Source organism: Danio rerio, chromosome 14 (assembly GCF_052040795.2).
Source record: "Danio rerio strain M-AB ecotype USA chromosome 14, GRCz13ab, whole genome shotgun sequence".
Lineage (NCBI taxonomy): Eukaryota > Metazoa > Chordata > Actinopteri > Cypriniformes > Danionidae > Danio > Danio rerio.
The window spans coordinates 28973215-29217007 of record NC_141034.1 but is presented as its reverse complement, the minus strand read 5'-3'; the positions used below and the strand labels follow the sequence as shown (position 1 = coordinate 29217007).

Here is a 243793-nt window from a genome sequence, read left to right as displayed (position 1 = left end):
TAAATGTATAATGATGGTTTGTTCAGTAGACTATCGAAAAAAATTTTGCTTAAAGGGGCTAATATTTTTGTTGAATAATTTTGTTGAAAGACACAAAATTTTAAAAATGATGTTTAAAAAAAATAAAAACTGCTTTTATTCTAGCCAAAATTAATTTTGTTTTATTTCTGCTGGTTGCCATGTCTCACACCTGCATCACTTAAACCATGACGTTTATTTCACATCAGCTTGTACTTCGTACTGTCTAGTATTGTGACAACTTACTTGTCCTCACTGTTAGGTCAATATTGAAAAAAGGTCAACAGAGCACAAAGCTCAACGAAAAGTAAAATGTCAGTGTTTAAATAAAAAGGTTAATCCAATAAATTACATGCAGGAAAAAGTTCAAGGAACATTACAAAAAGAAAGGCTCCGATTAATGCTGTGCTGTCTATGCCTTTAATACAATTTATGATGTTTAAAGTTAGTAAATGTTTGAAGTGCATATGAAGTTGGTTATATGATCAATAAAAGAGAACCATATGGGCTATTAATGCAATCTGCTTAGCTTTTAGATTTTCTTTTTTAAAAACGTTCTAAATTAAGTGCAGTGAAATTGTATTAACATCACTGTTCCCGTAAGTGCATCTTTGTACGTTTCATATACATAGCCCAGATTGTTCAAATGGTGCAGTTAATCCCGTTGAGTTTCACTATAAAATGTCAAGGCCAATTGATTCTGCATGGCCTTTCCACCCTCTAAATGTAAATAACATTTTATTTTATAACCCGCCTTTAGCCTGTTTTACAGCAACTGCAGAAACCCAGAGATAGCATTTCAAGATTAAGGGCGTTAAGAGAGACGTCCGGAAAAGTGGGACATAAGGTAAAGTGGGTCAACTACATATATTTCTTGATTATTCTTAAAGTATCAGGAGCCAATCATATTGTAGCACTCATGAATAATTAACACAATGTGGCCGATTTGACGTGACATCATTGGTTTGCTTCTACACAACAACCACATGGTAAGTTCATTGATAAATACTCTGCATAGAAGCTTTTATTAATGTATTTTTCGGTGTACTTTTATTTTAAATATATTAATTGGCATTTTCTGAAAGACACATTCGATTATTTGAAAGAAGGTTTATTATTGTGACCCACTTAGCTTAGCTTAGCACGTTAGCATGTTAAGGTAAAGTGGGACAGCTGCTGCCCGTTATTGTGGGACGATTCAAAGCTCTTCTGATTAAAAATGAACATTCGCCGTCATACACGGATCTAATCAAAAGCTCGCTGCTTTCTAATATTCTACAGGAAACTGGATACTAATGTAATGTCCAATGTTTCTTCTTCTGTTGTTTAAAGGTTTGAGTAGTTTGAATCAGATCAGTTTTATCTGTAGGATGGGTAAAAGATAACAAAATGACAAAAAATAGCACTAGCTACCTAGCTTTTATACGAGGCTATTATATGATAACATTTTTATGACATCATGCTGATAAATACATTTATTCCTAATAGAAAATAAAAAAGTAAAATTTAGAGCATTTTGAATTTAAAAATAGCAAAGGTGCCATGTTTACAGATATTTAAATTCATTGTGAGAAAATATTAACGTTTTAAGAGTGTTGTTAACCATGATTTTACACCTGAGGGTCTTTATTGTGGCTGAAAGAACTAAAGTCAGGGTGTCCACTGAGTCTTAAAAAGTCTTAAAGTGTCTTCAATTTCAAAAACTACATTTTACGCCTTAAAAAGTCTTAAATTAGCTGAAATATTGTGTTGTAGGTCTTAAATCGTTTTAACCAGTTCTTAATTTTGCAATGTCCAAATAAAGCTACTTCATCGGGCTGAGATCTGTCCAATAACCAACAATACATCTCAATAAAATCTTATTCTTTATATTTAAGATTCAATTCACTACACCCTATAGACATTTTTACAGCAAATTCCCCATTAAATTCCCTAAGCGGGCAAAAAATAAATAAATAAAAAATAAAAACAATTATATGATTCATCTTATTGGGTCATAAGAAAAAAAAAATCCTTAGTGTTTAACCTTGTATAAGTTGAAAACTTTATTCTTGGTGGTCTTAAGGGGGTCTTAAAAAGTCTGAAATTTGACTTGATGAAACCTGCAGAAACCCTGTAAAGTGCTGATATGAACTGGATTGATGTTATTGCATTGGCCTGAATTGCTGTTTAACTGTCTAATTTATTATCTTTAAATTGTTCACATCAATTATTTAAATTATGATTTTTATAAGGGAGGTATTTATATCAATATGTTTGACAACACTAAAATGTGTGTGCGTACACACATGGTCAGTATATAATAAAAGTTGCATAGATTTGGTTATTTAATTGTAGATGAGTGCAAAGTATACTTGTAAAACAATATATTTAGTGGAGTGTAGACCTAATTCAAAAACATTATTTTTTATAGAAAAAATGGCACCTATTCGGAAGCAGTCAGAAAAACTGCAAGATGAAAGACAGCTCAAAGGAAGAAAAGGGCTGAAGATGAATCAGTGGAAGGAGAACCAAATGAAAGCTGCGATAGAGGAGTATAAAGTGCAGGTTGAATCAGGGAAGAAACCTGTGGTAAGATTGCTTGCAAGGAAGTGGAACTTGCCGAAAACAACATTTCAAAGACGTTTGAAAGGACTTCTTGCGAGATCTGGGTGTGAATCTGGAAGAACAACATTCATTCCTGTTAAATCTGAATTAGGGTGAGTGAACCTTCTTATTTTGCTATATACATACTTATATCTACAGTGGCTACCTAAAATATTAGCATGGCTCAATGTTAAGGATTTTTACCACTTGTGAAGTCAGGCCGGTTGTTTAGATTTTCACTTCATCCCAGTTTATTACTGGTTTAAAAAAGATCATCTTAGATATTCTAGCTTATTCATTGTTTTGAATCATGTATGATTCTAATAAATAATGCCATTTAGCAATCTAGTAAATTTCACAAATCTTAATTTCATTTCAATATAAAAGAAGAAACTGCTAGCCTTACTTAATAAAGATAAAACATTTTTGAATTTGAGTGAACAGTCAGTAATAAAAATAGGCAAATTAGAACCAATAATGGGAATAAATTCATTGGAACAAATACAAATGAAATCACTGCTTAGAGAGAGAGAGAGAGAGAGAGAGAGAGATGCACAAACAGTGTCCAAGTAATGAGTTCTTTATTTTGTCGAGCATTACATATCAAACAAACAGGGGTTGGACAATGAAACTGAAACAGTGGTCAATTTAGTGTTGGAGGTTTCATGAGTACATTTGTTCTTCATTGATTGCACTTTCCACCAGTATGTGCAGAGTATGAAGGTTCCGTTAGCAAAGTAATGTCACAATTTTGCTTAAAATATTGTAATGCACACAACATTATGGGTGACATATCATAGTTCAGAAGAAAACTAATTGTTGGTGTGTATCTTGCTTGCCTATCTGTGACCAAGATAGCAAGTTCTTGTGATGTTTTAAGAGCCACGGTATCCAGAGTAATGTCAGCATAACACCAAAAGGATGAACCACATCCACCGTCGGCACAAGAGGAAGTTTTCTGAAAGATATGCCTGGGTGCTAACCCCGATTGTTTTCAAAAAACATAAAACCACAGCTGCCCAACTCAATGCAGAATTAAACATGTTCCTTAACCCTAGTCTTTTCACTAAAAACCCCTGGGTCAGTGTACATGACCAGGCTGCAATTGCCAAACTTTTGGTCACTTCTTCCAATGCCAAACGTTTTCAATGGTGCCAGCAGCGTAAATCTTGGATCTTTCTCGTGTGTTGCTGTATATATTTAAAGTTTTGTACAGAAGTGATAGATTAACTGTAGCCGAGGATGACATATGTGCGAAACGTAATTTTATTAGTGGAGTAGACCCAATTCAACATTGTTTTGTCTTTTTATAGAGAACTGGCACCTGACCGAGAACAGCGAGATGAAAGCCATCTCGAAGGAAGAAAAGGACTGAAGATGAATCTGTGGAAAGAAGACCAAATGAAAGGTGCGCTAGAGGAGTATAAACTGCAGGTTGAATCAGGGGAGAAACCTGTGGTACGTTTGCTTGCAAGGAAGTGGGACTTGCCGAAAACAACTCTTCAAAGACGTTTGAAAGGACTAGTTGAGGGATCTGAACATGCATCTGGAAGAAAACCATTCATTCCTGTTGAATCTGAACGGGAGTTAGCAAACCTTCTCACCTCGCTTGTAGAGAGAGGCTTCCTGTTGAGGAAGACTGATGTTCAGTCTCTTGCTTTTGAGTTTGCCAAAATAAATGGCATACAAGGATTTTCAGAAAACAAGCAAAAGGCTGGCTGTTGCTGGTTTGAGGGCTTTATGAAGCGAAACCCTGGGCTGCAAATAAAGAAACCAGAAGCCATATCACCAGCTACAACAATGAATGAAAAGGAACTGAGTAGCTGGTTCAGAATGTACAAAGATATCCTTGATGCATTGGGAATTAAGGACATACCTTCACATATTTGGAAGTGTGATTTATCAGAACTACAAGACATTTTTTTGTCTGAGCAATATGTCAATGAAGGAGAAGACCCTTGCTTTCAGATCAACACTGAAGGGGAAACTGAAGAGGTTTCTGCTGTATTAGCAGCATTCAATGCCTGTGGAACATTTGCTCCACTTATCATTTTTAAAGGAAGCATGGTGAGAAATGAGTGGTTGAGCGCGTCTCTTGAAAACATGTGCATGAGAGCATCAGAAAGCGGCTGGATAACTGCAGACATGTTTAATGACTGGGGTGAAACGTTTGTGGCACAGCTCCCGAAAGACGACACCAGACCCCACCTTCTGCTTCTCGATGACCAGAGCCGCCATGTCTTTAATCTCAGCTTTCTCAGTATCATGAACCAGAACAATGTGGAAGTCATATGCTATCCTGCATTGCAACAATCAAGCCAAGCTCTGTTTCAAAGTCTTAAACACAACTGGTGTGAAGCGATCACCGATCAGTGGCATCCTCAACATGAAGACATGAAGTTGCCCAAAGGTCATTATTGTTCTGTTTTTATGGAAACATGGAGTAGAACTGCCACTGTGGAAAGAGCTCGAGATGGGTTCAGGACAATGGGGATGTTCCCAATTAATGAGTTTGCCTCCATTGAGCTTGAAATTTCTCCTTCCACCCTGGAGGGTTTCACAGCGTCTGTTGAAGATGAAGCAAATTGCAGCATTGAAAGTGGCCTGGATGAACCTCCAGCTGCTGAAGTAGCTTCATTCAAAGAGTTTGTCAGAGTTCAAATAAGCAGCAGGTGAGTAAAGACACCCTATGCCATGTTTGTAAAAAAATAAATAAAAAAACTCAGAGCACCTTCTTTATAATGGTCATTTAAAACAAAAATACACCCCACCTTATACAGTTAAAGTGGCTGTCTGATAGAACATGGCACAGATTATGATCCAGAAGCTTGTTTTAATATAAATATGCCATCATTTCTAAGTTGAATTAATCCTTAGACATATTTCAACCATTCAGTTTCAAAATGTTTCAATGATTCTAAAATTATTCACTGAAAAATACTAAAAACTTTTTTGAAGGATTCCAAATTCTTAAAAAAAAAACGCACAGTTTTCAGTATTAACTAGTGACTTATTACCTGCCTATTATTGAGATATTGGCTGTTTATTAGCATGTATAAAGTATTTTGCAGCATCATATCGAATTTGGCAAACATATTGTTGTGTCTTTCTAGGGCCTTTATAGTCACGTAGCATGACAACATGTTGGTTTTGCTTATAATGTCCAGAACATCCAGGGCACTTTCTGAATTCAAAGAGCTACGAGATCATACCTAAAAGACTTGTTATATCCTCTATTTCCGCACACTTACACAGTATAGACACAGATGAATGGGAGGAACATTTCATTTAACTCTCATTCTGTCACATCAGTGTTCAGATTATTTTTTAATTAATGCCTTATAGTGAATCAGAGCTGCTCTGTTTGGACTTTTCTTATGCGTGACCCCAGTGTTCAGTAGGGCATAATATATTGCAAATATTTCAATGTGTCTGGACTGCTGCACTTACTTAATATGCATTGGTGTGCCAAAAAATGTTTAAAAAAATGAATTAATATTAAACTTTCAGAGTCTCTAAGGCATGACCTGCATCATGGTAATGTTCAGAGCGCATACACCGCATAAAAAAATAAACTTATGACAGAGTAATTGGGGATTCATTCTGCTGTGGTGTGACCCCAGATAAATCAGGGACTAAACTGAAGGAAATTGCATGAGCGAGTGATGTTATTGTTTTTATTAGCAGAGAAAAGGGTAAACCTAATTTAACTGAATTGTTTTATCTTTTTGAATAGACACATGACACCGAACCTAACCGAAATGTCAGAAATACAACAAGATGAAATACAGCTCAAAGGAAGAAAAGGATTGAAGATGAATCTGTGGAAAGAAGACCAAATGAAAGGTGCGCTAGAGGAGTATAAACTGCAGGTTGAATCAGGGAAGAAACCTGTGGTACGATTGCTTGCAAGGAAGTGGAAACTACCGAAAACAACCCTCCAAAGACGTGTGAAAGGACTTATTAAGGGATCTGAACATGCATCTGGAAGAAAACCATTCATTCCTGTTGAATCTGAACGGGAGTTATCAAACCTTCTCACCTCGCTTGTAGAGAGAGGCTTCCTGTTGACGAAGACTGATGTTCAGTCTCTTGCTTTTGAGTTTGCTAAAATAAATGGCATACAAGGATTTTCAGAAGACAAGCAAAAGGCTGGCTATTACTGGTTTGAGGGCTTTATGAAGCGAAACCCTGGGCTGCAAATAAAGAAACCAGAAGCCATATCACCAGCTACAACAATGAATGAAAAGGAACTGAGTAGCTGGTTTAGAATGTACAAAGCCACTCTTGATGCATTGGGAATCAAGGACATACCTTCACATATTTGGAAGTGTGATTTATCAGAACTACAAGACATTTTTTTGTCTGAGCAATATGTCAATGAAGGAGAAGATCCTTGCTTTCAGATTAACACTGAAGGGGAAACTGAAGAGGTTTCTGCTGTATTAGCAGCATTCAATGCCTGTGGAACATTTGCTCCACTTATCATTTTTAAGGGAAGCATGGTGAGAAATGAGTGGTTGAGCGCGTCTCTTGAAAACATGTGCATGAGAGCATCAGAAAGCGGCTGGATAACTGCAGACATGTTTAATGACTGGGGTGAAACGTTTGTGGCACAGCTCCCGAAAGACGACACCAGACCCCACCTTCTGCTTCTCGATGACCAGAGCCGCCATGTCTTTAATCTCAGCTTTCTCAGTATCATGAACCAGAACAATGTGGAAGTCATATGCTATCCTGCATTGCAACAATCAAGCCAAGCTCTGTTTCAAAGTCTTAAACACAACTGGTGTGAAGCGATCACCGATTGGTGGAGTAATCAATGTGTAGACATGAAGTTGCCCAAAGGCCATTATTGTTCTGTTTTTATGGAAACATGGAAGAAAACTGCCACTTTGGAGACAGCTCAGGATGGGTTCAGGACAATGGGGATGTTCCCAATAAATGAGTTTGCCTCCATTGAGCATGAACTTCCCTCTTCCACCCTGGAGAGTTTCACAGCGCCTGTTAAAGATGAAGCACATTGCAGCACTGAAAGTGGTTTGGATGAAACTCCAGCTGCTGAAATGGCTTCATTCAAAGACTCTGTCAATGTTCAAACAACCAGCAAGTGAGTAAAGACACCCTATGCCATGTTTGCAAAAAAATAGTAATTTCAGAGCACCTAATTTATAATGAACATTTAAAACAAAAAAGACACCCCACCTTCTACATTTGAAGTGGCTGTCTAAAAGAACATTCGATTCCAGTTTTTTTGTATAGCACTTTTTACAATAATAATTATTTCAAAGCAACTTTACAGAAGATGAACATTATTACATTACAATCAAAATCTGATAAATTAAGGTTATTAGTTACTGTACCTTTATTAGTTACTAATACCTTTAATTAATAGTGACTAATTACTAATAACTTTTAACAGTTAAAGTTATTACAGATCAACATAGTTAACCTGCAGTTATATAGGATATACGTGATGTCTGTGTACATGTTCAATGAAGAGTATTAAGTGTATGTGTCGTCTTCGAAATCCTTGGATGGTTGGCATCATCTCTTCACAGGCCTTGAATCTCATCAAGTGGCGCTGCGCAATCTCTAGAGGCCTTGGACACCCCCAGGTGGAAATAGAGAGCAAAAAAAATAATTAGCGTAGCTGCTGTTCATAATATACTTAAAAACAAGAGATGTATTTGTCAGTTTGAAATGAAGTGCTATAAATGAAAATAGGTGCTATCTTAACAATCATAGAAACAAACTTATAAAACATTGAATTATTTCTAAAAACATATCCTGGTGTATAAAGACAGGAAGAGTGTGTCCTTCTGGTGGATTGTCAAGCCCACTCACCTGCATGGAGCAAACTCACGTATTCAACCGTCATGTGATGCATTGTGTGTTTGCTTTACCAAAAATATAGGGCTTCAATCTAGGTTTAAACTGAGAGTGTGTCTAAGCCTCGGACAATATCAGGAAGGCTATTCCAGAGCTTAGGAGCCATATATGAAAACGTTCTCCCTCCTTTAAAGGACTTTGCTATTCTGGGTACTACCAGAAGCCCTGAGGTTTGAGATCTTAAAAAGTTGGTTGGATTGTAGCTAGACAGAAGGTTGGTTAGATAAACAGGAGCTAGACTATTTTAAGCTTTATAGGTAAGAAGCAAACATTTATAAACATTACAGCACTTAACATGCAGCCAGTGTAAGGAAGATGAAATTGGGGTGACATGATCATATTTACTTGACTTGGTAAGAACTCTAGCTGTTGCATTTTTGCACTAACAGAAGTTTATTATAGAGGATGCCAGTCAACCAGCAAACAGAGCATTACAGCAGTTAAAATCAAGTGGCCATAAAAGCATGAACTAGCTTTCCTGCATCTGAGATAGATAGCTTGCTTCTCAGCGTAGCAACATTTGTCAGATGAAAGAAGGCTATTTTTGTGACATGGGAGAGATGGTTTTTAAAAGTTAAGTTGCTGCTAAAATACTATATAAACCTCTAATTACAGGTCATGTTGAGAGATCTGTTGTATACAGGATTTCGGCTTATAAGTAATACATCTGTTTTGTCTGAATTTAATGGAAGGAAATTGTTGGTCATCCAGTCTTTTACATCTTTAATGCATGCATTCAGCTTAGACAGTTCAGATGTCTCATCAGGTTTTGTTAAAATATATTATTGATTATCATCTGCAAAGCACTTAAAGCTAATCCAGTGCCTTCTAATGAAGTCTCCCAGGCACAGCATGGATAATGTAAATATTAAAGGGCCTTAAACTGATTCTTTAGGCACCCAATTCTTTTCTGGCCTCACTTGTAAAAGCTGTCCATTTATATTTACAAACTGGTACCTGTCAGTTAATTATGACTTAAACCCTCTTAGAGAGTCGAGTAGCAGAGCTGGTGCAGATATATCCGCACATGTATGATCGCTCACGGAGAGATTTTAAATACTTATAGGGGGTCACATACTGAATGAGAAGTCCATAATTGTTATGCCACATAAATTCTATGAAAGTACACACACCAGTGGTACCATTTGGTGTTTGTCCGTGGCAAATGGAAAACAAAGATGTAGTAGTGCTTCTTGTAGAAAGAGTGTTTGCCAGTATATGAAACTCTTTAAATGATGAATGAAAAAGGTCCTCATTTAAATATACAGCGCCCTGGAGCATATGTATAATCACTGAATGCTAATTAGGGATCCTAACAGTGTGGGCTGCTTACCCTAAAGCTGTTTTACCCACAGCAGTGCTCTTTTAGTATTATTTTATGTATTCATGAATAAAATTAAATATTTTTGGTTTCCAATTTAATCAAGTGAATTTAGTTTTTTATGCATTGTTAGATTTAATTTACATTTATTTCAGTTTTATTAGTGGAAGAAAGGGTAGAAATAATTTAATTGCATTGTTTTATCTTTTTTTTATAGACACATGACACCTAACCTAACCGAAATGTCAGAAATACAACAAGATGAAATACAGCTCAAAGGAAGAAAAGGACTGAGGATGAATCTGTGGAAAGAAGACCAAATGAAAGGTGCGCTAGAGGAGTATAAACTGCAGGTTGAATCAGGCAAGAAACCTGTGGTACGTTTGCTTGCAAGGAAGTGGAACTTGCCGAAAACAACTCTTCAAAGACGTTTGAAAGGACTAGTTGAGGGATCTGAACATGCACCTGGAAGAAAACCATTCATTCCTGTTGAATCTGAACGCGAGTTAGCAAACCTTCTCACCTCGCTTGTAGAGAGAGGCTTCCTGTTGAGGAAGACTGATGTTCAGTCTCTTGCTTTTGAGTTTGCCAAAATAAATGGCATACAAGGATTTTCAGAAGACAAACAAAAGGCTGGCTATTACTGGTTTGAGGGCTTTATGAAGCGAAACCCTGGGCTGCAAATAAAGAAACCAGAAGCCATATCACCAGCTACAACAATGAATGAAAAGGAACTGAGTAGCTGGTTCAGAATGTACAAAGTCACTCTTGATGCATTGGGAATTAAGGACATACCTTCACATATTTGGAAGTGTGATTTATCAGAACTACAAGACATTTTTTTGTCTGAGCAATATGTCAATGAAGGAGAAGACCCTTGCTTTCAGATCAACACTGAAGGGGAAACTGAAGAGATTTCTGCTTTATTAGCAGCATTCAATGCCTGTGGAACATTTGCTCCACTTATCATTTTTAAAGGAAGCATGGTGAGAAATGAGTGGTTGAGCGCGTCTCTTGAAAACATGTGCATGAGAGCATCAGAAAGCGGCTGGATAACTGCAGACATGTTTAATGAGTGGGGTGAAATGTTTGTGGCACAGCTCCCGAAAGACGACACCAGACCCCACCTTCTGCTTCTCGATGACCAGAGCCGCCATGTCTTTAATCTCAGCTTCCTCAGTCTCATGAACCAGAACAATGTGGAAGTCATATGCTATCCTGCATTGCAACAATCAAGCCAAGCTCTGTTTCAAAGTCTTAAACACAACTGGTGTGAAGCGATCACCAATCAGTGGCATCCTCAACATGAAGACATGAAGTTGCCCAAAGGTCATTATTGTTCTGTTTTTATGGAAACATGGAAGAAAACTGCCACTGTGGAAAGAGCTCAGAGTGGGTTCAGGACAATGGGGATGTTCCCAATAAATGAGTTTGCCTCCATTGAGTATGAACTTTCTCTCTCCAGCCTGCAAGGTTTTACAGCACCTGCTGAAGATGAAGCACATTGCAGCACTGGCTTGAATCAACCTGCAGCTGCTGAAGTGGCTTCATTCAAAGACTTTGTTGTTGTACAAAATAGTAGGTGGGTAAAGACACCCAAAGGCAACACTGTGCCATATTTGCAAGAAAACTTACAGGACCTTTTTTACAATGAGCATTTAAAACAAATACGAAAGACCACCTCCTACAATTGCGGTGGCTGTCTAATAAAACATGGCACAGATAATGATCCGAAAGCTTCTGAAGCGTGGATCAGATGCACCAACTGTAAGGCCTGCTATCACGAGTCTTGTGCAGAAGAGGATGGAATATATGAATGGGTTTCTGTTGTTGATCACTAAAGCAAAGACGAAAAAATAATAGAAAACAAGTGTTTAAATGTATATTCACTGACAAAAATTGATTTTTGATCATATATTTGGTCAAAGCAGGCTTTTGGAAAATCTGAAAAAAATTTGATTTAAGCTTTTTATATAGTATACACAGTTCAGTGAATGGAGTGTCACCCACAGCAACTTTTTTATTTGTTTTTAATTAATTATGATGTTTTTAATTGTTTTAAATTAATTATGCCATCTCTTCAAAGTTTTATTAATCCATGGACTGAGATACTGTTTTGTGTACTTATTTAAAAACTGTTCATTGAAAATGGTAAATGAATGTTCAATGCTGGTCTGTTTTTCTGCATGTACATGCAGAATAAATTGGTGCAATATTGCATGCACCTCTTTATGGTCACCTAATGGTGCAGATCTTTCACAAGCAATGATCCTTGTTCTCAACTATTATTCTCACATGAAGACTGAAAGCCCTTTTGACTCAGACTATTTTTTCTTCACACAAAATTCACAATGACATCACATATCAGAGTTGGACTTTTTTAACAACATGGTTAAAATTAGGTTTTGATTTTAGCTAATGAACGTGTAGCAAGTAAAAAAAAGTTACACCATGTCATTACACATCAATCATTCTTTCTCGATCTTCAGTCGATTTGTAAATAATGAGGACTTTATAGTGAAGTTGCGTTTGTCGTTGTTCTCATGGTTAGTAGTGGGACTTTTATTTTGACTTACATCGGAAGTGGATATGTTTCACGTTCGCGGTTGTTTCCGCTTTCACGCTGTGCGCATTTGCCCCACTGTTTGATCGTGTTTCGCTTCGTGAGACGTAAAGGATTTTTAACTCGAGGGTTGGAAGTAAGAAAAAAATGTAAGTAACAACACATTGCGTTCGAATAACAGATACAATATTAAGTCGTTTATGTTTTAATGAAGGTCTATTTAAACCTGAGCTACAGAAATCACGTTAACAACGGTTCCAAGGTTGCGGCGTAATTTAGGCCTCATCGTGCACGATTACTCTCGTGCTTTCAATTCATCCTCACGTTTCGTCCATAGATGTTTTAATCGATTTTAGTTTATTTTTGGTAAATATTTGTCCACATCAAATGTTACTACATTATGCAGTTAGCGTTGATTGCTTTGACTCGCGTTCACGCGCAGCGGACATTTTCTTTCAATATTGAAAGCGTTGTGCTGATTTGCTGTGAGCCATTAACTTCAGTAACGTTACTCAGTGGGTTTCTGTTTATTCTCTTTTCTTCGTCTGCACTGAAACCGATAGTGCCAGTTTCATATCTTCTCTTTTTATGGTGCCTCAAATTCATATTTGTCCACAAGGTTTAATACCCCATTTAATTTGGCAGCTCTTACTTGCCCTGTAACGAAATTTTCGCTTTACTAATGCAAAATTTCCAACTAAATCAATCTTCATACATCATCATGGAATTCTGCAAATTATGCTAAAAAAATCTTCAAATCGTAATCATCTGAAGCTGCTTAAATTCTTTGCATCATGGTGTTCTTTATACCTCTCCACCATCCTTTTTGCTCTTGCTAATGGTTTGCATTTCATTGCAGTTCAAATAAGGATGCATGTAAGCAGACCCACTTGTACAATGGACTTCCACTTATTCCTGTTTCTAATGCAAGAACGCTAATGCTTTCCACTTTTTTAAGTGGCCTTTATTCAGGAAGTTTAACCAACCTTCCAAACCAACCAGCTATGAGGAGAATGACAACGTTGCACACTTCATTCGAAGCAAAAGTGTTTGAAAACCAGTAAAAATGCCCAAAATTCTTTAGAGAATTAAACTACGATCCCATTGAGCATTGCAACGAGGAGGCAATTTAAAATAATAGATTAAATGTTTTTAGTATTGCTATTATGTTGCTTGTAAATAAACATTTCATTTTTCGTTTTTATATTTTGGGAGAACTTTGCCACATTTTGACTACACATAAACAAAACAAAGCTGTTCAACACTACCTTTACACAGCACAATTCAATGATTTACAGTGGTTCACTAAAGACCTAACTGCAGCAGAAATTTCTCAATGAAATATAAAGATGACAATTTTCTCATTAAATTTATTACACATTTTGCTTCTTACTCATTTAATATTAAAAGAGGTCATTTGTTTTGAAGAATTGTGGGTGACGTTTAAAAACCCCTAATTCAGGCAGTAGGTCACAGTGTGTCTTTATTGCTTTATGCATTATCAAACAATTCAACCGTCAATTTTTGGTGAGAACATATCGGCTTTTTGTTTACTGAGCCTAAAAGTTGCCCTCTATAGAGGTAAGGTGTAGGTTGTTTTCAATCAGGATCACAAAATTCAGAAAGAGGGCAGGAAGTAAAAAAAAAAAAAAAACTGAATGGGAGACATAGAGGAAAGTCTGCATTTTTGCGATTTATTTATACCAGATTTTAAAGGATGTATAAAGAGACCACGCATGTTGGGCATGATCCTAATATGAAGAAGGCCGTGTTTTCCACTGAACTTAAATATCATCGAGGTGGTGGATACTGTAGTAATGTACTGTTACTATATACTATAGATGATTACTTGAATTAAACTGTTGTAGTAATTATGTTGTTTCTGTGGTACGACACTACTATAGTAATAAACAAATTATTCAATAGGCTTTAGTTTCTATAATTATGCACCATCACAATACAGCACAGTTTACACTGTTACAAAATTACAGTTAATCAGTTTAGTTATGCAGTATTCTGTAGCACTCATTAACAAAGAGTTGTAAACATTATACACTTTACTATATGGTTCAAAAACAGGTTTATTATAAATTACTATAGTTTTTTGTCTATATTTGCAGGCATCTTCCAGACATCACAAAATAACAGATGAAAGCATACCAAATCGTGGATGCATAGTCTACATAATTATTTAATAATTTTTTTAGGGGGGGAAAGTGCTCCACAATAATAACCATGTAGTTTTGTCGCAACTCGCAAAGGTTGCATTTTTTTCTTTTTTCGGTCGATTAACTTAACATCAACAAACATTCACTGCTGCTGCACATCTCAATGTTCAGGTTCTGACGAAACGCCAGTAAAGACTTGCATTATTGCAAAACAAGACTGATATTTCATTACAGTGATGATAACATGGCAGGGTACATTATTTATATTCTCCTGGATATAAAAGTGTGGTGGTGTTTGTATCTGATTTTTAATCAAAACATTAACATATTTAAACACATAGCTAGGCCTGTATAATATTTATTGGTGCTGTGAAATGAATTATAAAAAAAGTTATACGAAAAGATTTATACACTGATGTATTTGAATGTTTATGAATTATGAATGTTCGTTACTTTTCGTCTTTTCTACCTTTTTTCAGCCAAATTCTTGAAGTTTCCCTCCTTTATTAGCAAAAACATTTGGGAGTTTTTAAAAGCTGTTGATTTCATTCATTTCTTATTTTGATTTAAACAACTATAAACAAAATAAAACAGAAACATTTTGATGTTCTGATAGTGATTCCTATGAACAAGAATCACATCCTGTCCTCCATCTGAATTTCACTTGTCATCAATGACCCCATGTGAAAACAACCTATACAGTAGTCAACATCTGAAGTTGATTCAAATCGTTAATCAAAATTGTTCTCACAGCCATTGAGCAACACGCATTCTTGTCTTTGAACAATTTTGAAAAATATTTTTGATCCACTTCAAACGTTGACTACTATAGATCAAGGCTAATATTACTCCAGTTATCTATTTGCTCCAACAAGAAGAAGAACAAAAATCATATAAAAATACTTTAAGAAATTCATAAAAGTTTGTCAGTCTTCGATGGCTTCTACCAGTGATGCATGACTGGAACTTTCTTCAGTCACATAGGCCTGCACCTAGTTCATTTAGCTGGTCCTGTCAAAGTGAAGCTTATTCTTTCGTTCATTTACAAAAAAACCTCTTCCCTGCATGGTAAGTTTGATAATCAGCTGATTTTTCTCTGGTTTCTTTCTGAAAAGTGTCTTAAAACGTGGACACTTTCACCATGTCAATTCAACTTTCTGAAAACAACACCATTGAGAAACAGAGCTGACCCACCTTTGTGTCATTTGTTTTATGTTCAATAAAACTTTAAAGATAATGAGCTTTTCAGATTTGAACCCATGATGTCCCTGTTTTTTTTTTCTTATTTTCAATTGTATCGATTTACTTTTCTATGACCTTCAATTTCAAGTGGTAAGAATACACTTTTCTTTGGATGAAGAGACAAAACTTGTTCTGATAACTTTGTGCTCTCTTTGCACTCTTTATTTTACTTGAGCCAAAAGATTGATGGCTTGTATATTGTCAAGACCCTTTGATATCAAATTCTGTTTGTGGTTAAGTACTAAATTGATTGGCCTTGTTTCTCCAAAATTAGTTCATGGATTTCTGATTTGTAGTTTTAGGTCAACTCAGAGGCATGAACACAATCTCTCCTTTTTCTCTTCTGATCAACTTTCCCTTTCTTTCCCATCCACATTTAAGGACCTAAATTATGACTCCAATATTTTCTTCCTTCAAAGCCCTGTTGTAAGTTCCAGTTAAATATTAAATATGCTCCTTGTGGTACTTGTAAATCACGTTTTGCTCTATATGGCCAGTGTTCCAAGCTGTCCATTTGTACCTTTGTCATTGTAAGTAAGGCTTTTTTTTTCTTTTACCTTTGTTATGTACATTGTATGGATTTGTGGAGCTCATTGTCTTGCTTTCCTATGCCACTGCTAATCATTTCGTGAGCATGCTAGAAATCATTGCTCCATTGTGTTTCTGCAGACGTGTTTCATTCTGGAGGAGCTCTTTTCTCGATCCAGGCTTAAATCCACGGATTGTCCTTTTGGGGACTTTTTGATTCGCTTTATTCCTCTCTTTTTCCACTCATCTGGAGCACCGTCATTTCAAGGCCATGTCTCAGAAATTGACCAGCGATGATCTTCAAAAAGGCTTTGCTGTTGGCCGCGGGCTTTTGGCTGCTGCTGAGACTTTGAACTTTAGCATGGGTGAGACGCACTCTGACCACTTTGGCTCGTCTTCACAGTCACGTGGTGGCATGTCTGGCTTGGGTGGAGTGGATGGCAAAGACCATGAATCTCAGCTTTCCCGCCGAGCAGGCAGCCACATTAGCAATACTATGAAACTGTTTGCCAGCCTAGGTCTGTCACCAAGTGATCTGGATGCACTGGCACAGGTTCCAGAGGAGAACATCAGTGTGGAGACTTTGCCCCATCTTATTATGCAACTTAAAAATCGCAAGATGGAAGCTGGCCGCCGAATGTCTGGTGATATCTCTACCCATTCTTCCGAGACTTCATACAGAGGTGGCCGAGATACCTGGGGTGAAGGGCAGGGTGGACGATTGGACCGTTCCAGTGGCCAGTCACAAAGTCGTTCCCAAGGCAACTTCAGTTATTCTTCCATGCAAGACACTTCCAGTCGTGGATACGACATATTAGATTACGGCAGCGGTAGTGGAAAAGACCGCCAATATTCTGAGCTTTCCCATGACTCCTACCGCAGCCTTGGTATGTCTTCATCATCAACATCTGACGATATGTTCATGCAAAGAAGAATGGGCGCCCCGTCTCAGGGAAAAGTGCAGGATTTCTTGGGAGTCAGGCCGCTCATGTTTCCTCATATGTGCACCCTTTGTGATTTTGATGTGCACTCTGTCATGGTAAGTCGCTTGACTCCTGCACACACATTTTCCACTTCTTGAATCCTGCTTGTTGAAGGCCCTCTTTAAACATCATTTGTTGCATTTAAATCTTCACCTCTAAGTTTAACTTAGCATCAAATTTGTGTAAGATAAATAACCTTACATCTCATTGGACATCTATAGTATATATATATATTTTTTATTTATCTTTATGCTTGGCTCCAGTTAAGACAGTGAATATCAAGAATTCATTTCAGATCCATTTCAGTGCTCATTTATTGCACACACACACACATGCAGAAAGACGAGCTTCTCAAGTTATTTCTGAGCCAGTATGTCAAGGCTTTGAATCGCTTTAGTTCTCACACTTATTTTGTTGTTTTTAATATGTCAAGTTTTTTTTTTTTTTTTTTTTCTAATTCTTTGCTGTTTGTGTGAAGGAATGGACTCAGCACACAGCTGGGATTCGCCACTCTGAAAACCGGCGACTGCTCCTGCAAATGTAAGTGGAATGTTTTTGGAAAATTGTGAAAACTGCTCGACAATAAGAACTTCCCAGGGCCAGTGTGAGAAGCACTCTGGGAAGTAGAGAGAATATTCAGTGGTCAGAACGTTAAGGAAGGAGTTTAGAATTTGCCTTTGAAGAATTTTCAAAAATGCATGCAAATGTAATCTTAAAATGAAACAGCATGGCTAGCAACATTTTTTTAAACAAGATAAAGCAAGCAGGTAAAAAATATAAAGCACAAGTAAAGTTTTGCTGCATGTTTGTTTTAAAAAGAGTTTCTTTTGATTATTTAGTCTTTTTTGATTAGTGGCAGCAGTAGCCATGTTCACTTTAACAAATATGTTCACATTGAACAAACTATTAATCTTGCTTGAAAAACTGTTAGTCTTGCTTGAAAGGGGAACTTTATAAAATTTCTTCTGTAAATGCTTACAACGTTTAGCTTTTTAAAAGGCCTTTATTTTTGTCTTTTAAAGGTGCACCTGACAAGCAAACATGAATTTGAATAATATAATTTGATGTAACTTCATGGATGAGAACCTGAAATCTTAGGGTTTTAAAAAAGTTGCCATGTAGAATCTTCACACAATTACATGTTTTGCTTTTGCAGTCCTTGAAACTGAATGTCATGTTTTCTGTTATTTTTAGGTACCCCGACTGGGATCCTCAAATGCCTTCTAGCCGCATGTATGTTATCAGTTGTTTTTGTAAATACTGTATGAACCCACAAGGTGCATATATGATTAGAAAAGAGTTTTAAAAATGATTTCTTCTTAGGTCATCATCACTTTCCTTGGACACAAAGAGTCGTTCAGATGGATTGCTGGGCGCTGCTCCTATCGGTAGTCTACAGAGAACAGGGATGAGCTCCAGCTGGGGTAAAAAAAAATTCTTAAAGAATGTAGTTGGTGTTTTACTGGAAATCCTTTTGGTATTTTACTACAGATTTGTCTATATTTTAATCAACAGTTCACTTTCTTAATACTCCTAAACTCTTTCAGAGTATTCAGCAATTTATTTTCTGTGGTTTTCATTAGTTACTTAGTGAGCTAAAACTTTGGTTAAATGTGCACAAGTAACATTAATCACAATTATAACTAAACCTTTTAAATCTATATATTTTTTTATTTATTAGAGGCTGAACTCATTTTTTCAGTTGAATTATGTTATTAAAGGTGTCAGTTGCTAGTGATATTGCTAGAGCGGAAATTTATACACATGCTTTAACATAACATAAAAAAAGCAGAGGATAACAGCCAATAACATTGCTTTTTTTAATGTTGTGTAAACGGGATCATCTCATTTTATTAATTTATTTCTATGTTTTACAGCTAAAATTAAATGACAATTTTTAAATTGCTCTATTTAGGGCCTGATGCCAGTATGGGAATGACAAGAAAACAAACTTCATATTCTTCAGCACCCAAGGTAATAATGTTTTGATGTTAAATTGGTCCAAGGGTTCAAATGAAATTATACTGAAAGTCCAATTCTGGTATACTTTTTTAATGTAAAACATGGACTTTATTTTCATTATGTGGGCTTTTGAGTAGATTGGTGCTGGTATACTCATGCATATTTTTATTTTAGATAAGAAGTAGGGTGGTTGTTGCAAAATATGAAAGGAAACCGTTGTCAACAAACAGCCTGCTTGCCTTGGCAAAACCATTTGGCACCATCTGTGAGCATCTCATCCTGAATAACAAGGTAATGGCTGTATATGTTTTAGGCATCATTCAAGACCAGAGTCTATGTCATTATCCTCAATCTGAAATATAATGACCATTTCTAGTTTATATTGAAAATATTTTAATAGTGCTGGACAATATATCGTTTCAGCATTGGTCACAATGTGATAATTCGCAATAGACACAGCGCAGGATATATGTCATAGTTGAGTTTGTTGGATTTATTTTTGATGCCTGGATTTGTATAAAGATTTTAAAAGCATTCAGACATGAGATTGTACCATTTGTGACTTAAACAACTATTCATTTTGTTGAATTATTTCTATTTTATCATTCAGTTACTGTACTTGAATTCTGTTACCCTCGGTAAATGATTAAGCACTTTATTTTTGTTGTATCTTGTTCTTGATAGTATTTATAGATTATGCATGCAAATACTCAATACAACAGACCACAACGAAAATGTGTCTGGGTAATTTATAGATTGCTTATTAGATTTTATGGAGGTGCTCTCCCATTGCAGAATCATCCCAATTGATCTAACATTATTCATTCTTTCCAAATAGAGATATAAAGTCATTGTTAAAATTGCATTCATATTGCAGTATATACATCGCAAAATATAGAAAAAATTTGCAACGCTAGATTTTTCTAATATCGTGCAGCCCTAAATTTTACCATAAAATCTGTTGTTTGTTTTCATCTTGAAAGGCTTTCTTGGAGCTCACGACTCACGAGGAGGCTTTGGCCATGGCTAATTATTATCAGCGTAAACCAGCCATTTTGCATGGGAAAGAAATAAAAATTTATTTGTCAAAGGAGCTGATGGCAATTAGGGTATGTTATATTAACTTATTTTTTTTTCTCATGAAAAAAATCAACCAATCAGCACAATTAAGCTTGTTTGCATTGTCAATACAGAAAAGTGGACGGCCAGCCACAGACACCAGACCCACAAAGAGAATTGTCAGCCAGGTTGTGTTTTTCTCCAATTTACCACGAGGCAATGAAAAGAAACCGGAGCTCCTGACAATAGCTCGTCGATTTGGTACTGTTGAGAAACAGCTCTTTCTAAATGATAAGGTAAGGTACATATTTTGTGTTTTGTGGAACATGAAATATTTTTATTTATTCTTTAATTTTCTAATCTTTAGATTTTTTGTTTGTTCAGGCATTTATTCAAATGGCCAATCCTGATGATGCAGAAATGTTGGTGAAATACTACACTGTTAATCCTTTGACTATCAGTAAAAGATTAATCCGAATGAACCTCTGCACAAAGTATAAGACTCTAACGTAAGTGTTACTTTAACTACAAAACCACTAATACCTTTAGAGAGAACATAAATCTCATGATGCCACGTGTGCTTTAGGATCCCACCAGGCCATGAAGATGATGGAGAAGAATTGAACCGTAAGAGCACCAGCAGAACTGCTGACAAACCTGCAGACAAATCCTCATTGAAGGGCCGGAAGGTCTCAAGCTCCAAAGCCAAAGAGAGCTCTGATGAGAAGGAAGAGGAACCAAAGCCTGAGGAAGCAGAAGCCAAGGGCAACGGAGATGAAGAAGCTGATGTCATGGAAGCACGTGATGGAGATGAAGAGGGTTTTGATGAAGACGTCACTATAGAAGATATCGATTCCTTTGAAACTGAACAAACCGGTGAACAAGTACCAGATACTGATGATGCCAATGTGGAGGAAGAGGAGGACCCTGAAGCGCAGCAAACCACAGATGCCTCTTATGATGAAGAGACCAGAGAGAAACAACAACAAGAAGAAGATGATGATGATGATGGTAATGAAAAAGACACACAGAGTAAGCTGGAGGAGTCAGCAGCATCTGAGACCAATCAGGAGGAGAACGCAGAACAGCTTTCTAAAGACCCTGAGGAACAGAATGAGGAGCAACCTGAAGATGAAGGTGCTGAAGAGGAGGACTGTGCAGATCAGGTGGGAGAAGGGCTGGTCAATATGGCACTAATACAATCTTGATACTTATTTTCCATATTGAACGATAACAATATAGATTTCGATATAAGTTGTTAATGCTTCTAGATTTAAAAGAGCATCCCAACAATAACTGAAGCCAAAAAAATTAGAGGGTCCATTAAATGGCATAACATATTCAGCTGTTTAACTGTCGGTGGATGAAAATTGAGTGCATCTCACAGCACATTTCTGCTGTGTGATTGGCTCTTAGATCAATATAGAGTAAAATATTCCAGAGCTTATTGTTATTGACATAAATTTTATCTCGATTCGCTATAATATCGTTTATCGGCCCATCTCTAGGTGGGAGATTAATTTGAAATGCCATCTTAGCCCCCTTTTACACCTAGGATTACACCATGTTTTTTCAGTCTGAACACAAGTGGATGAGGCTAAATATAGTTTTGAAATGAAATAAAAGGGAAAGGTTTTTATTTAAATCTGCATGTTTTGTTCTGAACAAAAACTCATTTTGGGTTAATGCTTGTTTAAGTCGATGAAATATTCACATTTATCGCTAGGTGAAAACTGGACCTTAAAGACATATTTCTAAAAACTATATTTCTCTCTTAAATAGTTCATCCTTGTAAAAAGTGAAAATACATGCATACATGCAAGTCCTATCTTATAAATGTATGTTAACATTAGTGTTTTAATGTTTATGCACCAATTTTTTTTAACTATCACAATCTGCTTTTTAATGAATGGTGTCTTTGTTTTCTTCTAGGAAGGTCAAATTGAAATTGACTTTCCAGAGAACTTGGATGAGTTTGTTACTCTTGATGAGCTTGCAGAGGATGAGGAGTCTGAGAGACAAGAATCCAATGCCAAAGAAACAAGCACTACAGGTACTGCACTTGAGGAATATCAGTGGCTTTAACAATTATCCATAACTGAGCGTTCACACCGAAGGCAGTAAGAACGTCAAAGTTTACTCTGGCAACAACGCTGTCGAAAGCATTAAAGTTCGTTACATTTGATTTCGTATTTGAAGGAGCCATTGCAGCATTGTCAGCAAATCACTTACATTCCCGCATAAATTCGTGCTTTCTAGTGTAAAAATGTTTAACAATTGTTATCAAATTCATTTAACAATGGAAGAACAAGTTGCGTGTGGTGTGGCTTTGCTCCTTTTATCTAATATCTGTCCAAATGTTTGAATTATGCTGAAGCAGCAAAACTGTTTTGTATTGTTAAAGAAAAATTTAAATTAAGTTAATGCTCATCGCTGTAAGGCTTGAAGCTTACGCTGCTATTCTGAACCAATAATCGGAAACAGAAATCAGTTGAAGGATGGCGTGTTTAAATCCATTATTTATCTGACTCCATTGTAATTAATCTGACTCCATCAAAGTTGTTATCATCATTGATAAAGAGAATCTCAACGCATTAAAGCAGGCAAAGTTGTTTAAGTTACATGTTTAAATATGCAGACAGTATAATGAAACAAACTAACATATTGTATAAAGAAATTAGCTGTAAAATATGCACTGCTGAGCAACAAAGACAGTGAAACTACCTTTGTCAGCATATGAGGCTACGCACCGTAGTAAAAGCCATTCTCCCAGAGTTTCCTTTCCTTATTATACCCTGAGCAATGCATTGTCAAACATAAGTAAAAACCACCCCCCAAAACCAGCTGAACATGAGAGCAAAGTTGAGGAGATAAAGTAGAGGAGAAGTACATTAACATACTCTCCTCAGGTCATGACTCAACTATAGTAAACATATTGTATATTGAAATACAATCAATCAATGTCTCTGTTGATTTCATCACTACAACACTGAAGTCATAAACTGTCAAATGACACCAAACATGACAGTTATATGAAGGAAGGTAATGAGCAGATTAATTGTGTATGGTGAAAAGCACATGGTTACTGTAAGCAAATGGCAGAGATGTGTATTGGAGCTGTGAGGAACTCTGCCACACCAGGAAAAACCATCCCATGCTTGGAATGTCTCAGTAGTCCTTCATTAGCATAGAAAAAATAGTATATAATATTTCCTCAGCTAACATCGCTAACTAGCTTGTAACTTTTTTTTCAACATATGTTTTTTTTTTCATTGCACATAACTGGAAATCCGGCAACCGCAGTTATCAAACCCTTGGTAAGAACTGTGGTCAGAACCATAGTTCAAAGGACTGTGTTGTCTGGACTCCTCAAACGGGGGACATCTACATTCCAATTTCTTGTCGCTGAAGTGCATTGTAGCTCATTACCATAAAGTTGACTTGATTTCAACTATCCTTTGAAATATCCACACTGGCGAATACGCTCCGCGCTGCTCTTCGCTGCTGGCTACAATTGAAAATAAATGGCTTACGGCTACTGACGCTCTCACCGCTTTTGGTGTAAACGCACAGACAAGGGTGTCTTTATTTGGCTGCTTTACAAAGTTAAATAAGGTAAAGTTTTATTAATAACTTCAAAATAGATTTTTTTTTTATTTTACTACTAAAAAAAAGAAAATGAAACCTCAATTTATATTTGATGTTTACCTTACCAAATGTCATGCTTCCAGTGAAGAGTTGAGGTCAAAATTACATATTTTTAAAACAAATACTTTAATCGAGCGAGGACACAATATTTTTTTAAAATTGCATTAAAGTGCAATGTGCAAGAGAAAACATTACATTTATTGAACAACAAGCCTGCTCATTTTTAAAGGGTTATGTGCTGTTGTAGCTTGGAGTAATGACCATAACAGGGGTGTTTGGTTTTATATATAGTGGAATTTTATTTATTTATTATTATGTTTTAATTAAGTAATTTCATTTTAATAATGCCTTTTTATCTTGTGTTTTTCAGGAACCCCCAGGCAAAGCGGAGTAAGTTACGTTTTATATAATATTAATTTGCTAATAGTGGATGCACATTAATTCATTGTTAAATGTTAATTGGTGGTTTCTGTTTGTAGGGATTAAGAGTTGTGAATGTTGTTGGGTTTAAACGTGGCTACGGTTATCTTGAGGAAATCCTTTCTCTTGCAAAGCCATTCGGTACAGTGGTGCGGCACCTAGTCTTGGATGTGAGGCCTGAGGTAAGCGCAGTAAGATTTTATGTGTCTTGGTAGTTCAAGATTTGTCTCTTAACAGCTTTATTATCGCTATCTACTCATACATTTCATGCTAGATTTACAAATGTATTTGCAAATACTAATATATGACTAATTATGTTAAATCTATTGTCAAGCTGCATCTATATGTCATTTGGTTAGCAGGGACTAGTTTTCATGTCAAGTTGTAAATGATATAATTAAGGAGTTAATTTTAGACAAGTGGCCTAAAGATTGTTTTGTTGTTTTGCTCTGTAATAGGCCTTTCTGGAGCTTGCCAATGAGCAAGAAGCAAAAGCAATGGTTAATTTCTACAGTGGAAATGTCTTGCCATCTGTGTGTGGGAAACCTGTGAGGGTTTATCATTCACACACCTATGCAACCATCCAGGTAAGACTCAGTTTTGAACTTCCAAATCCTGATTCAAGTAGCTTATAAAAAATGTGTCTCTAGTTAGTGGAAAACCAATTTGGTCAGATTTTATCCTGTGGATGTATTTAAGTAGCAACAAAAGTCACAGTTTGGATCACATTATGTTTTTTTTTTAGCCACGGATTGGACCATTTTTCGGATCAGCCAAAAAGGAGGAGACAAATGTAATTTGCTTTCCATTTATTACAAAAACATTACTGCAAGATACCTTCGGTTTTAACTAACAGAACTTAGAACCTGTAATTTAAAAATAAAATGAAGAACAGTGTTTTCTCTAGGATTTTTTCCAGCTGTGGCAGCAGGCCTTTTACACAAATTTACACAAAACTACCTATTGACTACTCAATGACAAATGGAAAAAAAGTTGTGACTGCAGTATTTACAAGTTGAGATCGCATTTATGTAATACAAGCATGCGAATTTCTTTGCTTGCACGCCAATTTCCTCTGCTCCTGCACAAATCTTCTTGCACGCCTCTTCAAATGTACGCTGCTGAAAGTGTGATTTTAGTGCGTTTGTGTAATGAGTATGTGCAACATTTATTAGATTTGCTAGGAATATTTTTGAATGTCTCATTACACCTAAAGAACGGCATTATTGCATCCTGATGTAAAGTGAAATGGCTATAAACTTCAGCAAGATAAAGTCATTAGATGCAGAACCATAGACCTTTATCTATAAATTAATTATAGAAACAGTGTTCATCTTAACTGAAAGCTATCTCGTGTTTGCTGGCCTCAAGCTTCATGCACCTGTCAGTCAGTCAGCATGTCACCTTAAAGGGTTAAACAAATAACGCACAGCACTACTACGATTACAGAAAAGTTTGCGCAGTTATAATTCACTTACCTTTTAATATTTTTTGGTGCGATTATAACCCACTATAACAAAACAAACTACAACAACAATGACGGAATGTTTTGAATGAAAAGCTGTAATGTAGCCGTGGTGGGATGAATTTTGGTGTGGCACCCCGCCATAGACAAATTAATGTAGTTGAAACCATGAAGAAATAATAAGGTGAATAAAAATAAATGGTAAAATATTCAGTACTGTGAGATATTCACTTACTACTAATGTTGCAGATGACGCTAAGTATATAAATCTAACATTATAATTTGTACAACACGTATTTATTTTTGTCTCATTTTCAATAAATGATTCAATTATTCACTTATAAAACTTTGCAAGATGTATAATTTTTAAAGAATTAATCAGTGGCGTATTTTGATGGGCGGATGTCACCATTGGTTAAATAATGAAACTGTTGCTTAATTTTAATCTTTAAAAATAAATATGAGAGGTTACATCTAAACTATAAACTGTTTTCCCAGTATGTCTGTGTTATTTGACTGTTTGTATTTTCCACTTTTTACATAATTTCTGTCAAACATCAAAGTAGTACTTTCAGTTTCCAGCCTTGATATTAAAATATGGATTTCATGTCTGCAAAACATTTTAGATAAAATCTTAATGATGATTCGATATCAAATTTAAATCAGATTGTATTGTAATACCTAGCCCTGGCCTATTGTATACAGTGTGCATTCAAGTCCTCTCTGTTTTTTGTGTATGTCTGTGGGAAAATTACAGCCCCACATACTGGTCTGGCATTTATACTAAATCTTATTAAGTTGGTTTTAATGCAGCGGTCACCAAACTTGTTCCTGGAGGGTTGGTGTCCAGCGGATTTTAGCTCCAACCCTAATCAAACACACCTGAATAAGCTAATCAAGATCTTACCAGGTATACTCGAAACACCCAGACAGGTGTGTTGAGGCAAGTCGGAGCAAAACCTTGCAGGGACACCGGCCCTCCAGGAGCAAGATTGGTAATGTGTGGAGCTCTGGATGTAGCCTGAGAAATCTAATGTATTTTGTTTTGTCTACAGAGCGGCAGAGTCATCTACATTGGAAATGTTCCAGCCTTCAAAGGCCCTGATTCACAACTTCTGAAACTCGCAGAGCCATATGGAAAAATTAGGAGATACTATCTGAACCGAATGCGAAATGAGGTAATATTCAAATAAAGGCTTCCAGATTCAGTGGGGCAAAATAAATCAGAAATTCATGAAATTTGTTTGTTTGGCCCAGTGTTTCATTGAGATGGAAAGAGGAGAGGATGCAGAGCAAATGGCAGAGGCCTACAAGCTAAACCGCCCTAAATTTGTAGGCAAACGACTTCTCATCTATGTGAGCAGGAAATACAAGCAGCTCAAACATGGGTCGGTTGAACTTTCAGTTGCTTGTTTTTTTGGGAAATGGGTTTCCAAATGATCTTACACTAGATCTATTTCAATGTTCTAAACTTTTGACAGGCACAGACCTCCTGCTTCAGACTCTGAGGAGAAACGGCCTCAAAAGAGAGAGCGCTCTGTAGAGAGTGATGCCCAGAGCAGCTCTTCTGGCAAGAGTAAAGAAAAGAAAGATGAAGAACCTTCTGTCAAGAGGATAAAAGAGGACGAACCTGTTACTGATGACACTCAGGAGGGAGAGAGCCAGGAAGATGAGGAAAGCCAAAATGTTCCAACTGAAACGGCTTCTAATGAAGAGAAAGAACTAGAGGAGGATCAAAGCAAAGATACATCAGAGATCCAGACTATGGAGACTGAACCTGTGAGTGAACTTTTTATTTGTTGGTTGTATGAATTTTGAATTATGAATGAAGTTACTGCATTAACTTAAAGAACACCTATGGTGAAAACTCTGGACAGAAGTCTGTTTGGACAGACATATGTGTATGTGTAGTGTATAGACCATCATATTGGGGTGATATAAACACACCCAGTCCTTTTTTCCCAATTTAACAACATGAAAACAGTGGACCAATCAGAGCGGTTTTGAGATCGACTGCAACTTGATCTAGGAGTGCGGTTCCACCAATATTAATTGGCAGGCGCACATTACCATATCTCCTCAGTTTGTTGTTTCACATTTGCCATTTTCAGCGTGTGAGTCAAAGCGATTTCACCAAAGGAACACCCTTGCTCTATTTTTTGGATGTAAGGCTCATTGGGCTCAACACTAGAACCTTTATCGTCTTGCTGCGAATGAACAACTGAGATTTTACATTTAGCGGCCATTTGCACGGATCACGCTGTGAATGCAATGTATAGAGATTCAAGCCATTAAAAACAGCTGATCTGCCGAGTCTTTCAGCACTCTCGGAAAACACTCAATTGAACACTCTGTTGGCAGATCATCATGCACCACATGATCACTCTCATCTGCCCCTTGTTTGTAACTTTAGGTGGGTTTGCAAACGTGTACTTTTCATTTTGTCTTCCTAAAACTTTTAACAGCTGTCTGCATTTCACAGAAGCTCCCTGTTATCTCAACTAGGTGCGGCTGTTTGTTCTGTGCAGAAACACAGTATTGAGAAGCCTTTATAATTAATTAACCATGATGAGTTAAAGCGCAGTTAAAAGTGTGACCAGTTAATCATTACATCCCTATACGGATGACGCATGCATCCTTACATAGCAGCTGTAAAACTTTACAAAGACTAGGGGTGTCAAAATTAATTGTTTCTTCGGTGCACCGCGATGCAGACACAGAGAATTCCGTATCAGTTCAGTAATAATAATAACCGGTTATTATGCACTAACATCATTTACCTCATAAGCGCTATGTCGCGAGGGAGGTGAGCGTGGGTATTTACAACACTCCAGGGGCCAACTACTTAAAAACATAGAAACTGCAGAATTTCACTGCATGTGTAAGTTTTCTGGACAGACTTACACTGACACTTCCAGCAGAAGCCCCTATTTCTCTTTGATTTGAGGGAATGAAAGTGAACTCCATTACTCTCTCTCTTACTGTGGCCCATTTCACCTGCTGGCGTGACTTTTCCTGCCCTCTTTTTCTTTTGGCAGTATGCATTCCCACGGCTGTACTTGTGCATTGTTGCAGGACCTCACCTGATTTTAAGTGGCGCGGGAATAAATTTCCAAATAAAGCACGGGAGCAGTTGGTAACTCTGGTGTAATTTTAATAGGAGTGGGTGGTCTCACAATATCGCTCCCAAGCAAGCGTGTGTGTGTGTGTGTGTGTGTGTGTGTGTGTGTGTGTGTGTGTGTGTGTGTGTGTGTGTGTGTGTGTGTGTGTGTGTGTGTGTGTGTGTGTGTGTGTGTGTGTGTGTGTGTGTGTACGTACATACAGACAGCTTGTTATAGCCACCCCCCAAAATACAACACTGTGTATGGAAAGCATCGTCAATGCATCAAGATATCGAATTGAACCAATCGATGGCATGATAATCGTACCCGAACCGTGAGACCAGTATAGGTGCACACCTCTAAAAAAATACACAAATGATTTTGTAACTACCACTGGCACATTAGGAATAGTGATTCTTCAACAGTAGTCTCTGCTTGGTCTGTGTCCGAGTCGTACATGTACAGATGAATGCTGGTCCTCTCACTCATGTGCTTCTCTCTGTCTGCCTATCTGTTGCCTTACACAAAGCGGGGGAGCTCTTGGCTCCGCCCCCTTGTTAAGTTGGGTGGGAAGTCGAAACAAATTTTCATGTGAAGCAACACACACCTAAAACAGCGAGCTGTGTACACAATGTTTTTAAAACATTATAATAAAAAAATCTGAATTGTGTTTTGAACTGAACTTACTCTGGCACAGTAAAAAAAACCATAATATTAATATTAAATTCTAAAAAATGGGTAAACTAGGTGCCCTTTAATCAAATGCAGTATTTTTGTAAAAAGAAAATATGCTGTTGTATATCATGCTGTTTAATATTCTGTAAGAGAAAAACTGTCTAGTTCTCATAATTTCTTCTAGCTCCCAAAACAAAATTGTATTAATATTTCTTAGAATTACTCAAACCAATTTAGAAAAAGAGGGAAATGGGCTTTGAAAAGTAAAACCCCTCTTTTACATCGATGTAAAATTTTTTTTATGTTTTCTTGTTTCGTTATTTTAACATTAATATGGTATTTAATAATAAAAAAATATACATACCATAATCATACCATATTAGAAACTAAATCTAAATGTTTTCTTTGATTATCTAGTATAGTTAGTAGGACTTACGGGAGAATACAGATAAAGGTGCAATATGAAATGAAATGTGATCAAAAAGTTACTATATAGCAGCGTTTAGATGGGTAAAAATGTACTTGCTTGTTTTTTGCCATTCACTAAATGACAAAAAGTGATCGAGTGAACTTTAGCTCCTGAATTGTAAATCATGGATGGGAGGAATGAGATTGGAGATACAAAATGACCAATTAGTTTTATATCTAGAAACTACAAGGTGTACATTGTGATTAAAGAACAGCATTTTTGCCTTTTTGTTATGTATTTGCAACTCAAGATCATCTGATATGAAATGTATGATTGCATCATGTCAGAAGAATCATAGACTGTAAAAGAGATGGATGTAGTATCCGTGACATCATCCATAGGTTTCTGAAGAGCACAAATGAAGCTACAAGTAGGCGTGGCCATTTTGTTTGTGTGTCATCGGATTGACTTGGGGTAACCAAACAAGAAAAGAGGCGGAGTGTCAGTGAAGCTACAGACACTTGCTAGCATTTTGCTTAGGCAGGCTTTTCCTTGGGAGAAACGCTTAATACTTAATTACCCACGACTCGTTTGTGTTCTGACCACATGTGCTTGGTTGTGAACCATATCAATAAAGTGTTTAGTCTTTTAAAAAACACTGTTGTTTCACATTGAACCACTAAACATTGTTCTTATGACGTTAATTTACAGGAGGAAAAGGCTAATTACTCCCAAACACTTCAAATATAGTGTTTGTTAGTAAACGCAAGGCTAGTGATGAATTCCAGGCATAACACTATGACTGATGACACAGATGACTGTTTTATAGCCTACGACTAATCTATCTGTCAGATTCTGGAGTGCTTTACAGTTCTACAGAAAAATATAAATGATAAATAATCTTAAATAAAGCAAATACATTTATAGATATGATATAAGTATGTAAGAATTGCACTTACCTGAGAAATGTAGGCAACTTGAATGGCTTGTGGGCATAATTAAGTGCATACAGCATGCCATGTTATCTAATAATTGTAAGAAATAATTTCAAAAACCAATTGACTGTGCAAATCCACATAAAACAACACAAAAATACGATGTATATGTCCAGTTCAGCTGCTAATCAGCTAAAATCATCAGAGGTGATGCGACTGCAACCAGCAAGACCTAGCTGTCACTTAAGTGGCCCACCCGTAATTATGCAGACTTAATTTGACTTGACTCAATAAAAACTGAACGGATGAGTCATAAGAACATTCACTCCCCTCACAGTTGTCATGAAGGGTAATATTAGCTATAATATTAGCCAAAACCATCTTTTGTACCAGGCTGTAAACGTTTTTATCAGCTGTAAAATTGGCCAGTTTTGCAGTCAGTGAACATCTGAAATTAAAGACGAGTCGATGAAGTTTCAGTTACTTCCGTATTGGCTTCACAAGGGAGAGCGGGATGTTGCTGCTTGGTCAGAAGGCACGATGGGCTGTTTTAAGAGTGATCTAAGCTCAGATCCAAACAGCTGAAACTGCTTTTTTGAACTGCTTTTTGCACCACCAGCAGAATCAAATTATTTGTAAATAGTTTTACCCATGTCTTTTCCCAGACACCTGAGGATGAAGATGAGGAAAAAAAGACTGATGCTGCTCCCCCTGCTGAATCAGAGAAAAGTGTGAAGTCAGAGGAAAAACACATTCCAATAGCACCATCCGAAATCAAGCTTGAACCTAGCACTGCTACTCTTGAGTCATATGACCCTAATGTCCCAGTGGGTAAGATGCCTTTGTTTTTTGATTTGATATAAGTCTAGAACTAGTCTGTTTCACAGTTTACTCAGAGAAAGTATAAAACATCTTCAAAGAAATGTGAGATTAAAAATCATTGGAAATTTGGAGAACTATTAAAAATAAAATGGGCTGTTTTTGTCCACAGTGAGATTGTTTTTGTTGTGTTATAAATGTGCAAGCTGGGGTTATCCTAAGAAAAAAACAAAGCACAGAAATATGGAGACATGCGGTAATATTGGCTTCTTCTGCTCTGGTTTCAGGTGTGGAGTTTGTGAAGATGGGATATTATTGCAGAGTCTGCTTCCTGTTTTACTCCAATGAGGACACTGCTAAGAAGATTCACTGCAGTAGCCAAGCACACTACGATAAACTTAAGGTGACTTCTTTTTTGTTTTTTTGTCATAACCATTTTTTATTCAGTGTTTTTCAAAACAAAAATTTAACTTTTTTTTTCTTTCTTCAACAGAAATATTTGGAAAAAGAAAAGGCCAAAGCACAGACTAACGGAGTGAAGAAATGAACTGTTGACTACGAGACATTGCTTCCCATGTTCATTATGCCATGCTTGTGTTTTCGTGCATTCAGTTGTTTTGTTTTTTTAGGTTTTTTTCTTAAAAAAAAGTTTAGACTGAGGGATTGCTCTTTTTAATGTAGCAATAAAAGCTGAGGCCTAAGCAGTTTCTATCTGTTCTGTTTAGCGATTTAGATGTGAGGACATTTTACACATTTAATTGCTACTATTACTGTGTTTTTGTTTTTCAGTTCTTTTATTAAACTTCCAGCATTCCTCTGAGTTTGTCTCATTGTTTTTAATCATTTTTTAGAGGTTTTGTATTGTATTTTGTGAAAGAACAACATGTGCATGCCACAAGTGTTAATTAATCAGTGCTACCTAAAAATGCTTTGGAGTAAATTTGCATGAATAATAGTTTTCTCAAGGCATTGTAAACTTTCAAGTCAATGTCAGTGGTCTGTATTATTAGACCAAATAAATATCTATAGGTCATTTCTAGGGCCCCGTCTCATTTTAAGGTTGTTTCTGATGAATTTGACTATTGCAATTTCTTATGGTGAATGAATGTCAGCTAGGCTTGATTGCTACACTATGTGAGCTATTTTTGGCATCTAAGTATGATTACTTTTTCTAATTGTTCACAAAGACAGAAGTTTGAGATGGTATAAAGAACACAGGAAAACAAATGGGTTCATTTAAACAAAGTGCATTTTCTTTTATAAGGAGTGAACCTGCCAGTCACTTCAGTTTAGTATGAACTGTGCTCCTCCAACATCTTTACATAATAAAGAAATTATTTAGAAATTACAAAGCACAATGATTATTTTGGTAATTTGGAGATTGGCAAACAGCTATTTTTGCTTTTTGATAAGCATTTTTTAATCAACAATTATCCTTGCTTGTTTTAATAAAAAATAATAGGTTCAGAAAGTCAGGTAAAGCATATTATTTGAGTAATGTTTTACAAATGTATAGCCCCGAGTTTTCAGTTAAGCAAAAAGATAAATGATAACGAAAGCAAAAGTATTAAAAACGTGATAAGACATTTATTTGGCTGGGTAGTTTTTAATCGCACTAACGGTAACCCTTAAAGAGACTTTTAAGATACGTTTGTGCGGATAAAAACAGCTTTGTCGACTATTTTTTGTCATGGTGAGAATTATCCTAGCTGTTCTACGTTGATAAGTATAAAGGAGTAACACAATTGTTTTATATGAGCTGGACTGAACTGACAACTATACATTTATTATATATATAAGGTTTAGCTTTACATTTTGTAAGTATTTATGTCAAGCTAAAATGATAATCGTACACCCAATGTTTTGTAGGGTGTATGTTTTATACTGGTCGCAGTAAAAAAAAAAAAACGGACGCTGATGAATGTGTATTATGCAACTGTACCGTGAACTTGATTTCTCATGTTATGTAAATCTGTCTGCCATGGGTAATACTTTGACTTTTATTTTGAAGGCTCTAACCCAGCTTCCGGTTGAAAAGCAGGACAAGGAGAACGGTCTTCGCCAGAACCGCTGCTTTACCGATCTTCGTTGATTAATTCTTTATTCTGTCTTGCGTTGGTGAGTTATGTTTAGCAATACCAAAATATTAAATTTAGTCATTACGTTATATCTGTATTTTAACAATGCGTCAGATCAAGTCGATAAATGATCGGGAAAATGGCAGCTAACGTTAGGTCCAAGGCCAAACACAATAGATTCCCCATTTCTGCACAACATCCTCTTTACATCCACCTTTTAATCAAATTTCACTCTTACTGAAATATGTTTTATGAAATGTTATTAGATTATAACCTTACATAAAATATCCAGTTTCATTTATTTGTTATGTTTTTGTATGCATGTTAAACGAAAGTAAAAGCGAAGCACGAAAGGTAAATATTTAATTAAAGCTTATTTTGTGTAAATTGTGGCTTTAAATAAAAAAAAGTAAATCTATCGAAAATTACTTAACCAGTTTATCAACGAACTAATTATATTGATTTTGCTGGCTGTGATGTTACGGACTTGATTCAGCTAGTTTTATATGACAAATCGTGAAACATCCACAAAGTGAATTATATGATTTTTCATCTCAAGGTAAGGCTGATACAGGTGATACACCTCAACGGATTCATCCGCAGATCTTCCACCTTAAGCTGATCACTTCAACATTTTACAATACATTTATGAAGATCAAATTCTCTTCAACATCTTTTTAACAGGTTAACAACAAAGACTGCTAATTTTGGCAGGACCTAAAAGGTCCAACACGACTGTGCACAATGTCTTATAATCCACCATACCGAAACCCTCAAGGGGACAAAGATGCACGAATCTATACCCGGGACTCGAGCGCTTACAGGTCAGGAATTAGGAGCACAACTCCGCACCGGACATCTTCATCCTCATCAGAACAGCCCGTATTCCCGCCGAATAAGGCATTGTCCTTTCTGCATAGCTGCGGACTGGATGCTGAAGATCTTCAAACTCTGGCCAAGCTTCCCGAGCATCTCATCACAACCGATACCCTTCCTGACCTTCTCACAGAAATCAAAAAGAAGAAATTGTCCCACACTTCTTCACCCAGGTCCAGTGTGCTCCCAGCCGCGTCGTCAGCTCGCTCCTGGGACGATAGGAGCCACGCTCAGTCGGTTGAGTATCCTTTAGATTTGCCTGCCCGTCAGTCGTATTCCCTTAATCGAGAGCAAGCCCAAACCTGGGATGACAACTGGGGAGATGTCCAGCAAACAAGCTCTCCAGCAGCATCAAGCTACGTTGTTGAGTATAACCATCTGAAAGAGAAAAAGTCATACTATGATGAACCGTCTTATCCCCCAGAACCATCAAGAGAAATGTCTTACTCTAACTATGGCAAAGAAGTTGGTCACTCGTCGCATTTTTCCAGCAGAGACGCCAGTCATTCCTCACATCTGTCCAGTAGGGACAGTCAATCCTCACGTCGGTCAAGCAGAGACCTCGGTCAGACCTCACAGCACTCCAGCAGATACATCAGTCAGTCCTCAGTACGGTCGAGTAGAGACGTCGCTCCATCCTCACACCTGTCTAGCAGAGATGTCGGAGTACATTCACACATCGCCCAACCTTCGCCCATGTCCAACAGAAACGTTGGTATACCCTCACTCCTCTCCATAAGAGACCTCGCTCCAGCCTCACATCTGTCCAGCAGAGCTGTCAGGCAGCCCTCTTGGAAGAAAGGCTCGGCTCCTAGAGTACCTACCAGGAAAGAGGCATCCGATTTCCACGGGAGGACTCCACCGGTGTTTCCCTACGCATGCGTACTCTGTGAAATCACGGTCCTCTCTGACAAGGTAAGTAGCTTTTCGCTCTCACAGATTCTACATTACCAGCTATTTACCAGACAGTTTCAGGCATAATACACATGAGCGCACTGTGGCTTATGAGGTAAGTCTATGTATCATGTTTATTAACAGTGGAATTTGTGCGGTAAAGGGAGAGTTCAACCCAAAATGAAAATCCATCATCATGATGTACCAACACAAAAAGTTACACGAAAGTAGCCCACTTAAGTTAAACATATCCTCATCCTTCTGCAATAACCCTCAAATCTCTTTCTGGTAAATTTGCTGCATCATGATTGGTCATGAAATACGCAAGAATCAACAGAGACACCAATGGCAGACTGGCTTTGATGCTTCATGACACAGCTTTTTTGAATATATACCTCAATAAATGAGATTTTAGAGTTATAGTTTAAGGGAAGATTATGGCAATTATTTTTTGATATGAAGTTTGTCTTTATTTGTCCAATTCCAAGAGAACACTCAAAATTCACATTTGGTTGAATATGCAGTTGAAAGTATTAAGATTTATTTATTTTTTTCTCCACTGGTGGAAAAACTGTTCATCTTAACCATATATATGACTATTTGTTAAGACTCCCATTTTTAAAAGTCACTCTACAATATGGACACACTATTGCTGTAAATGTTGTCAAATAAATTTCACATATATATATATATATATATATATATATATATATAAATATATATAAATAAAATAAGTTATCTAGGATGAGTTCTGAATAGATGGTGAGAGATGTTATTTGTGTTTTAGGACTGGTCTGTGCATATAAATGGACCCCAACACGCTAATAGTCAACTCAGTCTTGTGGAAAAGTAAGTTTTGTTTTATTTTTTATTTCTGTTCATGCTTGTGCAACCATGATGCTAAACATGTATAGGGGACGAGCCAGAAGTTCAATCATTTTAGGTTATGTGTCAGGGGTTCACTTCCACTCACATATTGATATAATGCGGATCTACTGTACTGAAACATGTAGATTAAAGCAACTGCCAAAATGAGCAAATCAAAATGAATATTTTAATCTTTTAGATATCCAGCGTGGGATCAGACAATCCATTCTGCACGGAGGTAGAGTCATTCCTAATCCTATTTATACGTTTCATAAATTGTACATTTTCATAAATGTTTGGAACGTGCTATTTGTATTTATCTTTTACAGGAATGAGCCTGAATCCGAGAGACCAAAGCATGGAACAATCCAGGCAAGAGGTGAAGTGAAGTCTTTACCCCCTCCTTAGTCATGTAATCATTTTCTAGATATGCACTCTAAATAAGACAGGGTTGTGCTTTTTACAGATAGAATCTCAAGCCAAAAAATTGGACCATCAGGCAGCAGAAGTGGAGCTTCGACCAGTAGAAGTGCACCAACAAGCCGTAGAAAACAAAATAAAATTGAACCTCCATCAAAGGTGGTTTGCGTTTTTGAAGTTTGAAGTTTTAAATATCACTGTAAATGCTTGATTAACGAGACATTATTTGATTGTATTTCAATGCAGTGCAAAGTGGTGTGTGTAAAGTTTGAAAACAATGAAGTGGATGAAACCTACCTGAAACATTTGCTTGGCCAGTTTGGGGCGATTGTCAAAATTATTATGTTTCCTAATCTGGTATGGAAGTTAATTTATTATTATTATTATTATAACTAAGTAACTCCTTTTTAAAAATTCTGTTATTTTGTGCCTATATTTTCATAGTTTTGCACTTGCACTTGCACTTTTTTTGTTTTTGGTTAAATTTGTAATTTTTGTAGGCTTTGGCAGAGATGGGAACGATGGGTCAAGCAGAGGATATTGTAAAATATTTCTCACAAAACCCCTTGAGGTTCAAAGGGAAAAAGCTGGAATTTTCTCTGTCTGCAGCCTTCAGTTTTCTACAGGTCAGTTATATTCTATAAACATTGAATGTAATGTAAGCCAGGACTTTTTGATGCCAAATGTCAATATAAACCTGCCATTTCCAGTGCGTGCGTGCGTGCATATCAGTCAGAAGTCAGAACTATTAGCCTCCCTGAATTATTAGCACCCCTGTTTATTTTTTTCACTAATCTCTGTTTAATGGAGGGAAGATTGTTTTAGCACATTTCTAACCATAATAGTTTTGACAAACCATTTCTAATTACTGATTTATTTTATCTTTGCCATGATGACAGTAAATAATATTTTACTTGATATTTTTCAAGACACTTCAATACAGCTTAAAGGGATATTTAAAGGCTTAACTAGGTTAATAAGGTGAACTAGGCAGGTTTGGGTAATTAGGCAAGTTATAGTATAATGATGGTTTGTTCTGTAGACAATTGAAAAAAGAATTAGCTTAAAGGGGCTAATAATTTTGTCCCAAAATGTTTTTTAAAAGATTAAAAACTACTTTTATTCTAGCTGAAATAAAACAAATAAGATTTTCTCCAGAAGAAAAAATATTATCAGACATATATATATATAATGTCTATTGACAACATGATGCTGAGTCTGATTCTCCGTTCCGCCCCCGTTTACACTTGTCTTAGTATTAAAATGGCCTTTTAGAACAAAAATGATTCACATCCACACTGTGTTTTACCTCGCATTTCTGAACAACCCTTCGTCTGCTGAAAAATCACATCACATGACCACACACACAGCCACACACACTGTCAGGCGCTCGTCTGAGCTCCAGAGAGCAGTACACATCGGACAGTTTATCAAGAATGCACCGCTGGATCGTGTCTCACTATAGTTGTTAAACATGATGTTTAATTAATTTTGTTTCTATCTAATGACTTTTTGGTCTTTTGAATCTATCTGTTAACGTGTCACAGCATTAGGGTTAGGGTTTATCAAATGATGTTAAACAGAACAAGGAAAATTTAACGGTATGTCTGATAATATTTTTCGTCTGGAGAAAGTCTTATTTGTTTAATTTCAGCTAGAATAAAAGCCATTTTAAAGTCAAAACTATTAACCCCTTAAAGCTCTTTTTTTTTTTGCGGTAGTCTACAGAATAAACCATCGTTATACAATAACTTGCCTTGTTATATATGTCCTAATTAGCTATTGCATTGTGTGCTCACTTTCCAAAAAACTTTCCTAATGCCACTACTTGGCAGCTCCTTCAGAAGTCATTAGTTTCATCTTAGATATATGTGATATCCTAATAATATTTGAATATTGTTTGACTCTAATGATATTTGAATATTATCCTTCATGTTTCAGGGCTCTCGTGTGGTGAGCTTTTCACCAATACCATCTGGAGAAGGCGTAAGCTCTGAGTTGATGGCCATTGCCAAGCGATTCGGATCAGTAATACAATCACAGTTTCTGCCACACCGGGTAACCAAATTCATTATAGAAATATTTCTGTTTATTTGCTTTTTATATCTTTTATTTTTCTTTTTGGTCACCAATGAAAGTAAAAGATTTTTTTTCTTTTGTTTTTTACAGGGTTATGTGGAGATGGCTCTTGTGGAAGAGGCCAGCAAATTAGTGGACCACTATTCAACTAATTCACTGAAGTTAAAAGGAAAAACCATTACTGTAGCATTTTCAACTGAATACCAGACGCTTAGGTAGATTTGTTATGTTAGTTTTCTGAACTTTTTGAGACACTATTTTGTTTAGCTTTGTTAGTGACATTTCACACTTTTTACTAGTTTAATGGACACAGTTTCCATTCTTTTTTCTAAACACTAACATGTTTAATATCTTTCTTAATGGTCTAGTGATCTGGAAACTGACAAATATAAATTACCAGCTCATCAAAGCAGCAACAGGAGGAGAGAGAGGAGAAGTTACAGCCCCAGAAGGAGGTCCTCCCAAAGAGACTCTCCCAGCCCCAAACGAAGGGCCTCTGAGGAGGGCTCCCATCCTAGCCAGGGTCACGATGCCAAGAAACGAGTAGAAAGTCGACGCTCTAGAGAGGATAGCTCATCCAAATCACATTCCAAAAATGGCTCTCCTTCAAGAGACCTGGTCGTGAAAACCGAAGAAGAGGAGGGTGAGGGGGAGATGGTTGAAGAAGACAACCAGTCTGACAACATGGATGAAGGTAGTGATCTTGAAGGGCTTGCAGTTATAGCAGATGATGGTGAAGAACTAAATACAGAGGATGAATACACGGTAGATGAAGACCTTGATGACGAGGCACTTGATACCTCAGATGCTCTGATCGATGCACCTGAAGATATGCAAACAGTGAGCGAGTCAAGCCAGACTGTACCTTCAGACATGAACACATCGGACATACAGCCAGAGACCACAGAGGGTGAACCTAGTGCTATAATTTCAGAAAGATTAAATGAAGAAGGGAATGAGGAAGCCCAGGAGCCTCAACAAGGTGAGCAAAAAGAGCTTCAAGAGGAAAAGGAGCCCCCACGAGAAGAACAAAAAGGAGAGCAGAAAGAAGAGCTTAATCAAGAAGAGCAAATAGAAGAACTTAAACAAGACGAACAGAAAGAAGACCTTCAACCAGAAGATAAAAAAGAAGAGCTGCAAGAAGTGGAGCACAAAGAGAGTCAAGATAAAGAAAATGAGCAAAACAATGAAACCATGACAGTGGAAGAGGTAAACAAGAGTTACTCATGCCAGCATCTAAAAAAAACTTTTGATTTGCTTGTGAGACACTGGCTGGGATTCAATCTGTGTTATCAATCTGTGTTAATTGACCATTTAAAGCAGGGGTCATCAAACTTGTTCATGGAGGTCCCTAATAAAACACACCTGAACAAGCTGATCAAGGTATTACTAGGTATACTTAAAACATTAAGCCAGGTGTGTTGAGACAAGTTGCAGGGACACCGACCCACCAGGACCGAGATTGGTAACCCCTGATTTAAAGCATCATAGTGGGAAAGATTGATAAAAACACCAAATTTTAAATAGAAAATTCACAACTTGTTCCCTTGAGGTGATTTTAGGCCTAGGTGGTCTAAACCCTGAAATAGTTACCATTACACCCTCATGACTGTTATGCTTGTGTTGTTTGTTATTGATTACTAGGTTACCAATACTACAGCTAATTGCTCTAGTGAGTTGGTGGAAACTTGGTTGGCACTTTAGGGCCAATTTACACAACACAGATACACAACATCAAACAAGTTTGTTTATTATTTGAATGTTTTGAAGAAAAAAAAAACTATCACTGTCATGTTCACACTGCCCCAATTGCTACACACAATGATTAAATGTAAATTAAACGATCCTTCTAAAAAGACGTTTACATGAAGCCTATCTGGTCTGTGGTCAGATTAAACAATTTTGTCAGATAATCATTTCACACTGCTCAGACGATCCACAAGTCGACATATAGTGAAACATTTCAGCTGATTGTGAGAAAAAAATTACATTAAATTGTACCTGTTCTATTTGTAGGAGGCGGCAGATTCCTCAGAGAATCTAGAAAACGCACTGACAGAGCAAGGTAATTATTTTATTGTTAAGTAATTTAAGCATAAAATCAATCAAGTTCTGATGTTTGTTTGTTTTTTATAAAATGGTTTTACTGGTTGGAGATTTCAGAGAAAATTGAACAATATGTCCATTTTGTTTTAGGTGATGAAAATAAGATTTCCGCCCTAGAAACAGAGGTTGGTTGGTTTTTTTTACCCTCAAAAATAAAAGCAAATTCTATAATTTATTATTATTATTATTATTATTATTACCTAAAGTAATTTTTATTTATTAATGTTTTTGCTTTATTAGGAACAGTATGGCAGAGTTCTTGAGGTGGCAGGTTTTCCAGTTGCTAAAAAGTACAGTGAAGCAGATTTGCTGAAAATTGGGGAAAAATATGGAGATGTGGCAGGCTGTTGTTTGGTTCGTAGCAATCGAAAGGTAAAGTGTTCAATATTCATAATTTTAATGTTAAATAAAAGACAAGAAGTGTATGCAAATGTCAAACTTTGATATACAAACAAATCTAATCTAATTTAGCAGAATAAATTATGCCTAAAACAGATTCTTCGCATGTACATTACATTTTTAGTGCTTCTTAAGTGAAGTTTATTTCTAAAGTAATTTCGAGAGGATCACATGCTTATGATTGCTAGCGGCTGGAACTGCATTATCCAATTCTCAATGCACCAATCAGACGACTCCTTAGCTACTACAAATACCCTGGGTTACGCATCACCCCTATCTTCCTTTTGAAAAATCCCTCCTTCCACCCCTACTCTTCCTACATGGGTGACATGGTGGCCCAGTGCTTAGCACTGTTCCCTCATAGCAAGAATGTCTCTGGTTCCAGGCTTTACCAAACCAGCAGACGTTTCTGTGCGGAGTTTGCACGTTCTCTGCTTGCTCACATGGGTTTCCCAGGGTTTCCCGGTTTCCTCCCACCGATCAAAAACATGCAACCTAGGTTTTATTGACTAATCCAAATCAAAACCATAGTCTTGCCCCTACCTAGTATCTCTTTAAGAGCAACTACTATCTGCTCTTTAGCCATCATGACAGGGGAGTTCTTGAGATCTACCTGAGCTCAAACTCCCCTCTTGCCTTGCAAACGAGTGGAAGCCCCGGACTCAAGGATCTTACAAGCTCAGGGCTCTCTCCCGGGACAGCATGCCAAAGTAGCTTATAATCAATCATAAGCTAAGTGTGAACTCTTGAAAACAAGGTAGTTTGGATTTGATTAAGTGGCAAAATTATTTTAGCCATTTCATCAATTTGAACATTTAAGAATAAATTACTTAATTTCCACAATAATATGTAGTTTCACAAGTTCTACATAATTTATGTAAAATGTTTTATTAGAATAATCTTAATGAATTGTTGAATAGGCTTTTACTCATAACAATGATGAACTGATAAACCTAATTTAATTTAAGACATTATCAGATTATTATGCTTCAATGTAATCATACTGGCCAAAAAAGGGCTCCCATCATAGGCCTCAAACTCGATTCCTGCATGGCCACAGCTCTGCACAGTTTTGCTCCAACCCTAATCAAACACAGCTGATCCAACTAATCAATGGCTGTTTCTCAATTCCAAGAACGCAGAGAACGGACTTGTTCTTGTGGAGACCGGTCTTGCCAGGTGTCCTCGGAAGAACGAACTCAGGAGAACGCGAGGGCAGAGAACGCGTCCTTTGAGAAATGGGATGCTTCGTTCTTCCTGATGGTCACATGACTTTCACGTGTTTTAAATAAAAATTATTTAAACATTACAGCACTCATACAACGATTTATTGTTTTTCCCCTTTTCAAAATATATACTTTGCATAAAAACATTATAAATCTATATTGCACAATATAAATAAAACATTTTAATACGAATTTCAGCAAATAAACACCCTTAATGTGTTTATTCCTTTATTAAGATGTTTATGGTTATATTTATATTCACCTTTTCATTTAGGGAAACTCCTGAGATAAATAAGTCATATCTCTGAACTTTAATAATATATCTAAATAAAATGCAGCGCTTCCCACCTCCAGTCGCAATGACTTCTGGGACTTCCAGAGCGAGTTCGGTGCTCAAGTCTGCATCGTTGCGTCCTCTATCAAAATCACATCCGGGAAGTTCTCTGCGTCCTCTGTACTTGCGGTCTTGAGTATTGGAACTGAACTTAGGCAGCTGATGATGACGTTGCATGAGAACACGAGGACGCAAGACAGCTGAAGAACGCATATTGAGAAACAGCCAATGTGTTTAAGACTACTAGAGACTGTAAAGCAGGTGGCTGGTGTCTGCCAGGTGTGGCTCTCCACACAATGGTTTACAATGGTTATTCCTATTCATTGGCTGTTTCTCAATACGCATCCTTCAGCGGTCTTGCGTCCTCGTGTTCTCGTTTAACGTCATTATCAGCTGCCAAAGTTCAGTTCCAATACTCAAGACTGCAAAAACAGAGGATGTGTGAAATTTCCCGGATATGATCTTGATATCGAGGATGCACCGATGCAGACTTAAGCACCAAACTCGTGCTAGAAGTCCCAGAAGTCATTGCGACTAGAGGTGGGAAGGTGGGCATTTTATTTAGAGATATTATTAAAGTTGAATATAAATATAACCATAAACATCTTAATAAAGGAATAAACACATTACGGGTGTTTATTTGCTGAAATTCGTATTAAAATGTTTTATTTATATTGTGCAACGTATCTTTATATTGTTTTTATGCATTGTGTATATTTTGAAAAGGGGAAAAAAAATAAATCCCTGTATGAATGCTGTAATGTTTAAATAATTTTTCATTAAAATCGTGTGAAGGTCTTGTGACCATCAGGAAGAACACAGCATCTCATTACTCACAGCACGCGTTCTCTGTTCTCGCGGTCTCTCGAGTTTGTTCTTCCGAGGACACCTGGCAAGACCGGTCTCCACAAGAACGCAAGTCCGTTTTCTGCATTCTTGGAATTGAGAAACAGGCATTGTCACCCAGCCCTACTCCTTAATTTTATGATATGTTTTACATGAGTTGTTTACATGACATGTGCAGAAATTTTTTTAAATATTTTTTTTTATTTAATGTTGTTGTTTTTTTCCAGGTGGAAAAGGCATTAATTGAAATGGTGAATGCTGATGATGCTGCAAAACTTGAAGCTGATTGTAAGAAGCAGCATATTAAACTAGGTGGCAAAATCTTGAGGATAAAAGTGTCTCAGAAATACAGCCAAGTGAATGAAGGGTAACTTGCATTTAAATGACTACAGCATTATTTTTCTAACACCTTTCTTTATTGTATAATATTGCATTCTGTTTCTCAGGAACGATGTTGACCCCGAGCCTGCGAAAGTGGAAGGCAATGACTTAGTGAATGTTGAAGATGCAACTCTGAATTTTGAAGATAAAAATACTGAGCCCACATGTTCAGTGGCACCCATTGAAGAGAGTACAGTCCTGATGTCAGAGACCGAAACCACTGAAGAACCTGATACTCCAATGGAAACCAACACAGACTCAATTACGCAAACATCTAGTGATGAGGAGGTAAAATCAACTCTCACGGGCCCCAAAATAAAATAAAAAAAGAGTCTCTCAGATCATCTTTTTGATTTACACCTCAGCTAACACAGTGGTTTTTATTTTTCAGGAAGGGTATGGCAGAGTGATCCGGGTTCGACATCTTCCAGTGTCTGATGAATACACTGATGCAGATTTTCTGAACATCGCAAAACCATACGGGACAGTAATACGTCACTGGATGTTTCGCCTCCATCGAACAGTAAAGTGTTTCAAATAAATTTAGTGTACTATTCAATCGGATTGAATCTTTCACTAATTTTAATAACACAATTCCTACCCCCCAAACCAGGGACTAATTGAGATGGAGACTGCATCCGATGCTGAGAAGGTTTTGTCTGCAGCCAAAATGAAAAAAATTACAGTTGCTGGAAAACATCCCAAGATTGCAGTGTCCACCAAACATGCCAATTTAAATAAAAGGTATCACATAGTAATGTATCATTGTATGTAGAAGCTTGTTTTTTTAATGTAAAGCCTTTAGTTCTGCATATTAACGTAAAATCCATCGGTTTTATCTAGTGCTGTAAATGATTAATGGTAACTAATTACAAACAAACAAAAAGTTATTTTGTCCATACTGTATACAGTGCTCAGCATGTTTAAGTACACCCCTCACAAATCTCTCTTTAATTCATATTTTAATAGGAAGCTATACAATATTATTTTTTTGCATATGCATTAGATTAGTCAGTACTGAAGCCAAATCTGGAGGAAAAAAACTTATAATAAAAAAAAACTTTATTTAACATATAAATTATGCTGAGCACTGTATATTGAGTATATATAAATACACTCGTCCATGTATAATTCTATATACAAATAATAGATACATGTCAATATTTTGAGCATGTGTATATACATAATTGATCTACATAGTACATTTGCATATATTATGTAAATGTCAAATTTAATTTAGTGATTTAGTTGTTAAACAGCTATTATCAATGATAAAATGAATCCGTCATTGCTTTCTTAAACTGAATTGAAAATATTTGCTTGTTTATTTTGTTTGCTAGGTACTTTCTATACCAATCTGAGTTGGAGAAGACAAAAGATGAATCCAGCACACAGAATGATGAGGTTAATCATTATTGCCGTTATTATAGAATTTAAATGTCTGGTTTTACACATACAGTTAAAGTCAGAATTATCAGCCCCCCTGAATTATTAACCCCCCTGACTATTTTTTCCCTAATTTCTGTTTAACAGAGAGAATAATTTTTTTCCACACATTTCTAAAGATAATAGTTTTAATAACTCATTTTTAATAACTGATTTATTTTATCATTGCCATGATGACAGTACATAATATTTTACTACATATTTTTAAGACACTTCTATACAGCTTAAAGTGACATTTAAAGACTTAACTAGGTTAATTTGGTTAACTAGGCAGGTTAGGGTAATTAGGCAAGTTATTGTATAGTGATGGTTTGTTCTGTAGAGCCATAGCTTAAAGGGGCTAATCATTTTGACCTTAAAATGAGTAAAAAAAATATTCAAAACTACTTTTATTCTAGCCGAAATAAAACAAAAGACTTTCTCCAGAAGAAAAAATATTATCAGACATACAGTGAAAATGTCTATGCTCTGGTAAATACCATTTGGGAAATATTTAAAAAAAAATATATATATATATTTTTTAATTCTGACTTCAACTGTATATAAATATACGTGTTTTGTATGGAAAGCTTTCAGTTGCTGCCGTGTAGAACACTTACTGATGCAGTTTTTTGAATGTTGAATTACAAGAAGCAGGTTACTGAAGCGGACAATGGAACTGGAACACAAGCGGAAACACAAACACTCCTGATGGATCCAGTGGGTAAGAGTCCAGATTTCACAATCCACGATCTTAGACTACAAGATTACACACACAACCCTGCAAAGAGCTCTGCATGGTACAACCGCTCATGGAAAACCACCAAATTACCATTTCCAAACCTCGAGCAATTATGAAAAAACAGCGGTGAAATAATTTGTTTGCAATCACGTTGTTCTGGTGAAATTCAGATGGATAGATATTTGCCTGTTATCAAGGCAGTATATACTGTAAGTATACTATAGTAAATACTAGTGTTTTAAAGCAAACTATAGATAATTACTTGCATTAAACTCTCATACTAATTACATTGTTGCTGTGGTACATTAGTTATAAACAAATTATCCTATAGGCTTCAGTTTTATATGCTATAATCATCACAATGCACCACAGTTTACACTAATGTAAAGTATTTATTACAGTTTATCAGTTTACCAATATTCTGTACCCCTCTTTAACAAAGAGTTGTGCACATTATACACTTTACTATGTGGTTCAAAGACATGTTTATTATAAATAACTAGTTTTCCCCGTACAGACAAGGTTATATGTTCCAGACATCACAAAATAACATGAAAGCATACAAAAGCTCTACATTATTATTGATTTTTTTTCTAAGGGGTGAAAAGTGCTTTACAATATTAACGGTCTAGTTTAGTCACAAGGGTTGCATTTCTTTTTTGTTCTGTCGATGAATTTTACCGTCAACAAACATTCACCACTGCTGCACATACAGCCTCCTGAGACATTTTTTTCTGTGATTTCCTACATCCATTTTGGGACCACTGTAGTGGACCACAGGACCATTTTAGTTCAAAACAACAGCCAAACTCGGACAACAAAACAGTACAGGATATGGCTGTAAAGGGATATTAATCCAATATTAATGTAACAAAAACTAAATAAAAGCCGTTTTTTCCTATTGTATTGAAATTCCTGAAACAGTTTAGTCTGAAAGAGAGCCGAACTCCAAAAAATTGTTGTTAATCCAACCAATTTAACAAATTTAACATAATAGCGATTTAAAACTGATTGTCATTCTCTATCTGTCTCTAATTCTCTAATTGTCTGATTGTCAGACTCTAAATCAGAGTCTCCCTCAACTATCTCATAAAGAATCCTCTCTGCTTCAGTTCTGCCCCCTACAACATCCAGTCATTAATTACATTAAGATGGTCCTGGAGTCCATTATAGTGGACATTAAAAAAAAAAAAAAAAGTGTTTCCTGACACTTTAATAAACAAATAAATATGTAATAATTATAGTAAAAAAAAAACATTTAAATAGCTAAATTTTACATGCCTCTCTCCTTCCCATAAAATGTGCTTGTTTGTATGTCGGCCATTTTGGATGCAGTGTAAGAAGTAGTTCCTAGCATGCCAGCCAATCAAATGACATCACTAGAAAGCCTTGGCTGTCCACTACAGAGGACACAGGTCAATGGGTGGGGTCTCAGGGGGATAGACATTAAGGTTACGGTTGTTTATTCTGCTGAAACGCCAGTAAAGACTTGGATTAGAGCAAAGCAAAATGGAAATTTCATTACAGCGAATACATGGCAGGGTTCGATAATTATATAGTGTGCCGGTGTTTTTATCTGAATTCTATATAACATTAACATATTTAAACAGATAGCTAAGCCCGTATTTAATCTTTATTGGTGCTGTCAAATTAATTATCTTGTAAAAAAAAAAAAAAAAAGTTTGTACACGGACGTATTGAATAAATGGTCAGTACATGCCACCTTTCATTTTTCAGCCAGTTTTTTTTAACTTTCCCTCCTTTATTAGCAAATTTTTAGAACTTGATAAAAGCTGTCCTGCATTTCTTATTTTGGCTCATTTAAACAATCTAAAACAAAATAAAACAGAAACATTTTGATATTCTGATAGATTCCTATGTAGAAGAATCACATCCTGTCCTCCATCTGAATCTGAATTTCGCACATCATCAATGACATCATGTGAAAACAGCCTATATCATAGCTTCAGTATATTTGTTTAAATGGTTTTGTCTTTCGTATTATGTTGCTCATATTATAAAACAGTAAGGCACTAACAAAGACTGTGCTTTCACCTCTGCTCTGTTGTTCTCTACCAACAGGGATGGAGTTTGTTCGACCTGTGGTGGGTTATTTCTGCAACTTGTGTAATGCCATCTATGCCAGTGAGGAAGAGGCCAAGGGTGAACACTGCAGGACCCCATTGCATCATCAAAAGCTGAAGGCAAATACCTTTACACAGTCTCTTGCTCATTTGATATGCTGTAATACTACAGGACTGACATTTGCTTTGTTTTCTTTTTTCTTAGGAACACAATGAACAAAACGGTTTAAAATAAACCATGACCTGATCCTAAAATCCTTCATATACATTCACCATTAAAGCATACTCTTGTTAATTCACATATTAATTTGTTAATTAATTAAGAATTTCAGTATAACTGGAAAATTAGATTTTAATTTCAGGCTAGCGACTATTGTGTTTGTTTGGTGTTTTTTTTATTTTAGCTAAGAATTTTATCTGATAATCAAGAAAAACAAATCTAAATGCATGTACTTTCCTGCAATGTCCACCTAAAATTTCTAAGTAAAATAAAATGCAGTACTGTTGATTCTGCATATATTACAAAACATGCCCGGCTGTTTGTTTTCATTGTTCAAAAACTTTTTTTTTTAATTTATATTTTATTTATTTATTTTTTAGGCATAGGCATTATATAATAGATCGTTTTGAAAAGAGATCTTGGCGGGTTTATTATTAATGCATTACTAAAATATAATTGTTAATAATAGGTAATGCTCGGAGTTCACATGAATATACAGTGACAATTAAAATAGATAAAGGCTGTAGTAAATGTATTAAGTTCAAGTTCAATTGTTTTTAGAGCACATTTAAAAGCAGTCACAAGGCTGATCAAAGTGCTGTACATAAGACAAGGACAAAATAAAAAGACAGAATATAAAAACCGAAATAAGGCAAGAGAAACGTCTAAAAATGTAGCAGTAGAAACGACTATTAAAATAATCTTAAAAAGCCAAGCTAAAAAGGTACGTTTTAAGAAGTGATTTAAAAATAGAAAATAATGGAGCCATTCTAATCTCAAGGGGCAAGGTGTTCCACAACCGAGGACTCTCCACAGAGAAAGCTCTGACCCAAGAGAATGAAGCAGCTCTGAGAGATAGGATGGTGCTAGATTATAGAGTGATTTATATACCAGTAAAAGCACTTTAAAATCAATTCTGAATTGGACAGGCAGCCAATGAGGCCTCTTAGAAGAGGGGTAATGTGGTCATGTTTTCTGCTATTACAAATAAATCTACCAGCAGAATTTTGGACCAACTGAAGGCGAGAATCCTGGGATTTTGACATGCCACTGTAAAGTGCATTAAAGTAGTCTAACTGATGTAATGAAAGTGAGTACAGCCATCTCTTAAGTGGTGGGATTAAAAAAAGTGTTCAACTTTAGACTGCTAACGTATTGATAACTGGAGCCAATAACCGAACTGATCTGTTTGTCTAGTTTCAATGACTCATCAAGGATGACACCCAGATTGCGTACACGAGGGGATCTGAAGGCAGATAAGAAGATAAAATCTAGGCAAGAGTCCTGAACTATATCAGTAGTATTAGACCTGACCTGTTTTTTTACCAGGTTCAACAGTGTTGCTAGTTAGTCACTGTAGCAGAGCAGTTGCGGTAACTAACTTGAAACTGCTTGCAGTTAATTACTGTACTGTAGTTCTATATTTAAAGCATCATAGCTTCTGCATACACATTAAAGGTAAATCATATATCGTAATTGTAGATTTACTAAAATTAATCAGTATTTTTAACTGTTCTTAAAAATAGAAAGCGAATCAATTCTTCAGACAAATGTATTTTATCGTTTTGGGTGCAAACAAATATACAACAGAAAGTATCTATCAAAATTAAACAAATCAGCAGATATGACTACATTTTCTGTTTACAATGAAACAGAGGTTAAATTAATGAATAACATATGCAGTGTATTTAGGACACTTGTGTGTCAAAAGTAGGGTGGGAACTCCAGGAACTGCTGGTATAAAGTGTTGGGCTAACGCATTACAAGTTATGTAATAATGTTAGTTTTCTAAGTAAGTAACAAGTAACACATTTACGTTTTTAAAACAGTAACGAAAGTTTTTAGAATTTAAAATATAAATTGCTGAATTAAAATTGACGTTCAATCCTGCACTCAATGAGAGAATTTTCTCCCAGCAGAAACCAAGATGGCAGAGCCTTACATTTCTGCACTTAAAGTATTTTCATTTTTCTGAACACATGGAAGACAAGTACAAGTGGATTGTTTGTCTTAATGCTCATTTTACTTCACTTATAAGACAAAATACAAAAGCATCAAACACATTGCTTTAAGCGTTTTATTAAACCTTATATGCGGCATGTAAAGCTCTGGGTTCATGAGGTTCTCAGAAAATAATAATTAGGATAATGTTGTCTTCTGTGTTTTAAAGGTTATACAATGTGTTGTTTATTGCAGAGCTCTTCTTAAAAAAAAAAAAAAAAAAACTGCAAGTTCTGAAAGAGATCAAGCTTTAGCCAGGTATAAAAGAAGTAATCCAAAATAACTGAAAAGTAGCATAATGCATTACTTTCCATAAAAAGTAACTAAGTAACGTAACTAGTTACTTATTTGGGGAAGTAACTCAATATTGTAATGCATTACTTTTGAAAGTTACTTTCTCCAACACTGATGGTATATAGCATATTTTTAAAGCAACTGGCAACATTTTATCACAATCATGCATCTAATAATGAAAAAAAATTACTTTGTTCAAAGTTTTACAGTCAAATTCATTGAGCCTATTCAAAAACGTGTGCAAGTGCGGTTTTACGAATAGATTAACACACACTCAAAAACACATTTCTGTTAGTTATTTTGCAAAATATCATTACAGTGCCATTTAAAGGCTTACCTAGGTTAAACTAGGCACGTCAGGTTAATTAAAGGAAAATTAAACAAAATTCAAAGAAAGACCGTGACAATTGCCTTTCTCTGTTAAGTATAACTTGGGATATATTTTGAAAAAAAAAAAAATTCATTTCAGAAGAGGATGAATATTTTTGTCTTTAAATATATCTCTTCCATACATAATGCTTACCTTTGAATAAGCTCTGTGACATGGATTGACAAGATCAATAATGAGATTATTATTGTTAGGCAAATCAAAAGAATAATCACATACTCTAGATATGGTTAGAAACACGTTTGTCAAAAAAACAAAAGCACACACATCAGTCTTAATAGAATTGACAAAACAAAAATAAAGTCAATAACACCAAGGATCCAAATATCTTTTTTATTTATTTACTTTAAAAATCTGAAGACAACAAACTTTTCTATTGTCCCTAATATGAATTCACAAGTGGAAATACAGCTTTGATAAACTGATTAAACAAATTCACAACCTGTGACCTGACAGTGGAGGTTTACGTGTGGATGGCTATACAGTGTGTATCATCTTTTGTGATTTCCTGTGATGATTTCTGTGCAGAGGAGATTAGAATTGAATGATTTTAATGTGTATAAAACTGCTTAGTTACCAGAAAGGGACATCGCACTGTTTGCATCTGTGCATCATAGCAAAACCAATAAAGATGAGTTAGCCAAGTAATGCATATACTTGAATGTAATGTAAGAAGTTGTGAGGAAATGCTAATGATGTAGCTTTCAAGCACACAGTTCAAGATAAACTGGGAACCTTAAAAGGGACAATACATTTGTGTTTAGAATAAGACAGTCTGTGTACAGTATGTGCGTGTTAATGCCTAAACCATTTTCTGTCTAAAGATAAATGCTCTTAGATGGACATCTAGTTTCCATCCATCCATCCAAAAAACACTTGCCACAGACAAGACATCTAGCTATCTATCTAAGCCCACCACCACCCCCTTTCCCTTGGAAGAACATCTATTTTCCATCCATCCATCCAGGAAACACCTGCCACAGACAAGACATCTAGCTAACTATCTAGGCCCACCACCTCCTTTTTCCTCTTAGATGGACATCTAGTTTTTATCCATCCATCCATCCATCCATCCATCCAGGAAACATTTGCCACAGACAAGACATCTAGCTATCCATCTAAGCCCACCACCACCCCTTTTCCCCTGGAAGAACATCTATTTTCCATCCATCCATCCAGGAAACACCTGCCACAGAAAAGACATCTAGCTAACTATCTAAGCCCACCAGAACCCCCTACCTCTTGGAAGGACATCTATTTTCCATCCATCCATCTATTTATTCATCCATCCATCCATCTAGGAAACATCTGCCACAGACAAGACATCTATCTAACTATCTAAGCCCACCACCCACTTCCTATTGGAAGGACATCTATTTTCCATACATCCATCCATCCATCCATGAAACACCAGCCACAGACAAGACATCTAGCTAACTATCTAAGCCAACCACCAGTCTCTTCCTCTCGGAAGGACATCTATTTTCCACCCATACATCCATCCAGGAAACACCTGTCACAGACAAGTCATCTAGCTAACTAAACCCACCACCGTCCCCTTCCTCTTGGAAGGACATCCATCCATCCATCCATCTATCCAGAAAACACCTGCCACAGACAAGACATCTAGCTAACTATCTAAGCCCACCACCCACTTCCTATTGGAAGGACATCTGTTTTCCATCCATCCAGCAAACACCTGCCACAGACAAGGCATTTAGCTAACTATGTAAGCCCACCAGAACCCCCTTCGTCTTGAATGGACATCCATTTTCCATCCATCCATCCATCCATCCATCCATCCATCCATCCATCCATCCATTCATCCATCCAGGAAACACCTGCCACAGACAAGACATCTAGCTAACTATCTAAGCACACCACCATCCCCTTCCTCTTGGAAGAACATCTGTTTTCCATCCATCCACACATCCATCCATTCCTCTAGGAAACACCAGCCACAGACACGACATCTAGCTAACTATCTAAGCCCACCACCAGCCCTTTCCTCTTGGAAGGACATCTATTTTCCATCTATCCATCCATCCATCCATCCTGGAAACACCTGCCAGAGACAAGACATCTAGCTAACTATCCAAGCCCACCACCATCCCCTTCCTCCTGGAAGGACATCTATTTTTCATCCATCTATCCAATTATCTATGCAGGAAACACCTGCCACAGACAAGACATCTAGCTAAATATCTAAGCCCACCACCACCCCTATCCTCTTGGAATGACATATATTTTCCATCCATCTATCCATCCATCCATCCATCCACTCATCCAGGAATCACCTGCCACAGACAAGACATCTAGCTAACTATCTAGGCCCACCACCACCCTTTTCCTCTTAGATGGACATCTAGTTTCCATCCATCCATCCAGGAAACACTTACCACAGACAAGACATCTAGCTAACTATCTAAGCCCACCACCCACTTCCTATTGGAAGGACATATATTTTCCATCCATCCATCTATCCAGGAAACATCAGCCACAGACAAGACATCTAGCTAACTATCTAAGCCCACCACCAGTCTTTTCCTCTCGTAAGGACATCTATTTTCCACCCATACATCCATCCAGGAAACAACTGTCACAGACAAGACATCTAGCTAACTAAACCCACCACCGCCCCCTTCCTCTTGGAAGGACATCCATCCATCCATCCAGGAAACGCCTGCCACAGACAAGACATCTAGCTTTCCATCTAAGCCCACCACCACCGTTTTCGTCTTGGAAGGACATCTATTTTCCATCCATCCCTCCATCCATTTATCTATCTAGGAAACACCAGCCACAGACAAGACATCTATCTATCTAAGCCCACCACCACCCCCTTCCACTTGGAAGGACATCTATTTTCCATCCATCCATTCAGGAAACACCTGCCAAAGACAAGACATCTACCTAACTATCTAAGCCCACCACCAGTCTCTTCCTCTAGGAACGACATCTATTTTCCACCCATACATCCATCCAGGAAACATCTGTCACAGACAAGACATCTAGCTAACTAAACCCACCACCGCCCCCTTCCTCTTGGAAGGACATCCATCCATCCATCCAGGAAACGCCTGCCACAGACAAGATATCTAGCTTTCCATCTAAGCCCACCACCACCCTTTTCGTCTTTGAGGGACATCTATTTCCCATCCATCCATTTATCCATCCAGGAAACACCTGCCACAGACAAGACATCTAGCTAACTATCCAAGCCCACCACTAACCCTTCATCTTGAATGGACATCTATTTTTCATCCATTCATCTTTCCTTCCATCCATCCAGGAAACACCTTCCACAGACAAGACATCTATCTAATTAAGCCCACCACCACCCCTTCCTCTTGGAAGGACATCTATTTTCCATCCATCCACCCATCCATCCATCCATCCAGGAAACACCTGCCACTGAAAGACATCTAGCTACTGTAACTATCCAAGCCCACCACCACCCCCTTCCTCTTGGAAGGACATGTATTTTCCATCCATCCATTCATCCAGGAATCACCTGCCACAGACAAGACATCTAGCTAACTATCTAAGCCCACCAGAACCCCCTTCCTCTTGGAAGGACATGTATTTTCCATCCATCCATTCATCCAGGAAACACCTGCCACACACAAGACATCTAGCTAACTATAAGCCTACCACCACCCCCTTCCTCTTGGAAGGATATCTATTTTTCGTTCATCCATCCATCCATCTATCCAGGAAAAACCTGCCACAGACAAGACATCTAGCTAACTATCTAAGCCTTCCACCACTCCCTTCCTCTTGGAAGAACATCTATTTTCCATCCATCCATTCAGAAAACATCTGCCACAGACAAGACATCTAGCTTTCCATCTAAGCCCACCACCACCCTTTTCGTCTCGGAAGGACATCTATTTTCCATCCATCCATCCATCCATCCATCCATTTATCTATTTAGGAAACACCAGCCACAGACAAGACATCTATCTTACTATCTAAGCCCACCACCACCCCTTTCCACTTGGAAGGACATCTATTTTCCATCCATCCATCCATCCAGGAAACACCTGCCACAGACAAGACATCTAGCTAACTATCTAAGCCCACCAAAACCCCCTACCTCTTCATCCATCCATCCATCCATCCATCTAGGAAACATCTGCCACAGACAAGACATCTATCTAACTATCTAAGCCCACCACCCACTTCCTATTGGAAGGACATCTATTTTCCATCCATCCATCCATCCATCCAGGAAACACCAGCCATAGACAGGACATCTAGCTAACTATCTAAGCCCACCACCAGTCTCTTCCTCTTGGAAGGACATCTATTTTCCACCCATACATCCATCCATCCAGGAAACGCCTGCCACAGACAAGACATCTAGCTTTCCATCTAAGCCCACCACCACCCTTTTCATCTTGGAAGGACATCTATTTTCCATCCATCCATCCCTCCATCCATTTATCTATTTAGGAAACACCAGCCACAGACAAGACATCTATCTATCTAAGCCCACCACCACCCCCGTCCACTTGGAAGGACATCTATTTTCCATACATCCATCCAGGAGAAACATCTGTCACAGACAGATAACTAAACCCACCACCGCCCCCTTCCTCTTGGAAGGACATCCATCCATCCATCCATCCATCCAGGAAACGCCTGCCACAGACAAGATATCTAGCTTTCCATCTAAGCCCACCACCACCCTTTTCGTCTTTGAGGGACATCTATTTTCCATCCATCCATTTATTCATCCACACTCTAAAAAATATTGCTTAGACCAAACAAAAAAAATCAACGCAACAGTTTGCATCAATATTTTCAAGTTACGGCAACATCTAACAAAATGAAGTTCAGACAGCAAACTTTATTATGTTAGCCAAATTACCTTTACCTCTTCAATCAGAGGTATTTTTACATAGCCTAACCTCAATTTTTTAGGTTGAGTACTTAAAAAATTAAGTTGTTCTAACTAGCTTTTTTTATTAACATTTAAACAAAAACCAGTGTTATGTACTTAATTACCATAATTATACATGCTAGTTTTCAAGTTTAGAATCTCAAAAAAATTAAGTAGCTGAAATTAAATTTTTTGTTTGTTTTCATATTATTGTTAATTTAGGTGCTTGTAAGAAATACATTTTTAAACAACAGCAATTTTACTTTCAGTAACTTTTTATTCATTTAGAAACACAGTTTTCAGTGTTTTAATTTAAATATTGCACTTCTCAAAGTTTACAAAACACAAATGTGTACTGTCTCACAAATTATAAACAAACTGACCCGTCAGCTTTGCCTTCAAAAATGTGCATGCATGCATAGCTATGCCATCACAATGAATTCCAACAAAACAAGAGTTATAGGCATTGATACACTTAAAGCTAACTATTAACTTATAAATTCTACATTTTACAAACTACTTGTTATTAGCTAACCTTAATTGTAAAGCATGTAACATTTGTATTATTATAAACAAACATATGTAAATGCCACCATTCATATAAACAGTATGAAATTAAAAAGATCAGCATGTGGACTTCAAAATACAAAACAATATAGTTGCAACATAAAGAGCAAAATGTACTTTGAAATAAGTAGAGGCTTCAGAAAATGCTGTTCTTGAGACGCATTACTTTTACACTGGGCTTCAGTCCATCAAGTTCAAGAAACAGCTTCTGAAACACTTAACAAGTATATTTAAGCTCCTTGGGGTAGCTCAGATTCAGAGCATATATTATGCCCGTTAGCAGAGCACAACACCTTGAGTTATCCATTCCAATCAGGATTCTCAACAATGATGGTTCCCGTCTTGTGGTTTAATTCCATAGTTGACAGATCACCAATAATTCTTGTGTATTCTTGTAAAGCAAGATAAAAAAAATAGATTAGCTTGATAGAGATAATTAAATTTATAATTACTTCAGTTTTTTATTTTACTTACATTTGATTTCAGTTAATCTCTGGAAACTTTGTTTTATTTTACCCCTTACATGGTCATGCACCCAGCTACTCAATCATAAGAATAATTCGTTTCACAATGTAATTTAAATGGAAAAGTGAAACGCAACAGTCATACCCATTTTACAAATCTTTCTCATTATTGTCAACATCTGTTTATTGAACTAAATAGTACATTGTTATTATAACACAGAGCTAGGTAAAACCAGTGTGTGTGGACAATGTAATATACATGTACCTACACATTAAACTAAAAGAGAGCAGTCATTGAGCATATATTTTGTCTTGTATGTTTCCACTGTCAAGGGAAGATTTAATTTTAATTTTAAACATTGTAATACTCACAGCAAACTCCTTAAAAAGATCCTCTTCTTTCTCTCCAAGATAGACAACAAGACAGTGAATGGCTACTTCTCTCCATACTTCAACTGCATTGTTCTGTTTAATTAGAAAAATATATATCAAGATAAAGTACCTACAGTAAATTAATATAGTTTTATCTAAAAAAAAAACTGATGGCAACCTGACAATTTAACACAAATCTAAACTATTACAGTGTGTACAAATTATTTACAATACCTCAAGAAGCATATCCTTAATCCTTCTGATTCTTTCCCCTTTAGCTCCTCCCCTGGATGAGGCCAGGTCCATTAGTTTTGGGTGCGTTTGTCAAGTTTGGCCATAAATGTGGATTCAAGACCTACAGTGGTTATCCTCTTGAATTCTTCATTTATCTGTAGAAAAAATAGAATAAATAAATAATGGAATAATTGTACACAATGTGTAACACAACAAATAACATGTAGTATGTTATTGTTGTAAGAAGTTTTTAGCATAAATAACTTGAAGGTGATTTTCTCGCAAAATTGTGAAACTAGACTAAAAATAAAACTAAACTTACCTCTGTTGCACCTGATAATGCAGGCCAGCGCTCCAAGATATCCCTTATTTCTTGCCCATTTTATCTGCAACAACTTGAAAATGTTTATTTTTGTTACTTCATGCAAAAGGTTTACATTAGACAGATTTGTGGACTGTAAGATGGGCTTTACAACCCAAGCAGGACTGTAAAATACCTTTGATGATGGGTCCAGATGCTGATCAAGATATAAAATTGAACTCCTTAACAACCTCTTCTATACACCTGTAAGATACATTAAAAGTGCTCTCCAGTTTTAGAAACAACAAAGCCATTTTTTTTCTATGCAGTTTGGCAGGTCTGTCACATCATTATTGTCATCTTGACCTTCATCAGACAGCTCCCCACTTTGACCTTCCACATCACTGTGTTGATCTGCATTGAATGAACATACATACCTTTTTATTATGTCTGCCTTGAAGTCATGCAATGAGTGAGGAGTATGTTTTCGGCTTCTGTGGGAAGCAAATGTACCATAAATGTTAGTTCTGAAATTGCAGTTCTGAAATACACAGATGACAGTTTCGTGTTTTTTTTTTTTTTCTATGGAAATTGTCATGGCATTGCAACAAGGACAAATAAAATAAAAACTTTCTGCAAATTTGGAGGTTTTCTAAGTTTGATGTCTTGATAAATGTGATCTAAGGCTGCCCCATGTTCTGAAAAAACACAAACAATCTTGACAGAGGCATGGAAATGGTTGCCCACAATTACCATGGTGTAGTCTGTAATGTTTTAGCAAAACTATTTATGTTGATGTTTCAAATTTACACATTTTGCACCCCCAATCTATTTTATATACAAGCCTACTTATATCTAAAATACAGATCAGCCTAGAAAGTTGTAATACAGTTGCATGAACTTTGTATGAAAATCTTTGCAATCAGTAGATAAATGTAATATTTTCCATAAGAACAGGAGGAATAAAATACAAATTTCAGGTTGGATAACAACTGTGAGCAAGCTCCAGAATATATATTTCTGCTAGGGTAACTAACATAAAACATGCAGGATAAAGCAATACTATATATGAAAAAAGCACCTACTATATAAACTTCATGTTATTTTGACATATATACTAAATTGCCTTTCTGGCTTACCGTATGTGTTTTTACTTTCTTATCTACTATTTTCTAGTCAAAAAACACTGCCAACATCAACTATAATTTACCAGGAGTAGCCAACACTAATGGAATGTAGAATATTGATTTGGAAATGAAATAAAACCCAGATCTCACCTTAAAGTATCCTTTGTGCCAAATGGTCTGCTTAAAACTTGTCCGAACATGCCTCTTGATCGTTCAGTGAGGGAGGAGCTTTGAAATCCAGAACTCCATTGGTGTGGAAAAATTGAGTTATCAAGGCAATTTTTTTGGGTTGTTATAAGTTTAATATTGTTTTAAACTAATTGACAGATATATTTATCTTTAAATTACCCTCTTTTTTAAGTTGATGTAATTATCAATATTTTCCTGTTGTGTAAACTTAATAAAATTACTCTGGCAATTTAAAAGTTTTGATATAATCAGCAATATAGAATTTTTAAGTTACAACAATGTATTAAACTCTGTAGTGGTAACAGATCGCTTGAGTTATTTTTTAGAGTGCAGGAAACACCTGCCACAGACAAGACGTCTAGCTAACTATCTAAGCCCACCACCACCCCTTCATCTTGAATGGACATCTATTTTTTATCCATCCACCTTTCCCTCCATCCATCCAGGAAACACCTTCCACAGACAAGACATCTAATTATCTAATCCCACCACCACCCCCTTCCTCTTGGAAGGACATCTATTTTCCATCCATCCACCCATCCATCCAGGAAACACCTGCCACAGACATCTCGCTAACTATCTAAGCCCACCACCACCACTTCCTTTATCTTGGAAGGACATCTATTTTCCATCCATCCATCCATCCATCCAGGAAACACCTGCCACAGACAAGACATCTAGCTATATATCTAAGCCCACCACCACCGTTTTCTTCTTGGAAGGACATCTATTTTCCATTCATCCATCCATCCATCTATCCAGGAAACACCTGCCATAGACAAGACATCTAGCCAACTATCTAAGCCCACCAGAACCCCCTTCCTCTTAAATGGACATCTATTTTCCATCCATCCCTCCATCCATCCAGGAAACACCTGCCACAGACAAGACATCTAGCTAACTATCCAAGCCCACCACCACCCCCTTCCTCTTGGAAGGATATGTATTTTCCATCCATGCATGCAGTAAACACCTGCCACAGACAGGACATCTAGCTAACTATCTAAGCCCACCACCACCCCTATCCTCTTGGAATGACATCTATTTTCCATCCATCTATCCATCCATCCAGGAGTCACCTGCCACAGACAAGACATCTAGCTATCTATCTAAGCCCACCAGAACCCCCTTCCTTTTGGAAGGACATCTATTTTCTATCCATCCATCCATCCATCCATCCATCCAGGAAACACTTGCCACAGACAAGACATCTAGCTTTCTATCTAAGCCCACCACCACCCCTTTCCACTTTTTTTTTTTTGCTTGTAGCAAGGATAAACAAAAAAATCTTTTAACAAAAGGCTGTTCCAAGCCAAAAATATACACCCATTGTTGAAAACCCTGCGAATACAGACTTTATCTTATAATGATTAAGTATGGACATTTAAAGGACTAATTATCCTTGCGCTTGCATGCGTCCACGACTTTACACATTACACAAAGTGTGCGCAGTGTAAGTTAACTTATGGAGTCACTCTCTTTCTCATTGCATATTGGGGACGCATAAAACCCTGTTATGCGCAATTCTTTCATATTCACGAATCCTGCCGTTAATCCGCTGGTCAGGTAATCAAATTGTCAGCTACTTGATGTTTAATTATGGATGGGTAGCGGGTAGATAAAATTAATAGCCATAAATACATAACGCATACTCTTATTTTAAAAATCACGCGACGATCATCTCACAATGTTTAATGATAAAAAATCTTATTTTTTGTTAAAACAAAAGTGATTTAGCACTGACAAGCTAACTGCAGAGAAACAAGCAACCATCACGGCAACTGCAGTTAAAAGTTTTTCCAAAGTTCAGCTTTTCTTTTTTGCACTTCATTATTATGCGTTTAATGTTAAAAGGGTAATAATGAATAAGCCTACAAGAGTGTATCCTGTGTGTGTGTGTGTGTGTGTGTGTGTGTGTGTGTGTGTGTGTGTGTGTGTGTGTGTGTGTGTCTTTTATCACTGAAGCTGCTCTCTTCTAAAACCGAAAGTTTCCTCCTCTGTCTGGCAATATTTTGGCTTTTAAACAAATGAAAATTAAATTTAGATGAGCCATTATTCAAAAATTGCAGTAAAGTAATGTGACGTGCAGCCACACATCGAATCTGAAGTCTGATCTCATCTCGCTTTCGCTGTCATCCAGACATCATGCATACGTCCCTCAAGTCAAGTGGCAAAACTGCGGCTGGCATCAGCTGACACTTAGAATAGCTGAAGACTTTGCGAAATCTGTCAAAACACAGCACTGAAATTAACAGGCATAAATGTCTTTGAGCCAAAAAGTCTAACTGTAGGATATCTGTCAAAACGCAATCAGAGCAATATTATGTAGAAGCTGTATAGCCTGATAGTTATATCAATTATATTAAAATGAAAACCAAAATAAACAATTCATTGCATTCTTTGTTTGATAAAAAATATACAGACACGAAAAAAAATAAAATAAAAGGGTGACTAGTTTGTTTAATGTGTTTTAATATTAATAAAAATATGCTCAGCCTATTTAAACTTAACAGTTATATACACCGCCAATGGGCAAGCCATTGAAAAAATATTATTTTACTGTGTACTGGGTTACAATGTATATTTCACAATAAAAACTAAATGTAGCATGCCTTGCTGTCACTTAAAACATGCAATTCATTACACACCAGAACTGTAGGCCTATAGACTATGCAGTGTGTAAACTTACAGTGTTGGTTACTGCGCACCATGTTATTGAACTTCAAAATCTCTGAGGGAGATTATGTTACCTGATAACCAATATTAACTTGAGAGATTTAAAAAAAAATTAAAAGGCATTTAAAAAAAAGGAACAAGCAACTAATAAAACTTGTCCCGTGGAGTTCAGCACCTGTCATCTTGCCAGTGTATGCGGTGTAGTGTGTGTATAGCGCCCTTATGCAGCGCATGTCAACTGCCGGCTGGTGAGAGAGAGAGAGAAAGAGAGAGAGAGAGAGAGAGAGATGCTTTGGCATTACTGTATTAAATGTCATGCCAATAAAGCGACCTGAACTAAACTGAACTAAGAGAGGCGAGAGCGCGTAAAGAGCTCAAAGCTGGCATATAACCAAAAGCAAGATTATATCGTTATAAATATTCCATCAACGATACTTATCAAATTATTTATACATTTACATGGTGTTTATTGAGATTATGTAATCTGTACAGGCTGTCTGATCTTTACAGAAGCTGTCAACTGACACGCGTGCGGTGGCGGCAGTGATGTACAGCTCTGACAAGAAGCTTTTATTTAGCCTGTAGTCTTTAGATTTTTACATAATGTTCCATTACTTAAAATTTCTTTCATTTTTAATTTATAGTTTATTGATAAAAGGAGTGCTAGCTTGTTCAGCTGTGATCATTATGCAATGATCATACATATTCGGTTTATTCTTCAGTAGCCTATATATTTGTTAATAATGTATTTTATAAACAGATTGTTAATAAGGACTAAGCTATTAATATATAACACATTAGGCTAATTTATAAATTAAGACATTGTGGTCTGGTAGGACAACAAATCACATCCATGTAGTGAATTAATGTTGAGTAGTATCGGTGCTTGGTATCCGCCTTTTATGTCCGATACAAGAATTTTAAGCAAATATCGACCCAATACCTGATACTGTTATCGATGCATCCCTACTATTTTTCATCCATCCATTCATCCATCCAGGAAACACCTGCCACTTCCACAGACAGGACATCTAGCTAACGATCTAAGCCCACCACCACCCCCTTCCTCTTGGAAGGACATCTAATTTTTTTATCCATCCATCCAGGAAACACCTGCCACAGACAAGACATTAGCTATTTATCTAAGCCCACCACCACCCCCTTCCTCTTGGAAGGACATCTATTTTTCATCCATCCATCTATCCATCCATCCATCCATCCATCCATTCATCCATCCAGGAAACACCTGCCACAGACAAGACATCTAGGTGACTATCTAAGCCCACCACCACCCCCATTATCTTGGAATCTATTTTCCATCCATCCATATATCCATCCATATATCCATCCATCCATCGTCTTTGAGCCAAAAAGTCTATCTGTAGAATTTCTGTGAAAACGCAATCAGAGCAATATTATGTAGAAGCTGTATAGCCTGATAATTATATCAATTCTAATAAAATGAAAACCAAAATAAACAATTCATTGCATTTTTCGTTTGATAAAAAATATACAGACACAAAAAAATAAAATAAAAGGGTGACTAGTTTGTTTAATGTTTTAATATTAATAAAAATATGCTCAGCCTATTTAAACTTAATGGTTATATACTCCGCCAATGAGCAAGCCATTCAAAGAGTATTATTTTACTGTGTACTGGGTTATAATGTATATTTCACAATTAAAACTACATGTAGCATGCCTTGCTGTTATTTAAAACATGCAATTCATTACACACAAGAACTGTAGGCCTATAGTTTATGCAGTGTTTAAACTTTCACATTGCATAAATGTTCAACGTTATTGAACTCCAATATCTCTGAGGGAGATTATGTTACCCGATAACCAATATTAACTTGAGAGATTTTTAAAAATTAAAAGGCATTAAAAAAAAAAGAAACTAGTGTAAGAATTGAAATATTACAAATATTTTTGATGTCTTTGACAACTCAAAACATGAGCTGAAAACAGGGCCAATTGACTCCACAACCCAGCAGGGGGGAATGCGGGAAAAACCAGTTCCTGCTGCATTTGCATCTGAGTATGCTGAAACTAGGCTCCACGTTATGTAAAAGGTCAGGTATGCATCTTTTCATCTTGGATTTATCTTTGATAATTTGATGTTTTGTATTGATCATTTTTGAATTGACTGATTGAATTGGCATAATACATTTACCTGACTAATAAATTGTAATGTTTGACCATATTTTGCTCCTCTGTAATTATTAATTCAAGTAATTACGCTGTATCCTTGTTTCCGCACATCTTGCGTCAGGTCAGTAGACGGACTAAAATCCAATTAAGATGGAGCATTGGGCACACTAATTGTGTTTTAGGGATCCGGCTGACTCTTGATATTGATTGGTTCAGGTCAACAAGGTGTTGCACGACTAACCTAGATTGGGTACCCGACCTTTGTTTGAAGGTAATATTATTCTAAATTAAGTTCATATGGAAAACCATGGGCTTGGTGAAAACCAAAGTTACTATAGAGTCCAGTAGTCGGGTACATTTATATTAATGCCCTAACCTCTAATTAGAAATGATGATTGTCTTAACTCAAAGGTGTACACCTAAGCGGGACTAACTAAAGTATTTTAGAACGAGCGCGCTGGTAGCGGCCATCTAAAGTATTAGTCAATTACCTCTGTTTAATATTCAAGACTGACCGGAGTGTGACCGTGAGGGACGCCTTCGGCCGAGGTGATTTCTCTGAGCGACATGAGCACTCAAATGAACGGATGTGATAGTTACTAGTGAAGACAAAAGGTTCAAACATTTATCTAAATTACATATTGATATAATCTTCTTAATGTTTTATGATTGGAGTCAGATAAACGAGGATAAATATATTAATATTCTAAACCACCTCATATTAAAATTGGAGTCAGATATGAGCTAAGTTTAATATAAATCAACATTGTGCACTGGAAAGACCGAACAGGCATTAAACCTTCATCCACCAGTGGACACCTGCATTGGGCCAACTGGGTGGACCTTACACTAGCAACTAATAAAGTCTTTAGATTTTTACATAATGTTCCATTACTTAAAATTTCTTTCATGTTTTATTAATAGTTTATAAATAAAATGAGTGCTAGTTTGGAAGTTCCTCTTGAAAGGACAACTATTTTTTTATCTATCCATCCATCCAGGAAACACCTGCCACAGACAAGACATCTAGCTAATTATTTAAGCCCACCACCACCCCCTTCCTCTTGGAAGGACATCTATTTTTCATCCATCCATCCATCCATCCATCCAGGAAACACCTACCACAGACAAGACATCTAGCTAACTATCTAAGCCCACCACCACCACCTTCCTCTTGGAATGACATCAATTTGTCATCCATCCATCCATCCATCCAGGAAACACTTGCCACAGACAAGTTGTCTAGCTAACTGTCTAAGCCCACCACCTACCCTCCCTCTTGGTAGGACATCTATTTTTCATTCATTCATCCACCCATCCATTGCATTAGGTTAGGAAATTCCTGACCAGACCATCTGTTTTTAGGCATTGCTGAAGTGTGATTTCCATTTCTCCACATGCCCCAGTCTAATCTGCAAAAGACAAAAACAAGACTTACAGAACTCTACTTGACGGCTGATTACCAGCAATAAACCGTGTTCTCCAGTGTTCATCAGATAAATATTCAGCATTCAGCTAGTGGGTTTCCCTCTTCTGCCTATTGTGGTTCCATTACCTACAATGTAAATAAATTTATTATTGTAAACTCCTGTACTCTGAGCCCGGCTAATGCCCACCACCACCCCCTTCCTCTTGAACATCTGTTGTTAATAGGTGATACCTGATTATCAGAGTCTTATCATGGCTGAGATGTGTGATTCCTTCGTTTCTCCACTCCACTCTGTAAAAGACAAAGACAACATCTATTTAAAGACAATACCCGACAGTCAATCTGTAAAAAACGTTCATATATAATTTTTAAATGTTTTATGAAGTTAATTTGATTCAACTTAAAAAATTAAGACAATACCTAATTTATTATGATGTACTTGTCATTACTGAAGTGTGTTTCCCTGTTCCTCCACATGCTCTGTCCCAGTCTGTCAAAGAGAAAGATATCAAGTCTTTAATTAATCTTAATACATTTCTATGGAAACTAACTCCATTGTTCAGTCTGTTCAAGCAGTTTTACCTGCTTCCTCAGCTACAGGTCTCCAAGTATATATCTCCACCGCTCCCCTTGTGAGTCTCCTTTTTCTGCTCCACTCCAATCTGCAAAAGACAAAAGCTGCCTCCCAAATGGGACACTATACCCTATAAATGTATACACTATGCACTTACACACTCAAAAGCATTGTAAATAAATCTAGTGTGGTCCTAAATAAAACACTAACAGTTGCCAAATTAATGAAACAAATGACTAAACTATCAAGAAATACCTGAAATAAGTATAATCGCATTCACCAAGAGGAAGCAGCATAATATCTTTTGAAGGAGAATTTTGCTTTTATCATCTATCTAAAATGAAGTATTCAAACCTATGGGCTGCACCTATAGACAGCACTGACAGAGCTCTACCTGCTGTTCCCCAGCATTTTTCAGATAAATGTCCACAGATGCTCTTGTAAGTCTCCCTCTTCTGCCTGCTCTCTCTCCATCACCTGAAAAAAAAAACTGACACAGACAAGGCCTAAATACCATCTAATCCAACCACCATTACTTCATTTTGGAAGGACAACCATAGATTCAGCCATCAATCTGATTTTTAAAATATAAATTCCTGACCATCCAGTTGTTGCTGAGGTATGTGATTCCCTTTTTCTCCATGTTGTCCTTTCTGATATGCAAAATAGAATAGAAAGACATCAATTCATGATTTAATCTTAATACCATTCTTTGGAAGTTTCGTTTACCATTATCACCAGTCTGGTTCTGTTGTAACACAAACAAGTAATATTTGGCAGCTATAAGTAAATACTCTATTAGATGACAATCTATAAACTTAAAATAAATAAATGTGTTTCAATAATTAGTAAAACTGTCAATAGAACAAATAACTATCAAAATCTGAAATGTTGAACATGCCGACAACATAAACTACATTTTTTTATTATAAAATTAATTTGATTCAACTTAAAAAAAAATTAAGGCTGTACCTAATTTTATTATGATGCACTTTACATTAGTGATGTATGTTTCCCTGTTCCTCCACATGATCCATGCCAATCTGCCAAAGAGAAAGATATGAAGTCTTTAATTAATCTTAATACATTTCTTTGAAAACAAACTCCATTGTTCAGTCTGTTCTACCTGCTTCATTAGCTCCAGGTCTTCAAGTATGTCTCCACCGTTCTTCTTGCGAGTCTCCTTCTTCTGCTCCAATTCAACCTGCAAAAAAACAAGACAACCCCAACAAAACCCTTCCTGCTGTTTTTCAGCATTTTTTGGGGGGAATGTCCACCAATTCGCCTGTGAGTCTCTCTCTTCTGCCTGCTCTCCATTAGCTGAAAAAGGAAAAACTTCTTATTTTGTAATGTTACATCTCACCCTGGTGGAAATCATCATTTACATCTCACCATGGGTGTATTACAACTAACACAGACTGTGGGGTGAATTGTAACATTTTACTCCTGTTTGCAACTAGAAAGTGTTCACGTTTTCTGTTTGTGCTGCAAAAATAACCTTTAGACACTTGTAGCTCATAATCTCAAAGATATATAGAGAAAATAATAGTAGTACAACTATCCCCAGTATCCCCCATACAAATATGTCATATTTACATGCAACATACTGTGTATTTCAAAATGTATCAAAAATGGTTTATATATGATATAAAGATAATGACATATAAATTTATGAGGTTCAAGCTACATTTCCAGTTTTGATGAATATAGGGTTCTATATGCTAATGCTTTACCTTTAAATACATAAAATAATTTATTTAATTACACTTTTATTTATACTTTTTTTATGAACAGTACTGGTTTTAATTAACTTTTACACAATTTTTAATTTAAATTTAAGCACAATACAGTGTTAACGATCAAACTATTTATAATGATTAAAGTGGCTGACATTATTTTATGAATAAATCTGTCTTCTTTTTGAACTGTGTAAAGCTGTACCTGATCAATTAATCCTACTATGCTTCTATATTTCGATGCTAGTCATTAGGTGGTACTTGGAGAGACAAATTCTTACTGAGGTGAAAATTTTGAGAACCACTGATCTATACCAAACACGTCCAGCGATGCACCCGTCCATTCCTGACCATCAGTTTCCATTCTTTGATGAGGTGTGTGATTCCCTTTTTTCTACTTGTGGTCCATTCCAATCTGTAAAATACAATAGAAATATATTAAGTCATTTATTTATCTTAATACCATTTTTTGGAAGATTCATCTACCATTGTCTCCAGTCTGGTTCTGTTGTAACACTGGCAAGTAATATTTCGCGGCTTTAAATAATTACTAGATGACAATCTATAAACTTAAAATAGATAAATGTGTTACAAAAATTACTAACACTGTAAATAGAACAAATAACTAAAAATCTAAAATGTTGAACAGGACAACTTAAACACATATTGATAATTAGTGCTGTATTGTTTGTAGTTTAGGCTGACAGCATACAAATACATTATAACCGATTAATTTACCAGACGATATAACAAATAACAACCTGCAAAAGTTAGACAGTAATATACAAATGAAGCACACAAACAAAAATATCGTATCTATCGGTCTACCTAACTGACAACATAACAAATGGCATTCATTATAAACAGGCTACTAAAGAAGATAACAGAATACACAAACTAGAAAAATATGGATTCAAAATGCTAAAGTTAACAAGTCGTCTATACAGAAATCTCCATTTCCATCCAACATTCAGTACAATCAACAGTCTAACCGAAGAAAGACGTGGAAAAACTAATATACTACTCTGAAACGATATGACAGAAAGAAATACTAAAATATTTAGTGTATTCAACCAAAATCTCGTCGAAACAACAAAATATAACCTAAAATTATACTTTAAGAGAGATCTTTACATACCGCTAATGTCAGCGATGGCCAGACACTTAATGAAGGTCACACTAGTTTCTCAACGTCATTTTTCGAACACATTCTTTTTTAGAACGCCACTGACTATGGTAACCACAGCAACGCCACCGCACCGCCATCTTATGAGTATTTAAATAATAGCAACTGTGATTCTCTGTTTGACTAAATTTCGTATGTTCATATTCTATTTTGCATGCATATAAGTCTTATTTTTCAGGCATATAGTAAATTTATCTGTATCTAACCTGTATGTCTAAAAATAAAATATAGTTCAGTTTAAGCCACCAGAGAGCACTGTAGCTTCGGTCCGTGAACGGAGGAGCTGCTATTTTATCGGATAGAAAATACAATAACGCTTATATTTAATAACTGATTATAATTGTATGGTGTGAAAAAAAACCTCCAGTTACCTAGAAGAAAGCTCAAACGTGTAATGTGTATTTTATGTTATAAAAAGATATGTAAATGTATACCTTTATCAAAATACTCTCTTTTTTTACAGTTTTATAACAGTTAACAAAAACAGTTTATAAAAAGTAAAGAATCACACCTTATTATTATAGTACAAATTCTATACAATAATGTAGAATAAAAAATACATTATATCTGAATAGAGGAATTAATAATAGCGAATATGAAATAGTAGTGTGCTATGTATAATAATCATAACTATGAATAACACTAATACAACATTGCGTATACTATTGGCTAAAAGGAACGTATAAAAGGTTATTTATTTCAGTGGCAGTGACTGTTTTGCTGCTTAGTGTGCATATGAATATACAGATTATTATATTTATATGAACCGTAAGCTGTGACCGTTACCATTTTGTTTTGACCTTGTGGACTATAGGTGGAAAATGTGTGTGCTTACTACAGAATGTGTTCATTTCTCGCACTTGTATGTTTTTGATCACTGACCCGTTTGCTTGATTTGATTGGATGGCCGATGTTTGTCTCCGCCTACAGTATGCGTGTCCATGGCAATCTAACATGGCTGCCCACGGTAAGCAAAACGGAAATGTTTTGGTTTTGATAGTAAGTTTATTGGTTCACCTTAGTTGCGCATATTTAACTTAAATAAGTGGGCGACTTTAATAAACCAGACCCAGACGTTTTTGAAGAAACAAGCGGACTAATAGAGCAGAATGTGCACTTTTGTTTAGGGTGGAAAGTAGGCATCACGTAGCCGATTTTAGCCATTTAAAGCACGCCTGTCTTTTTTCCAACAAATAGATGTTATTTTTTTTATTATATTCTTGCATAATGATTAACTGCCTGTTGATCTTACTTCAATGCTTAATCTGTGTGTGTTACTTAACCGCGTGTTCACTAAATGTGTTCTCGCACTTGTCAGTATTGTTTTGTACAAATTGTGCTTGTGGGGCAGCTATTGTCTTCAACACTTTAAATGCAACCTATTTATTTTCATCTTTAAAAAGTCGTGTTTTTGAAAAAACATAGGTCTAATGAGAATTTTTATAGATAACCATATTACTTTGCTAAAAATATTGATAACCACTATTACTAGTTAATTGGGGCAGAATACCCGATTAATTTCAACACTGTGTCTTAAAATGAGCTGTATGAAAATCTTAAAAAGGCTGTTAGTTATAGTGGTAGGATGTGTTTACTTTGCAAAAAATCTAATAATATAAAACTCTATCCATTTAATTTTGTAATATACTTTAAAAAAAGCACCTGACATTACTGTCTTATTAACACTACCAACGATGCTGCTCAGGTATTCTCTGTAGATACAACCAACACATTTTAATGAAATTTAAATCTTTCCTTTGTTCTTTAGTCATTAATGTTGTTCACAAATGCTTCATGTCATTTTAAAGGGATAGTTCACCCAAAAATCAAAGTTCTGTCGTGAGTTGTCCTGGTTTCAAATCTATATGAGTTTTTTTTCCTGTTAAACAGAAAAGTAGATCAGTTAAAGAAAGGTCGAAACCTGTAACCATTGATTTCTGTAGTTTTTTTTTTCCCCGATGGAAGTCAGTGGTTACAGGTTTTCAGGTCTTTTCATATTTTTATGTTTAACAGAAGAAAAATAAAATCTTGTAAAAGTTTTGAACCACTTAAGAGTAAGTAAATAGTGATTACATTTTTTTGGGGGGGATGAACTATGCCTTTAAAAGTACACTGTCCTGTAACTTTGTACGTTTATTTCATTTTCAGACTCATCTTTATTTTATACTAGAGTTTGTAATGTAAGAAAACTTTTAACAAGTTGGCCTGGATTATGGCTTGAAACATTTTAACAAAGACTTTTGAGGAAGAAAATGAGCCACTGACCCAAAACAGCATTGTATATGCATGCCATGTGCAATATAGGAAGCTGGTTTGTGAACTCTGATAGGCAAACTGACTGTAATATTGAATGAATGCATACAAATTCACAAACCAGCACATTCTCACCTGTGAAAGATTTATGCTATCTATATTTACACTATCTTTGGTTATAAAAATGTCAGTGGCAGTGCCCCCCTTTTCTTCTACAAGTAGAGACTGCACAATATTGTGGCATCTTGAAAAACTGCATTACCCATTCCAAGATGGCAGATGCATAAATGAGACTAAAGGACTTTTACTTTTAGACCTATGTTATTTTCACTAATTCAGTATTTATTTTCACTTTTGCAGGAAGACAACCTGTTGTATCTTTTCAAGCTGTTTTTTTTTCTTATTATTTACTCGTTTGTCTTTGTTTATTCTGTTGATATTGCTTCTTAACAAAGTACCTCAGTTGTCGTCCACACCACTGCAGATCCTGTTTCATTTGAACGGCTGGTATTTTGCTGCATTTTTCGTTGCTGAGATTCTTATGTTCATTTACAAAGGTGATGTATGGCCTCTTGAAATATTCTGAAAATTTGTGATTTTATTTGTCAAGTAATCACTGTTTGCTCTGACATTTGTAGGAGTGATACTCCCTTACCCACAAGATAATCTGATATTGGATGTTGTCCTGCTGCTCCTCTTCTCTGGCCTTGAAACACTCAGACTTTTCTATGGTCAGTGCCTTATAAAGTTGTTTAATCTGCTTTAGTTTGTAGAATCGTTCAGTTAGTGCACTGAAATTATGCTCAGTCAGAACTTCAGAAGACCTTGTGAAGCAGTGTTTGACGATGCTCAAAATTTAGCAATAAATAAAGTGTGCATTAGTCGGGCCTGCTTCTTCAGCAGTGCTAGTTCTAGAAGTGTTTTTTTCTTCCCCATAGGACTTTATAAAAATGTTTTTTGAAAAGTGCTACAGATTTTTGAGCTGATCATTCCGTCAATTAATTAACTTACTCAAACGTGTTTTGTTACAGTTTTTATGTTATCTTCTTTGGGATTATTGAATAATATGTAAATGTCTAGACGATTTGAGATACTATATAAAACTATAAACACAATAACTTGTCTATAGAGAACAGGAATTTGACGTAACTGTGTAATGCATTCTGGGTGTTTAGCACAAGAAAGCCTGATTCCCATTGATCTCTACTGATTTTTTGTATCATATATATACACTCATCGGCAATAAACAGGAAGTGTTTGTACTACAGGTAATGAAGAAAATCATATATGCAGATGTTTTCTTGCTGCAGCTTGGGTAACTTTTAAGATTGTTACTTTTACTTGAGTATAAATTTTGTATACTCTACCCACCTCTGAAAGTAATACTGGTAATAATTTTCAACATCTTTTAGTGGATGCATTATATGAGATGCCTACCGCAGCTTAGTTTTAGGGATAGTAGAATAAATCAATGCACTGTGAATCAAGAAATGATTCTTGGATCGATTCAGAAATTTCCTGAATGCATTGCGATTCTCCTGTAAATCGATTCTCTATCGAAAAGGTTCTATATGCTTTCCAAACAACCACACTGTTCCAATCCTTACACAAACCATTTGAACATAAAAGAATCATTAATAAAGTTAATAATTTTAAGAAAATGTTTAGATAAATTAGTGTTCATAGTGAGCAGTGTTTATATTAATCCCATATTATATTAAGACTGAAGCACAATAGCTCATCTTCATGCTCAGTGTATGATTAAAGCGCCATCTGCTGTTCAAAAATCAGATTCCATTCTAGACTGAATAGTGATCCATTTCAAAGTCTAAGAATCAATCCACAATACGTTGATTTATTGCTGCAGCCATGCTTTGTTTACAAAATGAGTACTTCTAATTGCATTCGCATTGTAAATCTTAAAGTTAAGATATTGAACTTTACTTGTTAAGTTTTCAACACAGGGCGAGGCAGTGGCGCAGTAGGTAGTGCTGCCGCCTCACAGCAAGAAGGTCGCTGGGTCGCTGGTTCGAGCCTCGGCTCAGTTGGCGTTTCTGTGTGTAGTTTGCATGTTCTCCCTGCCTTCCCGTGGGTTTCCTCCGGGTGCTCCGGTTTCCCCCACAGTCCAAAGACATGCGGTACAGGTCAATTGAGTAGGCTAAATTGTCCGTAGTGTATGAGTGTTTGTGTGTTTCCCAGGGATGGGTTGCGGCTGGAAGGGCATCCGCTGCGTAAAAACTTTCTGGATAAGTTGGCGGTTCATTCCGCTGTGGCGACCCCGGATTAATAAAGGAACTAAGCCGACAAGAAAATAAATTAATGAAAGTTTTCGGTACCTATAATCTCAATATAATTCCATGGAATTATATTTACCTATTTTTACCAATTCTGTGCAGAAATAGCAAACGCTTTTTTAACATTATGTTTGGTTCTCTAAGGTTTAACCCAATCCAACCAGCTATCAGGCGACACATAATATTACAACTTTGATTCAAAGGAAATAAGTATAAACAAAATAAAAGAGATGTTTTGATACTGTGCATGTAATGGCTTTATTGAGAGAAATAACTCAAATCAAATGTTCAAAAATCATTTGTAAAAACAATATAGTTTCACTTCATTTTAAAATATGCAAAAAAATAAATATATAAATTTAGTATTTTAAAAATTAAATTAACTTCACTGACATGTTTAGCCCATTTCACCTATTTTATTGTTAGATTTGTCTGTACAGCATCACTCTCCACTATTAGACAAAATTGTTTATAAATAAGTTGAGCTAACGGGAACAGATGGATTTAGCAGAAGCATACACAATCAATTAACAACCTCGGAGCTCATAAATGGTCTGTCTTCAAAGGTTCATAAGCTTTTGTTTAAAATTGATTTCCCTGTGGATAAAATGATTGGGGTTTTTAATTCCAGGACATGACTGTTGACCTCCATTGCTTCTGTTTTAATACAAAAGCAATTTACTTTATTCCAGGTTAAAGCAATAGAATGGAATCCACAACAGATGAATTAGTCTTCAAATCTGTTGCAAAATAATCATGGTCTGTTGTGACTTACTGTGTCTATAAGGAAAAATATTATAAATGAAAGAATTAGAAATGTATATTCTTGACACTGCTGTTACAGTACGCCTTCACAGGCACTTTCATTTACAGTTTTATTTTGAAACATGACAAAATAGCAATATAGTGAAACTTCCCATTTTAAATAAACTTAAAAAAAACTGTGCTGCAAAAGAACTACTTTAACTGTTTTAACTGTTAACTATTTCCTAATTAGACATTCAGTTGAAGTCAGAATTATTAGCCCCCCTGAATTATTAGACCCCCTGTTTAATTTTTCCCCAATTTCTTTTTAATAGAGAGAAGAATTTTCAACACGTTTCTTAATAGTTTTAATAACTCATCTCTAATAACTGATTTATTTTAATCTTTGCCATGATGACAGTAAATAATATTTTACTAGGATATTTTTCAATACATTTCTATACAGCTTAAAGTGACATTTAAAGGCTTAACTAGGTTCATTTTAGTTTAACTAGGGAGGATAGGGTAATTAGGCAAATTATTGTATAATGATGGTTTGTTCTGTAGACTATTGGAAAAAAATGTAGCTTAAAGGGGCTAATAATTTTGTCTCTAAAATTGTATTAAAAAAAATTTAAAACTGTTTTTATTCTAGCCAAAATAAAACAAATAAGTCTTTCTCCAAAAGAAAGAATATTTTTTGAAAATAATTTTTTAAAAAAAGAAATTTTTTTTGCTCTGTTAAACATCAGTTAGGAAATATATAAAAAAAAAAAAATTCAAAGGGGGTTTAATAATTCTGACTTCAACTGAATGTCACTGTTAACAAGACAGGGATACAATAATGCAATTATTTTATGATGCAATAATATTATTATCAGCATGGATCCACTGAATTGTTTAAAGTGATATAAAATATTAGATTTTTACAAAAAATACATTTTTTTTTATTTATTTTACTTATTTGTCTATTCATCAAAAAATCCCAAAAAACACAAGTTTTCACAAATAACCTGTTAATACATAAACAGCAGCTTCAAACTTTATTTTTTAAAGTTCTGTTTAGCACATGCAGTTTTTTAAATTCATTATAAATATCCATTATGTTCAAATAATCCATTAGCAAACCAAATATGTGTGTATATGTGTTCGTATAAGTTCTAAATCCAAAAAGTTAAGGTAACTCAAACTGTTTGAGGAAACCGATTGCAACAAACCATTTAAGTTAAAAGAAAATCCTAATGAGTACTGTGAACATAATCCATTTTAGTAAATGAAGCAATTTGAGCACAGTAAAACCCATTAAATGAAGAGAACTCAAACCAACTGACTACTGTTAAACCCAATAAGTTAAGGCAACTTAAACCATTTGAGGAAACCGATTACAAAAAAACTAGTAATCTATATGAGTACTGTGAACCTACTCCATTTAAGTTGAAGTAATAAGGTATTTTAATAACTCATTACCTTCAACACTGAGATCAAAACTCTTTTCAAGTCAGTAGAATTAAATTAGCTATACTCATTTCATTTGATAAAGTTGATTGTTGGGTTTTACAGTGTAGAATTAAGCACTCATTTATAACACTCTGTATTTGAATTACAATTTTATATCCTGTCTAATGTTTAATATCACTTGAAATACAATTTTTAAATCTTAGACTGAACTGGATTTTAATACGCATTCTCTGTTCAGCTCTTAATAGAGTTTAACCCTGCTGTGTTCACAAGTGCATGATTGTAGAAAAAGAATTATAATAGATTTCCCAGAGATGGGTTGCGGCTGGAAGGGTATCCGCTGTGTAAAAACTTTCTGGATAAGTTGGCGGTTCATTCCGCTTGGACTAAGCCGGCAAGAAAATGAATGAATGAATGAATTATAATAGAGATAACTGCCCTCTTTGTTGTGTACTGTTGTAATTGATGAAAGTGCATTGCCCCATGTTGCAAATGTAGTGATAGTGTGTAAAATCTGTCTTTCAGGCTGGAAGGGGAACCTGTGTCAGCGTTCTTTGGCTCTGTTTGTGAGTGTTGCTATTCTGGTGCCATGTGCAGTGTTGAGTGTTTACTACCTGCTGCTTCAGACCTTCGTTTTACGCCTTGAGTTTGTCCTCAATGCTGTGCTCCTCTGCTTTTATGGCTTCGAGCTGGTTCTGGGAGTGATGACAATCTCAATTTTTTCCAGGTAGCTGTTGTTTTTTTGTGCATATTTATTCCATAGTTTCAGCATTAGGAGACACACACATTATAATGATATCTATGGAATGAATATACCGAGAGTCGGCAGTATTTTTTTAATGTTTTAAAATAAGCTTATCCTGATCACCAAGGCTGCGCTTATTTAATCAAAAATACAAAAGTAAATATAGCAAAGTAATATAGCAATTCCAGTACATTCCAGTATTTTTTGGGGGGGCCCCATGAGGAAAATGGCTCATAAATTACTTGGAATTAAGTATTTAGAAAATGTTAAATGGATATAGTTTCCTGGGAGAGTTGGGATTTGCGTGCGTGCGTGCGTGCGTGCGTGCATGCGTGCGTGCGTGTGTGTGTGTATGTGTGTGTGTTTGTGTGTTTGTGTGTGTGTGTGTGTGTGTGTGTGTGTGTGTGTGTGTGTGTGTGTGTGTGTGTGTGTGAGAGAGAGAAAACTTATTTAGAAACTTAATAGAACATATTTGTGGATATTCAGTAACCGACTTGCTGTGTAAAATAAACAATATTAAAATGCAGATTTTTCTTTCAGGGCCAACATCTATTAAATCCATCTTCTGAAAACATGAACACTCAATAACAAGGATAAGCAGCAGCCTTTCGAATAGAGAACTGTCAAGAATTACAATTAAACATAAAGCTGACAAGTACCTTTATTATGTAGATATTGTATACAGTGTAAATGTATTTATGTAAATAGAAATATAGCCATTATTAAATAGTAAATTGAAACAGATTTGTCATTCATTTGTTACACCACACAAACACACACACACACAATCAAAAATTTGGGATACAATTATTGAATGTTTTTAAAGGAGACTCATATTAACAAAGGCTACTTTAGTTAATCAGAAGTACTGTAGTACTTATTATTAATAGTAATTAATATTATTAACATTTTAAAACATCTGTTTATATAATTACTTTCAAGAAGATCTCTTTGTCATTGTTGAGCAACAATTGTACTCATTATATATTTTTTGGAAACAGTGACATTATTTTGGTTTTAAAAAGCCATTAATCTGAATATTGGGAAAAGATACAGTATACCATGCACAGAATCTTAAAGCTTTGACCCAAGCTTGGCATACATCCGAATTTATTTGAAGAAGAAATCCCTTTTGTTGGAGACTTAGCTTTGTACCTTTGCAAAGCTTACATGAATATACATAACAAGCTACAACAAAATTAAAGCATTACATAGCCGCCATATGGCCTAAAATGGCTCATTTTCCAGATGTTCTAATTGCGTCAACAAACGCTTATGTATTCTAGCTGCGACTGCTCTCAGGTAAATGTCATAATCCTAATTACAATTGGACACAGGATTATGAGCACACTCAGACGCCTCTTTAAAACAATCTCTATTAATCCCTCAGTGTTTCTCAGTGTCCTGCTGCATAGGACAACTGTGACCCCACATAGAAAACCCATTCAAGTGTTAAACTTCACTACAGCTTTGGAGAAATGGCTGCAGTGGACAAGGATGTGGCTGAGAAGTTTTTGGACAGTAATCCAATGTTTGCCAAGCAATACTATGACTCCAGGTTCCGGGCGAAGGTCGTCTCTGACCTTCTTTCGACCACTAAGCAAACCGCAGTGGACATCAGTTCTCACCATGAACTGAGCTCTATGGAGGAGTGTGAGATTATTTTTGACATGGTGCGGGACATGCAGGAGAACCTGCATATGGAGAGGGCCGTGTTTAACCTCATGCGGCATCTGAGCTTTATGATCCGGGCAGATCGCATGAGTCTCTTCATGTACCGCCAGAGGAATGGAATAGCCGAACTGGCCACACGAATCTTCAATGTCCATAAAGACGCTACCCTGGAGGAATGTCTGGTGCCACCAGACAGCGAGATTGTGTACCCGCTGGACACAGGCATTGTAGGACATGTGGCCACTGCTAAGAAGACTGTCAACGTACCTGATGTCACAAAGGTGGGATAAACCTTGATGCTTATAACATACTTTGTGTTTACTTTTAGAATCTCACAAAGAAGAACTAGTTTAAATATAGATTAAAAAAATCATTGTATGACAAGTTAGCCATGACTGTTAGCATGTGTTTTTTAAGTAATATATTAAAGTAATCAATGTTTCAGCGTTTTCCCTGAGATGGGTTGCGGCTGGAAGGGCATCCGCTGTGTAAAAACGTGCTGGATAAGTTGGCAGTTCATTTCACTGTGGCGACCCCGGATTAATAAAGGGACTAAGCCGAAAAGAAAATGAATGTATGTTTCAACTTATTATTTTTGTGAAGCCATTGTGATGCAAGTTGAAATGACTTGGGAAATTAGTTTGATTCAAATTTAAGCAACATTTTTTTTTACAGTAAATATTGAATAAATACTGTAGAGTAAAACAAATTATATGAAGGCATATATAAAATAATTACTAGTATCTAATAAAAGATACTACTATCTAAAAATTTACTAGTACCTAAGTAACTTTATTATATAATCACATTGGAATACGTTTTAGTCATAAATAAAAAGCTGATATCTTAGCGACAGAAGTCCAGAGTCAATGTCATATAAGATTTGCCATTAGTAACATTACAAACAAAAACACATTTAAAAAGGTACAACAATCTGTTCAATTGGTAGTTGTTGCTTAACTAAAAAATTACTTTTATTGGAATTAATAATAGTATTAAATGAAGAAGTACAATTATCTGTTTTATATGTGCTAGAGTCTATTGATGTACTAGTATGTTATGAATATTTACTATCTAATAGGCCTCATAAATGTTAACTTGTAGTATCATATTAGTATTAATAAATAAATAGCCAATGAGAACCTAAGAAGTGAGCATTAGTAGCTAATAAATAAGTACTTTTAATTGAAAAGATACTATCATCTAATACAAGTAGGTTTTCTTTTGATTACACTGAAAAAAAAATATTCAAAGATGATTCTGTGAATTTAATAAAAAGAATTAAGTGGTTGTTATAAATTTTTTGGTCTAAATTTAAAAAAAAAATTAATTAAGTTGAACATTACTACATTTAATTAGTTTGATTAAATTTAACACATTTAAATAGTTTGCAACAATTTTGCAGACATTTTTTTCAGTGTATGAAAAATACCAGTAGTTTTAAAGTGAACTCTTTATATAACCTGTAGAGGGCAGTGCAACGCCAGCAATTCATACTCCAGATTTGCTTCAAAGTCATTTTGATCAGGCCAAAAGATAAGTAAATTAAGGCATGACTATTCAGAATTTTATACACCAAGTGATTTATGATTTTGTCCAAGGGTACGTGGCGTGCGTTTTATAGAGTAATTTATTGACAGTTCTAACAAAGCTGGCATTAAAAGAAAATAACTTATTTAATATTAAACATAAACTATTGCTAAAAATAGGATGTTTTGCTAACAATTTGTGTCATTTGCTGTTTTGGCTGATAAGCATGAGAAATATGCAGGAGATGCAGCACAGAAAGATATGTGTGAGTCAATGTGCTGTGTGACGACCGTGAAATCTCACTCTCTTTGATTAGAAATTACTAACCATTTTTCAAAGGAACAGTCCGTCTTGGCACACAGTGTGCTTCACCGCTTCAGTCGGCAATATACTTTCCTCTGTGGTGCTCATAATCACTTAAAATGGGGTTTTTCAATCTTGACAATGGCGTTATGTGACCGAAATACCAAGTGGTCTATTTAAAACCCTCGAGGTGGCGACAGCGTCGTATCTCAGTAAGAAATGTCTGCTAGACTGCTGAGTAACTACATGTTTGTCCACAGATATGGTAATGTTTTTAAGTATTCCCACGTTTATATGCAAAACGTGTTGTCGTCTTCATAATTTTAGGAATGAGATTGCTTCAACTTTTACTTCCCTTGTACTGTAGGTCAGTTATTAATATGCAAGGCTGGTGCTGGATTAGAGCAGGTCAGTGCTCTTCCCAGTGTGTTTAGGTTAGCGGGGTCTGGAGGGGATAAAAGTCTTTAATCTGAGTTGAATTAGAGCGATCCTGGATTAAATCTAAAGGTCAGTGCCTAACGCCGTGTTCCACTGGTCAGCAGAATATCAGCGTTTACCTGGATTCAACATTTACTTTTCATTTTTACTGATAATATTGCAACAAAATATAGATCGTTGGATTTTTTTCCCATTTAAAAGCAAATTAACGCTTAAATCCAGTCATATACATCATGCAAATAGGCATATTATGCGATTTGTCCATTATTGATCCAGGATGGAGAGAAAAGTTTGTTTTATTAAGCTGTCTAACACTTTACAATAACAGTACATGGACAATGATGTATTAATGATACATGTCATAGCTATAAACATTACTTAATCATGAGTACATTATAAGTTAAGGGATGTGTTAATCGTGAACTAATTTTAACCACAACATGAGTCACAAGAGTTCATCAATAAGCAATGGTTACCTAAATTACTTGTTATTACATGTTGTTAATTAATGTATTAATTAACATTTAAGTTTAAGCTAAATGTAACCAACATGAACTCATGAGCTGTTAATGCATAACAATATCATGACTTTACTTGGAGGGGCACATCATGTTTAACTCATCCTTATAAACTTCTTTGTTTAACCTTTTGATGTTGACAGAACACTTTTCTATTGTTATTCAGTGTAAACGCACTAGACAGATGTGCATATGGAGTTCATGAGTTGTTGGATTAATGATGATGTGCACCTCCAAGCAAAGTCATGATATAATATACAATAACAGCTCATGATTTCATTATGGTTTAATTAAGCATAAACCAATGTGATATTTAATACATTAATTAACAAACAATCATGTACTAACAATTAATTAAGGTAGCCACACATTAACTAATGTGACATCATGTTGTAGTTAAAGTTAGTACATAATTAGCTCATGCATTAACTGGAGGACCACCAGCACTAAATGTTTTGTATGTCTACTTTGTCTGTCACACCTTATTACAGTCTCTGCTAATGAGCTGATGATCTGAATCCGGTGTGTTTGGTTAAGGAGACATGGAAAATCTGCAGAGCTGGTGGTCCTCCAGGAACGTGGTTGAGAATTACTGCATTACTCATCATTAGTTCATAATAAAGTAATGTTTATTTAACATATTAAAACATCATTATTCAGGCACTATTATTGTAAAGTGTTACCAACCTGTCTATAATTATTTATATTAAATATTACTTAATATTAATTAACATGTTGATTTGCATTAATCTACTTTTGTTGCATGTTTATTAAATATATAATAAATATTTAATTGCATTTAACTGAATTGATAAACACCAATTTACTATAGTTTCAGTAGCTAACAGAAGTTGACGATTCTTCGCATGGGAGTCGGTTGCTCTAACGCGGAGGTTAAAAGCCTCTAGTGTTTGTCACTAGAGTACATTTAGAGGTCAGAGGAATGAGGTTTACCTGCATAGTACTTCGCTGGCTGGCCTTTGGTACACTCACTGCCTAAACATCACTCCCATCTCGGACGAGCCCCCATGTGTAACCCACCAGTCTTAATGCACCCAACACAGTCTGAGCTCAGATCGAACTGGCGATTCTTTGCATGGGAGACAGTTGCTCTAATAAGGAGGCTAAAGACCATGACCTCTAGCGTCTGTCGCTAGAGCACCTTCAGAAGTCACAGGAGTGAGGTTTACCTGCATAGCACTTCACTAGCTGGCCTCTATTACAGTTCTATTGCTTTACCATCATATATGCTTCACTCTCCAGGACAGCCATTTCAGTGACTTTGTGGACAACTTGACAGAGTACGAGACCAAGAATGTGCTTGCGACCCCTATCATGAATGGCAAGGACATGGTGGCTGTCATGATGGCAGTCAACAAGATCGGGGCTCCTCATTTCACTGCTCAGGATGAAGAGGTACCGTTCACTCATACCATACTCAACACTAACTTCGAGCCTTGGTGTGATGATGTCAATTTGAAACGTAAACACTGCAGAAAAAATTAATTATATGCATTGTGCGACCTACGCATTTCTAATCTCCAAAAGTTTCACTGAATATTAAAACTGTTTAAGCATTCTGATTAAACTGACTTTAACAGAACAGATTAAACACTCTGCTGAACTGAATCCAATGTTCTGTCTTGTAGACACTGAAGAAATATCTCAACTTTGCTAATCTTGTGCTCCGAGTGTTTCACCTGAGCTACCTGCACAACTGTGAAACCAGAAGAGGACAAGTGAGATTTCTATAAGACTGAGATTTCAAACGTGTTCACATTCACTGTCATTCCATGATCTTTTTCATGTCATTTTTTCCAAATCCACTTTGAAGGTATTGCTCTGGTCTGCCAGCAAAGTGTTTGAAGAGCTGACTGACATTGAGAGACAGTTCCACAAGGCTCTTTATACAGTCCGAGCTTTTCTCAACTGTGACCGCTACTCTGTTGGCCTTCTCGACATGACCAAAACTAAAGTGACTATCTTTCTATCTTTTTATCTGTCTAGCACTAGCACAACAACTAGCCAAGCTATACTAACAAGATGTTAAATGCTAGCAACATGATAAAATGCTAGCTACATGCTAAAAGTAGGCTAGCAATGTACTAAACATGTTAATGTGAATTTGTGCTAACATAATTAGAATATGTCTGTGTCTGGCTGTCTGTCTGTTTGTCTGTCACTAGCAATATGTTTAAATAAACCTCTTTCTAACAAAAAAAATTTTTAAATAAACATCTTATAAGCTTGTTTACTGCTGTTACACTTGCAAAATTTAGTACTTTGATATGTCATTTGAACCATATTTGAATCAGTTGAATTTATAATGAATATATGGCACTTGTGCCTATTTAAACATATGTTTGCCTTAAAATATTTTGTTTTTGTGTATTTGTAGGAGTTCTTTGACCTTTGGCCCGTACTGATGGGAGAAGTACCTCCATATAGCGGACCAAAGACCCCTGATGGCAGAGTGAGTGATATGCAGGATAAATAGGAAACATAATTGCTAATGTAATTGTTAATCATGTCAGAGAAACAGAACTGCTCTGAATTAATCTTCATACAACTTTTGCATACTCTGTGTTTTACTTACAATATTATTTCTTCTTCAGGAAGTGATATTCTACAAAGTGATTGATTACATATTGCATGGAAAGGAGGACATCAAAGTCATTCCGTAAGTGAAGGCATTTTATTGGATGGTAAATGTTAATATGTGTTAACATTTGTTGTGTTATTAAGCTAGTTCCATACATTTTAATAACTGCACCTTCAAACATATGAAGAAATAGCAATGGCCAGTTTTTTAAGAATAAAATCGATGTTGGCAAGATTATTATTTTTTTTTTGCAGTGGTTAGACAAACTTGACACACCATTTATTGTCTGCAATAAAAAATATATATCTTTTTTAATGTGGTTGAGAAGAAATAATATAAAGATGCATTCACCAGTCAAAATTGACACAAACCTGACAAAGCTTTTCTATTTTAGTAACAATTTACGATAAGGTTTCGTTAGATACTGTTAGTTAATGTATTTACTAACATGAACTTTACATGTATTAAAGTATTTATACATCTTTGCTAAAATTATTTAAAGAAGATAAAGTAGTTTTCTGTTAGTTCTTGTTAATTCACAGTGTATTAGCTAATGTTAACCAGCACAGCTTTGGATTTTAATATTCCATTAGTCAAAGTTGAACAAGATCAATAAATACAAATATTCATTCTTAGTACATGTTAGTAAATACAACAATGCAACCTTATTGTAAAGTGTGATCTCAGTTATAAATAAATGGTTAAAATAGAACCATCTCATTCATTCATTTTCCTTTCATCATAGTCCCTTTATTTATCAGGGGTCGCCACAGCACAATGGACCACCAACTTACCGAGCAAATGTTTTACGTAGCAGATGCCCTTCCAGCCGCAACCCATCACTGGGAAAATAGAACCATCTGTTTATCTTTATATAAATGTATTACCATTTACACCAAAATATAAAGGAACACTGTCATTTTCAGATTGATAACTGAAATAAATGTTCCTTGAACACCAGCTCAGAAAAAAGCTGATTTGTATCATCAGAAGGATAATAGGACACTTAAAATAGGAGTGTCAATTAAATGTTATAACATTTCACAATATTGCTGTTGTTACTGTATTTTTGATTACATACATGGAGGGTTGTTGTACCTTAGATAATTTTCCCAAAAATATGTTAAAAGCCTTACCCTTACTTTACCACCTATAAAATAAAAGCTTAATTAAAGAGAGGTACTGTACAGTTTGTTCTCCTCTGATGCATATGCATTGTCTTTACAGTAACCCTCCTGCTGACCACTGGGCTTTAGTAAGTGGGCTTCCCACCTACGTTGCAGAGAATGGCCTGGTAAGAGTCTAGACCTCCATCCTCCTCCACTGACGCCACAGTAGTCAGACGAGTTGAGAGCTATTATGGTTTATATTGCTCCTGTCATGTGCACAGTGAGGGGGAATAGAATGTGCTCCCACACTAAAATGATGGATAATTGTAATTTTGTGGGCTGTAATTAATCTACAAGCAATGCCCATTCTCAGTGAGCATGACTGCTGCTTTCCATTCACTCCTATAGATCTGTAATATCATGAATGCTGCTCAAGACGAATTCTTCGAATTTCAAGTGAGCTCACCTTAACTTATGCTTCTGTAAAATCAAAGTGAATGAAATGAAATTGACAGTATTACAAAAAGAAAAGCTGTTAAACTTCATTCAAATATTCCTGAGATGTATTTTTTTGATAAGTTTATTTTTGTTCTGCTAGAAAGAACCTCTGGATGAATCTGGATGGATGATAAAGAATGTGCTCTCCTTGCCTATCGTGAACAAGAAAGAGGAAATCGTTGGCGTGGCCACGTTCTATAACAGGAAAGATGGAAAGCCTTTCGATGAAATGGACGAAACGCTAATGGAGGTATTTGAGGCCACAGTATAGACCAGTAGTGTGTCATGGCTAAATTTACAGTAATGGATGGATCGGCAGACACTGCATTATTCATTCACGGTGTGTTTGCCCCTTGAAAGTTTGCAATGTTCTTAGTCTATTATGCTTAGCTTGGTAGGATTGAATTAAATCACTAAACCAAAGTTTTAAAACTCAAAAAAGTGCCCAGTTTTTCTGAGGGCGTTTGAGTTGGAAAAAAACATTTGGACGTGTGTAATTTTATCTCAGTGTCAATTGGAACAGTTTGAAAATACATCTTATATTTAATTGAAATGAATCAGAACCTGAATCAACTTTTTTCTGAATCTAAATCCATAAACCTCAACCAGAAAATAAACATTAATATATGTATGATTCTAAAATGGGAACGAAATTTAGATCTAAACCTGCATGTCTAGTAAATGTGAACCTGAATTCATCCTAAATGTGAACCTAAGCGTAAATATGAAACTTAATACGTATTTGAACCTGAATCTTAATCTACAGTTTATTTGAACCTGAATGCAAATCTTAATCTAAACATAAGTTTAAATGTTTGAGTTTGAATCTCAATCTTAAAGTGAGATGTAATCTGAAATTCAATCTGAAATTTAATCTGATTAATTTAATCTGAATTTTAAACTGAATTTAAAACTAAACCTGAATATCGATTTTATTATCAGCCTGAACTCTATTTTGAATGGCATCTAAATCTAACTCTAAATCTCAACCAAAGAATAAATATGAATTCTAAACCTGCATCTGAATTAACATCTGGACCTGTGGCCAATTGCACCAGCAGTGCGTGAGTTAAAACGTAGCCTAGTTGTGACTTAAAGGGACGCTAAGTTATAACTTACATACACCTAAATATTTTTGTGGCACTACTGAACTTAGTTTAAACGTAACGCTACGTTCCAACTAAATATTTAGCAGCCTCCCCCATGTATAATGGTGGAAAAGAGACGACAGCCAGATTAGTTTACTTTGAGGAGCTTGCGATATGATAATGAAGAATGATCTCCTTCTACTCAAAACTTTAATTTCCTCCTAAATCTTGCATTGTTTTAGTTTGTGAAAGAAGAGTTTAATTTTCTTTCAAGGAGTGTTTTCTGTTAATTGTATCCATCAATTAAAACAAGAATTTTTTTTATGACTGAGTTCTTCTCCCTGCTCTTTTCTCTTTCATGATATATAAATAAAATCTAGTTTAAAGTTTTCATAACTTCATGTGTATTTTGCGTGCATTCGTGGCTCACAATGCTGGTATGTGCGTCATCTGCTAAAGTGACAGACTATAATGTAATCATGTTCTATAAAAATGTAATTTGTCATTTCCTTTTTTTTTAAAGGAAAATTATGTATAGACACATTAGTTACAGAATATTAAAGCAGTTTAATGATTTAAATGCTTCTTATTGGATATTACGTCATTCAATGTGACTACACATGACTTTACAGAGAGCTTACGGCCCACTAACTACAGTTTGCCCTAAGAATATGTGGTGCATCCAAAGTAAAAACTAATTTAGTTACAAACTAGCTAATAGTTAACTTTACATGGACTTTATGTGGACTTTATGCCGTAACCTCAATCTCAATTTAAATGTAAACCTGAGTGTAAATATGAATCTGAACTTAAGATGTTTGTTTAAATGTGAATTTTAAATCCTGATATGAATCTTAACCTAATTGTAAACATTATTTTTAACATTTTGTAAATCTAAATTGAATCTAAATAAGATTCTCAGTCTACAGTAAATGTGAATCTGAAACTCATCTTAAATTTGAACGTGAATATAAATGTGAAGTCAAACCTGAATTTGAATGTGAATTTAAACCAGAATCTTAACCTAAATGAGAACATAAATGTAAAGAAAATTGTTTTATCAAATTTGAATCTGAAATTAAATCTCAACTTAAAGGTGAATCTAAACCCGAATCCTTATTTATTTCAGTCTCTCACTCAGTTCCTGGGATGGTCAGTGCTGAATACAGACACATACGATAAGATGAACAAGCTAGAAAATCGTAAGGACATCTTTCAGGACATGGTCATGTACCACGTCAAATGCAGGAAGGATGAGATTCAGAATATCTTGGTGGGTTGACATGTTTTAATCTCTAGTGTGCACTAATTAAAATAAATTACAGTACATTGGTAATGCTGGTAATGGCAGGACATCCTATTTGTACGACATGAAGAATCCTGATCATGTGGAAGAGCAGTGCTGTCCTATATGTCTCTGTGATTGATAGCCTGATTAAAAGTGGTTGTATGAACATTGAATGAGAATCTAAGTGCATCAGCAATGGGAAACTGTGTTTTTGTTCAGAACACACGTGAGATGTATGATAAAGAGCCTGACGAATGTGAAGAGGACGAGCTGGAAGATATTCTGGTAAAGCACACACAAACACGCGCTAATGATGTTTGGTTTATAGTCTTGTTGTTTTATTGCTGTTTTCATGCTGTTTTTTTCTCTATAGAATGAAGTGCTGCCAGACTCTGAAGAATCTGAGATCTTTGAGTTTCACTTCTGTGACTTTGAATTCAGTGAACTGGACCTCGTGAAGTGTGGCATCAAGATGTACTATGAGCTGGGAGTGGTAGACAAGTTCCATATTCCACGGGAGGTGAGCAACAATATTTTTTAAAGATTATGAGAGATCTTACTTGCTACCAAATCCCCTGGTGCCATTTTATTTATTTATTTACTTACTTACTTACTTAAATATATATATTTAGAATAGCCAAAACTTAATTTTAATGATTTTTTCTTTTTTAAGGCACTTTTTTTTAGGGATTTGTTTTCATTAAAATATCCAAAAACCATTATAATATTCATTCATTCATTATTTTACTTTGGCTTAGTCCCTTATTTATCAGGGGTCACCACAGCAGAATGAACCGCCACCTATTCCAGCATATCTTTTATGCAGTGAATACCCTTCCTTCTTGCTGTGAAGTGGCAGTGTTAACCATTGAGCCACCGTTCCACCCACCATTAGAACTGTGTTATATAATTTGCTGACTTGTGTACTTACCCAAAAATCTGAGAAATAAGCCATTTTAAAAATAGACCGGGAACACAAACGCCAATGGCACTTTACTATTTTGTGTGTTTTAATAAATTTCATAAAGCAGCATTATAACAAAAACCTAAAAAAGATTACTTTTATAAAACAACGACACACAACTGGAAAAACCGGATGTGGTCAACTGTGGCATAATAACAGCTTTTCTGTTTTTGTGGCACTCGTCTCTCTTGAGCAATTACCTCGGCAGTCTCATTGCACTTCGACAGCTTTCAGCCTTACTCTGCTTAATACTACCATGTGATAATGATTATCATAATTGAATACTTGTCATCCATGAACATGATTTTCAGCAGGATTCACATGGGATGTGATAAACTCCCATGATTCCTCGCTCAGTCACGGCATCATCAAATTACACCTTTGTTTGCTGCTTTCTAAAACTGCATACTGTGCCCTTATATAAAACATAATAAAGTAACGCTTTACTTGAAGGGGTGTTCATAAGACTCTCGTGAACGTTTTATAATCATGACATGAATGGGAATGAGATTGTATGCATGCTTATGACTGTTTTTAAGTGTCACTTGCTCAATTGTCATTTTAAATGCAAAAATGTCATTGTTTTTGTATAACAACTTGACATAAACCATAGATATTTGGACATCAACAATCACAACCACAAGAAGTCTTCATCATTGTCATGACAACTTGACTTTACCAAGACATCATAACTTGTCATAAGTCTGTCATGAACATGATTTTCATGAGGCATCATAGGGTTATTTATAGTGGTTTTATTCTAATCATGTTTATGACAGATTTATGACAAATTTTGTTGTCTTGGTAATGTGAATGTGTCATGACAGACAAAAACGGGTATGTTGTGTGATTTGTTTGTCAAATTGTCATGACAAACAATAGCTACATTTCCAACCACCTTTTTTTATGTGCATTTTGGATATGCACATAAAAAAACGGTTGATGGAAACGGCAAGATGCGCATAAACTTTGAAAATGCACATAAAAAACGTGTATAACTGAGAAGGATAACATTTTTGTTCAAAAAGAAAAGATGTGCATAAACTACGATTTAAACTATGTTGGACTATTTCTCACTTCCCTTAGTCCACCCCAATTCAGTAATCGGTCAGGTGTCAATGAATCAAAAGCGAATGTGTATGAATGTATAAATGAATGTATAAAGCGAAGATCAGGATCCTGGGCTTTTGAAGAATTGTCAACCAAGCAGTCTGGATGTCCAAAAGCTCTCGAACTCTTTGGCCTCCGTGCTTTTATCCATCAGCAGTGTCAGATCTCCTTTGCCACTCCTCCGAGCAGTTAATCCCAATCTCTGTTGTTGCCATCAGCTGTTCTCAGGCAGAATCATCTCTTAAAGGTCTATGTGGTCTGCACACAGAGATACATACACACAACAGTACAAAAGATGATGCAACTCGGTGCTGCATCTACCCACATCTGCTTTTCCTCCTAGCCCTGTCTATAAACTCTTGACCTGTGTATGCACCCGTCTAGAGGAAGCCCCTCTGCAGCTCTGTCTCCAGCCAACACCTACACATAGCTCTTGTGGTTTTAGCAGTTAGTTAGAAACACATTATAACAGGGGTTAAGTAAAAATACTCTGTATCAGGAAAAATGGTTAGACATCATCATATCTGACAAAAACACATATAGTAAAGAATGAACAGTGAGGCAAATGGGAGTATATTCCTCTAATAACAAAAATACATAAAAAAAAAAGATTGATTAGTAAGACAATAAAACAATATTTTTCTCATCTGCTCCAGTTCTCCTTTCTGTATAGAAAAGTCACACATCACAGCTGCAACCCAGACAGGGACTTTCTGCAGGACTTCTTTGTTATAGATTTAGTTATTTAACATTATAGGGGTGGAAAGTTCATGTCTCATTCTAAGGTCAAACAGAATGTCTCATCATATCACTGCATGGACTCATTAGATTATTATGGTTCAAGCAAACACATATACATATGCATAATAAGCATGAGCATGCATATATAAAACAAACGAAGCATTAGACTGTAATTTTATTCCTTCAAAACACTTTAACTGAACAAATTCCTGAACGTGTATTAACAAGGGTCATGTGATTTTGTTATAAAAGATCATGTGATGGTGAAAATTTATGTGAATAAACAAACCAGCAGGCTGAGCACATTGTAAAACATCTGAAATGTTGTTTTGATCATTCTAAAATGCCTTAACCATTTCAGTATTAGTATTATAATATTAATGACCTCCAGAATCAAGAGCGTCTGTGCTTCCCGTCTCATGACTTCAAACGCCACACCGCATTTACTACGTGTCAGGATTGCCTTCTGAGTCGCAAGTTATCTATTAAAAGAGAAAAAGATTCATGCAGCTTCTACTGCAGCACATTCTGTTTTTACAGTTGATATTTAGCGCCAGATAATCAGGAAATTGTGATTTTTTTCGGTTTGACTCATTGGATGGAAACGCTGCTTGATTTGCACCTTTTACGTGATAATCCAGTTTGGCACATTAAGTTAATTTGCATTTTTGCATGGAAACATAGCTGATGTCACTTTTGTTTTTAAAATGTCATAAGCGTCAAGGTTTTAGGAAGGATGAGGGAGCGAGGACTTAATTGCAACAAATAATGGGTTTTATTAATATTAAAGTACAAATAAAGCAAAAAGGCAAAACAAACTACCCCGAGGGGGAAAACACAAATAATACAAATAAACAAACCAACTTGACTGGGCAGGCAAGACAAGGCAGGGCTGGACATAGCAGGACAGGGAAAGATCGACGACGAACTGGCACAGGACAGCAGACATGAGGGGGTTATAAACTGTAGGAAATTAACACACAAACAGATGAACATAATTAACTAATAATAGGTTAACAAGGAGGGTGGGACTATACAATAGACGGGAGAGCACATGACACAAAGAGACAACACAAGCCATGCGCTCACATAAAACAAGACTAGAACATGCAGCCAATGAGATAAATCATTAACTGCGTGTTCATAACAACACAAGCACGCGGTGCATGTAAACACGCACCACGTGCTAAACACAACACCAACAGAAGACTGAACGCAAGACACGAGTACACGATGAATGAAAACACTCACCGTGCACTCACAAATGCAGCGTGCATGTTTCATCCCAGCGCCGACCAAAACCAAAAACAACTACACTGAGACGCTGGGAATGAAACACCACGCTGCAGATAGACGAAAACACAAACACGAGTACAAAATCGTGCGCGTCCGAGGTACGCAGAGCCGACGTGGCCGCATCAAGCGGGAGCGCGCACACTCTGCATACACCCATGACGGCGCACGCGCACACAGAGACACACAATGACAGAAACAGGACAAGACAGAACTAGTGTTCGAGCTCTGCCACCAAAACAAGAACTTACAAGACCAGAGTGGCAGAACCCTGACAATAAGTGACCGAATGACACTTAATGACTGTTATAAGCATGTATAAAATCTCATTCGCATTTATGACGTGTCAAGTCATGATTATAAATGTTTAATGTCTTATGAACACCCCCCTTCAAATAAAGTGTTACTTTAATAATATGTTAAATTCTAAAGCCTATGATGATTTGAAGTCTTTAAATGTATTTTGCATTATAAATAAACTTTCATCATGATTTCCACAGTGCCTTTTATGAAAACATGAAACAATTTGTTTTTCTAGACTCTGGTGCGTTTTGTGTATTCTGTCAGCAAAGGCTACAGGAAGATTACCTACCACAACTGGAGGCATGGCTTCAACGTTGGCCAGACCATGTTTACACTGCTTATGGTAGGAGAAAACCCTTACACAATGACATTACAAACGTTTCCATTCTAGACTCTATTAAGGCAGCTCTCAAAAAAACTCCTCATCTCAGCTATGAGGCTTCATCTTGCTCATCATTGACTAGTCAGACCTTGCCATTTACACTAACAAACATGAAAAATGTTTGAACAAGCTTGTTAGCCTTGTAACTGGGCATTTGATAAATTTACCCTAATGGTTGGTTGTGTGCTGGATTCATGGATCTTTATAAGAAAACTTGTTTAATGATACAGCCCACCTCTAGCACATATTCTCTGAAATGGCAGACGGCCCCTTCAAATTAATCAGTGAAGTGTAAACCTGCTCCTGGTTAAGTCATGTGTAATCACAGTGATCTGGCCGTTCGTCAGGAAGGAAGGAGTGTTGGAAGGCCGCAAGAAACGCAAGCCAGGCTGCTAATGAGCCTTTCTCAGCACTACTCCCATGCTTCACAGAGTCTAATGAGCCCTCACTAGTCAGCATTAAGCTCTACAAGAGCAGGGTGTGTGTGTTGAGGATGCTCCAACTTGAAGCCTATTAAACCAGTTGTAATGTTATTTCAGACAGGTGACCTGAAGCGTTACTATACGGACCTGGAGGCGATGGCGATGGTGACCGCTGGACTCTGTCATGATATTGACCACCGTGGCACTAACAACCTCTACCAGATGAAGTATGCACTCATTACTGTCAATGTCCTACTGTTCTTAGTATTGAAAAATGTATATGTGTAACATAGTTCAGAAATACTGGGTGAAGGCATTCGCACTTTTAAATCACCACCAGGGGTGTCACACACATATTTTTGGAGGCTGCCTCACATCTGTAAAGTAAAAAAGCCTTTCTAACAACTGGTAAATGAATCATTCATACATTTCAATGTAAACTATTTATTTATTAATTTATATAGATGTACAGCAAGTTTTGTGAGGGCATTTTAGTTTACCGTGCAGACAGACAGGAGTTTCAATCTTAGCTGAATTGTAAATTATATAATGGATTATATTTATATTTGCTTAAGGATAACAATAATTGAAATGATAATTTGCTTAATGTTTTTGTACCTTGGTGGTTTCTCTTGTGGATCAAATAAATATGAACACTACTACCAGCAGTAGGGGGTGACAAGTCGCTGGCTCACTAAATCAGGGCCCTATCATACACTCAGCGCAATAAGACGCAAAACATGTTCGGCGCAATTCGTTGCTATTTTCAAACCAGCGCAACAATAATTTTCATGTTTTGCACCTACATAAATATAAAAACCACTGCTTCAATGCCTTCTTCGTCTTTGAGGGCTTTTTTCAGTTTATTCATGACAATTTGCATTTGTATAATGTTATTATTATAAGTAGTAGTAATAGTAGTATTTATTATATGCATATTTATATTTGCTCAGGTTTTTGAGCACACTTAATTATTGTTGTTCATTTATTAGTTTGCTGAAAATTCGAACAAAATTTTGAAATATTTTTCAAACAAATCTTTGTACTCAACAAAAAAAAAAAATATGTAGGCTGATGGATGTCTTCAGTGGAGTGCGTATAACACTATTTTCTTATCCATGAAGGTAAAGGAGTAAAGTAAAGAGTAAGTGAAGAGAAAGAAAAAGTAAAGAGGCCGAATGGAGGAGGCTTATTCTTTATCCTCGTACTGCAGATGGTCTATTTAACTGTTTTCTCACTAGCGAAGCATTCAGTTTTTCCATTTACAAAGTCCAGCATGTAAATTGCAAATGCACTATGGTGCGACACAACTGACTTTTAAAAGGAATGGAAGGTGAGACTCTGAATGGTTTAATGCATGTTATGCACAAAACACACCCAGAACTCATTAAGAAAATAAGCACAACCCTGTTAGACCATGCCTCCTAAAAATAGCAAAAGTAGATTCAGGCATGCCCTTAATACTTTTGAACCACACGCTTTACACTTTGCACCTAGATCTTTAAAATAGAGCCCTTTATGATTCAAACATATGCCGGCATAGTTGATGGTTCATTCCACTGTGGCAACCTCTGATAAATCAGGGACTAAGCTGAAAGAAAATAAATGAATGAATGAAACACAAATGGCTCTTTGTAAATGGATCATTCACTCATTTATATCATTCAAAACACAATTGGCTCTTTGACAATAGATAATTGGATCATTGATTCAAAAAAGAAAAAAGATTAATTCTGGAATGAAACATTGTGGTGTTGCTGTGAGATGCACAATTTTTTTACAAACAGTACAATGTTCTGATCTGCCAACAAAAAATTTTCTAAACAAAGCCAGAGCAGAAAATTGCACAATATTGTGTGTAAAGTGATAATCACATAATATTAAGTTGACAATTAGTTTGATTTCTTTTTAAAATCAGTATTACATTTCTATCATGCACACTTACTTGCATTCAGGAAAATTGCATTCTTGCTTGTGAGATGATGTCACTTTCAAATGCTTTTTCACCTAATAATGCCAGCTTGCACATTGATGAAAAGTTTGTCCACCTCAACCAAATATGCATTTGTTTTATTAACCTATCAAAATTATTGTATGGTCATCTTTGTAAAAGTGACATGTATAGAATGAAATGAGAGTTGGTAGAGGATGGCTGTAAAAATACACTTTTCAAACTCAGCACTTACATTTGAGTAATTTTTCATGTTAAATGACCATGTTAAATTCATGCAAAATAATGTATTAGATTGCAGTTTGCTTATTTGAATATATATTTTATGGGAAGTGTGACCTTCTGGGTTTTGAGAATTGCTTTCTCTGATTATTTTGACAGATCTGGGAATCCACTAGCAAAGCTGCATGGTTCCTCCATTCTCGAGAGGCACCATCTGGAATTTGGAAAAACTCTGCTTAGAGACGAGGTAATGCCAAAATTAATTACATTTTAGGGATTTTTCAAACGGTGTCAGCTATGATTATCTTTTTGAACTCTGCAGACTATTGAGAATGTGCATCTAGTTGATAAGCTCCATAAATAACTGCCTCCTCACTCACAGCCAGCATTTTCCTCACGGAAATAATTTGTTTTCCAAGGCCTTAAATATCTACCAGAATCTGAACAGAAGACAGCACGAAACCGTCATCCATTTGATGGACATTGCTATCATCGCAACAGACTTGGCCTTGTATTTCAAGTAAGAAATTTATTTTTCAACCCTGTGGGATGTACTTTGATTTCGTGAATCATTTATTCAGAGTTAGCCTTGCAGTTAGAGGCGGTTAGAGCTGCATAATGATTAAGACCCTGTTTACACCTTGTATTAAGATGCATTTTGTTCAGTTGGCTCACCAGTAGATGAGAGAACCACATTCCTATTAACACCTACTGTTTTAATCCATCACATTAGTGCACTTTTTCCAATTTCCTGATATTTTAAAAGGGTACGTGGGTGTGTAAATAGTATTTTTCACATTTTTCTATAGTGTATTTTGAAATGACCTTGCACAGTCTTTTAGAAATGCAAAAGAAAAACAAGAGAAAAAAAGATATGAAGTGCAGCATCTTTCAATTACTAGCATTTTCATTCAACACCAAGAGATTCACTTGAGCAGATACCTTGTATATTAAATATTTAATGAGAAATGTGACAAAATGGCAGCAGGATTCTTTGTGTTCCCTCTTGAATTCATTGTTTGCTTGTTTTCACCACTTCAGTTTTTCTCGTCATGCTCTAATTTGCTTGCTGAACTGAAGCTTAATGGGAAATCACACCTAACTAATTAGCCAAACAAATCCTCGCTGATGACCTGACATTGGCTGATAGCCCACTGACAGCTTGGTGTGTCAAGGTCTTTAGAATCCGGACTGTTCAGAGATTATTGTGATTTTTGTATATATTTTTCACCTTCAAATAGACCTGTCACAAAATCTATTTTTGTTGTGCGAGATATGTCGCCAAAATGTATTGCAATAAACAATATTATTGTCATTTTAAGTCCACTTTGACACTGTAATAGCATCATGCATGTACACTCTTCAAAAGAACACTCATTTTATTTTTAAGAATATTTCATTTAATCATAGTAATTTTGACAATTTCATAATTAGGCATTGAAAACAGAATGTGAAAACCTATTTTCTAAACAAATAAACAATAAACATAAATGTTAAGAAAAATGTCCAACATAAAAAAATCATCTAGAAAAAAAAGTAATAGATCCTTTTGTACTAAAGTGTTTTTAACCATACTGATACTGACACCTCCAATAGAGATAGAGAGGCTGTGAAATCAGTAAAATTGTGGCTAGAGTTGTTTTTTATGTATGGGCAATTTATATTGCATCACCAACAATTATTGAGGACATTTATATGTGTTGTGTGATAAGTCGATAAATTGATTATTGTGACAGGACTATCTACTCTAGAAATCCACTCTAACTAGCATGCCTTAACGACATGCCCCATGATGTTTGCGAGAAATTGGGTCAGTAAGCAGAGAGTATATTTTTTGTAGTTTTTACTTTTATATTTTAGATTATGCTGGGTTCAAGGGTGCTAGAACTTCTTGAAAATGCTTTGTGTTGCTTTTGTAATAATTTGTCTTGCCTAATAATAATAATAATAATAATAATAATTAAGGATTTAAATACAATAAAAGTATATGCTTTTACTTAAATTGAAAACACTGGAGTCTGTGCAAGTGCCTATAGCGCATGTTTTTATCTGTGCCCTTTATGATTAAAATTAAAATACATTTAAGATCAAAGGTGATATTTTTAAGATGCAAGTAAATTATATTTAAGAGAATAAATGATTATTCAATGTTGTGTTTGTGGCCAACATACCATCAACATTTTTCTTAGAATACTACACTCACCAGCCACTTTATTAGGTACACTCGTCTAGCTGCTCATTAACGCATATGTCTAATTGCATGGTAGCAACTGAATGCATTTAGGTGTGTTGACATGTTCAAGACGATCTGCTGCAGTTCAATTCAAGCATCAGAATGGGGGTGAAATGTGATTTAAGTGACTTTGAGCGTGGCATGGTTGTTTGTGCCAGAAGGGCTGGGCTGAGTATTTGAGAAACTACTGATCTACTGCAATTTTCATGCACAACCATCTCTAGAGTTTACTCAGAATTGTTCGAAAAACAGAAAATATCCAGTGAGCGGCAGTTCTGGGGGCGCAAATACATTGTTGATGCTAGAGGTCAGAGAAGAATGGCCAGACTGGTTCAGCATAATAGATAGGCAACAGTAGTTCAAATAACCACTTGTTTCAACCGAGTTATGCAATAAAGCATCTCTTAACGCAAAACACGTCAAACCTTGAGGTGGATGTGTTACTGCAGCAAAAGACCACACCGAGTGCCACTCCTGTCAGCTAAGAACAGGAAACTGAGGCTAAAATTCACACAGGCTCACCAATATTGGACAATAGAATATTGGAAAATCGTTGCCTGGTCTCATAAGTCTTGATTTTTGCAGAATTTGGCATCAACAACATGAAAGCATGGATCCATCCTGCCTTGTATCAACGGTTCAGACTGCTGGTGGTGGTGTAATGGTGTGGGGGATATTTTTTTTTTGACCATTTATTTGACCATTTATGTGAAGCTGCTTTGACACAATCTACATTGTAAAAGCGCTATACAAATAAAGCTGAATTGAATTGAATTGAATTGAATATTTTCTTGGTACATTAGTTGAGCATCATGTCAACACCACAGCCTTCCTGAGTATTGTTGCTGACCCTGTCCATCCCATTATGACCACAGTGTACCCATTTTCTGATGGCTACTTCAAGCAGGAGAATGTGCCATGTCATAAAGCCTGATTTAATTAATTAAAATAAGTTTAATCTACTCAAATGGCCTCCACAGTCACCAGAACTCAATCCAATAGAGCATCCTTGGGATGTAGTGGAACGGGAGATTCACATCATGGATGTGCAGCCAACAAATCTGCAGCAACTGTATGATGCTATCATGTCAATATGGACCAAAATCTCTGAGAAATATTTCCAGTACCTTGTTGAATCTATGCCATGAAGGATTAAGGCAGTTCTGAAGGCAAAAGGGACTCAACCTGGTACTAGTAAGGTGTACCCAAATTGTGGCCGGTGATTGTATTATATACTATAGAATAAATAACAACTAGCATCACATATAATGGGATGAAAAATGTATATGTATTAGCCATAGTTTTCCAAATTTGACTTTGGTAAAGGTGTAAGAACCCTGATTATAAAAGCAATCTGGTCAAATGGATTTTCAGTTACCTCTGGACGTGGTCAGAAGTAGTTATTATTCTCAAAAACCCATTTGTCCCTATATTTAGTGTTGTCCATTTGTGATTACGTTGCCAAAAAACACCTAAAACCAAATCTCACAGGCCCTAACATTAAGTATCTACTTGTGATGTTCTTCCACAGGAAAAGGACCATGTTTCAGAAGATTGTGGATCAGTCTAAGACCTACGACAGCTGGGACAGTTGGACCAAATACATGATGTTGGAAACCACTCGGAAAGAGATTGTCATGTGAGAAAAGAACCTAATATTACCCATAAAATCTGTTGGGCCAATAAGCTGATTTATATACCTGCAAAAGATAATATGCGGCGACCAGCATTTGGTGCCATTTAGGGTTCATAAATATGAATTGACTGCATGGTGTTTTGGTTTTCCTCACCGCAGGGCTATGATGATGACTGCCTGTGATTTGTCAGCCATCGCCAAGCCATGGGAGATTCAGAGCAAGGTTAGATATTCCTAATGCATAATGCAGTGTCACACACACAAGGCCTGATACTACAGCAATATATTCAAACATGTAGGGTAGCCAAGGGTGTGACTGCATAGGAAAATGAAATCGCTGGGCTCTCAAGCCGGCATAATGAGTTTGAAGCCCTATTCATATGGTAATGTAGCCATGGATGGGTTGTTTACATTCATTGTTTAACACTCATTATTATATGCATTTCACAGCAGACGGCACTGTAGATCATTTCACATACCTGGTGCTGGATGCCATGCATTTTTAAAAAACGAACAGTGCTTGAGCAATTTTTTTGGTAATGATATTATTATATTCATGGAAGTAGATCTAAGAACAATGGCGGTTGAGCCAAATTTCATAGCTGCAAATGGGACGTGTGCCAGATCTCTCTCAGAGGAAATTATGTAGCGATTTCTGCTTCTTGTTTAAGGCAAGACACTGCTTGTGAAAAGGGTAATACAATTATCTAATAGTATTGCAATACTTCCTCAATTTATTGATTACATTAGGAATGGAAAAAAACATATATGTATTAATGAGATAGTTCACCCAAAAATGTAATTATGTTATCTTTTACAAGTCCCTCCACTTGTTCCAAACTTGTTTGAGTTCACATTTGTTTTGCTGAGCACAGAAGATATTTTAAAGAAAGCTGAACACATGTAGCCATTGATATTATTTTATATTATTAGCTGAGGTTTTCAGCTTTCTTCAATATATCTTCTTTTGTGTTAAACACAAAAAAGAAACTCATAAAAGTTTAAAACCATTTAAGGGTGCATAAATATTGTGTACATTTTAATTTTAGGTGAACTGTCCCATTAAGTTCTAAATCTAAAATGTTTTTTAAATATGCTAATGATTATTTTCTGGTATATGTGATAGTAATTAGTGTTCACAGACTGAGCACTGAATAAATAAACTGTTGCAAGCTATTAGATAAAATATGGATGAACATATATAAACATATCCCTCTATAAAAACCTTGTTGAATAAAACAATTGCTAAACGCTGAATTTGAGGAAAAGAACTGCCTTGTTGTTTTTGATCAAATTTGACAATGGAAACATTTATAATTGTATTCCTGGTGTCTGTTTTTTGTACCCTACTTAAATGCTCTAAGATAATTTGGCAGATCCTGGATCTTTTAATCTTGATAACTGATTTTTGGCTAATTTGGTTTTTAATACAAGTTTGTGAATCAGATTGAAATGTCTGGATGAATTGATCTGAGATCGCAGAGTGTGGTATGAAGGACAGATCTCTCAATCCTCAAAATCACGATCAGCATTGCAACAATTGGCTGACGGCACAGCAGCGAAATGACATCATCTGATTAATATTCAATTATCCCTGTTAGCAAAATTATATAAAACGCTTAGTAAACTGTTTATTAAAGCGGTGGAATGTAATTTTAAGGCCTGGTTGTGTTAATAAGATGCAAAGAAATGTGTGCTCATGTTTCACTTAAAGGAAATGTGTTATTTTTTCATTAATCTCACTTTGATTATGAACAGCTACTCAACTAACATGAAAACGACTGTTATATTTCCTAGTTCCTCTAAAAGGCCCGTCCTAAAGTGACTCTGTTTGGTCATGTGTCATAATGTGCTGCGATTCGTGGATCAGCTCCATTAAGTCAGTCAACCTCATGCCCGCTCTCTAAAATAAAATCTGACAAGTGTCTGCAACGAGTGAAAATGGGGTGCGGCTCCTTTAAGAGAGTTTGCCATTGTGTGTGTGTGTTTATCTGTGTGCGTGTGTATACTATGAACTAAAACAGAGCTAAAATATCAATGGAGTGGCTTCACAACAACTTGGGGAATGTCCTTGAGTGGCCCAGCAAGAACCCAGATCTCAGTCATCTCTGGAGAGATCTGAAAATGGCTGTACACCGTCGCTTACCATCCAACCTGGTAGAGCTTGAGAGGTACTGGGCAAAAATTCCCAAAGACAGGTGTGCCAAGCTTATTCAAAAAGACTTGAGGCTGTAATTGCTGCCAAAGGTGCATCAACAAAATATTGAGCGAAGGCTGTATTACTTATGTATATGTGATTTTTCAGGTTTTTTTTATTTTTAATAAATTCATATTGTCATTATTTTGTATGGTATGTAGAATGTTGAGGAAATAAATAAATTTAATTAATTTTGGAATAAGGCTGTAACATAAAAAAAATGTGGAACAAGTGAAGCACTATGAATACTTTCTGGATGCACTGTATATATACAGTTTTTTTTTTTTTTTTTACCATTTTACAATTTTCCCCAGTGTATGTAATCTATAGGTGACTACTTTGAGGAAACATCAGCATTCAGTACATACTTTCAGTATTACCATTGCCTGAAAAGACCCAACCTAATCCTGTTTATATGAAATAAGCCTGCTCCCACACAGGTTTGAGCTACTAAACCTGTAGCTATAACAACAACTCTTGGATAAGTTTTGAAGAAGCTAATTCAGCTAATGAAGCAATCCACTTCTGAAGAACAGACCACAGATGTTTTGTTTACATCAGACTGAAAAAAATACTCTTTTTGAAAAGCCCAGAATCTCTGGCAGTTGCATGGAAGGTTTACCTGCAGTGTCTCATCTATAATACATATTTGAAATCTTGTTCCACATAAAATCCATGTTCACATCTCTCCAAATGCATCTATAAAGATCATAACCATAAATCTAAGCTTATTATTGACTGAGGCTACTTTTTGCTCTATCCTCTAGGTGGCGCTGTCTGTTGCTGCTGAATTCTGGGAACAGGGTGACCTGGAGAGGACAGTGCTGGAGCAGCAGCCCATTGTGAGAGATTGCATGGAATGAAGGGGGGGTAGGAGGGAACAAAAAAAAAGGAGTAAGAATGAAAAGTTCCCATGGGTCATGTCGTGATGTACTGCCTATTATGCGGTGCAGTGAATCAGAAAGAGCGGTCACAATGGCCCAGTCAAACAGACCACTTCCAAGCCCTCAGTTTTCCTCATTCATGATAGGAATTGTGAAATATCAACTATTGAAGAAAAAAGCCAACCAAATGCTAAAACATAACATAAATATTTCTACTTTATTCGAAATTGATCTTCAGAACTCCTATGTGTAATGGTGGTTTTTTGCATTGGTAGCTAGTGTGTTTTCATATTGATACAGAATTAAGTACACGATGTTTCTTCTCCAGCCCATGATGGACCGGAACAAGGCGGAGGAACTTCCCAAACTGCAGTGTGGTTTTATTGATTTCGTCTGTTCTTTCGTTTACAAGGTGAGGTCCTCCATTTCGATTAGCAAACAAAACGACATATGAGGCTTCATTGATCTACCCTTCTAAATGTTCACAGGATCCAGACGAGAGTCCATCAGGAAGCAGATACATAATCATGAGCAGAAAAAAAACAGTGCTGGTCTTGATCAGTTGTCGGTGTACTTGAATTTTATTGACTGAGAATGTCAGAATGCGTCAGATGAGTAGGGATGGATTAGGGAAATTTTTTCAAGCATAAAAAAACAACTATTATTTTATTTGAAATATTTACATACCATTCAAAGCATTCACAAATTTGAGTTTTTCAATATTAGCCTATAATATAATGATAGGATGTGCAAGGGATGTGCAAACATCTATGCTAACAGATAAATCATTCCTAGAATTTCCTAGATTTTTTGATCGAATATGGATCTGGACATTCTACAACTTTCTTGCAGCTGTAGATTAATATTTGAAGGTTAATTTTATTATAAAGTCATATTTCTTTTTTTATTATTATTTTTTTATTTTATTTGTAAAATATGAATCTCACAGTGTTTTTCATGCAATTGTTCTATCAGTGTAAATACATTCATGTCACCTCTAAGCTGCATTAAAAGTTCTAGATCCAGAAAGTATTGTTATATTGTAACTATATTGAAATGTAAACCTAAGGATCAACTTGATTGATTTTCTCTCCTACTATACAGTATTGCTAAGTTTTGTTGTGGTTTGATAAATGTAATTAAAGGGTCAGTTCACCTTAAAATAAAAATTGTCATAATTTTCCCTCATGTTATTCCGAGCTTTAATAATTTCTTTCATATTTGTGACAGAATCTTTTTTTATATAAGATCTGGAATATACACATATGTTTTTTTTTACTAAATGTCATTTTGAAAGTCATTAAGTAGGTTCATTTTGACTTTATTTACGTATAAACATTGAACTTCAAACTCAAACAAAAGCTTAACATTGGTTCTTGTAGAAATCCTTCAAAAACATTTTGAAGTGTCAAAGTTTTGGGTGAGTAGACTTTCAAATGTGCACCATAAATCCCTCTGATTGATGAAAAAAATCTACATTTGTAGTTTGAAGATACATTTCATTTAGATTTTAAATGTAATGGTAAATAAAAAGTAACAGAATTTTCATTTTGAGGTGAACTAGCCCTTTAAATGAGTTGTTTACATTAAAATTGATCTTATGACCACTAAAAATGCTTAGACTAGCCTTTAAAATGTAATAACATCTAGTATGTCTGAAATTCCTCAACGTTTGAACCCACCAACATGACTCCCTCTTGACTGACTGCTCATCCCTCTTGCAGGAGTTTTCTCGCTTCCATGTGGAGATCACACCAATGCTGGAGCGTCTGCTGAACAACAGAAAAGAATGGAACGCACTGAAGGAAATACATGAGGCCAAAGTAGCCAAGCTGGATGAGGCCAAAAAGGCTAAAGAAGAAGCACATGCTAACTCAGATCATAAACAAGGTAAAGGATCAATCAAGCAGTGTTTCATTGTCTGTTGAAGGAATAGTTCACCACTAAATAACATTTAATTAATTATTTACAAGTTGTATATTAAGAGATATTCTGTGGAACACAAAAGAAGATGCTTTGAACAATATTCACGCTGCTCTTTTACAGCATGATAAAAAAGACTTTTGGGAAATTACTATGGTGGCTAAGAGAACTTAATGTGCTTCAATTTAGGAAAACACATGCAATTGCAAAAAACGCCAGCAAACTAAGAAAAGATCTTCATCTGTTTGACAACACATATTTAAAAAACATGCAGAATTTTCCCACAAAACAAACAAATGAATAAAATGCGCTACGCTTTCTCACAACACAAACAGTTCGTGATGGGAAGTTTGGATCATTTTACTGACTTAGATCTTTGAGTCTTGTTAATTGAGATGAATGAATCTTTATTTCATTCATTTCACCACAATATTATTAAAATGTTACGAGTTGCTTCCAAGCTCATCTACAACTAGCCCAAACGTTGATCACACTACAGTCAAGTCGTAACTAAAATGCTGGAAGAAAGAGAAAATAATAATTTATTATTTACCTGGTCTTTAGTCTATGAATTTATCAGCTCACCTCTTCTGGCAGGTCTTTAAAATTAAGTAGTTCGTTCAGGTCACACTGATAGAGCCATAAACCTAACCAATGCACACAGTCTGAGTTGAAAAGAGCCATGATTAGTTCAAATTTAGTTCACAATTAGTGTCTTTTGGTTTTTGAGTCATTTGTTCATCATTTGACCACATGTAAAGGAAGAGAGATGACTCAAACCCGAGGACTCAAAAAAATGAACCGATCAAATATTTTTCTAGCTGTAAATGCATGATTGGCCACTGTCTTTTAAGTGATAAATGAACGACTCAAACCGAGGACTCGAGTGATGAACAAATCAGATCTTTTTCTGGCTCTGACTGCATGTGATTGGCTACTGTCTTTTTCGTGATGATCAAAGGATTCAAACCCTATCAAGGAATTGAGAAAGAAACTAGTCCTCTCCACCTGTACAAATGTGCGAATGCACAAATAAACAAATCACTCCCTGAGAGGACTCATTGTTCTTGACTCTTACAAAAGATTCATTCAAAATGAATGAATCATTCAAGAATGACTCATCACAGCTCGGAAACACCGCAGAAATCTTTCTAGAGAACCCTAAACCGTGACAGACTCGTCTATTTAGGTTATGGTTATTTAGGCAAATAAAATACAAATGACAAGGGAACCAGGATGTTTAAATAAACAAACTAAAAACTCACCTTTCAAAGATCACCCTCTACTTTACTGAGCAATAGGCTGCGTTCAAAACAGCCTACTACTCAGTAGGTACTGAATTTGAATCAAACGTACTACTCGGTGGTTAGAAAAGTGCCTTCTATTTAGTAAGAATGTGAGCAGTATGACTGGAATTCGGACGTACTACATCCACCATGATCACGTGACCTATCCTCATGAGTTGTGTAGCTTCACTCACAATTATGAATTCTCTCTCGTGTCTCATGGGAAAGCGCTGCGTGCATGGGATGCGCACTTTAGAATCTTGCCGGAAGTAGTAGGTCAACCGGGTTCTTCTCGCATACTGATTTTTGAATTTTATGAATTCGGGCATACTGCTGGGCTCGCATACTGATTTTAGCATATTTTATAGTATGGAATTATGCGGTTTTGGACGCAGCCATAGGCATAGCATTGCGGCATCCTTCACATTTTTGTGTTCTCTTGAAACATTTCCGTTGTGTTTTGATGTTTTTGAAAGTGTGAGAAAATGCAGCACAATTTCCTAATAGTTTGCATTGTCAGAAAATGTAGCGCGTTTTAATAATTTGTTTACGTTGTGTGAAAATGCAGAGTGTTTTTTACAGATGTGTTTGCATTCAAAACGTTTTGCTGTCAAACGGATGAAGATCTTTTCATAATTTGCTGGCGTTTTTTGTAATTGCACTCTCGGCCACCATAAATTACACAAACTTCAGTTTGTTTCTTGCACAAAACTATTGTATGATTTTACTTGTTTTGCGTAGTTATCCTTTTGTGTTTAATGCTGTTTCTCAACCACTTTCCTTGAGGATCACCAGCACTGCATGTTTTGGATGTCTCCTTTGTTTGGCACACCCATTACAGTTGTTTCAGTCTCTGCTAATGAGCTGATGATCTGAATCAGGTGTGTTTGGTTAGGGAGACACTGAAAATGTGCAGAGCTGGTGGTCCTCCAGGATCGTGGTTGAGAAACACTGATTTAATGTATGAAAAAGAGCTGCATGGACATTCTTCAAAATGTCTCCTTTTTTATTCCACAGAATATAGTTTTGTACACAATAAATAAATATTGTTTCTTTAATTTGTAAACCGTTCCGTTAGAAATATATATGCATGTTTACAACTGTGCTTCTCCCACAGGAAACTCTGTCCAACCCGCAGCTCAGTCCAAGACCTGTGTCATTTCCTAGACGTCAAGCAGCACAAAAACACATCGTAAGAATGTACGACAGTGTACCCATAATTTGGACCGCTTTTATTATTTCTCTCAGCAGGATGTCCTGTTAAATCGTTTTGTACTAGTCTTGAGCTTGTAAGTAAAGACATCCCTTTAGTGTTAGAAACAAACTATTACAATGTCTCTTTGACTTTTACAACAATAGCCATGACTGTCAATAGAAAGGTATTTTTAAAGCATTTAAGTACTTTATGGCTGAAACTGTACAGACTAGAGCATTCTTACGAAATAAAACATACATGGGAGTATATTGTGAATACATTTGCTAATTCTATATTGTATTTTTCCATTAATATTTATATGTAGAAATCTAAAAATAAACTGAAAAACTGCTAAGCATAGTCTCTTTCTATTTTCTTGTTTTAAAAAAAGCTTCTTAACTCTGTTGCTGTGCAAAAGAAGACTTCTGCCCTAGGATGCAGTTGTACGCGTGTATGTGTGCTAGTACTAACTGTCCCACTGGGACATACATAACAGTCTTACAAAAGCATTGGATAACACCTAGGGGGTGTTGGCCAAATCGACTGGGAAGGATGAAAGCCGATTGGCAGGACAGCAAAAATAGGCGGACTCAGTGCTAGCATTTACGTCATGTCACAGACGCAGTCACTGCACGTCAATGACTATGATGTCACGTCTTCTGCTACATTTTCCTCACTCTCACAGCAGAGGTGGAGTCAAAATCTGCAACCACCGCAAAAACCAAAATAAGATCTGACGTGATGGCAAATACGCATTCTTACTCTGATAGCTGTGCATTCCTCTCCTTCTCTCTCTCACACACACACACGCACACACAGTGCCGTAGGGAATGATTATTCTGACATCTGAATCACAAACCAACAGAGCGGCAAATTGCCACCAGCCCTCCGAATGGCTGCATTAACAGTGGTTTCATTCAGCATGTTCTGCTACATAACCTCAGTGAAAGAAACTGGCACAATTAGCTGCACATTCTAAAATTGTAGACGGTCTGCATGGATACAACAGAGCAAGCCATTTGCAATTGGCTGGCATTTCAGTGCAGTAACCAATCAGACAGTTTCCGGTTGAGCTATTCTGTTTGTACAATGAAATAGTCATGCGGAACATCAGGGAAAAAAAGTGGCGGCCTTAAAGCAAGTGCTGCTTGGTTTCAAGCATCTTCCGTGCTCTGAAACAGAAAAGTGTTAATTTCTGTGGAAGATATTCTCGCTGTTTACTTGATTGTAAAGTGAAGGTCAGAATTAGACAGCCTACAATTTTCTATATTTCGAGGTTACCGCTTAGTCCTGTTTGAGGTTTCCCAAGAGCAATGAAGGAGCAGTTCGTCACTCTGGAATTATAAGGTTTCTATCTGCATTCTGAATGATTTTGAGATAATGAGCTTCAAAGTTTTTGCATTCCATAGCAAACAGTATGTATGTAACATTTTTTTTAATAAAAAGTCTTAAAATTTAAATAAATGACGAGTTTTTAAAGCATATGCCATGAGCAGGGCCAGACGAAATCTGCGGACGTTTTTTGCCATTTCTGCTGAGAATTTTGGTAAAAATCTGCAGATTTCTGCGGAATTATTTTGGGAGTATCCAGCAGAGTATCATAACTAAACCCTTAATATAATAAATAAAAAGTAATAAATTACTGAATAAAAACTGAATAAATTCAGATTTACACATTTACTCAAGTTAAAAAACAGAGTTAATAATGGGCTAAAATCTGCGGAATTCTGCAGAAATTCTGCGGAATTCTGTGCGCACATATTCCGTGTGGGCCTACGAGTTTCAAAATTATTACCTTACAGAAAAAGAAGAAATAAATAAAACAAAAAAAAGACCACTATACGATACTTCTCGTTTATTAGTGTAAATCTGGCTCTTGGTGATAATTATCTTGCAAACCTTATTTAACTGGCAGATTATCTTAACAGTTTTTACTGACTTTCCAAGATGTTAGGCCTTTTTTAAAGTGACTGGAACTCTCCAAAAGCAGGTTGTCCAGTTGAACGCCAAAGGGACGACCTTTCAGCCACATCTCAAGAAGGTAGTCATTTCATATTTGTGATTTCCAGATTATTGCATCTTTACAATGTCACTAACTCATTCAAGTCCCACAAAAAGACTGGTCGTCCACCAAAGACAAATGCACGAGAGAACAGGATAATATGGAGAATCTCAATGATCAATCAGGTCAACACTGCAGCTGGAATTGCTCAGCGATTCAGGATAAGGATTTGTCTTGGCATATTGTTTTAACATTTGGGAGAATTTGGACTATAATAAGCAGTGACCAAACATCTCATCAGCAGAAAGAAGCCTAGATTAACCTTTAATCAAAAGGCCAGATTAAATACAGAAGTCATTGGGTCTATGTATACTTATGCAAATGTGTTTAAATCTACATTTACTCAGTTTTTACATTAATTCCAGTAATATTATTGAATAATATGCAAATGTTTAATTGATTTATGTTCAATACAGTTTGAAAAGTAAAAGTTTCTGTCTTTTAGTAGCTATATGAGACTTACTTTGTTTACCAAATAAGTGATTCTGATTGGATTTGTGTTAAAAAGCAAATTTTTCATATCATGTTAAGTTTTTATTTACTACGCTCTCATTATTTATTTATTTGACAAAATTCTGTGCAGAAATAGCAAATAATTCTGTCTGGCCTTTTATAAGTGCCCTTTTAAGGGTCCTTTATAGCTCTGAAAGCGTTCACTAGATTGTTTGAAATCCACACCTATCAGCTGATCCATCAGCGGATCTGTGGGCAGTTCAGCTGATAGACTTAGCCTCCATTTATGTTGCTCAGTGAAGAACATGGTTTAATATTACCAATATGCCAATAACAGACATTTAAGTTGAGTAATGTGAGAACAATGGTCAAATTTAATATAACGATTTAACCTGCATGGAAACGTTGTCATATTAAATTTGTTTTTGAGAGCTAAAGTGGCAGTGTTCTTGCTTTTTCAATTGTGTCTGCCTTAATCAAGCTCCTGCCTTTTAGTATTATTTGGACGTGTGCACACTGATGTTTTTCTTGTTGTAGAACAATAGTCAACCCATAACTACTCTTTCATTAGCTGCTCCTGACATAACATGATATCAAGTCAGCCGACTGATCCAGATATTCGGCATGCTAGATATTTGTTTGTTTTTTTTGCCAGCGAACCTCTTTGATACATTGTTAAGTAGTTCGCACATAAGTATTGCAGAGAGCAGATCACCCGCTGATTTTTTACTCTATCACAGCCAGACTTGTCAACGAGTTCCTTAATCTGCAAACCATGCTAAAATGAGCTTGGCATAAGGTAGGATGTTGTTCTGATGTATACTTGTGTATATATAATTTGCTGATGTGAGTACAAAGAGACACACCTGCCCATTTCAATGATGAAAGCAATTTTAAAGGGTTAGTTCACTATAAAAAGTAAATGATGTTATTAATTGCTCACCCTTGTTTCGTTCTAATCTCTCGAGACCTTCATTCATTTTCGGAAAGCAAATTAAGATATTTTAGATGAAACCCAAGAGCTCTCTCTCATCCTCCGTGGAGAGCAGAGGTCCTGAGATGTTCAAAGTCCAGAAAAGGAACCAAAAATGTGTGCACTTTTTTAGCACTTTTACTATGAGCAAAACAACGCTTCCTTTCTGGACTTCTCGTGAACATTATTGTCTTTGGAGAATGGGAGAGCTTTCGGATTTCATCTAAAATATCTCAGTTCCTATGATGTAAAAGTCTCAGAGGATTGGAACGAGGGTTAGTAATAACGTCTATTTCTTTAATCTGTTTAGGACTGAGGGAATACATCATGTTTATCATCAAACTAGTGGAACGCTGAACCCTTAAAAGGCCCATATGCTTTTAACCACATTGGTACATCTGTAACCTTAATATATTTTAGCATATTTCAAATACAATAATTCCATCAGAGTTTTAACTTGATTGCATTACTAATGAAAAATGCTGATCAAAAGCTTCTCTAGATTTGATCTCCACTGTATATTTATATTTACAATATTTTTATTTACTATTATTTACTATGATCTTCTATAGTATGTGAAGCTCCTTTGACACAATCTACATTGTAAAAGTGCTGTACAAATAAAGGTGAATTGAATTGAATATTTCTGGTCAGTAATGCAAACACATGAATTCAATACAAAGTTGAATATTGTTCATTATGGATTTTATTTTTTTTTGGAGGCAAAACAATGAATATATGTACTTTTTTGTTGTTGTTTTTTTTTTTTACAGTATAGGAGGATCAGTTTCTACAGTTTAATAATGTAAACAATCTCAGAAGAGAAATGTGTTCAGTTTAAAAGGAAGCCATCATCTTTTTTTAAAACTATTTACATGAATTAAAATATAATTTATGACATCAAATAATTTCCACTATATAGATTTGATCTAGGAAACTAGATTTTAACAATTTAAAAATACTGAAATGCATTTGTCTCCACATTCTCATGATGTATGAAAATCACACGATACAGAGAAAAAGAAATGAAAATAAAACCAACACCATTTCAAGACATCCAAACTAAGTGGCATATAAATAAAAAAAAAACAACTCAAAACCAATATATGTAAAAATATAAAATCTTACTATCAGTATTTACCAAAAAAAACTACGTTAAAAAAAGGAAAATCATAGCGAATTTGATAGTCATTAGATGTAAATAGTCAAAAAACGAAATCAATAAAAACAAGTCAATGAAGAAAACAATGTATGCCCTTTGACTCAGATTTTGTTTCCACAAAAGACAAGGTCTTAAAGCAGCAAAACAATGCGACATAGATGTGCGATTCATTAACTGATGCTCTGGCACCATAATGACACAAATGCTAGATCCGCTTCTTGATAAAAAAAAAAGGATCCAAGGTTTAGCACAGACGATATAAACTTTCCCAGAATCTGATTCGAGCAGAAAACTCTCTTCAATCTTGAAAGAGCGTGTACTGTGTTAACAACAAACTTCAGGGCTGTATATGTAGTGAAATAGAAGTGACATTTTGTATGAACTAAAATAAAAAAGGAAGAAATCACATGCGCTCCTTTACTCAATCTCTCTCTCACACACAGGATCAAGCCAAACAATCATGACATTCGTGAAATGGATTTGATGTTATACCACACGCTTCTCCGGTATCCAAACATCAAATGTACTTTTTGGTCAACTTGTCTAGCGATTGCTAAAATGAGGGCTGGAAAAATGTATTGCATTGAAGAAGGTTCCCTTTGGAAGTTTTTTTTATTTTTTTTTTATTTTTTTATTATTATTTTTAATTTGGATCTGTACATTCTAGATTGACAGTGCTGAAATGTATTGAAGTGTTCTGAAACACTGAATAAAATGGTCTATAACAAATTATATCATCTATATATTTATCTACACAAACACACAAATATATATGTATATATATATAATCATATATATATGTATATACCTTTTATAATATGGCTGTATTGAAAAAAGTTTACTCACTTCAGTAAAGAAAACACATTGGATTGTAAAGGAGATCAGATAGGATTGATAGCTTTGTTTTCCCCTAGGGTTTAAGGCTCTCCTTGTGAGATTGGGCTGTCTGTGTATTTTCCTAATGAAAGCCAGCGGTTTTTAACCGTCAACCTTCGTTTTTTTCCCGAACCATCTGAGCTGTCTACAACACCGTACAGTACAGGATCCAATTTCCCCTAAAACGACCAATCTCTCCAGTGAGAAAGGCTCACTCTGATCTCTTAAGCGGTATTGCATCTCAATTGCATAAAACGAAAACACATTAAAGTCATTAAAAAGAACCATTTCTAAAGAGACACTTCATATATATATATATATAACTGTGTTTGACTTATGAAGCCATTTCAACAAAAGTTCCCTTCTGGATTTCCCTGTATTGCTTAACGCTGCATCATGGGGTTCACCAACAAACCAATCAGATCCACCCTTTAAAACCACACGTTACCACGTCGCTGTACAGCACATAACCATACATCTCATGATTACACAAGACACAGTGCTATATACACATTATATACGTCTCTCTCTCTATATATATATATATATAATCATGTAAACCAGCACATCTCTTGCTTGTTTAGTAGTAGACATACTAAGCACAAACACTCATTCAGCTTGTTTTCTCAAGATGGGCAAATTGGTCAGTGTTCAGAGGCCGTGTCAAGGTAACAGCTCGGTACCGTAAAAGGGAAACGTCCTGATAGGGTACTTTAACACTGAATAAGGCGTTCTGTACTTAGTGTGCGCTCTAGTAAAAGTCGAAAGAGAATTCAGTCATGTAAACATTCAGGTTAGGGGTGTGTGTTTCTGGATAAAGGGGAGAGTAAAGAGAGACCCGGCGGCCTACTCCAAACCATACATGCGCACACTCTCGCTCACAACTGCACTAGATCCACAAGGAAACCCTGTAGAATAAAAGCAACGGTCCCAGCGTATAATAACAATAATAATAAGGGACGGACCCATCCCTAGACCCCGTAAAAGACACAGATGACACGCAGTTATACACTGGTACATGTTTAGACTTCAAAAAACACACACACAAAAGACAAATAGAGCAGTAGCCACAAGGTAAGAGCTAGAAAAAACCCGCAGATCTTCATCCCCCGTCAGAAAGGAGAGAGTAAAAAAAGAGTGTTTGAGCTTAGAGAGAGAGAAAGAGGATGAGAGAGTGACATGTAAACAAAGTAGAAACGCGACTGCGTCTCTAATGAGATTGAGCTCTGGAAAGATCTTCCTCCTAGTTTACCGCCACCCTTCTCTCAACCGCCGATAGGAGTGCTTCAGTGCGGGACCACCTAGAGCTGTGCGAGGGCAATGCTACTGGAGGAGTCCAACCACATGACTGTGCTTTTAAGTCTAAACCAATTGGCTGAGAAGTAAAGTGCGGTCACGCTAGTGGGAATTTTGGTGAGATTTAATTGTTGTGAACTGACTTTCTGTCTTTCTGAGCTTATTTTGAATATTATTTATAACGACTTGATTAAACAAGTTTACTTAATTTAACAAGTAACAAGCTATCATTGGTCCTGGGCGATGGGACTGAAGGTGTGCTTTGGGGCAACAAAATCTGTGAGGGAAAAATGGTCGATGATTAAATAACAAAAAGTTTTTTTTTGTTTGAAGCAGCTTGGCAATGCTAACCTTGCTTCAATTGGTAAACTATAAATTACCACTGGACTGGGCCAATGACACCAAAAGGGGAATTAAATCTATGCAAAGAAACGGCAAAATTAAAAAACAAACTAATTTGAACAAAATCAGGTAAAAATGAAGTAGATTTGATGAGTTTGAGGCAGTTCGCTAAAGTGAACTTTCCTGAAGACAACTAGCATTGGATCAATATGTGCAATACATGGCTATGATGGCTCCGCCTCCTTTGGCATGAATTTTGGATAGTGTTTATTATGTTAATGGATGGAAAATGTAGCACCAATAACATTAAAGTCGCTTTAAGCAGTGTGGGGGTCACTTGGGGAGGTTTACTAACAGCAAATCATTGCTCGGATGACATTTTTACACCTAAATGAATAACAGAGAAGAACTTTTGGAGTAAATATATCAGGGCTTTAAGTTTTTCCTTAGGCAAAATGACAGCAATTTGTGGAAAGAAATTTCATCAAGCAATTGTTAATATGACTACACTTACATCTGATGGGCATATTCTACCAGTTTTGAAGTTTGATGATTATTTGACATTGGATTGGGTTGCTTTCGCTCCTTCCAAAAAATGAGTTAAAGGTGAAATGTGCTTTTCTGCACCACAAACTCTTTTCTGATAGGTCAGCCTAAAAAAGCCCCACTCTATACTCTTACAACTGGTTTAGTCAGGCTGCTCAATAGAACAGAGCAATGTTTTAGTAAAGAATTTCAACAGTTGTCGCCCCAATTTAAGCTGGAATATGAGAAAAATATTACACACATCGACTTCAAAGTAGCACAGTCTGGGTTGGACTTGTTTGTGTCTGACAACCCAGCAGCAAAAGCCCCTTCAACATACCAGAGGAAGGCAGAAGCCAGACCAAAGAAGCACTACCTCGTTTGAGTGCATAGATGAAATTAAGGAAGCACTAAAATTACAAAAAGACTACTTTTTTTTCTTGACTTTTTGATTTGTAAACTCTACCTTGTAGGATTTTTTTGTTTGTTGTTTTTCTTTTAAACCCACTTTTCATCGCAACACACACGCACACACAGAGTTGAACATCCACAAAGTTTCGCTAATACAAAGCAGTTATTGTTTATATATCTGTACGACAAAATGGTGAAAGCACCTTGCGGGTCTATGAAGAGTGACAAAGGGGTACAAATAAAAAAAAGAACACACACGTCACAACAACCAATGGAAAAGAGTGCGGTTTGCTACGAAGCCCGAGCCGCTCGCAACGTCATGAATGGCATCAAACACACAAGAAAAGCAGCACTTGTGTCCGGTGTCTCAGAGCTGTTCGTTTGTAATCCTCCTGCCCCCCAAATGTCCTCCAATCCTCAGTTAGAAGTGACAAGGTCTATATATATCTTTTTTTATTCCAATGTTCAAAATGTAAACATGAAGAAGTGCCTTGGTTGAGGTGCTGAGGCGAGTCCCGGACGGGGCGTGAAACTGGAGGCGTGGTAAGGCGAGTCAGCGATGCAGGCTCCTCTGAGCTTCTTTCAGCAGAGCATCAAAGTCCAGTGCATCATACTTGCTCTTCACTGGACCTGGACCTGCCTCATCTGAACACACACATAGACATGCTTAGATTAAAACTATAAAAGAAATCAAATAGGTACAGTTGAAGTCAGAGTTATTAAACCCCCTAAATTATTAGCCCCCCTGTTTATTTTTTCCCACCAATTTCCGTTTAACAGAGAGAAGATTTTTCAACACATTTCTAAACATAATAGTTTTAATAACTCATCTCTAATAACTAATTTATTTTCTCTTTCCATGATGGCAGTTCAAATATTTTACTAGATATGTTTCAAGATAAGGTAATTAGGCAAGTCATTGTATAACGATGGTTTGTTCAGTAGACTATCAAAAAATATACATAGCTTAAAGGGGCTAATAATTTTGACCTTAAAATGGTGTTTAAAAAAATTAAATACTGTTTTTATTCAAGCCGAAATAAAACAAACGAGACTTTCTCCAGAAGAAAAAAATATTATTAGACATACTGTGAAAATTTCCTTGCTCTGTAAACATCATTTGGGAAATATTTAAAAAAGAAAAAAACATTCAAAGGGGGTTTAATAATTCTGACTTCAACTGTACACAATAAATAAATTATAATAGAATTGTTAAGTTTACTGATGATGGACATAACTGCATATAAATTCATGTTATTAAAATTATTCATTTTCTTTTGGGCTTAGTCCCTCATTAATAACGGGTCGCCTCAGCAGGATGAACCACAAACTTATAGCAGCAGATGCACTTCCCAACACTGGGAAACACCCATACACTCTTGCATTCACACACACACGGCCAATTTAGCTTACTCCATGCACCTATACTGCATTTCTTTGATCTGTTGGGAAAACCAGAGCACCTGAAGGTGAATTATTATTTTAATTCAGCATTTTATTATTATATTATGTCATATAAATAAATAAGTAAATATAGAAATACTATATGCATAGACAGTAAAATAATACTTCATTAATAAATCAAATATATAATATATTTAAATAATACATTTCTGTACAGGCACAAGCAAAAAATATATATTTGTTTTTACTTTGGAATTTTTTTGTTTTTTGCCACAGGAAAAATAAAAGCATTTTCTAAGTGAATATTGTTTCTGCATCTTTTTATTAGCATATTATTATTATTTATATTATTTTAAAGTTCTTTGATATTTTCAATAAACGTTTAGTTTAATATTTGCTCTTATTTTTTGTCATTTTAATTTACATATTTTTAGTGAGTACTTCAATTTAAGTTTTGCATCTAAGATGTATAATATGTAGATTTTTTAATTTACATTGTATGTTTAATATCAGATTTATTAATTTTTTTAATTTATGGCAATTTTTTATCAGCTATGAATAGCAACACTGCTTAATAACATAATTACTAATTCAATATTTTACACAAAGTATCTTACTACATAACTCAGAACTGTATTTCACGGTTTGCTTTTACTTTTTATGCATTTATTTGGCTTAGTCTCTATTTCAGAGGTCGCCACAGCCGAATGAATCTGGGAAACATTTCACACACACACTTAAGCCCTGCTCACGCTGTGAGAGTTCAGCCTCGATTTTGCAAACTCCACACAGAATCGCCAACTGACCCAGCTGAGGCTCGAACCAGCAACCTTCTTGCTGTGAGGCCACAGCACTATCTACTGCGTCACCTCCCTCAATCAAGTTTGTTTTTTTGCCCTTCATAAGAAAAGGTTTGTGCACCCCTGATCACCCCAGAGCCGTTAATAAACATATTGTTAGTTTCACCACTCATGTGGGCAGCAGTTTTTTTTTGTTTGCATCCTATCTGCTATATGTAATATAATCTGACTCAGCACATTCGATTAGACAGTGAGTCTGGTATAAAAATGAACAAATTATGAGGCGAGCAGCTTTTTCATTATCGTCGTCTGGAACTGACTTCACACATTGTTTAGACCATCGCCTTGAAGTAATAGCAAAGCACTGCGGTGTACCGGCCTGAATATAATTAAAACTGCAGCCTGCTTCTTCAAGTGGGTCAACCAAGAATCAAAAAGTCTTTTTTTTCCTATTTAAATGCAAATGAAGTTGAATTAGGCCGTTTATTAGCTTAGAAAGGAGAAGACACTTTCCTCTGACTCAGAGAAGCAGACGACTGATGCAAAGAGAAGATCAAAGACATGGAAAACTCTCTGTTCTCTTACCCAGATCTATGTAACGCTTTCTGCCAAACCGCCGACTGCCGTTTCCGCCACTCGGACCGAGCAAATCCCACCTGTGCCGTGAGGTCTGGCCGTTCTGAGTGTGCCTCAGTGTGATCACTCCACAACGCTCCCTAAACAAACACATGGAAACATCAGGAGTCCGCTCTCCCACTCATCATCAAGTCAGGCAAGTAGACAAAAATGAAACCCACTCTTTTTTGATGACCACTTTACAATCCTCTGGATGGCCGAAGGCCTCGAAGCGCTTGCGCAGCATGGTCTGAGTCACGCTGCTTGGAAGGTTGTGAATGTAGATCACTTGGCACTTGTTCTGAAAATGCACATGCAATATGATAAATATGTTTAACAATGCTTTTAAACAAATAAATTATCTGAATAGAGATGTGCTGCACACTGCTACTGGAAAAATTGTGGTATGAACAGTATATTTCCAACGGTTTGATATCACAATTTTGCTCACTTCGATATTGCTTCAAAATCTGTGGCTGAAACCAGTAATCTTAACAACAGAACGATACAATATGACTCGAATCAGCGTACTTGAAACTGGTAAATAAGGACTGTACTAGAAGTGAAAACTGGCATTACTTTGAATATGAAACAGATGGTAAAGGTGAACCAACTGACCTTATGCACCTGTGTGCAAGCACTGCTATTAATCATGTGTTGCTACAGGAGACACATCCAATCTTTTAATCTTGCAGTTCCACAAATTTAGAGATGGACAGGTGAGTGCATTATTCAACTTTCATAAATTAAGATTAAGACACCTGATCAATTGTATATATATATATATATATATATATATATATATATATATATATATATATATATATATATGTAACATCACTATGTAACATCAAAGCTCAAATGTGCATGTTACATACTAGTTTTGGTCTTGAAATAGTTATATTAAGCACTTGCGCTTAAATCTATCAGATATTATTTGAATATGAATGAGGGAAGAGTTTTGCTATATTCATTTTTAGTTTCAATAACATGAAGAAATAATATAATATGATATAATATAATATAATATAATATAATATAATATAATATAATATAATATAATATAATATAATATAATATAATATAATATAATATAATATGGCAATGGTTTTGCTGTGCTGCCCACTGCCAATATGCAGCAGCCGAGAGAGATTTAATGTTTTTTTTTCTTCAGTTATTTAAATGGGATCTAAAAATAATCTGATAAAGCACGAAACTTAAATAATATAATTTTGCGCTTTTTATGCATTTGCTTTGATTCGCAGTAAATAAAAGTTTAATAAATCAGAATTAATGAGATGAGAAATGCACTCACCTGTCAGTCTCTAAATTCACTGAAAAATAAAAATCTTGACTTAACGAATAATACTGTACATTAAAGTAAGCTTTGTTATCATTTATTACGTAACCTGACCTAACAGTGATAGAGAAATATTTTATATATTTTAAATGAATTATTGATGATAAATAAACTAATACATACAGTTGAAATCAGAATTATTAATCCCCCTTTGATTTTTTTTCTTTTTTAAATATTTCCCAAATTATGTTTAGCAGAGCAAGGAAATTTTCAAAATATACCTGATAATATTTTTCCTTCTGGAGAAAGTCTTATTTGTTTTATTTCGGCTAGAATAAAAGCAGTTATACATTTTTTCAAAACCATTTTAAGGTCAAAACTATTAGCCCCTTTAAGCTATATTTGTTTTCGATAGTCTACAGAACAGACCATCGTTATACAATAACTTGCCTGATTACCCTAACCTGCCTAGTTAACCTAATTAACCAAGTGAAGCCTTTAAATGTCACTTTAAGTTGTATTGAAGTATCTTGAAAAATATCTAGTCAAATATTATTTACTGTCATCATGGCACAGATAAAATAAATCAGTTATTAGAAATGAGTTATTAAAACTATTATGTTTAGAAATGTGCTGAACAAATCTTCGTTAAACAGAAACCTAACAAAGTTTTATTAAAATGTAATACATTTTTGTTACATGGGTATTAATATGTATGGTATTGTTTTATTATCGATACTGAGACATTACATTCTGTAATTGTACCAAATCCAAAATAATGGTATTAACCCAGCCCTAGTGGTGACAGGAAGAACAAAACATTCATCTTTGGCATTTTATAATGGGTTTTTCAATGCTACAATGACTAAAACTGGTTTGAAAAAACAACCTACCCCATCATTTTCCTGTCCACACTTTGTCTTGCTCCTTTTTTCATTTGCTCCATGACACGTCTCTGAGCTTTCATCGCTGTAAGAAGGAGGACAGGTTTGCATTACAAAAACTGAATAATAAATGCAAATGAATCTTGATGATGAAGATCTTGTTAACACGATACTGGTACTGTATTTAATTGAAAGACAGATATCAAATATTACTCGTATATCTCTGAGATGTAAATGTAAAAGTGTTCTATTGCTTGACAATGACAACAGCTATGCTAACAGCATAGGCATATAGCCTAACAGGCAAAGGACAATTGCATGTGAGCTGCAGGCTTTTTATCATTGCTGAACACGACTTCATTAACAGTTATATGTATTATCATATGCCAAACTACAAACAGAATTCCGAAATCTATAAACTAAAAACATCTAATCATCATTAAGTGAAGTGTAATTATGTAATACAAAAAAGGATCAGCAATCTGTTTAGCTTTTTAAAAAGTAAAATAATTACTGTATCGTTGGAACATTATTAGAAACTCCAGACAATGTGTAATTAGTTACTACACAGCACTGATGGGGAGTACTTTTTTAGGGGGTGAACTATTTCTTTAAGGTGACAAAACTGCACACTAATACTGCTACATATTGCTAATTTTGACATTTTGGGCTTTTTGTTTGTTTTGTTTAGACTATAAAATAATTTGTTTTTGTTTAAAGTATAATAAAAAAAACCTCCAAAACATTTTTATGTGCTTCTTTTATCACATCATCAATTTGTGTCTACAGATTTTAAATGGCTTTTTTCCCTCAAAAATATATATTTTTCATCTGTTTGAGCCAAACCCCAGCAGTACATACTATACATACACAAAACTTCAGTTTTATTCATATCTATTTGGAAGGATTTTATAGAAGCATCTGTTCATAAATAATTTAGCTGATAATATTTTATTCTACCAAAATAATGAAAATAAAGTTTTCTGACTATCTGACTGATATACTGCTGGTTAAGAGCTCGACTACAGTGCCAATTTGGATTGGTCAATTCACCTATGGACTGTGAGAGGAAACTGGGGAGCCTGGGGGAAACTCACACAAGCAAGGAATCATCCAATTATTAAATCATGCGTTAGCTAATGTGGGACCAGCCGTGATCAATCATAAGCACGTGCTCCTCTTGAAATTAGTTTATAAATAAACTTCACTTGATTAAATTATGCCTCAATGGCAAATTTAAACATAACATTCTGCTAAAATTGTAATACAAAAAAACCCTGCCATTATTATTCTTATTTTTTTTAATTCCCAGGTTCTGTTGGTTGCATTTTCCAAATTTCCATTGTCAATCTAATCAAGCCAATTGTACTCATTTGTTTTGACTCAATTTGGAATTTCCTCAACCATTGCAGATCCAGGGGGGATCAGAGTGGGCGCTCCAGCTTGGCCTCACCCTGAACTTCTTAATGCAATCAATCAGCTGAGGAAGTATGGTAATAACTCGGTGTTGTTTTCATTACTTCAGTATTTACTCTATTAACCTGCAGTGTCTTAAAGAGCTATTTTAGTGTCACTATATGTGTGTGACATTATACATGCGTTTAAGCTGACAAATGTCCTGTATCACTTTTCAAAGTTATTTGTTAATTAAACTCATTGAACTCAAAATGTTCAGATTTCTGAGTTCACCAAAATGCAGCTTATTCAAACTGAATGGCAAACTCAGTACCTGAAGGAGAGTTTGCAGCTGGGGGAAGGAGGTGAACAGGACACTGGCGACTGGGCGTCCAGCTCTGGGCTTGGAGATCGGACAGGTGAGTGTTCACTGGTCTCCTCTGGACTGGGCAGCTCAACCAGAGAATTAACCTCAGTCCTTTGCTGGCAGTCTGTTAATACCCTCTCCTCCTCCTTTTCTTCCATCTCTTCTTTCTCCACATCCATCTCCATTTCTTCCTCTTCATCTTTCTCTTTCACTTCCACATGGCACTGAGAGCCATTTAGCACTGCTGTTGTCTTACGACTCTCTCCCAGCCCCATCAGGCAGTAATCATGGTCCCCATAAGCACGTTGCGTCCCACCCTTAGAGTCTATATCCCCCGTTTGACCCATGCGGCGCAGCTGGGCATACAGTTCTGTCTGTTCAGGGAGTTTGCGCATATTAGCCCGCATCAGGCATGAGCTTTTGGTGCTGAGATCCGCTTTTGCGTCGGGTTTGAAGAGCTCATCTTCCACTGGTTTATGGGGAGGTGTGGTGGGGGGAGTCAGGCCTGCAAAACACACACACACACTCGCTCATTAATCACTGCGACAGGCACAACCAAATGCACTGTAATAACACCCAGTATTCTGTTATTAGTCATGGTGTACAAGAGCTATGAAATGAACATAATTAATGACGCTTACGAAAGAAGTCATACATAATATTATGCGTGTGTAATATATAATAATGAAGGATAATCTTGAATCGGTTATTATTAGTGGCTGTTGCTAAGGCAATTATCTATATTGGTATTGCTGAAACGCTTTTAAGCATTCATTATGAAATGAAAAATATTTATGAAACTGTAATAATATTGCCATATATATATATATATATATATATATATATATATATATATATATATAAATATATACATACATACATACATACATATATATATATATGTGTGTGTGTGTGTGTGTGTGTGTGTGTGTGTGTGTGTGTGTGTGTGTGTGTGTGTGTGTGTGTGTGTGTGTGTGTGTGTGTGTGTGTGTGTGTGTATGTACATTATTCAATTATTTGACAGAATATTGACACTTTTAATGAAAGCCAAATTCAATTACTTGCACTGAAAAAGTAGTCACAAAAACATTCGGGACACAATAATAATGGCCTCATGACAATAATGGTTATGACAGATTTATGACAAATTATGCTGTATTGGTAATGCCAAGTTGTCAAGACAAAGATAGGTTGGGATGTATTTGTTTATGTCAAGTTATCTCAAACTATGTTATATTTGCATTTAATATGACATAACTGAGTGAATGACACTTAAAGATAATTGTTATAAGCACGCTTAAAAATATCATTCATGACATGCAAATTTTTCATGAAAGTCTTTTGAACGCCCCTTAGAGTAAAGTGTTCCCATTACATTTAAAGTAAATAATAGTTTTCAATTTTAATATATTTTAAAATACAATGCATTCTTGTCATGGTAAGGCAAAATTTTCAGAAATGTTACTCCAGTCTTCAATGTCACACACAATCAATCACATGATTAAAGGTGCTGTATGTAAGCTTTTGACTCTTCTTAAGCATAACAATACCAGTTTGTTTTTCAGAATACTTTGATTAATTCAAAAGTTTAAAAGATCAGAATTTACCTGAAAAAGAAACCCTTTTGTAACATTATACAGTTTAAATGTTCTGTAAGGATTTTACTTTGTAATTTTATAATACTCTTATGTAGCAAGGATGAATTAAATTAAGCAAAATGAAAGTGAATTACAAAAGCTTTCTATTTCAGAAATAATATTGAATTTGCTAAAAATGTAAGACCCCAAACCTTCTGAATTCAGTCAACTAATTAAAAGTGACGACAAGGACATTCATACAATTAATAACATTTCAATTCCAATTAAAATCTGATCTTTTAAAAACAAATATATCCATCAAAATATTCATCACACTAATACACAACATTTCTAAATTGCATTGACAGTTCATTTTAAATTACTCTTTTCTTTTGTTTCTTTTCATAAGTGAAGGCCACAAACTTTTATTTGACAGGATGCAGTAACAAGCCGTTTACCATTCAGCTTATTTAGACATTCACTAGCCTAATCTACACGCGTCATTCGCAACAGTCTAAATCCTGTGCAAATACTGGCAAGCTATCAGCATGTGTGAGAACATATGAGGTGAATCAAGTGCTAATAGCTTACACAATGCCCCAAAAATGACACGCTTATAAAAATACCACCGACTAAGTGCGTAATAATACCTGCTGTGCCACACAGTTCCATACAGAGAGTCTGCTCAAAGGGCTTGTTGGCGTACTGCGTGTCTCTGATCAGGAAAACACAAAGAAGAAACAGCAGAATCCATTAAACTCTTAGTCGGACAAGAAAAACAGGATACAGTTTCAACAACAAAATGCATCAGATTTACTGCTTCAGGGGGTTATATTTGTCCTCTAATGACATTTGAAGCAGGGTTTGATCGATCTGGGTCTCTTTACTTCAGAGCATATGTATATGCTTGGAAAAACAAATACTTGATGGTGCATTATGGGTTCTTCAGAGGTCCTTTTGGGTTTTTAAAAGCATGAAAAAAAGACAGACTAGAAAACATAAGTAACACTTTATTTTGGTCAATTTGAGGATTAGTAGACTGTCTGCTTAATATCTGTTGATACTGTTCCTTCAACAGACAATTAGCTGACTATAAGTAACTTTGCAAGTACATCAACTTACACTAACCCTAACCCTGACCTAACAGTGTATTTATAATTTAATGAGAATTAGTTGGCATGTAGATGCAATGCAACTTAAATGCAACAAACAGACCATCAAAATAAAGTGACCAAAAGTGATTTCAAAATCAAGACCTTTTCAAGACCTTCCAAACTTCATTTTCCTTTTCATCACATATGTTTTTCTGTTTGTGCAGCAACAAAATGCATCCGGTTTACTGCTTCAGAGATTTCTATTTTTCTTTTAACGACATTTATAGCAGGGTTTGATTGATCTGGGTTTCTTTATCTGCACCGCGTCTGAGCTATGTATATGCATGGAACAACAAATGACTGTAATTGGTAGTAGGACCTCTGGCTATTTATAGCAATACTTCACTTTGAGAGACGCCGTGTTTTGTGGTAAAATAGCTACAAAACAAGCCTTCTCTAGGCAATTCTCAAGATGGACAAGAGTCTTAAACTTTTGGCCTGGAAGTGTTCCAGGGCTCTAGAATAGATTAGGAATGAATTGAACACGCACCCGTTGGATTTGGTTGCCAGCGGCAGACAGAGGCAGGAGCGTTTCTCTGCAATCACAACAACAGACAGAGGCATTGTTAGAGATCTCAATAGCAGATGCTGTGAGCTCTTCAACTGGCTCTATGAAGATTAAAAACATGCTTGATGGTGCATTATAGATTCTTTAGAACATTGTTTGGCTTTTGGATTCTTTAAAGCAGCAACAAATAGAAGTCTTTTCAAAGAATGCTGAATAATAGAAAAAGATCAAGGACTTTCAAGTCAAAATAAACATGTAATCTTATTATATTTTTTATTTTATCACCATGTTCACCATATTTAAGTATAGCTATTTTAAAAATGTTTTTAAATATCTTTTTTCAATATTGCAATTTGATCTACAAAGTATATAAATGTTGCTATAAAAATAAAATTGTTTAAAAAAGTTTAAGTTTAAAACATTGATTAATATTTCTGTTTTCTCTTTCTCGCTTAATCCATTTATCATATTTAATTCAAAATATGCAAAATGCCTTAAAGGTTTTGTCATGATTCTGGTCAAAACTCAAAAATCTAGAAGCATTTTTAACACAGGCATAACAATATATAGTTTTGTTTTTAGAAATAATAAGTCATATAAGTTATAGTATATAAGTTTTGCTATACAAATATATATTTTTAAGTTTAAGTTAAAGTAAAAAACATTGATCAATTTTTCTGTTTACTCTCTTTCTCTTCCCATCCATCCATCCATCCATCCATCAATCCATCCATCCATCCACCCATCCATCCATCCATCCATCCATCCATCCATCTATCATATTATATTTTATTCACCATATGCACTGCAAAAATGCCTTTACTTAGACCTTTTGTTATGATTCCTGTCAAAATTATTAAATCAAGAAGCATTTTTAACACAGGTATAAAACTTTATAGTCTTATTTTCAAAAATAATACACTACCGGTAAAAAGTTTGTTGTCAATAGGATTTTTAAATGTTTTAAAATAAGCTTCTCCCGCTCACCAAGGCTGCATTTATGTGATCAAAAATACAGTACAAATTGTGAAATGTTATTGCACGATAAAATAACTGCTCAAAATAGTTTTTAATGTAATTTAAAAAATTATTCCAGTGATTTAAAGACGAATTTTATGCTTCATTACTCCAGTCTTCAGAATAGAATGATCCTTCAGAAATCACTGTAATATTAATTATTATTATTTTTAATATTACTATTATGAATGGTAATAGTAATATTTTTATTTGAAACATACATACAATAATAAATAAATATATATTTAATATATAAATATTTAACAATTTTTAAAAAATTGTACATTTAATAAATGCCGCCATGATGAACAGAATAACTTTCTTCAAAAAACAAACATGAAAACTGACCCCAAACTTTTGACCGGTAGTGTAAGTCAAAATGAAGTGAGTTTTTACTTAAAACAAGCTAAATAATCTCCTAGAGGGGTAAGCATAATAATCTTGTTTTCAGATGGAAAAAGGATTATGTTGCTTACCCCAAGAGTTTGTAGATATTTTGACTAAAAACAAGACAAAATCTCTAGGTAAGATAGACATATTTTGCAGTGTGAAGAGGCAAACACCACTGCATTTCATCTAGAATGAGCTTCATATATGTAAGTTAATTTATTTTACATTAAAGGAAATGAAAAGAACCTGTTCACCACCATTAAAGTGAAATTACAAAACCTACACTTAGAAACCTGAGAGAAACATTGATCATTTTAAAAGAAATTTAAAGTAATTGGTAAACTACTCACAAATAAAATTGATTTTAAATAAATGAATAGCATTCGAGACTCCCAAAAAACAAATCTCAGTCTGTAATGTGTCTAAACTATAGTACTGTTTTAATAGTAAACCTGCGATGTGTTCTTGAATTCTTACCGTCACTGCAGCATGGGTTATTATGGGTCTCAGAAGGCTTGTAGGAGCTGCTCTTCTGGCTGCTTTCAGTGTCAGTGGGAGGATGTTTGACCGTAATCTCCTCTTCGCTGCATTGCTCCGTCCGGCCACAGTTAACACGAACCCTCTTAGCAAACCGGCTAGGAAAAGAAGCCAGTCGTCGTGAGCGTCTGACAGAAAATGACCCTTCCTCTGGCTCTGGGCTCTTAGGCCTCTTTGCAGCCTTTTGCCAACTCTCACAGTCTGAGTCTTTAGGTTCAGCTTTGGGCTGCCGTGGAGGAGAAGAAGAAACGTCAACAGCGGGCCGAATGGCAGCTCCTCTGCTGTGAATATAAGGAGGGCTGTGCATCCTATAAGGCTTACTAACATCAAACGAGCTGACGGCCTCTAAAAGCTCCTTAAGCAGTGAATGAGCCTTGATTTCCCTTCGTCGACAGAACGGCATCCTGGGCCTGGTCTGAGAAGCAGGTTTCTGAGAGGTCGGAGGGGGTCGAGGGATCTGTGAGTGCTCAGGTTTGGCTTTCCGTGCTAATGCCTCGCGTTCTTTGCGATCCCAGCTAGCCTGTTTGCGTACAGGCAGGCAGTACGTGTGCATGTATTTGATGAGCTCGACTACAGAGTGCAGTTCTTTCTCAGAGGAGAACTGAGGCTTTGCTGGCTCAATGCAGACCACGCTTTCCCCCTCGCTGCTGGATGACTCTTCTTCCTCTTCTTCTTCTGACTCGCTGTCCTCTTCCTCTTCTTCTTCCTCAGTGTCGGCTGACGGTGTGTCCTCATTGTCCCGTGCTGTGGTGAGGTGACGGTGGAGTTCAGTGCAAAGACGACCGCTGGGCCTCACTGGCCGCGGCTTACGCTCCTGTGTGCTTGATTTGTCCTTCTGTGAAGAGAGAAGATGGTTTATTTAATTTTTTTGATGTATATGAAATAGATTTACATAACAAAAAAAGTCTAAAAAACATTTATGATTATATTATAGTTAATAGATGTAAGTAAATTAACGATTTTCCAAAGCGCCATTATCAACAGCAGTAATATAAAGGACAAAACATGTCATTAAAGAGCCACTATTTGAAAATGTTTTTGAAAACCATCATCCACGCAGTTTGTACCACAGCTCTAAGTGAATGGAAACATCCAGCTGAAGTTTAAATCTGAAAGTGCACCATGTTTAAAACTATTGATTCTTTAATGAAATAGTCGACTCAAAGTCGAATAAATGAATCAAGTTGGGTTCGGATCTTTGCCAGAGCGCATCGACATCGACACGGTACATCACCAAATATGTAGTACCGCATCCTGTAATTTTTCTGATGATTGATACAATAACCTACGCTGCAACGCGGGATTAGTTGCTCATTCGCTATTGAAGGAGCAGCAGAGACTATTAAGTATAGAACTTTGTCAGACTTTGAAAGAAACTTCGTCAGTAACAGTTACAGTTTATATGGACCAGTTTCTTCCTTCTCCGCATCATAACATGTAAGTGTGGTTAAAATTGTTGCCTCGTTTTGTGTAGTTTGCGAAATAAGTGTTTAAATGTGTGTTGTAACTTGTTATCGCTCCACGCAGCTTGCAAACACATCTATTAATGATCAGTGCTTGTATTGTATCTCTCAGGTTTAATCTGTTTGGGCTACTTATATATCACGTTCAAAACTCCATTGAAAAGCAATGTGTGTTTATTCCTTGACTGATTTAAATGCACTTCTGAATTCACGATCCTCTGCCATGTGTCTTTGTTATGGTCACCATCAGCTGTTCCACACACAGCGCGGTCAATTTTCAAAATAGTTCAACCTTTTCCACTGTATATATTAATACTAAATGTGTGTCGTTGTTATTACATGGGGTTAGCATTAGGAGTAGAGTAATATGCTGGTGTTTAACTGCATTGCATTATTGCATTCCTGCATTGGCCTCTGACATATTCTCTGATACTCCATACGCCGGGGTGGGCTTTTTTTAATCTGTCTCTTGCTGAAAGCAGTCAACCAATCACAACAGACTGGGTCATCAGACCAATCAGCGCAGATTAGCCTCACACAAATGGGTGGTTTGGGAACAAATGAATCGCTGACCAAATCATATGGGAGTCTTTGGCATAATTAGGTAAAAATAAATGCATATCATAAGACAACGAAAGTGTTTTTTTTTACCTTGCTTGCATATCAGAATGTTGATGGAGACCCCCAAAACCAAAATATGACATTTTATAATGCATAATAGGGGCTCTTTAAAATACGTATAAACAAATACTTATAACTGTATGTACCGATTGAAACTCTGGAGACTGCAAGTATAATATTTCATTTAGGAAAGAAGATGCATTACCATAATAAATGTAAAAAAATACAAATGTTTTGAATGCTACAAACAATTCTGTTTTTAAAAAAAAGAGTTAAACTTTCTTTTTTTTAAAACTTTCTATCCATCGTATTTTTCACATAAGAGAGGGTGTGACACGTCATTTAATTGCATTGAGACTTACAGTGTCATTCACTTTCATTCATTTTTGGCTTTTTATGCTGATTGAAAACAAAATTGCAAACAAAATTTTCTTACCATAATATTTAAATTTTAATTTATTGTTATAAAATTACTGCTTTGTAGTGAAAGCATTTGTCAGACTCAAATGGCTTACACATTCAAAGAAAAATGCTAATTTCCACACTGCAAAATAAAGTGGATAAATCAAAGTATCTTAAAAAATAACATGCATAGCAGGTCTGAAGGATCTCTGGATTTCTGAAGAATTTTGTGACAACAAAGATGATGAGAATTAGGTGAGAAAAAATCTGCTTTGAAGACAGCGATAAATTACCGTTTAAAACATATTTGACTGTAAAAAATTTACTTTTTATAATAGTAGCATGCATTTTCCTTTGAAATTGAATTTGAACTGCCTAATGTTTTCCATTAAAATATTAATATGTAATCAAATTATATTCAATGTATCAATACTTAAATATATTTTCGATAATAAAAATAATAAATAATAATAATAATAATAATGACAAGAAAAATTTAATTGATTTTTTTTATAATCAATCATTAAACTGATAAATTTTTGTTCACATAATTCTGTTACTTTAAAAAACAAGTAACAATTTCTTCTTTTCTTGGGTATTTCTTAATTTAACAATATTTCAATTTTTGTTCAAGAAAACCAAAGCAATATAATTTTTTTTTGCAATTTGAGCATTATTTATTGCAAGATTTTGAATTTAAGCTCTGAATTAAGATGTTTTTAGGGTTTTAAATTAAGAAAGAGTTATTAAGACTTTTTTAATACAACCATGTAAATCTAAAAAATAAAATCAGCTCAAAGCAGATTTGAATCTGTTTATGGTTTAGTCTATTATAATAAAACAATCTTATCTAAGCCACAATGAAAGTTTAAGCATTATAATGACAGAAGTAACAAATATAAGCTTTTTGAAACTATTCTAGTGATGAGCATTTGCTTTTGGCATTCATCCTAAATGTAGCCGGCCATCTTTTGTAACCCCCTTATGAAATGAGCAAGCATGTGAACTATGCGGGCAGCTGAAACCCCTGGAGTCTATTTCAGAGTGTACTTTGCTCTAAGGTTACGGTGACAAATGTGCCAAGGTTGGTTGTGAGATATTCTTCTAGTATCTGAGGAACTACTGCTTGTTCTTTGAAGTAATCTCTAACTCAGTGAACATTGCCCTTTAGGCTGGGTAGAGGCTGTGGCTTTGGCATGACAGATGGCTGCACTCAACTCTAATGCGTCGACAGTCTTAGCCGTGGTGCGATGTGCCAAAGCGCAGAGAGTGAATGAGGAACCACAGGCTTCACAGGCTTTAGAACTTTGAAGCGCAAATCCTCGGTGTGGCTTCTAAAGGCTGGCATAAGCTAATTGGGCATTAGCGTTGCAGTGGGAACACACTGTGGTGTAAACGGTAATAAATGGTGTACAATGGAAAGTCTTCTTTGCCCTCTTGAATCCTGTTTTGAGTTTAAAGCACCACTACACTTTTTCTTTTTCAACTTTTACAACTCCCTGAGACTTAAACAGTTTAGTTTTACCATTTCTGAGTACACTCAGCTAATCTCTGGGTCTGGCGGGAGCACTTTTAGCTTAGCTTAGCTTAGCATACATCTTTCAATCTGGTAAGACCATTTAAAACTTGCTCAAAAAATTAAAAAAAAAAGTTTAGATAATTTTCCTATTAAAGCATGACTCTTCTATAGTTACATCATGTACTCATTGCTATTTGAAAAGTTTCTATTTTCTAGATCGGCTAGCTCAAACATTCTGGCATAATAATCTAGGAACTTTGCTGCTGTAGCATGGCTGCAGCAGGTGCAATGACATTACACAAAGCTGTTACCTAGTAACCTAGCTAAACTTTTTTCATGTGCGAAATAGCCTATTATGTTCAATTCGTTCATTGGTCTTAGTACGTGAAGTAGGAAAAGTCAAGCTTTAAATAAGAAAATTATCAAAACTCTTTAAAAAATTTTTGAGGGAGATACTAATGGTCTATTCAACGATTTATGCCAAACTACGTCAAAAGCCCCTTTCACACATACAGACCTTTCTGGAAAATTACTTGCAAATGTCTGGAAAGGGATCATGTGTGAACAGGCCCTTTTTATAAAATACCGGTAAATTTGTTCCCGGCAATTTTCCGGAAAGAGAAGTTGTAACATTAACGGTAATTTGCTGGAATGCTGCTCTGTGTGAGCGCGTGCATGTCTAGAACATGCTGACGTGAGACATCTATTTTAGCTAATCAGAACGTTCAGATGCATCCACATCTGCGCTGTTTTTGAAAATAATATCCTTTTCAAGAGTTCACACTTAGATATTGCTTGACAACTGTTAGCAGGTTTGGCATGCTGTACTGGGAGAGAACCCTGAGCTCGGAGATAGTTAAGCCCAGGGCCCCCGCCAGATCCATAGAGCATGAGAGGGGAGTACGAGATCAGGTGGTTCTCGAGAGCTCCCCTTTTTTTAAAGGAGGAAAGGAGGAGAAAGGGGTGGATGGGGGGTTTCTTGGGAAAATGAAGATAAGGGAGTAAATCTAGCTAGGCTACTTATAGTGAGTTAGGACAGATGTGCTGCAGTCAATCATATCACGTGCTCCTCTCGAAATTAGTTTAAAAAACTTCACTTAATATTTTTTCAGACACATTTAGCTGCTAGATGTTAGCAAGATACTGTTTCTATTTTCTTTCTTAATGCCAACTGTGTAAAAATTTATCGATAAAATGCTTATGATATACTGCTGTTTGTTTACCTTCAAGCTCTGCCGCTTGTGCACGTGAAGCAGCTGGTAAACGCCAACACAAACACACATCTTATGTACCATCAACCATCAACAAAAGCCCGACCCCTTCAGCTGTTTAGAGATCATTTTGGTTAGTGATGACAGAATTTACTGGCATTTTAAAATGGATGTGCGAATGCTCTTTTCTGGAAAAATTCCGTAAAGTTTTTGCCTGTGTAAACACCGCTTTTTTGAATTACCGTAAAGTCGTTCCCATAATTTTCCAGATATTTACCGGTATCACTGTTTGAAAGTGGCTAAAGACTGTAGAGTACACAAGACATGTCATTTGTATAGTTTTGAATGGGAAAAGTCTATTAATCAATATGGTGAATGAAGCCCCGCGTACTAGTACAGAAGCCAATCATTAATTGCTTTAGACAAGGGGTCACCAATCTCGTTCCTGGAGGTCTGGTGCCCTGCAGGCTTTAGCTCCAACTTCAACACATCTGCCTGGGTGTTTCAAGTATACCCAGTGAGACCTTGATTAGCTTGTTAAAATGTGTTTGATTAGGGTTGGAGCTAAAATCCGCAGGACACCGGATCTCCAGGAAGAAGTTTGGTGACCCCTGCTTTAGACTGACGTTTCTCCGAGGAAAAAGCTCGGACCAGACGTGTACTTTTACAATTTGTTGTTCAACAAACACACTAGAATCTCTGCCAATTTTCGCTTCACAGACATAAGAAATATAACCACATAAAGCTTGAAATCTGTACTTTTAAATGAACCAAGTATTTTTTTGCACTTAAAACCAAACTTATTTTGGTTTCGTAATCTATATGAAACGTACATAAAGTACAGTCTGTCCTGTCAAATGCACATCACATGACAGTAACTACTCAAACGCCAACAAACTTCTAAACAAACAGTCTCTGTTATTTCTGGAGGAGATTCGCCATAAAGACAAAGTAGTGGATTACTGCAGAAGAGCTATATGATCAGACAGCCATTATCCAGAGGATGATAATGTCTAACAGTTTTAAATAAGGTTGGTGTCGTGATCTTGTGTGTATGTGTATTAGCTCGGGCAACCAGAAAATATGTTGATTTTGTTTGATTCGTACGTTAAGAAACAAAACTAAAGAGACAGCTGTTGTTTAATTTTATTGGTGGTTCCAAGTATGTAATGTAATTGTAAACTTGCCAAACAGTTTTGAGTTTAATGTGTGCCCATTCAGAAAGAGCATACTGCCGAGAGGCATTTCAGAGATGGCCGCCGAGTTAAATGGTTTGCCTTAAAGGGACTTTGACTGAGCTAAGATGATGCTAACATATGCTAGGCTAAATATGCTCCTGTCAGAACTGGAGATCAGCTAAATGGTAAAATTAGCCTATTTCCAAAATATGTGCTGTTGCTTAAAGCTAGAGTCATAATGAATGGATTTCCTCTCACCTTTAGCACGGGCCTCACAGGCTTGACATGCTGGTTCCTACTGCTATGACGATGAACGCCACTGTCTTTGTGCGACTCGAGGCCCACAGGCACATTAGGGGGTGTCAACAGGAGCTTTTTCAGCTGTGGAGGGAACGAGAGGTGAGGGATTAAAATTTGATCTCACATGGCGCATTTAAAACAGAGACCTTACACAAACACAGAATCTCTCAATCTCTGACGTCTGTTTATCAAGACTGTCAGTACATCTACAAAAACATTGTAAAATAAACAATACTATAGTAATTTATAGTAAGTTTTCAACCATAATACAGTAAAAAGTATTGCACTGTATAAAATACTGCATTTATAACTTCCTGTTAATTAATGCTACAAAGCACTGTAGTATTTCATATAGTAAACGTATAAACTAATAAATTCTGTACTTTTACTACAGTAAACTGTGGTGTATTGTACTTTAATACATGTTATAGTAGAAGAAAACTAAAATATTGGGTCATTTGTTTATATTACTAGTTGTTGTGTAATCATAGCAACTATAGCATTACTGCAACTTCACTATAGCACGATTCAAATATCCTTATGTTGTTTACTATAAATTACTATAGCATTACTTCAAGTTTCCTGCTGAAGGAACAAGACATTAAAATAACTGAAAGTGCGAGTCCTAAATGATCAGCGCAACTAAAGAAAGCAAAGTAAGAAGCAGAGATGTGTTGCTGAGTCCCTTAAGCGATTGTTAATGTGCCAACTTGGCAGGTCTGTCCATGTCTCTCAGTGTCCATTGAGGAAACTGAAGGGGCGCTGAGGGTTTCAGCTTCTGTGTACCAAGCCATTTTGGCATGCACCAGCCATCTATGCCATGAAAACATGTGCTCTGCTTTCTCTTTTCCTGGTGCTTCAATGCACCCCTTGTTCAGCACACAGGCTGGCCTCATTTAGGGGTTGAGGTGTAACTGTAGCCATTGCCAGCAGAGGGGGCTCTCAGCTCTTGGGTATGACAGTAATGCCCAGACTAAACTATACTGGAACAATTCCATTGTTACTCAATGATTTAACATGGTAGTGCATCTGTCTAGACTTGTAACTTCCAGGCACTTTGTTTAGAAAAATGCTGGAGTCAAAAGTGTCTGGAAATGTTTTAAAAATACAGTATATTTATGATGTATTCTAAATGTTCAATAGGTTTTTTTGTTTGTTTATTGAAAAATACTTTGATAAATAAATATACAGGTACATACACTTATATATTCCTATATCCCCTATGGTTTTAACATGTGTTAAGTGTTTTAAATGCTTTTATTTATGGTCATTAATAATATTGAATATATTTTAGTCTGAAATTTTAGTCTTCTGTGTCACATGATCCTTCATGATTTTCTGCTTAAGAAACATTTCTTAATATATTCAATATTGTCAATGTTTAAAATAGCAGTTCAGTAATTATTTTGTAGACTGTGATACATTTTAGCAGGATAACATCTTAAAAATGTTAACGTCATTTATTTCAAACATTTTGTAATGATGTAAAAGTTGTCACTGTTACATTTGATCAAATTGATTATAATTACTTTTATATAACTATGCTTTTCATATTTTTAATAAACACCTCTGGCATTGTTTTGTATAAGTCATTTATGCATTGATATAAATAAATAAATAAATAAATAAATAAATAAATAAATAAATAAATAAATAAACAAACAAATAAATAAATAAATAAATAAATAAATAAATAAATAAATAAATAAATGAATGAATAAATTCTAATTATAACGTTCATTTCTTTAAAAAATAAAAAATCTTATTGGTCCCAAATTACTGAGCTGCAGTTTCTAAATATTACATTATCAGCATATCAAGTTGTATCAATTAATTTAATTACTGTATTATGAACAAACTCCTAAATAATAATAAATATATATTACTAAATAGGCTAATTAAAATTGGTGTTTATTTTTAGTTCAAAATATGTAAATCTGTTCATATTAACCAATCAAAGTATCTTGGTATGTAGTACATTTAACAAGTGATAGCTCTGTAAATTGTTTTGTTCAGAACATTGCTCTATGCTGCATGATTGTGCACTATAGTTTGAATGAGAAAAATAAACATTGTTTACAATTTACTCTACTGGTAATGTCAGCCCCACTGGCACCTTAAAAGTACTAGTCTCATTCTCTGAGAAATCTTCATAATTGTCCTCAATTTAAAAGGGATTTGTCTCTCTTTCGCATATATCTTCTATAATTTGTCTCTAAACACTGTAAGTTATAGCCTTTTTTGGTAACACTGCAGCAACACCAAAAGAAGACAGCGATTATCTCAGTAATCAGACGGTTCCCTTTCATGGGCAATAAACAATGCATTTCTAGAACAATGTGAATTGTTAAGCTATTGAATGAAATGTGAGACATTACTGTAAGTGCTACCAATCTCTATGGAAAAAATTAAATCACAAAACACACATCACAAACTGGAAAAACAGCAACAACACACTACAGCTTATGCCAACCAATTGTTCAGCATTAAACAAGAAAGCAGTGGGAAAAAAGGGGGGAAAAGACAAGAGTAGAATAGGAAAGCTGTCCAACGGGTAATAACTGTTATAACTGGTTTCACAACATACACAGATTAAATTGTTGGGGTTTGTGAGCTGAAAGGGACAGATAACAACAGCATTTTGTTCCAGGAAGTGGCGTTTTAGGAAAGAGATGAGCAAGAGAGAGTAGGGTTCTCCCATAAAAGGTGGGAAAAGGGAGCAAAAAGCAATTCTGCAGAGGTCCGTTTTGTCACCTGGAGGATTCAGAAATCTGGGAAGTAGATAAAAGCATTCCCTTAAAAAAGTACCATGGTATAACCATGTTTGCTGGACACTAATATGCTGGTAATGCCATGGAAACAACTAGTGTTCAAATTTTTAATTCAAGTTGGCAAGATTTGTAATATTTCATTGACACTAATGCCAAATTTAGCTGATAAAATTAAAAAATATCTCATTTTAATTTTTAAAATGTTATTTATTCGATGTCACATGATCATAAAAATCATTCTAATATGCAGATATGGTCCACAGGAAACATTTTTAAATAACTATCAATGTTAAATAAAAAATAAAAAAACATTATGCTACTTGTAGGCATGGGACGATAACCAGTTTCAGTATCTCCAGCAAAAAATATTTCCATGATGACTTTTAATTTAAAAAGAAATCAGTGTTTTTGAAACTAACAAAGACAGCAGAGGTCAATGATTTATTTGAATTATTTAGTCAGACATGTTTCCTGCTCCAAAATATCTCAAAATAAAATGTATTGTGTTCAGAGGGGAAAACGTTTTGGTTTTTATTACCCAGACATTTAAAAAGAACTTATTTTAGAGCAGTAATCACAATACCCTAATATATTGATATAATATATTGATACCCTAATATAGTGATATTATTATCCAAGGTTTTCATACCCTCAAAATCTTATACCGGCCCATGCCTTGCTACTTAATATTCTTGTGTTAGCCATTTTTCAGGATTATTTGATTATCTATTGCCATGGAATATACCAAAGTGTCCATTTTTTGCCATCTGAAGACATCACTGTGCCATGGTACCGCCACAGTACTTTCTTATAAGGCTGAGAGAAAGATAAGAGGAGTGGGATGAGTTGGAAAATGAAAAGCTAGAAAAAAGCCGAAGCAAAAAGATCCACATAAAGTGTGTCCACGTTCTCCACATCCTTGCCTGTGGAGAGGATTCTTGTTAGATCGGTTGCTTAAAAAAGAAACAAAAAAAGCCCAAAATGAGAAAAATTCAGACCTGTGTTGCCTATCATACCCATGCTGTGGGGTAGTCAGAGGCCCATCCATATCCACCTTAAACAGGAAGGAAGGGTTCTTACTAGAGATGGGTCTTCTGTCTCTGGGCTCATTGAGCCAGGGAGGGGCTCACTCTCCATAGGGAGGTCATCTTCCTCCTCTTCGCCCTCCTCAGGTTCGTCCCCCAGGGAAGGGAACACAGACAGACCCCCGACTCCGTCCTCAACAATGCCGTCCAGGCTGTCTGTGAGGGCAGCGAGCAGGGCCGCATTTTCTTCCTACAACAGCAAGAAACAAATAAAGGTAAATCTGCTGTGAAGCAAAATCAAGAAACTTGCCCTTAGAACATGTGTCTGAATATGTTTTTCATCTGTTTTTGAGGCAGAAACATTAAAGAATGGCAATTCAATTAAAAAGTTTCAGCTTAAACGAATCTGCAACACCCATGCAAACATCATTTACACTGACACAATCTACATTGTGAAAAGCACTATAGAAATAAACATAAATTGAATAGAATTGAATCATAAATCCAAACCCTAGCAATGAAATTTAGTCATACAGTCAAATCAGTCAATCATTCAGTAACATATCTACTGGAATAAACCAAACAATGCTTTAACCAAACAATACAATTCTGATATCACTTAGGGGCAGATCACACCAAACGTGGTTTTTGCGTTGACAGGTGCATCATTTGAATGATTTACTAATGGTCGAGAGCGTTTGCGCACAGCTTATGCTGCACACCTCACATTTTAACCATTTGCTGCGCCTCACACTTTTGCTGTTGCGCACTGTGTTTGTTGTTGAAAAAGTCAACTTTGAGCGGAAAAAGTGTGTTACTGCAGTCGAATCTTTTTATTTTCCAATCAAATAAAAGCAGAGGTGGTGTTTGTGTTGTCAAGATGACTACGGAGACTTTTGAAGATAGAGGAGAGACTAGTAGATACTGTTTTGAGTTATCTGGAGCTGTATGACTTCACAAATCTTGAATATCACAATATTATTAAATATTAAAATTATACCAATATGAACAGCAACACTCGCGCACAGTAGGCAGCTGATTCAGTTGTTGCCTAAGGACAAAAAAAGTGTATGCAGTGCGCCTCACTTTTTTTTTTTTCGCATGTTCGGTGTGATCGGCTTCTTACTCTACTTCTACTTTAAACCTCAAATGAATATCAGTGCCCCCTTCTTAAGTCATAAGTAATAAAAAAGATAAAAGATAATTTGTCTAAAATTTGTCTTGATCTGTTCATAAGGATTACGATAAGGATGTCTGTTTGTACTTTTTGATCCATAAAATTGTTAAATGGAAATGCAATTAATAAACAAAATGATTAAATAATATTTAAAATATCTTCATATACTAATTTGCACTTCAAAAATTAAAGAACATCTGGAATGAAGGATTGTACTGTACACAGTAAGAGAATTACATTTTTGATGAATTATCCATTTAAGGCTACCATTTTTCCAAGAACCTAAGGCCCTTTTTCATATTGCCCTCTTAATCCACTCAGGCTGTCCCCAAGTCCAAACATTGCATAATACTGAATAGTTTGTTGGGTAGTGAAAGCACAAAGGTTGTGCTGCAACATGTGGTTGTGCCGAGACTGCAACATCAAGGGTACCATTTGGGACGAGGATCTACAAAGGGCTAACACGATTACGGTCAATGTAAAAACAATAAAATAGTAGGATCAGAAACTTTAACTATAAGTAACAGTAATAGAGATGATTTCCTAACCTATACCACTAATCAGCTCAAGATTAAGCAATGAGTGTGAGCTTTCCCACCTCGAATAGCTCTGGGTCTCCAGCGCTGTACTGTATGGAGGCAGGGGAGTGATCTGATTGCTCATTGCACCAATGCAGCTCACTGAGGCAGTTCACTGAGTCAAAATCACTGGCGTCCAGCTGCGAGAGGTCAAAGTCAGGGAAGTCAGCATCCAGGCGGTCTGAGCAGACCTCCTCTTCCCCATACTGAGAACGACAGAAAGAAAAAAAAATGACAGGTCAGGAGGCCAACATCAGAGGACACATCTGAAAAGAATGCACTCCGCTGTAAACGCTGGGAAATCAATAGACATGCCGTGACTGTGGAGATCCTGAGCTTGTAACAGTCATCTGAATTAGTACTAACTCTCAGCACAACTTCATTAGGACTAATGAACTGAGAGTCGAAAGAAGATGAAAAGCTAAGCTAGGATTTAGCGATGGTTGCACATCCTTAAATAAATAAAAAACAAAAAACAAAGCTATGGGTTTTGGGGTTTGCTGTGGGAGTGATATACTAAAAAGTATCATTCTAATATGCATATATCAAGAATAAGGCACAGAGGTTAACTATTTATGCAAAAATCGACTAGTTTTATGTCAATGTTTTCAGCCAGAAATCTCATATCAACATTTCCATTTTTTTTGTTCACAGACTAAAGCAAATAGTCACTCTATGTATCTGTCTGTGGGTTTTAAAATATTTAACCAATGTAAGATATCAACAAAGAATGTGTGACTAAACGTAACATCCCTGGAACCTTAGATGAAATCTTGAATTTAACCACCAAAACCTTAAAACTCCATTCTGCCTTCATTTTGAAAGAAATGCCACACATAAGCCCTGAAATGTTGGCAAAAAAAGTTGTTTTTAAAATTTCACTATTGACTGGTACCAAAATTCGATACTTTTGACAACTCTATTAAATACTGACACTGATTATTTCATCTACATGATGTTTGTCCATCAGTATTGTGAACTCCGCCCATCCCTTGTCTGATTGGTCTTTCGCAAGGACTTCAGAGTTGTATGTTGTTTAGACCCTGCATCACACTACTGAGCGTAAAAATGACACATGGGACCTCCTACGAACTTCTACACTACGCAAGCATTTCAGACAGGGCCACTAGTAAAGGTAGTGTAAATAGGTTTGAAACTTAGTCCACTGTTGATCGGTTTTAGAGTTGCTTTTATAATGTAAACATGCATTATGGTCAAATGTGGTCCAATTTGACACACGTGAACACATTTTCATTGTGATTTAAACTTTGTACTCTGAAATAATTTGATTTGAAAGAAAAAAAATGTAAAAAGCACATTGTGTATTTCCCAATATTACATAAGAAGATCAGAAAAAGCTATACAAAGTCCCAGTTCAGAATACCAGGTGTTAGACTACCATTGACATCTTGTCATAGCCAATATACTGTCTTTTATGGATTATCTATTGCGCTTCAACTTTTCTAACATGACATTTAGCCCATATGTTTTTAAAAACAGAAAAGGTACATGAAGCTACTATGCAGCTAAAATATGCTTTATAGTCTGTATGCAAATGAAAATGGCAACATTTTTGCTCCTAATTCCAATTTATTAACACATCCAATTGTCAGACCATGCACTACATAAAGCCACACTAACAACTCAATTCTAACCGATATTTTAAACAATTTCTTCATATTCTGAAAAGAAAATATAGGATTTGGATGTAGAGTTTTTGTCTGAAGTTTGATATTGAGAGCGGCTGCACTTTATTTAACCAGCTGACAGTCCGCACACTTTAGCTTTTAGACTGTTTTCAAGGTAAAACCCTCTTGCAGGGTTTTGTGCCTTTAAAGCAGCACTGCTATAGCCTGCTCTGAGTGTTTCATGCTAAAATTAGTTTCAAAAACACTTTTCTCAAGACCCCTGCTTTCTGTTCAACTCCATCTAACCACTTCTGAACAGGCGTCTTACATAAAGTTCCCTGCATCTGATTGTGGTTAGGTGAATGCAAATCAGTTTCATTTTATAGGGCTTCCTTAAAAGAGATCAGTTATGACTTGCTGTTCATGCAACCAACAGATTGGTTGATTTTGAAAACATGAAGTTTATCACATCTTTGCATGTGTGATAGGGAAGAGAGACAAAGTGTATGCGTGTGAGCGATACAAAGAACCCATGCGTGTGTGTCTGTGTCAATAAGTACTGTGAGAAGGGAAGTGGTCTAAACCCCAGGGGTACAGTAGAAAACCACACATGCCTTAATATCTCCATGTGACCGATGGAGCTTTGCATTTTGCACTCAGATCATTTGGCTAGCGCCTGTCTGCTTGTGGAGATGATACCTGGAGGACACCAGGTGCAATGCTGCCTCGGTTTACAGGAGGTCGTATAATGAATATTCTACAGGGCTACTGTGATGCATTTTTGATGACTGCGTGCACGAATTCTGCCCTCTCTGTTTCACAAAGCTGATGATTGCGCTTATTCAGTTCCCTTTCTTTTCTTACACTGGGCCTGCTCAAGTCAGTGCAAAATAAGCAGGGCGCCATTTATGTCAGCTCGCCGAACTGCTGTTTTAAAATGCAGCAAACCACATGAATCAAATAGCAAAGATTTTACAAAGAGAGTCACTAAAGCACCTATTACCAGCTGCTGAGCTCTGATGAAATGAGGTCACATACTGTAGCCTATACCTCTGCACCGTTTTAGCCCAATCTTATTATATCTGCAGCATTTTAATCTGCCTCACTAAGCTATTGTTGAAAAATTCTTCAGATGAAATCTAGTGCTGAAAACTGTGAGACTAGAGAATATATATATATATATATATATATATATATATATATATATATATCAATCTATCGATCTGTATATTATATACACTCACCGCCCATTTTATTGGATACAATTGCTCGTTAACGCAAATTTCTAATCAGCCAATCACATAGCAGCAACTCAATGCACTCCAGCATGTAGACATGGTCAAGATGGAAGAAAGGATATTTAAGTGACTTTGAATGAGGCTTGGTTGTTGGCTGTATTTCAGAAACTGCTGATCTACGGGCTTTTTCATGCACAATCTTCTCTAGAGTATACAGAGAATGGTCCAAAAAAGAAAATATCCAGTAAGTGGCAGGTCTGTGGGCCCAAATGCCTTGTTGATGCCAGAGGTCAGAGGAGTATGGCCAGGCTATAAATAACCACTACAACCGAGGCATGCAGCAGAGCATCTCTGAATGTACAACCCGTCCAACCATGAGGCGGATGGGCTACAACAGCAAAAGACGACAGTGGGTGCAACTCCTGTCAGTCAAAAACAGGAAACCGAGGCTACAGCTCGCACAGGCTCACCAAAATTGGACAATAGAAGATTGGAAAAAACTTTGCCTGGTCTGATGAGTCTGCTGCGACATTTAGATGGTAGGGTCAGAATTTGGAACACAAAAGCATGGATCCACCCTGCCTTGTATCAACGGTTAAGGCCGCACTTTAGTCCCATTAGTACCAATCGAGCATCAAGTCAATGCCACAGTCTACCTAAATATTGTTGCTGATCATGTCCATCTCTTTTTTTTACCACAGTTTACCTATCATGTCAAAAAGCGTGAATCATCTCAGACTGGTTTTTTCAACATGACAATGAGTTCACTGTACTAAAATGGCCTGCACAGTCACCAGTTCTCAATCCAATAGTGCAGCTTTGGGATGTGGTGGAATGGGAGATTCACATCCTGGATGTTCAGCCGACAAATCTGCAGCAACTGTGTGATGCTATCATGCCAATATGGGCTAAAATCTCTGAATAATATTTCCAGTACCTTGTTGAATCTATGCCATGAAGGATTAAAGCAGTTTTGAAGGCAAAAAATGGGTCCAACCTGGTACTAGTAAGGTGTCCCTAATAAATTGGTCAATGAGTGTACAATTTCTACATATCTATTATCTATTATTATTAATGTTTAGCATGTATACCATGTTATTAAAGACGCAAATGTTTTCCAACGTTTTATATACAATGAAACATTTCATGTTATTCAAAATCTAGCCAGAAAAATGTGAAATTTGCACCATTTACAAAAACACTGTGAGATGTGGTTGTGAAATTAATGCACATTTAAAATCACCATCAAAAGGATTCAAAGCAGTACAGTTTGTGCAAATGTGAAAATGTAACTGGAAATCTATTCCTGCCTGCAGCGTTTTAAAGGAACTACTTAAGATGCTCTGAAGGTGCTGTGCATGTGCAAGTGTAATGAAGGTGTTTGCCTATCATCCAACATGCACACAGAGCAAGCAAACACACACATACACACACACACTTAGCACTCTCCTCGCATCCTACTCACACACCACTGACTCATCTCCATCCTCCGAGACCCCTTCCCCAGGAGCACAAGAGCTGCGGCTAATCAATCTTTTTATTCTCTCGCTCTCTTTTTTTCTGTGTTATGGAGAGTCTCAATTTCAATCAATAAAAAGCTCCTTGGGCTCTGAAGGTTTAAGGTCACAAGCGCGAGTGTGTGTGTGCGTGTGTGTGCTGCAATTGTAGGGCTGGGCATCATGACAGTATGACGAAAAAGCAAAAGTGACTTTGCTGTTCCGGTTATACTGTCAGTACATTGGTATGACAATCAATATATACACGTTACATCACTAAATATCAATTGCCATAACAAAAAACATCATACAGCAGAGATGCCGTGTTAGATTATTATAAAGTATCTCATAAAATGAACGTAAAAATCTGGGTCATACCGCCCAACCTCAATGCAAATGCAAACAGAATCCATGCAGCTCCACTGCTGCTGATGTGACCTCTTATCTGGTGCACACGTTTCGTGAAAGAGAGCAGCAGTGGTGCTGTTCACACGTGCTGGAATCGTCTGCATAACTCACACGCTGATAAAACCCACCCGTTCACCCCATTAACAGTCGAGTCGGCTGTACCCAGACCTCTCTGCATGAACATGCTATTAGGAGGGAGCCAAATTCAGTCACATTTAATGCAGAAAAAAAGACATGTCCCACCAGTTAGCGCTAGACTGATGCTATTAAATGAGCAAAAGTTAATGAGCGTAGCTGACCTACTCAAGGCAAAAACGGTAAAGACTAATCAGTGATCTGTGTAGTAAAGAATGACCTTTCCATTCACTCTCCATTAAAAAAAAAAAACTGTTCCATGAATCTCTCAAAACAAGAAAGGTCATTACACATGAAAACAGGGGAGTGAGGGGTGATTTGCGTATATAACTGACGTATAAGAGTGTGTACAGCAAGAATAAGTCCAAGGGCACACTGAGATAACAGCATATAGGTTTACTGCATCAGCGTTAATGTATTCTGCATGTTACAAAAAGCATGTGGTGCCAGAGGATCTGAACTTCAAAACACAACGAAACAAGGTTGACCCACTGTTGACAGTGTACTGTCAGTCCCTGGGCATACTTTTAAGGCATCTAGGGAGTTTTATGAATACGTTTAAGGATAATTAGAGGGAAAGCATGTAAAAAGCAAAAGAAAAGACACAAAGTGTGACCTTTCTGAGATTTTTTGTCATTTCTACTATAGGGCAATCAAACGCAGCTTTTGATAAATAACAAGACTAGGCATGGGTTAACTGTTTTCAAGGCATACCGCGGTTTCTTCAGCAGAAAGGTTATCCAAGACGCCGTTTTAAATTGTTAGGTTTTAGACGTAACGAAAACAGCAGAAGTCAATGAGTCATTTTAATTATTTAACCTGACGTGTTTACTGCTCCAAAATATTTTAAAAGTTTCTCAAAACAAAATATATTGTGTTCAAAGGGGAAAAAGTTTTAGCTTTTTATCCAGACATTTAAAATATAGTAAAACCGTGAAACCGTGATATTTTTTACCAAGGTTATCATACTATCAGAATCTTACACCGGCCCAGGACCTCACCACCTAATCTCACAGGAACATATAACTACTTGATGTTTTTTGGAAAATGACTTGAAAATTTGTTTAGATTTATATGAACTAATCCATTTCTACCAAATTATGAAGTTTGATTTTCTTGCCATTGTCTTCCTTGTCCAGCTCAGTTGGGGTCAGTAAAGCAGCCCTACAGTTAAATTGTCTTAAACAAAAAGTTCCAAAGTGAGAAACAACTTTTTACTATCGTTCTTGATCTTCTGAACTTACTTCACGTTTCATGTTGCATGTTATAGCCAATACATACAATAACATACAATGAGCTCACTTTCGTTCTGCCCAATCAGAATAGTGCAACAGAACTATGCAGAATTCTATATGGAAATAAATAAAAATAAGAAAGTGCGAACGAGTGGGATGATGGCGTCTGCTGCTTCAAAAGCATTAATAGACATATTAATATTAAAGAAAAACAGAACGTTGGTAATATGGAAATTTATTTATTTTCAAAGTCACAGACATCGAACAAAAACAGGTAATTTTTAAGAGCTGTCGTAGAATTGTTGCCAGCACAAAAAAATACAGCAACAAGCACCTAACAAAGCACCACAGGCAGCTATATGAGTGTGATTGAGCTGAAGCTTAACAAAAAAATTAAATCGCAAATCAAATCGAAATCATAATGTCTGTCAAAGAAAATCGCAATTAGATATTTCCCCCAAATCCGCAAATGAACATAGTCTCCTTGATAGTCTCCAAGTGGCGATCTACAAAACAAAAAACAAAAACAAAAAACAATGAATAGACTTGAGCCTATTGATATGTGGTTGTTGTTGTTTGCAAGGTTTATATAGTCATAACCACTTCAGAAAATATTGGGGGTCTCAAATCACTGGCATTGTTATTTTGGGGGTCGTGGCCTGAAAATTTTGGGAACCCCTAATCTATACCACTGTTATCTTAGATGCTTGTTTGCACTGATAGAGAGAGAATGACTGACTGATTGATCCGAGCACAATTCACTTAGTATTCTAGTAAACTTGCAGGTTACTCATTCATTCCTTGCATTTACAAGCTAATAGGTTCTTATCTGGTGCCCTGTCCCTTTTGAGCCTACTGCTATCTAAGATATGTTATATATAGCTGTTATCCTCAGTCTCATGACTGGCTCTTACACAAGCTGCTTGTGACGGGCCAGGCTTTAAATGCTGCCCATGCCAAACGCAGATGGAACTAGTGGCTCTCTTCTAAGCCTCCCTACCCAGAAACAAAGACACAGACATGCACACATGCGGCCCTTTGAGACACATCCTGCCTGGGCTGTTAAATGGATTCTCTCACAACTCAATCCATAAAATAAATTTGGGCGTAGTAGCAACAGTAGCTGGCTTCAAACAGGAAGGATTTTGTTGTACTGTTTCTCCAGTAGGAACTGTTTTACAAAGTGCAACGTGCATCCTGTTGACCTCCATTGACTGCTTGACCCTTTACCCACATGACAGAAAATTAAATAAAGATGTTAGTCCGTAGTAAACAGTAACAACCGACTGCAACAAAACGCCAATTTGGTGGCTAACTGAAGACGAAACAAATAAATTAGCTCTTTGTATCTTTAGAGGAGATTCCACCAAGGCCCTAACTGCAAACCTAAATTAACAGCAGGCCAATAGAAGTAGGGCAGTTAAAGGAAGATCTGGGCCACTCATGTACAGTTTCAATGAGACCAATAAAAGCTAGATTCATGATCCTTCATTGGCCATGAACCTTTTTTACTCTACTACCCTACTAGAAATTAACCGTCAGAGGTGCCAAAAACCATGCTATCCCAGCAGGCCACCTTTATCTTACCCATTCAGAAAACTGCCTAGCCCTTTAGGTTTAGTGCTTATTGAACCCATTCATCCTTTAGACATTTGTTTACAATTCCCATGTAGTAAATTTCTCTACTTTCTTAAGACATCCTAATCAAAGTTTCACAATCACCCATTGAGACAGTGTTTGATGCAATCAAAAATGACAAACAATCAGTGCACTCCTCAGTTTTCTCACAGTTTCACTGGGTTATAAAGACCCTGAACCTCATTGAGTCAGTATAAGATTTGGATTTAGACAATTCATTGCCATTTAAATTTTTCAATAATCAGATATTAACCACTTAAAATCATTAACTATCTACATATGCAGCAAATTTGCTTCAACGCTCGCTGTATAGCTTTCATTAGGAAATCATAAAGCACATTGAGTTGTAATTCAATTAAAACACTTTGACAAGTCTGTGTATTGGATGTTTTCTAAGAGGCAAGCTAACAGCCACTGAGCCCAATTTTAATCCTGCTTAATTGTTTCCAGATTAGCCGTCAAACTCAGTCTACATCTTGTAGGCTGAGACGAGTATCAAGTGCAAACCAAGGACAGCGTCGCTGGTCCAAGTGAGATGCTATTATACGGGATGTCTGGGAGCTAGTGCCCTCAAACCCGACCCCACTATAGCCAGGTAGGACAGTAATGAGATCTGATTAGAAAGAGGATTCTGTGCTTAGAGACAGGACTTTGATAGACTGCCAGTTCAGTTGTGACTTTGGATTCACACGGGAAATGGAAAATAGGCTTAAATGTTTAAAGACTCCATGTCCAAAACTCAAATGGACTTCGGAAGCATTACTATAAATGAACGAGAAAATAACCTTAAAGAACCGGACGATGCTGAGACTTTTAATTCGGTATGTTCATTTGATTTCAACTGTAACTGAATAATTAGTAGTGGGAGAGGCTTTTTTTTTTTTTAGCGCAATTCCCTTGTAGATAAACAATGTTAAGTGGGACGTGGTTGAAAATATTATGGATGAAGCCACCAAACTGACCTCAATAGAGATGGATTGCCACTCCGAAAGCAGAAACAATTGGTCAGACATTGATTGAAGATTACAAAAACAAACTTTTTTTTTTTAGGGGACAAACTTGCACAGATTGATTGCTCATTTTACAAAATGCCCTAGCAAAATAAACATTGTAAATTTTGATTTCAAACTGACAGTAAAACACATTTTTTAACCAATGGTTTGTGGAACTATGTACTCTTTTACTATTTATTCATTCATTGATGTATTTTCTACCACTTTTCTGGGGCCGGGTCGTGGGGGCAGCAGTCTTAGGAGAGAACCCTAGACTTCCCTCTCCCTAGACACTTCATCTAGCTTCTCCAGGGGGATACCCAGGGGTTCCCAGGCCAACCGAGAGACATAGTCCCTCCAGCGTGTCCTGGGTCTTCCCAGAGGCCACCTCCCGATAGGACATGCCTGGAATACCTCCCTAGTTAGGCGTCCAGGAGGCATCCGAAACAGATGCCTGAGCCACCTCAGCTGACTTCTCTCGGTGTGGAGGAGCAGCGGCTCTACTCCGAGCTGCTCACAGGTGACAGAGCTCCTCACCATATCCATAAGGGGGCGCCCTGTCACCCATCCGAGATCTTGTCTTTTCGGTCATGACCCAAAGCTAATGACCATAGGAGAGTGTAGGAACCAGATTTACCAGTAAATCGAGAACTTCGCCTTTCGGCGCAGCTCCTTTTTTACCACAACAGACCAGTACATCGACCGAAGTACTGCTGCCACTGCACCAATCTGCCTATCAATCTCACGTTCCATCCTTCTCTCACTTATAAACAAAACTTCAAGATACTTGACACTCCTCCACTACTCTAAAATTCTGTCCATAAAATTATAAACAGAATTGGTGACAAAGGGCAGTCCTGCCGGAGTCCAACATGCACTTGGAACAAGTCTGACTTATTGCCGGCAATGCGAACCAGTCTATTTAATTAACTATTTAACAATAACTAATTCAGGGTATATCTATTGAATGTCCTCCTTTATATTTTCTTCATCAGACGCACACTTATGTTCTTCCTGTCACATGTCATGTCTAAGGCATGACGGTCATTATTTCAGCCTAATCATTCTTAACTGACATCACATGATAATCCATAGACACACAATGTTTGTAAGTCCTTAACAAGATTTAGAGGTGTTGTAAGGAACCTACAAGTTAGGAGAGGCTAAACATCACAATGGTTAATTAAAAGAAAAACAAACGGTCACTGGACAGTAGGGGGTTTGGCTGCACTACAAAAAGCAATTCTTTAAAAATATTTAATAAGGTCATTATGGCACACAGATTTTAAAGTTGCTGAAGATTAGTGTTCAAGAAAAATATGTTGTGACACTTATTTGATCTTTCTGAGCGATCCTTCCTAATAGTCTTTTAGATATGGCTCATTATAATGCTGAATAAATCCTTAGTTCAAACCACATAAGTAGTCTCTTGACGTAGATTCACGAGGGCCCCAGGTGTTATGCACTTCAGCTGAATGACAGGGCTACATTAATCAAAAATTGATAACATAATATTCATAACATCCTTAATTAATATGATCCTCTGAGAAGGGCTAGAAGAGGTATTTAAAATCACCACTGTCTTTTGGACATTAAATATGATGATGCTGCACCACACCAATCAAATTGCTGGAAAATTGTGCTAAATTTCTGGAAAATGCATGAATTGCATAATGCATGGGGTGAAACCTGTGAGAAGATGATGAGAATGTTAGTGCGGGGCCATAAGTGCATGATAACTTATTGGCATTTTTCTGCATGAGTATCAGCGTTGATGTCTAATTCATTCAAGCTCACTGATCTAAAAATAGGTGTTTTGGTTAGAAGACGATTCTAATAGGACAGTCTGCCAGCATCCGTTCTTCCATAAAGTCATCTAGGAGAGTGGGCGACCAAAGGGAGGGGTAAAGAGATGCTTGAGCACTTAATAGAAAATCACAGCAACTGTTATTAATTTGCAGCTACTTCCCATGCACAGGAAATTTGCTATTCTTATCATGTTACATCAACACTGTGTCTGTCAGTGTCCAATAATTATCTAGTCTCTACTACTGCATTCCAAAAACAGGCAATGTAAGGGATGTGAGAAAAGCAACAAGTTGAGTAAATGTCAAGGTGAATAACTGCTTAGATGAGTTTTAATAGTAAGAAAAAAAAGAAATGTAACAATAACCAAAAACATGACTATGCTAAATGAGGGCATACTCTTACAAGGCACTGTTGCCTTGAACCATGCCAAAGCACAGTTGTCCCCTTCCCCTCTCCCATGATGGCTCGCACTCACACTGGATCTTTACTTTCAGAACCTGAGCACGCTTACGTTAGCGATGATGTGACTGTTCAGTTTAACAGGAAATGAAGTACTCTTGCTTAGCACGGTGAAGATTTCTTTAGTTATATTGCTTTAGCCATTTGGTATGCAGTGATAGGTTATCATAAAAGTCCTCGTGCTGCACGTATTAGGAGGTTTGCTAAAGGTTTGCTTGACATGCAGCAAGGGGTTTGTGTCTTTAATAAACTATGACAGTTCGCATTTATTGAAAAGTAAGAATCATTAATAAATCCATATGTAACAGTCCCTTAAAAGTGAAAGTGACATTGCGTCTTCGGTTTCTGGTTCAGGCGGGCGCTTTGCACTCACACTACAAGTGTACTGCTTCAAAGCCCAACCGAACTGCGCTCTGGCACATCTTCCAACCAGGCCAGAGTTGGCCCGAAACTGATCACTCACATTTATCAAACAAACTGGAAAAAGCGCATAGTTTGAGTGCAACCTAATACAGGAAAGGATATAGGAAACCCTTGGACTGGATGCAGAAAAAAAGCATTGACAAGTCAAGAGTACAAGACAAGAGTATGTTTTTAAAGATCTTATCACTCATAATATATATTTTATATTATATCACCATCAAAGTGCTGCTAATAGCGCAAAACACATGCTTGAAAATCCACTTGTAAGCCCCAATTGATGTAAAATAATTATCCATGTAATTGCATATCATTATTCACCGTTGCTTGTTTACACATAATATTCTTATCTGGTCTAAGGCGGCTAATAGGGACATAATCTCCAGTTTAAATATATGACATTAAGTCACTCTGAAACCAAAGCTCTCAAGGTCACCAACAGTTCAATATGCACACCAAAGCAAACATGAAAGCATACTCAACAGCACTGGAGTAAATATAGGCACAGGCGCCTACATTAATAGTCTGCAGTACACATAACAACTAAGAAATCATATAGAGATCCAGAAGGTAGTCAGCAATTCCCTTCTCTGCTTCTAACCTGGATCAATTTCACTGACACAATGAGAGCACTAGTCTCAGGTTTCAGAGACGTGTATAAGGTTGTTGACTGGTGTCACATTTTCCCGCACAACTGTATAACGCAATGCAGAGACTTTGTCACAAGACTGTATGAGCGCAACCCCTCATTATCTCCAATGGGGGTCCGCCATTCCTCAGACTGAGGTAATTTTACCTGCAGTCACGACTGCGCGTGAGGGAGGCTGCAGGACAATACAAGCACTGTTTCCAGGCAGAAACCAGACGGCAGTATCTTAGGTAACTCAAACAGCCGAAGAGGAACATCAAACTCACCTTGATTACTAAGTACCAACTGACATTGATAAAGACGTAAAGGTGAAATAATGCAAAACGCTTCAGATTATAGGTACAGCTGCTCTTATTGTGTCTAATGTGTTCAATCTGTCCAGCTGACACAGCCGGGATAAAGGGAATATGTTCAATTACACCTGAGAGACAAAGTTAAAAGGAAAAGGCAGAGAGACGAAGATGCAAAATGAGTCTTTTTAGACTTGAGTGGCCACAAACACAGATCACAATGCCTGAGGAAGATGGCATCTACCCAACTTGTTTCTAATTCACTGAGAGCAGTCAGTGTCTGAGCTCTTAGTAGACGTCCATGACTGTAATTAAATAAAAATGCTTTTCCTGCTCACTCTGTTGGAGCGTGAGGGCAGAAGACACTGTTTGCAATATTGGGAGAATGTTTAGAGTGACCGTTATTTTCTGCAAGCTCGAAATAAGGTTGACCTGTGGCTGTGATGTCCTTGGTGTTATTCTCGTTACTCACTGGACAGACACAAGCTTAATGCTGTTGTCCTAGACTGGTTTGTTCTAGAAACCATACACAAAGCAAGATACTAATACATGTTGAATCAATAGGTGTTTTAAAGTTATATTGGGGTTAATAGGATTTCAACTCCATGTTTCCATCTGTTGAAAAGGTCATGAGTCTAGGTCAAACAATAAGAGCTCACACTAACCACTAGGGGCCGGTCGAAACCCCAGAATCCTCTGTAAACTATCCCTTCACATAACCATGTGGACAACATGTGACTTGACATGATGGGAGAACATTTTATAGTAGTTATATATAGATGCCTGGTATCGGTTTCAGGATATGCACATAAAACTGTGTGCAGTGTCAAGGAAGGAACCATAGCTTATATTAAGTAGCACTCTCGTGTAGATCTTTGTCTCTGATAAAGAATAGTCAATTCTTCATCCGACTGCACCAACAATGGAGTGTGCATCTCTAAGACTAAATATGGGAAAAAATTTTCACTGCAGTGGTCCAGTGGTTGCTCTCCAGCGGTCCCTTAGGAGAATGTTCTAATGCAGTGAAGTGAAAAAAGGCGAGAGTTAAACATTAGTTCCTGAATTCAACCATGCTAAGCGCAGCATGCCAGGTATCCAAAAGAGAACAAAAGAACAAGGCTGAGAGCGTTGGTGCTAAAAACACTGTCATGCATAATGTCATGGCTACCACCATTAATCTTGATCTCCAGTTTCTCTCAATGCTGGCCAAGATATCGAGGTAAAGAATATTCCCATATCTATTTTAGGGGGTCACTCCGCAAGCACAGGGTTTGTTTTGAAATCTAAGAATAGACCTTTGCTTCTTGCATCCAATGGTTTAAAGGACAGTGTTACGACAGCTGTTCGAGTTGCATGTGGAAGTGTGGTGGAAGTGAAGTATTATAGAAAAGATATGCAAAACTACATAAAGACCTAGGTGCACGTAAAATTTACCTTATACTGTACTGTATACCAGACAGTCTGTTGTATTGAAGTCAACAAAGTCTAAACAGCCCTGATATATACAAGCTAAACAAAACCACAAACAATTGACCTTAAGAAAAGTCAACCCATAGAAAACCTGCCTGGCAACTGCTTCCATGCTCGTAATTGTTTATCCATTGAGGCATTGGCTAAAGTGAGTAAGCTTCTTCAACAAAAAAAATTCTGATATTCGAGTCAGCACTGCTGCATGTGGTCTTCAGGAAAATTGTGAGTGGTCCACAGGACATCTCTACACTGGCTTTCTGGGTGAGCTCTGAAGCGGCAAGATGACTCACCCTGAATTCCTAATGCTCAAACAGAAGGCAAAGCCATCTGCCAGCCCTCATCTTTAAGCCATTGCTTTAGAAGCAAGCAGTTTGTTACAGTGTGATGTTCAGACAAGAATTGTAAGCAAAATGTGTCATGTCCTGGCCTTCACGTGCTGCTCATCTCTGAATGGGAGCAAATAATAAACAGTGCTGTTGCTTACATAGTCTTGGTTGATTTTATTAAAGACTACCAATCAATCTTTCCAGGAATTTAGGAACAAGCTAAATTCAGACCTTAATATATTACAATAATTATGGACAATTATGTTAGGGTTAATCTACCACTTCAGTTTCCCTCTGTGATAATGTAAGGGAGCTGTCATGACAAGGACATTACACCAGCATATCACATGCGTTAGGTTCAACCCCCAAACAGAGGGGGGACTGATGGCTGTGACAGATTGGCTGCAGTGCTATGAACCAGACCATAGAAATTTTACTGTCTTCTTATTTTTAACTGCATTCTTAGTAGGTAAAATTGCAATTTCACTATCCATATGCCTTTGGTGGTGCAAAGTTATTCAGCTTCCCAAAGGCTTTCAAAACCCTATATTGCACAGCACAGGGTACAAAGGACCATTAACTACAGTGAAATCTTTATCTGACAGTTAGAGCCAGGAGAGATTCAGGGGAGCCGTTCAATCACATTCAATGTATTCTTTCTTGAAGACTTTAGGAATCAAGTAAAAATGTCTGTGACCCAAAATTCCACACTTTTTTGTTTCTGCTATGACTGCCAGAAAATGAATAATGTGACCAACATCTTTTAACAGAATCACCTTCTACAAAAACAACAACTTTATTATCAAGGTGTGACCTATATATGAAATGCATTGGCATTGTTTCCTTGCATTCCTTAATTCTGTAATCTTTCCAATCATTGCCACAGCCATATCATCCTGCAGCCCAAGACCAGTTACTCACTGTAACTAAGCAGGGCTGAGCCTGGTCATTACTTTGATGGGAGACCACATGGAAAAACTAGGCTGCTGTTTGAAGTGGCATTAGTGAGGGCAAAAAAGGCATTCAACCAATGGTCTGTGTGAGTCCTAATGCCCCTGTGAAGTGAAGGGGACACTACTGTCAGCGAGCGCCGTCATTCGGATGAGATGTTAAACCGAGGTCCTGACTCTCTGTGGTCACAAAAAAATCCTATGACACTTTTTTGTAAAGGGTAGGGGTGTAACCCCGTGTCCTGGCCAAATTCCCTCCATCAGCTCTTACCCATCATGACCTCCCAATCATGCCTATCCACTAAATTGGCTCTAGCACTTTCTCTCCACTCCACCAGTAGCTGGTGTGTTGTGAGCGCACTGGCGCCTTTGTCCTGTGGCTGCCGTCGCATCCATGTGGAGAGACCCATCCTTATGATTGTGAAGCACTTTGAGTATATGGCCATACACAATAACTAAGCTATATAAATACACATAACACTACTTTACATTACATTACAAAAATGCGCTATTTGGCAGAGCATCTCTGTGAATAGTGCAAGGTCTAGGCCCCTTCATAGCATTTACACTATGCATACTAAACCATACAGTTTAAAGCCACATTAGTTCCAAGTGAATATATTGCTCCTTCCTTTGACAATATTTTAATAAAGTCTCCTTTTGGCAGCCCACCAAGACAAAACCTTCCACCATAATTCCAGGGACATTTGTGTACTATTGAGCAGTTTACATTATCTTTCAAAGTGACTAAATGTTTCAAATCAGAAAGCCAACTTCATTTGGGTTGACATGCTGTATCAACAAGAAAAAATGTTACTGAATATATATTTTCTATATTTATCTGTGCTTCTGAGACTCTGATTCATGTCCTAAAACTGTTTGTTAGTCTATCAAGAGCTGCCAGGTATCATTCTAAAGCCAGACTGCCGGGCTGCCACCTGCACTCTTTCCTCAGTGTGGGTGCGAGTACATTGGATTTGTACTCCATATCCCTTGACAACCTGCAGTGTTAGTCTCAGCATTCCTCCTGCATAAGGTCAGGTCCTTTTGGTGCAAATATCAGGATCTCCGGCTTGTGACTACATGGGTAACAGATCTCTCCAAATCTGTTGGCACGGCAAGAGGAAAGATTCCAGTATTAGAGTAACAATACCAGACTTCAAGAACAAAATCCCACCAACCACATCTTAGAGTCCACCCTGGGCAGTATCAGATTAGCGTGATCTCTTCCTCTGGCAGTACCCATTAATAATAAAGACTAGAGAAGAAGGGAGCATGAATGCATGTTTCATTTCAAACAGCACAACCTTTGCTATATTGTGCTCCACTCGGGACACATTATAAAAGCCTTTAATAGCCCCTAATGCTCAGCTGATCTCAGACTGGGCTCTCAATTGTAAAACAAAGAGCTTTAATTCAGCATGGGCTAGTTTGTACAGTGTAATCCATTGACCTCACCCCCCTTTTTTGTTGTGCTGCTGTGATAAGAAACATGAATTTGTTCATCTTTTAAGATATAACATAAGTAAAATCAGGGAGCAAAGCATTTAAAGACTGCCAAATGAAACAGGAAAACCCTTTAATTGACTTTGATTGAGGGCTCTGAACTTTGTTGGCAGCTTTTCAGTTTGGATGGCTTAACCATGTTGTAGAGACTGTCTGTGAGATATAACCATCGTGCCAAAATGTTCTAACCCATTCATTGTCTGCTAGTAATTAAATGAGGTTTGGTGCTTTTAGTAGCTTATGCCTAAACTTGTTGCTGAAAAATTTAAGTGGAATGTGGCTAAGTCTTGTAAAGAATTTACAAACAAATCCACAATGGTTTCTGAAGGCAAATAATCTCAACCCATTTACTCGTTCGTCATTCAGTTCACATTAGACCAGATTGAACTTGGTTTTACAATTTAAAAAAAATCATTTTTACCTGTTCCAAATGTGCATGTTCTGTTATTTGAAAAAATCTAAATCACCCCGGTTATTATACACACAACAAATATACTATAATAAACACTAAAAAAAGTTCTGTTGAGTACACACTAAGTAAAACATTATTTGCCTAAATTCGGTCCATCTCTTTGCAGCTTTTCAGTCCCAGATGGAGGAAGGGACCAAGTTCTTCTCGCTGGTAGCAAGCTCTCTGCTACTTTTACATGGTCACCCACTGAATCTAAGCAGTGATGTACCTGGGTACTACTAGGTTGTGAGACCACATGGGAAAGCTAGGTTGCTGCTTGAAGTTGTGTTAGAGAGACCAGTAGGGGGCGCTTAACTTGCGGCATGTGTGGGTCCTAACATCTCTTTTGAATGAGATGTTTAACCAAGGTCCTGACTCTGACTGTGGTCATCAAAAATCCCAGGATGTCCTTCGAAAAAGAGTAGGGTTTTAACCATCCCCATTTCATAATTGTCTTCACCCCACTGTCTCCTCTCCACCATACAGCTGGTGTGTGGTGGCCGGCCTGGTGCAATATGGCTACCATCACGTCATCCAGGTGGATGCTGCACACTGGCGGTGGACGAAGTGATTGCCCCAAAAATGTGTAAAGCGCTTTAAGGTGTACAGAAAATGTTAGGAATCATTATTATTATAATTCTACTGCCATGTGATTAGCACAGCTGTACAATGACTATTTCCTTTAGTGGTCAGTCATTAGCTTTGAATCTTACTAGGGCCCCTTGATTCAGCAATTTTGATATCAGTACGTGAGACCGAAAAGCTAAAGGCGGTGGTAGTGTCCTTAGTCGACCCACTTACACGTGACTGAAGAGAGAGCTGCATGAAGCAGAGGTACAAGGGAATGAGGGGCAGAGGGATTTGGTGAAAGAGCAAATACTAAAAGGAAAGAGAGATCAGAGAACCAGTAAACAGAGAAGCAAGCAGGCCAAAGCAAAGGCTGGATGCTTTTTTATGGACAGTTTTTTCCTTCCCTTTCTAAGTCTCTATATATCTCAGCACCATTACAAGGTGCATCACGTTTGTTCTTTCACAGCTCACTGCTCCCATTCTCTTGCTTTTCCTTTTTGCCCCACATCTCAAATCCTCTTCGCTCTCTTTGGCATCACAAGAGCAGACTGTGTGCTTCTATCTGTGGTGTTTGTGCCTTACAGACAGCTGTCGCCTGAGGTGAATCCAGATTCCCTTTTGGGCTCACAGCCAAAAGTGGGACATCACCTACTGAAATTTTGCTGATGAACACAAAGCGATAAGGGCAAACTTAGTGCAAGGACAATGTGTGCTCTATTGTGTGACAGCCATATCTGCATTACCTGTCCTTCCACACCGTCTGGCAAAAGTCTTAAGAAAGTGTCCCTCTTCCCCGAAAAGTTATTAAACTTGTACGACCCAGATTCACTGTATGAAGATCTCACAAGCATGTCCTCTGAACTTCCCACTGAAGCTTCTCTGGCTAAAACAAATCCTTTGTTGATGGCATTCCTAAATCTCATCTTCCATCATGATTATCAATTACTCCACTGGAAACCACTTAATGAATATTAACACATCGTTACACCTGTTAATTGAACAGTGAAATGGATGGAGAGTGCCTAAAGAGCCCTTAATAGACAAAAACAGAACTTAAAGCCAGAATATACATTACAGCAGCTGGTAATGCACCAAATGACTCTGTAATTATGTAACCATAAATGACTGAAATGTAGAACTATGAACTGCATAAAACATTAAGCTATGTTCAAATTACTCAACATTTCCTTTTGTGTTGGTTCGAACACCCATCATAGTTGTAATGTTGAATGGTCATTTCATTATAGATGCATTTAATTAAACAAAGTGCCTTTCCAGGCATCTGAGGCCTGCCGCTATCCCCTTGCAGCAATACTACCCTTTCCCTTAAAAAGCCACTGGTGATCTTCATTACTTCATCAGTTCCCAAGCTGTAATTCACCCAGTTAAGTGATGGCACTGTCAACAGTCATCTGAAAAGGCTCCCATCTTTTAAAAGAATTTAGAAATCAGCAACATTAGCACAGAGTATTCATTTGCTTTCACTTTCCAAACACTGTACATGTTATCTCAATGAACCTTTGGTCACTATTATAACCATATAATCAAAGAAGGAAGCAACGATTCTGAAATAAGCCAGTAGTTTATACTAACAATAAAAGGATGGCACTGACACCTTTGATGCAAATGCAGATGACACAGACTGTAACAAGACATAAATGTAGGGATAGGAAAGAATGGAAATTGTTCCAGTTAATTCAAGGGTCCATTTGAAATTCCATTGTCATGAGCCATTCTTGTTTTTTATAATTATGATTTTATGAATTTAGATTTTTGATTTAATTGTATTTTAAAGAGTAGCAATCTAATAACTGATCATAATTATTTATGTAAGCAAAAATTGTATGTTTAAGTGAAAATTATTTTAAACTAATTTCGAGAGGATCACATGCTTATGATTGCTTGCGGCTGGTCCTGCATTATTCAATTTATGATTCACCAATCAGATGATTTCTCAGCCACTACAAATACCATAATTTCCATTTAACAGCCATCTTAATTTTGAAGAATTCCCCCTTCCATCTCTACTTCTCCTCCGTTCCTAGATGGGTGGCTCAGTGGCCCAGTGGATAGCACTGTTGCCTTAAAGCAGGAACGTCACTGGTTCTAGTCCTTAACAAGCCAGCCAACGTTTCTATGTGGAGTTTACACGTTCTCCCCATGCTCACGTAGGTTTCACCCGGGTTCCCCGCTTACCTCCCACCATCCAAAAACATGCAGCTCAAGTTAATTGACTAATCCAAATTGGCACCGTAGACATGCTCTTAGTAAGTAGTTATCTCTTAGAAGCAATTACTATCTATTCATTAGCTACTACAGCAGAGGAGTACTCGAGATCTACCTGAGCTCAGACTCCCTTCTCGCCTTGCAAACGAGAGGGAGCCCTGGGCTCGAGGATTTTATGAGCTCAGGGCTCTCTCCCAGGACAGCATGCCAAACAAGCTTTATAATCAAATATCAACTAAGTGTGAACTCTTGAAATTATATTTAAACTTCTGAGAAGGAATAATTCTGTCTCAACTCTAGACAAAAGACCATGTTTTGTGAATGCCACAAGGTCATAATTGATGCTGTGCTTTTCTCCTGAGCACATGCTATTTATGCTCGTCAAGGTCTAGTTTATTTACACGCAACAGAATCTATGACTCTGCCCACACTACGACTCCCTGCTTACAACGAAATTGTGTCACTTACGTACTATGGCAGACCTATAGCTAATCCTTTACAACCTGTAAATGCCATTTTGGAAGATCCTAACATATGAATAATAAAAGAAATCATTAACATAGATCTGTATTTACTGTAGCTTATGGACAGCAATACACAAAATCTTTATCTGATTAGGCATTGATGACAAGTTCTCAAAGATACATGTTATCACTTAAATCCAAGCTGGTTGCAAACATGAATCACAATGTTCCGTTGTGTCATCTGAGCTTGAATTTGCACACAGCAGGAGAGATTTCAATTGAAAGTGTACTCAAATGACAAGCCCTCAAACACAAGCCCCCCAGCTACTTGCCAACGTCTAGCTGGGCTTCTGCCAGCACAATCAGCAAAGATGTCCTTGGGAGCCAAACACAACTTGAGGAATGCCTCTGTGACACATCATCGCCAAGCCGCCAAGTCATTACTCACCTCTGCTAGTACTGCACTCATCATCTCAACCTGGTAAATCATCACCTGCCCGCAATACAGCCCACCCATACAGCTTTCCTCCTGCTCTCTAAGACCCTAAACGGCCAAGCTATGTGGTCAACAAATAAACAGATTCACACATAATTTACACACTTGCAACTTGAGTTACAGGTCTAAGATTCCCGTCTCAGCCACAATGATTCCTGGTCACAGATTGTGGTGTCTGTATATAAGTGATAACGGATGAAATGAAGCACGCTGGTTGACAATCTGCCTGTTTCAGAAGGCCGTTGTGCCATTCTTGATGGCGATCGGCCTGCATTCGTTCATTTTCAGTGGCTGCAACTGACATTTGGGTGCTTTTCATTACCAATTGATGTAGAGAGATGCGCTCCCAGAGGTTTGCTGCACCACAGATGCCTGGGGGAAGGAAAGAGAAGGGGGGGCTGCCAAGCCCATCTTCACCTTAAACGACACCCACACCAAGGAAGATTCTCAAAATTACAACATAAGCCTCAAGAACTGAATGTAATGAAATTAATGTACGAAAACAAACTGGACAGATTTAGGTACTAGAATTTGTCTTACTTTGCAAAGTGTGCAAAGGGTCAAGAAGAATTAATCAAAATAGAAGTTGTAAATGAAGATTAACCAAATGTGAGGAGATAACTAGTGCTTAGTTGTTAAGCTCTGACCTAAGAACTAAGAGGTTAGGAAGCCCTAGGTCTTATTCTAGTCTTTCCCTAACTTGGCCTCTCCAGGGCCATTATCCTTTCTGAACAGGTGCAAACTCATTCCCAATAATTATTTACATTCCTTGCCAACATTACTACAAAAGGCTAAAGGTTAATTCAGCAAAAATATCTTTCTCTCTCACTTTACAGCAGCAAACAATACATTTGGTTAGTGTTAAAACTAGGTGAAAAAAGACCTAATTAGAAATTATCAGTGCAGAAAACTTGTTTGTACAGTTAAACAGTCCTGTTGACACAGCCGTGTCACTGATCTGTGTGGTCACCAATGCACGTGACTTTGCAGTTCACACAGAACCCTATTTAGAATAAGTGCTAGATTGAGTCAAATAAGAACAAAGGGCATTCATTTCTTAAAGCAACAATTCCAAAGCCTCTCGGGAGAATGTGAAATCCAAGAAATATTGCCTCAATAGACTTGAAAACAGACGCCAACGATAAGCTTTATGTTCTGATGATGCATCTGCTATCTAATCGTGTGCAAAAGCACATGTGCTCTTCCGTACAAGCAGGGGTACTTTGAACTTCACAGCTGTCTGATCAAAGAGGACTGTCTTTTGAGTTTCCACAAACAACCAATTCCCTGCTCTGTTGTCCCAATCCGTGCCTTCAAATTCAATCACGCCAGATTACATCCTGCTATAGGGAGCCATAACACATGTAAATATAATCTGCCAGACAAAGTCTAAGGGCTATGAAACACCTGTTCTTTTTGATGGATCTGCCCCCGTCATTCAGTGACAGTGCTTTTCATCCCAGGCTTGGATCTGAAAACTGATGATAATTTGGCCTCGAAAAGAACCTGACCCTGGCGAGGATAGAAAATGTCCATCTTCATTTTCTTGTGACCACAAAACTGTGCAAAACCCTACTGTGTTTAAGAGCTTGGTAGTAAATCTCTGACTGGCAGGTCAAAACTGGATCAGGCTTTGCAGCGAAAGCTGCAGATGCCCCTAAAGCTCAAAGTAAATAATACAAGATGTCTGTGAGGTGCAACCCTTATATCCAATGACTGATATGACCCCACGTACACCTGATTGGACCTCCATTTTTATTGCTATCATTTCTATACAAGCCTAGTTCTGTGGTTGTCTGGATTGCTCATGTTGGGGTAAACAGAGCAAGGGCGAGCATCATCATATACATGACCTAAGGAAATTTAATTTGACTTGAAACTACCTTGACCACAAAGGTCTTACATTACATCTACTTCACACTGTTTACAGCTCACAGATTGCATTTGAACATGTAGTAACAATATGGACTCTTTCCCGTGTCCATATAAGAGATAAGAGGGGTTGCAAAGCAGTGCCATGTTGTGAAAGCCTTATGGGACTTTGTGCCATGCAAACAGAAATTGCTTGTGAGTAATTCATCTCGAAGGCCTCTTTACTATATCACCCCACTCATCAACAGATTACCACACCCCACCATAGGTACCATTGTCACTACACATACTAGCTGTTTTCTGCATATAACCCACGTTTCAGTCAGCATACCTGAGAGGGACCCCAGGGGCACATCCTTTCTGCCACTAGGAGCCCAGCCATTCTACTAATGGCTCCCACATACACCTTCCACTGATAGCAGTGAACTGTATATGCCTATTCTCTGATCCCTATGTGCTTTTAATGCAAGAAAAGCAGTGTCTAATACCAAACCACTGCATGAGGCTTTACATATTAATGTGTGTTAGACACTGTAATGAAAGCAAAACACCCCCTCCAGCACTATGGATGCAACACTGAAAGGTGACGCTTAAATCGGGAAAGCTCTGTGTCACCTTAAGAGCAACTTGATGTATTTGTGGAAGTGAGTGGGAGTTTACATCTTTAGGCTTTCTGTCATTGTGAATTAGTGGGCGTCAGGAATTGTAGGATACACTTATACAAGTCAAGAGCTCTGCAATTGGAAAACAGGGTGGCGTTTTTAGCATTCATTTGCACACAGACACTTCCTGTCTATGCAATTAGAACTAAACTTTAATACCTTAGGTATTTTTAAACAGACAGCCATTAGTATTATTTTAGTGTTGTCTTTAGGTTTGTAAAGACACCCAGTGTTGATGTGTGGGCAACTGTCTAACAGCTTTGTGAAGGTGTGAATGAAAACTACTTAAGGTCCTAAACAATCCTAGCTTTATTGGGTTTATGTGCAAACCTCAAGAAACAAACACTCCAGTGTAACTCACCCATTCTAACGATTGTTCCGTAAGGGACACCCCCAAAAACATTCCGGTCACTCCAAGAGCAAAAGACCATTCTGTTGTGACGCTAGCAAAACAAAGCCATACACTTCACATGAAAGACCATCTCTACAACCCCTCCATGACCCGACTTCTAAGTAGGAAGGATTATATGAGCTACCACAAGTTGGCAACTGTTTCTAGTCATGTGACCAGTCTTTTGTATGCCATCATGCTTGCTGCCAGAGTCTGTGGGCATTTATAAACTCGGATGTCTGTTTTAAACTGGGAACTTGAAGTTTCATTAAAATCAGGTAGTAGTTTGTTTAAGAAGATCTGCAATGCATGATTTACAATGTGAAATCTGGTGAAAAATTCCAACACAGGTCAGCTTGAAGACTGAAAGTACACAAAAAGAAGAAAACACATTTCTTGAGACATGTCATGAAAAAAATGGTGTCTGAGGGCGAATGGTTTTCTTTGGGTGAAATAACCTGTGGGAAATGCATTCAAGGAAATCAATAACCCATCACAGGTAGGTTAACTTCCTTCATGAACCTCCAGCAATGTTTGTCTTCCTCGTGTGGCTCTTTTCCTGAGAAGAACTGAGACTTCCTTGTTCATTCACGATCAGCAAATATTACACATAAACTGAATTTATATACTTGATATTTAATGACTAGGGCCCAAAATAACATGGGTTTGACCTGCTATTGATGTTCATTCCTGTTAGATGTCTCCTAATCAAATCTGGAGCAGTGATATCATAAAGCAAGGCAGATTTGAAAATGAAATAACGAAAATGCTAATGTAACCCATTGAGACTACTGCTCTCGTCCAGGCATCAAGTCTAGAAATAGGGTCACACACAGCTGTGCTGCATCAGGGGAGAGTCTGAAAAGCACATAGAGTACTGCGAAAGTACATAAAAGGGCTAAAGGAAGAGAGGAGAAACACATTCTGTATAGTGGCTAGATTTCAAGTGTCTGACACAGAATAATACTGACTGGAATTTTCTCTAGTGATTGCTGAAATTTTGCCCTGTGGCAATGAACAACTACTGTATCCAGAGCTTGTCTCAGTTTAACTCACACTGTGAAAGCCTGACTGAGCCATAGATGGACAGCACTGTTGCTTAGACAAATACAATATAACTAACTATGCAAGCAAATGTGGAGAAATTTGTTTATAATTCATATCAGAGAATCATGCTGCAAGCCAACATTTAAGGAAAACTGTCAGTCCTGACTAATCTACAACATAGTGGATGAAGTGCTTCATAAATGTACATACATGGTAATCATTCATTGGCAGATTTACCATAGTCAACATTAATTGTAGATTTTTAGATATTTTAAAGGGATATTTCTTCCAAAAAAGAAAAATTTACTCATTATTTATGGCCCACTTCCACTGAGTGGTAAAATACGGTACGATTCAGCACCATATCACTTTTTGGGTACCTTTTTGAAAGAGGAAGCTAGCACAACAAAAGGATACCAAAAGGCGAGCAAAACATGCAGCTGAACACTACTGGTTTACAGAGATACGTCACTGGCTTGTGCACAAGCCAGGAGAATTAAAACAAAGGAAGCACTATTTTTAAATACACGCCGAGACATTACACTATAATAATATTTACATATATCGAGCCACGGTCAACACGAGCTCAAACAAACCTTTTTGTCGTCTTGATGATCCACAAAAGCCAAGAAGAAGAGCAGAATCTACCCAGTGCCCCTTAGTTCTTTACAAGGCTGTCTACCGCAAGCGGTTTCACTTTCACCAGAGAGCTCGTGTGCATGTCTATATTTGAAATAACAAACTTCTTGAGCTGATAATATTAATGTGTGCATGATTATTGAAGTGCTTTGACATCCAATCCTTTCAGAAACATAGAAAAAGAAGACTGAAGTGCGAAAACACAAAGAAGAAGCCCGAAAAAACTAACGAGCAAATTAATTTTTCAGCAACCTAAAACTGTTTAACTATTATCATCACCTTTTGGACTATTAAGAACTTGGAATAACAGAATTACTTTTAAAACAGAGGTTACATGTGCTGCTGGAGATTAAAGACACAGATGAGAGGTTTGCTCTGACTGTGGACTATATGTTGTGTGTTGTTTTTGAACCCAAAAAAAGATTAAAGGTATGGTGTGTGTAGTTTTTTTCTGTAATTTGTAACATATATTGGAGACTGTAAGGGTCTGTATGCGTTCATATATGTTGCATTTATTTATTTGATACAGTTGCAGATGTTACAGTAGGCTAATTTGCACTTACATCACTGATCTGCAGTTATAATGAAATCATGTTCATAGAAAGGTTAGTAATGAACATTTATATACAAGTATTTATGTGTATAAAACATCTGTTTTGTAAGAAGTGCTTCTCAAGATATGTGGATGACCCGTACAGCTTTACTTTAACATTTCCTTGAGCGAGAATGATGTCGAATGAAACTTTCTGTCATTCACCATGCCATTGGTACCCTTTTGGCAGTGGAAATGCAAGCCTGATGAGGGTGACCAGTACCGACCTGTACTGTACTGTACCACTCAGTAGAAACGGGCCATGAGGACTTCATGTGTGAACATGGTAATAATTTATTAGCAGACTTACCATAGCCAGCATTAATTGGAGATTTTTAGATATTTTAAAGGGATATTTCTCCCAGAAATGCAAATTTACTCACTATTAACTCACCATCAAGTGGTTATAAACCTTAATGATGTTTTATCCTTCTTTTGGACCCACGTTTTGGGGGGGAAAAAAGTTTAAAACCTGTAACCAATGACATCCATAGTCAGAAAAACTAAATTAAATAGGCTTTGAACGAGTGAAAGGTGAGAAAATGATAACAGAATTTAAAATTTGAACTATTAACTATCCCTCTAATGGCAAAATAACACAAAACAAACTGTTAAGAAAAGCTATTTTTTTATTTTACATATATTTCCCAGATTGCATCATAACACTACTTCCTTATTAAGAAATTTCCGGCACCTTTATGGGAGTGTCTACAATCCAATCATTTACAAGCCCTCACTAGTGAAAGGAATGCTGGTGTTTCAAAATGTCTTTGTACCCACGTTTAACACGTTCAAAACAAACCGGAATGTGATGGAGGATGGGTTCAGGCTCTTGAACAACAATGAAACTAACAATTACTGCAGAATCAAAAATGACAGTCAGTTCAAGTTCAATTCATAGTTAAATTAAAAGTGGACGAAATAGAATGGATGTGGAAAGGGCGTTCAGTCCAAGAGCAAACTACTAACACAGCCAGCTGAAATTGCCCAAGACTGACAAACTCCAGAGTGGCAGACAAAAATTGGCAAAGCATACCAAGCCAAAGGTTCATTGTTGAATTAGGCCAAAGTCAAAGAGACTCCGGTTTTCCTATGGTGTTTTCAGAGTCAGGTGCTCAATAAATTACAAGAGGGATAGAGAGCCAAAGCCTTTTTCGGTGGTTGCTGTCACGAGCCAGAACATTCTGTGAAGGAACACATTGTATTGTCTTAGCTCTCATGGAAGGCAATAGTCCCCTTAAATGTCCATAGCATTTGTTTTTCCTATTATGAAAATCAACGGCTATAGGTATTTTTCAGCTTTCTTTAAAACATTTTCATTTGTGTTTAACAAAATATATAAACTCATAAAGGTTTATAACCACTTGAGGATGAGTAAAAGATGTTCATTTCTGAGTGAACTATCATTTAACTTCCATCTATTACTCCTATTTTTTAAATTATGAGAATTTTCTACAGAAGCTGTTATGTAAAATCCTTTTTCACACACAACACCGCAACAATGCAACTCAAAGTTAGTTTGAATCCAGCCATACATGTTTATCCTGTAATCCAATTCATGCAACTACAGTATGACATAGCAAAAAATCTAAATTCAGTTACTCAATCATCACATCAATGCATAATTTTGAGTGTAATCAGAGACATCTGTTATCCCAGATTATATACACAGGGATCTAGGATTTCCATTATGTGAAGAACATGGAAGAAACCCAAAATACATTAATAATTACTCTCATTCATACACATAAACTACAGACATTTTAGCTTACCCAATTCACTAATACCACATGTTTTTGGACACGTGGGGAAACGGAGCACCCGGACAAAAACCCAGCAGCGGATGCCCTTGCAGCTGTTCTGCGATTATATATTGCGAATACAATTTTATCAAATGAGTTTAATAACTTTGTTAAGTTTTTTTAGATGGATTGGGATGATTGTGTAGGGAAGTGCATACAATAGGTATGGGATGACAACAGGTTTTAAGGTTTACCGTGGTTGTGAAAAGTCATTTAATGACGGTTTTAAAACAGTTACAATTTTCTGTTATACCCTACCTAAGGTATTTTGTACTTTTTCAAAAAAAAAATTTACAACTATTTTATTGTGTGTTTTTTTTCAGTCTCTCCAGCAGAAAAGGACCCTCCACATCAAAAGCTACTGTTCAGTCCATGATACAGGAAACATTGGAAAAACAAGTCGCTTATAAACCAACAAACAGCATGCTATAGACCTTAAGAGTGCAGTGACTTACTTTATATCCAAAGAAAAAAAAATATTCAAAGATGGCTTTTAAGTTGAAAAAAAACTGTTTTTGAAACAAATGAAAACAGCAAAAGTCAATGACTTATTTTAATTATTTAGCCTGACATGTTTACTGTTTCAAAATAGTAATTACAATTCAGTGAAACCGTGATATATTTATCCAAGGTTATCATAAAGTCAGAATCTTATACAGGCCCATGCCTAGCATACAGTATAATAAACAATCTACAAGCACAGAAAAATTAAATTTAAGAAAAAATAAAAATAAAAAAAGTAAAAGATACAAATGAAACAAACAGTGTCTTATTGTTTCCAGAGAAGTTGAGATGTATTCAAGCATACAGTGATTAAATAATTTAAAGTAAAATAATAGTTTTATAAACAATTTATTAATAATTATTTTTTTATTTTAAGTGTATTTTTTTTATTTTACCAGTACAGGGTTGCAGCTGGAAGGGCATCGGCTGTGTAAAACATATGCTGGATAAGTTGGCGGTACATTCGGCTGTGACGACCCCAGATTAATAAAAGGACTAAGCCGAAAAGAAAATGAATGAATGAATAAAAACATTTTATTTATATTATGACAGTATGTAATTTTCTGTGTTTTTCATGATATAACAATATCCTCTATGGTCCTTATTGTGATTTGATTAAGAGTAAAAGACTAATTATTCGAATAATACATTATTTATATTAAATAAGTAGAAAAGATAATGTAAATAAATTTTTTAATAAATTTTTGAAATAATATATTAAGTACATTTTTTAAGTTACGAACAGTGCAATTTCCTATACCTGAATGCTTTTTAAATGCTTTTGAGTCACAGGCCTCAAAAAAACAAAATGATAAACTAAATGTAAAATGATAAATATAATTCCGACTCAACATTGCCTATACTGCCTGTGACTGTTCCAAATGATAACATTGCGATATCGATGCTGAAACGATATATTGTGCAGCCCTAATGAAAGCAAGTAAATTATTTTAATGACACTTAAAACCATTGAAACTCATTAATCACATGAACGAGTGAGGGCATCATAAAATGTCTTCGTTAAAAAAAAAATATATAAATATAGCATATATATATATATATATGCTAATAATTACGTTCGATGCTATTGAGGTGTTTCTGAACCCCAGCAAAGCAAATTAAAAATGCACAAGATAAGCTTCTAAGCCACAATACAAACAGATTTTGCTCAGGACATTCAAGAGTAAAAAACAAGCCTTAAAAACACAAATGGGTGTAGAGCTAATCTAAAGATAGAGCACTAGTTTTCTCCTGGGTCAGTCTAATCCTGCTGATTCTTTTGTATACCGGTATCATTAGGTGCTGCTTGGTAACAGTTCTTGATTATAGTTATTAACAGGAAAACTAATTAGGAATCACCAATTAATTATTAATATTACGCTAGTTTAAACAAATCATAATAAAAATGGAAAACAACATTTATGCCATATTTCAAATGTAGGTCAGAAGCTAGAAGACAATCCTACAGTTGGTTTATAACTTAGTTACACCATAAATTTGCATCCTATGACGGTTTATGTTCCTATTTGCCCACTATGAGTCCCTGCCAGTCTGAGCTTGCCCTCCCCTGATGTCATGTTGCTATGGTAAGGCTGGTGCTCTCCCTCCCCTACAAAACATGCGGAAATCTCCTTACCTTTACCTAACTTTCACTGCTGCATCTGATGTAAGACAAACAATTTCACACTTAGTTTTATAAGAAAAATGTGTCTGAATATAGGAGAGGAATCACAGTTCTTGCATTAGCTGACATTCACAAACATAGCTCAAAAATGTAGCCAAAGATACTAAATATAGAACAATAATAATAAATATTTTTGGGACAGGACTCAATTATATCATATATGATGAATTAAGCGACACTGTAGATATCTCAATGAATTTAATATGTTATCTGTAGTCTGAAAGTCAGTGTTCTGAGTTTGTAGGTTTAATTCATTTATGTAAATCTCCTGAAACATTTGAGTGGATTAAATGGTGAACTGATGAAAAACTTGGTTTGATTTCAGGGCACTCAAATAAATCAGAATGCCAAATATTATCGAAAGGCTGAAAAACATTGAGATATAATTGTTAGTCAAATCAGTCAGTCCCAATTAGCATGCGTGTCTCTCATCCACAAGATCTAAAATCCGAGACCAGATAATAAGGAACATCCAGAGCCTCATAGTCAGGTACATTTGATCTGAAGTACATTGTGTGCGTTATATAATCCTCAAATGCACTCACCAGAGGTGAGGCTGAATCCAACACAAAAAGCTTTCTGCGCTTTTATTTTTCTCACAATATACAGGGGGGTGATCAGATATTAGAAACCACACCTGCAACTTTGTTTAGCTTGCAAATTCACAAACCAACCTGCATCCATGCAAATGGTTCCTACAGTTGCCCTAGTAAATTCATGAGTACTCGATTGATTTATACGACATTAATTGAGACCAAACAAACAGCATATCACACTATCCAATGACATGTGAGTGCTTCAGAGATAAAGATACAACTTGCGCTCAAGAATACAAAGGTTGCATCAATTTATTTTATCAAATGAGGTCAAATTAGGACATCTGTGCTTTAATAAGTGCGTGCAACTGCTGAGATTTGATGACGATAATGCTGGCGGGGTAAAAATTCTCCAGAATACTCTATGATAATACAGTTAAGGCTTTATTCTGTTTCTAAATGCTGAAAGCAATTAACAAAGTTGTTTTAGGAGAGCTGTATTAGAGGAGTGAAAATACAGCAACCTAAATGACTGCTTCCATAGTTATTGCAAAAATACATTTAATAAAAAATGTTTCAAATCCATGTGCATTATTTTTTTTTATTTTAAAAAAGTCGAAATGATTCCACTTTATATTAAGTGTCCTTAATTACTACGTACTTACATGGAAAAAATAAGAACAATGTGCTTATTGTGTTCAAACTATATTGCACAACACTTATGGTGTGACTGAGGTGGGAATGGGGTAAGATTATGGACAGGTTTAGTGATATGAGTAGGTTTTTTTAGGTAAGTGATTGCAGCTAATATTTTAAGTACAATGTAAAAGCATTTATGTACATTTACAAGTACACTGTAGCAAATGATTCATTTAAATGTAAGTACATAACAATTAAGGTCACAATACAGTATAAACTGGCCAATCTGTATGACAATTTTCAGATCTCTTAATGGCAGTTCACATTCAATAGCTATAATAAAAATGAAAAGTGAAGAGATATTGATGCAATGAATATCATTTTTAAGTAAAAAGGATAATCGCAGGGCGTAATAATAATGAACGATGCTTGCATAGTTATATAGCTAAAGTATAATAGTTATTAGGGCTGCATGATTAATCAAAAAAAGATTGCGATCTCGATTTGACCCCCCACACGATCTTAATCTAGCATCTCTATGATTCAGCAAATTATATTTTCGAATAAGCATAAAGGCGGTCGTACAAGTCTTCACATTGTTTTATATGTTCCTCAGCAACATGAACACCTCCAAATAGTGTTAAAAGTGACACATACTGTATTTAAAAGGTATAATTCACCCAAGAAAAAGTTATTTCTCTCTTAATGCAATGATGCATTCACGGCCACAAAATAACACATTAACTGATACACTGTTTGTTTACAACCAAGACATGCGCCAGTGATGTCTACTTTAGTGAACAGAACCTGCATAGGCTGTGAATAACAGGTAATAAAACTGTAAATAACATTCAGTTAGTTAAACAGAGTGATCTTTTGGGAGCCGCGAGAGAAGTATGATTTGCATGTATGCTTTTTTTCTCAAAGTGATGGCAGCCATGACATGAGCGCACTCGACGAGCACATCATTTAAACCAGTGGTTCTCAAAGTGTGGGTCGGGACCTACAACCTACAAAAGAAAAAAATGTGGGAAATACTTACATTAAAAAAATAACATGCAAATAAAAAGCCATGATTTTTGAGGCTTTTGATTTTTTTTTTTTTTTGTGACTCCTGGGGTGATTACGTTATATTAAAGACAAAGCAACAGCGCCAGATGCAGCAGGTTGATTTTATGGCACTATGATAAACTTTGACACCTTTAGGACACTCATGTACATTAAAAATAATTACAGGCCACAGCTGAACATGAAGGATGATCTTCAAAATTAAACAAAAAAATAGACTTGGGTCAATTGTGTGCGGCGTTGTGCGTAAGGTTTATATATTTATAACCATCTCAGAGGATATTGGGGGTCGCAAATTACTTGCATTCTTATTTTGGGGGTCTCAGGCTGAAAAGTTTAGGAAGTCCTGATTTAAACGATCATATCACATTTTAGAGTAATGATTACAACAAGTATTTGATGTTTTTTCATTCATACTGTTGCAAACACAAAGTGTTGTGCATGAAAATAAATGATTACGGGGTCAGTATAACCACACTAGCCTGATGTTAAATATCAAGCAAGAGGAAATCTGATCATGACAAATGTCTCGCTTAACCAGTAAAAAAAAAGGTCTAATAATATTGTCAATGACAAATAGCAAGCATATGTCTCAAACATAATAATTCAACATCAGAATTATGAATAGTTGTCTTCTGATGTCATCACTTTATTAGCATTAACGACCAGGACAAATTTAAAGTCTATTCAAGTCTATAGTCTGTGCCAAATTTAGCATTTTAACCAACAGTAGGCCTACACAAATAGGCCTGATATTCCGGTTGTTGTTTTACCATATAATTGAGAAATAAGAATAATAATAGCCTACTCATATTAACCTTTATTTTTACGATTCTCATTTTAGCCAGAATCACGTAGCCCTCGTAGTTATATTTTTATAGCTATATAGGTCTCTACTGTCTTATGACTAAGGTAATGATTTAGCATAGTAAAAAAAACATAGCTGTTTTTAAATGCCATGAGGCTCTTCAAATATTGTTGTCAAATGCTTGACTGCAATTCACGATGAGTTTGCCTTATAGTCCTGTTCCACAAGATTCTCTTCCAGAGCAGTTTTAATGATCCACAAAACATGCAATTACACTATGACACAACCAAAACATCTAAATTCCAACAGTTGCTTAATCCTCTCGTTTAAAATACCAGGAATTGGGTCAATAATGAAAACTACAGGTTCCTTTGTAACGCCATAGAAAAAAAAAATGCCATGCATTTCTACTATTTTGAAAGTCATGCTAGATTTTTTTATTTCTGAGAGACTACCTCTTTTAACCATCATTACTACAAGAAGGTGCAAATAAATGCTGATGTAATGAACATGGGCATAATTTAAAGTGAATGTACATCTATAGATGTTTAAGCAGAATCTTTAAGAGTGCATGTTCCAGCAGTTTGAGGACTATAGTTACAGAAAACAAGACTCTCCGCACATCCTATTGGTCCTATATTACCAGACAACTCAATAAAGGGGTTTTTAACCTTTGATACCAGCCGAGCTCTTAGCTGATGATGGATCAGTAAGGGTACATTATTGATATCAAGGTACCTTCTTTCCACAGTCTATTCCTTTCAGTCTGAAATTGACATTGATCTGTTACAGAGCATTCCCAGACTTCCTCACGTCCCCAAAGAGAGATGGAGGAGCCTGATGATGGACCTCTGGGGCATCAGGAGAGGAAACAGCCCTTCTAATAAATACAAGTATGCCCTGAGCAAGGCAAGAGACAGCGCTGTAAAGTAATTGGAGTGAAAAGAGCAAAATATAAACTGACGATCTAGTGGCTGCAGCCAATTTATCGCACCACATTCAGAGCTCAAGCCTTTCTGTGAAAACCAAATCAAATTATATTCCTGTGATGTTTTACGGTATCTCGTTCTACTGTTGCTCTCAGTGGATTTCAAATGAATAGACTAAAAATGTGCAATTTCTTCAAATCTGATGTCAAGTGAATTCAAACCAGTGAACTACCAGAACATCTAAAACATCATTTGAGTGCCGCTGATTCGATTTTATGGTTCAACTTCACAGCGATAAGGCAAATGATAGGGAAAATGCTCCAGTAAACAAGCAGACACAGAGTCAATTGTCTGAACTCGCTTTAAAGACCATGTCAACCCTGCATATTTATGATTTCAAATGAGCATAAAATTAGGAGGGGAAATGAGGGGAGGCACAGCTGACTGACACAAGCTTGGGGTAGCAGGGGGGGAGGTAGTCATTTCATGGTGTAAATACATTTGCCTGACTCTGTCAAGTTAGGTGACTCAGCCCATATCACGGAAGCTGAACACATAGTACTGCAGTGCCGCACATCACGACAACTGCGAGCTTGCTTGAAAAATGGTGCAGTACAATGAATTTCAAAATCTCCAAATGTTCAGATTTAGTGCAGTGAATATGCAAATATCAACAGCACAATAGAAGCGTGCAGTGAGGGGAGAAACTAAGACTGCAATAGACTAAAGGTGCAATGAAAAATCGTCTAACTTTAGGCCGTTTTGATCCTGATAAAAATGTCTGATTTAAAAAAATTATTATATTTTATTATTTGAGTTCATTTCAAGTAAATACTAATGGTAATAAAATGTATTTGTGCTCATTTATTATTATGTTAGCCTTTGAGTAGCCAATCACAGCATTCCATAAATACTAACATGTTTAAACCACTCCCATAAAACCTATTAATGGCAATACACACAATGTTAGTGCATTAATGTGATAATTATTAATGTGTTATCTGTATAGACATACAGAGATTAACTTTATTTAGAATGCAATGATATTCTAATGATTGCAATGACTATTTACATGTCTGCCAGTGTGCATTACAAAATAAGTCACAAAAAGCAAGATATCTGATGTTTGTTTAGATACAAATGTACCCCGATATGCAAATATGGTCTCCAAAAACTGTATTATTATTGGTTGTTTTGGCTGTTAAACTGTGAATGTTTCTTTTACTCAAAATAGTTTATTTATTTATGTTTTGCTTGTTCAAACTACTTATTTAAAATGAGCTGAAACAACATAATTCTTTAGATTTAATTGGGACAACTTAATTTTTTTATGTTTAATCCATATAAATTTAACCTAATCAATTTTTGGTCAGTCAACATGAATGAATTGTTTGTAACCCTGCATTTTTTACAGTGTAACTAATATTTTATTCTGTTTCCAGAAACAAATCTGTTGGTTAGCTAGGACTTTTTTTTTGAGAACACATATCATACCCTATAAGTAGGGCCAGACAGAATCTGCAGACAGTTTTTGATATTTCAGCGCAGAATTTTGCTAAAAATATGCGGATTTATGTGGAAGGATTTTGATAGTATCATAACTAAAAAATTTATATATAAAATAAAAAATAATACCTTTTAACATGATATTTAATAATACAATGTAAATCCAATTATATCGACTTTTTTGGTAAACAAAGCAAGTCTCTCATATATCTACTAAAATACAAAATATATGACTTAACAAATTGTATTGTAAATAAATCAAATGAATATTTTTATATTGGTCAATAATATTACTGGAATCAATTTAAAAACTGAATAACTACAAATTTACGCACAGTTACACAAGTAAATAAACAGAATTTATGATGGGCTAAATATTTGCGAATATCTGCAGAATTCTGCGTACACAGATTTGGTGTGGGTCTACCGATATATTAGGAGAACATCACTGCACATTTAAGTTATCTTTAGATTATCTTGCAGAGATTGTTTACAGAAAGTTCTTATTTAGTTCCCCAAAAAAATTACCAAAAGGGAGCAGGAAACATATGGGACCCTAAGGGACCATTCTCTGTTTGCTGGGTTTTGGCTATGAGTATCTTAATGTCCATGTGAACACTTGAAAATCCAATCGGTTAACTATATCAGTCATATTAATCACAATAAATTATCCCAGATCAATTATTTGGCTCTCTGGAAAAAAAACTGTTCTGTAAAAACCCTATGGAATAATTTAAATTGAATATATTCTATGTAACTCTCTATCTCTCTCTCTCTCTCTCTCTCTCTCTCTCTCTCTCTCTCTCTGTCTATCTGTGTTTTCTAACTATTAACGTAACAACCAATTTTAACATTTCTCCACATGCAAAATATGATAATATATGTACTGGAAATTCCTTGGATTTAATATATTCACAGTCTAAAATATCCAGTTGGTTAATTCCTCGAAGGCGTTCCAGAATGACTCCAAATTCTTCATGAATATAAATACCGTGTATAAATCAAAAAGGGCGCGAAGCTAACGCTGTTTGGATGCTCGTAGAGTGGATGGATGGTGAATTATTAGTCGTGATCTGAACTGCTCCACTTTGCGCAGCGGCAGCAGTCAGTCAGTCAGTCAGTCACATGCACGCCCGGAGGAGGGAGTGTGTGGCTGTCGTGAACGCTCGTCAGTGTAGCCCCGCCCCCCGCTCTCTTTCTACTACGTCTAACGGCAGCGAGCACATGACTGCAGCAACTGTGTTCTGTAACTCCAGTCACGAGGATGGAGTACTATTACACTGACCAGACAGCGCGTTCAACCCAATAACCCGAAACAAGCACATTTACAACACTCACAATATTCCCGCTGACACAAGGACAAAGGACAAACACCACCGAACGTTTGCTCACAGCGTTCATGCGTTTTAAGGAGCCGTTTAAAGCGACTCATCGCCTTTCAGTGACACCTGACACAGTATAGTGAGCGCGCGATTTGTAAACATACATGATTTAATTTGCGATGCGAGAAGGCATATTTTAATAGCAAGTGCCATTATATGAATTCACAGTACATTAATAACCATGTTATTCACCCCATGCTCGTGTAATCATCTTCAAAGCGGATTTCGCTTCCGTGTAACGTTAGCCTAAAAAGTGTTTCAAAGTAAGTATCCTAAGCTTTTCTCTTTGTATTGTATCTATAAATAAACACTTGCAGTGCGAACAGCCTGTTTGACATGACAAGCACGAAAGTGCAAAATGCTCAACGTTTATTTATTGATATCAACAGCACACTCAGGCACAAGCTGCAGGGATCGTTTGACTACTCATAATCAGAGCGTCAAGCGGTTTTGTAACAGTTACGCAAACGATTACGAAAACAATGCATTTCGTCAATTTAGCTAAAAGTTCTCTGGGCTATTGAGCAAATTCGCACCGATGTGTATACATTTTCCATAGGCCCACAAGGCTATCACACTCTCAACTGTATATTGCATTCGTTCTCCAGCTTATAGATAAGCACAAACAAATCACGCAATTTCTGAATATTAGTTATGCAACTATAGGAATACTGCTCGCCAGCTTCAAAATTAGAATTATCTGCATCGACTAATAATCCAATGTGATGCTCCATTAGACAACAAGACCTGAGATTAGAGGAAAAAGAGAATAAATGTAATACTTTTCGTCATCCTCACGAACTCTGTACAGAATGTACAGACTAGTGCGCTTTATAGTGCAACATTAAAACTACAAAATCGCATCAAGCCACTTAAACTCAAGTTTACCAGAGCACCCACGTGTCACACACTCACACACACACAGACCGGGAAATTGGTGTGATTTTTGGCAAACTGATGAACACATTTGAACTTATTCTGTCGCACTTGCGAAATAATTAACCTTCGCCTAACAGCGAGCTCTCGAAAGAGCAAATAATTAAAGAACGATTATCTGTTCGTTAATCTTCCGTAAGCCACTTTTCGCATATATGCATTATTTCCTGTGAACTCCACGTGAAGCACAGACGTCAGGGACTCCAGACGCCGGCTGAGACGCTCTGACAGCATCGATGAATTAAGGCAAGAATATCGCGCCACAGACAGTAACGTGCAAAAATACAGCCGAGGAAAAGTAGCCAAGACTCTGCTCTATCGGAAATGGTGCCTCACTTACCTGGCTTCCAGAGTTTTCAGTCAAGTAATTGAAGACAAATGAAGAGAGCTCCTCATCTAACAGTGAAGCGCAGTCCGCCATCTTCTAGAGAATGAGATGAGAGGAGCCAGAGAGCGCTGCTTTACTGCTCTACCCGCATGCAGTGAAAATCTCAACCGACCGAGGGCAGTGTGCTCAGGTCCTCAGAGCCCTAATCATTGCTGGGTTAAATAAAACAGCAGAAAGTTGAATTATTTGAAGGTGCATGCTTGTTAAACATAGATGCAGAAGGATGCACGGATCAGTATAGGATGCATGTTCCTAATTGTAACTGAAACTACTTGTGCAGTCTACATTACACTGTCTATGACTCATTTATGATGCTAGTTCATTAAGTCTAAAGTCCATGCCTGCTTTGTGCAGATAATATATACACCAATCATAAACTACCGAAGGAAGTGGTCACATCCTTTTTGCACCATATGTAGTATACACATAATGCAGTATAACTATTATTTCATTGTAACTAATTGTGCATATGGAGTCAAAAAATTGCATCAACCAGCATTAACTTTGGCTGGTCCATTAACAGAAGCAGAGCTTGGGTCAGCTACAAATTTATTTATTTATTTATTTTAATATAATTCTTTTTAGAGTCCATGCTTAATTTCACATCATTTCCATTTTTGGATAGAATATCACTTCAACATTTGTCATATTTTCTGCCTTCCGCTATAAATATTTGCAAATCATTATTTAATTTAATTTATTTATTTTATTTATTTTTTATTACTCTGTTATTTATGTTATATTTATTTATTTATTTTTAGAGGAAATTATTATTATTATTATTATTATTATTATTAGGTCTGAAGAAAGCCTTCTTTATTCATGATTTTCTAGATTGACATGCTGTCTAAAATGGTCCGATAAAGTTTGCTGATATTGGTGCTTTTTTGATCCAAATTTTCTGTTGGAAATATAAATTAACCGAAAACACATTAAAATGAAATAAATCCATTATTTTTTTAGATTTTTAAAGTGAGTAAATACACTGAAACTACAACATTTATGTAAGAAATAATTAACAATGAGCGGTTGAATTATTCCAAAAATATTGCATAAGTGGGTGTTTATTTTCTTTTCTTCCACGTATACCACAATACCACACCTGACACTGTTCAGATGTTTTATTTCAAAACATTTGCCAGTTTTTTTGTCCTCTAACTACTTGTTCAGTACTAGTTTCTTAACACTGTAATGGCAAGAATTTTAGCGTTCAAGTCTTCACCACACAGAATTATTGTAGTGTAATTTTTACATTTGAAGTTTAATTGAGAGAACAAAAAAAAAACATTTTAACAATAATTCAATTAAAACATGTGACCCTCATGGACCACAATATTTTATATTTAATTATTTAGCAGAAATACAAGTGTTTTAGTATCTGGAAATGGAGGGTAAACAAATCATAATTCTGAGAAAATCATGTTTTAAGTTATCTAAATTAAGTTCTCGTGTTTACAGTAGGTTGTTTACAAAATATTTTAAATAGAAGATTATCTTTTTTATTATTCTAAATGATGAAAAATCTTTGAACAATACAGTGTATTTTTGGAAATTGTCAAAAGTATACTGTACAGCATAAGACTGGTTTAGTGGTCCAGGATCACATAAATTATATAAGATAGACCTGGCTCTATATCAAAATGAAAGCTTATGATAATAGTTTAATGCATTAAAATATATCTAAACAATTAGTGTGATTACCCTGCAACAGTAGACTCATTGATTGGCTGCTCTTGTCAACTGCAGTTTTACTAGTCACTCCGGTTTTTAATAGTTTCAAGTAACCTACTCAGTATCATGAATCAAAATGTATTACCAATCAAGTCATTTTATTCAGACTGACACCCAGCAAGCCTGCTTAAGAAACTGATTAACACCAAAGACATAAATCTTATTGCCATTAAGAGTTAAACTGTCTGAATTGCATGTAAATGAATGCATTAGAATTGACAAGTCCTCGAAGGACTATAAAAACTTCTCAATCAAATCAGAAATCACCCCAAGGCCCAATCAGTCTATTGAACTGTGTGCTGACTAGCCGGCTATCGACCAAACACATGCTGTTTGAAGGTTTGAGGTCAAAGCGAAAGTTTGATTTCAACTATGCCTCCTTGACAACACTCATAAACAAATAAAATCACACATATGCACTTAGACACTTAATCGATAAAACAGATCATGCTAATACGTAGAGCAAACTAATGAACAAATACATGTAGTAAGTGAAAGAAAGCAACAGATGCAATGCAAACAAACATCCAGTGACATTCAGGCTTTTTTATAGTGGGGAACATCAAGAGTGTTACTTAAGCCAAACAAGCCCACCTTCTATAAGAGCGTGAAAGGTCACGGGAGGGATTTGACAGCACAGAGCGTCTGGTGGGTGTCTCTGACAGCTGTCACACTGGAGGAGTTTGGTCTGTGTTGGAGTTTTCAGTCAAGAGAAGAGTCCATTTCATCAGTTGTATCATTTCATTGATTATGCCCTGATGTATGGAGGTCAACAGCATTGTGCCTTTAGCTGCAGTTGTCCAAGGACAGCAATCAATAGAATTCACACATTGTTTTCCGACATTAAGGCATGCATGGTTTTTTTTGGTGTGTGTTTTGTGGTGATCAATAGAGTAGCATGTTGCTTATGCTAGAGTCTTTGGACACTGCATCTTTCACCATGCTTTATGACATGAAGGTGATTTAATGGGGGCTTCCATGTGAATAGACAGAGCACTGACAGGAGACAAATCACAGAGCACACTTGCTTATGCACTGAGGGCTGTGGCAAAGAATTTATGAAGATTGTCATGTTGGAACATTGGGTTCAGTTTCAGAATGACACTTTCAGAGTCCCAAAGTTGTGAAATGCCCTGTTGTGGTATTCATTCTAGAAAGGCTGATTTGCAATTTTAACTACTTAACAGTGGCCTTCATTTGGCCAATCTCATTATGTTCACTCAAATAGAATAGGAAAACTGCATTGCAGTGGTAAATTATTTGTTTTAATCCCAACAAATCCTTTGAGAAACCTTGGGGGGAAAAATACTGGCAACCAAAGTCAGCATGTTTCCTGACAGCATGTAATTTCTGGAGACAACATCAGACACACTCAATATTGATCAGACTGAGCTATTTTAGCATCTTAGTCTTAGTTGTGTCCATGTAAACAAATCCTTACACACTGCATATGGAGCGATGTCAAAGTCAATTCACATCAAGAACTATAATTATAAAGATTACCTTAGCATCCAACAAGAAATGTGATTTATTATAAGTGCATGCAGAGCTTTGTTGTCCCTCACTTTTACATGTATTCTGAATGGCTTGCTGTCAATGTTATTATTTAGCTAAAGTATATAATAGATTTATTTAAAATGAAATCAATTAAGTACGTCATTTATTTTTTTTATTTTTTACACACTCTGAATAAATGATCAGTTTATCTGGAATTACATATTTAAATTTTTTTAATTATTTGCGTAGAATGTAGACCTGAAATAACAATGTTGTCTTTTTTCCATGAAATACGTGTCTCAATACATCTTTTTACACATATAGTCATGTTAGACAACACAATATCAATGATTTAAATTAAGAAGTTACCCAGCAAGCATTTTTTGTTTTTTAAAAGATGTCTAATAGATGTCTAATAAACGTCTAAACATAGTTGTCTTGGCTAAAACAAGGTTAAATTTGGTCTGTCAGTGAAGATCTAATATAGGCCAAAACTTGACTAGTCATCAAATAAACAGAAATGAATGACTACACATATAAAGTCTGTCTAATCTGTCTATTTGACGACTAGTCTAGTTTTGGGCTATTCTTAGATATTAGATTTCCACTGACAGCCCACGTTTAGCCTTGATTTAGCTAAGCTCTCTACGCTTAGATGTCTATTAGACGTACTTTAAACACAAAATTCATTCACAGCAATGGAAAACATTTGTTATTTTGACCAGCTGTCAATTTCCAGATATAAATACTAAATATTTTAAAAGAAATGTTACCAGACCGTTATATTACAGAATAAATCATTTTTCTCAAACTTATACTTTATCATATAACTAAAATAAATCAGAAAATCAAGTGGTTTGTTTATTTAATTATGTATTTAGCTGTAAATAGTACTAATTAGCATTTTGCATATTTTTAATATTGGCAGATATTCACTTTCTTGCTGATTGTTCACTTTGCTGAATGTTCACTTTAACCTTCAAGACCAAGCTGATCCTGCTTCAGAACTACTGAAGCATTTAACTACAGAAATATGTGACTTCATTATATCCTGAAGGCTAAAGTCTAACTCTCTGAACAACTGTGTCACAATGTGCAACTGAGTATGCAGCAGTTCCGAGCAATCTGAACTACAAGGCATAGTTCAAAAAAAAGCAGTGTTGTGATTGGATGAAATGCCCGGGACACTACAGATATGCAAAGCATGCAAGCAGATCATGCTGTGATTGGCCGGGGCGCCTCCTGTCTCTGTGCATAGTAGGAGAAGGAGTGAGTGGAGTAAAGCAGGCTGCATTAGAGCCTCGCTTCCCCAAGCAAACACGTGCAAGCTCGTCACATGACTCTCTGGGCGCCTGACTATGCATAGTGCTTACGCTTGCCTTGTCGGTTAGATGAAAAGACAGGGATGATTGCATAGGTGAAAGTTGAAAGGAAAATTGCCTAATCTTATACAAACACTCATTGAGCAAAGGTTATGATTTGAGTTGGCTGATGTTTACATATGCATTTTAAAATATATAAAGAATAGGAAAATATCCTAAAATAAAGTTTAAAATACCTGTGTGTTCACTGTATGTATATTAATTTTATACACATATATTTAATCTAATATACAAACACCCTATGAGTAAAGATTATGATTTGAGTTTGCTGGCTGTATGTACATGAGATAAATATACTGTATAGAGAAATGTAGATAGTGGGGTTTGGTAGTACTTTCTCTTAACTGGTAAACATTTTTAGCATATTCTTAATGGAACATAAACCGTTTTCCATTTATTAGTGTAGTGCTTTAATCTGAAGTATTACCAAACACATGTTATCTGTTATTGGATTAACCATACCTGAGTGATATACGTCTGAAATATTGATTGAGAGCATCTCTGTTGTTGCATACATTGATCTAGGACACACAGACACGCACACACATACACGGAAACACATACACACACACGCACGCACGCATGCACACACACGCATACACGCACACACAAACACACACAAACACACACACACACAAAACCAGAAAGAATGTGTTATCTTTCCTTGGCAGAATTAAAATGTAGAGTTTCAACAAGATGCTTGACAGGAACAAGATAAAAGGCCAAAATAAGATTTGACAATCCAAATGCTTCAGTTTTATCTATTAACTGGAATTCCCCATATGAAAACAAGGGGTTGCTTTGGACAAAGGATAGAGGCCTTTTCTTTCTGGGGTCTGTGGGCGATTGACCTGCGGGGCAATGTGCACTGGTTTGAGTATGTCTGAGCCTTAGTCATCACCACACGTGTGTACACTGCTGCATGTGTGGCATTCCATCACTAAACCTACTAGAGTCTTTAAAGACACACCCATCAATGCCTTCACAACCCCAACAACTTATTATTTTGCTATTCTGTTGCATTGTGTTTGTGAACTAGGCTATGGAAAATACCTAGCAACTGGCTTCTTTCCATTTGCATGCTTTACACTTGTCCATGTGCAAGACATACAGTGCATCTGGAAAGTATTCATAGCGCTTCACTTTCTCCGCATTTTTTCTGTTACAGCCTTATTTCAAATAGGATTAAATACATTTTTTTCCTCAAAATTCTTCACACAATACCCCATAATGACAATGTAAAAAATATATTTTTTAATTGTTGCAAATTTATTAAAAAAAAAAAAAAATGAAAATAATAAGTATTTACAGCCTTTGCTCAATACAGTACTTTGTTGAAGCACCTTTGGCAGTAATTACAGCCTCAAGTTTTTGTGAAGCCACTCCATTGATATTTTGGCGGTGTGCTTTGGGTCACTGTCCTGATGGAAGATGAAACATCGCCCCAGTCTGAGGTCAAGAGCACTGTGAAGCAGGTTTTCATTTAGGATGTCTCTTTACATTGCTGCATTTATCTTTCCCTCTATCCTGACTAGTCTTCCAGTTCCTGCTGCTGAAAAACATCCCCACAGCATGATGCTGCCACCACCATGCTTCACTATAGTGATGGTATTAGCCTGGTGATGTGTGGTGCCTGGTTTTCTCCAAACGTAATGCCTGGCATTTACTCTAAAGAGTTCAATCTTAGTCTCATCATACCAGAGAATTTTGTTTCTGATGGTCTGAGAGTCCTTCAGATGCCTTTTAAAAATTCCAGGTAGGGAGTGGCTTCCGTCTGGTCACTCTGCCATAAAGACTTGATTGGTGGATTACTGCACAAGTGGTTGTCCTTCTGTAAGGTTTTACTCTCTCCACAGACAGAGTGTCCTTCGGGTTATTGATCACCTCTCTGACTAAGGCCCTTCTCCCTGATCACTCAGCTTAGATGGCCGGCCAGCTCTAGGAAGAGTCCTCCATCATCACTTATGGATGATGGAGGCCACTATACTTATTGTAACTTTCAGAGCAGCATTTTTCTGTAACCTTCCCCAGCCCTGTGCCTCTCCAACGTCTACAGACAATTCCTTTGTCTTCATGCTTGGTTTGTACTTTGACATGCCTTGTCAACCCTGGGACCTTATATACAGTAGACAGGTGTGTGCCTTTTCAAATCATGTCCACCGAGCTGAATTTACCACAGGTGAACTCTAAGTAAGCTTCTGAAATATCTCAAGAATGATCAGTGGTAACAGAAAGTACCTGAGGTCAATTTAGAGATGTGATTATTCAGGTTTTTTATTTTTAATAATTTTGCAACAACAAAAAAAAAATAATCACATTGTCATTATGGGGTATTGCGTGTAGAATTTTGAGAAAATAAATTAATCCATTTTGGAATAAGGCTGTAACATAAACGAATGTTGAAAAAGTGAAGCACTATGAATACTCTCCGGATGCACTGTATGTCTTGCCCATGAACAAGTGTAAAGCATGCAGATGGAAAGAAGCCAGTTGCTAGGGATTGTAACTGATCATTATGACTTTCATTGAAAAACTGAACAACCATGACTTGTAACAATGTACTATGGTAACAATTTTATAAAATGTAATGTTTGTAAAATGTTACAAACCATTGGAAGCAGCATGCTACATGTTTTGTAGTACCACTGCTATGCTGATTTCAGTCTTGGGGTTCTTTTAAGAGTTGTTGGCATGAGACTGTTTAAGTGACTGTTTAAGAGAACGAGATGCCTATCATGGTCTGCCAAGATCTAAAAGACTCGCTGTTCCAGCACACCAAGAGAAGATGCCAGCTGAGTTTGCTGCATGCTACAATCTAGTAAGGTCACCCCAGTCAGTCATCCCTTGGGTCTCTTGTCCACCCAAGCATTTAATAATAAATGAGTATGAAGAAGAGTTTCCTTTTTAATGGATTTAAGTGACTGGAACAGCTTTATTCGAACAGCTAACAATCTTTTAACGGGCCATATGCACAGCTAGTTTTTTTCAGCCAATGATAAACTTCCCGTGAAAGCTGTATGTGACTATTTTCAATTTCATAAGGATCCTTTTACAGCATCGATGTTGTAATGTAATTAAAATATAATTCTTTGAATAGACTTAAAAGTTAACATTTTGGTTGTTAAAGCATAAAAAGGGACGAAAGATCATTTAAACGCAGGCGCCGTCATTAGCAGTAGGCTAGTGCAGAAATGTAATTAAACATGGGGTTAAAATTAATTTCCATATTTTAAAGACATGGTGTGGAAAAATATAATTTAATGCAGTGCTTCTTATTTAGTCTGACACCACCTTTATATCATATCTCAGCCAGGCAGTGAAGATCGCTGTTTGTTTAAAGAAATCAGATCTTAAACACTGCGATTTTGTACGGGATGACAATTAGCTGACTGTGTGCATATACCAAATTGTATACATTTTATTATTATACTGTAGCTGATCCCAGGGACTTCTCCCAATAGCTGCCTGCCATTTTGAAATAGTCACATCAGACAGAGTTGATTTGGGTCTCAGCTGGGTCTTTGTTTTGTGGAGGATCTAGTGTTATCAGGGCATGAGAGAGGTTGAGCTATAGTCTGTGCTGATAGCCCACCTGCTGAAACGCTGAGTGCAGAGCCAGATGCCGCCCAGCCAAAGTAGGCCAGATTTGTATTGGAACCAATGTGCAGTCGTATGTTCCTCCATTCTCACTCTGTACAGCCCAGCACTATGTTACTTGGCCTCCCCCGAGACACCTTGATTTATGGCCATAAGCACCAAGAGGGACAAATAGCTCTAATCTCAACAGCACCGTTTCACAAGCTCAGTGACAAACACATTTAGAAATATTGGGAAAATGCTTAACAATCAGAGTCATAAACATTGATCTAGTTCAATGTGATGAAAGACCTTGAATTGCAAGCGGTTGAAGACAAGCTTACAAACACTTGTTCGCATGTATAAGTGCACCACATGATAGAGCCCACAGAGGATGCAATAATGTGCATTTTGTAGGACATTATATGAGTTCAACAGACCATCACCTTAGAAAGAGAACAGACGGTGAAACATGGCAAGAGCGGGGAAAGGGTTTTTTTTTTTTTTTTTTTTTTACATTTCAGCAATCTTTGGAAGCCCGGGGGCATATCTGGAGATATCATGGGCATATCTTGACATTTACACGATGGAAAATTATCAACAGACAGAGCTTGAAGGAAGGCTAAACAGTGCAAAGGGAGTCTCTCTCCACATGTGACACTCACACCAATTCCGCTTTGCTCACAACCAAGCAGTAGGATCACATCAGTCACAGTCTTCCAGTATCCACCATCACACTTTCAAACACATTTAGCTCAAATGGACTATGTAAATGAATTTCACACAATAGCCAGTGATTACCCATTTGCTTGGTCGCTTTGAGCCAGTTCTAACAGGATGACTGCAGACTGATGGAAGGCACTGACCCCTAGCCTTTTTCTTTCTCTTCACCTCTCGGCACTTCTCTGCCACACTGGAGCCAAGAGACGTGGGATTCGATAACCTTACCGCCTTATCGCAGAAGCACACTCCCCTGGTGCTGAATCCGAAGGTAATTGAATCATGCACAGGGTTATTTGTCTGATTGTGAATGGCATTTAAAAGGGGACAGTCAGGTGATGACTAGGTGTGCGGGCTTTCTCTCTCTCAAAGATGCTCTTGGTCCAATCTCTGCTGCAGTGGTTAGTCATATGGGGATTATACAACAGCAACAACTCACTTCATTCCACCTTGTGCTCACCAAGCAGAAAAATGGAGCTAAATATAAATGCAGACGGCAGCATCAGAAAGGTCAACAATAGATTGAATGTAATGAAGATTATCACATGTGACTTACGTGAACGTGACTAACTTGCAACGTTTAACGCAGACGAAGGATGGGAATCATGGATTCTTTCATAACTCTGTTACGTAAGAGGCTTCACAGCTTAGTTTTTCCCTAAAGATGATCTTTCTTCCCATTCGCTTCAAAGCAAAATTTCCAACTGCTACAACTCCCTCCTTCGTAACCCATTTCACTGTGACTGAAAATACACAAGGGTTTGTTACCTGCATCACGCCATTTGGTTAACTCCACAAGATAACGTTTGAAATATCTTATAGATTTAATCTCTGCATTATGATCCCATGTGACCCGTATAATCCTTAACAACCAAAACAAAGCCGTTCATCCTTTTTTCAGCATGGCACTCTCACATGCTGTCACTGTTTTCACTAAATGTCTAAACCCTAGCAACTTTATCAACAGAACAATATTGCAGCTGCTAGACTTGCTCATCGGGGCACAAGGTTATTGTAGTTAATAAAAACGAAAACTAGAATTGAAAAAACATTTTCGTTAACTGAATTAAAAATAAAATTGAGTTTTTTTTAAAAACTGAAACTACCTGAAACTGTATTGTATACATACAAAACCAACTGAAGCTAACTAAAACCAAAGCAAAAATATCATTCGTTTATATCTTTGTAAATGTATTTAATACACACTGTAAGCCTTTTAGAAGTAAATCTATTTACTTCACGCTGCCAGGTGTTTGACCGTACAGTACCTCAGAGTCTGTGATGCCATTGGCCAGATCAAGCCTGGCCTCCTCCAGTCATCCTCATTGTTGCTCTCATGACAAATACAATGGCTGGACATGACAGCAGCACGGTGACAATATTAAAACACAACCCAAGCAGACCATTAAAAGCATCAATTTAGCACATTTGTGCCCAATAATGGGTTTTATTTCTGTATTTGTGATTGCGATCTTGAACTAATCGTTCTTTTTTACCAGACCAGAATCATTTGAGGCAAATCGCGTCTCTAGTAGCGTTAAACACTTATCCACAAACTACTTACTTTTACATGCCTGATACCCCCTTCTGACTCGAAAACAACCAATAAATACTGAGTTATTCAGTAGTTAGAACAATAAATTGAGATGACTGATAATACTGTGCATGCGTGATTCAATCAAACACAAACAGTACATGACTGCCTGCTAAGACTGAACTAAACGAGAGGATCTGGCAAAAACATAAGTTTATTTCATAACAGAAATTCGTAGTGGAATTTAAATAAGTGAATCATGCTTCAGTTGAGTTGCAAAACATTATTGTTAAAAAAATTTCAGATCATGGTTATGTTTTAACTGACTAAAATTATGATTGCTGACTACATATTTTTGATATGTTGTGCCCAAACTTGGGAGGATTGTCACAAAAGATCTGGTTATTTTACTACTGGCTGCTATCCTGTGGGCTGTTGTATTTAAATTTGAGGAGATGGTATCTTTGGTTTTATACAATATTTATTCTGCTGATTTTGAATCTTAAACCTAACAAATATCCTAATTTCCAAAAAAAAAAAAAAAAAAACACGACAAAAAAAAAACTAAAACTAATACTGAAACTACTATTACTAAACTAAAACGAGGCAATTTCCAAATATAAAAACGAGTAAATCTACCTCTAAAAACTAATTACAACAAACTGAATTCGAAAACAAAAAAAAAGTCCAAATGAAATAAATCTGAAACTACTAAAAAATCCAAAACTATTACAACCTTGCCAGGGCACTTATTGAGCAGAACTGATCAGCATGTTGAAATGACAAACTGATGGGCATCCTTTGGGACTAGTATATACTAACGCCTGGGACGTAGATGTTTCGCTTCATTGACAAAACCAATGCAATTAAGAATGGGTCACTGTTCTTGTTTCTCCATATGGGGAAAGACATCTCATGCAATGTCAGTGTCTTTGATTTCCTCTGATGTCCCTCTCTCTCAACAGCTGTTGTTGGATGTGGACCAGAACACCAGCTTACTAAGTCTGCTTAATGTAAGCACAGCTCCGCAGGGTAGGGGGAGGATCTTCGGATTCAACCATAGATTCATCCAGCCCAGAGGATGTCAGTCATCACAACATAATTAATGTGTATTTGCTCATCTGTTAATGTACATTTGGTGACCTCTCGCTGTTCTCTCTTTAAATTTGCCAGAGAGGATGGATTGGTGGCTAGTGGATGATGGGAGAGAAAGAAGTAGAGGCAATAGAAAGATGCTAATAAAACATACAGCAAACAGATAAGGATTAGTGGTACACCATATTACTGGATTTTGTATATTCGCAATTCAGACAAAGCTTTGCCCAGCAGAACTCTTTGTGACCTGCTGCTATGAGATGAGAGCTTTTGCAATTACACAAAGATTATACAGCACATGAACCACTGAGAAATCCCCAACCACTTACAATGCTTGCACAAAAAAAAAATGATATTACAAAAAAAAGGAGTTTTGGTTTGGACATTTCATAAAAAGCAAAGCCAAAGTGATCGAGAAGAGAAGTAGGAGTTTCCCTCTTGAGGGAAGTGTGAGAATCAATCAAGCTGAGACAGGTCTATGACAACACATTCCCACAAGACAAGGAAATGAATCCTGATTCATCAGTGGAGGAGGAAGTGCAGCAGGTTCAGGCAAGATCATCCCTGCAACGCAGACATGGTTGTCTAATACTTTAGTAGATACATTCATCTTCCTGTCTCTTCCTTTTGGTCAAGAATAACACTGAAAGAAGGAACATAATTCTACAGTCTTTTTTTCTGGTTTTGTAAAACAGGATGGAGACAATACACATGGAAAACTTCCAGTGGTGGAAAGAGTACTGAAAAAATCATACTCATGTAAAAGTACTATTACTTGCCCAAAATATAGTGCAAGTAAATTTATCTGTTGTAAATGTTGCTCAAAGTAGGAGTAAAAAGTAGCCCTTTCAAAAATATAGAGTAGTGAGTATTACGCTGTCTTTGGGTCAATGCATTTAAAGATTTTGGATATCTTCTTGGATAGTTTTTAAGGCTTTTAAAACATTTTGCTGCCTTTATAAAGCGCCCATGTCCTGAGGTTGTTCAGTATGATGTGATTAACGTAATATGTGCAAGTTGATTGGACAGGAATCACAGGACCGATTTTTCTTCTCAGCCAATCCCCATAGACAAGAAAAAACAAAGTAGTGACTGCAGTTTGGAGGAAAATAGCAGAAGTAAAAGTACAAATACTGCAGTAAAATATACTCAAATGAAAGTAAAACTACACATTTTTACCACTACTTAGTAAATTACAATTGCTACTCAAAGTAATTTGAGTGTTTGTAATTTGTAACTTCACATCACTGCAGACTTAACAGAAATTATAGTTTTTTTTTTTTTTTTACTAAAGCAGATCTTGACATGCATTTAAGTTAGCTTTGACCTCTAGTCACTGTGATAGAGACTGAGGCCCAACCTTTTTCAAGAACTGTAAAGCCAGAGTTTATCCTCAATATAACTGAATACTTATCACAGTTCAAAGGACTACACATTCTTAGTAATGATAAAATAAGTATAAATAGTTATTGTTAAAGACCAAAGGGTAGATTATTGTGCCAATAAAGACTTTTTACATCACCTTTAACTAGCTATCTGATGTTCACAATATCTACAGTAATAAAAAAGAAACCAAAGTGAGAATCGAACTAATCGCGCAATAATCTAACCTTAATATTATATACTAAGCTTAAAAGGGATAGCGTGAAGATGGACTGGATGAGCAAATATTTGGTAAAACAAACATTTTGTAACTTCATTTTTCTGCATTGATTGAATGACAATTTGTACTGTGTGTACTATGAACATATGAAGAGTTTAAATGCAAAACCTCTAAATGCCGCCTAAAGTTTTCCTCTCAAACTAGAATTTTTAATCAAGCTTCTGTGTGTATGTTAAGTAATATCACAATTATGTCAAAGTATAAGACCTTTTCATGGTCTTAAAAGTGAAATATCTCAACATAAACAAAGGAGGTTGAGAAAACTTTTCATTTTTAATGGCACTTAGAGGTCTTTGCATCTGAACTCTTCATCAGTAGTCATCATTTAATGTGGAACAAAAAAAAAAATTCAAAGTCCTAAAACAAGATTGGGTTTTGTTCAATAGTTTTAGGACAACTTATAAACAATGTACTTTTTCTCCACTGAAATTTTCTGTGCTCGTTTATAATTTGTCCAGGTGAAGGTATCTAGTTTTGGAACTGCCTGTTGAACAAATTGGCTTGTAATTCTAATAATTGTACTGCATGTATTACAGGTTATTTGTAATTGAATTGTTGCTGTCTTCATCCTATTTTTTTTTGCACCTTGTTCTTATTTGAATTATCTCTGAGGTGGCATCGACATTGTGGTGTGTATTTATTTATTCTCTGAGGGGATCCAAGGACAGTGTCAGTTTGGCCATGTTCTGCAGTTTTCAAGACTGCCAAGTTCTCTGCTGCCCTCCACACCTTGCAACCTCGTTGACTCGAAATGTTTGCATACATTATCTTATCTATCCTGACTAAATCAATCTGGTGATAAGTGCTAAGGCATTGAGGAAATGCTGCACACATCACAAGCAAAAACAAGTCATAAAAAAGCTTTTGGTTATCGTGTACAAAGAAATTGGAGCGAACGAAATGCATCCAAGACGCTGATCTAATTCCTTTTCATCTGCAGATCATTATTCACTAATGCTTCACTGCTTTCTGGATGAATACTTTGCTGAATGTCTAATTAAGAAATCATTTCACATGGAAGTCTGGAACTAATGGACACTTGTGAAGGTAGTGACAGGAAACGTGGATTGTTTGAAACTCTGTTGACCTCAGAGTTCAGGGATTGGGTGTCACAGGAACTGCACTTGCATTTTTTACGACAGCTCCAAACCACAACTGTCAGATTCTTTCAGTTCAAAAAGGATCAAATTGAGATTTAAGAAAGCTCTTGTAGGCTTTTTGTTCATTTAGTAATCCTCCCTGGCTGAGGTAGGTCAAAGGTCAGCTGGCTTGGTCATGCTGCACAAGAAAAAAAAAGCATCTGTCAGCAACCCATGCTCAAAACACTCTCATTACTCAAGGACAACTGCCACAAGTGGAAGGTTAGTTCCACACGAATGGCCCAACATTCCAGTAGTGTCGCTCCGTGTCTGAGAGTCAGCTGCTCGGCCAGGGTGACCTCCAAGCACCATTTCCATCAGAGCACCGCCCGTTTCCTGGGTCACATGTGGCTGTCCTTTTTCAGCAGCGTCTACATTCAGGATCTCGGTTTCGGAACAACCCTCTTCTTCCCCCGAAGTGCCATCTCTGTTTCTCCCCAAGGAAAAGCCTTGAGAAAGACTCTCGTTTAGGTCAATGAAGGAGCAGCCCACAGATCAATGGCTATGTTCAGTCACATGGGGAGGGGAATACCGGTGGAGATGATAAGTTTCCATGTAATTACATGGCAAGGCCGTTTCAAGGCCACTTAGACCCTTTTTCACTGCGCCTCTGAAGGAATCAGCATGCATTCTGATGCTCTAAAGCAGGTGCTTTATCAGGACACTGCTGTATGCTGCACAAACACATGATGCAGAATGCAGCAGAAGAACACTGCATCATTTTCTCACACGCATTTTGCTAGGGTGCACATATGAAAAGGATTAATATGAAATCTTTTTGTAATCAATTATTATTTACAGAGAATACATGTAGAATTAGGCAGCATGGTGGCACAGCAGGTAGTGCTGCAAAAAGGTAGCTGATTCGAGCCCTAGCTGGGTCAGTTGGCATTTCTGTGAGGAGTTTGATGTTCTCCGCATGTTCGCGTGGGTTTTCTCTGGGTGCCCTGGTTTCCCCCATAAGACCAAAGGCATGACCTATAGGAAAATTTTGTGAGCTGAATTATCCGTAGTGTATGTGTCTATGTCCAGGTCCAGGTTGTAGGTTGAGCTTTGGGTTAACCAACATGGTGCAGCTAAATATTAGTTTCGATATAAATGGCCCTGGGAGTAAGTATAATTCAGAAACCTTGATGTTACAGAAATTAGTGGCATTAAAGTAATAGTTTACCTAAAAATGCTGTCATTTACTAACCCACCTCCTGTTCCTAACTTGTTTGAGTTTCTTTCTTCTGTTAAACACAATATATTTTTAAAAGATTGTTGGTTAACCGGTATCCCATAGTACTATGAAAGTCAGTGGTTACCAGTATTCTTCAAATTAAAATGTATTTTTTAAAGTGAAGATTTGTAACACATTCAGGTTGAATTGTTAGTAAATTTTCATTTTGGGTAAACTATTCATTTAAACGACACCTATTTTACCCATTTTTCAAGCTTTAAGAAAAGTTGTTTGTGTCTCCAAAGTGTGTCTGTAAAGTTTCAGCTCAAAACATCCGTCAGATTATTTATAATACATTTCAGAAGCCTGTAGATTTCAGCTCTGAGCATCTTGTAGCTGTTTTTGTTGCCTTTGCCTTTAATGCTGGTTTTCTGAGTGTACCTCAGTCTCTGGCTATGTCAGAACATTTGTGAGAAATACTACAGTAAGAACTTTCCCAATGATTATTTGATGTATTTGTTATAGGGTTTTTAAGCCCTTTCGATAAGTCACACACAATTTTGTTACAAAGTTCATGCACACACTGGATTCACATTTATCTTTGCACTTATTTTGCATGGCAATTGTGACAGGACACACATTAATATCCACTGCTGTATGGATATCCATTATGTTAATGTACAAAATAAACCTGATTTAACATCCACAAACCGGGATTTAAGCATCTTCTTATAATCTTAGTGACATGTGCCTGTGGTAATAACAAAGTAAAATAGCTGTAATTCATTACAAACATGCACTGTTTTAAAAAGGTTGTAAAGTTGTGAAACTTATTCTTGATCACATTTAATGATGATCGATGATCACAGAGAGCTGAACAGTCTTATTGATATGATATGATTACTACATTTTACTATGGAGACATGTTATTACAGGCGAGGCAGTGGCGCAGTAGGTAGTGCTGTGGCCTCACAGCAAGAAGGTCGCTGGTTTGAGCCTCGGCTCAGTTGGCATTTCTGTGTGGAGTTTGCATGTTCTCCGTGCATTCGCGTGGGTTTCCTCTGGGTGCTCCGGTTTCCCCCACAGTCCAAAGACATGCTGTACAGGTAAATTGGGTAGGCTAAAGTGTATGTGTGTGTGGATGTTTCCTAGAGATGGGTTGTGGCTGGAAGGGCATCCACTGCGTAAAAACTTGCTGGATAAGTTTGCGGTTAATTCTGCTGTGGCGACCCCGGATGAATGACATGTTCTTACTCTGCTGTCAATTAAACCGGTGGGCAGAAAAACGACACTTTTACGTGTTGTTGCAGTGGGCTTTAAAATGGGATGGGATTTGTATTCTTTTTTTCAACATCAGGAAATAAAAAAAGAGATTTATTGTCGTTCTATCACCCCACTATAACCTTGGCTCACATTTGAATTCACGCATATGTAGCATACAATAATGTGATTTAATTAATCATTTAATTAATCTTTTGAGCAACATACTCACAACAAATGTCTTTTCTGTTCTGTGTCATAAGTAGGTTTGCAAATACCTTTGCAATGTAATGCTGTTAATAAACATTGTGACAACATCCATCTTGCTAAGAATGCCATTTATATGAATATGCTAAGACAGTATTGGTGAAATGTTATGTCTGGGTTGGACCTGGTAAAATGTGTGCTTTTAACAACCCTGCAAGTTGAATTAAAGCATCAATAAATGATAAACTTGTCATGATGGAAATTAGAAATACACGAAGGCAATGATTTATTTTGATGGTTTGAGTATTGAGTCTGCTTAATATCTGTTGATACTGCTGCTTCAACAGACATTTACCTGACCATAAGAAACATTGCAAGAACATGTCAACTTACACTAACCCTAACCCCAATCCCAATCCCAACCCAACAGTCTACTTATATTTATAAAAGTCTTATCCAATGATCAAGAGTATAATTATAAATTTACCATCCACATAATAAATTATATAAAATGCTAACTAATGATATCTAATGCATCAACCTCTGCGAACAAGCCATAATTATGAGTTTTAGACCATCAGATTATTATGAAACACCAAATTCTACATGCCTTACAGCTGTACTTTTCCAACCAACCATGTGACTAACCAGAACCACTCGCCAACTTTCCGGAATATTTGGACAGTTGGAGTGCAGGAATTCAAAACAAGAGCGTGGAATCCTCACAGCCACGCCCCCAAGCCACTCCCCCTCCACTCTCCCATGTTATCATAACACCACGCAAAGATTAAATCCAACTCTGTTTGTTTAAAATATACACACAGATGAGTGGAAAACAGACCTCACATGATCTGTAATCCTCCGCAGGTGTAACAGACCCATGCTGGTGTGCGGGTAAAGCCCACTTGAAGCAGCTGTGCTTGTGTTGGTTTGATGCGAGGACCTTACGGGGGTCCCATCTTGGTGCAAGAATGATCTGACGTGGACAGTTGAACCCATTCGCCAGAGATTTCAGTTGTTGACTTTGGCCTGTCTCAAACTGCGAGCGTAGCCGTGAACTATGAACCAAGCCGAACAGAAAAACATAGAACATGGAAAACACATGGAGTTGTACACACATGCACACAGCAGGTGGAACCAACAGATGCAGCTACATAAGATTAGCTCATAAAGTGGTGCTCTGGCAGTAACATGAGGAGATCAGAGCGTTAATGCGACTCATGCATCTCTCCGTCGCACGCATGCGGAGGGTGGAAAACACTCAGTGCATTTAACACAACAAGAATAGAGTGGTCTGAGCAGCTGGGTGTTTGGTGAGCAAGAGCGCCTCACGCTTCAGGTTCTGTTTAAAGTTTAAACACATCCAAGTGCCTGCAGTTTGGCTCCAGTCTGGCTGTTAATACACAGAGAACAGGACGGGGGTGGTTTCAGTAGGGATGTGCATGCGTGCCCATTGTCATGTCATGTGATCTGCTCTAGAAATAGCCGCCTGTCACAAAGGAGGAATGGATCCGTGTGCCCTCTCCGGTATGGTGGAAATACAACTCTCAAAGGTGAACCTCCACCAGCCCACCCCCCGCCCGTTCCCGAAATAACCCATGTAATATCAATGTCCCACAAACACTGCAAGACAGAAAAGAAAATGAGAGAGTGAGTGACGTGCCAGGAAAGAGCAGGAGGAGAGCCAATTTTGACCGGCTGATACGGTTTGAGACAGTAGATTCAGGCCTTGAATCATTTAGTACTGAAGTGGCGGATCAGGGAATGTGGTGTGTCTCTGCTGCATGTATGTTTGCAGTGTAGACCTGCAAACATGCGTGCAGCTGTGAATGTTTTATATGATCGGAGGAAAAGGGCAAGAGATGATGGCAAACTTGAGGAGATCACCGGCTGCTCGGATGATTTTGCTTTTTAGATTATTAAAAAGCTCGCTTTCTATCAGAGATTGGTCTGAAAGTAGAAATTTGAAGTTATTAGAGGTTTTGAAATTCTGTTTTGGTGTTAACACACTTAACAAATGCTGGGTTGTTTCATTCCCAAGTTTTGATCAACAATATTTTATCCATTTTTTTAATTATTTGAAAATGCAAGGCGACACAGTGGCGCAGTAGGTAGTGCTGTCGCCTCACAGCTAGAAGGTTGCTGGTTTCGAAGTTTGGCTGGGTCAGTTGGCATCTCTGTGTAGAAATGTTCTCCCCGCGTTCGCATGGGTTTCCTCCGGGTGCTCCGGATTCCCCCACAGTCCAAAGACATGCGGTTCAGGTGAATTGGGTAAGCTAAAATTGTTCGTAGTGTAAGTGTGTGAATGAGAGTGTATGAGTGTATGAGTGTTTCCCAGTGATGGGTTGCAGCTGGAAGGGTATCTGCTGCGTAAAACATGTGCTGGATAAGTTAGCGGTTCATTCCACTGTGGACTAAGCCAAAAAGAAAATGAATGAATAAATGAAAAATGTAAAACATTTTGACCTAAAAGTTGCATTTGTCCACATTTAATCCAAATTTCAGTCTCACTCAACATTTCCAAGACAATAAAAATTCTAAATAGAATTAAATCTTGCTTTATATAGCACAAATAATTTTTTTCAGCCCAAATTTGATTCAAATATCTATAAACAAAACCACTTTGTTCAAATTATAAATTAATGTTTTACCCAAATAACATTTTTAAAAATGAAACCATCAAATGTATATTCTATTAAATAATTTATGATAATTACTATTTTAGGTGACACGGTGGCTCAGTGGTTAGCACTGTCGCCTCACAGCAGGAAGGTCGCTGGTTCGAGCCTCGGCTGGGTCGGTGGGCATTTCTGTGTGGAGTTTGCATGTTCTTCTCTTGTGGGTTTCCCCTGAGGGCTCAGGTTTCCCCCACAGTCCAAGGACAGTGGTACAGGTGAAATGAATAAACTAAATTGGTTGTAGTGTATGAGTGTGTATGGATGTTTTTCAGTATTGGGTTGCAGCTGTAAGGGCATCCGCTGTGTAAAACATTTGCTGGATAAGTTGGTAGTACCACATTCCTGATGAATAAAGAGACTAAGCTGAATAAAAATGAATGAATGAATGATGGCAAACCTGAGCATATCACCGGCTACTCTTTTTTTTTTTTTTTTTGCTTTCCAGATGATTAAATAGTTTGACTTCCCACAGAGATTGGCCTGAAAGTAAAAATTTTAAGTTATTACAGGTTTTAAAAAATGTGTTTTGGTGTTAACACACTTAAATGCTGGGTTGTTTCATTCCCAAGTTTGGGTCAAACATATTTCATTCATTTTTATAATTATATTTTTAAAAATGACCCAAAATTTGCATTTATTCACATTAGAGCCAAATTTTAGTTTCACCCAACATTTCCAAGACAATAAAAAATAAAAAATATAATAAAATCTTGCTTTATATTGCACAAATAATATTTTTCAGCCCAAATTTGTTTAAAATATGGATAAACTAAAGCACTGTGTTCAAATTATAAATTAATATTTTTACCAAATTGTGTAAAGCATCATATTTATATACTATTAAATAATTTATAAATATTTTGAAAAGATTATTTCTGTTTTAGGTGGCACGGACATGCAGGAATAGGTGAATTGAGTAACTTAACTAAATTGGCTGTAGTGTATGAGAGTATGTGTAAATGAGTGTGTATGGATGTTTCCCAGAACTGAGTTGCAGGTGGGCAGGTATCCGCTGTGTAAAACATATGTTGGATAAGTTGGCAGTTCATTTCGCCGTGGTGACCACTGATGAATAAAGACACTAGGCCAAGGGAAAATGAATGAATGAATGAATGAACGAATTTTAATTTTTTAATCTTACCTTTACACATTAATCTATTTATCTACTCATAATCTTACATTCTCCTTGTTTTTATCATTATTTTATTATTATTATTATTATTATTATATAATTTTAAAAGTTACACATTGTTGAATGATATATAGGCAGATAAATATAAATATTTCAAAATTTTATATTTTTATTTATTTTTATTTATTTATAATAGCGTACTCAAACAATAATATTAAAATTAAATTGCAAGGTGATTATTTAGGATTTCACATAAATCAGCATGCCAAAAATAAATAATTTCCATTTCTTCATAGCAAATTAACTTGCAACTTGTCTGTTGCATAAAAATAATAGGTTAAATAACAAATTTAATTAACAAAGAAGTTAGATAATTATATTTGAAATAAAATGAAACCGAAAATGAAAGAACTGAAACCAGCTCTAATGTTTTCAAATAAAACTTGTTACACAATTGTTAGTCGCCAGGTCATTTGACACTTTTATTACCACACTCCCGCAAGATTCTGTTGTCATTACACAAAAAAGTTATCTTTTATTTATACACATGTAATATTTTCCCTGAGGCAATTTAAACCAAAATACATGATGACTCTCGATTAAACATATCTACAATGATAAATACTTACTGAGACATCAATAAACAGCAATAACACACAAAATTTCTGGGAATATACTTTGACGAAATAAACAGTGTGAGAAAAGCTTATAGTGCACCAGAAATGTCTAAACAAGTTTGATCCATGCATGCTTGAGACAGGCAGTACATTTACATAATCTATCGGCTTAAAGATATCGGCCTAATTTTGATATCGACCCGATAACGATGACATTAAAAATAGCATTTATCGGCCGATATATTTTGCATCCCTACTAAAAAGTTTCTGCATTCACTTAGGGTTAAATAAATGCACATTTGGAGGGAAAAAAACCTTTGAATTTGAAAAAAAAGATGAAAACAATCATTTCACAATGAAAAAAACTAGCTACTGGGGGAATAAATAGCAAATGAAACCAAAGCCTATAGCAATTTTTCTTTGTGATATTGAGACTCATTGCAAGTGTCCAGCTGCTGAACAAAAACACCCAAAGGCAGCAGCTTGTTAACACTCCAGCAAGTTTTCAACCTGCTAGATTCAATACTTTGCCTTTGCAGGCGAGCAGAGGGAGCAATGATGAGCCAGACAGACTGTGGGTGCAAAGTATATTTTAGTAGACTGTGGATGAGAGAGAAAGAGAGGGAGGCGGTGTCTCCATCTTTCTCTTTGCCCTCCCAGTGGAACGGATTCTGTCGGAACAGACTGTCCCTGCATTAGCTCAGTGCTGAACACTTCCAGCGAGCTTAGTGAGGAGCACAGCACAGCCCAGGCAACCCCAGTCACCTCAACACCTGCTGAAGGCTTCTCATTACACACAGCACACCTGCAAATCAGAAGGGAGTGCTTGCTGGAGGCCCAGAAGTTAGCATACACACAGAAGGCCACTTAGACAGTGCTTTGATTAACACTTCAATCACCGGAGAATAAAAATTAAGCTGTAATATGTAATTTTATATACTCTTCAATATTTTGGGTTCAGTAGTATCCATTTATTTATTATATATTAAAATAGAGCAATATACAGTTATTTGCCTTTCTGAGTTATTAGCCCCCTGGGGGCTCGTCCGGGATCTGAACCCAGGTCCTTTCGCATCCAAAGCAAAAATTATACTCCTAGCCCAAAGGTGTCAAAATCAGTTCCTGGAGGGCCACAGCTCTGCACAGTTTAGCTTTAACCCTAATTAAACTCACCTGATCAAACTAATTGAGTCCTTCAGGCTTGTTTTAAACCTCCAGGTAAATGTATTGAAACAGGGTTGAAACTAAACTGTGCAGGGCTGTGTTATGAATATGCAACTTTGCCCACACAACAATAGGCCTATATAAACACAACCATATTGACAACACTAAAAAGGTGCAACATACAAACAACCATATGATTTTTATAGTAATTTATTAATTTGTTTAATTTAATATTAACCTCAATTAATGAGGCTGGTGTTTTCAGACAAGTCCATTCCTGGGTTAATTTTAGAGACCGCCAATCAGCAATCATTCTCAATGTTTACTTGTGGTCTATATTTTTTCAATATTTTGGGTTCAGTGGTGTTCATCTATTTAATATATATTTAAAAAAAACAATATACAGTTATTTGCCTTTCTGAATTATTAGCCCCCTGTATATATTTTTGCAATATTTATGTTTAACGGAAAGATATTTTCAACACATTTCTAAACATAATAGTTTTAATAACTAATGTCTAATAACTGAGTTCTTTTATCTTTGCTATGACGCCAGTACATAATTGTTAGGTCCCTTGTTGGACCTGGTTTGCTGTGTCCTTATTCGCATACTATTCATTCTAAATAGTATTTGAAAATTAGAATATCCCAAATTGTAGTACGTTGAAAAGAGTATGCCAAAGGTACCCGGATGGTTTACTATCTCCATTTAAAATTCGAAGTGTAGAGGCGTCCATATTCTAACCGCTAATATTGCCCACAATACATTGTGTGTTGGACGTGAATTCGATTAGAACTACAAACACAAGTGGAAAGTGTAAATAAACTTCAAACATGATGGACGTGCGAGACCAACCGTCAAGTAGAGAGACTTCGGTAAAGATGATTGTATGAATGGTAACTAATATCTAGCCCACTGGAAAATAATGAAACAGTGTTTTCGGTGTTATATTTCATCTGCAACAACAACAATACAGAATTACCCAAAGACTTGAGGAGATTTCTCTGCATGAAAGACTTGCGCATAGAAGATTAACCTGCTGCTGCTTCTCAAATAAGGTAGGTAATTAGATATGAAAGAAATGTGGATGATGTGTGGATGATTGACAGGGCTTGCAACTAAGCAACATAATGATCTGACAACAAGGAAGTAGTATGTCCTAAAGCTTGCATACTCTTCTGTTACAGACTCAAACGTATATAATATTTTTTAGGGTGTAGAATGTGAATTGGGATGCAGCAGTTGTTTTTGTGAGCCTAGTAATCTGTGTGTTTGTCATCTCAACTGAGACCCATTATGTGCCAACTATAAAGAGCCCCACATTTGATGTGAGAAGGTAGTTCGATTAGCCAGACCCTCCTGTCTGTCATTGTGATTATTTTATTTTGTTTTGGATCATGAGCTCAGTTCACTATTATGCACACACTCTGCGCTCTGATATCCATTTGTACTTACTTTGGTTGCTTTTAATAGCCTTTGTTAATCAAGTCTTTTGTTGATAAATATTTTCTCTTTACAGTTTACCTGGTCCGCATTGTCTGTCTTATGTTACAATTTTGAACTGGTTGTAACATATGGGGGCTCATCAGGAATCTGAACCTGGGCCCTTTCGCATCCAAAGCAAGAATCATACTCCTAGCCCACAGGTGTCAAACTCAGTTTCTGGAGGGCCACAGCTCTGCACACTTTAGCTTTAAACCTAATTAACACACCTGATCAAACTAATTGAGTCCTTTAGGCTTGTTTTAAACCTCCAGGTAAATGTATTGAAACAGGGTTGAAACTAAACTGTGCAGGGATGCGGCCCTCCAGGAACTGAATTTGACACCCCTGCCCTAAACCAGAGGTTTCCAACTTTTTAGCCCATGACCTGTAAAAGAACAATGGCAGTGACTTGCGACCCCCAAATTCCTCTGATGTGGTTGTGAATATGAAAACTTTGCCTACACAACAATAGGCCTATATCATCACAAGTATATTGACCAATATATATAACACCAAAAAGTGCAACATTCTAACAACCATATGATTTTTATAGTAATTTATTAACAAGTTAAACTCTGCTGTTATTTCAGGATTTCTGCCTGGATTTTGCCTACCCAGATTTAAAAGCTTTCCAAATGCAAATGCAGAGGTTTAAATCGCAAAAAAAATTGGTATCATTTTAAAGAAAACCCTTTGAATTTTCATAAAACACTATTGAAAGGGTTTAAAATAACTGTATATGTTGTCTGTGTTATAATAAACACCTAAAAAAGAGGCTCCTTTTGTATTTTCTTTTTTATAAACTCAAAATGGAAAGTGTTCCTTTTAGGTTCTGTGTGGTCTGGCTTGCTGTAATTAATTTTGGTGGTTCCTGCACATGCCTGTAATCATAGGAAAAAAGAAAAATGTCTCTATTATAATCTATGCAAAAGTTATTGTATTCCAACTGACGAGAGGTGCTATACAAGCCACAGGGATTGATTGTTCTTTTATATTTCACTATTCTTTTGTTTGATCAAACATAATTCACTATGTTTGGACCATGTGAGACATATAAAAGGATTACTTATGCACATCACCTCAAAAACAGAGGAGAAATGGCCCTGAAGCACACAGCATAAGGTAAGAGATGACAGCTGTCTGTGCTATCTGGGGCTGCTTAGTGATCATAAATATTGTTTTCTTTTCTGCGCCATGGAACCGTATGAGCACCGGCAAGAGCTTTCATTTGAGCTATAACTTGCACATGTGTCATATGAAAAATATGAAAATGAACCAATGTAAAACACCTAGCTCTGGTTTCTAAAATACTGTGTATTTAGGTGTAAATAACTTTTGTACAGTAGCATAAAAACCAAAGTGATGCATATGTGCATAAAATATAGATTCTACACTTTCAAAGGAAACCACTTAAGGGGGTCTGGTGCAATGCTAGCCCTTTAAATCTGAAAGCGAAAGTCGATGACGTCACGTCAGTAACCAGTAATCAGGCAAGTCATTGTATGACAGTGGTGTGTTCTGTAGACAATCTGACAATTATTGACCTTAAAATGGTTTTAAAAAATGTAAAAACTGCTTTTATTCTAGCCGAAATAAAACAGATAAGACTTTCACCATAAGAAAAAATAGTATACAAATTTCTGTAAAAAAATCCTTTATCTGTTAAATATCACCTGACAAATATTTGAAGAAAACAAATCACAGGAGAGCAACTAATTTTGACTCCAACTGTATATATTTATTATTGTATCATTTTACAGTTGTACTGTATCTTTAGAGACTTAGTGAGATTACTAGACTTTTAATAACACAATGTCTAATGTGCTAATGACCACATGAATATCAGCACTGGCTTTAATCTGATTGAAAATGACTATTGGATTTTACAAGGTTCTATATGAGTACTGTCTGAGGTAATAATGCAACCACTACAGACCCCTAAACCTTGAGTGTGCATTGTTTTCTTATAAGTCCACAGACTGGAGACGGTTGAAGACTCACAACTTGTTTTTCAAGATATTTGTCAGGTATTTGTCCTTTACCCAGTACCTTTATTGAATCACTAGTGAGAAATCTCATGTAAATTGTTTTTATTGATTAAACAGCACAGCACTGACAACTTTTTCTGGTGTTTTTGACAGCATGAGGAAATCTGTGCTTTCCTTAAAAATATATAATTTGGAGTAAAAAAAAAAAAGTAATAATTTGTATTTTATATTTTTTGCATTATTAGTGTGATCTTAAGGTCTTTTGCTGTTTGCAACTGTAATGACCTTTGGAATACCTGAAATAATTAGGTAAAGAGATACTACATCCTTCTGGAATTACAGAACTTTTGCTCTGAGTTTCTGTAAAAGTAAATGAACACCTTAGAATGTTCATCAACCAATCAAATGAGGCATTCAATAGCACAGGCGTGTCACAATCTTAACATATTTACACACTTCTTCCTTTCAACTAAATGACGAAGACCAAACCCAACCTAACAGGAAAATCAAGGAAAATATCCCATTCGGTTAGTCTGCAGTAAGAATGATTTGTATGTAGGCAAACATTTCATGTGTATCTGGTGGATTTCATAGCGATCCATGTCACTACATCCAATAAAGGAGTGACTATGTCTTTGTCTCTGCCCTCCATAATGATTAAACGCGGATATGTGCATGAACGTGTGTGTTTTTTTTGGCGTGTGGGTGGTGCGGCTACACTGACTCACTACAGCAGAGACCAAGATCCGCCAAATCGCTGATGACTAATGGAGGAAAAGCTTGAGGCCTTAAAAAAAATAGAAGGCGGAAAGAAACAGAAGAAGAGGTGGGCTTTGAAAAATGCATGCACCCCAAACTCAACACTGCTGGTTTTACCTCAACTGCTGCATTTCTCATAAGAACATGCTGATGTATTATTGAGCAGCACAGTTCCGGCCCGGGACGTAGAGGTCACCGCATCAGTGCAGTCAGCTGAAATCGCCAGCAGTCAGAGAGCTCAAACATGCACGTGTGCAGCACACCATATGCACCGAGCTCACCAACAAATAATTAGCATAGCCCTAAAGAGTCGTAAAATATGTCCTCTAAATAAAAGCAGCATTACAGCATTAAATATGCATGTCCTGTCTGGACTCTTTTTAAGAATGTAAACAGGCATGGGGTTGTATTCTGATGAAATGTAAGGGCGGGGCAGCGTGGTGGTATCAAAACTGTATGACAAGGGTGTTTCCTCGAACAGTCAAAGATGGATTTTTTTTTTTACTGGAGCTCATTGCATTAATAGGGTTTGGCTTTGTTTGACGATATCTCTTTCAGCAACTTTGGAAAAATGTTGACTAAATAAAGAAGGCATCACACATTTTGGACCTTAAGTGAATGTTTCTAAATAAATGATTATTTAAATTTTTGGTGCAGATGCATATTTTAGCCTTGATGACACTGTAATCCACTGCTGGAATCAGCTTTCAGAAATGATCAGATGTGCTCCAACATTAGGCACATTCAAATCAAGACTGAAAACATATCTGTTTAGCTGTGCCTTTACTAAATGAGCACTGTGCTGCATCCGACAGTCTGCACTATCATGTCTTTCTTTTCTTCTTCATTCTTTTGAAAAGAACAGTTTCAAACATTTTTACTTCTTGTAATTATTTATTTCTTGTTTCTTTTATTCTTGTTTATGTAAAGCACTTTCATTACTATTGTGTATGAAATGGGCTATAATTAAACTTGCTTTGCCTTACCTAATTATCCTGGGTATAAAAAAATAAAAGATTTGTTCACCAAAAAGTATGCTATTTTTAACTCACACTCATGTTGTTTTTATAAGCACAAAGATTTTAGACTTACATACTTACAGAGAAATAAGCAATTTAAATTAGTGGCACGGACCATGTCTCCTTACAAATGACACCCTTGATTTTTGGTTAGATTTTTATTTTTTAAAAAAAATAAATAGGAAGACACTACAGCCACTTTAATATGTTCTGATTTATTAGACTGCACGGAGCAGAATTATAAAAGAACCTAAAAACGTACATAGCACAATAAAACTGTGCTGCTTCTTCCTCATATACACAACCGGAAACTAACAAAAACCTCAACTGGCTGTGTGTGGCATAATAAAAGCTCAGCTGCTTTACTGCTGTAACATGCTCGTCTCTAATCAGCAATTGCTTCAGTGGTCTTGATTTACTTTGATGAATTTCAGCCTTGCTTCATAGTCAGTTTTGAATAATTTAGCTCATCTGTGATCATGATTTCTGCTGGTGTCCCATTGGTTGTACAGGTAATAAAGACAACTACTCAAATGATCCACACTCAAGGCCTGAAATTTCATAATGTCTTACAAAATCTGGCCAAAACAGAGTTTTTTTTTTAAAGTTTGAGCTTGCGTTTGTTTCAACAGCTCACTAATGTCTCATTCACACGTGCAGCAAGTTTGGAGCTAACAGTCACTCTAGGTGGCGATCTGCTGCAAACGCAGGTCTGCACAGTTCTAATCACAAAGAATACAACCGGCCTCCGAGCGAACTGAGAGGGGATAATGTGAGCTCTACTGGTGCTCCTATTGGCTGCTGCTCAAGAAAGTCACTCTTTGTTTGCATAAAGTTGAAGGATTCTCAACTTTGTTGCATCGCTCAACACATCCACCTGGTCACCAATGGTCACTGTTGCTAGCATTGACGGAAGTTGCCAGAAGCTGCTCACTCTTTGTTGAAATGAACGGTCGCTTGTGGCTTTCCCGCTCCGAGTCGCTCGTAGTGTGAATGAGGCTCAATCCAAACCTTTAGGGGAGTTCATTTTTGTCTTTAACGCCTTTGAGCTTCCATTGTTGTGATTATGCAATCGGTGGTTGTGTTCTGGAACTCCAGCTTCTTTGAAGTGCTTTGTATCTATGCATTACAGAGTCAGACTGAGAAAAACTTTCAGCACAACAACACCAAGTTAGCAACATAAACACTGGAGGATCAAGTAGCAGAGCTGGTACAGATGTATTTGCACCAGAAGAGAAGCACAACCGTATTGCAGCACATTTGATCAAGTTCAAATCAAATATCTTTCTGTGTCTGTTCACAAATATAAAGCAATGTACCATCCTGTGGTGGTGCTTCTAATGGGAAAGGCTGTTTGACAGATATTTATGAAACTATTCTCTCTCAGCCACCATTGTTGTTGTCTTTAACAGTACACTCAAGCATCATGACACTATTAAAATCCGTTTAGCCCAGTTATTTATACTTCATTTCAATGAATTTACTGTGATTTACTATAATTAGATTTACAATTAATTTACTGTGATGTGCCTATTTAGAAAGCATGTTTTTCAAAGATTTTTTGGTTTGGTTCGGTTTCTTTGGTACCGCCACTCTACCTTATCGAACTTCTCTCAAACAAGAACTTTGTTTGAAGTATAGCCAGGGCCTTCATTAACTGCCTCAAAGTATGGCTTTATTGTGAATACATGCCCTCTAATGGCATAAATCACATACTGTCCCTGTAACCTTTGAAATACAAATTTAAATGTTTTTAATCAAACCTGAAAATGTTTACCCCTACAAATATCAAACTATTATTTGCCCCACAGACAATGCAGTATATGCATAAAATCATTGTCAATTCATTTTGATCACAGAATGAACAAAAAGACTTAATTTAACACCAAACTTAAATACTGAATCATTTGTGAAACTGGATTATAGACTCCAAATCTTATAGTGACTGATATACGTTCTAATCTTTTCTATAATCAACTCTACTACAGCACGTGAAAAATAACACTAACTTTCTAACTCCTAATCCTTGTGATCTCAATTTCTAGAGGTCGCAGCACAGTGATAATCATTTACAGACTGTGCTGGCATCAACAAGCTCACCTTTATCCTGATAACAGCATTGGCTGTTTTGTTAATAGTTTGCTTTGAATTAGCTACGAGGTCTGCTGGTTGACTGAAGGGCAAGCGGGTGATAAACAGGTCATGAAAGTGAGAGAGGCCAAAAAAACAAGACCTGTACACATTAACTCTGGTCCTTCCTGGAATTACAGACAACAAAGCAAATGGTCTCTGGATGGAGGCTGTGCTGCCATAACAACATTAGCAGCTACGCTAAAGCTACACTCACGAGATGGAAAATGAAAAACATCCTTGCTTTATCCTTGCATACGACGCATGACGTGCAACGGTGTCTGATGTCACAGCGGGATACGCTCTGTGGGATTACATCGTGCATCAGCTGGGAGGATGAATTAGGCAGGATAAACATCTGCCTGCTTGCTTATCAGATTAGAGTATAGAGATGGAGGTTTGGAAATATAAAGAAGGGGTATGGCATTATGATTATGATCAACTTACTGTAATACAGCATATTTGGCAATGATTTAAAATAAAACCCAAGATTTTCCAAGCACTGTAAGGAAATGCAATTTACAGAATACATTTTTGTAAAAATAGTTTACCAGTCGGTGCTAATAGCCTAGTGCTACTGTGCACTCACCTATAGCATAGAAGTGCTTACGGAGACATGAATTTGATTCTTAGTTTGAGGTCCTTTGCCGATCCACTCCACTGTCCTATATCAAAATAAAGGTAAAAACCTCTCAAAATAAATATAAAAATATAAAATAAAATATAAAAATAAAAAACTGCTTACTGTATATAGTACATATGTGAATAGCCCAATGCCATTTCCACCCCTTAACCCTTCCCTAAGTGAAGGGGTAGGGATAGCCTCAGACATTACACCAAGCACTGACCACAGATCACTGGCTAAAAGTCTGATGCATATGGCACTTCAGATGATTTGAAGTTGTCCTGTAGTATACGTATAAGATTTCCTGGAGTCGAATGTTTAACAATCTTCAGCAGTCTATCTGAACACAAGTCTAATGGAATAAAAAAGCTGTGCTGTTTACATCAGTGAATATGCTTATTAATAGATGCACAATTCTTAAAACTATGTGAGACTCACGTCATGATATTGTTTTAAGTGTTCAAACTTAAATATTGCTTGATAATGTTAGCAGGTTTGTCATGCTGTTCCAGGAGAGAACCTTGATCTCGGAAATAATTGAGCCCAAGGCTCTCGTCTGGTCAATGAGCATGTAAGGGTGTATGAGATCAGGTATAGTAGTTCTCGAGAGCTCCCGAATTCGTTCAGCCTCTTCCTTGATTATCAGGGGCAGCCCTAGAGGAATAGACCATCATTCACTTATGCCGCATGTCTTTGGACTGTGGGAGGAAACTGGAGTGTCCGGGAGAAACCCACGTGAGCATAGGGAGAACATTGCAACTTCGCACAGAAATACCAAATGGCCCAGCTGGGGTGCTAGCCACTGAGCTGCCGTGTCCCCCAATCCTAGATTATTTAAGAAAAGAGGAAGAGGGATATGGGATGGATGGGGGGCGTTCTTCAAAAAACGAAGATAAGGGAGTAAAGTTAGACAAGACATGTATGTTGTGTTTGGAATGATCCAATTGGCTTGCTAATAATTACAGACGGGGGACCAGCCATGATCAATTATATCACATGCTCCTCTCAAAATTAGTTTTTTGAAACTTCACTTATTAAAATACATGCAAAAGTTTTGTTTGAGTCAATTAAAGGGAATTTAACTGTAAGAATATCCTGACTGGTTATGATTTTTTTTGCCATCAGTATAAGATCTGGCTATGCAAGACAAGGGTAGAGGTGACTTGATTCTCTTTTGGTTGAAGGTATGGAGGTATGGGGATGTGCCAGATAGTCCTTCAAACAAAGATTTTTCTGCACCATAATACAAATGAAGGGTTATGAGAAATGTCATGAAAACACCAGCTACAACAGCAACATGGCTGGTAAAGCGAGCAAGGAGATGTAATGTAAAGATATTGGCATTATTAATAACTTTTACAAAAAACAACCACCTGTTTTGCTACATTTATGATGGTGTTCATGCTTTTATGGTCATGCTCTTTAAAAAGTTTCCCACAACATATTTTATATTCTGATACCCAATGACTTGACAGAATAAACAAGCAATTTTTTTTTTTTTATTTATTTATTTATTTTTTTTCAGCACACATGATATAACTTTGATGTTGTTGTCCTTTGGTTACATACATGAACACTGTAAATACCAAGTCCAGTTCCTGCTTCTTGTAACATGATCCACCAATCATAACAGGAATGCCTGATGTAACCCGGAGGCTCATGTGACTTTTGAGTTGAAAATGAAGACTGTTCAAATACAGCACGAATCTTTGCTAGTGAGTAATCTATTAAACGTTACTCGTAGAACTACTGCAGATGACATCTCACGTGATGTACAAGCTAGTGTCAACATATGATGACGTGTGTGGGTGTAGTGGTGTTCCATTTCTTAGGGGAATATTTTTATCCTGACCCCTTCACACTCAAGGGACATAGGGAAGGGATAGAACTGGGTTTGGGCCTAAGTATGGAGAGAAAATGTTAAAGTAAAAAAAGGTAGTCAACTAAAAAATTATTTTCAAGAAGAACACTTTTACACTGTTACTACATGAAACAAGAGAAAAAGAATTGTATTATACTGAAATATTACTTACACTATTAAAGAATAAGGCATTTGTAAAGTAAAAACATTGTTTAAAGGCATAGAATGGAAATTTAGATATACCTTAGCATAGCTGAATATTAAGTGTTCAGCACATGGAAGTGACATACCATAAACTGCAAACACAACTGTTTCCTCATTCTCATGTAAATCCAGTGAGTGTGAAATCCCAGTAAAAAAGAGGTCAATCAAAAAACAAAAGCAAATGTTACGTTGCACAAGAGATCATTAATATGTCTTGGCTGTGTTTAATTGGCCACAATGTTTCCTAGTGAGATTAGAACAATAGTAATTTTTTTTCCACTTGTTCTTAAGTTTATCTATTGTAAACTTGTAAAGCTTGTATTAAACATACTATATATGTGGGATTTGTATTTATCTTTTCTGAAAATAAGAGAGGCTTGAGGAAGAGTAAATGAGCTTCTGTGTAACAGGCAGCAATGCGTCTTATCAGATTACAAAGATCTTCAGAATGCAAAATGCAGGATATACAGATTATACATTCATTTATTGCCACACTGAATAGGCTTTCCTTAATATATACTTTGTTAGTTTAACATATATACTGTGTTGTTTGCAGATCATGTTTGTAATTAGGCAACAAACATATGGAAACTGCATAATATACAGTAAGTGCTTTAATCACATTTATGCATGGTGTCATATCTCTATGCTCTTACTCAGATTTTTCTTGAGTCAAGGAATGGCAATTTATAAAACTCATCTGTTGATGCAGAGGTAGTTTTTCCATTCTTGCTTTTTTTTATATACGTTAAAATTTCAAAATACAATTCTAAATATATCTCTGTCAGGATCTTGTGTTGAGAATATTTATAATTTAGTCAACTTTTTATTTACAACGCCTTACTCAGAAACAGTGACGGAGAAGCAGACTTAGCTACAGATAGCTTACTTGCTCCTAACATGAACCTTTACTCCACTTCAGCTAAATGATTGTCATTTGACGAGGCAACTACTCAGTTTGGTCAAATAAGGCCCCGTTTACACTGCCAGTTAAATGTGACCCAATTCCGATTTTTTGCACAAATGTGACACAGATCGGATCTGTTCTATGACGGTTTCAGGGCTCCTTCATATGTGGAAATAAATCAGATACAGATATGTGACAATGCGACTGTCATGTAAATGGGCAGATTGGATTTATTGAGGCATTTCGTTCTGTACATCATTAAACTTGCGACAATGGGGTGCTTCTCCGCGGTTTAATGACAGAAGGAAGAGCGTGTGTTGCGATGCCTACGCGGTAAACAACATCAGAGGATACATGGAGGAGGAAAGTGGTCAGTCGCCACAATTTGCTTCCACCAGACCTGAGACCTCTCTTGTACCCATACATTCCTCTGAATGGTGGAGGACATCATACAGCACATAAACCATAAGTGTAAGCTCCGATGACGGCCCTTTCCCACCTCCGCCTCAAAATTATTTTAAAGTTGGCCGAACTTCGTGTTATAACTTTTGCTTTTTGTCGCTTTTAATACACACGGCTTCACATAGAACAACTTTATTCTCTCCAACACCAGTGTGCAGCACTGCGCACACAGGCAAAAGCTACATCTTCAACTACACACACACACCAGGGCTATACCATTACATAAACTGAGTTGGGGTAATTCTGGACTGAACCATTCACTGCTTTTACTACACTTCGCACATTTCGCAGAGCTAAAAACAAGACTATTTCTTCCATCGTGGCTAGTCCTAGATAGCAGGTAGTAATCAGCTTGAGCTCGACTGCCCTTCGGCACCTCTGGCTTTGACTCGTCATCGGCAAGTGTTATCCGGCCCGAGTATGGCCCGCAGCCTGCTCGCGCGCATCCGTTTGTGATGATTCCTGTTAACCATATCCGGCCCGAGTCTGTGTGTAGAGTCCGGGCCGCTTCTGGCAAGGACTCGGCTTGTTTAACTGATGACAACCGATTAAATTCTTATTTTATCTAGTAATTTGTTAGCTCTACGTTTAATGAAAATTGGAAAACATATCCATGGTACGACAGTAACAAAATAATAAGAAAGTTTTTGTGTGGATGGTTAGACGCAAACAAAACAATATTATTTATAAATGGATTATACTTATCATCATGGCACAGATGCTAGAATCCGCCTTCATGCATGCACAACATCGTAAATTGTATGGCAAGTGTAAACGCATGAATTGGATATGGGTCACAATTAAAACAACGTGTAAACAGACAGGCAGACAAATCAGATTTAGGCAACAAATCGGAATTGGGCATCAAGACCTGACTGTGTAAACGGGGGCTAATTCTTCACATATTAAGTATGATTATTGTATAAGTGTGTATTTTAGAGTACATCATCCTGCACAACCCTTCCAAATATGGTCAAATTGTGCTTTTCATTCTAGTGTTAATTCCTCTGGTTATAAAAAAAACCCATAAAACTCTTTCTGGAAAATTACTTATGCCATAGATATCAGATAGCATTTAGGATTTTGAAACAATGCCCTCAATGGCACCTTTAAAACAACCATACTTTTGTACTAATAGCCAGTTATACAGTATATAAGTACTTTGATACAAGAGTAGTATTTTATATTGTGAGAAGTGCTTAAAAGACAGCTGCATTGCGCACTGATGCCACACAACACCATGCAAACTGAACCTCAGAACATGCTCTGAACATGACGGTGTTGTTGTGGAGTTGGCTTTGGTTACTTTCATAAGGTTGGTGACATATGTGCTTATTCTAAATGAAATCATAGTGAGCTGTAAATTAAAGTAGAGCCTGTTACGCTCTTGTTGTTACAATGTAAATATAACAATTGTGGGCCAAAAACTAAAGTGATACTTGGTACCCCCTTTGTTTCTTTGTTGTGACTGGGTAAATACGCCTTGCAGACCTCAAATTAAAGTGGTTCTGTAAATTTGGTTTATATAGGCCTACTGTGTAGTTACTGCATTTCTGTATCGTAGCAGCTAATTTAAATTCCAAAATAATGCATCTGTCTACTTAGTCCAGATCTGGAGGATATACAGTAGGTACATCCAGATAATCGCTGACTTGCACAGTCAGGGTTTTCCCTAGCTGTGACCTGTAGAACAGGAAGATGGTTCTGTCCCGTCCTGCCTTTGCTGAGCTGTAGATTGCTGGACCGCTGAAGCGGGCATCCATTATTCAGCTCGTAGGGATGGGCAGCTCCATCTCCTGGGATTAAGAACTCAGCTCTGATGAGCACATCACGCTCTCCGCTGACACACACACACATACACACCAGGGAGCCAGGAGGCAGGGACACAGAAAACACACCTCCTCCGCGCGAGTGCATCAATTCTGGAGTGAAAGCCTGGATATCTGGATCTAAACCTTGGCCATATCTTAAAGGCTGTTTCCTTTGTGTTATTGAATACATATAATTTAATATGTAAACTAATTCATGGATGCAAGACCACATATTGCTCAACATCCCAGGGTGCAGTGCATAAAATGTACCCTATGGTATATATTAGCTAAATATGTGCAATAGAAAATAAATTGTCTGTAATGGTATGATTGGACCTTCATGTGAAGCAAAAGTGTCCTTACTAGTTACATATGCAGGTTTTCAATCATTTAGTGTCATTTGAACCTGCAAACTGCAAGTGTCATTTGTTTTTTACAAGTTAGAGTACGAAAGTAAAGAACTTTCACTGCTTCTGTTTAATAGCAACTTTAGGTCTTAATCAAATTTTATGGTTTTCAAATGTTAACCAATTTCAGAACCATGGGAGACCACAGACATTAGGCCGATTTCATTTTTTTTAAACAATCCACTGAATGCACACATACAATTCAAGCAGACGGTAAGACAACACACCTGCCGTTTGTAGTAATGATTTCACAGTGGCAGTTCCACAGAAAAGAGATCTTACAGAAACTAACATGATCAAATGTGCTTTAGACTAAAAATAAATATGGAAGACATAAGTTGTGCCTTATTGTTTGCAGTGAACACAAAAAAAGGAATATGGGTGAAATCTGTTGCTACAGAGACATGTATGATATTTATGATTTGGAATCAGAGAGGAATTTTAATGACCCTACATGATTCACCAATAAGGATTTTTCAAATATTTCAAAAAGATATAAGGAAATCATTAAGGGATGCAAATTGCCCAAATCTGCCACCATTTGTTCACCCCTATTTCATTCTAAACTTTTACAACAGGCTATGTTCTATGAAAAATGGAGGTGATTTTGGCTTATATAATATGGATAAAGGGTCACGGTTTTTTGGGTCACACTTCATTAATTCAGTAATAATAAATCATTAACTTTGACTTTTGCCTCAATACAAAGCTTAATGTTTAATTGTGAGAATTGTAACTTAAACTGAAGCGTTACATACATATATATTGCAACTGGAGGACAATCTAATGTACTAGGCTAGAGAATCATTCAAATACCAGCTCTAAAGTGACGTTTGTGAAGTAGCAACTGTTTCAGGCGTAAGAAAGTAGTTCCTCTTACAAAAGGCTTTTGAGACTCTTTGTGTTTGATGTTTTTCATACATACGTGATTATGCAGTCGAACTGTTGTATAAACGCAGTATCATACTCGTGGCAGTGCGATATGGCTGTATGTCATCACTGGTGGGACACTAAGGCACGTTGAACGCCTCCCACCAGTGCCGATACAGACTTATCGCACTACTATACAATTCAATTCAATTCAGCTTTATTTGTATACCGCATTTTACAATGTAGACTGTGTCAAAGCAGCTTCACATACTACGAGTGTGATATTAAGGCTGCACGATATTGGAAATATCTAATGCGATATTTAAAATTTCTGCTATACAGTTTTAAAAGATAGTTTGAATATCACTATTTTATGTTTTTCTACACTCATTTCTTTAGTTGTTTAAACTGCTTGTTTAAAATCAGCTGAATCAACACAATTCTTGATATTTCCTTTGGACAACTTAATCGTTTTATGTTCAATCCACATACATTTGTTAAAAGTGTTAAGTTAAGTTAACTTAATCGATTTGTGTTTGGACAACATGAATTGTGTGGAAACCTGCATTTTTTACAATGTATGGAGTCCAACAGTATTCAGGAAGTAAAACTGAATCATCACAATACAAAAAAATGATCTTTTCTTTCTTTGCTTTGTCTGGTTTATAAGATCAAGTAAAATATTGTTTTGTTTTCAACTTTTCCTTTAAAGTTTTTTTCCTAAAACAATAAATTTTTCTTAAAACAGAACAAACAATCTGCCTATCTGCAATCTAACATCTATCTGCCTGTATTTATATATCTAAAATTTCTAAGTATGTTGTTGTATAAATTACATATAAATACAGTGATTAAATACATTTTCTGTAGCTCCTGATCAACTATAATTCAGACTCAAGATTGCATATTTTGCTACGTGATTATTGCGGATGCCCACATTGCGATATCTCAGTGATAAGCTGGAATGATATATTGTGCAGCCCTAATATAGTATTGTAATTTTATTATTAATGTTAATTTTAATATTATTGTTTACAGTTTATATACAGTAAAAATAGCTAGAAAAACACTAATTATTCCACTTTAAAAATACCTATAAACTAAAGCGTAGCATTATGCATGATGATCTCCAATATCTCCAATGTCCTGACAACACAATCCATTAACTTTTAAACTATTTGGCAAGTAAGAAGAGATTGTGTAAAGTCAGTAATTATTGTAAAATAACCCCCTCAGACTGACACTGATGTCCTGTGGTTCTGTCTGGATTTTTTGCCTTTACTTGAGTCCTGTATGAGGGGGTGGTTTTGAGCATCATATTACTTCCAAGAAGATATTGAGGAAATATTTTTTTCCACCATTATAATGTCAACATTGTACCACCTTCAATATAGTTTAATGAAGGTTTGGAGTGTAAGCAATCGATTGAGTTACGTGACATTATCAAACGGTTTCAGTTGCGCAATCAATAGTGAAAGCATGAGTCACAAATGCAGCACTAACTTTAGCCCAGAGACAGGTTAAACCTGTAGTGTATTCAACAGCATGGTCGATCAGAAGAGCCATCTGGTAGATTAGAGCCCAGCCTACAGGTGCTACAGGAAGATATTTCTATTCATGGCATCTCCACATCACTCATCACACACACACTTACACACAGATGTGGAGAGGGCTTTCAGAAATCCCAGACAGCAGCATATGTTATACGCCCAAGTTAAATTTAGATTGCTAGTTTGTCATTGTACAGAATGACAAACAGATATGCTTTTTGCCAAATCTAAAATATCTATTGTTATGTTCGGAAAAAAATGCTAGCATTTTATTTACTGCATAGCAAATTATTTAAATACATGTAAGCCAAAAGTGGTAGTATGTGCAGATGACGTTATGACAGTTTCCATGGTGTTATTTGTTATCATTCACCTAATGGGTATATTGTGGTCACATGATCTTGTTGAATCCACAGTAGTCTGTTTAATTTATAGTTTGCTTTTATTTGCAGTGTAATTATATGGAAAATATATACACTACCTGACAAAAAAACTTTGCAACAAATAATAAATGGAGTTTTAGTTGATTATTTGGAAAAGTGGCAGAAGGTAGATTGTTCAGATGAACCAACGGTTGAACTGCATCATAAATACTGCAGAAGACCTATTCAAACCTACATGAACCTAAGATTCTCAGAGAAATCAGTCAAGTTTGGTGAGGGAAAAAAAATCATGGTTTGGGGCTACAATCAGTATGGGGGCGTTTGAGAGATCTGCAGAGTGGATGGGAACATCAACAGCCTGAGGTATCAAGTCATTTGTGCTGCCCATTACATTACAAACCACAGGAGAGGACAAATTCTTTAGCAGGATGTCGCTCCTTCTAATACTTCAGCCTACACATCAAAATTCCTGAAAGCAAAGAAGGTCAAGGTGCTCCAGGATTGGCCAGTGCAGCCACCAGACATGAACATTACTGAGCATGTCTGGAGTAAAATGAAGGAGGAGGCATCGAAGATGAAGCCAAAGAATCTTGATGAACTTTGGGAGTCCTGCAAGAATGCTTTCTTTGCCATGCCAGATGACTTTAATAACAAGTTATTTGAGTCATCGCAGAGATGGATGTCGTTCACAATATTAATTCTTTTTCCACTGCACCATGGCTTTATATTCTATACTGTACATTATTTCTGTTAAGTGACAAGTCTTTTGTCTAAGCAAAGTCAGACCTTACTCTCGTTATTAAATAATTTAAAAATCAAGGGATAATCATATTTTATTTTGATAAAATAAGCGTAATCCAGTAGCATTTGCTTTTCATATAAGCCACTTTTGATACCAAATGATCATTTAGAAGTCAAGTTATTATTTTTTGTTCCTAAAACTTGGATAGGTGACAAGACTTTTGACAGAAAATGTACATTTTGGAAGTTTTTTTTTTTTAACAAGGTCTACTAAGTATACTAACAGAATACTTTTTGATGCACAAAAATGATCTTGGACTTTTGTACAATTACAACTGAACCACTGAAGTCACATGGACTTTTATTGTGTCAGGACAATTGCTGTCTATGGAGGGTCAGAGAGCTCTTGGATTTCATCTAAAATTACGTCTCTGGGGATGAGTATAGCTCAAGGGGAGTGTAATTAATAAAAGATCTTTCATTTTAGGTGAACTAGCCCTTTATTGCTTTGGTCAGACCCTTTTGAAAAGAACCATGAGGGTTTTCAACATTGATAAAACAATTTCTTGAGCACTAAATCAGAATATTAGTATGACTTCTTAAGAATCAAGTGACATTGAAGACTGGAGGATTGGCTACATTTCATAATGTATATAAAACACTTACAGTAAAACTATTGGTAACACTTTACAATAAGGTTCATTAGTTAATGCATTTTCTAACATGAACTAATCATGAACAACACATGTACAGCATTTATTAATCCCAATTGAACATTTACTAATGCATTATTAACATCCAAGCTCATGCTTCTTAACACTGGTTAATGCACCGTGAGTTAACATGAACTCACAATGAACAACTGTATTTTCATTAACTAATGTTAACTTACATGAACAAATACTGTAGTAAATGTATTGTTCATTGTTTGTTCATCTTAGTAAATGCATTAATTAACATTAACTAATGAACCTTATTGTAAAGTGTGATCAATCTATTTTACAATTAATTAAGACTGATTTATTGAAAATAGATACTATTTTAACACAAACATCTTCTAAATAAAAATTGTTTCAACAATAGTAGTGTAATATATTGCATGTGTATGCTAATAATATGAGCAAAGTCCATTAACTGTAAGAAAATTTTATGAATCCACAAGACGTCTAAAAGTGTTTTTACCTATGTCTCCGAAAGTGTCTACTTTGTACAAAATACACCCTCTGAAAATATAATAATTCTAGTGCTGTATAGTCTACAAGTATAAAATAGTAATACAAAAACTATGAATATATGTGTAGACAACATATGTGTCCATAGAGGGCAATGTCTTAATTAGTAATTTCCAAAAATATGTTTATAGTCATGGGACAAAATGATTATTGATAAAGATTTCATCATCTTTTTTCCACCATGTCAATGTTTCACTGGACTGTTTGAAACTGTGGATGGAAAAATCTCATCCGGCACTCTGTCAGACATGACTGCCGTCCGTCATGATGTAATCAAATTATGCTTAAGACTCTAACCGGAGGCTTTATAAGAGGGCTGGGTTTGCCATTGACAGAGCAAACCTGCGTGCATCTGCAGCAGGCAGTATGAGAAAAAAACAGAACAAAGAGAGACATATAAAGCAGTTTCTTTGCAAACCATAATCTCAGGCAAATCCCAGCAGGATACATAGGTCAAGCAACTGCTGGCACCGAGATGACCCCGTCTCAGATTATGAAAACTCACCACTGACCTGCCCCTCTGAATCCATATTGACAGCAATAACAGTAAACCAAAGCAGAGTGCCGCTTGATGTCGTTTCGCACTGATAAAATGACTTTTCCCCCCTCAAGTTCCTGCTTTCCACAAAAAAAGGAATAATTTCAGAGTTCTGCTCACGGATATCAACTCTGATATTTCATTTCTTTGGCCATTTAATATCAAGGAGCTGAAAAAAAAAGTAGACTGGTTAATTTAAATCTCTATTCGCCACAGGCAGGAAGTCGAGGACACCTTGACCTTCAGATATGACGCGCTCAGCAACTGTGTGGAGCGTTTTATTATTGCCACTATGGAAAAGCATTATCTGCTTGTTGTGATTTGCAGGCAGATTAATACAGATGAGACATATAAAAAGGGGGTTTATTTATTTGCTTTGCTGCAACGGAAGACAGAGCAGCACACAAGTCCCCCTAGTGGTCGCGTTTCACATTGGTAGACCATAAATACAGCTCCAGACAGCAATGGTAGCAATCATTCACTTGATGGAGGATGAGAATGTCGCCTGAGGGGATTTGCAGATCCTGCTTTGGCTCAAAGGCCGAGCAGATATTACACAAACTGCCTATTTTAATATACTACTATTATGTATTCAAGCACAATGAAATTCACATTTTCCGTCTGCTTGTGAAAGACGAGTGCTTTATAGGGAAAGTTAATTTTCCTTCTGAGCTTCTTGGGATTAGCTTATGTTTTAATCAACACCGGTTTAAACCGTGTTTTTGTTCCCAGTTATCACTGCAGATTATTTACACTGAAAACAGAGTGTTGTTGAGGGCTGTGTTTACACATAAATCATGTTCCAGTAGGGGCAAAACAATAAGTCCTCTGCTTGCAGGATGCTACACGTTTGTGCAAAGGGGACGATTTAAAAAAATAAATAAATCAGTAAATGCCAAGATTAGACTCCGAAATCCCTTCATCTGCAGTAAAGATTATGTTGGCGAATTGAAACAGGTGTTTCCCGGCAAGTGTGATTATGGTGCGATGAGCCAGAGGTGACCCCATTGGTGTTCAAGCATAAACGGAGAGACTTAAAAGAGCTTCGTTGCAGTTATCGCATGCAGAAGCATGTAATCTCTATGGGCTGCTGGCTGCATGGAGCTCTGCCCTCATGCTTGTGGCCAATGACATTTTTATGGCAGTTGCATTCCCGGATTGTCAGCGCTATTGAGTGCTTGACCTTCAGCTCTGGAGCAACCTTGACCATGAGGCAGCGGGGCAGCTGGTACACCGAGTGTGAAAATGAAAGGTTACTTAATGAGACGGACAGAAGACAGAAACCAGACCTACAGGGGTGAAATGAGATGATAAAATGCTTTAACAAACTCGTGAAATGAGGAAGCTGTTCTTGGAATGAAGAATGATTGGTGGTGCTTGCTAAGGCACGCTTCCCTTTAACCATTGCTCATACTTAAGTTTGAATGTCATCATGTAACTCGTTCTGCTCTGTTTGTGCTGCGGACATGGATGATACCTCAAATCATACAGTGTTCATGCTGTGGGCGTTTAAAAAAAGGGGAAGAAAAACACTTTCAATGACAAGGAACACAGGTGACACCCAAGCAACCACTTATCAACCACCTAGAACTTCTCAGCATTCACCAGTACACAGTAATGCTCAAGCAACCAAAAACCACTAATAAATACCAAATCACATGCCTACTAGAAACACCACTGCAATGCAGCAGCAACATTGCAATCAGGGAAAACCTTTTGCAATCACAGATCACGTTTGCAACACTTTGGCAACCACAGAACAGCACATTTTGAATATTTTAGAAATCTTAAACGCACAAACACGCCCTTTAGCAAGCACATATGAAATAAAATAGGCACTAAGTGGATGCACAATATTTACCAATCCAATCTAAAAATCCATAGTGAACATACAGAAACACCTCAAAACCAGTAAAAGAACATATAAACCTTTTAGCAAACACATGTAAATGTCCCAATAACCACTTAGAATGACCATTGCAATTTCCTAGCAACCAGTAAGTTAACGGAAAAAAAAATCAATGTTACAATTGCACAGAAACAATCTAAAAAAGCTCTAATATAAAGGTGCTAGGTATTTACTACAGTATTTTTGAAACGCCACAGGATTGCTCTAGAAACCACTAGTAACCACATGGCATCACATTAAATCCACCATACTGTGTTAACAACCCCAAAAACTGTTTATTAACCATCAGAATGTATCACTAACCACCTAGAATCCCCCTAGCACCTAGCTCACAGCATATTAGCAAATCACAATGACAATTTCCTGAACATAGCAACTCAAGAAACCTTTTGCAACTATAGATCATATTTGCAACACATCCATCCTACATAGCAAATTATCTCTGGCCCAGCTCTGGCCCATTCAATCAGCTCTTGCTTGGCCCACATGCTGCAGTAAATTATGGTAAATGACTGGACCAAGTCTGGCTTCCAGACAAGGGCCAAACATGGATCATATCTGGGCCAAATCTAAGCCAAGTTAATAACCTCTAACTCAGCCTGAACTGAGCTAGATATGTTGATGTGTCACGACTGCAATGAAATTGATAAATCCATGAATCATTGCACTTTAGGCACACTATGGGCGGGCTTTTTCTCGAAGTGACCTGGTTGGTAGATTTTTTTTCTTTATTTTAGTAATAAAAATATATATGCTTTTTCAATACTTACAACACCATATAGCCATAATTCTATATAGCTTTAAAATTGCACAAAAACAACCCAATAAAAGCTCTAATATGAAGGTGCTAGGTATTTGCTACAATATTGTAAACCCATAGAATCGCCCTAGAGACCATTAGCAACCACATGGCATCACATTAAGTCCACCATACTGTGCTAATATCCAAAACAACCCCCGCAACCAAAGAAACTGTTTATTAACCATCAAAGTGCATAACTAACCACTCACAAACCCCCTGGTAAACATATAAATGTCTTAATAACCTCCTAGAATGACCATCAAAATACCCTAGCAACTATAGCAAGTAAACTGCTCACAATCAACCTTACAATTGCACAGAAACAATCCGAAAAAGCTTTAATATGAAGGTATTTAAAGGGAAAGGGTATTTACAGTATTCCAATTCCCCAGAATTGCTCTAGAAACCACTAGCAACCACATGGCATCACCTTTAAACCACCATACTGTGGTAATATCCAGAACAACCCTCACAACCACAAAAACAGTTTATTAACCACCAGAGTGCATCACTAACCACTTAGAAACCCCCTAGCAACCAACTTAGAGCATATTAGCAAACCACAATGTGCATTTGAATTTCCCTTAAACATCCTGTGGCAGTGCTGTGGTGGCACGCATCATCTATATTTTCTTCAGAAATTATGAAGAAAATGAAAAAAATAAAATAAAATAAATGAAGTTTAGATTTACAATGCAAAGCAGATGCTTTAGGACTGGCAGGTTTACTGGTGCATAAAGAGAGCTGTAAAATGAGTGTGTTGCGAGCAGCTCCATGGAGTTTCCATGGCAGACAGTGAAGTGTTTACACTCTGCTCTTTGTTAATCTCTTGTACAGTTCCGCAGAACATTCACAAAGTTCCTTCGAGCAAGTTCTCAAAACATGGCCATGTGTGTATCTACACAAAACCCACAGTCTACCAACAACAGCGGAACCCAGATGACGTAGGTTCATTTCTCCCAGCAGGCCCATTAAAGTTGAGGATGGGAAAGCACAGGGATAAAGAGACGGTATTTGGAGGACAGGAGGTTAGCGCATGATCTCTATGTTTCAATACAAACAAACCGTGAGACGAGAATGGAGCAGGGTAAAAACATGGGATGAGTACAGAAGCGTTCCCTCCCCTTTCCCATCTCACATCTCCAGCCTGGACGCCTTTCCAGCAACCCCCCTTCAGGAAGGTGAACGACAGGGCTATTTTCCTCACACTTGTATGCAAAGATTGTGTGTGTCGGTTTTCTAAGAATATTGTCTGTTGCTGGTATTCAAATAACCAATGAAAACAACACTGAAGGGAAAAGCATGAAAACAACTTAAATAAGAAGAACATTAACAACTGCAGTTCTGCCGTTTTTTTCTTGTTGCAGTTGATTGCTGATGCTTTTATATATATGGCATGGTATTCACAATATCACAACAGGCCAGGAGGGTTTGGGTCGTTCGGAAGACCCACCCCTCACTGACAAAGGACCAGAATTTGTCCTAAATATGGGTTGATAAACAATATTATATCAAATTGTGATAAAATTTTTGATTTTTGTCAGTAACAATGATAAGCTCTGGACTTTTTTTACTCTACAATGATCCAAGAGCAAATTACAGAGCAGAAATGTGCAACGTTGATATTGATGAACCGAATTTTTGGCCACCAAAAATCAATGGGTTTAAAATAAATGTTATGACATTTAATGAACCCTCTTATTTTTGTGGCCTCAGTTGTTGTCGGTGTACACTTTTAAATCTGGAAGCATTAACATCTTATATTGAAATATATATTGTTATCGTTAAATATGGAAAATAATTATCAAGATTGCATTTTTGCCATATCGCCCAGCCCTAATTTGTCCCTTTCATGAGTTAATTTGTCCTATTCTGACAGTTATGCCACCACAAACTGTAAAATTAACCCATCGAAAGAGGCTTTAAGACTGAGTGGAATTCTGGTGTGACTTCAGTTAATCAGTTTTGGCCAATGCAAACAATTATTTTTCAAGAGTCTAACATCCAGCTGTGCAAGAAAAAATCTGACATAAGAGAGGTCTTCTTTCACTACTGTATTGTTTTTAAATAGAGAAATAGAAAAAAACATTTTGACATGTAACTTTTATTCTAAACCTTAGACCTTATTCTTGAAAGAAAAAATGACCAATAAAATAGTGTGAGGCACCAAAAGCAGCCCATATTAAAATCTCTTTGAATACTATTTTTGGTGTTGTTGTTATCCATACATTTTCAATTTTCAAAATTCTGAAGCCCTAAATTGTTAATTATTATTTATTTATTTTATTATTCAAATTACAAAACTCTGAAGGAGGAATGTTGAATGTGCTAGCCAGTTTGTTATTTGCCTAATAAATTGTTATTGTCTACAGTATTTTTTTTAAACTTTTTCTTTACTGATATATGATGTAATACATTAGTATTTTAAAACTAAACATTTGTCAATATTTCTTTATTCTAAATGGTTAACTATTTTTGGTACATTAAAAAGTGTGGTTATGATGGCCATCCGACAAGCTAATTCAGCAAACATGTTAATGCTTAAAATGTCTTCTAAATTCAGCATTTAAAGCTCATAATTAAATAGAAAATAAGGCGAATAGCTGCAAAAAGGTCCACCAGACTGACTACAGGCCTGCACAATGTTTACTTTAACAGGTATAATGGATGATAAAGGATAATAAAGTACACTGAAGTACAACAAAGTCCCATTAGTAAATTTCAGTTGATGCATTAAAGTCAATAGTGAAAAAAAAAAAAAACATGGCCAAGAGAGCTTAAGGATGCTGCAAGAAAACGCATGCAATTTAAGCTCTCTCTGCCACCGTACATACAAATGTTAAAGTTAATAAAAAAGATACAACTGTATATTATATTAGTTAATTACTTCATTTAATAAAAGAATTACAGCTTTTTAAGAAATTCTCTTTTGTATTGTAGTTGTCATTACATTGACTTTAGTTAAATTAGCTGATGTTAACAAATCGAGCCTTACTGTACTGATTAATGAACAAAAACCTGTAAATAGTCATGAAAATGTTAATCTTTGAAAATAGATGTCCTTAATCACTAATAATCTTACATGCAAAAAGTTAAAAAATAAACAATTATTCACTGTATTTTGCCAATATTGTTATGATCATCATCACGATATATTGAATAATTGAATATCAACATACAGTTGAAGTCAGAATTATTAGCCCCCCTGAATTATTAGCCCCTCTGTTTATTTTTTCAACAATTTATGTTTATTTGAGAAGAACACATTTCTAAACATAATAGTTTTAATAACTCATTTCTTATAACTAATTTATTTTATCTTTGCCGTGATGACAGTAAATAATATTTGACTAGATATTTTTTAAGACACTTCTAGCTTAAAGTGACATTTAAAGACTTAATTAGGTTAAGTAGGTTTACTAGGCAGGTTAGGGTAATTAGGCAAGTTATTGTATAACGATAGTTTTATAGACTATAAATATAAAATATAGCTTAAAGGGGTTAATAATTTTAACCTTAAATTTTATTTTATTTTTTAATTAAAACTGCTTTTATTCTAGCCAAAATGAAACAAATAAGACATTCTCTAGAAGAAAAATCTTTCATCAGACATACTGTGAACATTTCCTCGCTCTTTTAAACATCATTTGGGAAATATTTAATAAAGAAAAAAATGATACCTGATTCAATTCAGTAAGTAATCATTTAAAAATGCATGCGCGCACACACACACACACAAACACACACACAAAACAATTTAAATCTTAAATCCACACAGTACCAGAAAATCTGCTTAGTTGCTAAGGAAATGTAGGCCAAAAGTCTTCCGATCATGTAGAGGGTAGAGTTCCAGGGGGTCCACCTTGGGTGGAATGGCATTCCTTAGGATCTTCCTCTGACGAAATTATGTTCTAAGGGGCCCACATGGTTTAAACTGACTAGTTGTGTAACAAAATAATAATAATAACAAAAGTAATAAAATAAAATAGTTAGATCTAGGTATACTGCCCACTTTAAACCAAACGCATAGGGATAAAGCTTTACGATTTCCTTTATTTGATTAAATTAGATGGAGATTGTGTTTGAGAACACTGTACAGAATCTCTCTAATAATAGCTACAGTGTAATAAATTTACTTCCAACTATTAGCTGAGAAATGTAGCTTTTAAGTATCAAATATATGGTAATAATAGAACTCAGGGAAGTATGATGCATGATGCTCGAATGTCTGTGTGCGTGCTATGTACTCGGCACACTTGTATGCATGACCAAAATAAGACCTGCATTGGGTAATTAAGTTCAGACCTCTCCTTCACTCTTTTACATTGGCCATCTGTCCCAGGGAATGGGATAAAAACTGAAAGCGTAACTTCTAACCATGAGCTTTAATGTGAAATTGTGACAATCAGAAAGATTTATTTGGGAAGTGACCTAAATTTGAAAAGAATGTAAAATCAAAAAAGGTAAAATTATTAATATAGATTTTTTTAAAGATAAATATGACCTTTTATTTGACATAAACAATGAATCACCCTTATTTTTTTTATTAATTGATATTTAATAAACGATTCTACATGCAGGGTGAGCACCAAAGCAAAGCCAATGTGTCTCATGATAGCCTGGCTGAACATCTATCTACATTATGCATAGCCAGGAATGCACATATGAAGCCTGCCCTGTGATTGGCCAGTTTGTCGTAATTGAATTTGCCATTTTGTAGAATGTAATAAATTAATATTTAACAGTGCAAAGTTACAAGCGTGATTCCATTAAATCACAATAATTTCTATCAAATATTAAATGAACATAAAAGTATAGTAAATCGCCCAAACAAACAATAGTAACACTAGAATAATGGTCCATTTGTTAATGTTAGTTGATGTATTTACTAACATTAAATATGAATAATCTTGTACAGCATTTATCAATCATAGTTCAACATTTACTAATGCATGATTAAAATCCAAAGTTGTGCTTGTTGGCATTATTTAATGCACAGTGAGTTACATGAACTAATATGAACTAATGTTATTTATCTTAAACTAACATTACCAGCGATTCAATTCAATTCCCCTTTATTTGTATATCGCTTTTACAATGTAGATCGTGTCAAAGCAGATTCACATGAATAAATACCATAACAAATGTATAACTATCTGTTTAATAATGTTAGTAAATATATCAACTAACAGGCCATTATTTTAAAAAGTTTACCCAAACAATAAATCTTCAGAGCTTTGAAACAAATAATCATTTACATTTGTAAAGTATATATAATTGTTTCATAGACATATTTTAAAGAGCGTTTGGTCTGAGAAACATTCCAACTTTCTGACAAACGTCTTTAAAAGGTCTGCTATGTGAACGTTTTAATAGATAAACATCTTAAACACATATTTTAAACATTTACAGTATTTCATGCCTGAAAGGAGAAATCTAAAAGACATGCTCTCTGTGATGTACATGTGCTATCAGGGATCATCTCTTTCGAGTAGGCTTCTTATTTTGGATGTGTAATTCTGCTGCTGTACTACTTTTCCCATGCTGTTACGATCACATGACCTACTAGCATCAGTTACATCACTTCACCTTCATTCATAAATTATCTCCCTTGGCCTTGGGATAGTAGAGTGACCATCGACTGTGCATCTCAGAATCTCAACAAACATGTAGCTTTATTCGGTGCATGGTTGTGAATATTCTTAATGCTAAACATGTCTATTTTAGGAATAAATTCATGTAAATACATACACTACTGAAAGGACCTGATTTAAATAAAAAATTAATTGTACAGCGTAGAACTTTGAATAATAGTGATAAACTAAAATGTGTGCAGCTTTATAAGGGAATCCTGACAGCAGAAGTACACCACGGACACTTTTATTTGATGTTTGAACTTACATTTGGATGTTACGTCAGTTAGATGTCTCCTTTTGACATTTAATAGATGTTTAGAATGTCTTTAAGATGTTTTAAATTAAAAATATTAAAAAGCAGACATTTTAAAGACATTAATCAGACCGTTTGCTGAAAGTAGGGCGAGTCCAAATTAGAGTGACTGAGAGGAAAATACTAACTCGCATTAATCAGATCTGCTTATCCACCTTATTTTGATGAGGCTTCCAGATTTCCAGTCTCACCAAAGTCCCTTTAAGGTAAGTTATTTCACTCGGCGGCCATCTTTGAAATGGTTCTTTTGGGCAGTATGCTCGAACATTCTGTTTGAAAGTGGAAACATCAAATTTTACAAAACTGCTTGCCTAACTTACGATAAAATTTCATTTTAGGAGTCACCAATAACAATAAACAACAACTGTCTGTTTAGTATCATTTTTAAATGTTCGAATCACACAAAATCTGCGAAAACTCACATCTGGTCCGAGCCATTCCCAAAGAGAATTGTCAGTCTAGAGCGATCAATGCGTGGCTCTTGTACTAGAAAACGCGGTTTCATTCGCCAAATTGGCTGTTAGTCTTTTCCCCATTCAAACCACTGGAATACTGTTTCCAGGTTCAGGCCGAATGGAGAAAATATTAGTTTATGACCACTTTTTAGTGATAACAGTCTCTGAACTTGCTGCATCACAAATATTTTAACAGTTTATAAAATGAATCACTTTCTGGACATCAGGATATTAGATGTGTATACATAAAACATATAAAGTATTACAGCGCTTTGTTAACATTTATTATCACCATTTGTTGAGTCCTCCTATACAGTCTGACAGAGCAGTTAGACTCGGAAGCCGATTCGCATGACGTCACACTTAACAAGCGGATACAAGTATTGTGTTTAGTCTTTGGTCTTATTCACTTTCATTTACTTTTAGCCATTCAAACAGCTAGTTATGCTTATTGATGCTGCCCACAGTTTTAAATCATAATATTTTGATTTTACTGTTTTGTCATGCAAGCAGATTGACCATTTTCCGCCATTTCTTTTATTCCTATAGGCATTAACCCACAGTGGCAAATCAATAAGAAGTCTAGCACGCTCACAGAAAACAGCTTTCTTCCACATTGCACAACAAGGTGGATACTAAATGAGTTAAGCGTGTTGAGTTATATTCAATCCATTTTTAAGACATGAAGATGTTTTCATTAGGAAAAAAAATCATTGAAAATTCCTTGCAAGCATCTAAAATGCATCGACCCAATGAAATGGATATAATGGATTTCTTTTCAGTGATACTTCATATGTCCTTATGATGATCAGAGAAAGGACAGGCTTCAATATGACATGACAACACAAGAATGGCTAAAATGATGACATAAAATATAAAAGGGTCAAGCATTCACCTGAGTGGGCGAGTGGATGGAACACTTCATTCCTCCTGCCATTACGATCTCCATTTGTTGCTATAGCTTCCTTTATGGCTATAATCTGCATGCCATATGTGTTATCAGATAGATAGTAGAGGGTCTCTATACAAACTGCATTATCATGCTGCACTGATAGTGCCTGCAAAGCTGAGTGGTTCCTCAATCAATGCTATTGGCCTCGAAGATACATTGAGGCTCACCAAAGGTTCTTAAACTTGACAGGCTAAAAATATGACACAATATAAAGGTTTTATGATCATTACGGTTGTTCGCTATTAGAAAACAACCTTGAGTGGATTTTAACAATTCCTAATGTTTGTAATGAAGATGCTAGAATGAAGCCTGGCATTATTGAATGTGCAAATTGTTAAAAAAAAAAAAAAAAACATTAAATGCTGATGTGTGTTATTAAACGTTATGACAAAAAAACATGCATCAGAAAAACAAAAACTTTAAATTCAGAATTAACTTTCATAATTCAAATGTCAAATGATTAGCGTTCAAGACCACTGAAACTATTATTTGTTTCATTCATACTGGAAGCTGGAGAGCATCCTTGCACATAAGCTTCACATTTATGTTACTGAAGAAAAGATGTCAGCTAACCCTGTAGTAGGATAAAGATTATAAGATTGGACAAAAATGGATAAAACATGAGGACATTAAACAAAAGCTTGGGGCAGTATGGGAGTTATTTGTGTTGTTTAAACTATCCTGGATATTTTATGTAACACACTGGTCTTACTGCAACCAACCTGCAGTGAGGTGGGATCAAACCAGTGATTCTGTGCATGGGAGTCGGTTGCTTTAACAAGGAGGCTAAAGACCATTGCCTCTAGCATCTGTCGCTAGAGCACCTTTTGAGGTCGGATAAGTGATGTTTACCTGCATAGCACTTTGCTAGCGGGCCTCCGTTACACTCACTCCCCTAAACCTCACTCGCATCCCAGACAAACCCCCACGTCTAACCCACCCTTCCTACTGCACCCAACCTGTGCTGAGCTGGGATCGGCCAACGATTCTGTGCATGGAAGTCGGTTGCTCTAACAAGGTGGCTAATGTCCATGGCCTCTTGTGTCTGTCGCTAGAGCACCTTAGAGGTCAGAAAAGTGAGGTTTACCTGCATAGCACTTCTCAAGCTGGCCTTCGTTACACTCACCTCCCTAAACTCCACTTCCATCCCGGACGAGCCCCCACATGTAATCCACAGGTCCTATTGCACCCAACCTGCACTGTGCTGGTTGTATAAAGTATATTTATATTGCAATGCTAATTCCACTAGCCTTTACCACTGTATTGAATACAATAAAATTAGCACAATTTCTTCTTCATATTGTGATAATAAACATGCCTGAACACAAAAAAATCTTTTTTTTAACACTTGAGATTGGAGTAAAAGACTAACACGCAAAAGACTAACACGCAAAAGTATCACACATGAAATAACAATATTTTTATATATTTATAGTTGCTATTTTTTTCCTTGGGGGAGAGGGGGGGTAAATTATTGCAAATGACAAGATATCGCCCATCCCTAGAATGACGAAGAGGCTACTTTAACCCTTAAAGACCGAGACAGCCGCCCGCGGTTAAAAATAAGTATTGCTCTTAAATGTTCAATAACTTTTGATCCGCTGATCCGATTCATACAATTCAAAGATTGGCATAAAGAAGAGAATCTCAGCTTTCCAGTGCTGTATCACATAACATTCGCGGACTTTCAGAGGCTCCGGAATCAGTGCGGTTACGTCATCAAAATTTGACAACGCTGATTTGACAAAGAAACGCTCGTCACTGTGTCTCCGGACAAACCAGACATCATACATTGATGCATTGTCCCTCCTCCATGCCCAGATTGGTTCAAACTCGCTATATCACAACCAATAAGCATAGGTTTCGCTTTTGTTTGTGGATCAACAAGCTTTTTGAACAACACGGAATGAGAGATAGGCATACATTTATGCGCGGCTAAATAAAACGCAAAAAAACATGTTTTGCATGAAATAATTTTCATACTAAGTACTTTTGCATGCACAGCAGCACAGAAACATGACAAAACAGTGACACAGCAAAGACGAACTGCTGCTTTTGCTGTTTTCAAAAGACGCAAATGAAGGTGCAGCTGTTTGTCTGCATTGCAGACAACCATATCCAAATCCATATCCACAGACAACCATATCCATGCTGGCACATAAAACCTAAGGATGTTCCATATTGAATCTAGTTTCGTTATGTAACTATTTATGGTATAGTAAATATTTATATCTATTTTTTTACTGAGGATTTGCACCATGTTTATTTGGACTTTATTTGGACTTTGACACATTATTTATTATTTTCTTATTTTTTTATTTGTTCATTGTAAGTGGTGTTGTTTATAGTAACTGAAAATATATTATTTGGAAAAAGTCAAATTTGCTTCACTGTTCTATTATTTTGTAACATTTTTTTTTCTGTTTAGTTCATTCCCAGAACTTTTGGGCAAATACATTGTCAGTAAATAAATGCATTTTTTTCCCCCATAGAAAAACGCCTTGGAATAACATTGAAATAAATTGCTATAACTTGCTCAGGGAATTGTGGATGTAGACAAAATTTATTTTGGAAGTATAAAACATCATAGCATGTATTTCTAAAGAAAGAAAAACAAACTTCATAAGGTTTTGTTTGAAATAACTGGAAAATGCCACTTTTTTTAAAAATCGTTTCTGGAAAATTCTGGAATATTTTCTGTCTTTTCATATGTTTTTGGACCAAAAAATATTTTAGACTGGACCTTTAAATGATACAGATTGAAACTTCAGGTTCTCCTGTTTAAAATGATATATGACACTTGAGGCTGACTGCTAAAATAAAAATAAAACTGCTTTTTAAAAAAATAATAATATAGGCCCATTAGGTGCCCACAAAATACCTCTAGGTCTTTAAGGGTTAAGTGTGAAATGCTGCATGTAGATATATGTTCCAGATCAAAGCATTCAAGTTGAATGCATATGACCTTCACAATGTATAAATAAGTGGCAGCTTGTGCGTTGAGGATCGGATAGCAGCGATAAAGTAGATGATCGAATTTCCAAAGGGCACATGTGCCACAACTAGAGCACTTGTGAACATGACCCCATAGACATACATGTACACAAACCCTTTCCCACACTTTACTCCAATGCTCAAAGTTCTCCTCCCCCCTGTTGATGCCTGACATCATTGACATTCTAGGCCAGCAGTGTTTACAAGAGCTTGAACAGGATGAGCAAAGGGAGGTGGAGAGATCTGAGAGAGACAAGAACCTATAGAGTATGGTTAGGTCTGAATAAAAACAGAGGCAGAATGAAGCAGCAATAAACCGGGTTCTCTTACCTGGAACTCACACTTACAAAAAAGAAATTTTTAGGATTTATGGAAGTGAAAGATCAACAGTTTATGTAGGTCAACATGTAAACAGTTAACAGCAGCCCTAAAAATACACATTCATCTCTATATGCCAATATGATGTCCATTATACTTGGTCGTTTTATAACGCGACAAGATTTATAATTGAGAAATGCCAAGACTTTCCATGTCGTAACCTATAAATACGCATGTTCGTCTGGGCAAGAAATCTCAAACCTCAACCTTTGAACTTAATAAGCTTAGAGTTCAGTTCTATAAACAGCTGCGTGATCTGTTGAGTCTACATTCCCTCTTCACACCGATAGGCTTGGAGGTCACCGAAGGAGGTTTCTGAAAGTCACCGCCGCATTTTTGGAGTGGGAACGCACGAAACTTGCAGCTCACATGCAAACTTGTAGCATAAAATGCGAGCTATCTTGGGTCCCCCATAATGAGGGGCTCCTGCTGGGCCTCGAGTTCAAGCCAAGATCAGCTTCAGGTGAGGTTCAAGCTGGCTGTGCTAAAGATCAGCAGACTGCCATAACACAATCACGACACCCAGACCAAAAAGTTACTAAATACAGTCATGGTATTAAGCTGGACAAGGCCAGTCTATTTCTACACATTAACTTACATGACCTGCTTGATATTAGCCTGCAGGATGCTTTGCGGCAAGGATTCCTTGTTGTGTCTATGTATACAGTTGAGGTTACAATTATTAACCCTCCTGAGTAATTAACCCCGGTATATTTTTCCCCAATTTCTGTTTGAGGGAAAGAATTTTTTTTAACACATTTCTAAACATAATAGTTTTAACAATTTAACTTTTATCTTTGCCATGATGACAGTACTTAATATTTTACTAGATTTTTTCAAGATACTATTATTCAGCTTTAAGTGAAAATTAAAGCTTAACTAGATTAATTAGGGTAATAGGCAGGTTAGGGTAAATAATAAAATTAATAAAAAGACAATAAAATAAAATAAAAAATAAATACTAATAAATTTTTTTTTAAAACTGCTTTTACTCTAGCCGAAATAAAACAAATACAGGGTTTCAGCAGGTTTCACAAAGTTAAACGTAAGACGTTTTAGGACATTTTAAAGAACATTGTGATTGAAAGTTTAGACTTATACAGAGCTAAATGCTAAGGATTTTTTTGGGGGGAAATATCCCAGTAAGAAAATATTTTCACTTGACCTATCAAAAAAATATACAAATTTAATACATTTAATAAAACCATAATAATTTGGTTTGAATATTATTTTTATTCATTTTCAAGTATATCCACTCCCAAATCCTATAACCCTTACCAAGATTAGCACAAAACATAGCTTCCAATTACTTCAGTCCACAATAATAATAATAATAATTTAATATTAAAAAAATACATCTGGTCAGTATCCTCAGCAGTAAATAAATGGAGCACTTTTAAGCAAATGTTACTATATGGAAAGTAATTAAATGCTTTTTTTTTGATAAAAAGATACAAGTTTTATTGAGATTGGGATTGTTGGTGATTGTTTGATTGTTAATGGCCAGATTGAGCAGCTATGAACAAAGGACAATTAAGACCTGTTAAAAAAAAGATTTAAGACCTACAACACAATATTTCAGTAGATTTAAGACTTTTTAAGGTCTAAATTTAGGTTTTGAGATTTTAAACATTTAAAGACTTTTTAGGACCCTGTGGATACCATGAAATAAGGAAAATAATTAAATTACTATGAAAATTTCCTTGCTCAATTAGTTGAAAAAGAAAAAAAGCAGGGCTATAATAATTTTGACTTCAACTTTTCAACTTCAACAAAGTCACTTGCCGTTATATTGCCATATATAACAATTGTAATATACATTTAACAAATAATATGACATTTTATTATGCAGTTTTCTATAGTTGGGGTTCCCAAACATTTCAGCCCATGATCCTCAAAATCAAAATGCCAGTGACTCAAGACCCCCAATATCCTCTGAGGTGATTATAAATATATAAACCTTGCACACAATGGTGCACACATATCAATAGGCCCAAGTTTATTCATCATATACTTTTGAAGAACCCCAATTGCGCAGAATATCCTCCATGCTCATTTGTGGCCTTTATTTATTTTTTATGTATGTGAGTGCCGTAAAGGTGTCAGAAAGTTTAACCGGTGCCATAAAATCAATGTGTGGTGTCTTTAATATAACGTAATCACCCCAGGGGTCGCAAAGTAATTGAAGAGCAGACGGCTTTTCATTCACATGTTGTTGTTTTTAATGTAAAACTAGATTAATAAAATCAATTAGATTTTTGGATTTCACCAAGCGATCTCACCCATTTTGTTTTAAAGCCGTTTAGACATTTTGAACAATGAAGGTGATAAAATTGTAACAATATAATATTGTGTTATTAAAATATTCATTTAGGAATGTATACCACATATTTATAAATATATCTTATATGTCTTTATTAAATATTCTCACGGAGGCATAAATTAATTATTTTTCTATTAATTAGTAAAGCCTAAAACCATCTAATTGTAAAAATTTTACTACTTAAAATAAATTAATGTTATTTGAAAAAAAGCCAAAAAAACTGGTTAGCTTGCTGAAATAAATGTAAACATTAAACATGCAAAAAAAAAACACACATCATATTTTACACACCATATATTTATGCATTCAAAAATAAATATGCACCTGGAGCATTAAATGTCGCAAGTTTTACTTATGTACAGATATTCATTCTTAGAAAGCGAGTAACCAATATTCATTCAATTTCTTTTCGGCTTAGTCCCTTTATTAATCAGGAATCGCCACAGTGGTATGAACAATCTACTTTTCCAGCATATGTTTTACACAGCAAATGCCCTTCCAGCCGCAACCCAACACTGAGAAACACCCATACACTCTTGCAGTCACATAAATACATTATGGCCAATTTAGCTTATTAAATTCCCCTATACCGCATGTCTTTGGACTTATGGGGGAAACCGGAGCACCCGGAGGAAACCCACACGAACACGTGAAGAACATGCAAACTCCACACAGAAACACCAACTGACCCAGCTGGGGCTCGAACCAGCGACCTTCTTTCTGTGAGGCGATCGTGCAATTTAATATGAATTCAGTTCAATACCACCAAGACATTAACTCACAGAAATGAGGTTTACAGTAGACTTCCTGCATAACCCCCTGCTGCACAGCTTATCCTCCTTATACACACTCAAACAGACTAGATCTAACGCAGAAAGCCAGTATGCGACGATAGCTTTGCTTGTCCTTCAACTAGGAAATGTTTCAAACAATGTAATGTTGTGATAGCTAAATAATACATCTAATTACCACAGCATTTCCCCATGGCTCTTGTCCTGAGACAGCCAGCAGGGCCAGGACGCGATTTGATGTAATCTGAGAGACGCCACTTCCCTCCATCTGCAGTAACCAAAATCTCCGAAAGAGGGAGCCACAGAGGGATCCTGCCGACAAGAGAGCTATTTTTAGACCTTTGAATAGAGAAATGTATTTATAGAGCTTTGAGTTCTGTCGCATAGAGAGAGGAAGCGCTAGCTGTAGGGGTTCAGTGCATCAAAGCCGCGCTGACAAGCAGCTTTTAACGGAAACAGGAGCGATTGACAGGCGGCGCTCTTTCGGACGGAGAACCGCAGCATCTCTGCTCTGCCTGCAGCATGACAAAACACAGCCATCATCATCAGCCCCGCCGTGACATTTGCACACTCTCGGAGGAATAGATGCACTTGGGCTAAAAGCAGCCTCGAATCCAATGCATATCTCCGAAATAAACCTCCGCATGCAGGCAGCAGACAGAAATACTCCCTCAAACACGTCAGGGGTTTAATCTGCTGCTGCGTAAATAGAGCATTCAGAGGTCAATCAGAGAACTTCAGCCAAAGCTGCTTGCTGCTTTCCATGAATAACAACAGTATCTCATTTACACTTCTATAAACATGAAGATGGATAAAAGGTACGACGGTTCAATTTAATAAGAGATTGGACATTTAAATTAAATAAATATCTTTTCAAAGTGATACGTGCATGCTATATTTGGTTGGCTGTACACAAGCCGGAGGGGAAATGCCTCCCAATGGATCCCTGTTAAGGCAGTTATGAGGATCAAATGAATAATATATGATTCTGTTTGGAGGATTAAATCCAACACTGTAAGGTAACGTCTTTCACAGAGGGCGTTGGTGCCTCTTGTGGACAGCAGACGCAACTGCACGCACGTGAGTTTTTGACAGACACTGCAGTAAGTCATCTGCACTAGCTCTGTCTGGAATATTTCAATGTGGGTCGAGTCCTTCATCGCAGAGGTTACGAGGTCACCAACTGCAGAACAGTGGAGTTGGCAAAACTGAATGTGCACGTGAGCAATAACAATAGCTTAAAATTCAATGCGATTACAGTGTCTTCAATATCCACCATATGCAGCAGCTCTGAAAGAGTATTTGGACACTTAAAACACTATTTAAAGTGTGTGGATGACAAATTAAAATGCATGAATGCCATTACATAGCTGATTATTTATGTGTTAGATACAAACAAGCTGTGTATTTTTATTAGGCGTGAACTGCTAATGGTGGACAACTAGAAAGTTCCACAATTATTTTTAGTCATCATCAAATATAGATTCTCTTTTATTCCAGTAAGTAATAAAATAAAATTTGATATAAAAATAACATGTCATATCATTTAAAGAAGCTATATGTAAGAATGTATGCATTCATCAATTTTTATTGCAAAATTTGAACACGTTAAGGAATCATCATAAAAGTGATTGTCTAAAATCCTTTAGAGTGTTTATTTATATAAAGTGCTGGAGAATAGTTTGCAAATTCTTTTTTCTATTTGAATAAAATAACATTTCTGGGTGCATATAGAGCACAGGTCTCAAACTTGATTCCTGGACAGGCCGCGGCTCTGCACAGTTTTGCTCCAACCCTAATTAAACAGTTAATCCAACTAATCAAGGTGTTCAAGACTGTTAGAGACTAAGCAGGTGTGAGTTGGAGGTGGTTGGAGCTAAACTACGCAGAGTTGTGGCCCTCGAGGAATTGAGTTTGAGACCATTGATATAGAGGCTTAAATTGCATTTTCTCCCTTGTACAGCTGGCTGTAGTTCACTTTAAGGCCATCGGTGTCGCTAATAACAAAGCTTTAGTGGCCAACTGGATATAGTAAAGCAGTGTTTCTCAACCACGTTCACCAGCTCTGCACATTTTCCATAGATGTGTCCTAGATCACATACTTATGCACTATTCTACGCCATTTTGTAGTATACATAGTGTAAGTAGTGCATTCACACTGAAAACTCTGAAAAGAGTTTAATTGCAGTGTAGTTCATTTCAACATTTCATTTTAATGGTTGAAAAAGTTCATTGTCCGGGTAGGACAACCTAACCATTAAAATGAAATGTGTAATGTTGGCCACTTCTCGCACTCAACAGTCGCAGCTTTGCTAATGTAGCGGAAGCGGCGGAGCTTTCGGGCACTGATGTTGGATTACTTTATTTATTGTGGATTGTGAACGCAGTATTCTCCTACGAGAGTGATTATACCACCTTCCGATGGTGAATGCGGTTTGACAACAGTCATAATCATCTGGGAAATGATTTGAATTTCCGCTTAGTAAAAAACCCATTAGTGTTCCATTTGGGATGACATTACATATATTTTTACTATGCTGTTAAGTGTTAAATTGCCCAAGTAAATAGTGTGTTATTTGGGACGCAGCACTTGTCTCTTTAAACAAACACACCTGATTCAGATCACCAGCTCATTAGCAGAGACTGAAAGATCTATAAAGGGTGTGCCAGACAAAGGGAACATCTAAAACATGCAGTGTTGGTGGTCCTGCATAAACATGGTTGAGAAACACTATAGTGAAGCAGTTTAAAAAAATAAAATAAAATCGAAATTAATTGTTTCAGTAATCATTGGCAAAATAAAAGTCTGACACCTACCAGCCAAACAGAAAAAAAATGTATAGTTTAAAATGGCAGCAAATCAAAAATTTTGAAAAAAATGTCAATATACCTTTAACTACCCCACAAAGAATTATTTTTTGACTCCTAATGTTGCTAGTTAACACACTTAATGCATTTCTTTCAACACATTACATCATTTCTAAAATATCAACCTCCACCAAATGGTTGATATGTCAGTTTATGGTAAAAGTACCGGCATTAATACATATAATTTGAAAAATCAAAAAATATGGAATGTAAGGCCAATTTATTTAAAAAAAACATAATAAAAATAAAACAGTTCCAAATACTAAATCATCTTTATTTTTTAAAGTATGCCATAAAAATATTTCAAATTCTCATCTAGCATGTTTTCTTTTCTTTTTTTCTTTTTTTTTTTACATTAAAACCAAAATAAAGTGTAGTAGTGCAACAAGAAGTATATTTGTTTTTTTGTAAACCAACAATGCTATGTGTGTAAACCATTATTTAAAACAGTCATTCTGTAAATGACTTTAACAGTCATTAATTAAAACAGTAAAAATATAGTCAACCATTTGGTAGAGAGGACAGTCAAAGAGATATTGGTAAGCCTATTTTGGCCATAATTTAAATTAGTACACACATACATACATATACATACATACATATACATATACATATATATATATATATACATATACATATATATATATATATATATATATATATATATATATAATAGGGCTGTGCGATTAATCGAAAATCTGATTTCGATTTTGGCTTCAAACGTTTATGAAAAAGCATTAATCGAGATAAACGATTATTGCATCATATACCGCCCCCTTTCCAGCTGTTGCGCACACAGCCAGAAGCAAGCGGCCGATCAGCATTCGGTCTCATCAGCACACTGAAGCTGGAATTATACTTGTGCCTGGCGCCGCATCGCACACCTCCACTGACCGCACGCGCACCTCGCGAAACAGACGAGGCGCAGACATCTAAAGTCATCTTAATGTGATCGCTTTAATGGTCAAATAGGTGTCAAAACGCAGTGTTTAATGATTATTCATAATAACCCTCATTTGTGTAATAAACAAACGAGTTGAGGATCAAAAGACACGTGAAAGAGAAACCATCAAAGAGACAGCGCGCGATGTTGTTTTTATCATTAATCAAACGAAACGAGAAACTCACTCTGCTTTTGACTGAAGGATTTTTGTAGCTAAAGTTTTATTCTTACAGTGAAGATGCTTAAAGCACAGTTTGTTTCATATTTTTATTCTATTGTATTTATTTCTCTTTCCTTTGCAGGGAGGAAGATAACTGTATGTATACATTGAAGTCAGAATTATTAGCCCTCCTGAATATTAGCAGCCCTTTTCCTGCCCAATTTCTGTTTAATGGAAAAAAGTTGTTTTTTTTTTTAAAACTTATTTCTGAACATAGTAGTTTTGATATATCATTTCTGAATACTGATTGCTTTTATTTTTGCTATGATGACAGCACATAATATTTTTTTAGATATTTTTCTAAACACAAGCATTCAGATTAAAGTGCAATTCAAAGGCTTAATAAGGGTAATTAAGCAGTTCATTGTATAACAGTAGTTTCTTCTGCAGACAATCAAAAAAAATATTGCTTAAGGGGGCTAATAATATTGACCTTAATATTGGGTTTCAAAATATTTAAACCTGCTTTTATTCTAGCTAAAATAAAACAAATAAGCCTAGAAGAAAAAATATTATAGGAAATACTGTTAAAATTCCTTACTCTGTTAAACATAATTTGGGAAATATTTATAAAAAAAAAAATAAAAAAAATTCTCAGGAGCACTAATAAATTTGACTTCAACAGTAATCGTTTTAAATAATCGTGATTACAATTATGACCAAAATAATCGTGATTGATTTTTCCCAAAATCGAGCAGCCCTAATATATATATATATATTTATATATATATATATATATATATATATATATATATATATATATATATATATATATATATATATATATATATATATATATATATATATATCGTTCAATAATATTAAAAAAATTCTTAAGAAGGGTGTGTGTGCCATGTTGTTATGCATATATATATACTTGATGTATGGATCAATGACATGCATTAAATTTGTGTGTCCTAAGTGTCCAAATACGTTTTTACATCCACATTTAAATATCTAAAAACAGTTCATCAAGCATTATAACGCTTTAAAAAATCATGTATGCAAATTTGCGCATTAGTCATCTCAAGTGGGTTGGAAATCAGTGCAAAAGAGCTCTGACTCACAAAACAAAATCCATTCTCAAAAGTAAGCCGCAAATATTCTCCATTTCTCCGAGCAGTACCAGACAAGCGGTGCCAGGGCTGCTCAAAGCGTTGATCCAATAGACAGTGGAGGTGTGTTAATTGCAGGAAACAGCACACTCCACCACCACCCATGTGCCATAACAGTGTGTCTGCCCGCCCCTGCAGCTCTTCTCCAATTGGATAAAACAATCTCCACCAGTAACAGCCTCAGGGCGAAGCAAAGATCAAGTATATGGATGACCACTCCACAGCAGGGCTCCAAGCACCACTCCAATACATACACCAGTCAAATGACGCATCAAACAGCAGCCATCCGCCCCCTCGCGCATCAACAGCTCTTCAGGGAAAGTGCTTCTCATGGTCTGTGTGTGTTTGGAATAGCACTCATATCAGCAGCAGATGATGGCTATTCCCCATGTCTAGCGGTAAGGGAAGGTGGGTGAGGCGATTACAGAAGGTAGGAGGGTGAGGTAGTTGGAGGGGACGTAGCCTCTCTGGCCACGTGCCTCCACCAGACTCCATTCTTTGTTCCCACGTTTATCGTGAGGCTCCACCACTCGCACCGGCTCACCTGCTCTAAGAGAAAGCTCATGAGCGCTCCTTGCTGTGAAGTCATAGCCAGCGTACACCTGTTGATGGAGAATGTAGAGTTTCAGCCTGATTGGTAGTATGAAGAGTTTTCTTCTAATAGATTAGGTAGACTCGAGGACTATCATTAACGAACATAAACAGACAGTTTTGGCTAAATTAAGTTAATATATAACAATTGTAAGCCTATATCACTCTTAGAAAAATTAATCACAACATAAACTTACTTCAAAAAGTTACAAAGTTAGTTTAGTAACTTTAAAAAAAGTCACTTTAGATTGTAGTAATTACTTTTTCCCTCCAACACTGATAACAAACGACTTGAAACATGTAAAGAGAATGTTCTACAAAGTTAAGTGGAATTCAGTGCCATACAATGTGCACTTTTTGACCTTTGAGGGTTGGATTTTTGTTTTTATCATAAAGGAATAAAATATAATTTGTACTAGATGTTTGTGACCAAAAAAAAAGGCAAGAAAAACCAAAAGCTCTGAACAATTAGTTAAAGTGCTCCCCCTTGTGGCCAATCATGGTAACGTCACATGATGGAGGTGCTTGTGCTGTTTGCTAATAATTGCTTTAATAATAATACATTTTATGAATAATGCACTTTTCTCATACTTAAAGCACTTACAAAACAGTAAAAACCATCAAAGCCTAATGAAGACAAAGTGAAAAAAAAAAGATGTCACAAATTAAAAACAGTCCTAAAAAGGTAAGTTTTAAGTAGCTTCTTAAAATCAGTATAAGGAACCAGTATTCCTTATATTTGTAGGAAGAGCATTGCATAGTTTGGGTGCTCAGTAAGAATGCCCTACCTCCTATGGTGCTGAGTTCACAACAAGGCTGAACCAGTGTAAGACCCGAAGCAGAACGTAAACAGCGAGAAGCAGAAGAAATGGACATCAAAATACAAATGTAATTGCGAGCAGAATCATGAACTGCTTTATGTGTTAAAATCAATGTGTTTAATTGTTTTAAACAAACCAATAGTCCAAAAATAGAAGTGGCAACAGATATTGCGTTCACTATTGTGATCCGCTTCTAAAAAGCAACTGATTATACAAAAAAAAAATTGAGAACTAATTTGAACAGAAGAATAATTACATTAAGATAAACTTCATCTATAAAAGCGGAATTGTTATTTCACTGACTTCAGCACAATATTTTAGTTAACAAAAACCAAAACATTTTCATACAGAAATATAACTTTTAAACGAACATAAGTGAAAAACTGAAAGAGTATACATTTTAAACTAATCTAAATAATTATAGAAATACACCAGTATTTAACCAGGCCCGTAGCCAGCTTGGTGACCTTTTTGCAGTTATTTGCCTCATTTTCTTTTTAATAATAAGGTGTAAATACTCCATTTAGTGACATCTCAAGCACTATTTTGTTCTAGATTAACTTGGCGGATGGTCATCATAACCACACGTTTTGATGAGCCAAAAACATTTGCTAAATATTTAGAACAGGGGTGTCCAAACTCAGCCCTGTAGGGCTGGTGTCCTGCATATTTTAGTTCCAACCCCAATAAAACAAACCTGAACCAGCTAATCAAGCTCTTTCTAGGTATACTAGAAATTTCCATAGATATCTGCTGAAGGAATTTGGAGCTAAACTATATAGGACACCGGCCCTTCAGGGCCGAGTTTGGACACCCCTGATTTAACGGAAGAAAAATCAACAATACTTATTTTTAAATACAAATGTATCACATTATATATCATTAGAAACTAAATATGAATTCATCAGAAAGATAACAAACTGGCCAGCACATTCTTGACTTTCCTTAGTCAAAATTTGGGATGTCAATGAATTTAGCGCACTGAAGCAACAGCCGACACAGGATTCAACTTGGTCTTTATTGATGGGTTATTTTCGTGGTGTTTCTTACAATTTATTATGGTGTAGCAGTTCAAATACTTCTTTAGAACGACCTGAACCCCTGGCTACGGCCCTGTTAACTATTATTGTTATTATAATACTAGTGGTGTTAATTATACTATTAGAATTAGTATTATTTCTTACTATTTGTATTACTGCTGCTGCTCTGTTACTCCTATAGTTTTAAATCTAATAGCATTGTTATTATTGTACATAACATTACTACTAGCATACATACAGATTACATATATGTCCATTAATTCGAAAAGTAAAGCAAATACAAGTTTTGTAAGCTTGTTTGTTTGAATTACACTAATCATTACATTAATATAGCATGATGAGAAATACCAATTTGCAATATCAAGCAGTACAAGCTGCTTTGTACAGATTAAAATGTATAAGAGGTATTATTATTAGGATAGCTGCACACGCTCATACTAGGAATAAAAAGAAATACTAAAGAACATGACTTTAATAAATGTCTTATAATGAAAAATAATCTCTTTAAAAAGATCTGATTTCTACTAAAAAAATATTCTTTTGACTTGATCCATAAAGAAACCACTTGTCAGCATGCTAATGCCCATTCAGAACACCTTAGCAACTGCATAGCAACACTGTAACCATGAGATCTGCATGTTCAAATGCCACTTACATTCCCTTAAAAAATTATCTAAAAACAATGCTATGTAGATGCTAAATTAAATAAATCTCACTTCAGGCAACAGAAACTAGATATGTAATTCATCTGGGAATGGGAATGTTAGCCAGTGCCTGCACCATCACAATGACAAACTACCCATGAAGGTTGTTTAGCAAAATTAGTCACATTTTTACAGTCACACCAGCTGTGCATCTCCAACACCCAGTCAAAATCTGCCTCCGACATTTCCGCTTTCCCCAAACATGAAGCCACACTGATATGGAAGCATCTGACAGCGGG

General features: G+C 36.4%; 7 protein-coding genes and 1 long non-coding RNA gene across 34 annotated transcripts in view; 5 read left to right on the top strand and 3 right to left on the bottom strand.

Annotated features, from left to right (window-relative positions):
• Positions 1-969: 969 nt before the first annotated feature.
• On the top strand, positions 970-12129 carry si:rp71-1d10.8. The gene is made up of 5 exons (XM_087281488.1): positions 970-1007; positions 2432-2717; positions 3918-5276; positions 6341-7714; positions 10035-12129. Exons 2-5 carry the CDS (start codon positions 2437-2439, stop codon positions 11656-11658), a joined length of 4638 nt encoding a protein of 1545 aa, XP_087137614.1. The 5' UTR covers positions 970-1007; positions 2432-2436; the 3' UTR covers positions 11659-12129.
• Positions 12130-12407: 278 nt separating this feature from the next.
• Positions 12408-32614, top strand: matr3l1.2 (matrin 3-like 1.2). 7 transcript variants are annotated; one of them, XM_087280528.1, is made up of 23 exons: positions 12443-12529; positions 16172-16216; positions 16460-17357; positions 17780-17841; positions 18496-18534; positions 18625-18725; positions 19217-19275; positions 19438-19554; positions 20247-20372; positions 20457-20618; positions 20707-20831; positions 20909-21488; positions 22255-22375; positions 24341-24360; positions 24450-24572; positions 24849-24977; positions 25136-25183; positions 26911-27033; positions 27113-27243; positions 27337-27634; positions 31641-31806; positions 32082-32197; positions 32288-32614. In XM_087280528.1, the coding sequence occupies exons 3-23, from the start codon at positions 16590-16592 to the stop codon at positions 32339-32341; spliced, it is 3468 nt and encodes a 1155-aa protein (XP_087136654.1). In that variant the 5' UTR covers positions 12443-12529; positions 16172-16216; positions 16460-16589; the 3' UTR covers positions 32342-32614. The 7 variants fall into 7 exon arrangements, 6 of the variants coding, with proteins under 6 accessions (NP_001116256.2, XP_087136654.1, XP_087136656.1 ...); NM_001122784.2 differs by lacking the exon at positions 16172-16216 and having other exon boundaries at positions 12408-12529; XM_087280530.1 differs by lacking the exon at positions 25136-25183.
• Positions 32615-33810: 1196 nt separating this feature from the next.
• On the top strand, positions 33811-49078 carry matr3l1.1 (matrin 3-like 1.1). Of its 10 annotated transcripts, none has more exons than XM_087280521.1 (22): positions 33811-33912; positions 34557-35663; positions 36430-36491; positions 36709-36747; positions 36839-36888; positions 36976-37088; positions 37176-37286; positions 37430-37555; positions 38871-38987; positions 39099-39223; positions 39377-40217; positions 41025-41073; positions 41205-41239; positions 41355-41486; positions 44147-44286; positions 44366-44588; positions 44692-44823; positions 44914-45044; positions 45641-45704; positions 46380-46449; positions 48550-48671; positions 48757-49078. In XM_087280521.1, the coding sequence occupies exons 2-22, from the start codon at positions 34617-34619 to the stop codon at positions 48784-48786; spliced, it is 3759 nt and encodes a 1252-aa protein (XP_087136647.1). In that variant the 5' UTR covers positions 33811-33912; positions 34557-34616; the 3' UTR covers positions 48787-49078. The 10 variants fall into 10 exon arrangements, with proteins under 10 accessions (XP_087136647.1, XP_087136644.1, XP_087136646.1 ...); XM_087280518.1 differs by having other exon boundaries at positions 46377-46449; XM_087280520.1 differs by having other exon boundaries at positions 34432-35663.
• Positions 49079-56603: 7525 nt separating this feature from the next.
• si:rp71-1d10.6 lies at positions 56604-69354 on the bottom strand. 2 transcript variants are annotated; one of them, NR_199869.1, is made up of 17 exons: positions 69304-69354; positions 68481-68580; positions 67556-67749; positions 67402-67472; positions 67031-67082; positions 66824-66919; positions 66438-66552; positions 66276-66345; positions 66087-66146; positions 65698-65838; positions 59558-59650; positions 58718-58774; positions 58477-58544; positions 58302-58374; positions 57980-58134; positions 57746-57838; positions 56604-57300 (listed from the first exon to the last, which is right to left on the bottom strand). It is a non-coding gene; the product is annotated as a si:rp71-1d10.6 (long non-coding RNA). The 2 variants fall into 2 exon arrangements; NR_199868.1 differs by lacking the exon at positions 59558-59650 and having other exon boundaries at positions 66438-66537; positions 68447-68580.
• A 940-nt stretch (positions 69355-70294) lies between these two features.
• On the top strand, positions 70295-77585 carry tmem216 (transmembrane protein 216). 2 transcript variants are annotated; one of them, NM_001328140.1, is made up of 6 exons: positions 70295-70318; positions 71965-71978; positions 72068-72161; positions 72243-72335; positions 76626-76827; positions 77386-77585. In NM_001328140.1, the coding sequence occupies exons 1-6, from the start codon at positions 70306-70308 to the stop codon at positions 77399-77401; spliced, it is 432 nt and encodes a 143-aa protein (NP_001315069.1). In that variant the 5' UTR covers positions 70295-70305; the 3' UTR covers positions 77402-77585. The 2 variants fall into 2 exon arrangements, with proteins under 2 accessions (NP_001315069.1, XP_087136642.1); XM_087280516.1 differs by lacking the exon at positions 71965-71978 and having other exon boundaries at positions 70295-70335.
• Positions 77586-77753: 168 nt separating this feature from the next.
• pde6a (phosphodiesterase 6A, cGMP-specific, rod, alpha) lies at positions 77754-111104 on the top strand. Of its 2 annotated transcripts, XM_087280261.1 has the most exons (23): positions 77754-78800; positions 82572-82724; positions 82958-83047; positions 83143-83283; positions 83707-83781; positions 83924-83988; positions 85138-85204; positions 85428-85475; positions 85618-85767; positions 87735-87878; positions 88113-88178; positions 88267-88413; positions 92540-92647; positions 93226-93335; positions 95441-95528; positions 95701-95801; positions 99046-99153; positions 99310-99373; positions 102115-102189; positions 102560-102643; positions 103956-104121; positions 106558-108723; positions 110361-111104. In XM_087280261.1, exons 1-22 carry the CDS (start codon positions 78324-78326, stop codon positions 106605-106607), a joined length of 2577 nt encoding a protein of 858 aa, XP_087136387.1. In that variant the 5' UTR covers positions 77754-78323; the 3' UTR covers positions 106608-108723; positions 110361-111104. The 2 variants fall into 2 exon arrangements, with proteins under 2 accessions (XP_087136387.1, NP_001007161.1); NM_001007160.2 differs by lacking the exon at positions 110361-111104 and having other exon boundaries at positions 78227-78800; positions 106558-106995.
• Positions 111105-114879: 3775 nt separating this feature from the next.
• On the bottom strand, positions 114880-177214 carry ppargc1b (peroxisome proliferator-activated receptor gamma, coactivator 1 beta). Of its 2 annotated transcripts, none has more exons than XM_087281490.1 (12): positions 177122-177214; positions 138949-139134; positions 137147-137423; positions 133336-133458; positions 126624-127518; positions 124722-124767; positions 123728-123792; positions 121468-122005; positions 119748-119823; positions 117737-117855; positions 117525-117655; positions 114880-115380 (listed from the first exon to the last, which is right to left on the bottom strand). In XM_087281490.1, exons 5-12 carry the CDS (start codon positions 127234-127236, stop codon positions 115289-115291), a joined length of 1680 nt encoding a protein of 559 aa, XP_087137616.1. In that variant the 5' UTR covers positions 127237-127518; positions 133336-133458; positions 137147-137423; positions 138949-139134; positions 177122-177214; the 3' UTR covers positions 114880-115288. The 2 variants fall into 2 exon arrangements, with proteins under 2 accessions (XP_087137616.1, XP_087137615.1); XM_087281489.1 differs by having other exon boundaries at positions 137229-137423.
• A 21188-nt stretch (positions 177215-198402) lies between these two features.
• The window catches only part of arhgef37 (Rho guanine nucleotide exchange factor 37), an 87893-nt gene continuing 42502 nt past the window's right edge, over positions 198403-243793 (bottom strand). For 3 of the 8 annotated variants that reach the window (XM_087281502.1, XM_087281508.1, XM_087281503.1), the window contains exon 13: positions 240092-241000. In XM_087281502.1, the coding sequence (XP_087137628.1) occupies positions 240791-241000 (210 nt within the window). In that variant the 3' untranslated portion in view covers positions 240092-240790. Of the gene's footprint in view, positions 199368-204833; positions 206098-207697; positions 207774-234740; positions 235565-240091; positions 241001-243793 lie in introns of those variants that run through there. The other 5 variants (XM_087281504.1, XM_087281505.1, XM_087281506.1 and 2 more) reach the window with 3 other exon arrangements.

Coding starts and splice junctions, on each gene's coding strand:
- ppargc1b (XM_087281489.1), bottom strand. CDS start 177,202: ATGGCGGACTGCGCTTCACTGTTAGATGAGGAGCTCTCTTCATTTGTC. Junction 123,793..124,721: donor CTGGCAACCAAATCCAACGG/GTGCGTGTTCAA, acceptor TTTCCTGATCAG/AGACACGCAGTACGCCAACA. Junction 115,381..117,524: donor AAAGCGTTACATAGATCTGG/GTAAGAGAACAG, acceptor GTGTGTGTTCAG/ATGAGGCAGGTCCAGGTCCA.
- matr3l1.1 (XM_087280518.1), top strand. CDS start 34,617: ATGTCTTATAATCCACCATACCGAAACCCTCAAGGGGACAAAGATGCA. Junction 40,218..41,024: donor AAACCATGACAGTGGAAGAG/GTAAACAAGAGT, acceptor TTCTATTTGTAG/GAGGCGGCAGATTCCTCAGA. Junction 41,074..41,204: donor AAACGCACTGACAGAGCAAG/GTAATTATTTTA, acceptor ATTTTGTTTTAG/GTGATGAAAATAAGATTTCC.
- tmem216 (XM_087280516.1), top strand. CDS start 70,306: ATGGCTGCCCACGGTAAGCAAAACGGAAAT. Junction 72,162..72,242: donor TCTTATGTTCATTTACAAAG/GTGATGTATGGC, acceptor TGACATTTGTAG/GAGTGATACTCCCTTACCCA. Junction 72,336..76,625: donor AACACTCAGACTTTTCTATG/GTCAGTGCCTTA, acceptor TCTGTCTTTCAG/GCTGGAAGGGGAACCTGTGT.
- si:rp71-1d10.8 (XM_087281488.1), top strand. CDS start 2,437: ATGGCACCTATTCGGAAGCAGTCAGAAAAACTGCAAGATGAAAGACAG. Junction 2,718..3,917: donor CCTGTTAAATCTGAATTAGG/GTGAGTGAACCT, acceptor GTCTTTTTATAG/AGAACTGGCACCTGACCGAG. Junction 5,277..6,340: donor AGAGTTCAAATAAGCAGCAG/GTGAGTAAAGAC, acceptor CTTTTTGAATAG/ACACATGACACCGAACCTAA.
- matr3l1.2 (NM_001122784.2), top strand. CDS start 16,590: ATGTCTCAGAAATTGACCAGCGATGATCTTCAAAAAGGCTTTGCTGTT. Junction 21,489..22,254: donor AGGAGGACTGTGCAGATCAG/GTGGGAGAAGGG, acceptor GTTTTCTTCTAG/GAAGGTCAAATTGAAATTGA. Junction 24,978..25,135: donor ACACCTATGCAACCATCCAG/GTAAGACTCAGT, acceptor TTTTTTTTTTAG/CCACGGATTGGACCATTTTT.
- pde6a (XM_087280261.1), top strand. CDS start 78,324: ATGGCTGCAGTGGACAAGGATGTGGCTGAGAAGTTTTTGGACAGTAAT. Junction 78,801..82,571: donor ACGTACCTGATGTCACAAAG/GTGGGATAAACC, acceptor TTCACTCTCCAG/GACAGCCATTTCAGTGACTT. Junction 93,336..95,440: donor AACAACCTCTACCAGATGAA/GTATGCACTCAT, acceptor TTATTTTGACAG/ATCTGGGAATCCACTAGCAA.